The 243,793-nt window shown below is 38.5% G+C and overlaps 4 protein-coding genes and 4 pseudogenes across 17 annotated transcripts; 4 read left to right on the top strand and 4 right to left on the bottom strand.

The window, feature by feature from the left end:
* Positions 1-537: 537 nt before the first annotated feature.
* PDCL2 (phosducin like 2) lies at positions 538-27,742 on the top strand. Its single transcript, XM_066386276.1, has 5 exons — positions 538-568; positions 1,898-1,988; positions 14,602-14,745; positions 26,139-26,347; positions 27,585-27,742. Exons 1-5 carry the CDS (start codon positions 538-540, stop codon positions 27,740-27,742), a joined length of 633 nt encoding a protein of 210 aa, XP_066242373.1.
* LOC136405538 (F-actin-capping protein subunit alpha-1-like) lies at positions 21,752-23,440 on the bottom strand (annotated as a pseudogene).
* An 8,150-nt stretch (positions 27,743-35,892) lies between the features above and the next one.
* CLOCK (clock circadian regulator) lies at positions 35,893-143,971 on the top strand. Of its 13 annotated transcripts, none has more exons than XM_066385626.1 (25): positions 35,905-36,040; positions 37,256-37,343; positions 54,142-54,220; positions 65,658-65,744; positions 81,438-81,529; positions 82,221-82,310; positions 84,669-84,728; positions 87,819-87,967; positions 92,343-92,434; positions 97,961-98,050; positions 99,680-99,800; positions 103,851-103,964; positions 104,125-104,243; positions 106,672-106,754; positions 107,067-107,173; positions 114,502-114,649; positions 115,614-115,689; positions 117,922-118,063; positions 120,700-120,800; positions 121,343-121,432; positions 124,363-124,515; positions 128,692-128,901; positions 130,339-130,544; positions 134,856-135,114; positions 138,198-143,971. In XM_066385626.1, the coding sequence occupies exons 6-25, from the start codon at positions 82,264-82,266 to the stop codon at positions 138,375-138,377; spliced, it is 2,547 nt and encodes an 848-aa protein (XP_066241723.1). In that variant the 5' UTR covers positions 35,905-36,040; positions 37,256-37,343; positions 54,142-54,220; positions 65,658-65,744; positions 81,438-81,529; positions 82,221-82,263; the 3' UTR covers positions 138,378-143,971. The 13 variants fall into 13 exon arrangements, with proteins under 13 accessions (XP_066241728.1, XP_066241723.1, XP_066241722.1 ...); XM_066385624.1 differs by lacking the exon at positions 35,905-36,040 and adding an exon at positions 36,114-36,312; XM_066385625.1 differs by lacking the exon at positions 54,142-54,220.
* Positions 100,138-100,284, top strand: LOC136407416 (small nucleolar RNA SNORA48; annotated as a pseudogene).
* TMEM165 (transmembrane protein 165) lies at positions 135,087-171,008 on the bottom strand. 2 transcript variants are annotated; one of them, XM_066385635.1, is made up of 6 exons: positions 170,665-171,008; positions 156,812-157,037; positions 153,221-153,396; positions 152,516-152,695; positions 148,467-148,572; positions 135,087-135,200 (listed from the first exon to the last, which is right to left on the bottom strand). In XM_066385635.1, exons 1-6 carry the CDS (start codon positions 170,866-170,868, stop codon positions 135,178-135,180), a joined length of 915 nt encoding a protein of 304 aa, XP_066241732.1. In that variant the 5' UTR covers positions 170,869-171,008; the 3' UTR covers positions 135,087-135,177. The 2 variants fall into 2 exon arrangements, with proteins under 2 accessions (XP_066241732.1, XP_066241731.1); XM_066385634.1 differs by lacking the exon at positions 135,087-135,200 and adding an exon at positions 146,603-147,764.
* Positions 171,009-198,789: 27,781 nt separating this feature from the next.
* On the bottom strand, positions 198,790-218,064 carry SRD5A3 (steroid 5 alpha-reductase 3). The gene is made up of 5 exons (XM_066385363.1): positions 217,774-218,064; positions 207,141-207,283; positions 204,497-204,694; positions 201,112-201,246; positions 198,790-199,504 (listed from the first exon to the last, which is right to left on the bottom strand). The coding sequence occupies exons 1-5, from the start codon at positions 217,992-217,994 to the stop codon at positions 199,245-199,247; spliced, it is 957 nt and encodes a 318-aa protein (XP_066241460.1). The 5' UTR covers positions 217,995-218,064; the 3' UTR covers positions 198,790-199,244.
* On the top strand, positions 199,581-200,315 carry LOC136405537 (10 kDa heat shock protein, mitochondrial-like; annotated as a pseudogene).
* Positions 212,146-212,309, bottom strand: LOC136407210 (U2 spliceosomal RNA; annotated as a pseudogene).
* Positions 218,065-243,793: the final 25,729 nt, after the last annotated feature.

Genomic DNA, 243,793 nt, shown 5'->3' with positions numbered 1-243,793 from the left:
TTCACCTGGAGGTCTTGAATGTATATAATTAGAAATAGAAACAACATAGTATTTGTTTGTTATGTAAATTGGTTTTGCCTACTATATTCATCAGAGAATAAGCCATGATTCTGAGTTTACTTCACAAATACTTTATATCTGTTCTAAATCGTTCTGTGTTAAAGACTCTGAGTTTATTTCATTAATATTTTATATCTGTTCTAAATTGTTCTGTGTTAAACATCTCAGTGTAATTTTGAGGGCAGAGAATGCACCCTGTGTATCAGATATAGTCCCATTAGTTCTGAGAAATGGGAAAAAAGTAGGCCACTTTGTGTTATTCTTTAAAACTAATTGTATAGTTATCTGTAGAGTTCACGAACAATTGCATAGTTAAAAATGCTACATGTAAATTTTACACATAATGAAATACACAACTATGTTAGTAGATTTTCTATTTCTATATAGGATCCAAATGAAGATACAGAATGGAATGAAATTTTAAGAGATTTTGGCATTCTTCCTCCAAAAGAAGAACCAAAAGATGAAATTGAAGAAATGGTTTTACGTTTACAGAAAGAAGCACTGGGTATAGTTGTGCATTTGGTGGGCTGAATGAAGGGGATAATATGGTTATGGTAGTAACAGTGTATTCCATGAACTTCAGTGGAGAGAAGATATTAGAAATCATTTAATAGTATTCCGTTGTATACATGACCTTTATTCAATTCTCTATTGAGGGCATTTTGGTTGTTTCCATGTCTTGACCACCATGAACAATGCTGCGATGAACATGGGGCTGCATGTGTCTTTATGTGCCCATGTTTTCAAGTTTGGGGGGTATATACCCAGTAGAGGGATTCCTGGGTTATATGGTAGTTCTATTCTTAATATTTTGAAGAACCACCATACTTTCTTCCATAATGGTTGTGCTAATTTACATTCCCACCAACAGTGAATGAGGGTTCCTTTTTCTCCGCAGCCTCTCCAGCACTTGTTATTACTTGTCTTGTTGATAAGAGCTAATCTAACAGATATGAGGTGGTATCTTGTAAGAAATGATGACATAGTATCAGTTACGACAACATAGATGGACCTTGATAACATTATACTGAATGAAATAAGTAGATCAGAAAAAGCTAAGAGCTGTATGATTCCATACATAGGTGGGACACAAAATTGAGACTCATTGGGCATAGATAAAAGTGCAGTGGTTACCAGGGGGAGGGGAAGGGAGGAGAAGGAAAAGGGGAGGGGAGAGGGAAGGGCATAAAAAGAAACAAAATATAGGGTGACAGAGGATGATTTGACTTTGGGTGATGGGTATACAACATAATCAACTGTCCAAATGATATGGAGATATTTTCTTTAAATCTATGTACTCTGGTTGACCAATGTCACCCTGTTAAATTTAATTGTCTAAATAAAAAGAAAAGAAATCATTTAATATGTCCCATCCATATTTTTGCTAATACCAAAAATTCCTAATTCGTGTTTTGAAATTCACGTGCTAGTTAATAACAGAGCTGAAATGTCCAGGTATCTAACCTAGTGAGTATTTTTTTCTCTCTATCATAATATTTCTATAGCTTGTGATTACCTTTCATTTTGATCATTTTGTGTAGTATGTAGTTTTTGTCAAGAATTTCTGGTACTTGGGAAAATCTAAATTTATGAGGTCAAATTGATTTTTACATCTATTTTTAAATGTAGCCTGGTAGTTCTTGAACTCTGAAGAAGTAATAACACTTTGAACAAACCTGAAGCAGTCAGCCACAAAATAGCTTTATGCATTGCAGACACAACAACATTAAAGATAGCCTTGATTTCCATTTATCTAATATATTATTTTTTCTAGACATGTGACTCTGAAATAAAATTGGTTCTAGACAGTTGTCTATAATTTATTTTGTTTTAGTTAAACCATATGAAAAAATGACTCTTACGCAGTTGAAGGAAGCTGAAGATGAATTTGATGAAGAAGATATTAAAGCTATTGAAACATATAGGTACTGTAATTAATTGGGGTAATTTATGAGTTTTGGAATGAAGTATTATAAGAATGTATTAAAATAAAGCCCTATTTTGTCTGCAGAATAGATTAAAATATAACAAAACTAATTTTTAAATAAGATTTTAAAACTAACTCATATAAGTTGGAATTTTCCCAGAAATGTTTATGCCTTTGCTTAAATTAAAAACTACCCAATAATGTACCATAGAACTTTATCAAGTGACACATGAGTAAAGTGGAAATATCAATAAATGGCTGATAAAAAAAGGGCCATGACTTTCTAGCATGATGTCTGTCAGTGGTTTCTATCATTTAATAATTAATTACCAGTTACAAATTCTCTCAAAATTCAACTTATTTTGATACTAAAACCAGACAAAGAAAATGTGAAAATACCTGACCTATGGTGGTGCAGTGGATAAAGCATCAACCTGGAATGCTGAGGTCGCTGGTTCAAAACCCTGGGTTTGCCTGGTCAAGGTATATATGGGAGTTGATGCTTCCTGCTCTTCCCCCCTTTTTCTTCTCTTTTCCTTCTCCTTCTCCTTCATCTTCTTCATCTTCTTCTTCATCGTCTTCTTTGTCTCATTCGTCTTCTGTCTTCCTTTTTCTTCCTCCCTCCTCCTCCTCCTCCTTCTTCTTCTTCCTCTTCTTTCCCTTCTTCTCCTCCTCCTCCTCCTTCTTCTTCTTCTTCTTTCTCTTCTTCCCTTCCTCCTCCTCCTCCTCCTCCTCTTCCTCCTCCTCTTCCTCCTCCTCCTCCTCCTCCTCCTCCTCCTCCTCCTCTTCTTCTTCTTCTTCTTCTTCTTCTTCTTCTCTCTCTCCTCCCTCTTTAAAAATGAATAAATAAAATCTAAAAAAAATTGTAAAAAATGGTATACTATAAAAAAGTATTTCTATGTAGGCACAACATTTTAAACAAAATATTAACAAATTAAGTCTATCAGTTTAAAAAAAGAATAATACGCCCTGAACAAGTAAAACTGATCCCTGGAATGCAAGATTGTTTTAACATTAAAAAAAAAAAAAAAAAAACATGAAGGGAAAGGGGGAGGGTGCAATAGGGAGGGGGGCAAGAGAGATGTTGAGGAGCATCCCGGGGAAGGGGAATGCATTCAGGGCAACACTAGAATCTATGTAAACACAATAAATTAAAATCAATAAAAATTAAAAAATCAAAAAAACAAAACAAAAACAAAAATCAGTGAATTGGGTTAGAAGCAGAAATACTCAAGCAGCAATGAGCACACCTAGCATTTGTAAAAATAGACCAGTGTACCCTGGAAAACTGCTTTACTCTACAATGTGAATTGAGAAAGCACAGTATGAGTCTTAAGCATCTTATGGTGCCAGCAAGTAAAGAAGTGCTAAATTTTTTTTTAAGGCATAGGAGCTAAACTAAAACATCTCTCAACGACCAGGATGGAACAACAAAATAAATATAATATTGGACTGTAAAATAAATATCCATGAGATGTAAATAATTAACTGAATACATGAAGAAAAATTCAAAAGAAATTTCATTTCTTTCTCATTAAAGAATTCCAATTAATGAGTAAGCATAGAATGAAGAAAATAGAAAAATCACCATCTGAACATCACAGCAATAATTCCCCATAGGCAAGATCCGCTGATAGATGCTAAAATGGGTAGGTGAAATTTTAAGTAGAAGCATGGTATTTACATAATCTCAAAGTATCTCCTCCTCCAAATATTTAGTAATTATGAAGGAGGAAATAGTTAGTTACCAGTGTAGAGTTTTGGTGCATATGATCTTAGGAAAATGACCAAGGTTAAAATGATGAATGATACATACTGACATTACGTAACTCCAGATATGATGTGCTAAGGAAGACATATCCCATCTGTGGCATACTTTTTATTTTTATTTTGTATTTTTGTATTTTTCCAAAGTGAGAAGCAGGGGGGAGTCAGACAGACAGACTCCTGCATGCACCTAACCGGGATCTACCTGGCATGCCCACCAGGGAGTGATGCTCGGCTCCTTTGGGGCATTGCTCCACTGCAATCGGAGCCATTCTAGCACCTGAGGTGGAGGCCATGGACCCATCCTCAGAACTGCAGCCAACTTTGCTCCAGTGGAGCTTTGGTTTCAGGAGGGGAAGAGAGAGATAGAGGGAAAAGAGAGGGGGAGGGTGGAGAAGCGGATGGGTGCTTCTCCTATGTGCCCTGGCTGGGAATTGAACCCGGGATTTCTACACACTGGGCCGACACTCTACCACTGAACCAACTGGCCAGGGCCTGTGGCATACTTTTTAATATTTCATAACCTCAATATAATCATAAGAATACATCAGAGAAACCAAAATTTGAGGGTTTTTAAAAAGACAGACCAGGTTGACATCAGGAAAGATGGCAAAATAGAAAACTTCAGGTATTCATCTCTTTACCTAGACAACAATTATATTGGCTAAAACTGTCTGAAGTGACAGCTATGGAACTCTGAAGTCTATTTAACACTTTCAGCTTCCAGGATAAAACTTGGCTGCTAAATTGCAGTTAGTATTGGTTGATTTCAGTTCTCAGTTGCTAACAGCTATCCATCTCTCACCCTCTAGCTTCATTGCTGGCAGCTGTTTGGACAGAAACCTGTATTTCTGATAAAGGCTACTGTAGTAGGGTGGGCAATAAGGACTTTGTCCTTAAATATCAAAGTTCTGTGTTCTGATTGTGGATTGCTGCTTGTGACACAGAGGTACAGACACAGAGCCTGGTCATCATTGTGTCAATCCCCACTGGCTAAGGAGGCTTCCAGGGCATTTAAAGGAGCCACATCTATTGTTTTATGGACACTAAAGATATATGTAACCATGTATATGGAAAAATTTAAAAGTCTTGGGAAAGATGAAGGCTCAGAGAAAACCTAATAGTTTCACCTTAAGCTGATCCCTGGCATAGAGGCTCCAATAATAATAATTAAAAATAATAACAATGAATTATAATAAAACAAACCATAGGGAAGGAAGAGAATCTGATTTCCAGAGTTATCACATTACCTATATTAATGTTCAATTTTCAAGAAGAAAAATCACAAAGAAAGAATAAAGTGCAGCCCATTCATAGGAACACAATAAATCAATTCAAAATATATCTATGAAAGCCCAGATGTCAGACTTACTGGGCAAAGATTACTTAGTTAAAGATGCTCAAAGAGCTAAAAGTAGACACGGACAAAGATAGGAAGACATTGTATGAATAAAATGAAAATACTAATAAAGAGATAGAAATTATAAAAAGGAACCAGAAGGATATTCTGAAACAAAAAAGTAAGATATTTGAAGTAAAATATTCACTAGGGCTTCAAAAGCACATTTCAACAACAAGAAGAAAGAATCAGCAAATTTGAAGACAGGACAATAGAAATTAAGTCTGAGGAATAGAAAGAAAAAAAGGCAAGTGAACAAAGCCTAATTGGCCTTGTGGCATACCATTAAGTAAACCAATATATGTAACTTAGGAACCCCAGCAGATGAAAAGAGAAAGTGGCAGAAAAAGTATTTGATGAAATAATGGCTGAAAACTTCCCAAACTTGACGAAATAGATAAGTCTACAAATCCAAGATATTCAATGAACTTCAAGTAGGATAAACTCAAAGAGAACCACACAAAGACACATCATAATAAACTGTAGAATGACAAAGATAGAAGCTTGAAATAAGCAAGAGAAAAGGTACTTGTCACATATAAGGGACTCTTAATAAAACTATCAGCCAGTTTCTCATCAGAAATCTTGAAGGCCAGAAGACTGTGTTGATATTGTTGAAGTGCCACAAGAAAAAAATTATCAAGCAAGAATCTTTGACAAAGCTTTGCTATAAGAATGAAGAAATTAAAACATTCCTAGGTAAAAAGCTAAGGTAAAGGGATTAAGAAAAAAACACCTCATAGACAGACAACAGTATGGTGATTATCAGAAGGAAAGGGGAGTGGGGGAGGTCAAAGAGGATAAAGGGGGATACATGGTGATGGATGAAAACTGGACTTGGGACATTGAACATACAATATAATATGCAAATGAGGTATTATAGAATTGTACCCCTGAAACCTATATAATTTTATTAACCAATGTCACCCAATAAATTCAATTTAAAAATAAATAAATAGAGTTGTCCTAAAAATTAGCTACAGGAGTCATTCAGACTGAAATTAAAAGGTACTATAGAAAGTAACTCAAAGCCATATGAAGAAATAAATAACATAGGTAAAGGTAACTACATAGGCAATTATAAAAACCAATATTACTGTACTTTTTATTTTTAGCTCATTTTTTTCTATATGATTTAAAAGACAAATTAGTCAAACAACAATTGTAAATCTATGTTAATGGACACACAATATATAACAATGTAGTCTGTAACAAAAATATAAAGGAGGAGATGGGATGGAGAGATATAGGAAACAGGGTGTGTGTATGCTGTTGAAACTAAGATATTTTTCACAGTAGGTTATTGTAAGATAGTAATTTTAACCCTTAAAGTAACTACTTAAAGAATACCAAAAAAGAAAAAAGAAGGAAATAAAAACGGTATTTAAAAAAATTAGCTAAATACAAAAAGAAGCAATAATGGAAGAATTGAGGAACGAAAAGTATATAACAAATACAGAAAGTAACTAAATTGCAGAAGTCCTTCCTTATCAGTAATTACTTTGTTGTGTTGGGTCCCAGACTATTGTCATTGATGCTATCAATTTAAAAATCATAGCCTTGCTGGGTAAAGTAATCTTGGTTGTAGGTCTTTTCTTTTCATCACTTTGAATGCCAATCTCTTCTAGCCTTAAATGTTTCTGTTGAGAAATCAGCTGACAGTCTTTCTCTTGATGCTTTTAAGATTTTTCTCTTTGTCTTTAACCTTTGCCATTTTAATTGTGATATGCCTTGCTGTGGGCCTCCTTGAATTCATCTTGTTTAGAACTTTCTGTGCTTCCTGGATTTCTGTGTCTTTTTTCTTCGCCAGGTTTGAGACATTTTTGGTTATTATTTCTTCAAATAAGTTCTTGATCCCTTGCTCTCTCTCTGCTCCTTCTGGTATCCCTTTGATACAGATGTTGTTATGCTTCATGTTATCCCAAAGGTCCCAAAATTATCCTTATTCTTTAAAAAAAAATTTTTTTTCTACTCTGATTGGGTGTTTTTATTTTCTACCTTTTCTTCCAAATTGCTAATTCAATCTTCTGCCTCATCCAACCTACTGTTTTTTTCCTTCCAGCATATTCTTCATTTCAGATATTGTATTCTTCATTTCTAATTGGCCCTTATTTATTTTTCATGCTGCCCTCTCTCTTTGTCTGTCTGCATCTCTCTTTGTTTCTATATATTAGATAGGTCTGCTATAACTCCCAGTCTTTGTGGAGTGGCCTTAAGTAGTGGATGTCCTGTAGGTCAAGTGGTGCATCACTTGATCACCTGAGCTGGGTGCTCCATGAATGTCCCTTATGTGTGTTATGTGGGCCCTCATATTGTAATTGAGCTTTGATTGCTATCATCCCATTTGTGCTTGGGATCAACTCTTAGGCTGGCTGACTGTGAGGCCCAGCCCCAACCATAGTATGTGAGGTGCTGTGCAGGTGTTAACCACATGAATTCACCTTAGAATGGTCTGATGTCTGCTGAGATCACCCATTGGAGATACCACTTGTGAAGCTTATTGAATCCTGCTCTGATGTTGTCTGAAGCTTGCCACTAGGTGTGTTGATTCTGGGTCTCATGGAAGGGACTCTGGTGCAGGCCAATGACAGATGTTGCCTGTGACTGCTCCTGGGTAACCAATTTGGAGTTACAAGTAATCCACAGTTTGTAGCTGTTTCTGCTGAGCGTGAGTACGTGCATTAAGGACCATCTGTACACTAAAGCTTGCTTTTACCAGCCCTAGGCCTGGAGGCAGGTTACAAAAAGTCCCAAGGTACCTTGACATCCACTTCTGCCTGCCCCCACCTACCAGCTGCCTATTAGTCTCAGTAGCTAAAAGAGCCTCAGGCAGTACTCAAATTGCAGGAGGTAGGTTCACAACGAGTTACTAGATAGGGGTGAGTGGTTGTCCTGTGAAGGGAAGGTACTGGTCAGGTTTTGGGGAAGGTGGAAGGTGTGGCCTCTGCCTCAGAGCCACAATTAAGTCTGTCCTGGGTTTTGCCCTGATGTTAGCAGGTCACAGCCAGTAAGAATGGGGCAGGTGGGTCAGCCAGAAGGATGGAGGGTGGTTCTAGTGGATTTCCCATGAGGTTAAAGCATCAGTGAGGTCTAGGGTAATGTGAGGGGGGGGATAGCACCAGTCCCAAATCCACTCAACTCAGTCAGTGACACCCCTTGAGTTTGACCAGACCTCTATACCTTGGCCAAGGCAGCTGATAGCAGGACATAAACTCTGCAGGGTGGAGTGCAGGGGAATCCAGAGTGTCAGGCTATTGTTTTCCCCCAGACTGTTACTACATGGAGGAGAGTAGTCCACACAAAAAAGATGGCATCTGCAATATTGGAGAATGAATCAGCACAAGGATTCTGGTGGCTGTCTCTTCAACTTTCTCCCAAGAATTAAAAACCCCAGACTCTCCTCATGTGACTCTAGTCCAGTCTGCCCTCTCTCTACAGGAGCCCAGGATGAGTGGCTGTGAACAAAATTTTGTGCATTGACTCTTTAAGAGGGTACCTGTGTCTCTAGCAGACTCCCAATTCCCCTGAAGGACAGAAATCTAATTGATTTTTATGGCTGGATGTTATGTGGGCCCTTATTCCTAGCTAAGATGTTCTGGGCTAGGGAGCCCAGCTTGTGGTTAAGATCTATGCTTCTAAGGGGGAACCCCTTGCAGCTGAGATAACCCTTTGGAATGTAAGCCACCATCCATGGGAGTGTGGCCAGCCTTTTTGTCTCTGCTCTTCCTAACAGTCTGGATGTGTCATATTCTTCTTCTTCTTTTGAGGGAGAGAGGGAAAGAGAAAGAGAAGTAGGGAATAGAGAGAGAGAGAAGCATCAACTTGTCACTCTGCTTTATTTGTGCAGCTACTGATTGTTTCTCATATGTCCCTTAACTGGGCATTGAACCAGTGACTTCAGGATCAAGCCAGTGATCCTAGGATCAAGCTGGAAACCTCGGGCTTTGAACACCATGGTGACTTTGGCACTCCAGGCCAACAGTTTATCACTGTACCACCACTGGCCATGCGGGATGTGGTTTCTTTAAATCCTTGGTCATAAGACTTCTCTTCAGCTAGTATCCAGTTAGTTATTCAGGATGATTATTCTATAACTTAGTTGTAATTCCAGTTTGTTCCTGGGAGAAGGTGAGCGTAGCTTCCACCTACTCTGCTGTCATCTTGGATCTCCAACCCCACGGTTCTTAAATTTGTTGGTCAAAATAATCGCTTAGCATTGTTATTAAAAATTTAGATTTCTGTGTAAATTGACTTCAAGATATGCAATCAGCAAAATTGAGACTATGGAAAACTTTGAACAAGCAATTTTCTTTCAACAAAGAAATTGCTAGAAAAAAATTTTTCTAGAGCTAAAAATACATGGAAAAGAATCTGTGAATTAAATGAGATTTAGGAAATATAACAACCACTTGTATTAATCCAATAGGGTCCTCATTTAAATAAACAAATTTAAAAAAATGGACACAGGGCCCTGGCCGGTTGGCTCAGTGGTAGAGCGTCGGCCTGGCGTGCGGAAGTCCCGAGTTCGATTCCCGGCCAGGGCACACAGGAGAGGCGCCCATCTGCTTCTCCACCCCTCCCCCTCTCCTTCCTCTCTGTCTCTCTCTTCCCCTCCCACAGCCGAGGCTCCATTCGAGCAAAAGATGGCCCAGGCGCTGGGGATGGCTCCTTGGCCTCTGCCCCAGGCACTGGAGTGGCTCTGGTCCCGATGCCCCAGATGGGCAGAGCATCGCCCCTTGGTGGGCGTGCCGGGTGGATCCCGGTCAGGCGCATGCGGGAGTCTGTCTGACTGCCTCCCCGTTTCCAGCTTCAGAAAAATACCAAAAAAAAAAAAAAAAAAAAAAAAATGGACACAGTACTTAATGCCACTGAATTATACACTTAAAAATGGTCAACATGGTAAATTTTATGTTTTGTTTTTTTACCACAATAATTTTTTTTAATGGAGAGAATAGGATTATTTGTTTGATACCTGAACTGTGAAATATCTTCATCTTTTAGAGATATAAAATGAAATATTTATATATCTGTCCCTCTCTATGTCTCTCTGTTTCTGTCTCTGTCACAAAAAAAAGTGATACTATACAAGAAGTCATTTCACCTGCATCTTTCACATCAAACGTTCAACTCTGCCACCAAATTATGGCATTTTCATATAGCTGCTGTAAATTTTGATCTAAGGAAAAAGAAAATTTTCAAAATTTTACTTGTTCTTTTCTTTTTTATGTGTGACAGAGATAGAGAGAGAGAGAGACATAGAGAGGGACAGACAGGAAGGTAGAGAGACAAGAAGCATCAACCCTTTGTTTTGGCATCTTAGTTGTTCATTGCTTTCTCATATGTGCTTTGACTGGAGGGCGAAAGCAGACCAAGTGACCCCTTGCTCAAGCCCGTGACCTTGGGTTCAAGCTGGTAAGCTGTGCTCAAACCAGATGAGCCTGCACTCAAGCTGGTGACCTTGGGGTTTTGAACCTGGGTCCTCTGCGTCCCAGTCTGATACTCTATCCACTGTGCCACCACCTGGTCAGGTCAAAATTTTACTTGTTCTTAAGATAAACTTCTGTAGTTATTTTGATCAAGTACTGAATATTAAAGCGAATTTCTCATTTAAAGCCAAAACAAAATAGCAACAAAAAATTTTCAAGACTTTGTTAGAAATGAAGTTTTAGGTTCATTGAGTTGAAGGTATAGATATTTCTAATATGCTTCTTGCCCTTACATATGCATAGGCTCTTCCATTATCAGCATCCCCTGCAAGAATGATATATTTGTTGTAATTGATTAACCTACATCAATACATCATCATCAGCCAAAGTTCATCATGTACACTGCACTTCATTCTTGGTCTTGTACTTTCTGTGGGTTTGGGAAAATGCATAATGACATATATCCATCATTATGGGGTCATTCAGAGTATTTTCACTGCCCTAAAACTCCTCTGTATTTTGCTTATTTATCCTTCTTTTCTGCCAACTCCTGATCTTTTTAGTGTCATCATAGTTTTGGGGTTTTTTTCCAGATTGTTTTATAGTTGGAATCATACAGTAGCCTTCTCAGATGGTCTTCTTTCACTTACTCTTTCACAATATGCATTTAAGTTTCCTCCATGTCTTTTAATAGGTCATTTCTTTTTAGTATTGAATAATATTCCATGATCTAGATGTACCACAATTTATTTATCTATTCCCTACTGAAAGATATCTTGATTACTTCCAGTTTTGGCAGTGATAAATAACGCTGCTACAAACACCTGTGCAGAGGTATTTATGTGGACATATATTTTCAATTCCTTTGTGTAAATGCCAAGAAGTGCAATAGCTGGATCATATGGTAAGTATGTTTAGTTTATAAGAAATATTCAAACTGTCTTCCAAAAGCTGTACCATTTTGCATTGCCACCACCAATAAATGGAAGTTCCTGTTATTTCACATCCTCTCTGGCATTTGGTGGCATCACTGTTCCAGATTTTGGCCATTATCTTAGGTGTGTAGCAGTCTCTTGTTTTAATATGCATTTTCCTGAAGACATAGATGTGGAGCATCCTTTCATATAATGCATTATTTGTCATCTGTATATCTTCTTTGGTGAGGTTTCTGTTAGGTTGTTGGCCCATTCTTTAATCAGACTGTTTGTTCTTACTGTTGAGTTTTAGAGCTTTTATATATTAAGGATAACAGTTCTTGATCAGATACGTCTTTTGCAATTATTTTCTCCCCATCTTTACTAAGGAAATAGATTCCTAGAGAGAACAATTGTTACATCAGTTTCCTGATCTTCAGAGGAGTTTTATACTAGGGCACAATTGGAACAGTGGTTCCATATTCCCCAAGTTTCTGAATTGCAGCAGAAAAACCTGTTCCCTTGGCAGACCAGTTTTGTAACGTGCTTCGAGCCATTCTTGGTAGCTCAACTTAGAGCCTCCTCCATCTTTCCACTGAGTTTTTAAAGCACTTAATTCTGTAGATTAAATTTGTTGCTGCTTAAAATAGTTAGAGGGTGTTCTGTCCATTCAACTTAATCCTAACTGATATGATTGTTGGGTATAAAATGCAGCCACTGAGCTCTTAGTCACTTGCTGATGGCAAAACTAACCCAAGTCTTTACATCTTTCCCTGACTAATTCCATTGAAGTAACAAAGAAAAATGAGGAAGGGAAGGTATTAGAAGGGAGGAGGAAGAGATATAGTTAATAGTTATACCGTAGGGCATGGTGACATCATTGGAACAAAAACTTCTTCAAAATTTTGAAAACTATTAAAGCCTGTGAGATAAAATTGAGGAAAGTTAGTGATAATGGTGCTAAATACTCATTGCAAATAAAGTCTGGCTCCTAGAAGACCTTTGGAATAACTGTAAATTCTGAATATCTGGGTCAGGAGAGGGAAAATTGAAGGAGTTCAGTTTGAACATTGTGAGAGGGCAAGTCCTAGACATGAATTGTTATTCTTGGCATTTTCCTCTAGGCTTCAGTTTTGCTTGGATTACTTGTTTTATAGAGTGATTTCACCTGACATGTTTCTAATATGTGAAATAAGGACAAAGTGTTTTAAATTATACCCAGGATTTTGTATTAGGTATAGTGAAGCCAACAGATCAGGATATAATTTCCATTGAAAAGATAGTTTTTTACTCACTGCACCACAACGCAGGGCCACGCAGAAAAGCACTCCCACTGGACGAGAGGCAGAAGTGAGGGGATAGCGTGGGCACCAGCCTTCACGTGTTCTTCATGGGAAAGGGAAGCAAAGCAGGCAAGCAGGTTTAGGATTGGCTAGTTTGAATAATTTGGGCAGGGTGTGAGCTACAGGTCCTGTCTCCAGTTGTCTGGTACCTGACCCATGGACAATTAGGGCAGAGGGATAATGGTTCAGTTTAATAAGGAGTTGATCGAGGGACTGGACTCTGGACTGGTTGGTTTGCATTTGAAGAATCTGCTCTCCAGCAAGAGGTTGCTATCTTTCAGAACTAGCTAGACCTGGGAGGGGCAGTCTGTCCAGGATCAGCAACGCCCCCAAAGCCAGAGCATCAAGAATATAGAAAATAAGAAAATATAGTTAATATACAGAAAGAAGGGAAGTAGTTCCAATATAACTTAGGGATATAGAACTAGTAACTTTGAAGAACCTAGCACATGAATAAGAAACCATTTGGATTTGCTTCAGGAATCCAAGCATTCAACAATTGAATCAGAGTAGGTAAATTTGGAGAGTTAAGAAAGTGTTAAGGCTCCCTATAGATGAAGAGGTAACATGAAATGCTTACTGTGTGCTAGGCACCATCCTCAGAAATTTACATGTATTATCTCATTTGATTCCCAAAAGTCTTATGCAAGAAGGTATTGGTATTATTCCCATAGCAGCTGGGGAAACTGAAGCTTAGAGAGATCAAATAACTTGCCCAAGTTCATGCTGCTAGTAAGTGGGAACTGGTGTTTAAACCCAGTTTAGTCTGACCTTAGGGTTCAAACTTCTCATTCCTCTCTATCACCTTTTTACCTGCAATAAATTTTATAACAAGTAATTATACATATTCAGAAAGGCCTTGGACTGAAGGTCAGCTTAGCATGATAGTTAAGAGCATGTAAATGGGGATAATAATAGTGTTAACTTTATAAAACTTTTGCAAGGACTAGTTAATGTAATGCACTTATAACAGTGCCTGGCAACATAATAAGCACTCAGTAAATGTTAGCCATTATTATTATTATATTTTCTCCCTTAAGTATATAAGAATTCTGTATATGAGAATTTGTTGATTCAATGTCTAAATAAACCCTCTATAGCTATGATGAAGACCTAGTATTAAATAAAAATAAATTTAAGTCAGTAGCTGACTTCTATTACTTGCAATACCCATGATAACACAAATTCCCATATAAACATAGAACGTGGCATTATCTTATCATTAATAGTAATTCAATCATTCTTTTTTTTTTTTTTTTTTTTTTGTATTTTTCTTAAGTTGGAAACGGGGAGGCAGTCAGATCGACTCCCGCATGCGCCTCACCGGGATCCACCCGGCATGCCCACCAGGGGGCGATGCTCTGCCCATCTGGGGCGTCGCTCTGCCGCAATCAGAGCCATTCTAGCGCCTGAGGCAGAGGCCACAGAGCCATCCTCAGTGCCCGGCACACTTTGCTCCAATGGAGCTTCGGCTGCGGGAGGGGGAGAGAGACAGAGAGGAAGGAGAGGGGGAGGGGTGGAGAAGCAGATGGGCACTTCTCCTGTGTGCCCTGGCCAGGAATTGAACCCGGGACTCCTGCACGCCAGGCTGACACTCTACCACTGAGCCAACCGGCCAGGACCTTAATTCAATCATTCTTTAAAGTGCTTGGTATGTACTAGCATTACACTCGCTGCCCTAAATTATTACTGTGTATGGGAATGAACTTAAGAATATAATAATTTTCTTATGTAATTTTATTTCTTTTTTTTTTTTACTTAGAGAGAAGCGGTTACAGGAATGGAAAGCTCTTAAGAAAAAACAAAATTTTGGAGAGTTAAGAGAAATTTCTGGAAATCAGTATGTGAATGAAGTCACAAATGCAGACGAAGATGTATGGGTTGTAATTCATCTATACAGATCAAGGCAATTACTGTTGTGTTTTGGTTTTTTGTGTTTTTTTTGCAAAATATTAATATGCTAATGTTTTAAGATACATATTCTAGTTTGATAAAGCATATAGCAAAGAGTACTCACAAAAAGGAAATATATGTATATATATGCACATACAAGTATAGAGTCATTGGCTCCAGGGGTTAAATTAGGTATTTTAATATATTTTCTAACTTAAAGAACTTGTCACACTTTTTAGAAAAAAGTAAGCATGCTCTGGCAGTTAATTTAAATAAAACTTACAGAAAATCTTAAAAATAGAAATAAGGATAAAATGAGCCCCCTAAATATTGGCTAGGTAGATTCAACAGTTATCATTTTGCTATATTTATATCATTTGTGTGTGTGTGTGTTTGCAGAACCATTTCAAAGTAAATTACACACAGCATGGCACTTTTATCCTAAGTACTTTAGTATATATTTTCAAAACATAAGTGCATTTTTCTATAACCATAATAGCATTTTCTCACATAACAATAGCATTTTCTCACCTAACAAAATTAACAGTAATTCTCAATAGCATCCAATACCCTGTTCTTACTTAAATTTTCCCAACTAACTTCAAAATGTCTTTTATAAGTACTGATATTTTTGTTGGGGTAGTGAACACACAATGCAAGATACAGATGATGTGTTATAGAATTGTACACCTGAAATCTGTATAACATTTTTAACCAATGTCACCCCAATAAATTTAATAAAATTTTTAAAAAATTAAATAAATACATATATTTTTTAACAAGATCCAATCAAGAATTATGCAGTGCATTTGGATATATCATATCTCTTATCTCTTTTTACAGAACAATTCTCTTGCATTCCCCTGGTAGTTAACTATTCCCAATAGTTAATTTTAGAGTGCTTAGCTGTACTAAGTATAATCCATATGTCCCCTTGCCTCCTCAGCCTGATATGATGATAACTGAGAAGAAGGGACTTTATCCCCAACTCTGTGCCACAGAGAAGCTGCAAGTTCCCATAGTTTCACAAATCTCTCATAGAGACAGCACCTCTAGTGTTAGGTCCCAGACCCTCTGCCTGAGCTCCAAGCCAATCCAGGAATAGAGGCCATGACAAAAGCCCTCATTGTCTTTATTTCATTATTTGAATAAAAAATGCGTTCTCTCTTCGGGTCCTCAGAGAAATTCTGTACAGAGCAATTTATGCAAATGATAGTCTTGCTGTTTACCACCAGCTCATTGGTTCCTCAGACAAATTTTGATAGGAGTCATACCCCATAAAAGAAGACATTATTTTTACTATAACTAAAATGCTTAGTAAATAATTTTTTAGTAGTTTAAAGTCTTAAAAATAATCATTTCCTGTTTTTCCTATCAACTTGGAGATTTACTGCTTTTGGTTCTTCATAGTAAGTATGTGAAATAGTAACATTTATAATACTAGGATTTGTATGTCATAAATGTTATATACCGAAGTGTTATATACACTGGATGTCTTTCCTGAGACCCATTAGGATATGCAGAATAGATACTGGTTCTGAATTACCATACCCTGGTATACAATTATTTTAATGGTTATTACTAGATAAATTACTACATTTGACCAATAATTTTCAAAAGCTCATAGAAGAGGTTGAATGCATTTCAGTCTCATGGTTTTAAAAACTGTCACATGCTTTGATGAACTTAAAAGAGTAAGGATTTGTTTTTATAATATTTTAAATATTTGTGAACTCAAAAGGTGTTTTTCTGCATTCTAAGAAAGTTATATAAAATATTAGTTTTCTTGACATTAAGAAAATGTTTTCATCTGGCCCTGGCCAGCTGGGCTCAGTGATAGAGTGTTGGCCTGGCATATGGATGTCCTGGGTTCAATTCCCTGTCAGGGCACACAGGAGAAGCAACCATCTGCTTCTCCACCCCTCCTCTTTCCCTCTCTCTCTCTCTCTTCCTTTCCGGCAGTCATAGTTTAATTGGTTCAAGCGCATCGGCCCTGGTCACTGAGGATGGCTCTGTTGTGAGCATGGCCCTGATGGGCAGAGTATCGGCTCTAGACAGGGTTTGCTAGGTGGATCCTGGTCGGGGCGCATGCGGGAATCTGTCTACCTTCCCTCCTCTCTCTTGGAAAAGAAGGAAAAAAGTGCATTCATGTGTCAGTGTTAAATATACATTTTAAGAAAATTAATGTGCCTGGCCTGTAGTGATGCAGTAGATAAGGCATCGACCTAGAATGCTGAGGTCACTGGTTCGGAACCCTGGGCTTACCTGGTCAAGGCACATACAGGAGTTGATGCTTCCTGCTCCTCCCCACTTCTCTCTCCTCTCTAAAATGAATAAATAAAAAACCTAAAAAAAAAAATAAAAATAAAAATAAACTAAAAAAAAAAGAAAATTATAATCAAATTTGAAAAACAGAAAAAAATGTGTTACAATTGTATTTTATAAAAGTTTAGGTTTTAATAATGGATTTACTTAAAATTTTCATATTGGAAAGTGAAGTATAAGTATTAAGTTTGTATTTCTAGCTGCCTTTTATAATTATGAGAGGGTAAGAATTTGCTTTTATACTAGGTTCCTAAGTTTTATAATTTTAATATTTCTTTGCCACTAAATTTACAGAACTGGGCCCATTCTTCATCCAAGTGAAGGCTCAGCCTATTTAGGGCACCTTAGAGGGATCTAACTAACCCTGGCTGAGCTTAGGGCCAGCTTGTTTCTGTTTTTATTCAATCTTATACATGTTCCCAAATTCTGATTTTGAAGGAATGGTGCTTTTACATTATTTTATACCCAACTGATTTTTTTTTTTTGATAGAGACAGAGAGAGTAAGAGAGAGGGATGGATAGGGACAGGCAGACAGGAAGGAAGAGAGATGAGAAGCATCAGTTCTTCATTGTGGCACCTTAGTTGCTCATTGATTGCTTTCTCATATGTGCCTTGACTAGGGGGGCTACAGCAGACTGAGTGACCCCTTGCTCAAGCCAGTGACTTTGGGCTCAAGCCAGCGACCATGAGGTCATGTCTATGATCTCACACAAAACCAGCGACCCTGTGTTCAAGCTGGTGAGCCTGTGCTCAAGCTGGATGAGCCTGTGCACAAGCCAGCGACCTTAGGGCTTTAAACATGCCTCCTCTGCGTCCCAATCTGACGCGCTATCCACTATGCCACCACCTGGTCAGGTTAGGCTGTTTTCTGAAATCAGAGCTGTCCTTTATATTTTATAACTTTTATTTGGGTCCCTGAACCCCAAATCCAAATTGGTTCCCTTACCACTTACTGTCATAACTGTCTTCAAGCAACTACTTTCTCCTTGCACCACAATCTATTATATCATATCCTCTTAATTTCATACTTTTCCCTGCCACCACCAATGTCCACTGCCTTCTGCCATTCATACCACTCACCTCTTAAGTATCTGTTGTACTACTGACTCAGCTCTCATTCTGACCATAATACTAATATGAATCTACATTAGATATTAGTGGATTCAGTTCACCTATTTGAGAAAAATTGAAACTTTTTTTTCTTCTTTTTCCAAGTGAGAGGAGGAGAGACAGACTTCGCATGCACCCTGAACAGGATCCACCCGGCCACTTGAGTCTGGGACTGATGCTCTGCCCATCTGGGGCCATGCTTATAACTGAGCTATTTTTAGCACCTGAGGCAGAGGCTTCATGGAGACCCATCCTCAGCGCTGGGGCTGATGTGCTCTAACCAATTGAGCCATGGCTGTAGAAGGGAAAGAGAGAGAGAAAGTGTGAGAGAGAGAAGGGGGAGGGGAAGGGTGGAGAAGCAGATGGTCACTTCTCCTGTGTCCTCTGACTCGGAATTCAACCTGAGACATTCACACGCCAGGCTGACAGTCTACCACCGAGGCAACTGTCCAGGGCCAGAAAATTGAAACTTATAATTGATATTTAAGTTAGGCAGTATATACTTTTCTAATAATACTTTTAGTAGGCCATCCACTAAACCAATGTGATCAATATTCCATTACTGATTAGCTGTTGTAGAAGAAAGGGAGATTTTTGGCCTGAGGGCAGGACTAAGAAAATACAGAAGACAATGAATTATGGTATACTTTAGATGAGATAAACTATGGAGAACTCCAACAAGCAGCGCATGGGCCAATATCAAGATTAGTAAATGAATGTTTATGTATGTCAGCTGAAGATAAAAAAAGATTTTGTTTTGGTGTAATTCCTTGCTTTGACTTTTTTTTTCACCTTTTGATCTCCTTCACCTGTCTCCCTCCCCCATCCCCCACCTCTGGCAACTGCCAGTCTGTTTTTTGTATCAATGAGCTTATTTTCTGTTTAGTTTTTGTTTTTTTTTAGATTCCACATTTAAGGAGATCATTAGGTACTTGTCTTTCTTTCACATAGCATAAAGTCCTCAAGGTTTATCCATGTTGTTGCAAATGGATAAATTTCATTCTTTTTTATGGCTGAATACTATTACATTATATATACACACATTTCTTTATCCATTCATCCATTGATAGGCACTTAGGTTGTTTTAGTATTTTAGCTATTGTAAATAATGTTGCAGTGAACATGGAGGTACATTTTTTTTTAAGTTAATGTTATCATTTTCTCTCTATAAATACCTAGAAGTAGAATTGCAGGGTCATATGATAGTTCTGTTTCTAGTTTATGAGAAACTTTGATCTGTTTTCCATAGTGACTGCTCTTACCAACATGGTTCCCTTTTCTCCACATCTTCTCCAAGATTTGTTATTCCTTTATTATTTTATTTTATTGATTGATTGATTTTAAAGAGGGAGAAAGGAAGAGAGAGAAAAACATCAATTTATTGCTTCACCCATTTATGCATTCATTATTTGTTGTCATTTTTAGCTTTATTACTTTTTAATTGAATTTTACTGAGATGACACTGGTTAACATAATTATACAGGTTTCAGGTGCCCAATTCTACAACACATCTCTATAAACCATATTGTGTGTTCACTACCCCACAAGTCAAGTCTTCAGTAATCACCATTTATCCCCTGCAATCCTCAAATGTCAGAGCAGTGTCTAACCAACTGAGTGAGATACCTGCCCAGTGCAACACTTGTTACTTCTTGTCCTTTTTATAACAGCCATTCTAGGTGGTATGAAATGATTACTCATTATGGTTTTGATTTGCATTGCCATGATGTTTAATGATGTGGAACATCTTTTCATGTACTTGTTGGCCATCAGCATGTCTTCTTTGGAAAAATATCTATTTAGATCTTCTGCCTGATTTTTGGTTTGATTGTTTTTGGGTGTTTTTTTTTTACTATTGAGTTGTATGGGTTTTATTTTTAATACATTTTGGATATTAACCCCTTATCAGATATATGTTTGTCAAATATTTTCTTCCAGTCAATTGCCTTTTCATTTTGTGGATGATTTGTTTGCTTTTTAGTATGATGTAGTCCCATTTATTTATTTGTGTTTTTGTTGCTTTTGCTTTTGGTTTCAGATTCAAAAAAATCATTGCCAAGCCTATGTCAAGAAGCTTACCACCTATGTTTTCTTCTAGGATATCTGTGGTTTTAGGTCTCAGGTTCAAATTTTTTATCCATTTTGAGTTAATTTTTTGTCTATGGTTAAGACAGTGATCAAGTGTCATTGTTTTGCATGTGGCTGTCCAACTTTTCCAATACCATTTATTGAACAGATTGTTCTTTCCCTGTTGTATATTCTTGGTGGGCTCTTTTGTCATAAAATAATAGACCATATATGTCTGGGTTCATTTCTGGGCTCTCTATTCTGTTCCTCAGATCTATGTGTCTGTTTCTATGCCAATACCATACTGTTTTAATTACCAGTACTGTATCTTTGTAGTATAGTTTTAAATAAGGGAGTGTGATGCCTCTTGCTTTGTTCTTTCTCAAGGTTACTTTGGCTTTTCAGGGTTTTTCTTTCTTTTCTGTATGTAGTTCTATACACATTTTAGGATTATTTATTCTTTTTTTAAATTTTCTTTACTTTTAAAACACATATATTTCTATTGGACTACCTGATACAAGGATAGTGTGATATGGATGGATAGTATGAATGACAAATAATACAAATATATTTTATTTAAAATAAACAAAAAAGGTTACAAAGCTCAATAGGTCACTTGGCAACAAACTCTTGCTTGACTGTATTACTGAACAAAAAACAAAGCTGAAGCACACACATCCTTCTTTTTTGACTATATGGAGATAAGTAGGAAGACACTACTTAGTTTTTTAAAAACTGACCTTCCTTTAAGACCTGGTCATAGAAGTGTAATGTAAATGAATCCACCTTTTCAGTTGTCATATCATATCTGTGTCACCTGTGTATTCTGAGATCACACATATGCCTGCCAATATACCTGGGAAGGGTTGCTATATCATAGTTACATAAGTTCTTGGCAGGTAGGACTGAGGAAAAGTAATTTGGAACAAGTTTTACATCCTATTTAGAACAAATCATTAGTACTGCCTCAAACAACAGGTTACAATAGAAAGATACTGCCTGGAAGTTATCCTTTTCACTTTGGTTTGTTTTTAGGTTTTGTCTGTGATTTACAGAGTTGTTTGATTCATTTGCTTATAGTACAATCCTGCCACAATGTATTAAAACACAAGATTCCTATTGTTTCTTCATCTGCATGTTTCAAGTCTGAAACTCAGCTACATCGTTCATATGTCAGCAGTTCTTGAATATTAAAAAAAAAATAACAAATGGGTAAAACTCTGCTAAAAATGCAGATGTCTACAACTATAATGGTCCTAGATGGGAAGGAGACAGACGGTGAGGGAGGGAAGAAAGCAAACATGTTCACGTGCAGGGAATGTGGTTCAAGTCTTTGAATGTAAAGACAACTTCCCCAGAGAAGCTGGCTATAGTGGTATTTCCAGAAAAACTTCCTTTGCCCAACAAAAGAACCTGAAAAGCTCCAATCTAAACTTTTGAAAACTACAGTTACAGAATGCTGTGATTGATGATCAAAGCAGTAGAGGGGAGAAGGATGAATGTGCCTCCAGTCTGGCTATCGCTGGTAGCAAAAGCCCTGCAGCTGCCGGCGGATCAGATAAACCACGGAAGTACCAGGAGTGCTCTAAGGACGGGGGTAGAGAAGCACTGGACACATTACCTGTCCATATCAGTGACAGGGCTTTGTGGCTAGGAAAATGTCCTAAATAGTAAAATGACTCCAGGATAGACCTCTCTCTCCATCATTAAATGTGGCAGAATTAAAAAAAAAAATTTACAAGTAGATAAAGTGAAAGCAAAATTACAAGGCAGAGAGCACAAAAAGTATCAAGACAATGCTATAGGTTCAACAGTATTCCATGAGACTAGGAAACCTGTTAACTTTGAAAACCCTAGCAAAATATCACTCTTGTTTATAAATCACATATTTCTCATATGACCATACGCTGAGACCATGTACTGAAGAATCCTACGTTCAGCCTTGAAGCAGTCTGCATTTCTCTGCCAATCTTGTGGCTGAGTATCCTGTTCCAGTCGGTTTTGGTGCGGGTGACTGGAAGCTGCCGGCGCCAGGCCTTGAATGTGGTGTCTGACAATGTCTGATAGTTTTCACTAATTGCTGACTGATACTCATTTTCTGCATGCTCTATGATTTTAATAAACCCCTTGGCAGTTTGTACTTCATTCGAAACAGTTACTGAATCCTGTACATCTTTATGACTAACCAAACCAACTGAACACTGCCATCTTCATAATAGTGTACCTGAATCTTTCTTTTGGTTTTGTTTTTTTGTTTTTTTGTTTTTTCCGAAGCTGGAAACGGGGATAGACAGTCAGACAGACTCCCGCATGCGCCCGACAGGGATCCACCCGGCATGCCCACCAGGGGGCGACGCTCTGCCCCTCCAGGGCGTCACTCTGTCGCAACCAGAGCCACTCTAGCGCCTGGGGCAGAGGCCAAGGAGCCATCCCCAGCGCCCGGGCCATCTTTGCTCCAATGGAGCCTCGGCTGCGGGAGGGGAAGAGAGAGACAGAGAGGAAGGAGAGGGGGAGGGGTGGAGAAGCAGATGGGCGCTTCTCCTGTGTGCCCTGGCCGGGAATCGAACCCGGTACTTCTGCACGCCAGGCCGACGCTCTGTCACTGAGCCAACCGGCCAGGGCCGTGTACCTGAATCTTAAGTACTCCAACCACCTGGGCTGTAGGTGGAGTGATGGTGAACTTCCATTCTGATCTCCAATCCAGAAATTTTTAGGCTGAAACTGGTGGCTTTCACTACACGCAATAACGGTCTGTTGGCCATCTATAATTTTAGCATAAACAGTACAGAAGCCATTGGAATAATGGTCTTTCACGTAGACCCGTAAAGCGCTGTCGCATGATTCTCTCCAAGACTTCAGACCTCCATCTGCTTCCTCTGGCTGGGGTTACTTGCTTCTTTCCATAAGAGATCAAACTTAAAGGAAATTTTGTTTCTTGGATCTAAAAATCTGCCATTACCCAGGTCACCATGTTCTGTAATTAAAACCTGATCTTCACATCCTTCTATCTTCACAGGCATGAACTGATCCATGTTATACTGGGGAAATGCATGTGCTGCCCCTCCCCAAAGAGATTGTCATTATTAGGTAGTAGCCAGACATCATTGAATACTTCATTAAGTTCCCCTGGGGGTGCATGAGTAATGAATTTAGCAGCTATGGGTACCTTCTCCTCATCGGACACCCGATCCTCCAAGTCAGCCATCTTGGTCTGCCCTCAGATTATTTATTCTTATTTCTTTGAAAAAAAGCCATTGGGATTTTTTTTTTTTTACACTTGAAACCTATATAATTTTATTAACCAATGTCACCGAATAAGTTCAATAAGAAATTAAAAAATACTAAACCATAAAGTATAAGAATTAAAGTGTAAAAAAAAAACATCCTAAACCAAAAAAACCCAACTATTTTTTTTGTGTTACTGTGTACCAAGAGGTGTTTTGTTTTTTTTAAAATAAATTTTTATTTTAATGGAGTGACATCAATAAATCAGGGTACATACATTCAAAGAAAACATTTCCAGGTTATCTTGTCATTTAGTTCTGTTGCATACCCATCACCCGAAGAGAGATCATCCTCCGCCACCCTCCATCCAGTTCTCTCTGTACCTCTCCCCCTCCCCCTCTCCCTCTTTCCCTCCCCCCACCCCCCGTAACCACCACACTCCCGTCCATGCCTCTTAGTCTCGCTTCTATGTCCCACCAATGTATGGAATCCTGCAGTTCCTGTTTTTTTCTGATTCGCCCATTTCACCCCACACAGCCATTGGGATTTTGCTAGGGATTGCACTGAATCTGTAGATTGCTTTGGGTAGTACAGCCATTTTAACAATTTTGATTCTTCCAATCCATGAGCATGGAATAGCTCTCTAATTATTTGCTTTTTTCTTTAACTTCTTTCATTATTGTCTTATAGTTTTCAATACATAGATAGGTCTTTCACCTCCTTGGTTAAAATGATAAATAAATAAATATTTGGAAAGACATACAAAGCAGTACAACAGAAAATAACAATTTTGTGCGTTCAAGGAAGCTTTCCCTGATTAACACAGTTCACACTAATCTTTTGTCATAACACTATTTCAAATATGCACCATATGAATGATGAGGAAATGAGTATAAAGACAAAGAAAAACTACTATCAAATTTAGGTTTATTAAAGAAAAGAAAACACAAAAGAAAGATTAGATTTATATATATATATATAGGTTTGAGAGAGGAGGAGAGTTGAAGTTCATTAGCTGTTTATATCGGAACGGATAAAATTTCCCAGTGAATGTGTCTGGACTTTGGGACTAAGAAGAGGGTCCACGACACTATCACCAGGAACATATACACTGGAGGCAACGAGAGGAAAAGGCAGTCAAAGCAGTAAAAAAGAAGTTAGTGGAAAGCTATTAAAGAAGCCAAAACAAGAGGGCTTTGAAAATGGAAAGTGAACAGATCATACAGATTTTCATTTTCTTTTTCATTTGGGCTATGAACAGAAGGAGAGAGAGTAGTTATTAGAAGAGGACAGAGCATAGTAAGGGACTTTTTAAAACTTAAATAGCTTGAATGGATTTATTTAAAGTGGAGAAGGAATGATTGAGAAAATAGGAAAAGAAGGAAGCAGAAAAACAGAGAAAATTCCCATAGGAAATGGAAAAAGTATGGGATAAAGTAGAGGACTAGCTTTGAAACATTTTAATAAAGCTGTGAATGAATGATAGGCTGGGAGAAAAAAAATTGAAGAATGGAAGTAATTGGATTTAAGTTATAAAGCAAGAAGAAGAATTTCAGGGTTTGGTCACGCTTTTAATCAATTTTAAATTTCTAATGAGGAGTAGTTGTGGATTATGGGGAACAGGATGTGGCACGGAGTGGTGTAAGGCCAGTAGCCGCGGCCGTCACAGCCACCAGGCTTGTGCAGGTTCACATTAGGTTCAGACAGACGGTGGAGAAACAGCGGAGTTGAGAACTGGAGGGCCATGCCTTTATTCTAGCCTTGCACCGGTGGATGAGTAAATACACACAGTAGGAATACACTTCCCTTTTCATTCAGGGCTCCCAAAGCCACTGACTTTCTCCCAGTTTTCCTAGAATCAAAGGCCCTACTAGCTCAATCCTCTCTGGTTCCCATCTCCTTCTCTCTGCACAAACTGGCTTCTCCTTCAGCACCGCACCCTACCATCTTGGCTGCTTCTCTGCAAAAACATGGTCTCCTTCCACTTCCTTCTTCTTCTTCAAACTTTTGGTGCGAAAACCCCTCCTCCAGCAAACATTAGCATAATCAAGCCTCTTCCCAAGCAGGAAGGTAATTAGCAGAGTCACCTGGCAGCGCCATCATGTGGGCAGCGGCCATTTTTAATAATAAAAGTGAACAAAATCAATTACAGTAACACAAATTTTACAAACTTATTTGCCCAACAAGTGGATGCCAAAGAAAAATGTGGGTGATATCTGTTAGAAAGAAATTCAAGGAAGTTTGAGATGAATTTTGGATTTGATAATCTTTTGTGAAAATAACCCTGGGATGGTGATAAGAGTTGGGATCCCCTTGTTTCAACTCTGAACAGCCACAAATTCCCTAAAAGTGTCATTTTTTTTCCTCATGTGTCCCATAAACTAGAAATTGGCTTGGTTAAATTAATGCTAAGTCAGATGTGATTAGCCTTAGTTAGTCATCAAATTGCCATGGTAGCAAAACTTTATTCCCAGTCTATAATGGTGTTTGTAATGAAAATCAGAGGATTCTACAGTTTATTACTAAAAATAATAGAGGGTGATAATTGATATGTTCTTAGATATTATTAAAAGAATATCTAAAGATATATTTTTATGAGATGTTTCACTTATTTTGTTAGTCTGAGATGAGTAGTTTGTTTTTTATAAAGATATTGTATGTACTGTTTCTCTTTTTAGCATACCAATGTGTTTGTTGGTCAACCAGCATCTTAATCTTCTAGCAAGAAAGTTTCCAGAAACTAAATTTGTTAAAGCCATCGTGAATAGCTGTATTCAACACTACCATGACAATTGTTTACCAACAATTTTTGTTTATAAAAATGGTCAGATAGAAGGCAAATTCATTGGAATTATAGAATGTGGAGGGTTAAATCTCAGGCTAGAAGGTAATGATGTTATTTTAAAAACTTGTTTATAAAAACACAGGTGAAAAAGTCACTAAATTAACAAATATCATGGATGTTTTTATTGCTATATTTTCCTCTTTCTTCCTTTCTCTTTTTGAATGGTTCTTGATTAATTTCCTACAATAATATGCTTACCATAACACCTGCTTGTTTAAATACTTACTGGTTCCTTGTCTCAAATAAGTCAAAATTTCAGAATCTTTTGTGTGAGAATTTCAACCCACTTATCTATCTACTGTTCACAACAATTAGGGGATCAAGGAACGTGCAGATACTCCAGTACTTTCAGCCTTTAGTGCATTTTCACCAATGAAATAAAAGTTGGTTTTGCATCTCATTTGCATAATTCAGGGGTTGGGAACCTTTTTTGGCTGAGAGAGCCATGAGCGCCACATATTTTAAAATGTAATCCCATGAGAGTCATACAACAACCCGTGTACGTTACACATTATCCAATAAAAATTTGATGTTGTCCCGGAGGACAGCTGTGATTGGCTCCAGCCACCCGCAACCATGAACATGATCAGTAGGAAATGAATGGATTGTAATACATGAGAATGTTTTATATTTTTAACGTTATTTTTTTTATTAAAGATTTGTCTGCAAGCCAGATGCAGCCATCAAAAGAGCCACATCTGGCTCGTGAGCCATAGGTTCCCGACCCCTGGCTTTCTTTGACTTATCTTTTGCTTTTTTGATGTTCTTGTTTAATAAAAAAAAATCAAAGGCTACTTTTTTTTTTTGCTTCATATTCATTTTGAAATATCCCCTAATTTCTGTGGGAAGTACCTATTTCTCAGTGTTTTCTAGTTTCTGCTGCAGCCAGGCAGATCTTCAACCACTACCCACAGACACACTCATTTGTTCTTTTATACTTTGTTTCATACTCTTTCCCCATGCCCAAATACCCTACTCTTCTTTATTCTTGCTTCTACATCTTATTCCTTTGTGGGTCTCCTAGTTTCCATTTATCCCATTCTATGATTTTGGACCAATTCATAATCTAACTTCCTATTCACTACTGAATCTCTATACAACGCACTTGTTACTTATCCAGTGTGTATTTTGATATTGTAGTAATTTTCATTGTCATCTAGTTTTAAATATACCTTTTCTACATTAATATTATTAGAGTCAACTTCTGTTTCATATAGATGAGAAATTCTTCTTTGAATTTTTCTAAGATTTTAATCTAATGATGGGTTATTTATTGCAGAACTTGAATGGAAGCTGGCAGAAGTTGGAGCAGTACAGACTGATTTGGAAGAAAACCCCAAAAAAGGCATTGTCGATGTGATGGAATCTTCAATTAGAAACACTTCTATTTATGATGACACTAATAGTTCAAACAGTGATAATGATGATACCAAATAGAGGGAAACAGTTAATAAATAGCTTTAAAGTGTTTATTTGTCACTGCCTTTATAATCAGAGATCAAAAAATTTATAGATTTTTTTTCAGTTTTATGTTAGAATTATAGCTTAGATATCATTTCAAGAATTTTCAGATATTTCAGAAATCGCCTCCAACAAAACCAGAATTTATAATAAACCCTGAATATATTTCTGTGCCTTATCTTTTTCTGACCCATGTTAGACAAAAACACTGATATTACAAGTCCTCTGTGTTCTTTATTCCTTTCCTAAGAAAGACCTATGAATGCATATGATGAAAAGAAACCATGAAATTTCATTTAATTTATGTTAATTAATTTAAAGTCTATTATTTAGGGACCCTGAGTGAAAATTCTTAAATTTATGACAATATGCCTTTTCTTTGACATTTCTTACCAATTAGAAAAATTAACCACTCAATATAACAATGCAATATAAAGATTCTAAAAAGTACATAAAAAACATATCCACTTATTATTGTTTTAATAGTTATAACTATTAATTTAGAAAATTAATAAGTGCTATTGTTATTAGGCAATAGGATCATAAAACTGTATGACATGTTAAGTTTCTAAATCAGGAAAAGTGAGAAAAATATATTATGAAACTTACCTATGTTTTAATAGTAATCACAGAATAATTCATCATGAGAAAACATGCAATATTAGGATACTGCAGAAGACCTGCAGGATGCTTTATCTTGACTTAATAATGAACATCATTTTTAGAGAAAAGGGTGGTAAATCCAGCATCTAATATTGTTCAATGTTTAAATGATTAGATTACTAAAATGAATTGGTGAGAATTGAGGCAGTTTAACATGGGGTCAAGACAAGGCTCTTTGTTGCTCATGACAGTAGGTGAGGATCATTGAGGCTGCAAAAAGGGATGAAGTGGAAGAACAGTTAAATACAGATTTGAGCAAGGTAATAATAATGTATTTCACCAGGTAGGCTAAAATCAAATGATCAAACTTTGAAAACAATTAGGAGGATCCCTTTCTTCTGAGATAGCAAAGAAGAGCTTTTGAAAATATACATCTTGGGATAAAGAGAAAGAAAGTTGTGACGGGAAGTTGGGGGTTGCACATGATGGTCTTTATTTTAGCATTCTGCATGCATATAAGAGAAATACTTACCTATACTGGCCCAACTCCTGAAGTTTTCTTTAACAAACAAATGGATAAATTTCTATTCAAGATGAAACAGTTGTGGAAATGAAAGGAAAAAGCCATATAATCATAAACTTAAATGTAACTTTAATACCATCTAATGCATATAAGTATGAACATTATTTTCCCTTCCAACTGTAACCAAATGCAAAAAGTCCCCCTAAATGTAATTCCTTTTTAGTAAATATATATTCATCTATTTTTAAAATTAAAATGAACACAAGAAGTACTAATATATAGTATTTAAGATATCTGAATTGAAAGATGCATATTTTTCTTTTAACTCTTAACTCAAATCCACCAGGTGGCAGTAAGTTTTTATCCACAAGCACAGTTCATGAAGACTTAAACATTTATAAGAATCCTAAAATATAGCATGTTAGAGGTGGCTGGTTGTGATTCTAGCCCAGCCTATTTCAAATGCACACACACACACACACACACACACACACACACACACACAATTTGTCTAGCAAGTACTTGTGCCCGCTGACACAGGTCACTGCTTCCTTATGTTACTTCATTTATACATTCTCATTTAAGCAGGGTATAAATATTTGTTAGAATGTAGAGGCATTATTTAATTTTTTTATAAATAAATTTTTATTAATTTTAATGGGGTGACATCAATAAATCAGGGTACATATATTCAAAGAAAACATGTCCAGGTTATCTTGTCATTCAATTATGTTGCATACCCATCACCTAAAGTCAGATTGTCCTCTGTCACCTTCTATCTAGTTTTCTTTGTGCCCCTCTCCCCCTCCCCCTCTCCTTCCTTCCGTCCTCCCTCCCCCCCCGCAACCACCACACTCCTGTCCATGTCTCTTAGTCTTGTTTTTATGTCCCACCAATGTATGGAATCATGCAGTTCTTGGCCCCCTCTGACCCACCTATTTCACTCCGTATAATGTTATCAAGATCCCACCATTTCGTTGTAAATGATCCGATGTCATCATTTCCTATTGCTGAGCAGTACACCATAGTGTATATGTGCCACATCTTCCTTATCCAGTCTTCTATTTTTTTTTACAGTGACATTATTTAATTTTAATATTGTGTTTCCCATTTTATGAATTTTTTTTATTTGATAGAATACAAACAAAAGGTTTTCTTTTTTTAGTTGCCAATTTTCAACTGTTTTTGACTTACAAAATGGATATTTCAGGCCCTGGCCAGGAGGTTCAGTGTATAAAACATTGTCCTGGTGCTCTGAGGTCGTGGGTTTGATCCCTGGTCAGGGCACGTATGAGAGGCAATCAATGAGAATAGAGCAGCAAGTTGATGCTTCTCTCTCTTTTTCTCTCCCCTTTCCTTTCTCTCTTTTTCAAATCAATGGGGGGAAAATGTAATGGATATTTTATATGTTCCAACCTAATATTTTTCTCTATTTCTTGCTACCGACAGCACTGTGCTGAAACTCCCTTCCCTACTTGTTTGTTCCTTGTTTGTCAAAGTGTGGTCCTGGAATCATCAGCATTCCCAGGGAGCTTATTAGAAATGCAGAATCTCTGGTCCCATCCCAGACTAACTGAATTGGAAATTTTGTTTTAATGAGATCCTTAGGTGACTAACCAGCACTTGGTAGCAAACCCTTTAAAGACATCTTGAACAAACTTAAACTCTTCCTCCATATTCTTGGTTATTAAAATTGTGTCTAGTTTGCCTGACCATGTGGTGTCACAGTGGATAGAGTGCCATCTTGGGACACTGAGGACCCAGGTTTGAAATCCTAAGGTTGCCGGCTTGAGTGTGGGTTAATCTGGCTTGAGCCCAAAGGTCGCTGGCTTGAGCCCAAAGTCACTGGCTTGAGCAAGGGGTTATTGGCTCAGCTGTAGCCCCCAGTCAAGGCACATAGGAGAAAGCAATCAGTGAATAACTAAAGTGCTGCAACTATGAGTTGATGCTTCTCATCTTTCTCCCCTCTTATCTGTTCTCTCCCTGCCCTACCCTCCCCCACACACACACACACTTAGAAAAAAAATGTGTCTGGTTTTAAATTCCAATCTCAGTTGTTCCAAGGCAAGTGTTCTCTGGCTGAACTTGTGACTCAGGAACTATGAAGACAAAAGGCGGGGTTTGTTTTTTACTAATTATTTCCCTCTTTTTAAGGTCCATTCCTTCTGGTGTGGGGTGAGGACTGGGAGGGAAATTAGGGAAGAAAGGGCTTTTCTCTATGATTAAGTACAATCCATATCTAAATGTTCACTCATTAATGGGCACACTGAGTTCTAGAAACTCTGAGGCAGCCTCTCTACTGCACAGTTCCCTGACACGGGACATCAGCCTGCACCTCTCCCCTTTTTTTAATGTCTCAGTTTCCACTTTCAGAAGTCTACCCTGCCTCTTGCTGCTAGAATTTCTTTCCCCCTTAAGAGTCAAGATGGTTCACACCTGGATGGCACTTTCCACAGAGCATCAATGGACCCAGGAGAAACGTACACGTGCTTGCTTGTAGGAGTACATACTGCTTTCCTCAGCCTACTCCCTGGCCAGCTGTTTCTCTCCAAGTCTTTATTCTCCTGTTTATTTAGGTGTAGGGTATAGAGACAAATCTGCTAGTGGATGAGATGTCAATTTCTTCTTACAGTCACCTCCAGTTTCTCTAGCTGTTTCTATTGGAGCCTTGTTTATTTAACTTGGAGTGGGATGGGGGGAAAGTCAAAAGGCAAAGCCACAGTACTGTCCAGGAACCTGACTGGCTCCAGTGATTCATCTTACTCTTCCCAGATGTTCTGCTTATGTGACGTGAGGGTGAGTGTTGGAGGTTTTGACTATGGTAGATCATTTTGTTCAGCTTTTGTCTTGGCTAATGGATTAGGTGTATAGCCCCAAATATTGGCAGGTATTTAGAAGGTAAGGTGAGTAATTCATGCTCTTTTTTTCCCTATTGTGGACTTCACTCAACATCCTTTGTATATGTCATAGCTGTGTCCATTATAGTGTTACATACTCTTGTGGGCCCTCAAATACTCTACTACTAACACAGTACCTGTACATCATATTTTACTGATGTCAATTTGTCTCTCTTTTGTATTTTAATACACCTTAGTAAGGCTACCTCTTGACAAGACTATAATCTGCCTACAATCATAATTTGGGATATAAAAATGATCCTAAAATTTTTCTATTATGTTTTACCTTTTATCTCATTTAATCATTCATTTGCCTCAAGAATTGAAATGGAAAATACATATACAATGGTGAACAAAACACATGGTTCTTGCCTCCTGGAGTTTGCCATGTGGTGGTGGGAAAGATACTTAATAGATAAGAGACAAATATCCAATAAATATATGTGTAATTTAAATTTATATTATAGAGGAAACAGCACAGCAATAGAGAATAACTCTGGGTAGTACGTGGGGAGGGGATAGGTTGAGAGGTGAGAGGGAGACCTAGCTAAATAGAGTAGTTAGAGCTTTGAGAAATAAAGACTGAGGAGCCAGCCATGAGAACAGTAAGAGGGTGGTCCAGGCAAGGGCACAGCATGTGCCAGAGCCTGAGAACAGAGAGAGATTTACAAGGAACTGAAGGAAGTTTCTGGGTTGGGAGTGTTATGAAAAAACAAGAAATATTAAGACATGGGGTTGGAGAGAGAGCAGGGGCTAGATCAAATAGGCTGTTATGACCATTATTAAGACTTTGGATGAAATGGGAAGCAAAGGTTTTAAAAGGGAATATATGATTTCATTTATATTTTCAAAAGAATATTCTTGCTGCTCTGTGAAGAATAGATTGAAGGGAGCATCCAAGATATCTGAGACACTTGAAAGGAGACATCAGATAGGCAACTGAACATATGTGAATGGAGTCCAAAGGAGAAGTGTAGGCTGGAATTACAAATCTGTATGTTGTTTAAACCATTCCTAGGGTTCCAACAAATATTGTTAAAGTCCAAAACCACCATCCTTATCACCTAACCTTTATGTAGCAGTTTGTAATTTACACTTGAGCATTATAACTCTGAGACACTTATTTTTCAAACTTTATAAACACCCTGAAGCTCAGAGACATTATTTAACTTTCTTAACTTAGTATTAGGATTTAAGCCTAGACTTTTTACTACAAAATCCATAATACTACCTCATATTATTGTACTCCTATTTTTAAAGGGTATAGAAAGAATGTGAGTAGTTGACTAAACCATAAAGGTCTCTCTAAAAAGAAAGCTTACTTTGTATTTCCTATTATGCGTATCTTAAACTTCCTATGTTCCATTCACCTTATACTAGGGTAGCAAAACTAGGAATATCAATGAAAGGATGGATAAGAGAGGTATTATGAAAGAAAGATAGGATTTTGTGATAGATGGGACATGGGGAACTAGAATATTAGCAAAAGACATGTAAGAATTACACAAAAAATAACATCATTAATAGTAGCCAATATTAATATGGGATTTCTTATGTACCATGTACAATTACACACACACCTCATCTGTTATCTACTATAGTTCCTCTCAATTATCCTATGAGATGGGACTGTTCTTATCTTCATTTTACAGATGAGGGAACTGAAGAACAGAGAAATAACTTGCTCAAAGTCATGCAGATATTAAGTGGTAGAGTTGGGATTTAAATCCTGGCAATTTAGTTCCCGATTCTGTACGCTTAACCACTGTGCTATATTGCCTCTACCAAGATATCAACTAATGGAATCAGTTGGGGAGTTTGAAATGCTCAGTTTAAGTAAGGCATACAAGAAGGAATGTTTGAATTACATAAATTGTATTTAATGAGAGGATTTAGGCGGGAGGACAAACAGGGTCTGTGAAACTACGAGGCAGGATTTTCGTTTTAGGGAAAAGTGGAATCTGGAAATTGGAAAAGTTATTACAAATATCATCCAATTTTATCCTTGGAGAGAATAAGGGGAGTAAGAAAATGTGATCTTAATCATGGGTATGTTGTGATCTTACTTATTTAACAGTATTACTTCTATTCAATGATAGAATAGTCCAGTACTAAATTAGGAGTTGTTGGGTATGCATGTAATTAAGATGTATGAGTTGTTGAGCTTGAACGCTTCCTTAAATCAGTATCAGAGGGCTGGCAGAAAATGATTATCAACAGTTCTTGGTAAATGATTAAATATAGAAAGTGAGAAAGAGTCAACATGATTTGATCCTGGTGACTAAGAGGACAATGGAACCATTAAAAGGGGCAAAGGTATTTTTGAAGATATGTGCTCTAGATGATGCAGAAGAGGAGGGATCACTTTCTCTAGAATAAAATCGACATGCACATCCTAGGAAATGCATTTAAACCCTCTTGCCTGGATGCAATCTACCTTATCAGTATAATGAACCTTGCTTCCTCCCTTGCTTCCAGTATCAGGGTTCATGATTGCCAGTGACAGAAAACCTCTCACTGGTGTAAGCAATAAAACAAACACATTAATTAATTGACTAAGTAAATTTCCAGTTATCTAGTCCACACTGGATTCAGGGCATCAAACATGTCTTCAGGCTAGATCTCCATTTTTGAATCTGCTTTCCCCCCTGTTCCTTCTTTCTCAGAATTGGAATGGAAAGATGGCTTCAGGTCTTCATTTTTCCAGATTTAAGTACATTGGAAAAGAGAGCCCTTCTTTGTAACTCCAGCCTAAGGCAGAGGATTAATTCAAACATGCTTCCCCTCTGGAGTCCTAACCCAGCCATATGGACTGAAGAGTGAAGAAAGGATAGTTTTCCAAAGGAAATGATCAGAATAGAGAATGAATGCTGAGCAGGCAAAAATGTGTATTAAAATCCCTTCTATTATGCTGCTATATTTTGGAGTAAGTTAACAAATCATGTTTCCCCACTCTCTACTGAAAAATCCTCAGGCGAAGGATCAGGGATCTGAATAAATTAAAATTTTATGTCCCCTCCAAACACCTGCTCCCAGCATACAGCAAAATAGTATGGATAATTTATAGTAGTATTTATAATAGTACGGGTGGATAATTTCTCCCTAAAATAAACAGTGAGTATTCACCCAGTTTTCTAAAAAAGGGAAACCATGGAAATTTAGGATCCTGGTTTACTGCCACTACTGTGTCCCTCATCTTCCCCTATACTATCACCTGGTCTTAAAGGTTTCGCAGTGCTATATTGGTTCGAAACAGCACCAGATTGGATCTCCTGGGTACTTAAGCTTTAACTAAGCGAGAATTCAGAAGCAAGATTCAAATATACATATATAAGCAGAAGTTTATTTAGAAGAAGTAAGCCAGCTGGGCTGCGTGAGCTTAAGAAACAAGTTACAGAGGCAAAAGAAAAGTTAGGGTTAAAGGCCGGGTGAAAAGCCAAGTGAACACATCCTGACCATCTTCTGCCTCCGTCCGGCCAAGGGGGTCTGTTCTGTCTCCCCAGGTCTACCCATCAATAAAAAGCCACCCAAGACGTGCTTCCCGGGGGGAGGGTATAAAGGCTCTGTCCTTAAGTCTAGTCACCTCCTCAACTCCCCTTTCCCAGCCCCAGGAGAAGAAACCCCAGAGAGGCTGCTTGGGGTAGAGGGCATCTTTCGTCCGGAACATCCGAAAAAAATCTTCCCTGGCGTGCGCCAAGTGACTTTCTTGTAAAGGGAGAGAGGGTCCCCTTTTTGGCCTCCGGATCCTTCAACGAGCGGGGAGCTCCTTCTCGTACCCCGCATCCAGGGTGAAAACCGAAGCCGCTCGGACCTAACGCTCACGATCCCCCAACTGGACGCATCCTCCACCCCATCAGGCCCCGCCTCTCCCTGGCTTTCTCGTAACCGGAGCGGGGAAAAAGGGCGCCGGGAAGATCCCGGTTTTCCTCCGCCTTCGGCGGCGGCCGCGGACCGCGAAAACACGCGGCCCAAGGGAGCGGGAGCCTCCTCGGCAGCCCGGGATACCCTCCGCAGCAACACGCAGCCTAACGGGGCAAGTCGCATGCGCACGAAGACGCGCCGGAGAAAGGGAGAGTGAGGGGAGGGGCGAATGCAGAGCGCCGGACGTCGGAGCCCGCGGGGTCATTGACGACGCATGCGCCGGGAGGGAGCGCAATCACAGACACAGCTTGCGGCTACCGGCTTAAAAAAGGAAACCCCCGAAAGCGAGAGCGCGGAGGAAATCTGGCCACCGACGCGTGCGCGCTCCCGGTGAGTGGCGTCCGCCGGTAGGCTTGCCTCGGTGGCGCATGCGTGCTCCCGGTGCCGGTGGAGGAGGGGAAGGAGAGGGAGGGGGAGGAGGAGCTGGTTGCAGTAGCAGTGAATTTATTGGGGGTGGGTTGGGGGCGCCACTCACAGCCCCAGGTGCAGCTTGTGCTGGGAGCCGCGGTGTCTCCTGGATGCGGCTGTTTTAGTGGTTCCGAGTCACCGCTCCTGACTCCCGGGTGGGGGAGGGAAGAAGCCGGAGCCGCGGCAGCCACACGGTGAGGGCGCGGGGTAGGGGAGGTAGCGGGGGGCGGCGTGTGTGGGGTTCGGGGGCGGCGGCCAAGGAGGGGAAGGCGGCAGCTGAAGCCCAAGTTTTGACTGTCGCTGTAGTGTGTCTTTTCCTGGGAGTTGGGGCGGAGGCCCGCCCTGTCTGCGGGGCCCTCCGGGGAAGCTGGGGTTACCTGCGGGGCAGGGGCGGGATTGAGGTGCACGGCGGGGCCGGTGGCTGGTGCGCGCCGCGGGGCTGGCGCCGATTCCCGCGGCGGAGCAGCCGGGAAAGCCGGAGACCCGGTGCCGACAGGGCTGTTGCTTGGGACCCGCTAGGCCTTGTGACCCACTTTATTCCTGTCACAACTTGGGCACGTTTGGAGCGGCGCCCAATGGGCCGCCAGGGCGGCCAGCTCCTCCGGGGAACCCCCGCCCTCCCGGCGCCCGACCCGCGCGCCTCGGTCCGAGCGGCGGCTGCCGCCGCCCTTGGGTTGGTTCCGTTAGTGGTCGTGGTTCCGGGCTCGGTCCCTGGGGAGCGCGGCTCCGAGCCTCCGGCTCGAGCTGTTGCGCGGGGTCCAGGGCTCCCGGCGCGGCGCCGGGTCTTCCTTCCGTGAACCCGCGCCTCTCCACTCCCGGCCGCCGCCGCGCCGGGCGTTCTCGCTCTCCTTCCTCCTGCGAAGCCGCAGTTTCAGGAGCGGGTCCCGGCGCTCTGGCCCCTGGTGTGAAATTTTCCAACACGTAGCGTCGCGGAGCTTGTACGCTTGAGTGTGTTTTTGTTGGTGTAGAAGTCGTCCTGTTGATATCGTGACCAGAATCCCCAAAGATAAAAGCCTAGGCCTGTGACCCAGCAGATGAAAGATCGAATCAGGTGGTGGTTTCTTGTCATTATTAGTATGCCACTCTGTGCGACTTTTTGTTTTAAGGCTTTTAAAAAAAAAATGTTTTCTTTTACAGCGAAAGAAAAGCACAAGAAATAAGGAAACTTTTACAGTCATTGTTGATTTGCCTATTACGCTGATTCCCCCAAGTTAAAATAAAAAAGGTAATTTCACTTGAAGATTGCATTCTACCTGTAATTTGTAGTTTAAAGTGGTAAGAGGAGAACATTGTGGAAATGTTTTCCCTCAGAGCGACTGAAAAACAGACATTCTAAAATGGATATAATTTAGATAAGTGTTTTTTTGTTTTTTTTTTAACAACTCAAGTCTAGTTTGTTCGAAAATCTTGTTAGGGGAAGGAAACTAACTCAGGTATTAATTAGTTGACTGAATAGAACACCATTAAAATTAGCCCGAAGTAAGTAGATGAAAGTTGTGGTAGAACTAGTCTTGATCAGCTATGAAAGAAAGAATGAGGAAGCTTTCTGTGTACTGACATGGAAAGAACTCCAAAGTATGTTATAAAGTGAAAAAAACGAGGTGTAGGACAGTGTGAATGATAAGTACTTTATGTGTTAAGGGAGGGGTGGAATATGAATATGAACTTGTGTTTGCTTTTCTAAGTATAAAGGAACTCTGGTAAGATACTGTAAAACTAATAACGAAGTCGTGGCCTGATGAGGGAAGGGTGGGAAATGAGAAATACACTGTGTTTTTAAAATATTTGTTACTATATTATGGGTTCATAAACTAGATGAAACAGAAATCCTGCTCAGTGGTTTTTGCCTGTGTGTCTCTCTTCCCTAATTTTTGGTGATTTTTGGCCATTTTCAGTATGACAGCTGTTAATATTTTTTAGGAAAATGAACCGAAATTGAAAGAAAGTTTAGCATAAAGTTGGCTATTTATACATTAGTTTTTAAGATGCTGAAGTTACAAATTTAACTTTTAAAGATGTTTAGTCATATTTTGCTTTGCTAAGGTATATAATGACATTACCATTTTGAATTAGGCTGTTTTCAGATTATAGTTTGTGTCCCCCCTCCCCTTTTTTCAGAAGTGAGAATTATATATAATTTTACTTTTATTTTTCTTACTTTTATTGATTGACTTTAGAGGACAGAAGAAGGGAGGAGAGAGAGAGGGAGGGAGAGAAAGAGAGAGGGAGAGAGAGAGAGAGAAGTATTGATTTGTTATTCTACTTAGTTGTGTATTCATTATCACTTATGTTATGTGCCCTGACTGAGGTGGTGTTTTGGGAAGATGCTCTAATTGACTGAGGTAACTGGCCAGGATTTATACTTTTTTTTAATCCCATAGTTATAATGGCAAAACAATTGGAGAACAAGGATACTTCATTAAAATGATAATAAAATGATAATATAATTGATTGTCCAAGTAGTTTGTTTTTTAGATTGGGAAACTTTTTTTTCTTAAAGAAATAAGACATGAACCCCAGTAAGATGTAAATTTGTGTGTGTGTATGTATAATTTGTATGAAAAATTAAAATAAAACTGACAATATTCTGGTGTTGCAAAAACCAAAAATTTTTATGTATTGAGATTTTTTTTTTTTTTTTAGCTCTGCCAGTCTAACCATGTAAATTAGGTTAAAATTGAAAAGGGTTTTGGCTGTTAGAGTGGATATAATTTTGAGGGGAGGATACTACTGCCAGTATTTTATAATCAAAGTAGTGAATGTTGAGTAATGGGTGACAGTTGCTGTGAACATTTTTGTTCTTTGACCAGTATTCCTTTTTATTTTATAGGATGGAATAATTGTGTTACTTTTGTTTGATCTGTAGGTCTCTAGTAGCCGTACTTCCGCAAAATGGCATTTATTTTTTTCTTTGAATTCTATGTCAGTCTATGTAATCTTTTTGAAATAGAATCAACATTTCAAAACATTTTTTTTTATTGAACTCATTGGGGTGACATTGCTAATAAAATTATATAGGTTTTAGGGGTCCAGTTTTATTTATTTTTTTATATTTTATTTTTTATTTATTCATTTTTAGAGAGGAGAGGGAGAGAGAGAGGAGAGACAGAGAGAGAGAAGGGGGGGAGGAGCTGGAAGCATCAGTTCCCATATGTGCCTTGACCAGGCAAGCCCAGGGTTTCAAACCAGCGACCTCAGCATTTCCAGGTCAATGCTTTATCCACCGCACCACCACAGGTCAGGCCAGGGGGTCCAGTTTTATAATACATCATCTGTATATTGTATTATGTGTTTACCACGCCAAGTCTCAAAATTTTGTTTTTATTTTTATTTTTTTAATTTTGTTTTTAAAATTACAGAAATAAATTGATGCTCTTAAAAAATTAATACAGTGTACATACAGAAGTGGGCAAAAGTAAGTTCATAGTTGAGAGTTTGTGAAATAGTTTATTCTTGTATTATTTATCAATTATTGTATTTTCCATATGAACAACTGTAAACTTACTTTTGCCAACTCCTGTATAATAAGTAAAACCTCCTTTGCATACTTCTACATCTCACAGCCCTTCCCAGGGATAACTGCTGTAACTCTGTTGTATAACCTTCTATATATTTTTTACTGTGCATTTTCAAAGATTTTTTAATCTTGAAAATTGAAAATTGAATTGTTTTGATCATCTGCTCTGCCTATTTATCTCCAGTGTGGGCTGTGTTGCTACGCATAAGACAGGGAAATGACTTGGATTACGTTAGGAAGATTCATAGATGATTTATACCTTAGGACATATACTGTATAATTTTTCACTTGTGAGGAGTCAGTCAGGTTGGGATGCATTTGCAGAGTTTGCGGTGAGGTTACTCTGATACGAACTTTGGTGTAGATTGAATTCAGGAGAATGACTTGGATTCCATGCTTTTATAGGATTCTAGAGTCCACCTTCTAGGGTTTTCACCTGGCTACTAGCTCACAGGTTAAACATTGATTTTATTTTCCTGTACTTGCAGACCACTGGAAAGTCTCCTAGATTACATCAGCCTTTCCAGGTCCTCTGAAGTGAGCTGGGGTAGACCATGTCCTTAACTAAGAGACATTGATTGACTTGAGTGGAAGAAATCAGCCTTTGAAGGAGAAATGGGAGAAGAGATCTTTTGGTCTGGTTTATGCTTAACTGACAGCAAACAAGTAGTATGCATACTCCCACCGCCCCCTATTTTTCTTATAGAGGGAACACTACTTTTCTAATAGTTTCAGAGGTTTTTTGTTTTTCAGACCAAACTAGAGGGAATTACCAAGCCTTAATTCTTTTTAGGTGATAGAGTTTGCAGGATGTTCAGAGTATTAAGACTGTTGACTAAGCTATGTGAAAGATAAAGGAAGATGGATACAATTGACTGCCTTTGGTGGGTTTGAAATCTAGTATTGGTTGAAGGAGCATGTGCATAATGATTACAACACAAGACAGGATATGACAGGCTCTAGAAGAAAAAAACATACATAAGGTTTGTATGAATGAGACTATTTCCAGCTTTTTATTTTTACAGATATGGATTTGGAAGGAGAGTGTATCTCTCAACCTTTTAGATACTTATGGGAGGGTGAGACAAATTTTGAAAGCTCAAATCTTAGCTCTTAAAGAGTAAGGAAGAATTCCATCCTTATAGCAGGCATTTATGAGACTAATTGATAGGATCTTTTTGTTCTTTGTTTTCACTTTACCCCACTGGAAAGAGCCATTTGATGTTTTATTTGATAATTATAGCATTTCAAATTTCAAGATTGTCAGAAATATTAAGTTAGGAAATTAATTTTGTCAGCTATTGTCCATCTAATATGTCAGGCAGTGTTAGTATTAAAGGTAAATCGTTTCTTCCTATCACATTTCCATTCTTCAAAGCACATATTTAATGTACTTTCTCCCTCACATTTTAACTTCTGGTACTTTGTCAAATACTGTTTATTTTATTTTAAATATTTTAAACTATGAACACAACAGTGAAAAGCCAATCAGTCCACATTACTACAAAACTATCTTTTGTTTTTATCTATTTTTTCAGTTCTTTGCAGATTTTATAAAGTAAAAAAAACTTTAAGTGTTTTTTTATAGACATTGTACCAATGAACTTTGCATTTTCTCCTATTCTGAGTCAAATTCTAGATGGAGTTGCATGATTTATTTATAGAATACTTTTAAGTGTCAGAACAATGAAATCTTATTAATTAAGTATAATTATTATAATGGCATTAGTATTTATAGATTGCTTTATATCCATTTGTTAGGCATTTTTATAGCTCTGTTAGGTGTAACTTCTATAAATCAGGTGGATAAGACGTTCTGTTTTTCTCCATGTTTTCGATTATGCAAATGTTAAATTAACCTAAGTGCATCCTCATAAGTATAGTTTCAACTCTTATTACTTGTTTTAGGTGTGTATTTCATGAAGATGTAGTTCTACTTATCATTTTAAGTCTTAGAAATCTAAAGAAAGAAATCACTTGTAAAAAATAAATTTTTATGACTTGCATTAGACTTTTATTGGATACTATTTAGAATGTCATTTACCTTTTTAAGAAAGATTTTTTTTTATTTTTACATTAATAAGAATCCAGTAGTATGACCAAAATTTCCACCTCTTTCAAAGAGGTACTTCATCAGGTACTTAAATATAATCAGATACTTAAATTTTTAATTCTTAAAATAGTGGAAGATGAAAATATAGGTTGATTCATAATTAAAGGTTTTGTGTTTTTTAAAAACTGAAATGGTGGTTGCACTGTTGAGGGTTAAACCATATATATGCCTAGGCTAAGAACACTGGGGAACAAGTTCTGTTGCATCCACAAAAACACTTGTTCTTACCTGATTTGAGTGTGCTGATCTCAAATCTGACATTAGTTTTTTTCTGTAAGCTACAGTTTTTTTTTTGCAATTCAAGATTTTAGGTTTTCATCTTATTGTAAAGTTTCAACATTTAGTTTAACATAATGAAGTAGAATGTCTTCTTGGGCATCATCTTTATGGAAATATAATAATTTATATAATGCAGTAAATACACTAATACACTAAAAGATATGATTGCATCAGAATTTGTCTACAATTTTGAAATAGAACATATTAAAACACTTATTTTAATCATAAAATTTGTGCAAAACTTATTTAAATTCTATTCAGGCAAAAATTTGTAGCTCTTGCGTTTGTGTACTTATTGAGGACAATCTCGTTTGATGCTCCAGCAGTAGTCTGCTCATCACTTAACAGCTCCAAGATTTTTGGGAAACTTATCAAGGTGACTGTTCAGGAAGTGAATCTTAACGCTGATGTTACTTCTGATGTCACGGAAAGCCAACAGCATCCTTTGAACCAGAAGTTCATAGTTTTCTGCTTTTTTGTTGCCAAGGAAGTTCTTTGTAACTGCCACAAAAGACTGCCATGATGCTTTCTCGTCCTTATTCATCTTCCTGGCGAATTCTTCGTCACGCATGAGGGTTCGAATTTGAGATCCATCAAATACACCTGCTTTTATCTTCTCGAAAGACAAGGCAGGAAAAGCAGAAAAAAATATATTGAAAGCATTCACTTTCTCTATTCAAAGCCTGAACAAACTGCTTCATTAACCCAAGTTTGATGTGAAGTGGAGGGAAAATGAGCCTGTCTCGATTAACTACAGGTTCATTCACAATATTTTGCATCCCTACTTCCAGAGCTTCACATTTCGGCTACTCCTTCTGTGTCCAATATTTCTCCCGAGCTCAGCTGTCCCACCAACACAGAAAGCAAGGATTCTTCGTGAAACCTCTCTGTTGTCCTAGCAGGAAATTTACCATTTTAAGATCCACACAAATGATCCAGTTATGCGCCTCATACTTCAGAAAGTGGAGGACAATTTTTATGTCAATATAATCTTCTCGCAGATGAGTTGAATAACCAATTGGAACCGCTGCATAAACATTACCATTGTTTAGGAGAACACATTTCAGACTCTATTTAGAACTGTCAAGAAATAGCCGCCATTCTGTTGGACTGTAAGTGGTAACACCTAGCTGGCTGAGAGGACTACTGATACCATGACAGTAAACAAAGTGTTTGTCTTCAGAAGGAAAGTCCACAAAAATTTGTTCACGCTTCCTGAAATGGTATACTTTAGCTGACTGGTAAAGTACATTCTTCTCTTGAAGCCTGGAGGGTAATAACTCATCTGCTCTCTTTGATAGGCCCAAATCTCTTACTAAGTCATTCAGTGCGGGTTGGCTAAACTGCTGAGGGGTTAATGACTGCTTGGTATCAGAAGAAGACCCTTCAGATTCTACAACCATTTCCTCATGCATCTTATCAAAATACACTTGATCACCATGTTCATTTTCTTTATCCTTAGAAGAAATAAAACCATTGAAAACTGGAACCGGGAGTGTCTCAGGGTATGGGATAGGTCGTATTGCTGAAGGAATATTAGGATATGCGATCATATGCCATTTTTTCTTGCCGATGCCCTTTATGGATCAGACAGCAATATCAGTCACTGCTGTGGTCCTTAGGTTCACGCCAAACCATGGGAATACCAAAAGGCATTCCTTTGCGTGTTCCTTTTGTCCAGCCATGAAGCATTTCCTCACAATTATGACACACAATATGAGGAGCCCTATTCTTGTCTTGATTGCCAAGGGAACTTGGAAAAAGGCAATATATGCACATGTCACAAATGATGAAAAATTGCGCCTTTGACGTTGAAGTGTGTAACAGCCACATATATAACAGAAGGTGTCAGGACTGTCTTACATTTACACCTACACGAAGAAGCCATGATTCAATCTTATAACAAAATACAAGGGTGTTTTTATCAGATAATAATTTTGTACAATTAAAAACAACTACAATTATGCAAAAGTGATATTTGTAAAACATTAATTGCCTGTGGTTATGTTCAATCCAAGAGTGGTTGCCCTTTAACTCCAATTTAAAAACCAATGCATGCCATTAACTGTAACAAAAAGAAATTAAAATTGCATAAAAACTAGCACATGCACCAAAAAACAGATTTCAGAATTGGAAGTTATGTTCAGTCCAAGAGTCGTTGCCCTTTAACTCCAATTTAAAAACCAATGCATGCCATTTACTGTAACAAAAAGAAATTAAAATTGCATAAAAACTAGAGCATGCACCAAAAAACGGATTTCAGATTTGGAATCAGCGATGCAGAAATATATAGAAACAGTTTTAAAACCTCATGCAACAGAAAATGAAAGAAAATTTGTTTTTCCCCAGTGGAATTTATCATTTGTATTAAAATATGGCTTTGATGTAAATACTGGCATTTCTTTCTTAATCTCTTTTCTAAATCTGGCATTTCTTTCTTAATCTCTTATAAAGATAGTGCATCTCATAGAAAATTTGGGAAATAAAAAAGCATGAATTAAAAATTTATGATATTGAAAATCCCACCATAAAGAGATGCTATTGTTAAACTTCTAGAATATTTTCTTCCTGCATTTGAACTGTTACATAAGTGTATATACTCTTATAGATGCATAAGGTTATAAAAAGGGCTCATAAGGCATCCATTGTAGTGCAGATTAGACTATTCACTTAACAGTGAATCTTGAATTTTTTTATGTCAGTACTTTTCTGTATTATTATTTTTAACAGCTATGTAGTTAGTAGTCTTTGTGCAGTATACTGATCTTTTTCTTTTGAACACATTTCAATTTTTAAAGTAACGATATCAGTTTTTTTTAACTTATTGATTTCAGCAAATAGGAAGGGAGAGAGAGAGAGAAAGCTTGGTGTTTCTGTATGTGCCCTGACTGGGGACTGAAATAGCAACCTCTGTGCTTCAGGACAATGTTCCAACCAGCTGAGGCAGGGCAATGATAACCCTTTTAGAAGTGACAACAGTAATCATACAGAGTTGGTACCTGAAGAAAATTTCAAGAGGATAATATTCAGAAGAATTAGAATTCAAGTAGAATGGTAATGAATTTGTATTAATATCAGATTAATCAAATTTAGTGCTTTCTATGAAAAAATGCCATAAATATATAATAAATTATTAATGAGCCATAGTAATTAAGATTTTTATAATGGCATATTTTCTTTTTAAAGTATGTTTTACTTTGAAGTATATTAAATTAACTTTGCATTTCACGAGCATAAATCATTTGGATAGCAAGGGTCTTGAACAAGCCTTTTAACTATGATAGGAGTCTGAAGCAGTCTACATGCAAAATTAAAATTTGAGCTATAACATTTTTTATAATAGTTTAAGTTCAATACAGAGGTTTTTGATTGTTCCAAAACACTTCATTAAAAGGAAAATCTAAATACCAAGAAACAGTTCTGTGTCACCCAAAGAATTGACATCAGTTTTATACAGAATTCTTGTGATATTTTATTCAGTTTCTAGGTATCTATATCCTCCAGTTTAAACTGGGGAGAAAAACTACGACAAACTATTTTCAAGATAAATAGATATGATCTTAAAGTTTAATGTAATAGTTTAATGTGTTTTGTCTATTTTTATTTTTATCAAAACAATTTTTTTTCCTTCTTTTCCAAGTAAGAAGGAGGGTAGACAGACTTCTGCATGTGCCCCAACCAGGATCCACCCAACAACCCCCTTTTGGGGACATGCCTGCACGGGAGCTATTTCTAGTGCCTGAGGTGGAAGCTCCATGGAGCCATCTTCAGCACCCAGGGCCAATGCAGTCAAACCAATTGAGTCATGGCTGCAGTAGGGGAAGAGAAAGAGAGAGAGAAGGGAGAGGAGGAGGGGTGGAAAAGCTGATGGTTGCTTCTCCTGTGTGCCCTGACTGGGAATCAGAAGGGCCTGAGTGTGGGCTTACCTGCTCGAGTGCAGGGTTGCCGACTTGAGCGTGAGATCATAGACATGACCCCATGGTTGTTGGCTTGAACCCAGAGGTCACTGGCTTAGTTGGAGGCCCCCCACCCCCCATCAATGCATGTATGAAAAAGCAATCAATGAACAACTAAAGTGTAGCAACTACCAGTTGATGCTTCTCTCTCCCTTTCTCTCCGGCTCTTTTTCACTAAAGAAGAAAAAAAAAGGGAAAAGAAAAAGCTATTTCCAACTCTTCCCTTACATTTTTTTTGTCTCCATCAGAAATAGTGATGATATAAAGTAGTTGTAATTATAAAGGTGTATTAGTTATACCTCTAGTTTATTGCATGAAATAAGTTTCCATTGTTTGTCTTCTTTTTAGTCTTGATCATATTCTTCTTTTTTTGTATATCTGTTACTTTCTGGGAGCTGATTGTTATTAAAATTTGCACTCTGATTTTTTTTCTTTTGAAAAATAGTTTTGTGGTTTTTTATAAAAATGAGTCTTACTCCTTGGAAGAGAGTTAACATACCAAAAACCACAAAGAAAAATCTATAAAAACTTAACTAAAATTTTAGGGCTAAGTTCTGTTAAAATATTTTTTAACATACTCTAAGGCAGGTGTCCCCAAACTACAGCCCACTGGCCGCATGCAGCCCCCTGAGGCCATTTATCCAGCCCCCTGCCGCACTTCCTGAAGGGATACCTCTTTCATTGGTGGTCAGTGAGAGGAGCACTGTATGTGGCACAGTCTGAGGGACAGTGAACTGTGTAAAAAGTTCCCCCTGTGTAAAAAGTTTGGGGACCCCTGCAAGGCATTTATATGTGTATGTATATGTACATATTACAGTTTTATAGCAAGTAGAATGTGTAGTTTTGTAAACTAGTTTTCTCTCATTCTCTGGATGTCGTTGCTTGTGAATAAATATAGATTTTCATTATTTTAATCTAGTTTTAGTTTTTTTACTTTGAGTATTTATGTAGTTTATTTACATTTTTGCTGATAATAGTTAAGTTTGTAACTACCATCCATTTTGACATCTCTTTGAGTCATCTGTTTTGCATTTCTTTGTATCCTTTCTGTTTTTCTTTCTTTTGTGTTAATCAGATTATTTCCATTTTATTTTTCCCACTGTTATCTTGTTAGTAGTATATTATCTCACTATATCTTCAGTGGCTATTACAGAAGTTATAACAAGCATACTTGACTTAATAGTGTAATACCAATTACTACTTGTATCATTCCCTAGTCATGCTTATTCCTTACACTTGAACTCCTACTCCAGTCTTTTTTACAGTATTATTTTGCATTCTATTTATATGTATTTTAAACTCTAGAAAACATTATTAGTGTATCTTTGAATTGTCAATATTTGTTAATATTTACCCTTTCTGGGCTCTAGCTTCCTATATCTGTGTATCTGTCTGGGATTATTTTCCTGCTTTCTGAGTAGCTTCCTTTAGTATGTATTTTAATACTGGCCTACCTACTGACAGTTAATTTTCCCATTCTTTGTCTGAAAATATCTTAATTTAGCCTTTTTTGAATATTATTTTCACTGGGTGTGAATTCTATGTTGGTAGTTATTATTTTTCATTTTGAAAATGTTTCATTGTCATTGGTTTTCTGTTGAAGTCAGCAACTAGTCTTATTGAAGGTAATGTATCTGCTGATATCTTTCTGAGAATAATGTCTTATTTTTCTTTGGTGACTTTTAAGACTTTCCCTTTTTCTTTCTTTTTTTGTACTTTGACTATGATGTGCTGAGGTATGGTTTTCTTTGTAAGTGTTTTGCTTTATGTTCATGGAGCTTTTTGCATCTATAGCTTGATGCCTTTAGTTTTGAAAAGTTCCATCGTTATCTCTTTAGTTATTGCTTCAACTTTCTCTTCTTTATGGATTCTAATATAAATAATTGTTGTACCTAATGATCATGTGTCACTTAAAAATTTTTGTTCTCCTTATACTTTTGTTTGGGTGTCTTCTTTTTTTAAATTTTATTTTATTTTTGTGACAGAGACAGAAAGAAAGACCGAGAGAGGGACAGACAGACAGAAAGGCAGAGAGATGAAAAGCATCAATTCTTCGTTGTGGCTCCTTAGTCTCCTTAGTTGTTCATTGATTGCTTTTCAAATGTTCCTTGACTGGTGGACTGCAGCGGAGCGAGTGACCCCTTGCTCAAGCCAGCAACCTTGGTCTCAAGCCAGTGACCCCTTGTTCAAGCCAGTGACCTTTGGGCTCAAGCCAGCGACCATGAGGTCATGTCTATGATCCCATGCTCAAGCCAGTGAGCCTGTGCTCAAGCCAGATGAGCCTGCGCACAATCTGGGTGACCTCAGGGTTTTGAACCTGGGTTCTCCACGTCCCAGTCTGACGCTCTATCTACTGCGCCACCGCCTAGTCAGGCAGTTTGGGTGTCTTCTAATGACCCATTTTACAGCATACCACAACTGTCTTGTCTTTTATTAAAGCTTATATATTGTATTCCTAATTTTACATTGCAACTTTGAGTTCTAGAATGTCCTATTTTGTAGATTTTTAGTAGACTCCAATTCTCTTGAATATATTGATTATAGTTATTTAAATGTTTATCTATTAATAGTTTCAATATCTGCATCGTTCATTGGTGTACTTACATTGTTTTTTGTTGGTTATTGGTCATGTAGTGTTATGGTTTTGTTTCTTCACGTTTGCTAAGTTTTTTAAGGAACTTGTCCACTTCATCTAAGTTACTAAATATATCGATAAAATTGTTTATATTCTTTTATTGTCCTTTAAATGGCTTTAAACTTTGTAGTGAGTCTAATATCTGTATAATCTAAAAAGATTCAGTATCATCCCCAGTATTGGTAATTTTGTCTTCTTTATCCCTAATTAGTCTAACTAAAGATTTATCAACTTTATTAAGGTTCTCAGAGAATTGGCTTTTGATTTAACAGCCATGTTTTGAAAAACAGATTTAATCTGTCTTTCCTGTTTGTTTGTTTTTTTCTTATTTCTGCTCTGCTCTTTTTATATTTTTTCAACTTTCTTTGGGGTTTCATTTGTTTTCTTTTTCTGTTAAGGTAATTATTTGTGATTCTCCTCCGCCCCAATATAGTTGTGCTATGAAGTTTCTTCTAAGTATAACTTGCAAACTTTAATATATATTTTAATTTTTATCCAGTTCAGGATACTTTCTTATTTCCCCTTTGATGTCTTCTTGGGCGTATAGATTATTTAGAAGTGTATTATTTAGTTTCAAAATATTTGAGGATTTCCCCGAGATCTTTTTGTTATTTTTAAGTTCATTCTGTTGTGATGAAAGAAAACATACTTTATAATGACTTGAAACCTTTTAAATTTATTGAAATTTGTTTTATGACCCAGAATATGGTTGATCTTGGTAAGTAATCTATTTGTACTTGAAAAAGAGGGTGTATTTGTTTAGTTTATAATTTCAGTCAGGACAAGTTTTATTTATGCTTTATAGTTTTTTTGTGTGTTTGTTTTTTTTTTTACAGAGACAGAGAGAGTCAGAGAGAGGGATAGACAGGGACAGACAGACAGGAACGGAGAGATGGGAAGCATCAATCATTAGTTTTTTGTTGCGCATTGAGACACCTTAGTTGTTCATTGATTGCTTTCTCATATGTGCCTTGACTGCGGGCCTTCAGGGGACCGAATAACCCCTTGCTCAAGCCAGTGACCTTAGGTCAAAGCTGGTGAGCTTTTGCTCAGACCAGATGAGCCCGCGCTCAAGCTGGCGACCTCGGGGTCTCGAATCTGGGTCCTTCCGCATCCCGGTCCGACACTATCCACTGCACCACCGCCTGGTCAGGCTGCTTTATAGTTTTTGACTGAATGTTTGACACTGTGAATTAAGAAACAAAATAAAGCAAGCATTGCCAAGTATGTTCTGCTGGAGGCATTTACCTCTTCTTCTAGGGAGATAGAATAGGGCACTAATCACCTTAATTTATGTGGAGGCTGGGTTGCTCTTTTGGTTTTTGGTGCTTCTCCTCTAATTTGCCATATTTGTAGAGTGGGGTTTTCCAGTACTTTCATTTGGAAGCTTGATGGTCTTTGTACCATTATCAGTGCCTTAAGGTGGGAAAATTTACTTGGCTTTAAAAAGGTTTTGAATAAATTATTTAGTTTCTTATTCTGTACAGTTTTAAAATTAAGCAGATGTCCTATGGGAGATGCTAGCCTTGAGCTTGAAGTCCCTGCAGTCTGCTAGTTTTGTTTCTTCTGCCCTGAATGAACAACAAAAGCTGTCCTGGCTTCTCCGTTCCTAGCAGCAATGTTCCTGTATGGGTCAAGTTTTAGTTTTTAGTCTCTAACCTGTGGTCGTAGTTTGGAAATAATCCCAGGGAAAAGACAACCGCAGATCGTCTAAACACCTTTAAAAGATTTCCCCTTTGGAGTTTTAGACCTTCTTATTCCCCATGCTTCCACATCTCTGCTGCCTTTAAAAATATGACTTTTGTCATTATTTAGCTTTTCTAGTTCACAGCAAGATTATTAGCATGCTGCTATGTATTCCACCCTATTTGAATGTGGACAATTCCTTGTTATTTAAAAGCTACCAGAATACTCAATTTTCATGAACTATTTTGTTTAACTATTTTTCTGTTAGGTTTTAGGTAGTTGGATTTTAGTTTTGGTCCTAGTATACTATTTAAATATCATATTTATCAAGGTATAATTTATATATGTTAAGTATACAGATTGAGTTTTAACAAACATATATTCTTGTAAACACTACCCCAATTAAGATCCAGAAAATTCCTATCACCCTGCAAAGTTCTTTCTCCCCTGGCAATCACTAATCTGTTTTCTGTTAAATTGTGAAGAATCTGCTCAAATCCTTTGTCCATTAAAGAAATTAGATTTTTTCTTATTATTGAGATGTGTTTTTTCTTTTAATGTATTCTGATATGAGGCCTTTGTCAGCTGTTTCAATTGTGAAAATTACCTCCCAAACTATGACTTCCCTTTTTTATTTTTTTATTAGAGAGAGACAGAGACAAGACAAGAATGGAGAGAGATGAGAAGCATCAACTTGTAGTTGTGGCACTTTCATTGATTGCTTCTCATACGTGCCTTGTTCCTGGCAGGGGCTCAAGCTGAGCCAGTGAACCCTTGCTCAAGCCAGTGACACTGTGCTCAAACTGGATGAGCCTGCACTCAAGTTGGTGACCTTGGGGTTTTGAATATGACTCCCCTGCGTCCCAGGTTGACTTTCCATTGTACCACCAGTGGTCGGGCTCCCTTTTTAATTTTTAATAGTGTCTTTGAGGAGAAAAGTTTTAATTTTCATGTAATCCAGTTTTATTTCTTTTATGCTTCTTTTTGTGTGTGTGTTTTAGGGAATTTTTGCCTACCTCAAAGATTTTCTCATGTACTATTTTATTGTAGAAGTTTTATAGTTTTCTTTGTTTAAGTCTGTGGTTCAGTTTGAATTAATTTTTGTGTATGGTTTTAAGAAAAGGTTGTGATTCTTTAAAACATATTTTTTCCACATAGATATATAGTTGTTTCAGTATCACTTGCTGAGAAAAGACTATGCTTTCTCCACTGAATTATCTTATCAACTTTGTCAAAAATCAGTTAACCGTATATGTATGCATCTTCTTTTGAACTCTCTATTTTATGTAATGAACTGGATGTCTATCCTTTACATCATTACCTTATGTCTTGATCACTGTAGCTTTAAATCTGGTAGTGGAAGTTTTCTAACTTTGTGATTCTTTTTCAAAATTGTTTTTGGATTTTAGATTTCCTTTGTTTAATAGGAATTTTAAAATTAACTTTTCACTTTATACAAAAATGGTTGCTGGGATTATGATTGTATCAAACCTATAGATCGTCTGAGAAAGAATTGACATTTTCACAATCTTGAGTCTTTTAATCTATAAACAATATACCTTTGCATTGATTTAGGCCTTTAGTTTCTCTCAGCAATGCTTTTATAGTTTTTGAATAGACTTTTAGTAGTGGACTTGATCCTGTTCATGCATTGAGGATTTCTTGAGCATCTACTGTGTCCTGTGGTGCCAGGCATTGTTATTGTTGCTAGTGTTTTATAACAGTAAACAAGGTAGGAAAAAAGCCCTGTCCTTGGGGAGTTTATATTCCAACTGGGTAAACCAGATGAGCAACTAATCAGATATCTTAGTACTAGTCATTAGTGTTATTACGGTATAGGGGGTTGGAGGAGTATATGAGGGGGTGTTACAATTTTAAATGGAATGGACACAGAAGTCTTCATTGAGAGTTTGATATATGAGCAGACCTTAGTCTGCGATATACCCTAATAATAAAACAGCTAACAATTTCAGAAGGAAAAGGGGAAAGAAGGTGAGAGCTTGAGTAAGTGGGCTATTTATGCTAGTTGCCTCCCATATAATTAGTTGGAGTCAATAGCATTTAAAACCAACAAGTATTGTAATAGGAGTATACCTAACAGCAGAGGGTAAACATTAAGAAAGATCATGTCTTTGGTTGAAATCTAGTGATAAGAAAGGGGGAAGGCAAAATAAACATATCTTCAGATAGCTTATAGTAGAGAGCTATTACAGGTAATATGTAAAGAAATGAAGACTAAGTTTATATGATTATAAAGATAACCACTAGTAAAAAAATAAAAGCCTTTTTAAAATAACAATTATATGTAAAATGTAAAGAGAACATGGAATTAAATGAGCCAGTACAAAAGTTGTAATTTATAGTGAAGAAATACCAACTATCTGTATAAAATAACAGAGCATTAATATTCAAAAGGCAAAAAAGATACTGGAGACCTATTCAGAAGAAGACTCACTGTTAGAAGAGTTTAATGGCTCTCAGACTGTAGTGTAGCAAATGAACAAGATATATATTAAGTCTATAGAACAGCTAAATATATATCCCAATTAATAAGCATTTGATGGGTAGACTGAATCCTACCTTAAAAATAGAGACAATACTTTCTTTCTAAAAATATATACAAAATTGATTATAATACTATCTCATAAAGAAATCTTTACATTCTTAAAGGTAGGAATAATTTAGAGCTTCCTATTTAGTATGGTACCACTAGAGATATCTAACAATTTAAGTTAAAGTGGAATAAAATTTAAAATTAAGTTTCTTAGTTTTACTAGCCATATATCAAGTGCTCAATAGGACTGATTGCCACTGGAAGGAAGAGAGGAGAGCACAGATTGAAGACAGTCTAAGTGAACTAAAACTTCTTTCCTACCTAGGAGTCAGTAGACATAATTAGAAATTAATGAAAAGGGAGAGAGACAGAGACATGTTATCTATAATTATGGAGATAAACATAAAAAACTACAAATAGTTATGTGATTACATCTAGGCAGCAGGACTGCAGGTAAGGACAGTTGGGCAGCTGCCTTTCCATTATAAGCTTTTTACACTTCTTTAAAAAATATTGTGCATTTGTGCATTTATCACATCAGTAATATGTAAGTTTTAAGAAACTGATAGGGTATATAAACGAAATAAATAAGTGTAATTTTATTCCATTGCATAAAGTAAAAAAAAAAATTAACTAGTTCACTTTAGATTTGATTACAATTAGTTTATACTGAAAAAATATTAAAAACATTTTAGGCAGTTAGCCAAGTCTTCTCTTCCACTTGTAAATGAGGATAGCAAGCAGTTAGTTCTCTGTGATGTTGAGTAGCTACTATTTATTTCTATTGACAAAAATATTGATTTCAGTAATCAATAAAAGGTTCATATAAAATATTGGGATCACCTTAAAATTTTGATCTAAGTAAACATCTTTTAAACAACAAAAGGGCCCTTAAGTCAGAAAATAAAAATCAAAACATATACTCATAGCCCTCTTATAATTTCTAGAGAATATTTTAAATATAAGTAAAGAGTGGTTTTTAACAAGGACATACAATGTATGAAATTTTACTGCTTATATAATGAAGGTACTGGTTATTTAGGATGTCACTTTATATTTATGTTTATTTATATATTATTCACAACATATTGCAATAGTTATTATCTATTTTAAGAAATATTACTACATATTATTGCAGAGTCACTATAAGAAGAATTGTAGATAAAATTTAGGGCAAAAGTGAAAGAGATTTTGCCCTGTCACCTTAGAATATTACTTGAAAGCATATGGTTAGACTAATACATAGTGTCATTTGTTGAATAAGTACAATACTTATTTTTCAGTTCCCAAATAGACTGGCTTAGCCAGTTTTGACAGCTTGACACTCTGAAACTGTCAATACGTTGTAGGCTGATGAATCAGGTAAGCTTTACATGTGACTAAAACAATTAAGCATATAGGGATTAAATTCAAGCACCTAGTTTAGAACAGTAGCATTACACAGCAATCATCAAAAACCAAAAATGAATCACCAGTTAAGTGGAAGATGTAGGGAATATAGTGTTAATAATAATTTGTTTTTATAATAATCTAAAATTCTTGGACTCCAAATACTATTTTAAATATTTAAAAGTTAAATATTTTAGAAATATATTAGTACATTTTTCTGCCTTGGAATGTAATTTAAATCATTTTAATAACGAAAGGTCTTTATGATTATTCTTAAATCAATTACTGAATGTTTGCTGAAGGTGTAGAAGATTGAATACTTGCTTTTGATCTTAAGATGTATTCTAACAGTTTGCTTTTCCATGAATTCTTGATTTTTTTCGGTCCTAAAACAATGTACATTTTAAAAAAACAGTGGTAATGAAATGTTCTTGAAATTTATTTGCCAGTTAACCTATGATTACCGCACTAAAGTAATTACTTTAATAAATATGGTTTACAATAGGCAGCAAAAGTCTGATGACGCATCATTATAATAATACCCAACCAGAAACAAGTGCTTATTCTATTCTGTCAACTATAATCAAGCCATACACCTATATTTGATTAGACGAAGGCATCTCTTTGTCCTTAGGACTCCCTCTGTCCTCTACCTTTTGTTGAAAGCCTTGAGATTTTGGAATTCCCTAAAGATGCTACTTGTGAGTACTTTCTGTGGATATCGTAAGAATAAAAATGAAAATACTATGTTCATAGTATAAGTGATAAGTTTCAAATGGTAGGGACTTCGTTCAGTGATATAACCCTAGTACCCCCAGATAATGCCTGGACATAGTATAGAGTCAATAATTAGTTTTTGAACATAACTAAATGCAGAGACTATTGATGCATGTATGTTATGCATATATTTTATGCTCTATTCATATATTTATTAAATATTTTAACAGTATTGCAAATAATAGACTGCGAATTTATCTTCCTATCTAAAAGAGCATTTAGCTGTACATAATCTAATTAGAAGCTAAGCTTCTTAAGGAGTTTGAGATTAATTTACAACTGGAATGTTAAATCATAAGTGGGAGCAATATGCTAACATTATAATTTAGTTGCCCAAATGTACTCTAATTTATGCCAGTTGAGAATTCTCACTTATACTAGCCTACTAATCAACCACTTAAGAAAATTAGCCTGACCTGTGGTGGCGCAGTGGATAAAGTGTCGACCTGGAAATGCTGAGGCCGCCAGTTCGAAACCCTGGGCTTGCCTGGTCAAGGCACATAATGGGAGTTGATGCTTCCTGCTCCTCCCCCCTTCTCTCTCTCTGTTTCTCTCTCTTCCTCTCTCTCTCCTCTCTAAAAATGAATAAATAAAATTTAAAAAAAAGAAAATTAAACTCTGACAACCTTAGTTGGTCATTTTATTTAAGCAATAAAAGTTAAACCATATGTTCAAAACTTAATTTTTAAACCTCTAAAATTCTTAATTATTAAAGATGAGCAGTTGACACAGTATTATCATCAGAGTATATAAGATTTCATCATTGAAGCAAAATGGGAGTGTAGGAATTTTTAACTCTCATCTTCTGCCAACATGTCAAGTTAGCTCCTGTGAAGCCAGGTCCCGTCTCACCCCCGAGTCCACCAGCTCCAGTGGCTCCAGGCAACTCCTGGGACTCCAGGCAGCTTCCTGAGCTCCAGGCTCCTACCCATCTTAGCACTAGCTTGTTCCTATGGCCCTAGGCTCTTGACAGGTTCTGTGAACCCAGGCTTCTGGCACACCCTGGTGTCAGCCAGCTACTGTGGGAGCAGGCTCCCAGAAGGATCCTGAAAACCTAGGTTCCTAGCTTACCTTACCACTTACTGGCTCTTATGGCTCTGGGTGGCTCCTGTAGCATCAGGCTAATGGGTTTCTGTTAACTCAGGCTCTGGCATATCGCAGCGCCAACTGGCTCTTATGAGCCTAGATGGCTTCTATTGCCCCTATCTCCCAATCTGTCTGTGAGCCCAGGTTCCTGGCTGAGCCCAGTGCCAAGGTGATTGTTGTTGTCCTGGGTTCTTGATAAACCGCCATCGTTAGGCTGGTCTCTTGAGGACTTAGACTTTAGAACAGCTCCTATGGACCCTGACTCCTGGCCCAACCTCAGCCCAAGCCAGCCCCTGAGGTGCCAGCCTCAAGCCAGCTCCCATGGACCCAGTCTCCTGGCCTACCTCAGTGCTAGACCTGTCCCTAAGGCCCCAGATTAGCTGACTCCCACAGCCAGAGGTGCCAGGTTTAAGCAAGCACTAGGCTGGTCCCTGTGGCCCTAGTTCCAGGCCAGCTCCCATGAAACTCGTCTCCTGGCCCACCTGAGTACTGTACCAGTCCCCCAGGACCCAGATGCTGGTCCTGCCCCTTTGGTACTCGGTGCCTTGTTTGTCCCTCTGGACCTAGGATCCAGGTCCACCCATGCAAAACCAGGTTGTAGGCTCATCACCACAGACAGATTCAAGCCATAGACCTGAACCAGTGAACACGGCTCTAGGACCTGCCCTTGGATCCAAGCACCAGTAATGGTCCTCGATTATGCAAGCACCTGCCCACCTGCCCCCCCAGGCGCAACACCTGCATACCCAGTGGCTCTAGCAGCAAACTTGCCCTCAGAAACCACTCATAATCTCTGGATGGGCTGACTGGTTAAGGACTTTGTCTGCTGAAGCATGTTGTAAAGATGGGAAGAGGTGCCTATTTCCTCAAATGTATAGACACTAATATTAGACCATAGGATCATGAAGAATCAAGAAATAGAAACTATTAAAAGAAAAATAGAAATCATAGAATTGAAGAATACAATGACAGAACTGAAGAAAGATTTTAATAAAACTTCAACTGAAGACTTAACCAAGCAGGAGAAAGAATTTGTCAATGGCAAGACACTTCATTTGAAATCATTCAATCAGAGGTATGAAAAGAAAAGAGAATGAGTAAGTGAAAAGAAAATCTACATGACTATAGGGGTAGCATTAAAAGACATGGCTTACTCATTAGTGGAGTTCCAGGAGGGGAAGAAGAGAAGAAGGGAACACAATGTAACTTAAAGATATAATGGTTGAGAACTTCCCAAGTATGGGAAGAGAATTGAACATATAAGTTCATGAATCTAATAGGTCATCTCAAAATTTCAGATAAAAATATTTTCCAGTTCAAAATTATGTTCTTCAAGACACATTATAATAAAACTGCCTAAAATCAAACACAATATTTAAAAAGCAGCAAGAGAAAAAAAAATTTCTTACATATAAAGGAACCCCTATAAGGTTGCAGATTTCTCAACAGAAACTATACTGGACAGGAGAAAGGATGATATATTCAAAATGCTGAAAGAAAAAAACCCTGCCAACTAAGTACTTTACACATAAAGTTATTTTGAATGTAGACATAAAGACTTTCCCAAACAAACAAAAGCTAAGGGAGTTTATCACCACTAGATCTACCTTACAAAAAATGCTGAAAGGAGTTCAAGTTGAAATGAAAGGATGCTAGTTAGTAACACAAAGACGTGAAAATATAAACATATTGTTAAAGGTAAGTGTATAATCAAATTCAAAGTATTCTAATACTATAATAATTGTGGTATCTAAATTCTTTTAGTATAAGGGTTTAAAGGACAAAATATTAAAAATAGAGCTGTAATAACTTGTTAATGGGTATACAATATTAAAAGAGGTGTGACATCAAAAAGAAAATACAGGAAGGGAAGAGGTAAAAGAGTAGAATTCTAATGATATAAGTTGTTAGCTCAAAATAGACCATTATATTTATTTTATGTAAACCTCATGGTAACCACAAAGCAAAACCTGCAGTAGATACATAAAAATAAAGACGGGGATCAAAGCGTAACACTGCAGAAAATCAGTGTACAAAGAAAGATAGCAACAAAGGAAGAAAGGAGTATGGGGATTACAAAACAATAAAACATCATTGGTAAGTTCTTACCAATTAGTAATTACTTTAATTGTAAGTGGATTAAGTTTTTGAATAAAAAGGCATAGCAGGGGTCCCCAAACTTTTTACACAGGTGGCCAGTTCACTGTCCCTCAGACCGTTGGAGGGCCGGACTATAAAAAAGCTATGCACAAATCCCTATGCACACTGCACATATCTTATTTTAAAGTAAAAAAAACAAAACGGGAACAAATACAATATTTAAAATAAAGAACAAGTAAATTTAAATCAACAAACTGACCAGTATTTCAATGGGAACTATGCTTCTCTCACTGACCACCAGTGAAAGAGGTGCCCCTTCCGGAAGTGCGGTGGGGGCCGGATAAATGGCCTCAAGGGGCCCCATGCGGCCCGTGGGCTGTAGTTTGGGGACCCCTAGCATAGAGCAACTGAATAGATTTTTTAAAAAGACCCAACTATATGCAGCCTATAAGAGACTCACTTCACTTTTAGGACCCATGTAGGCTGAAAGTGAAGGGATGGAAAAAGGTAATCCATGCAAATGCAAATTAAAGAGATCAAGGTTAGCTGTAAAACACAAGTCAAAAACTGTAAGAGACTAAAGTCATTATATGAAAAGGAGTCAGTTCATCAAGAGGATATACAATTGTGAATATATTATATATTTACCCAACATTGGAGCACTGAAATATATTTATCAGAAAGTAACAGATCTTAAGGGAGAAATAGACAACTATACAATAATAGGAAACTAAAATACCCCAATTTCAACAATGGATAGATCTAGACAGAAAATCAATTAGGAAACACTGGACATGAAATATACTTTGGACCAAATTGATCTACCAGATAACGTACAAAACATTCTACCCAACAACAGCAGAATACACATTCTTTTCAAGCTCACTCAGACTATTCTCCAGGATAGGTCATACTTAGGTCACAAGCCTTAGCAGATTTAAGAAGAATGATAACATATCAAGTATCTTTTTAAGCCACAGTATGATAATAAGGAAAACTGGAAAATTCAAAAATATGTAGGAATTACATGATATACCCCTAAACTATCAGTTAAAGAAGAAATCAAAAGGAAAATTAAAAAAAAAATCTTGAAATAAAAATGGAAACAGCATTCCAAAACATATGACATGTAGCAAAAGCAGATAAATGCTTAGATTAAGAAAAAAAGATCATGAATAAACAACTTGATACCAAAGCCAGATTAATATACTACAAGAAAACTATAGGTTAATATACCTGATGAATATGGATGCAAGAATGAACAAAATAGTAGGAAGCTGAATTCAGCAGCTCACTAAGAGTATCATACATACACCCTGTGTGATCAAGTAAGATTTATCTGTGGGATGTGTGAATCAATGTGTGATGCACCACAATAGTAAAATGAAAGGTAAAAATTACATATTTGTTATTGAATAGATGCAAACAAAGCACGTGACAAAATTAGACATCCTTTCATGACTTCAACTCTCAGTAAATTGTGTATAGAAGGCTTGTACCTCAACTGTGGGAGAGGAAGTATTTTAAATCATGTTTCCTTATTTTGGCAGCACTAGGAAACTAATGTAAGTTCCCATTAAAAAATGATGTGAAATTAGCAATTAAAAACCAAAACTTTACACAGGCTCTTAAGTAAAACTGCCAAAGCAAATGAACAGAAATGTAACATACAAACAAGTGCCTCAGAATAAAACCTATTTTAGGAAATGGAAAGAAACTTCAGGCAAAATATGTTTTGTATTCAATAAACACAAACAGTACAGCAGCAAAGAAATACCAAGTGGTATGAAAAACAGAAAACAAGTAGATAACAAATTTACAAGGAAGGCAGGCTTTTTATTTTTTACTTTTTGTTAATTTTCTGGTTTTATTACACTAGGATTTCTCTGTACCATTATTGTCTAGTAGAACTTTCTGTGATGATGTATCACACTTACTGATTCATGCATCCTATGGATAAATCCCATTTGATCACACACGGTGTATGATCCTCTTAGTGAGCTGCTGAATCCAGTTTGCTGTTATTTTGTCCCTAACCCACTGGAGCTTCCTGGTCAGGGCCTGATTATTTTTTTCTTTTCTTTTTTTTTTGCTACAGGTATTTTCCTTTAATCTCAATCTCAAGGATTGGAAGCCTGCTGTATAGTTATTCTGTAATATTCCTTTAATGCATTTCTGTTTCTCATCCTACATTTTTTTCTTGTAGTGTATTCTTCCTCTTTTTATTGGAATGTATTCTAAATTAACTTTAGTATGTATGCAAGGTACTTGAGATATAAATGTTTTAAATTCTTCCATGTCAGGAAATGTCTTTGGCCTGGCTCATAATTGCTTGATATGTGGCTGGGTATAGAAATTCAGGTTCAAATTAAATTTCTCTTAAAACATGGGTTTTGCTATATTCTGTTTGATCAAGATGGAGTGAAGTCTGATGCCACTCTTGAGTTTTGGTACTTTTTAAATAATCCCTTTACTCTTTCTTTGGAATATTTAGTCTCTTCTCTTTTTTCTTATAATGCTAGAATTTCTTAGTTATGTATCTAGGTATGTTTCTTGTCATTCTGTCAATACTCTGGAGTTGAAAGGCTTTTTTGGTTGAAATGTGTTCTCCTTCAGGTATGGGAAATTAAAAAAAAATATTTGGTAATTTTTATTTATTCTATTTTCTGTGTTCTCCCATTTTGGAATGCTTACCAGCAGAATGTTGGCTTTCTGGCTTGATCCTTATGTCTTTTATCTCCTGTTTTTGTCTTTTTATTCTGTATTCTGACTTCAACTGTATGTTCCTGCCTTTCTGTGAATGTCTGTAAGCCAGCAATTTTCAACTAGTGTGCTGCAAGAAATTTTAAAGCATGCAATCCCTGACTATTAGTTAGGGGCACTAACTTCTTTTCCCTCCTCTTCTCCCCTGCCTTCACCCCCAAATAGGCCATGTTTTCTCATGGCTCCGTCTACTTTGGTAACATACTACCTTGCGTTTGCTTTGTCTGTTTATATGTCTTCCCTTTTATTTCTTCATATCTTGGAATTGAACCCTTCCTTTCCAAAGTATCAGTTATTCCTTTGCCTCAGGCTGTCTTTAGGAGCTGAAACAATGGTTTCCAAACTTAGTTGACCACAACCTATAGTATAAAAATATATTTTATGCTGTGACCCATTACGTATATACAGTATACACACTCATCTACACATACCTGAAACAACAGCTTCGGGGAATGCCCCTAACGATTACTAGGTGTCCTGTAGTCTTGAGTTTTTTTCCTATCCTGTTTCGTTTTTAGAATTCTGGTTATAACCCACTGTATTGCTGGACCAAAGGGTAAGAGCATATATAATTTTGTTAGGATGTTGATATATTGTTCTTTATAAAACTGTACGAGTTTCTACTCCCAACTGAAATGTCTGAGTATTGTCAAAGCTGATATAAGTGCTGTGAAAATTCTACCTCTCGAGTATGTTATTCATCAGTGTGCTCACACTTGAGCAACACTTGGCCTGCCTGTGGATAGAGTCGCTTGTGCTTTAATTTCTTTATCAGTAGTAGGAGGAGGAGAGGGAAAAAGAAGCCTGTGGGTTAAACATTCTTTAGGATTCCATCTTGATGTATCTATAATGTTTTGATTTCTATCTCTGTATCTGTTTTGTGTTTGATGTAAGCATTATATTATGTGTATATAACTTAAGGTCTACTGGTCAAGTCAACTTTACCCCCCCCCATGTCTAATGTAATTGCTTTTTTATATTTTCTCTACATACACTGAGAACCATATCACACAGTGTTGTGACTTTTGCTTTAACCATCAAAGATAATATAGAAAACTTAAGAGGAGAAAGGAGGTCTATTGTATTTACACATATTCTTATTTCTTTCTGATTTTCCAGTACTGTATTCTGTCTTTTATCATTTCCTTTATGTTTGAAGGACTTCCATTAGTCATTCTTTGAGGGTAGGTGGCAAGTTTTCTTAGTTTTCCTTTATCTGTGGATATTTTCATTTCCCTCTGTCCTGAAGGATATTTTGTCTGGGTATAGGATTCTGGATTGGCAGTTCTTTTCTTTCAGCACTTGCAAAATGCTTCTGGACATCAAAAATATGAATATAAATTGAAATGTAAAGTGTTTATTAACTGTGACCATAATGGTTTAAGTGTTAAAGAACTTTTCTTCTAAATTATCATTACTATGAGTACAACATACATTTATAATTCATTTGGTTTATTATAAACAATTACTAAACATAAATGCATCTTTTCAGAGCACACTGCATCTTTCATGGAATGTGTGTATCCATAGACGAATATTACTTAAGTCAGAATGAGACTGGTTCCACTGGAAATGAACTTACTAGTATGTGGAACTTCACACATTAGTGAATGTGAAGTTTACAAAAGGTTTATTGGTACGTACTAAGGATATCAATTACGTAAAAGGTATAGTATATTCCTGCCAAACTAATCTATAATAAGTCCATGTAGGAATGAAAAACTGAACAGAGTAATACTTGTCCATGGAAAAAAATCACATGTATTTACTATATCCAGCATTCTTTTGCCCAAAAGTTAATAAAAATGTTTCTCAGTAAATGGTCAAGAAAATATAAAACACTGACTTTGGTGTATGTTACTTTTGCTGGAAGATATGACATGGATTTGACAGAAGTAAGGCTGCCTCTTTTCAGTTCCTTGAAATCATACTAAATTTCTAAGTCACAGACACAAGACAAAGGTGATTGATAGAATGTTTTAACCTTTCTCATTTTTCCGATAGTGATTAAAGTTCTTGAGTTCTAATTCAAGATGCTTCCCATATCTTGAATTCTAAATAATTCTAGATAATTATGTCAGGTGTCTGGCCATAAGCTTTTTACCTGAGTGAACTAAGTTGTAGCTGTCGTCTATATTTATTATCACTGTTTTCATTGGATTATTCTCTCAGGTGAGCCTCTTATTCTAAAATTTGTATTATTCTCATTTTCTAAAGTTTTAATAGCCCACTGGGGCCAAATTATCTCCTTTTTAATGTCAGGGATTGTCCTTAGCAGAAGTACATGGGACAGGGAAAGACAGGACCACCTTGGATATATGTATGGTGATTCCATTAAAGATTACCTTTTCCCCCCCAAAGCAATATTTTAAATGATTTATTTGGTGTTCTGGATGTTTCTACATCTCAGGGAAGTTCACTGTAGTGAGATTTTAGATATGTGAGAGGTAGATCTTTCTCTGGTGAACAGGGAGCAGTATTATAAAATAAAGTGTAGAAAATGAGAAACCAACATGATGCTCTGACCTTGATATTAAATTCTAGTAACTGGTTGTTAACTATGGAAATTAAGGATCTGGAAATTGATTTCCTTAAAACCATCTGGACCCCAGTGTAAAGACTGCTGGATAAAGGTTTAATCTTTCATCACTAGGTTATAGTCTTGATTCTTCTGTATTATATTCATCTTTTTATTTTTATAACTTTAAGGACCTTCATTATAGTGCATTGATTACTGCGATTTCTCTGCTCTTTGGGTGAGGATTCTTTTCCTTTCTTCCTATGTTCCTCAGTGGAGCAGTTTTTTTATTCTCTTTGTCCACCTTTAATGTGATTTTTTAAATTCTCAGTTCACTACCCTCAAGTTTTGATTTTCTCTATTGCATCAAATTTTATCTGTTGGTTGGTTCTTTATTCATTCAAACAGGATATGTTGCAAAAATATAATTGCCACAGGGTATCCATTTTCATTGTATTTCAATGAAGGAGGAATTTGGTCTATTTTCCTCAAGTGTAGAAGCTGTCATATGAATGAATGAATAAACGAACAAACAAGGAACAGACTTTCTCTATTCTTTCCTTAAAAAGGAAAATAGCGCTAATTAAAAAAGAAATAACCAAATGAATAAGTTGGTTATTTATCTTTTATTTTTCTTAATCGATAGTTAAAATAGTACTTTTTTGATAGAAAGGTAATTAAAATGCTTTTAATATTGTGGTAAGAAGTTAACATTTCTGATAATTTTTATTGTAATTATTAATAAAAGTTAATGTTAATGTTTGGACTGTTTCATAAAATTATACTGGAAATACAAGGTAATAAAAATAGTTAATATGCCTGACCTGTGGTGGCGAGTGGATAAAGCGTCGACCTGGAAATGCTGAGGTTGCTGGTTCGAAACCCTGGGCTTGCCTGGTCAAGGCACATATGGGAGTTGATGCTTCCAGCTCCTCCCCCCCTTCTCTCTCTCTGTCTCTCCTCTCTCTCTCTCTCTTTCTCTCTGTCTCTCCCTCTCCTCTCTAAAATGAATGAATGAATGAATAAATAAATAAATAAAATGGTTAATAAAAATCCCTACCTCATAGTGATGAATTAATTATTACAAGTAAAGGGTTCCCTCAGGCCCTTGCAAGTCCCCTGAAAGGATCCTCCACAAAGATTTTCCCTCAGCTTCCTTCTCAGATCCTTGAGGGAAGGGAGATGGGAAGAGCTTCAGAATGGCTAGTAAGTATATAACCACTTGACAGTGGTTAGGGTTTAAAGTGGGCTCTGCGTTTCAGCCCTGTGCAACTGTGTGACTCAGGGCAAATTGCCTCTTTCCTCCTTGCCCATTTCATTTCAGAGATGCCTTCTCTCATCCTTTTTCTTACTCTGAGCAGCCACATTAGATTTCTTTTACTTCTACACCAATGCCATATTCCTCTGGCCCTTTGAACATGCTGTTCCCTTGACTAATAGGTTCTTTCTCTTCCCTCCCCTGTGTTTTATTTGGCCAGGTCCTACTCATGCTTGCATTAAACACCCCTCTTTTAGGAGGCCTTCTCTACGTTTGCATATGTGCCATATTTTCTCTTCACATCATCATGATTCTTAATATATATGTATATATTTTTTAGAGTAAGAGATGAGAAGCATCAACTTGTAGCTGCGTCGCTTTAGTTTAGTGATTGCTTCTCATATGTGCCTTGATAAGGGTGGGGCTCCAGCCGAGCCAGTGACCCCTTGCTCAAGCCAGTGACCTTGGGCTCAAGCCAGTGACCTCTGGGCTCAAGCCAGTGACTATGGGGTTATGTTAATGATCCCATGCTCAGACTGGCAACCCTGCACTCAAGCTGATGACCCTGTGCTCAAACCGGTGACCTTGGGATTTCGAACCTGGGACCTCAGCATCCCAGGTCAACACTGTATCCACTGTGCCACCACCAGTCAGGCACCATCATGATTCTTAAAGCCTGTCATCCCATTTGGAGTTTCTCTACAGACTGATCTCCCTGATTGTGATGGTAGCTGACATGTTCATTACTATATTCCTAATTTCTGGCACAAAGGAGACCCCTGTTAATGTTGTATAACATGGATGGGGAAAAAGTACTGTAGATATTGTTACTTAGAATTTGGTTAATATTATTTCCACAGCTGCCTTTGTTTTACAGAATTTTTATTTTATTTTTTTTTCCTGTAAAGCTGCTGAAACTTAGAAGCTGGTTCTGTCACAGTGTAAGATGCCTTTGGAAAATTCTGCATTCCTCTTAGGTGAATCTTTAGAACTTGGTGAGTTTCACTAGATACCTTCAATCTCCATTTTGAGCTCAGAGGTATGCCATGTTTTTCTTTCTTTCTTTCCCTTTGTCCCCCTATAATTACTGAGTATAGTGAGGTTTGAAATCTCCTGGCAAGGAACATAGGACAAAGTCTTATAAAAATATTTAGGGCATAATCTGTTACCTTCCTTGATAGCTTTTAATTATCTTTAGAATTTTTATTCTTATAAGGGGTGAAAAGTTATTCATTGGTAAGATCATTGATATCCAGATGTAAAGTATTTTCAGCAATTCCTGGAATATTTCAAATTTACTGCTCAAAAGGAATCTTTATAACTTTTTACCTTTTTTTGAGATAAAGAAAGGTAATTTACAAATGACTAAAAAGTAGAATAAGAATTATTTCCTGTCAGATTTTAGGTTTAGAGATAAGGAATCAGTTGGTTAGGGTTAAAGAGGGCCAGTCACCTACTGCATCTCCATCTTAGAAGCAAGTCTGTCCATTAGGGGTCTGTACACACTACCAGCCCAGCCTGCTGCTTGTTTTTTTTATTTTTATTTTTATTTTATTTTTTTTCTGAAGCTAGAAACGGGGAGAGACAGACAGACTCCCACATGCGCCCAACCGGGATCCACCTGGCACACTCACCAGGGGGCGATGCTCTGCCCCTCCGGGGCGTCGCTCTGCTGCGACCAGAGCCACTCCAGCACCTGGGACAGAGGCCAAGGAGCCATCCCCAGCGCCCGGGCCATCTTTGCTCTAATGGAGCCTCTGCTGCAGGAGGGGAAGAGAGAGACAGAGAGGAAGGAGAGGGGGAGGGGTGGAGAAGCAGATGGGCACTTCTCCTGTGTGCCCTGGCCGGGAATCGAACCCGGGACTTCTGCATGCCAGGCCGACGCTCTACCACTGAGCCGACCAGCCAGGGTGTTTTTTTTTTAAAGTTTTTTTTAAAGATATTATTCATTTTAGAGAGGGAAGAGAGAGAGAAGTGGAGAAGGGCAGGAAGCACCAACTCTCTTATGTGCCTCGACCAGGCAAGCCTGGAGTTTTAAACTAGCGACCTGAGTGTTCCAGGTTGACACTTTATCCACTGAGCCACCACAGATCAGGTCTATGACCCATGAACTAAGAATAATTTTTACATTTTTAAGTGGTTAGGGAAAAAATCTAAAAGGAGAATACTACTTTGTGACCTGTGAAAATGATATGAAATTCAGATTTCAGCATCCAGAATAAAGCTTTTACTGGAACATAGCCACTAGTATTTTTTACATATTGTGTATTGCTGTTTTCAGGCTATGGTGCATAGTTAAGAAGTTGCACCAGAGATCTTCGGGCCTAGAAAGACAAAAATATTGACTAGGTGATCCTTTCCAGAATGAGTTATCTGACTTATGCTCTATGGTAGGAGAAGTATTTTTAGATTGGGTGCTAAGGTTAAAGACATGAGTGGGAAGAAATTAGAGGGAGGTGAGAGTCAAGACCAACTCTCAATGACTTACTTACACTTTTTTCTATCCTAGAAAGTGTAACAACCCATGTTGTGATTACACTGGCCTGTTACTATTTTAAAATAGAAAATAAATCAAGAGGAATTGATTCTTCTGTTACCCTTCTTCTAAAAGAAATGTGTATATATAAAGAGAATTAGTATAGTACTCTCAGTTGTTACAAGGACTTCATGTTACCACAACATCTTAAGCTCTAAAAAGGTTTTTTATACCTTTTGTATAGTTTCTTTGTTTCTAATTATGGAAAGTACCTGTTATTTTTAAGTGGAAGTACTAATACATTATTTGGAAACTTGGTGACTCACTCAGTATTGGGGATGAAGGTACGCGGTCCCTTTTGGAGTCGATGGATAAGCTTTTAGAGGATAATTTTAAGGCACTCTTTTGCAGTCTAACACAGACAAGTTAAGTCCTATATTAGGAGATAAAAGGCCACGATTTTAGTATCCTTTCTTGTCCCTCTAGAAAACTTTCTTTGTGACTTTGGAAACATTTACCACTCTGAATCCTACTTGCTTCATTTTCAAAGGGGAAAATAATACCTGTCAAGATTTACTAAATTGTAAGTTTGTTAAGGGTAGGTAATATGCCTTTTTTTTAGACACTAGATCCCCCATAGCTGTCATAGGCCTGTCACATAGTTGGCACAAAGGCAATGTTTATTGCAGGGGTCTCAAACTCGTGGGCGGGCCACATGCGGCCCGTGGGCCGTGAGTTTGAGACCCCTGGTTTATTGAGTGAAAGAACAAAATCTTCTGTAGTCTGATAACTAAACACCATCACAGTAATTCCATTTTTGTTTAAAGGGTTTCCATATTGGGATTAGATATTTTTGTTAACTGTAGGAGAGAATTCTGTTGAAAACAGTGATTTTTCTTTGGATTCGTTATGAAATCATTGGTCAGATTTATTTGTCTAAGTTGATTAAATATTGTTATATTTTTGAAATCTTAAGAGACTAGATGAACCACTAATCCAAAAATTACCAATCTTAAAGAAACGTGGAAACCTCATTGTAAAGCTTTAATATATATACATACTAAAAACCACTCTTGAATAGGAAGACATATACTCTCATCTAAGCCTTTTGAAACCTTTTTTTTGTGACAAAGAGCGAGGGACACATAGGGACAGACAGACAGGAAGGAGGAGAGATAAGAAGTATCGGTTCTTCGTTGTGGCACCTTAGTTGTTCATCAATTGCTTTCTCATAAGTGCCTTGACTGGGGGCTATAGCAGAGTGAGTGATCCCTTGCTCAAGCCAGCAACCTTTGGGCTTAAGCCAGCGACCATGGGCTCATATCTATGATCCTACGCTCAAGCCAGCAACCCTGCACTCAAGCTGGCGAACTTGGGGTTTTGAATCTGGGTCCTCTGTGTCCCAGTCCAATGCTCTATCCACTACACCAATTCCATGGTCAGGCTGCAACTTTTCTTAACTCTTCCACCAACCCTCTTTTTTTAATGAAATTTCCCTATATAATTTGCTGAAGAACCCAGCTTTTAAAATTTTATTTTGCAGAATATCTTATAAAGGTCGGATAGTTTAAAACGTATTTAGCTGAAGAAAACTGTTCTAAATTAAAGGAGTGTAGGGAGATATGACAACTAAATGACAGTACATGACTCTGGATTGGATCCTCTGAAAACCGTAAAGGATTTTATTTGCTCAGTTAAAACAGTTGGAAAAAAGACATTAAACAAAAATATTTTACAATTTTTAGGTTTCCTGAAGTTAGCAACTATACTAAGGTTATCTAAGAGAATGTCTTTGTCCTTAGGAGGTGCACATTGAAGTAATTAGGGGTTAAAAGAGCAGGATATATACAACTTAACTCCCAAATGGATCAGAAGATGTTTATATATGATCAAATGATGCCAATGTAACAGTTGGTGAATCTGGATAAAGTATATACTTTGAGCTATTCTTAAACATTTCTGGAAGTTTAAAATTATTTCCAAGTTAAAAGTTTAAAGAAATGTCTAGCAGTTACCCTCCCTCTCAAAAAACCCCCTAGAAATTATATCCGAATACTGTTGCTTTTAAATTATTTCCTTCCATTAAAAATACACTTACATTCCTTGTATTTACTATAGTATATTTTTCAAAGCACTTTTACACATGCTCTATTTACATAGTGGTACTGTTATTGAACAGTGGTTTTTGTTGGGTGGCTTATGATTAACTATGTTGTCATCAGTGCAGGTGCTCTGTTCTATGACACTTTCTTGGATTTAATCAGTTTTCTACATAAATATTTTATGAAACAGATTTAGTTATTTTAGAGTAATATGGAGATAAAATGAAATAGAGCTTTGCAAATGTAAAAGCTACTGTACAAAGATAAGATCTTTATAGTAATGGTATTCTTGCTGATATCATTAGTTATTTTAATCATGAGATCATAGTTGAATACGAATTAGTGTAATTTAGAATTTTGAAAGATTTGAGGGATAGTCTATTCAACTTTTCTTCTATCCTGTACTTTTCTTCACATCAGCTTGTTTCATTAAGTATCTATTAAGTATTCCCTAAGTTCCATAAATATACTTTGTTCTTAAAAGTGGATCTGTTTTTTTTATTAAATTTATTATATTTTGAAGGAAATTCAACAGTAAGGATATATCTTTCTCAAAATGGTAATAATTGCAGACATTTTTGAGCATTTATTTTGTGCTAGGCCTTATGTACTGAGCACCTTATAATTAATCATTTGTTTTATTTCCACCACTTTTTGATAAAACCTTGCCTTGATTTGCTGTTTCAGTTCCAGCTAAAACTGAGCCCAGGTGAAACCTCAGAAGACTCAGGTTCTCTTTCTTCTTTTTGCTAGATGCGAACTGTGGGAACTGGTGACTTAGAACTTAATGTAGAAAAATTGATCAATTGTACTTTACATTAAGAAAAAATACTATCTTAGAATTTTCTAGTTTTGCAATGGGATAAATCTAACTTCAAGCTAGACTTTCCATTGCTTTCATAATGTAGAAAGAATCCACATATCAAGATAATTCTTTAGTAATTATACTGGAAAAGGAAATAAATATGACTTTCAGTAACCCAAAAGTCAGACTGATGTAGAAACCCATATCCACTAGCAACTTCAATTAAAATAACCAAACAATAAAAATTTTAAAAATCAAGGGACTGATATAATGCTAGCTTTTAAAAACTTTTTATATTGAATTAAGACATGAATATTATGAAGTGTATCAATCCTGAGTATCATTTTGATGAAATTTTATGAAGTCATCATTCTTTAACCAATACTGGGATTAAGATATAGAACATTTTCATCAATCCAGGAGCCTCCTTCATGCCCCCTGACAGTCATCACACACTCCCACAAGTAACTGTTACTCTGAGTTCATTTACTACTCATTAGTAGTCTGTTTTTGCACTTTATGTCTGTCTGTATTTAATCATCGTTTATTCAGTGGAGGGTGGAGAAGCAGATGGTCGCTTCTCCTGTGTGTTCTGACCAGGAATCAAACCAGGACTTCCACACTGCTGGGCGGACTCTCTACTGCTGAGCCAACTGGCCAGGGCCTCATTTTATTTTCTATATGGAAATCTATTTGGTCAAGCATTACTTATAGAAAAGAATATCCTTTCCCTACTATATAATACAGTAGTTCTTTATTGTAATTCAGGTGACTTTTTATTTGTGGGTCAATTTTTGAACTCTACTTTTTCCATGGTCTGTTCATTCTTGTGTCAGCGCAATACTCTTTTTAATTAGTGTAGGTTTAAATCTCTCTTTTTGTTCTTCAAAATTGCCTTGTTTCTTTTGGTACTTTTAAATTGCAGTAAAAAATTTTTATTCAGTCTACCAGTATCACAGTAAATAAACAACCAAACTCTCTGCTTAATATCAAGCAAGTTTAATCTTTTTTTATTATTCATATTATTAACTAACTTATTGAATCTATAGATTAATTTAGGTATATTGGATTTCTGTTAATATTGAGACTTTCAATACATTAAATCATGGTGTATAATACACCTTCATATATTTAGGCCTTTAATATTTTCTCTCAGAAATGTTTAGTTATTTTGTGTGTAGAGTTCTTACATATCTTCTATTAACTTTTAAAGGTATGATAATGATTTTTTAGTTATGTTTTTTTAAAAGTCTTTGCAATTTATAAAGCATACTGGAGTATATACAGATGAAAGGATATAGTTTTTGGGATTTGCTTTTAATAATTCAAAGGGGGATGGAATGGGGAAGAGGCAAAATAAATTATTTAAGATTGACCATGATTTGGTAATTGTTGACAATGTATGATGGGTATATGGGTTAATACTTTTATTATTTTTATTTTACTTTTCTGTAGGTTTGAATTTTTTCATTAAAAATTGGTTTAAAAAAATGTAATGACTGCATAGGTTGAAATACATGTTCTTATAAGAATCTAAAAGTTCATGATACTTTTTTTACAAAATACCCTCATAGGTACCAGTTCATTACTCAGAAATTCATTGGTAAATGAAGGAATCAACCATTTATTTATTTTTTGCACAAATTATATTTCAAGATAACTAAATACTTAGGAGGGAGAGTTTACCATTACTGAAGAATCACAGCCAATAAATGCTAGGAGAATGATAGGATCAGAAACTTACCACAGTACATCCTCTAATAAAATTATGAATCCAGATAATGATCAGTCAATGACTACTAAAGCCATTAGATAAATAAATGTCTATTGGGAAATGGACATAATACAATGGATAGGCCAAAGTGGAGTAAGCCTCTCTCTATGACTGATTGAAACTAAAAACTATCAGTTGTTACCAGAGAGGAAGGGGAGTTAGGGGGAGGTAGTAAGGGATCAAATATATGGTAACAAAAGGAGATTTGACTTTGGGTGGTAAATACACAACGCTGTATACAGATGATATATTATAGAATTTTACACTGAAATCTATATCATTTTATTAACCAGTGTTGCCCCAATAAATTTATTTTAAAAACTGCCAATAGAATAAAAAAAAACTAAAGATTCTGAAAGTTAATAATAGTGGACAAATTGAGAAGGGAAGTCATAATTTGAAGAATAGTCTGTATAATGGTGACTGTACCTTCCCCCCACCATGTTCCAGTTTTGACTGACTGGGCTAAATTGTGGAACTGTGTGGGTGGGTTTAGCAGTTAGAAAAATCCAGGAGAAACCCCTATTTCTAGCCAGAAGACAAAGAAAAGGGATCTTTTCTTTTTCTCTCTCAAGTCTGCCCTGAGACCATCTCTACCTGTAGAGGACGTTGCATTGCCATGGTGGCACAATGACTTAAAACTCTAAGAGAAAACCATTTCTCTGGCCTGAGTTCCCTGAAAACAGGAGCATGGTGGGGAAACCTCAGAGAGAAGAGAACTTCTGTGTGAGGATATTCCTTAATTATGAGTGTGAACCCACAGAAGTCTCATCTCACACGTGAGCTACACATGCACATACAGACCTAAAGAAACACTGCAAAGACTTAGAGAACCAAACAATAATATAAGCCACTCTTCAAATCTCAGATTTGCCCTAGGGTGATGCATACAGAAGACAAGTCAAAATATCATAGTAAAGACTTTGAAATTGACATTGGACTACCACTTAGAGAAAGCAATGTAATACTTCCAGTCTAAGGTTAACCGAAAAAACAAACAAAAAGTCAGAATCTTCAGATATTAATAGAATGTAGAATTTTATAACCTAATATTTTAGGATTTAATCTAAAATTACTTGCTTAAAAAAAGATAGGAAAATCTGACCCCCTTTTTTTTTATGGGACAAGACAGTTATCAGATGCCAACCCTGAGATGATCCTGATGATGGAATTATCAGAAAAAGATTTTAAAGCAACTATTATATCCATGTTCACTGAGATAAAAATGAACACTCTTAAATGGAAAGATAGTTCTTCTCTGGAAAGGAGAAATCATATAAAAGAGTCAAATGGAAATTTTAGACCTGAAAAATATAATAGTATATGAAATGAAATTTACTGCATGGGCTCAGTAGCAGGCTTGAAGGTAAATCAGTAGAAATCTCAAATCCTATGTCTTCTGTATCAAAGGTATATCTCTGTTCTGTAATACTTGTTAAGTCTAGGTTATGCCCTGTGAAACCTACCTGTCAGCCTTCTGGCTGTGAATTTTTGTGCCATTTATGCATCCTCTTTTATTTGTAATTACTGCTGTGCACTTATATGCTACAAAGATGTGTCTGCGCCATTTGAGTCCCATCTCCCTTGATGTTCCGTAGATCCACATAGGGTCTTGGCCTACTGTTTTTCTAGACTTTGTCATTTCAGGGTGGATTAAAAAATAATATTAACTAAGGGATAAACGTATCCACAAATATTTGTTTATTTGAAAGCTTTGAAAATAAATAGGTATATAGAGAGATAAGTAGAAATGGATAGCATATACACTTATATCTCATTGCAAAATCTTACAATTTAAAGGAAGTAAATTTTATCTTACATATAAATGTAGATAAATTGATTATATGTAAGAAGAAGAAATGCTTTATGGTTGTTTTCTGAAAAATCTGTAGTTCATAATGCATCTAAACTTAATTGAACTAGTTTTCAGTTGGTTGTGAACTTGTTTGACCTGTTTGAGTACACGAAAGTGACCTGGTAGTTTACCCAAGTTTAATAGGTTAGAACAGCTGTCATTTTATGAAGCAATTATGCTGCAAAAAGTTAGAGGAATACTTGAAGCCTCAAAAATTAATACATTTTTAGTGGTATTTTTGTGGACCCAGTGACCTCATTAATGAAGTTGTATACAGGGGTGGACAAAAGTAGGTTTACACTTGTTCGTATGGAAGATAACACATTAATTAATAATACAAGATTAAAATACAAGATTAAACTCTTTTGCATACTCAGAACTGTAAACCTAGTTTTGTCCACCCCCTTTAATATGCCAAAATGCCATTATATTTATACATATTAATTTGTTGTGTTGACATGGTTCCAAGTGTCCCACTCAGTATACTACCCTCTGCACCCTCATCGTGCCCCCATGTCCCATGCAGTCTCTTTCCACTCCCATTTCTCCTCCTTTGCTCCCCCTCCTCTACCTCTGTCCCCCCTTCTCTCTGGCTGTTGCTACCCTGTTGTCTCTCTGTGTGTATATTAGTTTTAAATTATTGAACATGAGCTGTCCTAAGTTTAGTATTTTCCTAATACTACTTTTAATAATCAAATTTCTTAACAAGTTTCTAGAGATTTATGGTACTAATGAAATTCTCTACTTCTTTTAGGTTAATATAGTTCATTCTAATTCCTCCTTTTTTTTCTCTGGAGATACATCTCAAAAATTTATATAAACTTATCTTTTTAAAATAGGCTATTCCACAAAGGCTGGAATTTAATTAATCTTGTTTGGCTATATAGAGTCTATAATCATTGGGTCTGTAATTTTCATACAACATTAGGGTATCTCTTTTGCAGACTGGCACAAAATTTCTGGTGGACCGGCACGATTGAAAACCATTGATCTATATTATAAGCATACAGAGGAGTCATTGGCAAAAAGGAAGAGTAACATTTAGAAAAACATGAAAAAGAATTAACCATCTCTGATAAAAGATAATGACCTGTGGTGGCGCAGTGGGATAAGGCGTCGACCTGGAACACTGAGGTTGCCGGTTCGAAACCTTGGGCTTGCCTGGTCAAGGCACATATGGGAGTTGATGCTTCCTGCTCCTCCCCCTTCTCTCTCTCTCTCTCTCTCTCTCTCTCTCTCTCTCTCTCTCACACACACACACACACACACACACTCCTCTCTAAAAATCAATAAATTAAAAAAAAAAAAAAGATAATGAACAGCTTCTGTCACTATCTCTGATATTCCCTGACCATCTCAGATGCACTCATCCTGCTCCCTTGTGCCTTGTATGGGATGGGGAACTGTGAGGGCCCAGCAAAGATTAGGGAGGCTTAGACAGGTTTAAGAAAAAAATCCCCACAAACTAGGAGGAAAAAGACCCATAAATTAGAGCTATATTGCCAGTTTACAAAAATGCTTGTTTTTATATTTGAGGTTTTGACTCCAACTGACTGCATGCTCTATTAGTGTGTGTGAGGTATAGGGGGTAAGGTGCTTGAAATGGAGACTGTGGAGAGGTGTGTGATTATTGGGAAAGGTGAGATAGAGTGTAACTCCAGGGAAATGGGTAGGAGATAGGAAGGAGCACAGGATTGTTGGAGGATAGGAGACCAAGGAACTGACTGGCCAAGATATTGGGAGAATCAGTTATGTAGATATTAACATTCAAAAACAATGACAGAAGAGGTACTGGAGAGAATAATGGCCTTGAGGGAATGAGAGGGTTTGTTCTTGGGGTTTATGAGTGGTTACAAGGAAAGGGTGATAGCTAATACAGTCTAGACGCATAATATTTGAAGCTGGAAATTTCAGGGAAGGGATAATGAAATAATTCAGGAATGACAATGAGGAACAAGGAAGTCGACCTCACCACCAGAGCCTAGCCTATGAGACGGAGCAGAGAAAAACAGCCATTATTTGAAAGGACTGGAGGTAGAGGAGAGAGAGATTTCCATTTGTGTAAGAAAGGTGAAGAGGGTATGCAGCAACACTGGAAGAAGTAGGATATTTTTCTGATGATGTACCATGAGCTCCAGGGGGCATGGTTAAAGGATTTGGAGATTGGGAAAGGAAGGAAAAGGGGTCAGTGAAGGGATATACAGAGTATGTAGGAGCAAGAGTCTAGGTGGTGGGGAACGACCTGAGAGCCTTGGGCCTCTCCTGGTGACTGATAAAAAGGGAAAGGAGGGCATAATGGGATTAGGGCTGATGGTCTTCTAGGCAGATTGTAAATGTTGAGGGAGGGAGAGAGGGTTTGGGAAAGTCAGAGTTATCAAGTGTTGCCAAGACCTGTATTAAGTTTCTGTTGCTGCCATGCCTACCATCAGAAACTTAATTGCTTAAAACAGTACAAATTGATTAGCTCAGAAGTTCCTTATGTGGCTCACTGGTGTTGGCAGGACTGTACTCCTTTCTGGAGGCTTCAGAGATGAGTCTGTATCCTTGTATTTTCAAGCTTTGAGAAGCTGAGTATTTCCTTTGGTCACCATCTTCCACTCTAGAAAGCCACAACACTGCATCTTTGTGACACTCCTGTCTCATCTCTCTCTCTCTCTCTCTCTCTCTCTCTCTCTCTGACCAGAGCCAGGAAAAGTCCTCTCATTTTAAAGATTCATATTTCATTGGCTCACCCAAACATTCCCAGGATATTCTTTCCATTTCAAGATCTTAATCACATCTGCAAAGTTCCCTTTTGCCATATAAGGTAACATTTTCAGGTTTCAGGGAATTAGGGCATGGTTCTTTTAGTGGGGCCATTATTTTGCCTACCACAGGTTCATTTCTTTCTTCCTGCTGATCGTTAGTGTCGAGGCCTCGTTCAGGATGTAGTTTTGGGGTAGTGAGGTTCAGGGTATGGTACCGGTTCATTGTGTAGTTCCTTTGAGACTCAGGCTTGGGCTTGCCCTTAACCTTCAGATCTTCTGTACGGCGCATTTGAGGTTGGGGGCCGGGTCAGGCCTCAATGTCATCTCTAAAAAAGGAATGAGGTACTTAAGTGTTTGGTGGACCAGATCAGTCCATTACATGAATAGGGAGCTCAGACATTGTTTGAAGAAATACATTAATCAAGTCATTGTAATAGTCTTGTGTGCCACTAAGCTGTATTAATTTTTCAGTTTTCGTTTCTTTAATGAGGCTTCAAAAATATCTCGCATCTAGAAATTTGACAGGCTGCTGTTCTGGTAACACTTGATGTTGTCTTGAGTTAGTCTTTTCTGGTTCTAAGAGGTCTGTTCCAGGAGACTTTGGTATGGGCGTGTTTCCTCTGTCACATTTTAATTTAAATTGGTCTTAACAACTGCTATGGCAAGAATGATTTTCATCTTACTAATAATATTTTACATCCATTATGTAGAGGTAGGCTAATGTTCCCATTCAGTATTGGATTGAGAACTACTGTTTAATTTTATCTTTACTCATACATTAAACAATTAATTTTAAAAAGATTTGCATCTTCCTAGGTTAAAATTATTCTCAGAAATATCTTTTTAGCTATAGTATACTTGGTAAATTACTGAAGCAAATTAGAATTTTTTATAAATGGTGATAAACATAGTTAAGGATTGTTGCTGAGGTTTGTTTTTATACCAGTCTGTTAAATTTCAGCACGGCTTTTAATTAATGCTGATAGATCTATCAGTCTTAGAGATATCTGTAATATCAGATTTAACCTAAATTCGAAAGTAGGGCAGTGGGTTAGCAGGTTACTAGGTTAGAAACAGATTAATTGTAGTTTCTATTTTTTAAAATCCAAGTTCCTGGGTTAAACATTTTAATAATAATTTAAAAGTTACTAATAAATGAAATGAAAAGTTTTCTTCTTTATGTAAATACTACATAAAAAATAAAATCTATTATTCATGTTTTATAACAGTAACATACTACTTTGTTACTCATGTTTTGATCTCTGGAATGGATAAGCATGTATCATGTGTTCCTTAGGTATAACCAGGGCTCTTTTATTAAACAATTAAAGAAAAAGGAAAGAAACAAGCAGCACTTAAGTTTTTCTGATTCTAAAAATGATGTGTGTTCATGGGAGTACTTTCTTCATTATAAAGAATGTGTGCTTGAGCTCTGGCTGGTTAGCTCATTCGGTTAAAAGTGTTGTCCCAAAATGACATGGTATGGGTTCGATCCCCGGTCAGGGCACACATGGGAAGCAACCAAAAAATGCACTATCGAGTGGCACAACATATGCATAATTCCCTTTTCCCTCCCCCTCTCTTCCTCTCTTTGTCTCTCTAAAAATGAATAAAAATTAAGCCTTGGCCAGATAGCTCGGTTGGTTGGAGCGTCATCCTGGAGTGTGGAGGTTGCTCAGTCGATTTCTTAGTCAGGGCACATACAAGAGTTCCTGTCTCTCTCTCTCCCTGCCTCTCAAAAAAAAAAAAAAAAGTATATTTGTAACTATTATAGGAAACCTGTTAAATATAAATAGTAGATACTATGGCAATCCTTGTGCAGTTATGTTTGGATCATTAGTCTCTATTATGGTCTGTTATAGGAAAGGCCCAAGAAGTTATACTGCTCACAAAAATTAGGGAATATTTCAAAATGAATATGAAGCTATAAAATATCCCCTAATTTTTGTGAGCAGTATATTTTCTGTTAACTAATTCCTTCAAATTATTAAGTGCCTAGAAATCAACAACTCCTCTTAAATCCACAAGAGAGGGGAAGACACAGGGCAAACCATTGCCGGCAAGAGCGGAGAGTCAGATAGAAGGAAGTCACAGCTTCCCAGTGCAGACTTATCAGCTGAAACCACCTCAGAAACTGCGCTGGATTAACAACATGCTGGAGACTTACTGTGGACTACATTAGCGGTTACAAACTTCAGGGAGACCTTGTCAGAAAGGGGCCTGTACAATATTGAGAGATTTACTTCGCAGAACTCGACCAGATTCCTACAGTAAATATTAGAGAAAAATCTGCTCTTGCTTCCAGCAGAGGGAGAGAAAAAGGATACTTTTGAAATAGACCAGAGCATTCTCTTCTTCTTAACAAGGCCTGCACTCAGCCAGAACTAGTTAACCACAGCCTAAACTGAGTAGGTATTATTAGAACCTAAATGACCTGGGGGAAGGGAAATACCCTCTTTAGCATTCATGTGGGAAGAGAGAAATACCCAATCTAGCCCACTCGCACCATTCTATCCCACCTATGGAGAGAGAAAAAAAACTTGAGACACACTTATGAAGTTCAAAGACTGAACCTAATAATGTGACTATATAGTGTATGCCCTCCCATCAACTTCTCATGACTATATTACTAAAAGCCTATTTACAGCAGTTCCTTTTACCTACTACATCATGTCCAAACCATACCAAAAGGCAAAAACAAACAAACAAAAAAACCTCACAATTTGTAGAGAGAGAGCAAGTATCAGAACCAGACATGGCGAGGATATTGGAATTATCAGCGATTTAAAACTAGAATTAACATGCTAAGCGCTATATAGATAAAGTACAATAAATAGCATGCAAGAACAGATGGACAATATAGGCAGAGAGATCGAAATCCTAAGAAAGAACCAAAATGACATCTTAGAGATCAAAACTGTAACAGAAATGAAGAATGACATTGATGGGCTTGCTAGTGGATTGGACACAACTGAGGAAAGGGTCTCTGAGCTACAGGATATCTCAGTGGAATCCTTGAAAACTGAAAAGCAAAAAGAACAAAGGACTGTAAAGAAAGGGATGTTCAAGGATGATGGGACAGCTACAAAAGGTGTGACGTATGTGTAATGAGAATACCAGAAGAAGTGAGAGAAAGGAACAGAGGAAATAATTTGAAACAATAATGATTTACAGTTTCTCTAAATTAATGCAGACACTAAACCACAGATCCAGAAAGCTCAGAGTTCACCAAACGGTGTAAATGCCTTCTGCCCCAGCCCAAATGCCACTTAGGCATATCAGTTTCAAGCTTTAGAAAATCAAAGATAAAGAAAAAAGTCTTGAAAGAAGCCTGAGGAAAAAAGTACACCTTACCTATATTGGAAAGCTCTGTATCTGTTGAATAGCCACTCTATTTTCCCCTCTCAGAAGGTCTGGGCAACCATCATCCTACTTTCTGATTCTATAAATTTGGCTACTTTATATAACCTTATATAAGTGGAATCATGTGGTTTTTGTCCTCTGTAACTGGTTTATGTCACTTATGGTATCCTCAAGATTCATCCATACAATAGGATCTGCTTTTATAAGGCTGCATATATTCTATTATATGTATGTACCACATTTTCTTTAACGATTCTAACCATGGATGGACTTTTAAGTTGTTTCCACTTCTTGGCTATTGTGAAGGTGCTGCAGTGAACATGGAAGTTCATTGATCTCTTTAGGTTCCTATTCTCAGTTCTCTTGTATAAATACTCTGAAGTGGGATTGCTAGATCATATGGTATTTCTGTTTTTAATTTTTGGAGAAACCTTTTTATTATTTTTTCATAGTGGCTGAATCATTTTATAGTTTTACCAGCAGTGGACAAGGTTCTCCTTTCTTCATGTCATTGCAAGTATCTGTTAATCTTTGATTTGTTTTTTGTTTTTGTTTTTATAATGGCCATCCTAACAGATATCATCCTAATGATATCTCATTATAGTTTGATTTACATTTCTCTGATGACTAATGATGTTGAGGATCTTTTCTTTTGTACTGTCAGCATTTGTATGTCTTCTTAGGAGAGAGATATCTATTTAAATCCTTTGCCCGTTTTTAAAATAAAGTTTTGGTTTTCTTTCCTGCTGAGTTGTAGGCGTTCCTAATAATTTTTGGATGTTAGCGCCTTATTAAATAAATGACTTGAAAATATTTTCTGCCATTCAGTAGGTTGCCTTTTCATTTTGTTGATGATTTCTTTTGCTGTGTAAAAGTTTTTAGTTTTATGTAGTTTTGTCCATTTCTGCCTTTATTTCCTTTGCTTTTTATGTAATAGTCAAGAAATTGTTGCCAAATCCAACGTCCTGAAACTTTTCTACTTTGTTTTTTTCAAATAGGGAAGAACTTACTTTTATTCTTTTGTTCATTCTTTTTTTCTGTCAAAAATAGCTTTTTTGTCTGTCAAAAATAGTTTTTGTCATTTTTTTCTTTTTTTCTGCCTTTAATTTTTAATGATATATACATATATATATTTTTTTATAGTGACATACTTTGTTTCCTTTCTTTGTGTATCCTCCATAGGTATTTTCTTTGTGTTTAGCCTGGGTCTTAAAATTTTAACAGTCTCTTTTAAGCCATAACCTAACTTTAAAAACTGTACTCTTTCTGCCCAACACTTCATCTTAAACATCTACAAATTACATCTTGTATGTTATATATCCATAAAATATTTTTGTAGTTATATTTTTATTTTTTGACTTCTGTACTAAAATTAAATGATTATTTTTTAGTTTGTTTTATTTTTAAATTATTTCATTATAGAAATAATTTGTATAGTTTAGCATTTGTTGTGTATATTCTGTGACTTCTAAATTTTGTTGTATTTCAAATATTTAAAACTCTTTTCATGATAAAATATGTAAGTTGAATAAATCTAACAAATTAATTTTTTTCTTGGTTAAACAGAGTTTTGAGACTTGTCGTCAGCCATATAGAAGATTGTATTGAACCTGTAGTTTTCTGAAGAATCAGTTCAGAAGATCTAAAAACTACAAAAGGTAATGATAGGGTTATATCTTGGACTGTACTTTGGAATGACATTTTTCCAGATAAGTGTATTAAAAATCCATAAACTATCTTAATACAATAATTTGAAGAAAATTTTGTGTAAAAATTTTTTTTGTTTTATTAATTGATCCTGTACCATTTATTGTGCCTGCTATGTTCAGATCAAGACAGCCTATTTATAGTTACTAGTCTAATATACTGAGTATTGAATGAAGCTTTTAAAATTTCATCATCTTACAGTAGAACAGTGGTTCTCAACCTTTCTAATGCCGTGACCCCGCAATACAGTTCCTCATGTTGCGGTGACCCCAAACCAAAAAATAATTTTGGTGGCTACTTCATAACTGTAATTTTGCTACAGTTATGATTCGGAATATAAATACCTGATATGCATTATGTATTTTCCGATGGCTTTAGGCGACCCACACGTTGAGAACTGCTGCAGTAGAAAGAAAATGTATTGTGAACCTCAATTTTCTTCTGTAGTCCTTTTATAGAAGCAAAAAAAAGAGACCTCAAATGTGCCCCAAGTAAAGCTATTTGCTTAAAAATATTCTAGCCTTTTAGTATAAACAAGAATATTTTGAAGTTTCTATAACAACATATAGTGTTTCTCAAGATTACTGTTTGTAGAATAAATTTTTTAGAAACCTAATGACTTTATTTTTCTTTCCACCCAAGGAGAAGTACAAATGTCTACCACAAGACGAAAACGTAATATGTTATGTTGTTTACCGTAAGCTGTAGTAAAATGAGCTCAATTGTTGACAGGTATGTATTTAGAGACTCTTATTTTGAATTATATAAAGCTATTTTAAAATTCACTGTTAGAGTGATGGTCTATATCAAACTGATAAAAGGAGTTTTATGCGTAAATACAATTACTATTATTTAATTTCTATATTGAGCAAACAGTGTATTAAATAAGGTATATTCATATTGTCTAGAGCTAAAGTCAACAGTGTATGGCTTGTGTTTTAAATGGATCCATGAGTTATAATTTTGAGTGATTTTGTCAGAGTTGCTCTGAAAGGAATTATGACAACTGCAAATGCTTCCTTGGTGCCGTCTGGAATCATCTTATCTCCTTATCTCTTGTCCTTTTTCTCTTTATTTATTGGTGCTAACTAATCCATTAAGCATTTTAGTATTTGTGACTGATGAAGTAACTATAATTAGGATTTTATTAGTTGAAATCATCTTTAAATCTCACTCTTGGGAAAAGGATAAACCTCCTTGTTTCTTTGATTTTAATACTTTCTTTTGTTACTTCTTTGTTACTGGGATACATCTTAAAATTGGCTTATTTAATTGGTAGCATGTTTTCTTTCTTAGTGTCACACAAAAATACTGATAAGTAGTGAATGGTGCTTAAATCCCACAAAATATACAGTAACACTTTTAAAGCAACTACTTTTGCTAGCTAATGTGCAGAATATTTTTATATGTTTTTTAAACTCCCACTTACTCTGAGAGATTTTGCAGGTGAGGAAACTATAGGCTAGAGAGGTTAAATAATGTGTTTAAGGTCACATAGTAAGTGATGAGCAGGAATTATGACCTGCGTTGGTCTGTCTGACACTCAAGTTTCTGTGCTTTTACTGTAGTGTATATACTGTGTGATTCTCCCATATGGGATTCTTTAACAGTTTTGTAGCTAGAATTGTATACAGAGGTGAGTTTGACATCTGGTGGCAGCACTTCTTCCTTTTCTATGAGATAAACAGTGAAGATCTGCATTCTACCAGAATGTATGACCTAAGAAGCAGGGAGTTTCCTTAGAGAGGCCTGCTGGCATCACTGCCATAGATTTGGGCTGTAGCATACCTTCAGTTGGGATCTCTGAGTAGTCTTCTCCTCCGAAAAGATGTTTCTTCATTGCTGCTGAAAGATGAAATAGGATTTGGGCATTATACTTCTGAATGATTGCCAGTTCTCATTCCAGACAATATCACATCTACCAAGGATGACATCTGTGTATTCATCTCTCTGATTATGATGAAAGTTATAGACTCTTCTCAATAAAATCATACACATACAGAATTTTTCATAAATTTCAGTGCATACATGGAACTTCATACATGGACCCCTGTGAGGCAATATTTGCAGATGATCTCAGTGTGGGTCTAACAGACACTTTGCAGGTCTTTGTAGGCCACAGAAAGCTGTGGTTAAAGGAGTAAATAGTGAATTGATGTAAAAGCTCATAAATCACCTGGAACTATTTAATATTGCTCTTAGCTTAAGGGATTAGGCACCAATACTCTAGATTACATGTTAGAGTGTTCTTCTCCTAGGTCTACCCATAACTAACTTTTTCTTGTGATTTATAACTCAGCTGACATGTTCCCCACCTCAACAAGTTTTTCCTTAACTTCTCAGACTAAAGTAAACCACCCAGTAATTAAAACATCTTATTTAAAAATAAAACTTAATTGCCATACAGTTTTGTGTTATTTTTTTTTTTTTTTTCCTGCTAGAAAATAAGATGTAGGAGAGCAGTGACCTATATATCTGGTCAACTGCTCTGTAATCACATCCAGAACAGGGCCTGGCATATGAGTGCTAGTAAGTATTTGTCAAATGAATCAGAAAGGAATGAAAATGTATTAAGCTAGATATTGTGCTATTGCGCTAGATATCTTAAAGCAGCGGTTTAAGTTATTATGTTAAATATTGTGATGTGAATGATTTATGATTTTATAAAGTAAATATCTCAGAAAATATTTTTTGTAACTATGCTATTATAATTAAAAATAGTTTCAAATGAATCACTACATAATGGCAAATACACTGACTTTCTAAAGGTTTTCACTGGTTACTAAAAGTTTGAAGCAAGATATTTAACTTGTGATTAAATTCTGATTTAGTATGTTATATGTAGAACAACAAAGTAAGTAGTTTTAAAGTGCACATTTTAATGAAGTTTTTAAAATGTAGTAAAAATGACTACAGTTTAATTTTCAAATATTTATTAGAAAACAGCTTAGTTGCAGAGTTTGAATTTGTGCAGTTTACTAAATTTATAGAACTTGATGATATAACGGATAGATTTACATGTCATTGTAGTGTTGCTGTTGCTTAATGAGTCTGCTCTTATTTTTTCTATCCACTTTTTTTTTCTTTTAGAGATGATGGTAGTATTTTTGATGGGTTGGTGGAAGAAGATGACAAGGACAAAGCAAAAAGGTAGTTCAATTTAAGATATAAAATAATAAGTAAATGAATAATAAGTGAATGTCATACTATAAATTAGAGTTTTCAGAAGCTATCTGCCTTAAGAACTTAGTATTTATATGGAAGAGATTAGATTATTCAATATCCAGTTATTATGTTAAATAAAATTATTCTGTAACTGTGCTGTTCTCATCAAATCATATTATGGGTACATAGTATCTCTGTGTCATCACTAGGGATGTTAACCTTCATTACCTGGCTAAAATAGGGTTTGCCTAGATTCACCATTGAAGTTATTATTTTTCTTTTAACCTAATTTATTCTTTGGAAGCAAGTTAAGTACATTCAACCTTCAGAGTAGAGATTAGGGAATTAAGCTTTACCTCCACATATATTTGGAATTCTATAAAATATTTTTTCTTTCCTGTTTATTTATATCTGTATGGACACATATATGTTTATTTTATGCTTTAGGCTCTACTTTAGGGCTATTTTACTCATTTTGTTGTTCAAATTATACCAGCCTTGGCCATTGGGAGGTCTTTCAAGATTGACTCTTGTGTCCTTTAACATGCCTCCACTTGCCAGTAGAAGGGAAAGTGTATGACAGAGAGAGAAGGAGGGAAGAATTGTTGGAGAGATATCATCGAGTACGTGAGGGAATGGGATCTAGAGCCATGGTGGTAACAGTAGGGGCTTTGACCTTAAGTAAGGGTCGTGACAGTTGATTATAGTATCAAGAGGGAGGGTCCAGATAGCAGTACAGCCAAGTTTGTAGTCACTGAGAGTGAGCAGTAGACACTTTGTGTTTTTACCAGCCATGCTGACCATGTGGATACATAGATAGGGTCGAGGTTTTGTAGCATTACACACACATACACCGATATACCATAAAAGATAAACATGTAATACATAATAGTTACTAAATATCTGCATAGAGCAAAACAAAAGGTACTGGGATGAGAAAGATATTCATAATAACCACATAAATTGCTAAATACTTTTTATTTTTTTTAAGTGAGAGGAGGGGAGTAGTGAAACAGACTCCAGCATGTGATGCTTGAATCAACTGAGCTATTTTTAGCACCTGAGGCTGACATGCTTGGACCAACCAAACTGTCCTCAGTGCCCAGGGTCAGTGCTCAAACCTTGAATCAAGCAACTGGCTGTGAAAGGGGGAGAGGGAGAGAAGTCAGAGCGGGAGGGGAGAAAAGCAGATGGTGCTTCTTTTGTGAAATCTGACTGGGAATCGAACCCTGGATATCTGCACGCCAGGTGGATGCTCTATCCACTGAGCCAACCAGCCAGGGCAGTTGCAAATACCTTAATGAATGATTAAAATATTTTGAGGAAAACGGTAACTTTATTCAAGGAAATAAAAAAACCTGTGTTTGAAGTTAAAAGGATATAGGACAACTCCTGTCCCTTAACCTCAATCTAGTGGAGGAAAGTTCTTATAAAATCACGCTAGAGATAGTCTTTGAGATGGAAATAATCATTCTTGCCTGAATGAAGAGGCAGAACTCTAAGGAATTGACCTAGACAGTCTTAAAGGCCAAGTTTATAGATGGATATGGTGAGCTACTGTTTGCAAAGACTTGGAAGATCTGATCATGTTTTCAGTAAACCAGAAATACTGTTAATATAGGAAACCATGGAGAAAGAGAAGGAATCTTGTAATAATGCTGTCAGAATTAAGTGGACCCACACTGAACTCTGACTGAGAACAATGACTTTTAAAGACCTTAGTGTTGAACCCAGAACTAAGGGAGTTTTATATTTTTCCCCAAACAGAACATCTGTGACCTGTTATCAGTGAGGTTATAATAAGAACTAATTACTTCTGACCTGAATGTACGATGCAAGTCAAGTTTGCTTTTATGGGTGTGATCCAGTGGTAGAGTTGGCAAGGGTATTTGCTTTCTATATATTTTCTTCCCTTGGAATCAAAATGCCTGATTTGAATTCCTGCTTCATGGTAGCTCTAGGACCCTGGACATGGTTTTCTTTATGCCTGAGTTGTCACATCTGTGAAATGAAAAAATAATAAAGTCTACTTCATAGGAATTCAGTGAGATTTCATAAATGTTTACTAGTGCCTGGCACATAAATGTAAAATAGATATTGGCTACTATTTTTACCCCCACCTGTGTGTTTAGATATTTCATATATACTAAATCTCAGATGCTTATTTCTTATTTACTCTTATCTAGAGAAATATAACTAGATCTGTATATGTAACTATCTCTTGTCTTATGTCTTTTTTTTTTTTTTTTTTTTTTTTTTACCAGTACTAATACAGAATAAACACTTGCTCTTTAAAGAAAAACAAAAATATAGATAAAATTATTCTCTGACATTTTGGGAAAGTAGTATATTTAAACTAAAACTGAATTCTAAAATCTGACTTCACAAAGCAGATAAGTAGAGGTATTATAGAATGTTTATTTGCTCTATAAATAATTGTACTGTATTTACTTGTGTCAAGAGATCTCTTTGCAACTAAGTATTTGTTTACTGGTTACTGCTCCACATAGAATAATAGTAATTTTTATTTAGCACATATATTTTGAGTGCTTTCTTTTGTTAGATGCTCTGCTTAAGTGCTTAGATGAAAAAAAATTGGGCTCTATTATAAAAGAGCCTACAACCTAATGGAGAAATGCAGACAAATGATTATAGCTTTGTGTTAGAGGCTGGGGTATCAGAATAAAGAGAAAGAATGTGTGGGTAATCCTTGGGGTAGGGAAATTTTTATTTTAGATTATTTTGTAGTTTAAAACTAACAGGAGATGGATAGCATTTTTCCTATTCAATAATTTGAGTAAATAAAACCTGAGATTTGAATGCCATTTGTGTTATGGTATTACCATAAAAAAACATGTAGGCCATATGTTTAATATGTAAAGTTTCTGTAGTGGTAAAGAAGAAAAATTATTGCCCATGTTAACTATATATTGTTGGTAAACTGGTAGATAAATATTTATTACTATCTAGATTATCAGAACATGATATATGATTGTGTCCAAATTGGTATTGTATTAAACTACTTGTGTAATTAAATGGATTGTTTAAAAACTAATTTTTTAAAAATTTCATCAGAGTATCTAGAAACAAATCTGAAAAGAAACGTCGAGATCAATTTAATGTTCTCATTAAAGAATTGGGATCCATGCTTCCTGGTAATGCTAGAAAGATGGACAAATCTACCGTTCTACAGAAGAGCATTGATTTTTTACGAAAACATAAAGGTAAAATTTTAACTTTTAAAATTGACTTTTAAAAAAATAATGCTCTCTCCCTTAAAGCATAATGTGATAGATTCTTGGCAATGATGCTTAAGAGGGGATGCTTCTGTACTTTTTTTAAGAGAAAGAAGTCAGTGGCTTTTTAAAAGATTTCCTGGTATGTTTTTTCTTTCATTCAACAAACATTTATTTAGCACCTAGTACATCCTAAATTCTCATGGTACAAGTAACAATTTTGGCCCTCAGGTAACTCAAGCTAAGGGAGACAAACATCTAAACAGCTAATTACAGTGCAAATAATTATAATGGGTAGAGTGCTTATAAACCTTCAACTTGTTAGGGAAACACAGGGGGAAGAACGTGTCTGGGAAGGCTTAAAAATAATTGATTTTTTAAACTGAGTTTTCTTTTTAGATTGAGTAGGGCAAACAGCATTTCACACAGGAAATAGCATGTGCGAAAACGCAGAGAAGCAGGGGAGCGTTCGATATAACTAGAGCATAGAGTTGGAAAGTTATCGGCATATTTGAAAGAAAGCCAAGAGTCAGGTGGTAAGGGCATTGTATATTATTTTAAAATACTGTGTCTATGTATATCTAGGAAATATACAGTGTGTGTAAATTAAAGTGATTTTTTTCTTAAAGAAAATTACTTTGACTACATAAATCATGAAAAGGAAATTTAAAGAATATTAAATATTTTCAGTAACATAATATGTGAAAAAGTTGTAAAAGGACATTTCCTTTTTCAGATGTAAATGAAACTGCAAAACTTCTCAGGAGAATTTTCAGTTAGTGACTATTTACTTCTCTCAAGCTCACTCAACAATGCATTACTAGCCTAATTCATTCTCCACCAGTCTTTGAAATTATTTTGTTAACTTGACTAATGTATTATACCCCACCTCCTCTGCTGCCAGTAAAGCAACAGCTTTTCCTTATACCACATTCTCCTCTTCATGTATGAAGCACTGGAAATTTTAATCCATTCTCCACTGGCTTTCTTTTCCTTTGGCCTTTGTTATACTGCACTTCTTCATTGACCTCCCCTGTCCTAACTAAAACTAACTTCTTTATTCCTTTCTTCTTCTGCCCTCTCAATGTGACATTTCTCAAGGTCTTTTGTGTTCTTACTCTCTAGACTTGTTCCCTTGGTTATCTCATTTCATAGCTTTGTCTATTGTCTATTAAACTACTTAATCTATATTTTTTATTTTTATTTTTTATGACAGAGACAGAGAGAGAGACAGATAGGGACAGACAGACAGGAAGGGAGAGAAATGAGAAGCATCAGTTCTTCATTGCAGTACCTTAGTTGTTCATTGATTGCTTTCTCATATGTGCCTTGATGGGGGGGGAGGGGGATCTCCAGCAGAGCGAGTGACCCCTTGCTCAAGCCAGTGACCTTGGGCTTCAAGCCAGCGACCTTTGGGCTCAAGCCAGCGACCATGGGGTCATGTCTGTGATCCCGCACTCAAGCCAGCAACCTTGTTCAGGCTAGTGAGCCTGCACTCAAGCCGGATGAGCTGCGATCAAGCAGGCGACCTCGGGGTTTTGAACCTGGGTCCTCCATGTCCTAGTCTGATGCTCTATCCATTGCACCACTGCCTGATTAGGCTATTATTATTATTTTTAAATATTTTATTTATTAATGTTAGAGTGAGAAAGGTGGGAAGTGGGGGAAGGAGCAGGAAATAATCAGTGTGTGTTGTTGCTTATCACATTTGTCTTGACTGGGAAGCTGGGGATTTCAAACTGGTGACCTCAGCATTCCAGGTTGAGTCTCTATCCACTGTGCCACCACGAGCCAGGCACTAAATATGTATTTAGATCCAAACTTTTCAGGTTTTATTTCCAGATAACTTCTGGAACTTTCTTTTGCATGTCCTTAAACTGAACGCATCTGAAACTGGATTTATTTTCATTTTGTTCAGTCATCTTTCTCTCATGTATTTTTTTTTTTTTTTTTTTTGAGAGAGATAGACAGGAAGGGAGAGAGATGAGAAGCATCAACTCATAGTTGCATCACTTTAGTTGTTCATTAATTGCTTCTCATATGTGCCGAGTGGGGGGCTCCAGCTGAACCAGTGACCCCTTGCATAACGCCAGCAACCTTTGAACTCAAACCAGCAACTATGGGGTCATGTCGATGATCTTACACTCAAGCTAGATGAGGGACCTTGGACTTTAAAACCTGGGACCTGAGCATCCCAGGTTGATGCTTTATTCACTGTGCCAACACTGGTTAAGCATCGTCTTTTCTTTTTCTATTTTTATACTACCATCCTTCACTCCTCCAGGACTCAAACTTGAAAAGACTTGCATTTTTTTTCAGCTTTTTTAGTACTATATCACAGTGGCCAAATTCTCTTTGACTCTTCTGTAAGTGTGTCAAAATTGTCTTCCTTTTATTGTCACCATTCTCATTACATTTGACCTCTACAAATAGCGTTCTCCCTACTTCAGTGTCCCTTACTAAATAAATAGCACACTCAGCCCCTCAGACATTGTAGTTTAATAAATGATTGTTGAATGAAATGAAATTATATACATCCACTTCCCCTCTTGACAGTACAGGATTAATTTTGGCATTAAGTAGATCAGGGTTTTCTTTTTTTCCAAAATTGGGCATAAAATTCTCACAAAAATAAAATTCACCTGAAATTGGAAAGGAATTCTTATATAATTATTACTCTAAAATTGGCCTGTGCTTAATAAAACATGATGGAATTTACTTGTGGATTTAACTCTTTTTTCTAAATGTTTATAGTTCATGTGAGTTTGAAAATGTGATCATATTTCACAGAATTATTAGCTAGACTTTTTAGATACTCTCTTTGTATTTTAGTACAGTCATTTTTAATATGGCAGATTTGGGGTGAAAGTTTAATAGACTATATTTATATACCTGGTCATAGAAAAATATAAACAAAATTTGTTCTTTTCACTGCAAAGTAGAGTATATTTTGTAGAGTAAAATTGATGACATAGATTTTTATTTTGCCTGTTTTTTAATATGTTCTTGTTTCATCATTTATGGATAGCTTTCTCATAACTAAATCCATTAGTAAGTAGTTGCAAAATAAACTAAAAATTTTGTTAAAATTTTGTCCCAATCCAGGGTTCCCCAAATTTTTTATCAGTTTCCTATGTCTAAGAAAATATATAAGGTCTACTGGAAAGTTCTGTCCATTTCTATCACGACAAGTTTCGACACGTAAGCACATGTTTATTTGGTGTATATGTGCCTCTCTATTTTTTTTTGCCTCTCTATTTTTATCAGTTAATGTATACATACAGACGTAGCAAATTAACTAAAACAAAGTTGATTCACATTAGTCTTATGTGTGAAGCCATAGTGTACCCATGGCTACTGATAAAGTTCATTTACACCACTGTTAATATTTACGAATTTCAACAAGGAAGAAATGCTACAGAAGCATGTCTGTCGCATCCACCATCTTCCCCGGACTTAGCACCCTCCAACTATCACTTGTTTTTGCCCTTACTAAATTTTTTGAAGGGCAAAAAATTCAAAAATGAAGAAGATATCAAACAAGCACTGGTTCCATTTTTTGCATCAAAAGATAAAACATTTTTCAAAAATGGGATATACAAATTGCCCTCACGCTGGCAAGAAATCATTAATAATAATGGCAATTATATTATTTAATAAAGTTTATTGACGGTAAGAAAAATTTGTATTTTGTTTATTCCAAAAACGGACAGAACTTTCTGGTAGACCTTATATAAGGGGACACTAAGCAGAATCACTCTGGAATTATTGCTATAAAGTTTTGTCCCAAATCTTAATTTATTCTTGATTAATTAAGAATAGAGCACCTCTGATTGGGAGATATCTTTCTGCTTGGCAATAGGCAGGTTGAAAGTAGTCTTCTTTGTTAAAAGCAGACTTACTGACCTACTTGGCTCTTTTCCTACAGGCCCATGTTCTTATATACGCTCTAGGTTCTACCATTTGAATGGCAAGGAAAGGAGGAAAAAGAATATCTGAATATCTTACTAACGTCTGATCTGTTTGCTTATTCTGAATCTTGTTCAGTCATTGTGCCAAGCAGAAAACAGTCTCAGGCCTTTCACCAACAGGCTATCACAGCACCCCAGAGAAAAATCAAAGAGATTGGTATTTCCAAGAAGCCAAATCCAATGATATAACTTGACATAGTAGCTCAAATATTTCACATTACCAAAAATTTGACCTCCTGATACCTACCTAGACCAATAAAGGTTATAGCCTATGGTTCTGATCTTGAATTAGAGTGGGTAGAGAGAAGCAACTTGTAGGAATCTTGCACTGCCCCAGTTGCACACCCTGTAGTTGGAGTATACCACTAATATGTCAAATAATCTGTTTACAGAAATAACTGCACAGTCAGATGCTAGTGAAATTCGACAGGACTGGAAACCTACATTCCTTAGTAATGAAGAGTTTACACAATTAATGTTAGAGGTATGTCCAGATTTAATTTTTGAAAGTTTTATTTTCCTCAAAAAATATATCACAGGGTTGACTAACTTTAGTATAGTTTTAACAATATTTAGTATAGTTTTAACAATATTTAATGTTGAAAAGTTTTAGCTCCATGTAAATCATCAACTATATCTTCATTTAAAATTGATGCAAATATTGTAAGCAAATAGTACTATCTGGTAAAGGAATGCCAAATTTTCATATTTTTAGTATTATCTGAATTTTTGAGAGGTTTAATAAAAGTAAAAAAAACTTATAGCTACCAAATTCTCTATCTGAGACCACACTAGCGACAGCCTAATGAAAAATAATATGTATGTCACATATTAAATATTATGAAATGGCAACAGTATTTTTTAACAAGTTAAAGTCTATCTTAAAACAACATAAAATGAAATAAATGAAGTATTTTGAAAATGTAGGACAAATATACGTTGAAAGGCAACTCTTCTTAATTCAAGTAGAAACTTTTAAAGGAAATAAGTAAATGTTCTTCTGTGACAAATTTGTTTTTGAAAACAATTCAGAGCATATTTGCTTGTAATTGCCAACTTCATACTTTATGCAATAATTACAAAATCTACAAAAATTTTGAGTCACTCATACCTATCAATCTTACTTTCCTACCTTTTAATTGTCTCCTGTGTATAGAATAATATAGGTGTCACCTGTGTACACAGAATCCAGTATCAAATTTCCATGAAAACAAAATAAATAGGACACAGGTGGTACACTTTGCAGTAAGTATTAGGGACAAGAAAAATAGATACATAACATAAAGTAAGGTAGAAAGAATAGAGGAAAGCAGTTGAGATGGGGTGTAGACATTGTTAAGTAATTTATATCTTTTATCCTGCTGGTTTGGATCTATTCTTTTATACTTGAAACATTTTTCTATGTCATGTATGTACAGGGTAGGGCAAAAGTAGGTTTACAGTTGTGAGTACACAAAACATGGAATTTATATTTGTCTTATTACTTATTAATGTATTATTTTCCATATGAACAACTGTAAATATGCTTTTGCCCCACCCTGTATATGTAATGACCATGTCTCATGTGTCTTTGTATCGTGACTAAAGTGTGAAGTGACAGAGTATTTTGCAAATTAATAAGTTATTTTTTCTGTTTATACTTTGGATGGAAAAGTTAATTGCTAGATTAATTAAGTCTATATATTCAGCAGAAATGTTACATGAAAATTTGTTAGACTATAAATATATCGTGTATATTTAAAAACGCAGTTAAAATCTAAGTATAATGATCACTTTTCAAATATTAACTCAGTGAATCCTCACAATAATCTTATGACGTAGACACTATTCGTATCCTTTTCTTACTTCCAGATGAGGAAATTGAGGAACAAAGAGATTATGAAATTTGCCCAGAGTTAGCAGTTAGTAGCTCAGCTGGGTTTTTTGCAGGTATACTAGCCTTTGATTCCATGGCTTTAGCCTCTGTGAAGCGTATAAAACTTCTTTTCAGTGAAAGGTAGCCATGGCCTGGAACTTGTAGCTTAGTAACTAGCAATTAGCTCTTTAAATTAATGGTTACTTGTTGTAAACCAAAAAATAGTTTCTGATTTTCCTAAATATTTTTTCTAAAAAATAGTTTGGCATTGTCTAAAATTGTCTCTTTAGGTAATAAGTAATATGTTTATGAAAGGGTGCATACAGCTATTGTCTACAACAGAGAAAGGAAATAACTCATTTGATTACTTTTAATTTAAATTTTTTTAAATTTATCTTTTAATTTATTAGGTTGACATGGTTTGCCAAACCTTATAGGTTTCAAATGTGCAACTCAATATAATACCATACACACTGCATCATGATGCTACACCTGTGCCCCCAAAGCAAAGTCTCTTGTGTTCTCAGTAGAATTGTTTAATAAGATCTGGTAATCATGGACTACATACCCTGCTTCATTAGTATGAGAAATTTTTAATAATTCATAAAGTGTCATATTTATACTCATTAATAACCTTAATTAAGATAAATTACCTGTTCACTAATAAGCTAAACAAAAGCATTGTTTTCAAATTTTTCTTCACAATGGACAGATCTTTATTAATGCCAAGTCACATGTAGTACATTCTTTGTATTTAAAAAAGTAAATCAAAGATTTTAGATATTATAACATTATTTATAAAATACAAAAGAAAATTAAGCCCTGGCCAGATAGTTCGGTTGGTTAGATCATCGTTCGGATATGCAAAGATTGCCAGTTCAATTCCTGGTCTGGTCACATACAGAAACAGGTTGATGTTTTTGTCTCTCTCTTTCTCTCTCTCCATCTCTCTCTCTCTAAAAATCAATCAATTAAAAAATACAATATTTAAATATATATAAGACAATTGTCTCATAAGTATCCTCATAGCATTTAGGATTACATTCCTGAAAATGTTACATTTATTTATTTTTAATTACATTTATTTATTTTTAATATGTCAAGCACATTTTTTATACCTAGTGAGTATTTGTAACTATCAAGTAAATACGTATTCTAACATCATTATGCCAAGATTGAAGGGTATACATCAATACGGTATATATTACAGTCTGGGTCCAACTAACCTAGATGTGTTACTATTGGCTAGTTGTGTTGATCAGATTATAGGTAGGCAGTCCAGATACCATTTTCAGCAGAGTTTCAGATGTAGGCTACATCTTGGAATGTTAGAGCTACTATTCAATCATCCACCTCAACCTCTTCATTTTATGGATGAGGCCCAGAGAAATTGCAGTTTGTCCAAGGTCAGATAGCTAATTAATGGAAGAACTGGAATTGAGATCTTAAAATTCATTTATGTGTTGGTTGTCTCTCTCTCCATTCCTCCATTGCCATCTGTCCCTCTCTTTCTTTTACTTGGTTGCAAGGATTATTACTTGCAACCCTTGGGGGGGAGGGTAGAGAATAGTAAAGGAATCAGGGCAATTTAGCTTGACCTCAATGCAAAGTCATCTTTATGTGAAGTCGTTTCTCAGTGTGTAGTTCTTTCCCTGGAAAGCCAGCAGCTCTCCCTGGTAATCTATACGAGAAGTGCTGGTGCCCTGTGGAGCTAGGTATAGCTCCACAAAGAGGTTCTGTCCCCTCCCCTAGAACTCCATTCCAGTCTTCCCCAGATTAAACACTCACTAACAAGGTTTACGTAGTCCTTTTATTGTGGGTCAAGTAGATATCAAACAGGAAGATAAGGAGTTTTAACTAATAAGCCTTCCCCTTATACAGTCTGGAAGAGGGATAAACTGCACAGTTCTCAGTCTTGGGATGAGGATGTCCTTCTCCATCTTGCTCCTTCCATATCTTCCTTATCTTCCTTGTCAAGTCCCTCAAGTCCCCTTTAGTTTTTGGTGTGCCCACCTACCTTCTTGGGAAGGTACGTCCTTCTACTTAAAAGTAGTCTGGGCCTTACTTGTCTTAAGAATTTGGCGAGATGCTGTTGGAGGCTTTTCTCTGGTTAATCTTTGCCTGCTGGGAAAGAGTCAAGGGCAGGCTGTGATCCTGGGAATGGGATTAAGCCATCAAGAATAATGATTTTAGTTCATTCTCTGCACACAAGAGTGTTGTACCCTGATTCTTAGCAAATATCCTAAATGCAAATTCAGATCATCATAGTAGATATTAATTTACTTTCAAAGATGATATAATCTAACTTCACATGAGAAAAGCTAGTTCTTAATAACATCATGTGACCCTTATGAAATAATAACACTGGCATTATTAAAATAAGGAGTTTAAAAAAATAATTTCATGAATTTGCATAAATTCCAAGGTTTTCATCCCCTTCTTCTACATTAGCCAGGAATGGGGTTGTCTGAGCCATTTTAGAAGGTAGTCATCTACTCAAAATAAATTCTTTTTAATATCCAGATCTCTCCCCTGATAGAAGGGGAGGGGGGATGCCTTTTTCTCTACATTCAACATATATTTCAATACTTACTTAGAATAGAGGGAAGTAGATCTAACTTCCAGCTCCATAAATTACATGCAAGTGTTTTTGTTTTTGTTTTTTTATCTGCTGTGCGCTACACATGTGCTAGGTGCTGCAAATACAGAGTTAAAGATACATGCGATTCTTACCCAAGATTGCTGTCCTTTGAGAGAGCCCTATAATTACACAGAAATCTAAATTTAGTTTGATAACTTTTGATAGAAGAGGAACTCCTCTTGGTGTCTTTTCTGCTGTATGTCTTCAATGTATAATTAGGGGATATTTCAAAATGAATATGAAGCAATAAAATATCCCCTAGTTTTTGTGAGTAGTTCATTTTTCACTGATTTTTCTTTCCCTCAGCCTGCAAATATACTTCAGTTACTCTTTTTATTTATTGCTTCCTGATACTTTATTCCCTTAAAACTTTCATTTCTCCCTTCCTCTGTTCTAAATTCTTGGTAAAGTGATTTGTAAATGCCTTCTGATCATCCACTCATCTCCAGACTCACTGTACTTGGACTCAGCCTCCTGTTGACATCTCTTTTGAAAGTCACCAGATTTATTTCTCATTTATTTTTGTTTGATATCCTTTTACATTGAATCATCCCTCTTCCTCCTCACTGACTGTCATATTCTCTTCTGTTGACTTCCTTGTCAACTGTGTATTCTGTCTTCTCTGTTAGTTTCTCTGGCACTTGTCCCTCTCATCCCCACATGTAGATAATTTCCCCAAGGAATTGTCTAGCATGCAGATCTGATTTCTTGAGCTGTCACTTCTCTGCCTAGGATTCTCAAATGAAAATCCTTTATAATATAGTATATAAAGTATAGGATCGCTTTATCATTAAGTATTAGTATTGTATTTCCTGCACTGGCTTCTGTCCTGAATTTCTCAATGCTTCACGTTTTTCAATGCTTGCCTGACTTCTTTCCTGTTTATTCTTCATTTCATTCAGATTCTCATTAACTTCCCTGACTATTCCAAAAGCCATTGAGATTTCCTGAATTCTTTTTTACCTCTAAATCCATTTTTTACACGGCTTCCAGACTACTCTTGAACAAAGTCCTTATGTTTTAACCTAGTATTTTAAGGCCTTTCATAGTCTGACCTCAGCCAACTTTGTCACCTTTATTTCCTGTTCACTTTATTCCTCACTTATCTTCCTACAGTTCAGTCATATACCTCTCTGTTGATGTATGCAAAAGGTGATAATGTATTCTTTTATGTGCCAAAGACATATTGATGGGGTGTGTGCTTCAGAGATATTAGCATCTTCAAATAAGTCCATCTTCATATAATATGTGAATGATAAAGGTAGAATATTAAATCTGTCTTAGAAACCAGCTATCCAATATATGGTCATGCAGTGATTTTTTTTCTCCAGAAGCATTTTAAAATGCACAACGTTATATACTATATATTGCAGTAAAGGGGAAAAGCTAGCATTTTGATGATGCTCTGGAAATATCCACATTACTTCCTTGGCCATTTAGTAAGTTAGATTTTTGTTTCTGTCCTATAAACGCTTTTCTCTTTTTATTTAACTGACCATTATGCTTAATTTCAGGCTCTTGATGGTTTTTTTTTAGCAATCATGACAGATGGAAGCATAATATACGTGTCTGAAAGTGTAACTTCATTACTTGAACATTTACCAGTAAGTATAAAAATCCTGTGATCTCTTTCTTGTTTAATGCCTATTGTTAACGTTCTAATGCACTAGGAAATGTACCTCTGGAGCAGTGTTGAACAGTGAGTAGAGTAGGGAGGAGAGCTCAAAATATATCTTTGTTTTAACATGGCTCTTTTCTCAGTCATGACTCTGTTATCTGTAGTAACTACACAGATACCACTTTAATCACTGTTCTTCCTGCCCTTTTTTTTTTCTAATGCTGTTTTCAGCATTTTCTTTTTAATCAGCCTGGTGAAGGTGTTGCTAAACCACTGAGAATAACTTGAGAATAACTAAATTCCTACTAGACACTTGTTGCAGCTAGAGAAACTCAAATAATTTTATCAAAGGAATGACTAATAAGAACACAGTAAAAAAAAATAGATGTAGAGCTTTGGTGCTCTGTGGCTTGAATTGATAATTTTATAGTGGCCATATTAGTTTATCAATAGAATGTTAAATGTACAGATTTAGAAAATAATTATACTGTGTAATTTTTGAACCTGGGTCCTCAGCGTCTCAGGCCGATGCTGTATCCACTGTACCACCACCTGGTCAGGCCCACTGTGTAATTTTGATAAAGATGGTGAATACTTGAATTACGTGTTTGTTGTTCTATTCAACATACATTTTTTGGCCTGACCTGTGATGGCGCAGTGGATAAAGCATTGACCTGGAAATGCTGAGGTCGCCGGTTTGAAACCCTGGTCAAGGCACATATGGGAGTGGATGCTTCCTGCTCCTTCCCCCTTCTCCCTCTCTCTGTCTCTCTCTCCCTCTCTCTCTACTTTCTAAAATGAATAAATAAAATAAAATAAAAGATTAAAAAAAAAAACATACATTTTTTAAATATCAATTCTGCCAGACACTTAGGTGCTCTACTACGATTGATGGTTTTAACGAATTTGAAGTTTTTATTTAATATGTAATGTTCTTATCTAGGATAGGGCTTGTGATATAAATATTCTGTTACTTATAAATTACTTTTACAGTGTTCATCTCTTGATTAATGAATCATAATTAAAGCTATATTTGAGCAAGGATTATAACATTTGATATATTACTTGCCTTTTTGGAGAAGGGGTACTAACAGCAGAGCTTTTTGATAATGAGTATTAGGACAGATGGCTGGAAAAGATGAAATAAAAAAAAAGGAAAGGTCTCATTGGACAATTGAAACACACCAAAGTCAAATCTTTTGGCTTAGCATGTGGCTAACTCTTTGGTCTTTTGTTGTAGGTTTAGATATATGGTAGGGCTATGTCTTGTAGCCAGAGAATTTTCTAATAGAGTTTCTTACTCCTATTATATTTTAAATGTTTGGATTTGGTAGAACTCACCTTTGCAAATCATTTATCAGACTTTCAAGGTCTTACTGCTCATGGATCTGATAATCTGATACAGATACTAGTGTCAGAGGCAGGGGCATCATGTTAACTCTCTTACACCTTCTCCTTTTATGAGTTGTACTCTAACTTGATCTTAATCAGCTGTTACAAATGATCAAAAGTTAATTATGTGTTCACCTGATATTTTAAGAGTGATTACATACTTTTAAAATTCATGTCACTTGAGTCACTAAAGTTATTTTATTTTCTTGAATTTCTTTTTCAGTCTGATCTTGTGGATCAAAGTATATTTAATTTTATTCCAGAGGGGGAACATTCAGAGGTTTATAAAATACTCTCTACCCATCTGCTGGAAAGTGACTCATTAACCCCTGAATATTTAAAGTGTAAGTAATAGCTGTTAAGCAAATAGCTAAATATATTTGTTCATGTTATACTTTGCTTTTGCAACAAACACAGTGCTAACTACATTAGCATATAACATCATTCCATATACCTTACTAGATAGTTTTCAAATTTTAAAAATATGTGTAATATGGAATTATAACCGCCATATTTCCCCATGTATAAGACGCACCCTATTCCAAAAATTGGGAGTCTAAAAACTGGGTGCATCTTATGCAGTGGTTGTAGATATTTTTTTTACTTGCATTTCCCGCTTTTTGCGCGGATAAGGAGTCGTATGAATTTATGAAAAATAAAACGAGTTCAGTAACTTTATGTAGCCTCTGGCAGTGGACAAGGAGGCACCTGATTGGTGGTGTTACTCTTATATCAGTCAGTCAGGGCAAAGCACATGTTCAGCCCTAGTTCATCCTAGCTTGATGCCTATGTTGGTGGCCAGAGCTATTTCATGCCTGGGGCACAAAAAACCCCCACAACATTATGTAATACATTTTTTTTTTCAAATTTCTGACTCCAAAATTGAGATGCGTCTTATACATGGGAGCATCTTATACATGGGAAATTTGGTATTTTTAAAGCCTGAACTCTATTCTTGAGTATATTGAAATCTCATCTTTCCTATTACAATAATTATTCCATAAAACTGTATTTTACACAAAAATGGAACTTTGTAATTTTTATTAATTTTTAAATAAAATCTTATGTGATGAGAGAAAGCTAAACATTCTCTTTTTCACTATAATCAGCCAGTTGGATACTGAAACTGGGAAAAAGTAGCTTCTATATTGTTCAGAATTATTAATAAAGAATATTGTTTGCTTTACTAATTAAAAAAATATTTATTAGGTATATCTTATGTGCCCAGCATTTGTACAATATCATAGAAGTGCCAAGAATATTAAAAAAATAGTTCCTTCCTTTGAGAAGTATGAAATACTATATAGTCAGACATTTTTCCTAGATTCATTGGACAAATTAATTTGACTAGAATAGTTTATTTTCTTTACTAATTTATCCTCTACCAACTCTAATTGGCTATTGGTTACTAGTTACTTTAATCACTTTTTTATGATTTAAAAATTTTGAATTTTCTGGTAATACTAACTGTTCAAGAATTGAGATACCCATATGCACACCCACATATATGTGTAACCATGTATATATGTATGTGTGTATATCTTTGATGTGAATGGGTGACCTGTCAGAAAGTGAGGAGAACTAGAGGCCATGAGAGTCCATTTGAAGTCGATATAAAATAATTTAAAAATCAAGTTCTTATGACATTTCCAATAGACCACTCTAGTTTTTCGCTTAGGAGAAAGATTTGGGCTGAATATAATGATGTAGAGGTCAATTATATGCCTGTAAATAGTATTTGAAGTATGGGTTGAATTAAATTGCTTGAGGTAATTATGTAGAGGAAGGAGAGAAGAATTAGAAAGGTGGAGCCCTGGGACATAGAAGTTGACAGAGGAGGAGTTTACTTCAGAGATCTTCATGGGGCAGAACTGGCAGGAGAACGGAATGAAAACCTCTGGCAGAAAGGCAGACATTGGGCTTCTGTTTCTAAAGTCCAAGGGTGGATGGCAGCCATTGTTCTGATAGAGCGAGGCCTTAATTAGATGACTTGCAGATCCCCTAGTTAAACCACTGATATACGAGAAGTTATTTCTCCAGGAAAATGTGCTTTATGGTAGAAGATTAAACATGATTTATAATAGAGGGGAAATTGCTAAAACATTTACGATTCTGCAAGTAGGTAATTTGAGTATATTGAAGGTAAGTGGTATAGGTGGTGTGATTTGTGTCTAAAAAAGGAAATAGGGCCTATTCTTCCATCCTAACAAGTTTTTCTGTTTTTTACATAGTAAGGAGCCAGTGAACGTGTGGTTTCTTGGTTAAAAAAAAAAAAAAAAATCTCACGTGGAAAAATTTTAAATGAATTAGACTGGAGATAAAAATAAAAACTATAATTCTAGCAATAGAAGTAAGGATGGAGAGGAAAACCTGTATATGAGGGTTGATGAGATAAACTTAATAGGACTTGGTATTAGGCACAAATGGACTACATGGCTAGGGTCATTGGAGAACATTTTAGAAAGAAGGTGGTTAGATTTTGAACATGTTGATTTAGATGATAAGGTCACTCATGATAACGACAGAAGAATATGAGTTTGATGCAGTGAACAAAGGAGAGACGTTACTGATCCTTGAGTGCTGAAATAATAAGGTGAAAGTAACATTGGTCTGACAGTAAGGAAGGTTAAATTTTAGTGTCAAGAGTATGAAGGCATAGAAGATACATTTTTACAGTTACTTAAGATGGCAAGGTGATTTGCATTGCATCTATACTGAATTGGTACTGGATGCTCATTTGGAAAAAAATGACTTATGAGAGCTTTTTGGTGACATAATTGGTAGGTCGGGATGACAAATTATTTTGGGGCTTGTGTAAAAGAAAAGACCAAATTAATATGGTTTCTTGGGAAATAGGCTCACATAGGACAAAGGAGAAGGATAGCTGGCTTAGGAAGGAAGAGGGATAAATTCACTTTGAAATATTTTTAGTTTGAGTTACTGATGGGACAATCAAGTAGAAATGTCCTGAAAGTATGCGGTGGCCCGAGACTGTTTTATATAGAATGTTAGAGTTGGGGAGAGAGATTTAGGAGTAAATAAACTTAGTAAATGCAGATAAAAATTTAAAGGATAATAGATCAAGATCAAAACAGTATTTGTGAAGGCTCACAGTTTGAAGACTGATTCGCAAAGGTACAGAAATATACAGTAAGATAGGAGGGTAAGTTCCAAGCTATAGAAATGAAGAAATGTGAGTTTTAAGAAGAGGTAGTAACAAGGAGGAATGTCCATTGAAATTAACAGTACAGTAGTAGCCCTTACTTGCAGTTCCACTCTTCATATTTTCAGTTACTTGCAGTCAACCTGGGTCTGAAAATATTGAATGGAAAATTCAGAAATAATTCATAAGTTTTAAATTGCATGGCATTCCAAATACTGTGATGAAATCTCATGCCTTCCTGCTCCAACCCACGAAGATGTGAATCATCTCTCTGCCCAGCATATCTCTTTTGTACCTACAGTACAATAGGAGATTTTGAGAGAGATACCACACTTTAATAGCTTTTATTACAGGCATACCTTGGAAATACTACAAGTTTGGTTCCAGACCTTCACCATAAAGCAAGTTGTAATCTATTTGCTGGTGGTGGGTCTTGCCTTTAATTTGTAAAAAGCTCAATATCTGCTGTGCAGTAAAACAAAGTAAAATAAAATGAGGTATGCCTGCAACTGTTTTTAACAATTAGTTATTGTTAATCTCTTACTGTGTCTAATTTGTAAATTAAACTTTATCATATATATAGGGTTAGGTGCTATTCGTAGCTTCAGACATCCACTGAGGGTTTTGGAACATATCGCCAAATAAGAGGGGACTACTGTACAAATATTGGTGATCTTTAGAAGAGCAATTTCTATATCAGTATGAGGACAAAAGCTACCATAAATGAAATTAAGGGAAATCAATATGTGTAGAGCATGTAATGAAAAGGAAGGCGATCTGTGGTACTAAGAAGAGTAGCATGAAAAATCCTTGTTGGTTTGAGATGGGAAGACCTTTTAAGTAGAAAAAAACAAAGGTGTGGATGCTAAAGGAATGAATAACAGTGGTGTGGTCTTGGTCCTAGAGAAAATAGGAAAGAATGTTCACAGTATACATCAGAGCATTACGTTTAATAGAATGGGAAGCAAAACCATTTGAAATTATAATCAAGAATGAGAAAGAAAGACAGATAAAAATGGGGAAATGTGGAGTTGCTTATATTAGAAGATTGGTTTTCTCTATTAAGTATATGCGATCATCTCCTAGAGTTACCTTACTTCTATGGACTAAATAAAATGTCATTGAGGACTGTTGTTGGAGAAAATATTGTAAACTTATACAATTTATGTAATCTTTCTATGTGATACGTCACTCATGATTAATCACAAATATATTTTTTCACCCACTTCAGCAAAAAATCAGTTAGAATTCTGTTGTCATATGCTTCGAGGAACAATAGACCCAAAGGAGCCATCTACCTATGAATATGTGAAATTTATAGGAAATTTCAAATCTTTAAACAGTGGTAAGTTAAAATGCTTCTCTTATGGTGTAATTTAATCTGTTTTTTTTTTTTTTAAATCTGGTATTCCTTTAAGCTCTCAAAGACATAGATATGTTTGAACATCAATAATAGCTAGATTTTACTGGACTAAATGATGATACATATTTCCTTATTGTTTTAGTATCCACTTCAGCACACAATGGTTTTGAAGGAACTATACAGCGCGCACACAGGCCTTCTTATGAAGATAGAGTTTGTTTTGTAGCTACTGTCAGATTAGCTACACCTCAGTTCATCAAGGTAATGTTTCTAATTTTATTTCCTGAAGGACATATAATTTCATATTTTGAGAATGATCTGTTTACAGAATATATAAGGTCTACCGGAAAGTTCTGTCCGTTTCTATCACAAGTTTTGACACGTAAGCACATGTTTATTTGGCGCATGTGTGCCTCTCTATTTTTATCATTAATGTATACATACTGATGTAGCAAATTAACTAAAACAAAGTTGATTCACGTTAGTCGTATGTGTGAAGCCATAGTGTACCCATGGCTACTGATAAAGTTCATTTACGCCACTGTAATTTTTACGAATTTCAACAAGGAAGAAATGCTCAGAAGCATGTCTGTCGCATCCACCATATTCCCTAGACTTAGCACCCTCCGACTATCACTTGTTTTTGACCTTACAAAATTTTTTGAAGGGCAAAAAATTCAAAAATGAAGAAGATATCAAACAAGCACTGGTTCCATTTTTTGCATCAAAAGATAAAACATTTTTCAAAAATGGGATATACAAATTGCCCTCATGCTGGCAAGAAATCATTAATAATAATGGCAATTATATTATTTAATAAAGTTTATTGACGGTAAGAAAAATTTGTATTTTGTTTATTCCAAAAACAGACAAAACTTTCCAATAGACCTTATATAAAACTTCCTGCAAACATTAAAGGTAGTGATATCCATGAGTCTTTGAATATACATGATCATAATATTTTTGAAACAAATAATGAGTTATCAAGGCTTTCATTAAATTATACAATTCATTTTGAGATGTATATCTTTTGTAGGTAACCTTGGTTACATATCACTGCTATATTGCTTCTGTGCAAAGTATTAGGATGCTTTTTTTGTGTAGTTCACAACTTACATTAAAAGGGAAAGGCCAAAAATGTAGGTAATTTTAAAGGTTGTTTTTGAAACTTTCTTTAGAAATATATTATACAATGGTTTTTTACTGCATGTAACTTTTCAATTTTAAAATTTAAATAATTTATTTTTATTTCCTGGGCTTTACAAGCCGATGATTAGTAGGGAAGTGGGAAAGTGAAATAATTCAAACAATAGAAGAAAGTTGGTTAGAGGTAAGTCAGGCTAAGATTTTATATTTAGGGAGATCATGGACAAAGTATTCAATTAGCAGTTAGAAGATATTAAGCCAGTCTTGATCTTTTTGTTTTGATCTAAGGAAATAATAGCAGTGGCTAATATTAAGTGCTTATTACATGCTGTATTCTTTATGTGCATTATCTCATTTAATTCTTATTTTAACCCTACATGATAGATGTTAGTGTGATCCCCATTTTATATGTAAGGAAACTGAGGCTTAGGTAAATTAAATTACTTGCCCAAAGTTGAACCTGTTAAGTAGTAAAACTGGGATTGATTCTAATTCTTTTTCTCTTTAAGCCCAAACTCTTTTTTTTAAAATTAATTTTAATGGGGCGACATTGATAAATCAGGGTACATATGTTCAGAGAAAACATCTCCAGGTTATTTTGACATTCGATTATGTTGCGTACCCATCACCCAAAGTCAAATTGTCCTCCGTCACTTTCTATCTGGTTTTCTTTGTGTCCCGCCCCCCCCCCCCCATAACCACTACCCTCTTGTTCATTAATCACTGCATTGTGCTATGGAAGATCATTCAGAGGCAGGTAGGGGGAGTGCAGTGTTGAATATGACTAGAGTCTAAGCGAGGCCAGAACTGAAATGTGTTTACTTCTTTGTTGTTTTTCCATGCTAAAGAAACAAGCTTTATCCTAACAGAATGAGGAATCACTAAGGATAAGTTATATAGTCATATTTGAGTATTAGTTAAGATAATTATGGCCAGAGTAGAAGATGGGTTGAGGGACAGGGAGACGTGTCTGGGGAGATGCTGTGGCAATAATGTGAACCAGTGGTAGCTGGGGCCCAGAGTCTAAACTAAGGTACAGAAGATGAATAGGCTCAAGTAGATTTTTTTAAACTTAGAAGGTGAATTTGAAAGGATTTAGTAGTAGGCATTTAGATGGTGGAAGGTGAAGACAAAAGTGTATTGTGACTATCAAGTTTTTGGATGAAGATATGACACAGGTATGCCTTATAATGAGGTGGAAAATTGTTTTAACTGCATATGAGGAATAGGGCAATTTGCTCATTTTAGGAAATACTGAGTTTGTGATTTGTGGGGACATCAAGACAGTTGAAATAGAATGGTAGTTCAGGAGAGAGATCTGAATTCAGTATTTGGGTTTATAGGCTTGTGAGAGAATGGAGAAATTTGTATAAAGAAATACTCCCCTGGAAGTCTGTACTTATTTATTGCCACATTAAATTAAATTAAAATGTGTTTAAAAATTGCGTAGGGAAATGTAATAATGACTTATGGCTAGCAATATTTAGGATTTTTCTAAGGACAGAAAAGTATTTCTGAATTTTAATTCTTAATTTATTTGTAGGAAATGTGCACTGTTGAAGAACCCAATGAAGAATTTACATCTAGACATAGTTTAGAATGGAAATTTCTATTTCTAGATCACAGGTAACTCCATTTTAAAATTTCATAAGAAGGTAATAGTTATATAAATTTTAAATTGATGGATTTTATTTTTAATAAAAATTATTTATACTTTTTTAATTAATTTTAATGGTGTGACATTAATCAGTCAGGGTACATAGGTACAGAGAAAACATCTCTAGGTTATTTTGACATTTAAATTGATGGATTTCAAGACAAACTTTTTCTAATCTGGGTGATCAAGTTTAAAAAAAAAGGTTTCCCCTAAAGTTGATTTCTAGTTGGACTATTTCTCATTATGAAAAAAGTTACAATACTGTTTTATATGTAATTTAGGGCACCACCCATAATAGGATATTTGCCATTTGAAGTTCTGGGAACGTCTGGCTATGATTACTATCATGTGGATGACCTAGAAAATTTGGCAAAATGTCATGAGCACTGTAAGTAGACTTTAATCTTTCTGGTGATACTTGTTTTTAATCATAAACAACTGTTGTATTAATAGAAGGTGGTAAAATGCAGACATAACCATTTTTGCATTTTTTTGAAATATACTAGATTTTACTTTATATGTATAACTAATGCAGTAGAAATCGTAGGTCAAGTTTAAATTAAACTTATTTCAGTTTAACATATTTCAGGCTGTAACACTAAGAACAGTTTTATAATATGGCATCTAAATCTTGGTCTAATGTGTGTAAGTGTTGCAATAAGAGAAGTAGATTCTTTTGAAAATTGAAATAATGTCAAAATATTTTATAAATTTTGACTTAAAGACATATAAGTTTACCTGTGAGATAGGTACACATTTAAAGAAGCTCTTAGAAAGCTCATAGTGAGTGCTTAATGTTACCTGTTCTTACTGTTATTAACAGCAAAACCACTATCTTATTGTTCTCTGCACTATTCTAAACAATTTATTCATCACCACAGTCCTAGATAGTAGAAACTATTATCTCCACAAATAAACTGAGGCGCACCTAAGCCAAGTTAATTTGCCCACAATTTGGTAACTCATTAGTGATAGCAAGGGTATTATAGTCTAGACCCCTGTTGGCAAACTGCGGTTCGTGAGCCACATGCGGCTCTTTGGTCCCTTGAGTGTGGCTCTTCCACAAAATGCCACATGCGGGCGCTACCTCAATAAGGAATGTATCTACCTATATAGTTTAAGTTTAAAAAATTTGGCTCAAAAGAAATTTCGATTGTTGTACTGTTGATATTTGGCTTTGTTGACTAATGAGTTTGCTGACCACTTACTAAACCTATCCCTTGATTATATGCTGGCCATACTTTGTTTCAGAGGATTGTTTCAATGATAGGTTCTGTTTTCCTTATCCTCCTCTCAAGATTTATTTTCTTGGATATACTCTAAAACTTAATTAGATATTTAAGGTAGTTTCATGATGTCTTAGGCTGGTCTAATAAAACTCTTCATATGAAAGTTAAGCATGTTTTATGGTAATATCCACTACATGGAAGATTTTTAAAGTCATTTCAACACATTCACTTCGGGCAATTTGGGCACTATGCTTATGATGATGCACAGAGAGAGATAGGTATTGGCTTTGACAAGCCTTTCCTAAGGTTTGGTCCTTTGAATACCAGTCCGTTCAAAATGGAATTTATGGCCAAGGAAGACTAGGAAACACTTCGTAATTATTTTACCCCTCCCTCCAGTCTTGACATTACATAATTATGAAAGGAGCAGTCAAACAAGAGGGTATAACCCTTTTCAACATATATGCACTTAATATAGGAGCACCTAAATATATAAAGCAAATCTTGATAGACATAAAGAGAGAGATCAACAGTAATAAAGTCATAGTAGGGGATTTTAAAACTCCACTGACATCAATAGATAGATCTTCCAGACAGAAAAACAAGAAAACAGTGGCTTTAAATGATATGCTAGGTCAGATGGATTTAATTGATATCTTTAGAGCATTTCATCCCAGAGCAGCAGAGTATACATTCTTTTCAAGTGCACATGGAACATTTTCTAGGATAGACCACATTTGGACACAAAATAAAGCTCAATAAATTTAAGATAACTGAAATCCTATTAAGCATCTTTTCTTATGATTTTATGAAACTAGAAATCACAAGAATAAAACTAAAAAACACGTGAAGACATGGAGGCTAAATAACATGTTACTAAACAGTGAATGGGTTAACAAGGAGATCAAGGAAGAAATCAAAAGATACCTTGAAACAAATGCAAATTAAAACACAAGAAACCAAAATCTGTGGAACACAGTGAAGGCAGTTGTATGAGGGAAATTCATAGCATTACAGGCTAACCTCAAGAAACAAGAAAAATCTCAATCTAACTTTACACTTTAAGGAACTTGAAAAGGAACAACAAACTAAGCCCAAAGTGAGTAGGACAAAGGAAATAATAAAGATCAGAGCAGAAATAAACAAAATAGAGTCTAAAAAAAACAGTACAAAAAAAATCAGTGAAACCAAGAGCTGGTGGTTCTTTGAGAAGATAAACAAAATTGACAAACTTTTAACCAGACTCACCAAGAACAAGAGAGAGAGGACCTAAACCAGCGGTTCTCAAAGAGTGCGCCAGGGCGCACTGGTACGTCCTAGAAGATTTCTAGGCACTCCCTATGGTATTCCAGAGAAATATGTGTGTGTTGGGAACCAAAAAACCAACAGGGTTTTTGGAGTTTAGATTTTTGGGGGACAGAGGTGTGGGGAATTGGTTGTAAGCTGACAGTCTGCCCAATCCCCCACCTCACTTGCCGGATTAGGTTGCAAAAGGCTGTTAAGCTGTGGTGCTGGATTTACACTACCCCCATGTTCTCCAGAAAGACTGGAGGCAAGTTTCTTCTATCCTTTGGTGTAAAGTTAAGATGACATGTATGGTGGAGGTTTTGGATTGATGATTAAATATAAGGAATTGTCTCTTGAAGCCTTTTGGGTTTCTATAAAAGAAGAATATGTGGCAATATCTAAAAAAGCTTTGAACATTTTACTACAATTTTTAACATCCTATTTATGTGAATTAGGATTTTCTACTCTCAACACAATTAAGAGTAAAAAGAGGCCTGACCAGGCAGTGACACAGTGGATAGAGCATTGGACTGGGATGCCGAGGACCCAGGTTCGAGACCCCGAGGTCGCCAGCTAGAGCACGGGGCTCATCTGGTTTGAGCAAAGCAAACCAGATGACCCAAGGTCGCTGGTCTGCTGAAGGCCCGCAGTCAAGGCACATACGAGAAAGCAATCAATGAACAACTAAGGTGTCGCAATACACAATGAAAAACTAATGATTGATGCTTCTCATCTCTCCATTCCTGTCTGTCTGTCCCTGTCTATCCCTCTCTCTGACTCTCTCTCTGTCTCTGTAAAAAAAAAAAAAAAAGAGTAAAAAGAGAAGAATTCTTCAGTGTACTGATGAGGAAATGAGAGTCTGTCTTTCAAATATATGCCCAAACGTTGAAGAAATCACTAGGACACATCAGGCTCATGTTTCTCATAAACACAAGAGTAAAAAAACTTAACACATTTGTGCCGGGACCTGCCGAATTTACTAAATATTACTAAGAATGTCTCTCTCTATATAAAAAGATAACTTTTTTATTGTTTTTTTATTTTTTAACCCCTCTTTTTTACAAATTCTAAAAAGCGTAACTCAAAAAATATAACATAAAAATGTTTTTTAATGTCAGAATAAATTTAATTTTGTCGTATTTATTTCATTTAATTACCATAAAGCACACTTGGACTTTATATTTCTTTCTTTAATATTTGACTTAATTATTATAACCTATTTCTCAGAAATTTGTATATAGTGTGCCTACAATTATTTGTAGGATTTTAAATGCGCCTTGACTTCAAAAAGTTTGAGAACCACTGACCTAAACAAATAAAATCAGAAATGAAAGGGGAGAAGTAACAACTGACACCAAAGAAATACAAAACATTTTGAGAATATATTACAAATAACTGTATGCCAACAAATTGGACAATCTGGACGAAATGAATAAATTCCTAGAAACATATAATCTTCCAAAACTGAATCAGGAGGAATCAGAGAATCTGGGCAGACAGATTACAACTAGTGAAATTGAAGCAATAATCAAAAAACTCCCAAGAAACAAAAGTCCTGGACCAAATGGCTTCATTGCTAAATTTTACCAATCATTCAAAGAAGAACTAACACCTATCCTTCTCAGGCTATTCCAGAAAATACAAAAGGATGTAAGAATCCCAAACTCATTTCATGAAGCCAGCAGTATCCTAATTCCAAAAGCAGATAAAGACACTACATAGAAATAAAATTATAGACCAACAACATCCCCGATGAGTACAGATGCTAAATCCTCAAGAAAATACTCGCAAACTGGATCCAGCAATATAGTACATTAAAAAATCATACACCATGATCAAGTGGAATTTATTCCACGGATGCAAGGTTAGTACAGTATCTGCATATCACTTAACATGGTACACTACATAAACAAAATGAGGGACAAAACCCACATGATCATATCAATAGATGCAGAAAAAGCATTTGATAAAATCCAGCCCTCATTTATGATAAAAACTTTGAGCAAAGTGGAAATAGAGGGAATGTACCTCAGTGTAATACAGGCCATATATGACAGACCCACAGTCACCGTCACATGCAGTGGCAAAAACTACAAGTGTTTCCCTTAAGACCAGGAACAAGACAGGGATGCCCACTTTCACCACTCTTACTCGACACAGTACTGAAATCCTAGCCACAGCAGTCAGAGAAAAGAAGAAATAAAAGGCATCCAAATTGGAAAGGAAAAATAAAACTCATTATTTGCAGATGACATGACACTGTATATGGAGAACCCTAAGTATTCCACCCAAAATTACTGGAACTGATAAATGAATTCACTAAAGTAGCAGGATACAAAAATAAATATCCAGAAATCAGTTACATTTTTATACACCTATAATGAACTATCAGAAAGGATAATTTAAGAAAATAATCCCATCCTTAATTACTTGAAAAAGAATAATAGACTTAGTACTAATTTTTTTTTTTTTTTTTTTTTGTGACAGAGAAAGAGAGAGACAGAGAGGGACATATAGGAACAGACAAACAGGAAGGGAGAGAGATGAGCAGCATCAGTTCTTTGTTATGGCACCTTAACTATTTAGTGATTACTTTCTCATATGTGCCTTGACTGGGGGGCTACAGCAGACCGAGTGACCCCTTGCTTAAGCCAGCGACCTTGGACTCAAGCTGGTGAGCCTTGCTCAAACCAGATAAACCTGTGCTTAAGCCAGCAACCTTGGGATTTCGAACCTGGGTCCTCCGCGTTCCAATCCGATGCTCTATCCATTGGGCTGCCGCCTGGTCAGGGAGACCTAGGACTAAATTTAACCAAGGAAGTAAAAGACCGGTACACAGATAATTATTAGACACTGAAGAAAGAATTTGAAGAAGATACAAACAAGTGGAAGCATATACCATTTTCATGGACAGGAAGAATTAACATCATTAAAATGTCCATATTACCCAAAATGATCCATAGATTCAACACAATTCCTATCAAGATACCAATGGCATATTTCACAGAACTAAAGAAATATTCCAAAAATTTATATGGAATCACAGAAGGCCATGAATAGCCACAGCAAACTTGAGAAAGAAGAACAAAGTTGGAAGAATCCCACTACCTGATAGCAAACTATGCTACAAGGCCATAATAATCAAAACAGCATGATCCTGGCATTTTTGACATGTAGATAAATGGAGCAGAATAGAGGGCCCGGAAATAAATCCACACATTTATGGTCAATTAGTATTTGCCAGAGGAGACAATAGCATACACTGGGGTAAAGATAGCCTATTTAAGCTCTCGCTGGGTAGCCCAGTTGATTAGAGCATCGTACTGATACACTAAGGTTGGGGGTCTGATTCCTAGTCAAGGGCACATGCAAAATCAACCAACGAATGCATAAATAAGTGGAATAAAAATTAATGTTTGCCCTGGCTGGATGGCAGAGTTCGTTGGAGCAGCGTCCCGAGGCTCAGAGGTTGCCAGTTCGATCACCGGTCAGGGCACATAACAGGAACAGGTTGATGTTCCTGTCTCTCTCTCCCTTCCTCCCTCATCAAGATCAATCAATAAAAATTAATATACAGCCTGACCAGGCGGTGGTGCAGTGGATAGAGCGTCGGACTGGGATGCGGTGGACCCAGGTTTGAGACCCCGAGGTCGCCAGCTTGAGCGTAGGCTCATCTGGTTTGAGCAAAGCTCACCAGCTTGGACCCAAGGTCGCTGGCTCGAGCAAGGGGTTACTGGGTCTGCTGAAGGCCCACGGTTAAGGCACATATGAGAAAGCAATCAAGGAACAACTAAGGTGTCGCAACAAAAAACTGATGATTGATGTTTCTCATCTCTCTCCGTTCCTGTCTGTCTGTCCCTATCTATCCCTCTCTCTGACTCTGTTTTGTAAAACAAAAAAAGACCTGCTTGAGATGAGATGAAAAAAAAATTTACATATATATTTTTAAAAAAATTAATGTTTCTCTCTCTCCCATTTCCTCACCCTCACTCCCTCTCTCTCACTCTAAAAATCATTAAATAAAAAAATTATTATTTTGTTTTGCAATAGCCAAGATTTGGAAGTAGCCCCAAGTGCCCATCAGTAGATGAGTGGATAAAAAAGCTGTAGTACTGGAATACTACTTGGCCAAAAAAGATATAAAAAGGGAAATCTTACCTTTTTGCGATGGACCTGGAGAGTATTATGCTAAGTGAAATAAACTAGAGAAAGACAAGTACAATGTGATTTCATTTCTGTGTTGAATCTATTGAACAGAATAAACTAACAAACAGTATAGAAACAGACTCTAGATATAAGGAACAAACTGATAGCTGTCCGAGGGGAGAGGGCTCGGGTGGCTGGGTGAAAAAGCTGAAGGGATTATGCAAAAAAAAAAAATAGAAATAAATAACAACTCATAGACAACAGCATGGTGATGAATAGAGGGGAAAGGTGGTGAGGGTGGATAGAAGAGGGTAAGGGGGATAGATGGTTACAGAGGAGACTTGACTTGGGGTGGTGAACACACACTACCATACACAGATGATGGATTATACAGTTGTACATCTGAAACTTCTATAATTTTATTCACCAATGTAAATCCAATAAATTCAATAAAAATAAAAAAATAAGTAAAAAAAAGATTAAATAAACCTATTTAACAGTTTCCTAAATTAATTTAACCACAATCACTTTTTTTGCCTTAATATGAAAAGGCTGCAGAATTTATAATCTGCGTTTAGTGAGTTGGGAAATACTGCACTTGTCAGTTACTTCAAACAAATTAATCTGATTTTGTTTATTAGATTAAGTTAAGGTATCAAGTTAAATGCCTTAAAGATGCTGCACCTGCCAGGATACAAGTAGGGGAAAAACTCAAGTGTGATTACTTATGCTGTTACCCTTAGTATCATATATCTGGATAGAAGGAAGTCAATATATGAATACTTTATTCTTGAGTATTTGGAAATTTATTGTGTATGAAAATTACATAAGATCAGCAATAATTTGCGGTAAGTTGGACACTGTTGAAGATTAAGGTCTCACTGCTTGAGACCTTAAGCTATCTCTATAGAATAGTACTTTTTAATAATTGATATATGTTATTGAAAAAAGCCAGAAGTATTTTCTGTATGTAGATATAAAAGTAAGTAATAGCTTTAGCTTAAAAAGCAGATTTGTAACATAATATGAATCAAAAATATTTTTCTGTTTTTAGTGATGCAGTATGGGAAAGGCAAATCATGTTATTATAGGTTCCTGACCAAAGGACAACAGTGGATTTGGCTTCAGACTCATTATTATATCACTTATCATCAGTGGAATTCAAGGCCAGAGTTTATTGTTTGTACTCACACTGTAGTAAGGTAAATTCTTTTATAGAGTTTTGGAACTGTAGAAGTTTATAGGACAATTACTTTTTAAATATTTTATTTTCTCACTTGTGACAGGGTTGTAAACTTTAATATTTTAAAAACCTCTGATTTTTGAAATGATTTGAAGGTTCTGCTCTTTAGTGATAATTAGATGAGTGACATGTATGCTCTCAGATTTAAACTACCATTAACTGACTATAATATGCTAGGCTCTGACTGTGTTCTTGATATGAATTACAAAATAACCATGGTGATATTGACAATGAAATTTGTGTGCTTGACTTGTTAATGAACTACAAAGCGATTTTTCCCTGTATTCATGGTTTTAATATATTATAAACTTACAGACATTATGTAGAAATAGAATGCAGGTATATATACATAAATAATTCTTGGCATATATTTTATGGTTTAGAGACGTTGTAACTGTGTTTTATGTACCAAACTCAATCATATAAAAGGAAAACCTGGAGTAGATAAGCATACTCTTTCTAATTTAAATTCTATTTTTTTTAAAAAAAATTATTGATTTTAGAAAAAGAGAAAGGGAGAGAGAAAGTGGGAAACATTGATTTGTTCCACTTATTTATGCATTTATTGGTTGATTCTTGTACATGTGCTGACTGGAGAGGAAACCTACAAACCTTCGTATATCAGGACGATGCTCTAACCTGCTGAGTCACCTGGCCAGGACTTATTCAAATTCTTTTAATTTAATAACTGTGCAATTACAGATCACTTACATTAGATACCTGGAAAAATGCAGTTTGAATTAAGGTACTGTACACTGTATCTTAATTGCAGATACGTTATAGGTTTATGCAGTGCATGGAAAATAGTCTGAAATTGGGAAGCAAGTAAGACACATAAACACTGAATGGGTGCGCCTCCGCACCTCTGAGCATTTTAAATGAACAACGGAGCATTGAAATTCTGTTTCTTTTTTCATTTGTAGCTATGCAGAAGTTAGGGCTGAAAGACGACGAGAACTTGGCATTGAAGAGTCTCTTCCTGAGACAGCTGCTGATAAAGTATGTATCTTACAGTTTTAAGAAGATATTGCATTTCTTTGCAATGAAAAACAGGCTCAGTAATTTATAGGAAAATTATTTTTTAAATATTTTACTTTTGATAGAATTATAAACGTTAATATTAATATTTTAAAATCTACTCTACTTCTGAAAATGGTAAGAAGGGTATGCTGTTTAGTGATAATTGGATAAGAGATGTGTACTCTCAGATTTTAACTACCATTTATTAATTGCCTATAACAGGGGTTGGGAACCTATGGCTCGTGAGCCAGATGTGGCTCTTTTGATGGCTGCATCTGGCTCGCAGACAAATCTTTAATAAAAAAATAATAACTTTAAAAATATAAAACATTCTCATGTATTACAATCCATTCATTTCCTACCGCTCATGTTCATGGTTGCAGGTGGCTGGAGCCAATCACAGCTGTCCTCCAGGACAACAACAAATTTTTATTGGATAATGTGTAATGTACATAGGTCGTTGTATGGCTCTCCCGGAATTACATTTTAAAATATGTGGCGTTCATAGCTCTCATGGAATTACATTTTAAAATATGTGGCGTTCATGGCTCTCTCAGCCAAAAAGGTTCTGACCCCTGGCCTATAATTTGCTAGGCTCTGGTTATATTCTTTATGTGAATTACAAAATATATTTTACTCCTCAGGCATCCTTATCTAGTGGGCTGTATCCCCACTTTGAAAATATTGAAACTGACTTTGGGGGTGGGGAGAAGCCTCCCCTAAAGACACATGACTGGGAAGTTATAGTCAAGAATTTTAACTCTGGTTTCTCTTCATTTATCATGTAGAAGTGTAGTGTGTTAGTTGCCTATGGCTGTGTAACAAAATTTAATGATATAAAATAGCAGTTATTAACTCATAGTTTCTGTGGTTAAAAATTCCGGCACAGTTTAGTTGGGACCGATTGTTTAGAATTGGTCATGAAGCTGCATTTAAAGTGTCAGCCTAGGGTCTCTTACAAGATTGTAATCAAGGTGTCATTGGGAGCCACAGTAATCTCAAGTTTCAATGGGGGCACAGTCTGTTTCCAGACTCACTTTGGTTGTTGGAAGGATCTGATTCCTTATGGGCATTTGGACTGAGGGCCTTGATTCCTGGCTGGCTGATGATGAGAGGTTACCCTCAGTTGCTTTCTAGGAGGCCCTTTCCATCAGGCAGTGGGACAGTGGATAGAGCATCAGCCTGGGATGCTGAGGACCCAGGTTCGAAGCCCTGAGGTTGCCAGCTTGAGCAAGGGCTCACCAGTTTAAACACGGGGTTGCTGGCTTAAGCATAGAATCATAGACATGACTCCATGGTCGCTGGCTTGACCTCAAAGGTCTCACTAGCGTGAGCAAGGGTCATTGACTCAGCTAGAGCCCTCTGGTCAAGGCACATATGAGAAAGCAATCAATGAACAACTAAGATGCTGTAACTATGAGTTGATGCCTCTCATCTCTCTCCCTTCTTGTCTGTCTGTTCCTCTCTGTCTCTCAAAAAAGTAAAAAAAAAAAAAAAAGAATTTATATAAAAGTATGTTAGGCAGGCAGCAAGCCAGAGGACAATATGGGAGATATTAGTCATTCAGTAACCTTGTTGAGTACTTCTGACAGAAGTACTCAACAAGGTTACTGAATGACTAAATAGTGCCAGGAAGGTACCAGACATGGTTCTAGAGGCTGAAAATACAGCAGTGAGTAACATAAACAGGCTCTCTGTTCTAGGATTCTGTGTGAAAGAATGTTTCAAAGAAGCTTTGTATACATAGAGGAAGAAGATCCAATATGTTTGAATAAAAGAAATTTTCTTAGAAAAGTGTTTAACTCTAGAGTTCCTTGAAATGAGTACCATTGTACAACTGAAGTAACACAGATTGTTCCCCTTGCTTCTTTATTTTCCCTCCTGCCAGTGTTCATGTCTAGTAAATTCAACTAGCCCTATTTCCAAAACATACTCCAACTGTCTGCTTTCTCACTGAGTTTGCTGTTACCACCCTGATCCACCAGGGAGTTTAGGGAAGAAGTCTACTTGAGATGTATTTCTGATAAACTTCAATGTGTGGTTTTAAAGTCATGAGTCTAAACGGGATCACCAAGGGAATGAATGTAGAGAAAGATGACAACCAGCATTGGGGTGTTGATTTTGGGAAAGAGGGGTTTGTAAGCAATATTGATAATTTGGGATCACTGAACTGAACCATAAGAAAACATTTATTTTATTCTTTCTTCTTAGAGCCAGGATTCTGGGTCTGATAATCGTATAAACACAGTCAGTCTCAAGGAAGCATTGGAAAGGTTTGATCACAGCCCCACCCCTTCTGCTTCCTCCCGGAGTTCAAGAAAATCATCTCACACCGCAGTCTCCGACCCTTCCTGTGAGTACTCCAGCTTGAAAGCAGACTTCATTCAGAAGACAGTGTTTGTAAACTGTTAACTGGTATCACCATTTTTAATCAGTGCTACTTTAAAATAAGTTTTTTCACTTCTGCAGTATATATTAAACTTTCCAGTGAGTAAGAAGCACATTGCTCATATTAGCGAAGAATTAAGTTTATGAGGTAGCCTATAAAATATATAGGTAACAGTGTTGCTGGTGTTGTTTTTAAGCATCCCTCAAAAAGAAAAAATTACTCCCTTTTTTAAAACTGGTAGAGCCAGTAAGTATTCTTTATGTTTGCTCTTTGAAAGTATTTTCTAAGAGTCTCGTCTTTATGAAGACTTGCATAATTGTCATGAAAGTAGTAACCTTTCTTTATAAAGAGTAATTTTGTTTCTCAGGGTATTAAAACTATATATACTAGTAAGGAGAAAAGAGTTGTGATGAACTACTCAACATTGTGGGTAAAATATAAGAAGTTAAACATATAATTTCTGAAATCTTAGGGAAAAAATTTTATACTACTGTAGCTGTTTTCTTCTTTAAAATATTTTAATTTTTTGTGGTAAGACCACTTAAAATGAGACCTACCTTTTAAATATTTTAAGTGTAGATCTTTTAAAAAACAAATGCCTGATGCAGTGGCCAGGGTGTTGACCCGGAATGTTGAGGTCGCTGGTTTGAAGACTTGGGCTTGCCCGGTGAAGGCACAGATGAAAAGTAACTACTAGGAGTTGATGCTTCCATCCCCGCCTCCCCCTTTTCTCTCTCTCTCTCACTCTTTCTCTCTCTCTCTCTCTCTCTCCCTCCCCCTCCTCTCTCTAAAGTCAAATAAATTTAAAAAAAAATTGTAAGTGTACAGTACATTGTTGTTGACTGTTGGTATCGTGTTTACAGCTGATCTCTAGAGCTTATTCATCATGCTCAGCTGCAGCTTAGCCTGTTGCTTAGTAGCCCTACTTTCCCTCTGCCCAGCCCGTGGCAATGACCATTCTACTCTGATTTAACAAATTTGACTATTTTAGATACCTCAGATAATGGCATCATTCACCCCTTGTCTTTCTGTCATTGGCTTTATTTTGCTTAGCCTGATGTCCTTAAGATTTCATACTGGTGTTGCATATTGTAGAATTTGCTTCTCCTTTTTTTTTTTTTTTTTTTTTTTTTTTTTACAGAGAGAGGGATAGACAGGGACAGACAGACAGGAAAAAAGAGATGAGAAGCATCAATCTTTAGTTTTTCGTTGTGCATTGCGACACCTTAGTTGTTCATTGATTGCTTTCTCATATGTGCCTTGACTGTGGGCCTTCAGCAGACTGAGTAACCCTTTGCTCGAGTCAGCGTCCTTGGGTCCAAGTTGGTGAGCTTTGCTCAAACCACGTGAGCCTGTACTCAAGCTGGTGACCTCGGGGTCTCAAACCTCGGTCCTCCGCATCCCAGTCCAACGCTCTATCCACTGTGCCACTGCCTGGTCAGGCGATTTGCTCCTCCTTTAAGGTTGGGTTGTATCCCATTAATTATATATACATGGGTAGGAAGAAGTAGGTTTACAGTTGTGAGTGCATGAAACAATTTATTCTTGTAATATTGTTTATTTGTTAATGTATTTTCCATACAAACAACTGTAAACCTACATTTGCCTACCCTTATGTATACCACATTTTGTTTATCCATTCATCTGTCAGTGGACATTTGGTGTGTTTCAACATCTTCACAGTTGTGAATAGTGCTTCAGTGAACATGGGAGTGGTAGTATGTCTTTGATATCCTGATTTCAGCCTGTTTGGATAAATACTCACAGGTGGGATTGCTGGATCATATTGTAGTTCTGTTTTTAATTTTTTATGAAACCTCCAGACTGTTTTCCACAGTGGCTGTTTCATTTTGTATCCCTACTGATGATGTGCAGGAGTTCCAGTTCATTCTCATTCTTGCAAACACTTGTCTTTTGGTTTTGTTTCTTTAAACACTTTTTTTTTTCATTGATTTGAGGGGGTGTGGGGAGATAGGGGGTGGGAAGACAGAGAGAGAGAGAGAGAGAGAGAGATGCAGTAACTTGTTTCACTTAGTTCCATTTAGTTGTGTACTTGTTGATTGCATTTCTTACATGCTCTCAATGGGGTTGAAACTATGACCTCTGGTGCTCTGGGTCAGTGCTTTATACACTGAGTTACCTAGCCAGGGTCATTTGTTTTGTTCGCAGGGAGGGGAGGGGGTTGACAATAGTCATTGTTACAGGTGTGAGGTGATATCTTATTGTCATTTTTATTTGCATTTCCCTGGTAATTAGTGATGTTGAGCATTTTTTCATATGCCAATTGGTCATTTGTATATCTTCTTAAATGTCTATTTAATAATCTCTTAGGCCATTTTTTAGTTGAATTATGTTTTTTAATTATTGAGTTACAAGAGTTGTAATCATTATTATATTTAAGATTTTTTTCTATTAACATTTCACTGTCCTTAAAGAAGAAGTAATTAAAATGAATTGTATTGTGTAGACCACTTTTGTTAAATATTTTAGAAAAAAACCCAAATACCTTATTTTTATTCACTGAAATGCATTTTAAGATTCATTTTTGAAAACTGTATTTTATAAAATACTAATATTCTGTTTTTGTTGACTACTCCTAGCAACACCAACAAAGATTCCAACAGATACTAGCACTCCTCCCAGACAGCATTTACCAGCTCATGAAAAGATGGCACAAAGAAGGTCATCATTTAGTAGTCAGGTAAATAACTTAGCATTCTTCTGAATAAAGGTTTATGAAAGGGGAATAAAAATTATCTAAATCTTTAGAAATTCATTGATTTATTATCCCTGTCTGTAGAGATTTAAATAGTTGTTGGTAGATGACACTTATTCAAGAACTTTATTTTTTTATGAAGTGGTTATCAACATATCAGTCCTATACTTACTTTTCAAGTAAAATGTTATATAACGGTATGTATTTTAACAGTTATGAAATGGTGATAATTTAGAGTCATTCTATATCTGAGTTTAAATACGAATGACTTTCTGTTAAGTCCAGTCAACTCTTAGTGAAAGCCCATGCAGGGTAATGTGGCAGAGGCCTTGGATGATTAAAACATAAGTAGGGGACAGGCATTTTCATTGTAGAAGGGGAGACATGTCTGTACTCGGTTAAAAAAAGTGTGAAGCAAATTGTCATTTAGTTATAAAGTTTATAAAGGTATCATAGTGATATTTCTGGTGGAAGTACTCATGTGTGGGAATGATCATCACTCAGTGTTGTTTTTATTTTGCTTTTAGTCGATAAATTCCCAGTCTCTTGGTCAGTCATTAACACAGCCAATGATGTCTCAAGCTGCAAATTTATCAGTTCCACAAGGCATATCACAGGTACTTTTGTTTGTTTCAGTTGAGTATTTTGAAATGATAAATTGTTTTTAAGCTAATATAGATTTAAAAAATATATTTTCTTACAGATGCAGTTAAATCTCAACTATGGGCATTGAGAATACCTGGGGATATTTTTTATTGTCATTGTCATGAGGGTTCCACTAGCCCTTAGTTTAATAGACAAGGGCCATGGATGCTAACTGTCTTTTTAGATGCATGACAGTATTGCATAACAAAGAATTACCCTGCTTAATATGCTGTATCACCTCTTTTGAGAAACACTACAGATGTACAGATAATTAAAAATGAAATATAGCTGTTTATTTTGTTTTTTCTATGAATATTGGAAGCATCAAGTAATTTTATTCATGTATTCATTTATTTGTTCATATATAGAACATTTATTGAGTCCTTGTATGTATCAGATATTGCAGGTGCTGGCAGTACAAAAATATGTAATTCTACACTAACAGACTTGATTACAGTGACAGAGAACTACAATATAATACATAGTCTGTGCTCAAGGTGTACAGGCCGATAGGTGGACACTTAATGTATCCTGAGGAAGTGAAGGAAAACTTTCTGGAAGTTTTTGCTTAAGCTGAGTCCTGAAGGAGGCCTAAATATAAACATTAATGAGACAAAGGAGAAGTATTTTAAAAATAAGAAGAAATTACTTTTGATTACAAATTCCCAACTTGTAATTCATGACTCTGTACCCATTCAGTACCTCAAACACATTAAAAATACTACGGAGTAGTTGTCAAAATAATTTAAATTTTTTTACTGTTTTGTTTGGCATTAAATATACCTTGACTTAACAGTATCTTAATTTCAAATAATGATAGTTAACAATAGGTAAAAACAATATTTTTCCAAAAATGCCTTTGTCTTTTATGGTTAATTTTTTAATTATCCATATAACACTAATACAAATATATTGACAATGCTATAAATTTTCTGAATGTCATAACTTTGACTTTTTTAGCAGCATCTGATCATGTAAGGTGTTTATACTAGCACTGTATTACTCAATATTATATGCAGTTGTAATGGTTTTTATCAGCATTGAGTTTTAAAATGCTTACTTTGAAAGTTAACAGAATCTGTTTTTAAAAATGTAGACATTTTTAATATTATTTCATTAATCTCAAGATACTAAAACATTTAACTTTTAAAGGAATATTTTTATGAAATAAAGAATACCTATTTTATCAAAAATGTTAAGTATTCAAATCTCATTTTTTGTTTAGTGACAAAGAATAAACACTTTGCCTCTTAGTTCTATGGTTTTATTTATTCTGCCTTATGTTTGTTTCTATTTTCTTATTTGTACTTGATAGAAATTCTGTAAGTGGTGTCATTGTAATTATTCAAAGGTATAAATAACTTCGCTTGGGATACAATATATTTGTATCATGCACACAACATTTTGGAGAATATTAAAAAATTAAGGAATGAGGGAATTGAGGTACTAAATTTGTAATATTTTGTCACACCTAACCTAATCTTATATATGATGGGGTCTGGTTATTATCAACTTCAGAAGTGAGGGTGGTATACTTTGCAAAGTAATATTCCATATCCTCAATACAGACTTTTGTAGTAGAGTAAAAGCTCTTGGGGAGGCATTTCTCACTTTTAGATGCAGTTTATTTGAGAAAACTATTTAAGACTAAAACATTTCCAATAAAGTAAAATTTTTTCTGCTCTTATACTGTATCCTGTGCTGAATATTAATGGAAAAAAATTAAATAAATGTAATTAAAATAATTAAGTGTAGATTTAAGTGGTGAATCCCTAAATGTTGCCAAATTTCAAGCAGTAGTAAATAGAAGGTGAGTATGACTCAGTGAAACATAGACAAATAAGTAAAATTGAAACCCCCGTTAATAGAATAACTTTTTTTCATTTGTTTATTATTCATTCATTCCTAATTGCTTAGTCTTTAAAAGCTTGTGTTTGGTATTTACCTGAGAACAGTTTCATTTGAAAATATGAGAGAAATACTGTGGTTGATTATCTGTCAGTTTTGTAAGTTTCTAATGTTGTGCACAAAGAGGCCATGAATAACTTAGCTGCAGGCTTTGTTAAAGGGTAGCAATAAAGTTAAGTAACTTGTTCTATCAAGTGATGTAGCCTCAATAACTGCTCAGGTCTTTTAACACCATCGTATACTTTTAATCAGTCAAGGTGCAATCAGAAGTCAGAAGCTATACCAGAAAATTGAACAGGGGTAATATGAAAAATTGTTAACTGTTAACAGGGATTAAATACTAAATTTTAAAGCCTGTAGGGAAAACAGTTATAGAAACAGCTCTAACTGCAGTGAAAGAGAGAGTACCCAAGGAAGAAACAACTTGGAAGATTTTCCCAACACCTCTAAACGTCTCCTCTTCCAGGCCAGGCTGAGAATCAGATTCCACTGGGGGAGGTGTGGCTGTACCACTGGATGTTAGAGAGATTCACTGAGGTGCCACAGACTAGGAGTGGAGAGCAGGAGGCCACCTGCTGGAGTACCAGTCAATTTTGCTGGGGAGCTGAGTACCTGGATCCTAGTGAGACCTGCTAGAGAAACACCTGCTGGGGTGCTGATGAGACTCAGGAAGCTACCCACTGGCAGAAGAGCTAGAAGGAAAATCACTAGAACCAGAAAGATAAGCATCTACCTTTGTGGTATCCCTTCAGCATCATCAACTGGTGTGGCCAAGTTTGTGCCTGCTGGTAAAGGAGAAATGTTTGTAGAGTCCAGTTCCAGTACAGCAAAGCCAAGCTAAGATGGGTGAATTAGCTGAGAGGCAGGCAATCATGTTGGTGACTGGCATAATAGTCTTAGCTCTTGCTCTAGTGCTTATCTTTTGCATTGCATAGTTATGAGGAATAAGTAATTCTAAAGTATGTAATACTTTTTTCTATACATGGTACTTCAGTTTCAGTTTTCAGCACAATTAGGAGCCATGCAGCATCTGAAAGACCAATTGGAGCAACGGACACGAATGATAGAGGCAAATATTCATCGGCAACAAGAAGAACTAAGAAAAATTCAAGAACAACTTCAGATGGTGCATGGTCAAGGACTGCAGGTAATATATTACTATATTTGATTCAAACAAAGCATGCCATTCACATTTTAATTTCTTAGGGAAATTGACAATTTCTAATTAAAAGTGACAAGCAAGAAAGGCTTCTGGTCAAGATGATGGAGTAGGTAAACACTATATTCATCTTCTCCCATGACCACATCAGAATTACAGCTAAGCTACAGAGCAGCCATCATTGAAAACCACCTGAGTTCTAGCTGAACACAAGTCCTGTAAGTAAGGATTTACAGAGGAAGCCACATTCAGACTGGGAGTGGCAGGGAGCACAGCGATAGAAAAGGGGCCGATCCCATACCGACTTGTTGCAGTTGAGAATGTGCAGGAATATCTCAGTTGCAGAGGTCCTCCTGAGAAGCAAGGGGTTCCAGCCTCATACTAACGTAGGGTCACTGTTGGGAAGAGAAGTCCTTATAACTTCTGGCTGTGAAAACCAGCGGATATTGTGGCTAAGTGAAATAGAGGGCTGCTGGAGTGCCAGGTCTTCCTCTAAAAGGGCCCATGCACAGACTTACTGGTACTCTCTCTGAGCTTCAGTGCCAGGGCAGCAGCTCAAAAAGGTGCCAGAGACATTCAGGGAGGAACTGAAGTGTTTGGCTTCAGGATGAGAGTTAGAGGGGCAGCTTTCTCCCAGACGCAAGGGCTGGCAGAGGCCAGTGCCCTTTTGCTGAGCACTTCCACTGCAGGCACAGGCGGGTGCCATATCCTGAGCCCACCAACCTGCCGATCACTGTTCCCCCTGCCCTGGTGACTCCCTAAGACCTTGCCCCACCAAAGCTGTTTCCAGTGGCTTTTTCCTACAAATGGCCTGTCTTAACTCATGTGGAGGACTTTCGTAAAATCTCTCAGAGGTTCACAAACCCCAGACAAGCAGCATGTATAATCACAGCATGCCATATACTTCTTGCTCTGCAGCCCTAAGCCCAGCACTAACGGTAGCAGCTTCAGTTAGCAGCTTAGCCCTTCCCAGCACAAGGAAGGGCTAAGTACACCAAGTGGCCCTGGGCAGGGCAGGGCAGCGGCTAACCTTGGCCTGCACCTCCCAAGAGGCTTCAGAACTAACACAGCTGGTGGTCAGCTTCATACCATGCAAGAGCACCACCCAACTACCTCCACAAATGACACACTCAGAAGGACCAGAGCCCTGCCAAAGTGGATCTTGCACTGTAGGGTTAGCCTCTGCATGACAGCTCCTCCATTGTAGTCATGGCCAGTCCTCACAGTCAATCAGTCTGAGGCTCAGTCCCTCCCATTCACATGCCAAGAGAAATCAAGACTCAGCTACATCAGAAGGGCACACATAGCCCACACATGGGACGTACTTGGAGCACCTGACTTAGATGACTAGAGGAGACTGTGCCACTGGGCCCCACAGGACACCTACTGCCCGAGGCTTAGTCTGCTAACACTGGGATACTTAGCGTCTCTCTGATACATAGAAACAAAGACTGGGAAGCAGCCAAAATATGGAAACAAACATGTTCCAAATGAAAGAACAGCAAAACTCCAGAGAAAGAACTAAACAAAATGGAGACAAATAGTCTACCAGATGTAGAGTTCAAAACACTAGTAATAAGATTGCTTGGTGATCTCAGAACTTCAACAGAGACAGAAAATATAAAAATGGAGATAGAATACATAAGAACCAGTCAGAAATGAAGAAGGCAGTAGCTGAAATGAAGACTACATTAGAGGGAATCAACAGTAGATTAGATGAAGTAGAGGGTCAAATCAGTACGCTGGAAGATAAGGTAGCAAAAAAAACACCCAATCAGAACAGCAAAAAGAAAAAAATGAGGGTAGTTTAAGGGCCCCTCTGGGACAACATCAAGTATACTAACATTCACATTATAGGCACAGCAGAAAGAGAAGAGACAGAACAAGGAATTGATAACCAAGTTAAAGGAATAATGATGTAAAACTTCCTCAACCTGGCAAACAAAACAGACATACAAGCCCAGGAAGTGCAGAGAATCTGAAACAAATGGACTTAGAGGCCCACACCAAGACACATCATAATTAAAATACCAGAGGTTAAAAACGGGGATTGTAAAAGCGGTGAGAGAAAGCTGTGACCTATTAGGGAGCTCCCATAAAACTATCAGATGATTTCTCACCAGAATGTTTGTAGGCCAGAAAGGACTGGCACAAAGTATGCAAAGTGATGAAAAGCAAGGACCTACAGCCAAGATTATTCTACCCAGCAAAGCTATCATTTAGAGTTGAAGGGCAGAAAAAAAGAATAATAATAATAATAAAATGGCAATAACTACATCTCTATCATCAATTACTTTAAATGTAAATGGATTTAAATGCTCCAATCAGAAGACAGGGTGACTGAATGGATAAGAAAACACAACCCGTACGTATTCTGTCTGCAAGAGATTTCAGCTAAAAAGATATAGACTGAAAGCAAAGGGATGGAAAAAGATACTTCATGAAAATGAAAAAAAAAAACCACAAAACAAAAACAACTAGGCTAGCAGTGCTTTTACCAGACAAAATAGACTTTAAAATAAAGGATATAACAGTGGTCCCCAACCCCTGGGCTGCGGACCGGTACCGGTCCATGGGCCATTTGGTACCAGTCCACAGAGAAAGAATAAATAACTTACATTATTTCTGTTTTACTTATATTTAAGTCTGAACGATGTTTTAATTTTTAAAAATGACCAGATTCCCTCTGTTACATCCGTCTAAGATTCACTCTTGCCGCTTGTGTCATAAGTTTGACAATTATATTTAAAAATACCACGGTTTTTATGCCAGTCACATAATTTTATTTTGTGCATTTATCTGTCCCATCCTAAAGGCCGGTCCGTGAAAATATTTTCTGAAATTAAACCGTTCCGTGGCCCAAAAAAGGTTGGGGACCACTGGGATATAACAAAAGACAAAGAGGACCCACTAATTCCACTTCTGTGTATCCGAGAAAACCCAAAACACTAGTTTGAAAAGACATGTGTCTGTATGTTCACTGCAGCTTTAATTACAATAGCCAAGATGTGGAAGCAGCCTAAGTGTTCCTCATAGGTGAGTGGATAAAGAAGTGTGGATATATACCATGGAATATGATTCAGCCATAAATGAAACCTTGTCATCTGCAAAAACATAAATGGTCTTAGGATTGTGTTCAGTGAAATAAGTTAGACAGAGAAAGATAAATGCTACATGATTTCACTTATATGTGGAATCTAAAAGACAAAATAAATACACAAACAAAACAAATAAACTCATAGGTACAGAGAACATTTTGATGGTTGCCAGCTGGGAGGAGGGTTAAGAGGATGGGTGAAAAAGGTGGGGGGGGGGATTAAGAAGTACAAATTGGTAGTTACAAAATAGAGGATTGTAAAGTACAGCATAAGGAATACAGTCAATATTCTAATAACTATGATGTCAGGTGGGTACTAGATTTATTGGGGTGATAACTTTGTAAGTTATAAAAATGTCTAATCACTATGTTGTATATATGAAACTAATATGATATTGTACGTCAACTGTAATTGAAAAAAAAGTTTTCGGTAACATGCAAGAGATACAGTTCATCAGTGTAGTTCAGTAAATGCTCATTGGATACCCACTCAGTATGATTGCATTTATAATCTCCAGTGACAGTTCATTTCTAGTAGTGCAGTATAACCATCAACATCCTTGTTTCTCCAGATTAGAGTCATCTTTTAGCAGATCACTTTTTAGTAAGTTTTAATCTATAATGTAAGAATTATGTTTTACATAGACTTTTAGTAGGTACACATTGGTACCGAATTTTTAATAAATTATCAATCATTGTTTTAGTAAAATGCCCATAGGTATTACAAGTCTATGTATAGTTTTATTTGGTCAGTCACTCTAAAGTTTTGTCTGTCGGAAACTAGGCCTTTGGTACAGGTAAAGTTTAAATGAAAACTACCTTTATCAAATTATAAATAAGTGATGCAGAACTGTCAGTTCTACAATTGGAAACATGATATGGATAGGACTAGAGGAATGATTATCTTTTATTCAGTAATTATTTATTACTAATGGTTTATTCAAATGTCTTAATCATGTTACTTACTTTTTACACTTTAGTTTGTAGCTTGTTTTTACTTTAATGCTCTCATTTGTCTTTGCTTTGAATCTACAAAGGTTATTTTAATGTAAACTTTATTTTTAAAGATGTTTTTACAACAGTCAACCCCTGGGTTGAATTTTGGTTCTGTTCAACTTTCTTCTGGAAATTCATCTAACATCCAGCAACTTGCACCTATAAATATGCAAGGCCAGGTTGTTCAGACTAACCAGATTCAAAGTGGCATGAATACTGGACACATTGGCACAACTCAGCATATGATACAACAGCAGACTTTACAAAGTACATCAAGTCAGGTAATGTTATCAACTAAAATGGTGTATGGAGCGTTCAGTAAATGAAATGTGTATTTTCAGCCCTGGTCGGTTGGCTCAGTGGTAGAGTGTCAGCCTAGCGTGTGGATGTCCGGGTTCAATTCCCAGTTAGGGCACACAGGAGAAGCGCCCATCTGCTTTTCCACCCCTTCCCCTCTCACTTCTCTCTCTCTCTCTCTCTCTCTCTCTCTCCCCCCCCCTCCCCTTCTGCAGCCATGGCTTGACTAGAGCAAGTTGGCCCCGGGTGCTGAGGATGACTCCATGGCCTCTGCCCCAGGTGCCAACAAATGGCTCTGGTTGCAACGGAGCAAGGGCCCCAGATGGGCAGAGCATCGCCCCCTAGTGGGCTTACTGGTGGATCCCAGTTGGAGTCTGTGTCTCTGCCTCCCCTCCTCTCACAAAAAAAAAAGGAAATTTTATTATTGCTGAAACAAAAATTAAGCTCTATTTTGAACACCATATTTAAGAATAGTAATAATTAGATAGTATTGAGAGTGATCATTGTTAAAATATTTTGTGCAAAAGTGTTGTGAAACTTGAATGTTAAATATTTTCAATATTATGACATTTAAAAAATTTTGCAATTTTTGCCTGACTAGTCGTGGTGCAGTGAATTGAGCTTCAGCCCCAGGTGCTTAGGGCCCTGGTTCGAAACCTCAAAGTCACTGGCTAGAGCACAGACTTGCCAGTTTGAGCGTGGGGTCATTGACTTGAGCAGGATCATCTACCTGATCCCAAGGTCGCTGGCTTGAGGAAGAGGTCACTGGCTCAACTTGAGCCCCCCAGTCAAGGCACATATGAGAATCAATTAATGAACAACTAAAGTGCCTCAAGTACGAATTGATACTTTTTATTTCTCTTTTTTTTCTTCTCTCCCTTCTTGTCTGTCTCTCTAAAAAAAAATTTTTTTAATGCAATTTTTAAAAAGTGAATATATAGACTACTTCTGTAGGTTAAAAAAGGTTTGTTTGTAAAGGAGGTTGACCAGGAAACATGTCACTATATGTAAAGGATAAATTGTTGGCGCAGTGATGATTTAATCAGTATTTCAAGAAATTGCGGCAATTGGTGTACATCTGAGAGTATAAATCCCATGGCCTCAAGTGAAGTATATAAAATTGACTAAATGTTGGGTCCTTGTTTTGAGCATTTAATGGAAATTCTTTATGTTTATTTTATATTGTCTCTTTTAAATCATGCTCCTTTTCTAAAAATCGTAACTTACCTTCCAGCAAGATGTTAAACACTAGTTCATTCTCAATTACTGCCAGTCATTCCTTTGTGATCAGGATTCTCCCAGGGTAGTAGGTCCTGCCACTTCTTTTTCTGTCAGGTCAACTGTGTTAGAATAATGTAGAAGCGTACTTCTTGGTGTAAATTTTTCCAGTGAATCTGTCATTAAACTCTCCTCTTTTTCAGCAGAGTCAACACAATGTCCTGAGCGGGCACAGTCAACAAACATCTCTTCCTAGCCAGACGCAGGGCACTCTCACGGGCCCGCTGTACAACACTATGGTGATTTCTCAGCCGGCGGCCGGGAGCATGGTGCAGATTCCGTCTAGTATGCCACAGAACAGTACCCCGAGTGCCGCAGTCACTACCTTCACTCAGGACAGACAGCTAAGGTAGTTAGCGTATTTTATTAGTCATTCCAAAGTTGCAAATTAATTGATTAAAAAAACCAATAATTTAATTTTAGAAACATTTTAGTTTGCTACTCACTCCAGCCAGTATTCTTGAATTTGAAATAAAAACGCAGAATGTATTCAATTGTTTAAGGGGGTTATAATAAAAAGTTAGCTACAAATTTTGTTTCTTGTTCAAAACTGTGCTCCTCTGTGTTGGCGCAGTGGATGAGGTGTCGACCTGGACTGCTGAGGTCGCCAGTTCAAGACCCCTGGCTTGCCCAGTTAGGGCACATGTAAGAAGAGACTGTCAGCTGATGTTTCCTGCTCCTCCCTTCCTTCTGCCTTTCTCTCTCTCTAATATCAGTAAATAAAATCTTTAAAGTAATGTGCTACTAAATACTGTAGAATCCAGATTTTACAGTATACTTTATACAAGTGTTATGACAGGCTTTGTATCACTATGAAACTTGCATCATTTTAGTACAGATACTGGGGAGCTTTCATGTAGTAACAGTGGGTAGGGTGTACATTTCCATACTTTTATATTCTTTATGGAATAAAAGTAGCTTGCCTTTCTGGAGTATGTTTAGTACTATACTAAGTGCTCAAAACATGTTATTTAATTCTTATTTTTTTTAATTCTTATTTTTTTAAAAAAGATCTTTTATTTTCCAGATAAGAAGAAAGGGAATTTTTAGTAATTTAATCGAGGACCTATAGCAGGTTAAGGGGGTGGAAAAGGGTCTTGAATTCAAGTCTTGGTGTCTGATCTCAAAGCTCAAGTGCTTAAACATGTATGACATTAAACTTTTATGGCCATTCAAAAAAGACATCTATGATTTATTTTAGTGGCAATAGCTGACTTAGAAACAAAGTTTTTGAAGAAATGGCATTTTCTTATATTTGGGAAAATTTTAAATTAAGAATCTTTATTGTTTTAAAAATTCTATTTTAAATACATTTTATTTTTTACTTATTTTACTGGAATGCAAGTAGGCTGCTACTTTTATAATACAGGTTTGCTCTTGTATTAGACCATGTAATTAAAATTATATTAAAATCCTATTAATTATTTCCAGAGAGTAAAGAAACTGCGGGAAGAACTTGCTTCTTTTTGCAACTTAGTTCTTGCAAGTTAAAAAGTCTCTTTTAGCTGGAACGTTCTGAAAGGAAGTATTATGAACATGCTCCATAGAAATGCAGAGGCTACTTTTAAAGCCTGAGGAGAAGAAATCCATTCATCCAGAATTAACTGAGCGAGGTTAATCCATTCATCTAGAAGGCTGCAATGCATGTTGGAGGACAGTTTATCAAATATTTGTAAACATCTGCTTTTTGAGGGGGAAAAACTTAATTCAGCAAATATTTGAAGTACCTACTGAAGTGAGTATGGCACATACTTGTCCCAAGAAAAATATCAAACTAGTAGTAGCCATAGAAAGGTACACAGATCAGTATTATTTGGTGTCATAAATACTTTGTAGATCTTCAGAAAGGAGGAAGTGAACAGTGTATGAGTTGAGGCAAGCAGGTGAAAGAGAGGGAGGAGTATGGCGATGGGGAGACACTCAGCCTGAGTCGTAAAGAGCTCAGCTTTGGGGGGGTGTGGCGGGGAGTCTGCGAGGTAGTCTAGGCAGCGGGTCAGAGATAGCCATGGAAGTGCAAGTTAAGCAGAGAGAGATGGAAGAATGTCTCTTGGTTCCAGAGATGGATGAAGTATTCCCCATCACATTTCTTCAGTGAGCAGCTGGGCAATTCAGATCCTAATTTCTTCTACAATTACAGAAAAATTAACACTTAGCATTTCTGTGACTAAGCTACTTTATAAGTGGTACTTTTTTCTTTGGGCTTTTTAAATATATAAATTACATTTTTATTTTATATATATTTTTGCATTAAACAATATATTTGGGCCTGGAGCATATAAAATCCTGTATTTTATTTTCAAGTTTGGCATGGTATTAAAATGGATTTATTTTGTCTTGTGGAACACATGAATAATAAAGTATGTATCTCCACTAAGTTTAGTTCTCTGTTCTTTAGTCAGCAGCTGCAGTTGTCGTGTGACATTTGCAGTAGAGTCCTGTGCATCTCAGTGTGTTTCACTGTAGTGGCTAGTGTTAGAAACTGACTTCATCTCACAGCAAAGCCAAAGAGAAATAATATTCTTTCTTGAAGAGGCATTATTTTTGTTGTTGTTGTTCTTTCATTAAAGAAAATAGAGGGAAGGTGGGGAGGGAGGGAATATTAGTGAGTTCTAACTCAGTGTGTACTAGGCTGCATTGATACATTTATAAACTGAGAGTACTTTTATGCACTGTTACCATGTCATTTGCTTTTGAATTATGTTTGTAAGATATGACTTGAATGTAAATCTCCTATAAACCTGGAGTTTTTTTTACTCTTGCGATAACTTTTATTCATGATTAGCAAATGAACCATGTGCCACATATTTGACTCTAAGACCCTAGTAATTTTATAAAAAGTTTTAACGGCTTAAAATTTTTTTATTTTGGTAAAATATACATAACAAAATATACCATATTAATAATTTTTAAATGTATACGTTGCTGGCATTGCACAGATTCAGATCATTGTGACCATCACTACCATTGATATCCAGAACATTTTTCATCTTTCCAAACTGTAACTGGACTCATTGAACAGTAACTCTCCATTGCTCCTCCTCTCTGACTCCTGGAAGCCACCATTCTACCCTTGAAGCACATAAGTCTGAGTTTGACTACTTTCGATATCTCATATAAGTAAAATCATACAATATATATCTTTTGTGATTGGGTTATTTTACTTGGCATCATGTCCTCGAAGTTCATGTGTCAGAATTTGATTCATTTTTAAAGTTAAATAATATTCCATTGTATTTATATTTCACATTTTGTTTGTCCATTGATCTGCTGATGGACACTTTGGCTATATGTATTGTTTAGTTACTGTAAATAATGCTGCTGTGAATACGGGCATACAAACATAGGTCTAGTCCCTGCTTTCGGTTCTGTTGAGTGTATTCCCAGAAATGGAATTGCTGGGTCATTTGGTGATTCTGTTGAATTTTTTGAGTAACTGTTTTAACAGTTTTCCACAGTAAGAGCACTAGTTTACATTTTTACATTCCCACCAGCAGTATACACGGGTTCCAGTTTCTCCAAATCCTCACCACCGCTGATTATTTACTTTTTGTATGATAGCCACTCAGGTAGTAGTTTCTCATTGTAGTTTTGATTTGTATTTCCATAATGGTTAGTGATGTTGAGTATCTTTTCATATACTTAATGACCATTTGTGTATCTTCTTTGAAGAAATATCTATTTAAGACCCATTTTTTAATCTGATTATTTGTTGTTGAGTTGTAGGATTGCTTTATTATTCTAGTTATTAACCTTTTATCAGATAATTTATCATGATTTGCAAGTATTTTCTTCCATTCTGTGGGTTCTCTTTTCACTGTGATGATAGTGTCCTTTGATGCAGAAAAGCTTTTCATTATGATATATAATTTATCTATTTTTTCTTTTGTTGCCTGTGCTTTTAGAGTCATATCCAAGAAATATTACTCAATCCAGTGTCATGAAACCTTTCCCCGATGTTTTATTCTAAGAGTGCTATATTTAGCTCTTATGCTTAGGTGTTTAGTCTGTTTTGGGTTAATTTTTGTATTTGGTGTAATGCAGAGGTAGTCAACCTTTTTATACCTACCACCCAAGTTTGTATCTCTGTTAGTAGTAAAATTTTCTTACTGCTCACCAGTTCCACAGTAATGGTGATTTATAAAGTAGAGAAATAACTTTACTTTATAAAATTTATAAAGCAGAGTTACAGCAAGTTAAAGCATATAATAATAATTAATTACTTACCAAGTACTTTATGTTGGATTTTTGCTAAGTTTGGCAGAATAAATCTTTATAAAATAACTTACTATAGTTAAATCTATCTTTTTATTTATACTTTGGTTGCTCCACTACCGCCCACCATGAAAGCTGGAATGCCCACTAGTGGATGGTAGGAACCAGGTTGACTACCACTGGTGTAATGTAAGAGTCCAACTTCACTCTTTTGCATGTGGATATGCAAGAGAAGTTTGTATTTTTATTTGTGATCATTTCATTTTGCTATTATACATTTTTGTTTTACTGACATCTCAAAGGAAATATTAAAAACATTAAACAAAATTGGAACATAACAGCTTTTAAAAAATCAAATTGGCCATGTCTTAGAGAAGGATTCAGCCACTGCCTTTTATAATGTATATTTTGTATTTCTGACTCCCCTTCTCTTTCCTTCCTCTTACAGATTTTCTCAAGGTCAGCAACTTGTGACCAAATTAGTTACTGCCCCCGTAGCGTGTGGGGCAGTCATGGTACCCAGCACTATGCTTATGGGTCAGGTGGTGACTGCCTACCCGACGTTCGCTACGCAGCAGCAGCAGTCCCAGACGTTGTCGGTCCAGCAGCAGCAGCAGCAGCAGCAGAGTTCCCAGGAGCAGCAGCTCACATCAGTTCAGCACTCGTCTCAGGCTCAGCTGACCCAGGCACCGCAGCAATTTTTACAGGTCTGTCTCCTCATAGGCAGTCTGCGCCAAACCCATTTACTTTTATGTCATGATGTCAGGTGTTTAATGCACACTTTTGTGAAGATCTGGAAAATCCGTAAGAGCTTATTGTACAAGTTACATTTCTATGAAGACTAAGTTTGTCCCGGTTAGCTCTGTGTTCTTCCCTGTTCAGGCCTTTGAAGATGTTTAGCCCTGCTGTGGACAAGCCCAGTTATCCAACGGCTGGATGGAAGAAGGGCCTACTTCCTGCCCTGGCAAGGCCTTCTACATAGAGGCCTCTGCTAGAGTTTCTGCAATTCAAGCAAAGGCACTGTTCTTTCTTCTTTTCTTTTCTCTAGCAGCCCATCAAACTCTGCCCTTTAAACGGCAGACAAACAGGATTTTTTAAAAATTAGGATAGGCATTATTTTTAAGATTAAGTTTTTTTTAACGTTTTTTATTGATTTTAGAGAGGGAAGAAGGGGGAGAGAGAAAGAGAGAGGATCGAACTGGCAACTTCTGCTCTTCCAGACGATGTTCTAACCAACTGAGCTATCTGGCCAGGGTGGAGATTAAGTTTTATAATAAATTTTTGGTTATAAATTAATATTAAAGGAGAAATAATGTGGAAAACAGTATATGTTGTAGTTGAGAACTTGGATTCTAAAAGTCAGGCTGCCCTGAGATTTAGTCACTACTGTACCACGTCCTGGTGTGACCTTGCTAAACTTTAATTTCCTTATCTATAATGTGGCTGTGCTAATAGTTCATGTTCTGCTGGTAAAAGATGCATGTAAATCACTGAACAAAGTATAAGGCATGTTAACTACCTGTTGTTTATGACTACAAATCATAAACACTCACATTAACCAAAATGAAGACACAGATATCATGTGGGATATTAGACAGGATCTACCTATCTAAAAGATACAGAAGAAGGCCATCTAGATCAGTACACTCAGCAAGGAAATCAAGACAGATTTCTAGTGCACTCACTGAGGTGCACAGTACCAGATACAGTATCTGGAAATCTAGCCTTTTATCTTCTGGCCTAGGGGGAGCAATTTTGAATGTAGGCTAGTCTAGATTTGTGCTAGAGACAAATCCATGTAGGCCAGGCATATGCCAGTTTTACAGTTATACAACATAGGGTATAATTAGAAGATTTAGTATCGCACTGTAAACTCAGGCATAAATACAGAGTTAATTTATCACCCTTGGAGTTCTGGTCCAAGTAAAATTCCTAACTTTGTGATGTGGAAAACTAGAACAGGATAGTTGCCTAAATTTCTCTGTCATGTCAGACATAGTCCCTTAGACCTTAAGCATGTACTGCAGCCATTAATGAATGGCTTACATATTGTTATAAATGAATTAATAATCAGAATTTATATTATAAACTAGTATTTTGGGGAAATATATGTAATGAGAATTAAGTAAAAGCTTAGAAAAGGGAGGGCTCGCCTTAAGAGCTTAGTCTTCTGTCAGAAAATGGGCCCTTAAAAGAATGAACCTTCTCTTACCTTCTACTTCTACAGCATTCCAAAGACATGGGATCCTTAAAGAACTAGGATAGGTAATATCCTTCAGAAATACAGTCATGTAGATGGTGAATATACAATTTGTCTTTTTCTCATATAATACCTAGTTCCAAATGAACTTCTGTTGTAACCCTGAAAGGCTCATGACTATCCTGAGTTCTTTATCTTACAAAGGCTTTTCCTAATGACAGAGAGAAAGCAAATTGTGCAGATCCTTGGCAAACCTTAATGGTTCTTAACGTTCAAGGATCTATCCATATGTGTAAAGTGTATAGGTGTCCTTCATACCTATTTGCAAAAATCATCCATCACAATTTTCATTTTTAAATTAGGAGCCCTGCGTCAAGTTGTATTATCAATAATAAGGAAGGGCCCTGGCTGGTTGGCTCAGTGGTAGAGCATCAGCCCAGCATGTGGAACTTCTGGGTTCGATTTCCGGTCAGGGCACACAGGAGAAGTGCCCATCTGCTTCTCCACCCTTCTCCTCTCCTTTCTATCTCTCTCTTCCCCTCCCACAGCCAAGGCTCCACTGGAGCAAAGTTAGCTGGGGCACTGAGGATGGCTCCATGGCCTCTGCCTCAGGTGCTGGAATGGCTTTGGCTGCAACAGAGCGACGCCCCAGATGGGCAGAGCATCGCCCCCTGGTGGGCATGTCAGGTGGATCCCCGGTTGGGCGCATGCGGGAGTCTAACTGCCTCCCTGCTTCTAACTTCGGAAATATACAAATAATAATAATAAATAAGGACTTTCATTTTTAAAATTCACTTTCTTTTGGCTAGTTTCCTTTGGACCTCCAGAAATAGAAATTAGATGAAACAAATGATCAGAGTTGAGATTTGCCCACATTCACATAGCTGGTCTGTGGTGGAGCAAGCTCGAACCCAGACTCGAACTTGAGCTCCTGTGCGCTTCCCTTGGTTTTGTGTTATACCACACTGTTACATAGAGTGGTCAAGTCTCTGTCCTTAATATTGAATCTTAGATACCCATCCTGGGAGGCCCTATGATTACACTGATTTTGTAGGGGAAGAAACTGAAGCCCAGGGAGGTAAGTAGCTTGATCAGATCGCACATTGAGTGAATGGGGCAGCCAGTTTGACCCGACAGTGTACCACAGGGCCTGTGCGTAGCCACTGAACTGCTGCTCTAACCAACTGAACGAACCTTTGCAAAGGCAGTATCTATTTGGCCTCAGTACTTGTGTTTCATGTGTTCCTAGCTATGCTTAACATTTATTTTCTGTTTAAAATTGTGGTCTTTGGGACATATAAAGAGAAAGGAGTGTGTGGTTTGTCTCAAGATATAGATTGCTTTCTGTTATCATAGCATCTCCAGCTCAGAGTTTTTTTAAAAAAATACAATTTTGTCATATTTTTAAAAAGAGGGAAAGACTCCTAAGCATTTTCTAAAAATGTTATTTTTAAATGAGAAAGCAAAAATTATGTAGGTTGTGTGGTATTTAAAGATTTTGTCCCAGTGGAGTGTGGAAAACTTAAGCAAATCTTAATGTGCACAGCATAATGGGAGTAAAGCAGTGTTGCATAACCCATTTGTGTTTAGACTCCTAGGTTGCTCCACGGGAACCCTTCGACTCAGCTGATCTTCTCTGCTGCGTTTCCACTACAACAGAGCACTTTCCCTCAGTCACATCACCAGCAACACCAGGCTCAGCAGCAGCAGCAACTGAGTCGGCACAGGACTGACACTTTGACCGATCCTTCCAAGGTTCAACCGCAATAGCACATGTCTCCTCTCTGACCTCAAGGGAGGAAGGGGTTGGACCATAAAGAGTTGCTCAGATGATCTGAGATTAGGAGGAAGAGTTCTAGCAGTTCCATGAGTTGCAATATCGAGTGTTCTAATTCCTCGAATTAGTTAGCAGGGGAAATGCTGCCTAGTGCTACCGATGTACATTAAATACCAGCCAGCAGGAAATGATCATAGGGCCATAGCCAATTCTGACAGTGTTTTAATTGCCCAGATATTTTTGATGGAAAAAGAGTATATTGCCAAATGTTAAGAAGCTCAGCTATGAAATATGACCTCCAGTGAATCCGAAAGGCACTAACAATGTTAGTAACTTTTAGTGGTTCTGTGCCTGTTTTCAAGTGTTACAGAGGACGCACCACTGCCATGTCAGGGCTTTGCTTACAATGATGCCATGAAGACAGTCCAGTAGACCCCATAGCCCTCTTCCCCAACCCCTTCCCCTTTCCACATAATGATGGATTCGTAATTTCAGAATGTTGTGTGGGTTCAAATTCTCTATGTACAGATGCTGTAAAAATATTATATATATGTCTGGGTAAAAGGAAAGAAAGCAAAACATTTTGTATGCTGCATGAAAGCATTATCTCCTCCTTAAAGGTATGAATACATTTCCTTAGATTCTGATGCCATGTGCAAACTAATACATCCTCATTTTCCCTTTTGTTTACAACACAATAGTGTTCTATTCACTTTTCCGGGGCACAAGTCTTTTGTTCATACTTGCTGTGATGTCACAGTTTGTTCAGTGAGGTATGATGTGCTGCTGGGAATGGATTTTTTTTTTCAGGTTAAATGACTGAAATAACAAGATTTTCAAGTTATTCAGAAGTATCTCTCATTTCGTTATCTTTCAATAATGTTTGGAAATAGGATTTGCACTGCTTTATTTTAGAAGGTTGCGAGTTTTGATCACATATTTTGATATAGTTGATAGTTGGAAATAGTTGTGTAAGTGGTTTTCAACAAGCCTGAAAGTAATTTAATGAATGTTTCAGTTACGGGAGTAAAATTTGCACACAAACATTTTAGGCACTTTTTAACATTCTCACTGGTGGGAATTTTAACTTTTAGGATTTGTTGGAATCTTTTTATTATCCTTCACAATTTCAATGCTTCTTTTAGTCAGAAAAGATTCAGGGTTATTTGAGGGGAAAAAAACCCATAGTGCCTTGATTTTGATTCAGGTGATAACTCACCATCTTGAACTCATTATCTGGTTTCAGTAGCAGTTTTGAAACCTTAGTACATTTTTAATAGCATGTGGGTGTCAGTGCCATTATTCTCCTAAATCCCTATGGAGACAGCTTTGAGTCTCTTGGACTGGAGTTACAAATAATTTAGAAATAAAAGATGATATTCTAACACTATCACAGTCATGAATTTGACCATAAATTGTTTTCCTAAATCAGCATCTTCCTTTAAAGCTAAGTCATCATTGAAGAATTACCAGTAAATATTTGCTCAGTATGATTTCTACAATGAAAAAAAGAAGTGTAAGAATTTACTTTAACTTCACTACACTAGAATATTGTAGCTCACATGCTTTCTAAACATGAACTAAGATTTCATTTGGCAATATCATATTCCAAAGGTAATAAATTCCAACAGAAATTATATTCATGAAAAAGTATTTTATACATTCTGTGGTACTGATTATTAAATTTACAACTATAGAGCAAAGGAAAATTAATGGAAAATATCTTACTAGAATATCAAACTTTATTACTGAGGAAAGAGAAGACAGTAAGCTATAATAAATCAAAATTGACCTTAAAGAAATGTATGACAGAATTGAGGTTAAACAGAAAAGGCTTTGAGCAATGAAAATAACGTAATCCAGAATTGCAAGATAAAGGAATCAGAAGAACTCTTAAGTCAGTTCTTAAGACTTTTCTGTCCTCAGCTTTGCTATTATCCTAAGGGATATCCTGTCTTTCTGTAGAAAACTATACCTGGCCACATTTAAATTAGAAAATGTTGAAAATGAAAACAACCAAAGAAAGTTGGTATCTACCCTTCTATAAAAGAAGTGTCACTAGATACCAATCAATAATTAACATATCAAAGAGCTCCTCTTCTAGCTAAATGGTCATCCAGAAGGGATTTTTAACTTTCTCGTGAATGTCAAGGATAGTTATCAGAATGTGTGTGTACTTGAGCATACATAAACATAGAAAAAACTGATTTTGTAAAATATGGCAACAGTATTGACTTTCTCCCCTTTCAAATTGCCTGTTAACCTTATCATACCATTCCATATATATCTGAGTTGTGCCTCATTCATTGATTGGTGATATCTAGTGATACGAATTTAGCTAATTAAATATATGAAGAACTGTTATATTAAGGTTTATCCTCCAAGTACCATACGTAAAGATGGTGGACCATGAGTACTGTGTACTTAGATTAAAGAAAGCAAAGCCTAGGGAAAGAAAATTAGGCAAAATTTTGTGTATATAATTCCTGTTGTTTGTCACGGCTCACTTTTTTCTACTTAGAATTGATTGCTAAATTTAAAGGAGCAGCCAGCTGCTTTTCCTTTGCTGTTAGTAGGCGTTGTGTTGGAAGAGCAAGCAAGCACCAACTGCCTCTTAGCTCCTTCTGTTTTCTTCTACTGTTCTTGAGCTTGGATTATAAAGCTGTCCTTGCCCCTCTCCCATGAGTGGAGACTTGAGCATTCTGATGATGATTCAGCAGTTGCCTGTTCTTCATTCATTTCTGTAGCCAAAGTTGTTAATTAAAACTCTAAATCTAAGTCATGAAAAAACACCAAATAGGAACCGTTTAGCTACTTAAAAGTCATCTTTTCTCTACTTTACTCTTATAGTCAATCATTTTTCTTTAAAAAAACAAACAACTATTTTATTCTGGATGGCACTTTTTAAGTAAGAAACTTTTGGAAATCAGGCAAAATTGTAGCTGTCCTGCAGTTATCTAGGACCGCTGTGGCACTGTGGGAGCCAGTATTGTCACAAGTGAAGACTGCAAGGACTCATAGAATTGCTGCTGGGAGTGCTGTCAAATCCGAGCCTGGACACTTAAAAGTACTCTATTTTTTGAGTGGAAAATATTGGCAGAAAAAGGGGATGGGGGTAGTAAATACTCCAGTTCGCTCTCCAAACTCTGTCTCAAAGTTGAGGGGGTGATTTGAGTCCTGTGCTCTTTGTCACTTAAATCTGGTTTAGGAATGTACTATAGTAGTAATAAAAGGATGCCAGTGACTTTGAATGGTTACAGAAGACTGCGTGCAGAATAATAGTACGAGTGATCATTTGGATTCTTCAGAATGCCGCAGTTGTTAGTCATGGCCTTAACGGAGTGTGCTTGCATTTGTTCAGGCACTGAAGTGCTGCAGCTCTAGAAAGGGCATGTGTGTTGGAGATGAACCCTTGGTCAGAAGCCTTAGATAGGGGTCCTACAGACAGGTGCAAGTTATTTTTAACTGGATATTACTCAAGGCATTTAAAAATGTTTCCACTACATTGAGGTAAACCTTCTTTTTCTCTTAAGTGGGATGCAAATAGCATTTTATTCTAGTATTGTATATTTCTTTTTCTATGTTTCTTTGGTGATTGAAAGTTTGTTGATAAACATTTGTGTAAAACTCATTCAAGACTGTATAACCTTTCCAATGTCTGTGACCCTGTTCATAGGCCCTCAGGAGTCAATGTTGGAAGGTGTAAACACTGGATATTACTATTGCTGAGTGAGTCTAGCCAGGAGTAAGCAAACTGGGATATTTAGATGGTGGAAAAGAAACAGCACAAAGGCACTTGCCATTTTAGTAGTGGTTGGAGAGAGAGAACCTTTAAGTTTGTTTGGGTTGGGTGAGCATTCTTTTAAAAGGAGCTTCTGAAGTAATTGCAAAGGAGAAGAGTCGACTATTTTTATAGCATATTTAATATATTTGTATATAACTCTGAATATAGTAGGAATCCTCCACACACCTCCCACTTTTCTAATTTCCTCCCCCTTTGCCATAGCACTAGTATAGCCTCGTCCGCATGGGTAACGTGCCTATTGTCAGCCTACCAAAAGATAGTGCTGCTGCTTTCTGAGACAGGTGAGAAGACCCAACTCTCATGCCTGGGGATCCTCTATATAGGAATAGCACACACTTACAACAACATACCACAGTCTAAAAGCATCATTTTGAAATGTAACAAGCACTTTATTGCAATTATCCATTTTGATAAAGTTTATCTTAGGCATTACCATTTCTATAGGATCCCCGAATCATCACTTAGGTGAAATTTTAAAATGACACATTTCTGAGAAATGTTTAGATCCAGTGAACCGTAGTAGGTTTATGGGAGTGATTTCAAGGTAGCCAAATGAACTTTGACTTTTGTGTTGAATGTGGTGGAATTGAGATTGTTGATGCTAGCTCCGTTTAGACACTATTGTAAACCTATCTTGCCTATTGTGTGGACACCAAAAGAGCCTGTTTATTTTCAGAGGTCTAGGAAAATTGCGTCAGTGTGAATAGATGTATAGAACTAACCTGAAAGTGATTGTTAGTAAATATTCTAGAATACAATCATTTCAAGAATTACTCCGGGTGTTATAAATGTGTTCTGAAATGTTGGCATGTCATTTCAGCGTTCCCATTTGAATTGCTCGTCATATTTTTGCACAAAAAAGACTAAGACTACTTTGGTTGAAGAAAAAAGGATAATTTGGTCTTATGACGCGTGTGGAAACACTGGGGATGAATTTTGTTATAATTCAGGATATTTAAAACAGTATTGAACAGCTCACAAGAAATTAAACCATGGATATTTAAAAATTAAGACTTTCTTTCCATGTGACTGTTTTGCATATTTTACCCCATGTCATAATTTAACACTACATTCCTTGTTTTTCTTAAATAAATTACTTTGCAGGTTGTTTGAGTATTTAATAACGTATTTTGTAAGCTGCCTGGTTTTCTTAAGGAAACGTCCTATAATTAAGTAGGACATAGTTTATAAAGATTATTAAGTGAAATTCCATCACCACCACCAGCAAACACTGAGGTGCTGCATTAAGTGACAATCAAAATAGTGAGTATTTATGGAAGAATTTAGAAAGTGGTTTTAAAGAAGAAATTGCTTTGTAAGCAGTTCTCTGGGTTTCTTGAATAAAAATGGCTAAATGTATTTATTTATATTTTTAAGTATCTTTGTGTTGTTTTCTTATCAGAGTGATCTCATAGTGTTGTGTATTTGTAGTTGTTTTGCCTGGAAATCTCTTAGAGAGCTGGCTCTCACATGGGCGCAGTCTCTCGCTCTACACGACTCGGCATGGCAGTCCCCGTCTCTGTCCCATGTCCCCGTGCCTCTGCACTTCCCTCTGTTCTCAGCTCATTGAACACAAAGTTAAAGGTAACTCCTTTCAAATTTTCTTCGTATAGCTCCAGCCCTTTTCTAGTTTTACTTGCTGCCTTTTCCATTTTGGGGGCAATTCTTCTGATCACAGCCAAAGGCCAGTATAACAGAACAAATGGCACACATCGCCTGATTTGCCCATTTGGGGAAATGTTGGTAAAAATGATCAGCATCTTCTAATGACCCTCATTATCATATCCATATCAAAAATCCATTTAAAGTCTTTTAAATGTAGGTGAACAATGTATACACACTGTAGACTCGTCTACAGAAAATGTTTGCTGTTTCTAGTGTAATGTTGCTTGGTCCTTTAAAAACAAAACCGAACTTCCATACACAGCACTGTAAATAAAGCAGTGTTTGAACATTAGAAGCTTGGAACTTTGAGGATACTTCTTGCTGGTGTGCATTGGAACAGAACTCTACGTTAGGGTCCCAGAATAGCTATTGAGTCCCACAGGTCAGGTACAGGGCACACCATCTAGCTTTTGGGATCCCTTAGAGAATGGTAATTAAAACAAGCTGGATTTAGTGATGTAAAGTATGTTTAACTCTGAGGGATAAATTGAAGATGTGATGTTTTCAAATGTATGCTTTTAAATTTCTGAGGAAACAAACTGTGACATCGCTTTAATTCAAATGTTTATCATTGAATTGGTCTGTACTGGTACAAATTCACTACTGGCAATGGTTGTGCCAGCACTAGTGTTAAGATGTACAAACAGCTATAGTGTATATTGTCTTCAGATTGATGTTATATAGACAATCATCATCAAGCAAAAAAAGAAAGAAAAAGTGACTAGGAAATGTCCTTTCACTTTTTCAATGGCCGTGAACAGCTGTAACTTAGACCACTTAGAATTATTTTGAAAAACTACTTCACTGTGGTGTAAGTTGGGGACGGACCTGTGGCACTTGCACATTCACTCTGTGTAGATTGAAGCCCAAAGATAAGTTAAATTCAGTGCTGTTTGAAACCAGTTAGTGCAAAAAGAAAAAGTTTTATCTTTGTAAATTTTTAATTGTTAACACCAGTTGGTTGTTGTAAAATCATACACCGAATTCTTTCCAATGTTCTGTGTGCTACATTGCTGTCCTTACTGCTTGGTTCTTGGTTTTAAATAAAATTGAGATGTAGCCTAACATTCTTACTTCTGAAAGGGTGGAGCTATATAAATGGCTAACTGATTTTGACATAGAATACCTCTTTTTTCTAAAGCCAACATTTAAATGAAATCCAAACTGATGTACAAAAAAATGAGACTGACATTATCCAGGTATTTTCTTCAGCCCAAATCCTAAATTGCACAGAAGCCGGAAGGGATAATGAATGGTTTCAATGGTGCTATATTTGGTTCTTTTGATTTTCATGAGCTGTGTGTGGAAATACAATATTGTATAAAATGTGGGTCATTTTGTTACCGATTTAATATTGCCATTTTAATTTGGTGTTAAAATTGGTTCCACTTTTCTTTCAAAGCTATCTTTTAAGAGGTAAAAATGTTATCAGTCTACCTTTACTCAGGCCTCTGCTATTATAGGATCATTTTTCCAGGTTATGTGCATAGTTTTTAAAAACTACATGTACTATTACAATGCTCCTTCCCATACTCTTGTGATGTATTCAGAACCTAAAATTACAGCAAGAGCCAAGCAGTAGCCTTGTTGTTTTTTTTATAATGTAAAAAATTAGGTCCAGACCTTGTTTCCTTATTCCAACTTAAAAATAAAAAATACCTCAGTGCTGTTTCGGTATCACCTACATTTATCAAAACATAACACCTGCTTTATGTGGCACTTAACTTGTAAGAATTACATTATTTTGGATTTTAAAAAGAAGAGTTATTAAATATTTTAAAATCACTACCAATGATATTTTCCTTTCTTTTCTTCAGCAATGGAGTCCAGCTGCATTAGCGATACCTACCTCGTAGCTTAGCCCTGAACTACCAAATTCAGTAGTTATGTCCCGTTACAAGACTGTGGTGCCTCAGAAAGCTATGCTGTTATTCACATATATTAAGCCAGTCCTAGAACTAGGCTGCCTTCATTGCCAAGTTTGGGCTACAACAGTAAAAGCTACTTTCTAACAAGGAATTATCCTTTATTGGAAAAGAATGTAATTCCTTCTTTGTTCTGTTTACAATAATCTAAGGAAGACTGTTAATTAATGTCAGTGTTACTGCATACGGTAACTGAACACATCAGGCTGTGAAAGAGCAGTCACACTGCCCGGACGGAATAGAGTTCATAGTCTAACATAGTGATCCCCAACCTTTTTTGGGCCACGGACCGGTTTAATGTCAGAAAATATTTTCACGGACCGGCCTTTAAGGTGGGACGGATAAATGTATCACATGACCGAGACAAGCGTCAAGAGTGAGTCTTAGACGGATGTAACAGAGGGAATCTGGTCATTTTTTAAAAATTAAACATCGTTCAGACTTAAATATAAATAAACGGAAATAATGTAAGTTATTTATTCTTTCTCTGCGGACCGGTACCGGTCCGTGGCCCAGGGGTTGGGGACCACTGGTCTACACTGATTATTGTAGCTCCTGGGATGAAATGAGGGCGCCTTACCATAATCAATGACTGCGGGCCTCAGAATTCAACTGATTTGACTCCCTGCTCTATCGTGTAACCTTGGGCGAAACCTTTTATTAGTACTTACTACCTCATAGAACTACGTAAGGGTTAAGTAAGAGTGCATCAGAACAATGCTTGGCCCTGTTTTTTGTCAACTTTAGAAACTGGTCTATAAATATTAATATGACTTTGATAACAGCAAGTTATGAGTTTGTATAACACAAAAGGGAAAACAAGCACTGGTCATACCATGTTTATTTACATTGTACCTGTTACATTGTTTATTCAATATAGAAAAAAATATGAATACACTCATAGTATTCTCCTTTGATTTGGTAATTCCACATTGTCAAATATTGACTGTTTTATATTGGGTTTCCTACCCAATTTTTAAAAAGGAAGACTGACAAATAGTTCTTGTCATATTATTGATAAAACAGTACAGTTGTCCCTTGATGTCTGAGAGGGGTTGGTTCCAGGACCCTCCCCCTCCAACCCAAGGACACTCAAGTCTTATGGCAGATTATTTTCATATAACCTACTCGCATCTACTTGTTAGATCATTTCTAGATTATACTACCTCATACAGGATAAATGCTATGTAAATTGTTGTTATACTATATTTAGGGAATAATGACAGGAAAAGTCTGTACCTACTCAGCACAGACACAACCATCTACTGAAGGCCTAACTTATAGAGTATACATCAGCAACAATGTAACATTTTTTCCAAATATTTTCAATCTGGCTGGTTGAATCCCTGGATGTGGAACCCGTGGAAGAGCTAATACCTTTCTCTTGCTTTTTCTTTCTTCTTTTTTTATAAAGCTAATTTTGAGAAGACATAGGATTAAACTATTGCTTGCTTACTGGTTGGAAAAATCTTTAAAAGACAGAAATTAATTCATTCTTCCCTCAGGGAAAAATTCAATAGAAACATCTTAAAGCACCTCAGTGATCCAGGGAAAAGAATGTATTCCTTATAAAAGGGGTCAGTGCTGAAAGGAAAACAAATGGTAGTCCCACTGCACAATGGTTCTGTATACACGCATCCAAAGCCAAAAAGAAAGTCCTCAGAACAGAGACCCTATTAACATAATTATGCTGGAGAAAAGAAAAATCCACACTTAGACATCTGGTTTCTTTTAAAAATCCATGTTGCAAATAGAATCAATAGAATCAATGATTATTTCTTTTGGACATAATAAGTCATTGCTACAAAATACAGTATTTTCCATCACTTTTAGTTTCAATGTACACTATGTACATAAACACAAGAGTTACTGATCTTAAACTAAGTACAAATGAATAAAGTTAGCTTTTTAAAAACCAGAGTCAGGACTTATAAATAGTGCAGAAAATGCAAACGCCAAAAATACGATGCCTCCTATGATTGTCACTGTAAAAGAGAAAAAAAGTTAAGTAAGTCAAAATTCCTCTATGAGGAAGCTGTTGCCCATTATTCTTCTAATCTAGGAAATTAACCTTAAAAACAAACACTTAAACTCCATTTTCATAGCAAAGAACACTTAATTTAACAAGCCTGATTTTAAATAGTAAGAATAAATATCTTCTCCAGCACTATTGTGAGAAATTACCATTATATTCAGAAAGTGCTGACCAACAACAGTAGAACTAGAACTCATCTTAAAACCCAATTATAAAAGAGCATGTCCAACATTTTCTGGCAACCAAAGAGACATCCTTAGGGTTTACCAAGTACATAGTAAATTCTCAGCAGAATCAGTAAATACAGTCTCTACCTGATTTCCAATCTTGTAAGACATGCTTTTAGGCCAGAAAGTTCTCATATTTCCATGATGATTGTTTTACTGACAAATTAATCTTAAAAAGCTACCATGAATCCAGAATACTTGTATATGAATTTATATTTTACAACATCTACACACGTGGAAAGCAGTCCATGCTGGCGGTGGTAATACAAGGGGGAACACGAGGGACTTCTAAGAGATTATTACAAAGACCAAGTCTGTTTCAAAAGTAGAAACTTAATTAAAACAAACTGCCCTTTTAAAGCAGTGATTCCAAGAGTTAAAACATGGTATTTTCTTTATTATAATTAAAAAAAGAGAAAGCTCACCAGTTCTGACGGAGATTTTTTGTGCTATCATTCTCCCTCCGATCACAGCCAGGCCAGTGCAGAGACAGTGTCCCACCGTCCCTCCCACTGCCACGCCACAGGGGTCCTGGGGACAAGTAACAGGAATTCAGAACAAGAGTTGAAACTGCTACTTGATACACATAACTACTTTTAAGCACTGAAAATGGAGGTCAACAACATGGAACAGTTCTAAAATTAAGATGTATATTTATGAATGTATAATAGCTGCTTGAAGGAATATGTTTCAATTACATAATACATAGGACTAGAGATAAAAGTAGGAAATAACGTGTAAGGTCAACTTCAATAATGTGTAAGGTTGTATACTTCAACCTTTCAACTGTTAAACTTAATTTACAGGCAACAGCTCAGTGCTAAAGAGACCTAACCCAGACATCCCTTCCCTGAAGCAGTATTTGATACCAGGTGGAAACTAAGTCAGCCTTTCCAGTCTAGTCTGATGGCTTTCTAAGAACAGAGACCCTGCATCCCTTTCCACAGTGCCCTCAGGCATCACACCCGGGTTTCTTGGTTACAATTCTCTGGATAAATTATGGTAATGCCAGCGTTGACTTAAGAGGTAGTGGAAGCAATGGAGGAAGAGTTTAGGGATGACGACAGAAGTTAAAGTGGAGAATGTCAGGGCTCAGTTGAGTTCAGTGGTGAATAAACTATGGGATTGAATCCAATGACCCTGGGGGAGAAGGCAGAGCAGAGGAGGACGTTGACAACACAGTTGTGAGGAAAGCAAGACTGAAGGGATGACAGAGGAAGAGGTGCTTAAAGGAAACTGAAAAGGTGGCCAGGCAAACAGCCTCCCGAGATGGCCACAGTAGGTAGGACCCGTTGTTGGCTGCAGTAAACTCAAAGAAAGCACCATATCATCACTGGTGAGGCCAGAAACTGGAGTTGATTGCGTTTAGTAAGCAAGGAAGTAGAGCCATGCCTGTTGCATCAGTCAAGCCCTCTGAGACTGAGGGGAAGGGAGGAAGAGGATGGAATTTGGACGAGACATACAACTGAAGGAGGACAACTTTCTTAGGTGAGAAAAACTTGCGCAGTGCTAAGATACAAAGTTGGGTGGGGAGAAAGCTGCAAGTGGGAGCAGGGAGGGTTGGGCTCCAAAACACCGGAGGGAAGGACTGCCACCGGGTGGGTGGGCATGCAGCAGAGTGGTTTCTGCCCTTGCAAGGGGCGGCTGAGGCTGTTCGCTGAGCAGGCAGTGTGTGTGCAGACCTAGGGAACAGACACGGCCTGGAACACGCACTGTGCTGCCCAAACTGGATGTAACTTCTCCAACCAGAGGCCAGAAGTAGCTTCAGTGATATTTGAAAAATCACTGCATTAAATAAAATTAAATAGTTCCTTTAGTAAAGGATTTTCAGTCTTTGTTATTTTGTATACTCAATCTTCAAAACAAAAAGCCAGGATTTAAAGCAAAAAAAACCCCAGTATATGTTATTTGCCGAATTTAGTTGACCCTCGAACTATCTCCTCAACCTTTTCTTTCTTTGCTTAATAGCCATTTCACATATCAAATGACACTAGGAGTCTGTGAAGTCCAGTGTGGGAGTACTGAAATATGCTGGAAGCAGAAAGGAAGTTCACACTAATAGACCACCAGACTTCATGGTTTATACAAAAAAAAAAAAAAAAGGGAACAAAAACAAGTAACCATATTTCTGCCCTTGAAGAGCTCGTTCTGAACCCCCAGGGTGCTGGTGGTGGGAGAGGTGGCTAACGCCCAGTGCTCACTGCGTTGGGGACCCTACGTGCATCATCCTGTTTCACGGAACAATCCATGAGCGAGGTCGCGGGAAGGTGCTGCAGTAATGTGGTCCCAGGGCAAGAGACTGACGCCAGTTGGCACGTGCCTAACTGCTGGGCCAGGGAAACTGCCTCCCAGACGGGATCCTGAGCCCCTCGCAGGTCAGCGTGCCATTCAGATGGCAGCGTGAGGAAAAATGCAGTGACTCTGACATCAGGATATCACTACGGCAGGACCACCGCCACCACCACAACGAAATGGCCACTTTCATGTCCCAATTCTGGGAATCTGAAAGCCGATAAGAAAGACTAGAAATCAAGAAAATGATAGGGCAAAGACATTAAAGTGACACTGTAAAAGAAACTTGATTTTAAAATACGGGAATCAAATAAAAACTTGCTTTGCTGACAAAACAACCCTGCCCAGCTATCGTAGGCCTGGCTTTCCCCTCAGATTTTAAACTGCAGCCTGTTCTTTATGAGATTTTCTAGGAGTTAAAAATTTCAAATCAAGGTTGTTATATAAATCCAGACATCATAAAAACAATGTAATTTAACAGATATAAAGACAGATAAACAATATTAAGATCAAGAAAAGCCTGAAAAGTAGCAGCAGCATTCCAAAAATGCCACAGCCATCTCCTCTGCTAATCTCAGGACACCTCTGCGAGCATTAACAGACTCGTGTAAAAGTGTTGCCCTCAAAAGAAATAGATTCAAAAAGTTTAAAACTGCTTTTTAAGTAGGCAGTAGCATTTGAAAACTATGAACAAGATACAGTAGAAAAGGTCTCAACAGGCAACTTTGGCTCCCACTAGCACAGGGGTCGGGAACCTTTTTGGCTGAGAGCCATGAACACCACACACAGTGTGTCCGTAAAGTCATGGTGCACTTTTGACCGGTCACAGGAAAGCAACAAAAGATGACAGAAATGTGAAATCTGCACCAAATAAAAGGAAAACTCTTCCAGTTTCATACCTATTCAATGCAGTTCGATGTGGGCTCATGCACAGATTTTTTAGGGCTCCTTAGGTAGCTATCCCGTATAGCCTCTACAGACTCGACACTGACTGATGGCCTACCAGAACGGAAGGTTTCTCCACCAAACTGCCGGTTTCCTTCAACTGCTTATCCCACCGAGTAATGTTATTCCTGTGTGGTGGCGCTTTGTTATAAACGCGCCGATATTCACGTTGCACTTTGGTCATGGATTCGAATTAGCGAGCCACAGAACACACTGAACTTTCCTCTGTACTGTCCACATCTCGACTGGCATGGCCGTGGGCTACTACGCTGTATACACGGTGTTACGTCATCATCTGCACATGTGCACATGCTGCCACATCATCCTACAGAAACTGGGAGGGTTTTCCTTTTATTTGGTGCAGATTTCACATTTCTATCGTCTTTTGTGGCTTTCCTATGACCAGTCAAAAGTGCACCATGACTTTACGAACACACTGTATTTTAAAATGTAATTCTGTGAGAGCCATACAACGATCTGTGTATGCTACGCAATATCCAATAAAAATTTGGTGTTGTCCCACCCGCAACCATGAACATGAGCAGTAGGAAATGAATGGATTGTAATATTGAGAATGTTTTATATTTTTAACATTATTTTTTTTTATTAAAGATTTGTCTGCAAGCCAGATGCAACCATCAAAAGAGCCACATCTGGCTCGTGAGCCATAGGTTCCCAACCCCTGCACTAGCACATGTCCTCAGACAGATGACCCCGTCTCTGTAGGCCTCAGATTCTGCATGCAAATGACTGAGATCTGGTCTGACTTACCGTCTTAGGCCTTCTTATTCTGAGGCTTAAGACAAAGTTTCTAAGCCATGTTTGCAACACTCTTGTTTCTTTATAACACAAGGAATGGAGGAACTCATACTCACCTTATGGTTTTAGATAATGCCAAATTGGCCTTCAATAACTTATCAATTTATATTCTCAAGTACACAAAGGAAAGTTCTGAGAGAAGAAAGGTAAGCCAAGACAACTGCCACGGCATCACTGTGGCAAACTGAAGAGGAATCGGCAGGAAAGTTGAGAGTGCAGTAAGTTTGCACACCAGAATACCGTAACTGACAGACTAGAAAATGGGAGAAGATTCATTTTAGAGTAGTAGGATTACTAGATAAACAAATAGTCTAGCAAAATAATCCCTTGGCCCATCTGTCCAGTGTGCTCTGGAGCAAAGTAACACAGTTATGCTCAGTTTTAACAGAGAAGCAGTCTCCTCTCCACTACCACTCACCTCTCTAGCTGCCAAAACAATCGTTGTAAGTTGTGAGCGATCACCCCACTCTGCTAAGAATGTTAATGTAAGAGCTTGGACGAAGATGGGCGAAATAAAATGCAGCCACTTTTTCTGAGGTATCGTGTTTGTACCCGTTTCAACATCTCCTGGTCCATTTAAGAGTTTGGTTCGCTGAAACTAAGATAAAAAAAGACTTTAATCCCAGGAAGGAATCGAAATTGCACATAATTACTTAATCTTTATTCTAAAATGTGTTTAAATTCTATGGGCTCCACTCTGAGAAACTGAAGGTATGTGACTTGAAACTTATCTTTTGAACCACTGTCTCACAGAGCAACAAAATGCTATATTCTCAATTCTTCCATTGCTCCCCAACAAAACAAACAGTATTTACGGATCATTTGCTAGCCTAGATACAGTGGGAGGTAAACTATAAAAGTATAAACTACAGTTCCTACTTTTCAGAAATTTATAATCAATTTTACTAAGGAACCTGATGATCACACGTTTAGTATCTGTCCTCTACTGCATTCATACTAACCTAGACAGAGTCATGTCATAGCCAGCTGTAAGAATGAAAACTAAAGCTGTTTTTGTGTGTCCCACACATCACATGGGTGTGGATGACCACTGAAAAACCTCTGGGTAGTGTTTATTCTTAGTTGCCTTTTTGGTCCAGATATTTAATACTGTATGACTTACTTCTTCATCTTTTTTCTTTAATTCTGCTTGAACTTCTTCAAGTTCCTCTTGACCTTCATCTGGACTCATCTTTAAGCCTTCTCGAAGCATTCGAATGCCAAAAATGGCAAATAATGCAGTTGAAACATAGTAGGTATACACCCTGGGGATGACTGTGGTGGCATAGCCAAACAAAACTGGAAGAAAACACAAGTGTATCCAGTTAATTAATTAGCAAGAGTCACAACCAAACAAAGGAACAGTTATCTTCAGAAATAATACTCTGTCCACTTTATGAAGATACTTTTACCCAACTTCCTAAGGTGCATTTCCCTACAGTCGAAATATTTTAGGGCACCAAACAGGGAGTTTGAAATATTGGTGTCCTTAAAGCATCATAAACCAGATATGGCTTTGGGTCTTCCCTGTCTTATGTAAGTTTCTGACAAGATCATGGTATTAGAAATAATGGCATGATGGTCATTGGAAATAATGGTTATGGCATCAGAAGTAGGGTATTTGAGCCTCAGTAGGAATAATTTTCACTTAAAAACCATGCCTTATCCATCCCTAGTTGGTCAAATGCATTTTCCCTATGGCAGAGTCTTGTCACAGCCAAGAACATCAGAAAGACATACTGAAGCTCCAGATGCCACACTCAGAGGTGGGCTCCATGCCAATCTACCTACCCACCCATTTTAGAATTAGAATTCTAAAGTAGATGGTTATCATGGGGTGTATATCATGTTTATTTAAATTCAAAAGCCAAGTCAAATGCTTACTGTCAGAATATAAGCCTACTGAAGATGATTTACTGTGGACTTACTAGAACGGCTCTGGCAGTTAGGTAATGTGGTAGGCATTCTCCAAAAAGTGAATGAGCTACATTTATAGTTCCAAGGTTCCATGAAAACATACTTAATACATGTAATGTGATTCAATTTTTAAAATGAAATAATTGGTAAAAGTACATTGAACTTAACTTTAAATTTTTGCAATCATTTCTAAATATATCTACTTATACAAAGTACTTCTAAGTATAAGACTAATATGTATAAGAATAGTCATTTGATATATTTCAGAAAAACTTTTTCAGCATACTTGATAGTTTCTAATTCTCTGCTTTCAACAAAATCAACAGAAGTTACTATCAGCTAGTAAATCATTAAATAGAATTTTTGATGAAAGACCAGTATATGATTTTTAGCATACAACCCCGAAGTCCAAAGAACTGAGTGACAAGGGACTTTAACAAAATTCCTTAATTATCTATGTAAATTAAATTTCTCAGCTCTTATAGCTACTTAAAAAAATAAACAGAATCAGAACTGATTCTAAACCTGGTTCCATACTAGCAATAAGTATTATACAAGCACATATAAACTAATTTTAAAATTAGTTCTAGTATTTCATTGAGATACATTTCAAACTTTTAAAAAATTTTATATTTGTGATATATTTTGCTTTGATCAACCATGTACTAATAACTATAATTTCAGTTATAAAAGTCTCTAACGTTTAAAGACTTAAAGGAAATTTTCAGCACCATTTAAAATTCATCTTACATGCATATTTTTGCTCCAAATAAATATGACAGTGTGATCCATAAAAGATTTAAGTAAAAACTTTGAATTGTTAGAAGAAAATTCTACGAGGAGCCTGACCTGTGGTGGCACAGGGGATAAAGCGTCGACCTGAGAGGCTGGTGTCACGGGGTCAAAACCCCAGGCTTGCCCGGTCAAGACACATGTGAGAATAGGAGTTGATGCTTCCCCCTCCCCCCACCTCTCTCCTGTCTCTAAAAATAAATAAATAAATGAAAAGTAAAATCTTAAAAAATATATTCTATGAGGAAAGTGACTGAAACGTAAGAATTAAAGAAGAAAAAAGAACAATGTAAGTTTTCAAATGTTAAGAGTTTATTCATGCTTTTTCAGAGGGAATGATGGTGACCATGGGTATCAAATGGCTAATGGCATTTAGATTCCACTGAGTAATATTTTAAAGGAATACCATATGACTATTTTTTATACAATATACCAGAAATTAGATCTTTGCAATGTTTTAAACTTACGATGACAAGTTTTAGATAATGTCGTGTGACAGGTACATACTTCTACAAAATTATTTTAAGAGGTAAATGGAGAAAAGATTTGAAGACCATAGACAACCTCTTCTTTCAAACAGTACAGGTGAGAAGAGCTGCCAGTACCAGCAGCTAGAGCAGTGGTTCTCAACCTGTGGGTCGCGACCCCAGCGGGGGTTGATCGACCAAAACACAGGGGTCACCTAAAGCCATCGGAAAATACATATAACGGGCAGACAGGGCAGCTCTCTAGTTATCCATGTAGCTCCAAGTTTCAAAAATAAAATTCATATCACTGAAACCCATTCTAAACAAATAACTTTACATATACAATTCTCCCTGTTTTTCCTATAATCAAAACTTACTTTTGAAGAGATAACTTTTACTGTGAAATATGAATAATGCAAATACTAATTTCTAAAGTGTGAAAAGTAGTCAAATTATTTTAATCATTGAAATACACATATTTTTTAAAAGACTTCAACTTTTAGCAACCATCCAAGCAGCTAGAAATTGAACTTGCTGAGGGAAGAAGGAACTTGAAGTGAACGAATGAGCACTTCAAATGAAAAGCTCGCTTTAAGGGCCATGGCCTGGTCGCTCAGTTGATTTGAGTGCTGTCCTGATAGGCAAAGGTTGCAGGTTTGATCTCATTCAGGGCACACACAAGAATCAACCACTGAATGCATAAATAGGTGGCACAACAACTGATGTTTCTCTCTCTTTCTCCCCCCTTCCTCTCTCTAAAAACCAATCAATCATCAATCAATAGTAAAATAAAAAAACCACAACACAGCCCTGTAAGGTAGGTAAATATTATTGCCATTTACAGATGGGTACCTGAAACTCAAAGAAGGTAAGTGACTTATCATTATGCTAATACATGGCATAGTTAAGATGCTGACCCAAGTCTGACTCTAAGGGGAAAGCTTACTATTTTCTACCCAACCAAGTGGCTCAGGGTTGCTTCTGAATCAGACTAAATAATGTTTCACTATTTTTTTAATGTTTCATTATATAATGGTATGTTTATTTTCTCATGGTCCAATTCTTCGAAAAATTGAAGCTTATATAATAGCAACACAAACTAGGAATCTAAAAACATTTCACTTCTTTATATAATGGGCAAGACTAGCTTAACAGAACACGATAAACCGGAAGTGACTCTTCAGTGTTGATTCTCAAACATCCTTCAACAGAATATGCAATTCTCTGTGGCTGCTTACATCCTACTTCTAAGATATCAGACATAAATAAGCTTATCTGGACTGAAAAGAAAAAAAAGAGTACACAGGAAAAGCAAGGATTCCAAACCAGTGAATAAATGATTGAATGGCTGAACATTTCATTTTAAAAATGCAATACAGTTTTTAGGAATATATGTACTGAAATCATTTTCTGTTTACAAAACTGTGGAACATGAACCAAATTCCAACATAATTCGTTGAATGATGCAGTGACTCAATGCCAAACACCATGCTTTTGCCTAAATCCAATAAATGTATTAGGAGGAAAAGCACACTTACCTGATAAGCATGTCATTAAGCCCAAGGCAAGCATAGCACCGGCCAACACTGTCAAACGGTTGTAGCGCATCGCCATAATGGCTGCTATAAAAAAGGTCTTATCACCCAGTTCAGATACAATGATAACTGATATGGCAGCAACAAATGCGTGGATAAATCCCAGATTAGTTTGCGTAGCTGGATCTTCTTTATTGGTATGAACCGCGGCAGCTGGCGTGGGTCCTTTCTGAAATAAAAATATATACATCAGCTACTTTCTGAAAGATGTCATTATTTAAAATTCTTTTATTTTGTGTGTGAATTGTTTTTCTGTAGTGGTCATTAAACTTATTTACATTCTAATCATTCTAATCACTTTGGAAACTATTAGTAATGACAGAAACCCTTGACTGATTGTTGCCACGGCACAGATACCAGCACAATTCTACAAAACTATTAAAAAAACAACAGCGTAGACCAGGGGTCTGGAATGTTTTTGGCTGAGAGAGCCATGAACGCCACATATTTTAAAATGTAATTCCATGAGAGCCATACAACAACCCGTGTACCTTACGCATTATCCAATAAAAATCTGTTGTTGTCCCGGAGGACAGCTGTGATGGGCTCCAGCCACCCACAACCATGAACATGAGCGGTAGGAAATGAATGGGTTGTAATACATGAGAATGTTTTATATTTTTAACATTATTTTTTTTATTAAAGATTTGTCTGCGACCCAGATGCAGCCATCAAAAGAGCCACATCTGGCTCGCAAGCCATAGGTTCCCAACCCCTGGAGTAGACCAACTATATCAGGAATCCCCAATCTACGGCCCGTGGGCCACATGCAGCCCCGAGGCCATTTATCCGGCCCCGCTGCACTTCCAGAAGGGGCACCTCTTCCATTGGTGGTCAGTGAAAGCAAAGCGCGGCGTCGCTCACATACAGTACTACTTCCAGTGACCTGGGATGCACACGCCACAACTCTGGAAGCGCGTCATATCACTTGTTATGGCTAGCAGTGACAAATATGGAACCGGACATTGACCATCTCATTAGCCAAAAGCAGGCCCATAGTTCCCATTAAAATACTGGTCAGTTTGTTGACTTGAATTTACTTGTTCTTTATTTTAAATATTGTATTTGTTCCTGTTTGTTTTTTTACTTTAAAATAAGATATGTACAGCCTGACCAGGCGGTGGTGCAGTGGATAGAGCGTCGGACTGGGATGTGGAAGGACCCAGGTTCAAGACCCCGAGGTTGCCAGCTTGAGTGCAGGCTCATATGGCTTGAGCAAGGCTCACCAGCTCAGACCCAAGGTCGCTGGCTCGGGCAGGGAGTTACTTGGTCTGTTGAAGGCCTGCGATCAAGGCACATATGAGAAAGCAATCAATGAACAACTAAGGCGTCGCAATGCGCAACGAAAAACATGATTGATGCATCTCATCTCTCTGTTCCTGTCTTTCTGTCCCTGTCTGACTCTCTGTCTCTCTCTAAAAAAATTAAAAAAAAAAAAAAAGATATGTACAGTGTGTATAGGGATTTGTTCAGTTTTTTTTTTATAGTCCGGCCCTCCAACGGTCTGAGGGACAGTGAACTGGCCTGTGTAAAAAGTTTGGGGACCCCTGAACTATATCCACACATTAAAATGACTATTTTCGCCTCACCTGTGCTGGCGCAGTGGATAAAATATTGACCTGGAATGCTGAGGTTGCCGGTTTGAAACCCTGGGCTTGCCTGGGCAAGGCACATATGGGAGTTGATGCTTCCTGCTCCCCACCTCCATTTTCTCGCTCGCTCTCCCCTCTCTAAAATGAATAAAATCTTTAAAAAAAAAAATTCCTTTCTAGGAATTTGTGAGTTGAGATTAAGTTCTTAGCTTTCTATTTGTAACTTGTATGAAAGACCAATATATGTTTAGCAAACATTCAAATAACAGGAAGCTGAGATAAATTTCATTAACTTTAGAGGACAAAGTAAGATTCAGAAAGCTCTCAACAGGCTGGAGCAAGAGTTGGCTCCAGCTGAGTCTACGGATGGGCCTACACTAAAACCTAAAAACATCCCAGGAGATAATGTGGCCTGATACAAAAAGACAAACCAGAGGTCTGGTTGGTATTAAGGTCATTTTAACTGGAAAATGTGACAAAGCTCCAGAAGGGCCACAAGCAGCTCAGCACTTTAAAGGGTTAGTGCCCGGCCCATCCTTTTCACCACGAGTTCTGTACGGGGTCCCAGGACCACACTGAAGGAGCTGCCCTCCGAAGGCCAGCCAAGACCACAGACTCCAGGACCAGGGTTTGGCAAGCCACTGCTGGGGCCTGGTCCAGCTACAAATGCTTTCTACATTTTTAAGGGGTGCAAAAGAATAAAAAAGGGAAAGGAAGGGCTCTGTTGCATAGTTTTTCCTTCCTTCTCCCTTCCCCCCATTATTTGCAACCCCTTAAAAATGTAAAAAGTATTTTTAGCTGGACTTAAACCCCAAATTCCATAGTAAAGATGAGGAAAATTTAAGAATTACTTAGCCTAGATCTTTTGAGCAAAAAATGAATTTAACATTTTAGAAAATATTTGGTTTTAGAGAAATCAAAAGGGCAGCCTTGGAAGCCAGCTCTTGATCAGAATACCATTTTAAGGGATTCTAGCTTTTTCTCCACTACCATTTTTGTTCCATCCACGCTGACAATTCCTTTAAACTGAACTTTCTCTTTCAATATCCTGAGCATTAAGGATCATTAAAAAAAATAGCCTTAAAAATGTTCCCATTTTTTCTGAGAAGAAAGCTAGAGAGAGAAGCATCAACTCGGCGTTTCTCTTGTTGTTCCATGTAGTTGTGCCCTCACTGACTGCTGTAGATGCCCCGACTGGGGGTCGAACCTGTGACCTCTGGCATGCCAGGTGATGCTTTATCCACTGATCCACCAGCCAGCACCAAAAATAAGTATTTTCTTCTTCAAATTTATTTTTAATTGTAAGCATTCTCTTTCATTAATTCAGCTTTCACCAATTCAGCATGCTCCTCTTGGATATACCTTTTGTATGAAGAAATTTCACTGTAAAATATTTAGGATCTGAAACCCAGAAGAATTCTTAGAAATGTATACCATTATGACCAATTAGCTCCAAGCTCAAACAGAAAAATGTTTACTTTTAAAAACAAGGATAGTGAAGCCTTGGCCAGTTGGCTCACTGGTAGAGCCTGGTGTATGGATGTCCCGGGTTGAATTCCTGGTCAGGGCACACAGGAAAAGCACCCATCTGCTTCTTCACCCCTTCCCCTCTCACCCCCCCACCAGCAGCCATGGCTCAATTGGAGTGAGTTGGCCCAGGGTGCTAAGGATGGCTCCATGGTCTCTGCCTCAGGCTCTAAGAAGAGCTGGGTTGCTCAGCAACCCAGTAATTCCCGAGATGGGAGAGCATCGCCCCCTTGTGGGCTTGCCAGGTGGATTCTGGTTCAGGGTGCATGCAGGAGTCTGTCTCTCTGCCTCTCCTCTCACTGGATTAAAAAAATAAAAAATAAAAACAAAGACAGTGATCAAAACTACGTACTCTTACAGTTTTATAATTCCCAACCATAAACACAGGCCTCCTGACTTCACCTCTCTGTTCTTCTGTGAAATGAAAGATTAAATAAAAAACTTGCCTTACAAGTATAACAAAATAAAACAAACAACACGGTGTTTTTTAAAAAAGATTTTATTTATTCATTTTAGAGAAAGAGAGAGAGGTGGGCGAGGAGCAAGAAGCATCAACTCCCATATTGCCCTGAATGGGCAAACCCAAGATTTTGAACCAGCAACCTCAGTGTTCCAGGTTGACACTTGATCCACTGTGCCACCACAGTTCAGGCCACTATGTGTTCTTAAAACCTTTTTATATTCAGAAAACAGGAAAACTCAACTTATAGCCTGTTATATATTGAGCTGGTCTTGGATAGCCAAAATCAGTGTTAACCACCAACCATGGTGATAAATTTTTTTTAAGAGAGAGAAACCTGGAAGGAAAAGAGAAGCATCAACTTATAGTTGTGTCACTTTAGTTGTTCACTGATTGCTTCTCATATGTGCCTTGATGGGGGGGGGGGGGGGTTCAGTTGATTCAGTGACCCCTTGTTCAAGCCAGTGACCTTTGGCTTCAAGCCAGCGACCTCTGGCCTCAAGCTAGCAACCATGGAATCAAGTTGATCCTATCAGCTCAAGCCAATGACCCTATGCTCCAGCCTGTGACTTCAGTGTTTCAAACCTGGGACCTCAGTGTGCCAGCTCAAAGCTCTATCCACTATGCCACCACCAGTCAAGGACACTGTGATAAAAATTTAAAAGTATCAGGACATAATGTAGAAGATTTTTTTAAAACTTAAAATGTTAACAGGGTAAAAAAATGATCAGTTACCATTCAGTCATTTGTCATCAATCAAATGCCTAAATGCTCATTACTATCTGCAAGGACCAGCTCCTTTCCTAATTCACCTTCCGCGTGACACAATGTAATTGTTTAATGTGTGGGCCAAGCATCAGCCTGCTTGGGTTCATAGCCAAGGCATTATAAGTTACTGTGTAAGTTTCATCTGTAAGATGAGGGATATCTGCACTTTACAGGGTTGTTGTGAGAATTAAATGAGTTAATACGCATAAAGATCTCAGGATGGTGCTTAGTACACACTATGAACTCAGTTATTATAGTACAACATAACCTGTCCAGTTTAATCTTCCTAAAACTAATTTTATTAGGTTACTTCACTATTTAAGAAACTATAATGGTCTTCATATGCCTAGTACATAAAATGCAAATACTTAATCCTGGTAACTATCCAGTATCTCCCATCTAATCAAATAACAACAGCTCTCAAAATGAACCTTTGCTCTATAATGAAGGATAAGCCAGAACAACACTGTCCAACAGAAAATAATGCAAGCTACGTAATGTAATTTTAAATTTTCTGGTAGCCACATTAAAAAAGGCTTAAAACCCTAGCCCTGGCCAGTTGGCTCAGTGGTAGAGCGTCGGCCCAGTGTGTGAAAGTCCCAGGTTCGATTCCCAGCCAGGGCACACAAAAGAAGTGCCCATCTGCTTCTCCACCCTTCCCCCTCTCCTTTCTCTCTCTCTCTCTCTTTTTTTTTTTCTCTCTCTCTCTCTTCCCTTCCCACAGCCAAGGCTCCATTGGAGCAAAGTTGGCCTGGGTGCTGAGGATGGCTCCATGGCCTCCGCCTCAGGTGCTAGAATGGCTCCAGTTGCAAAGGAGCAATGCCCCAGGAGCATCACCCTCTGGTGGGCATGCCAGGTGGATCCCTGTCGGGCACATGTGGGAGTCTGTCTCTCTGCCTTCCTGCTTCTCACTTCAGAAAAATACAAAAAAAAAACAAAAAACACCAAAAACCAACAAAACAAAAAAAACCAAAATACTTTATCAGAAAACTATTAGAATAAATTCAGTAAAGTTGCAGGATACAGAATCAACATACAGAAATCTGTCCCATTTCTATAAACCAGTAACAATCAGAAAGAGAAATTACAAAAATAATGCCATTTGCAACTGCATCAGAAAGCCGGGAGTAAATTTAACCAAAGAAGTGAAAGACCTGTATTCTGAAAACTGTAAGACTCCGAAGAGGACACAAATGAACATTATACCTTGCTCATGGATTGGAAAGATCAATATTGTTAAAATGTACTTACTACCTAATACAATACAAGATTCAATGCAATCCCTATTAAAATTCCAATGGCATTCTTTGCAGAATTCAAACTAATCCTTAAATATAAGGTCTACCGAAAAGTTCTGTTCGTTTTTGTAACAAAATACAAATTCTTCCGACTTAATTCATGTGGCACCCATCTTGAATATTTCCACACCAATCCTATCTTCCGAATATGGTCCAAAATGGTTTGCTGAGCTGAATTAAGCCTTTTTGCAATCTCCAATGTTGTCAGAAAAGGATCTTGCTCCAACATGGTCTTAACAACATCGTCATTGATCAAAGATGGTCGCCTAGAACGTGGCTTATCAGAAAGGTCGAAATCACCTGTTTCGAATTTTTCGAACCATCTTCTGCATGTCCTATCAGAAACTGTACCTTCACCAAACACTTTCAATAAATTTCTAAATGCTTCTGTAGCATTTCTTCCTTGTTGAAATTCGTAAAAATCCAGTGGCGTAAATGAACCTTATCAGTAGCCATGGGTACACTATTGCTTCACACATAAAACTAACGTGAATCAACTTTGTTTTAGTTAATTTGCTATGTCAGTATGTATACATTAAGTGATAAAAATAGGCACACATGTGCCAAATAAACATGTGCTTACGTGTCGAAACTTGTTGTGATAGAAACGAACAGAACTTTCCAGTAGACCTTATATATACAGAACTATAAAGATCCTGAATAGCCAAAAACTTCTTAATAACAAAATGGGGATCATGCTACCTGATAATCAAGCTATGCTAAAAAGCTACAATAATCAAAACAGTATGGTACTGACCTAAAAATACACCCCCCCCAATAGCATTGACCAGGGAGCCCAGAAATAAATTCTTGCTTATACAGCCAATTAATCTATAACAAAGGAGGCAATAATATACAATTAGGTAAAGGCAGTCGCTTCAATAATTGGTGCTAGAAAAACTGGACAGATATAGGCAAAAAAAAAAATTGGACCACATACAAAAAAAACTCAAAATGGATTAAAGACTTAAAAAAACAAGCAGTGAACTCTGACACCTGTCTTAGCAGTATCTCTTCGGATATGTCTCCTCGGGCAAACTCAAGAAAAACACAGAGGGGATCACAGCAAAGGAAAGCATCAACAAAACAAAAAGACTAAAGGGGGAAAATATTCACAAATGATAAAGATTTGATACCTAAAATGTCAAAAGAACTTATACAACTTAACATCAAAGAAACAATGTAATTAAATGGGCACACCTGAACAGACATTCCTCTGAAGAAGATACACAAATGGCCAACAGACACATGAAAAAATGCTCAACATCATTAATTATCGGGGAACTGCAAATCAAAACCACAATGAGATGTCACCTCACATCTGTCCGAATGGCTATTGTCAATAAATCAACAAACAACAAGTGTTGGTCAGGGTATGGAGAAAAGGAAACCCTTGTGCATTGTTGCAAGGATTGTAAATTAGTGCAGCCATAATGGAAAACAGGATAGATATTCCTCAAAAAATTAAAAGTAGATCTGTCATATAATCCAGCAATTCCTCTTTTGTGTGCTTATCCAAAGAAAACAAAAACGCTACTTCAAAAAGATACATGCACCCCTGTGTTTACTGCAATATAATTAGTAATAGCCAAGATATGGAAAGAACCTAGATGTCTATCAATAGATGAATGGATAAAGAAAGATAAGGTTTGTGCACATGCCCACAAACAGACACAGGAATATTACTGAGCAATAAAAAAGAATGAAATCCTGTCATTTCTGACAACATGGATAGACCTTGAATGAAATAAGGCAAAGACAAATACAGTATGATTTCACTTACTTTTAGAATCTAAAAACCCCCAAAACAAATGAATAAACAAAACAGACTGCATATTGAGAACAAGCTGATGGTTGCTACAGGGATGGGGAAATAAAATTTTACATATATATACACACACATACATCCAGAGAGAAACCAATTCCCTGTAGGCTGTGAATGTCTTCAAGTTGGTCCAAACAGAAAGTAAGTGCTCTGCACTTACTCATTCACTACCCAGAAGTATCGAGGAGTTAACTACTGTGGTGCAATCAGGGAAGTTGGTTCTCAGGTTCATTTCATAAGGCTCCTTCAAAGTCTCAGCTGAATTCAGTACTAGACACTCATGCAATGGCTAACTTGACAATGCTTTGGAGTTCATGCATTTACTTCCTTTCATGGACTGACAATTTAAAAGGATACTGGCATGTTCTGAAAACAGGAAGTAAACCATCAGATGAGTGGTTGGGGTGATGTAAGATAAATAGGGCCCAGACTGATAATCCTGTATGGTTACATATGGCCCAGCCTAAAGGACAGTGAGGAGCCTTTAAAGTATTTTAGCCCTGCCCAGATAGCTCAGTTGGTTAGATCAGTGGTCCCCAACATCCGGGCCGCGGACCGGTACTGGTCCATGGGCCATTTGGTACTGGTCCGCAGAGAAAGAATAACTTACATTATTTCCGGTTTATTTATATTTAAGTCTGAACGATGTTTTATTTTTAAAAAATGACCAGATTCCCTCCGTTACATCCGTCTAAGACTCACTCTTGATGCTTGTCTCGGTCACGTGATACATTTATCCATCCCACCCTAAAGGCCAGTCCATGAAAATATTTTCTGACATTAAACTGGTCCGTGGCCCAAAAAGGTTGGGGATCACTGGGTTAGATCATCTTCTGAAGTACAGAGGTTGTTAGTTTGATTCCCAATCAGGGCATATACAGGAACAGATGATGTTCCTGTTGTGTGCTCCCTTGCTCTCTCTAAAAAATCAATAAAAAAATTAAAAAAAAATTTTAGTAGAAGATGCAAACATGATTAAGGCACTGAGACTAATAAATCAGAGTTAAAAGGAGAAACTAATAGACACTAGACTGATTAATTAGGAGGTCAGCTGCACAAGACCAATGTTGAAAATAGAGAACGAAACGAATTCTGTACATGATGGAAAGGACGGACAATCAACAGAATTTGAAAGAGGAGAGAACCAAAGATGATGGTTAAGGTTTTCTACCTGGTTGACTTCCTCTTAGTCAAGAGGAATGCTAGTATTCCTACAAGGTATGTGGGAAAGAGGGATAAAAATAAGGGGTTTGGTTTCAGACATGTTCTATTTGAGATGATAAAAAGCATTTCCAAGAGGTCACAAAAATGGGACCCCTGAGTTTAGGCCAATATAGCTTCAAGGTATCTATCTGGTTGTGGCAGCCGAAATTTATCAGATAGAGCTCTGAAAATAGATAACATTTCCAAGGGAAAAGGTAGAGACTGAGTTGAAAACTATGAGCTTTAGGGGACGTCTATAAAAGGTGAGGGTGAGGAGAAAGAAAATAAAAGTTGTCTTAGATCTTTAAGAAAGCCAGGCAACCCTGGCCAGGTGACTCAGGGGATAGAGCATTGTGCCAGCATGCCAGATCATGAGTTTGATCCCTAGTCAGGGCACATACGAGAGGCAACTAACGGGTGCACAGCTAAATGGAACTAAGCGCAACGAGTTGATGCTTCTCTCTCAAATCAATTGAAAAATTAAAAAAAAAAAAAAAAGCCAAGCAAGAGAACACCACAGATAGTCAAGATAAGGGCAAACACCACTCACTGAGCTACTAACTAAATGCTACTATTTTTATATACATTGTTTCATTTGATATTCAAAAACCTTAAGAGCCATTATCCCAACTTAACACAAGAGGAGAAACTAGGACCAAATGAGTTAAATAATTTTCCCAAGTTCATGCAGCAGAGATGGGGTCCAGCTCTTCAGAAAGTTCTCAGTGTCAATAAGAACTGAAAGAGAGCCCTAGATCAGCAATTAGGGAAGTTATAGGCATCCTTCGAAAATGAAGATGGGGGTGCGCTCAAGTCAGGCAATGAAGACTAAAGCAAAGCAAAAAAGTAGCTAATTTCCTAGACAGAAATTTGGTTTATAAAACTGAAGAACAGAAACTACCGGCATACCTCAGAGATACTGTGGGTTCAGTTCCAGACTAGAGCAATAAAGCAAACCTCACATAAAATAAGCTGTAACCTTTCTGCTGGTGGAGAATCTTGTTTTGAATTTGTCAAGAATGCAACACCTTTAACCCTGGCTGGCTGGCTCAGTGGTAGAGAGTTGGCCAGGCGTGTGGAAGTTCCAGTTTCAATTCCCAGCCAGGGCACACAGAAGCACCCATCTGCTTCTCCACCCCTTCCCCCTCTCCTTTCTCTCTCTTCCCAGGCGCTGAGGATGGCTTGGTGGCCTCTGCCTCAGGCACCAGAATGGCTCCAGTTGCAAGGGAGCAACGCCCCAGATGGGCAGAGCATCGCCCCCTAGAGGGCATGCCGGTGGATCCCGGTCAGGTCAGGTGCATGCAGAAGTCTATCTCTCCGCCTCCCTGCTTCTCATTTCAGAAAAATACAAAAGAATGCAACAGCTGTGAGGCACAATAAAGTGGAGCACAATGAAAGGAGGTGTGCTTATAATGCAGTCAAGAGCTCAATTAATGGTCATTTTTCTATCCCCAAATAGAAAAGAACCTGTGGAGAAGTGTAAGCAGATAAAAAGGAACCAATGAAAAGGAAAGAATAAAGATACTGAGGAAGGAAACTACTGGAGGTCAGAGAATAGGCACATGGACAGAGAAAAGATATGGAAAGAATGATAGTTTTGTCTAGTACCTGAAAAAAGAGAAGAAAATACTTAGATGTATACAAGAGGGTCAGATGTGGTGACTATAATTCCAATTTTGGTATTCCACTATTCAATTAGTGCAATGAAATACAGTGTTTTCCTGGGTACAAATAGCACTGTTTCATTATTTTACTTGGGGTCTGACACACAAATTATTTACATCTTGAAAGCAGGGTCAATAACTTATAATTTCAAAAGATGCTTGCTGGGGAAAAAAATAAAAAACTTTGCTGAATAACTCTTCTTTACTCAAGTTAAAATAAGTTCCAAAATGAAAAACTAAAAAAAAAAAAGGTACATTCATTTAGAAAGTATTCTTTTATACTTTCATGATGGTCAAGAAGAAAATGACAGTCAACAATGAAAAAAAAATTCCTACTCTAGTTCTAGAGTTCAAATGAACACATAGTTAACTACTGAAATAGCAGTTAACTGACTATTGATATCAGAACTGATATCAGAATCTCCATCTATGCATGATGAAACTAGGAAAGATGAGGATGCTTTCTTTGAAAAAAATTTATAGCCTGCTAGCAAAAAGTACCATTCCTCTGCAGAAAACAAACAAAAAACACAAAAAGTCACACAACAAATTTATCACACAAGAGGGGAGATTACTTGAAGAGTAAGACAGAAATGCTTAGAATTGGCTTAAAACTGTCTCCTTGCCATTAATTTACTATAGAGAGAAAAACCTTTTTTAATAAGTTGAAAATGTGCACAAAAAGATATGTTCAACTTATATAATAAAAATCATGGATAAACCTGGTTTAAAAAAAATGCATTACAGTAAAGATAAAATTATATTTTATTATAAATTTTCACTATCATTTCTTTTTATGAATGGTTTAGCTTGTTTTTTAAATGCTTTATTTTTTATTAGTGTTACTTGTTACTTCATATTAGAATAATATATATCTAACAGATTTTCTTTATTGATTTTTAGAGAGAGGAACAGGAAGGGCAGGGGGAGGGGCAGGAAGCATCAGTTTGTAGTAGTTGCTTCTCCTATGTGTCTTGCCCAGGTTTTTTTTCTTTTTTTTTTTTTCCCAGGTTTTTGAACCGGTGACCTCAGCAGTCCAGGTCCTTGGCTTTATCCACTGAGCCACCATAGGTCAGGAAACAAAGATTTGTATTTTATATTTAACAACTTTATTTTTATGAATGCTGTTTATAATGAGTTTATAAATTCTGATATTTGAAAGGTATTAAATGTTTCACTAACTTTATTTTAATGAATTGCTTTGGTGACAGAATACCAAAAAATGAATTCAGTAACATAATGTTCACATCATTCTGGCAGAACAATCCTGAGCAAGAGTCCTCACACCTGATGGCCTCCATCCTAGCTACCCAGAGGATAGAACTGGACGGAGCAGGACTGCAACTGAATGAAAATGAAGAAAAGCTTACATACCCAATGTTGAAACCTATTAGAAATTCTGTTATCTGGCTTCAAAGCACCCTATAACATACAGCTACATTTTAATGATACATCTGACACTTGACTGCCTACTGATAAAGGAGATTCTTCTCCATTTTCAAAACTGCACTCTCACAGCAGCATGAAAAGGGTAATTTTAAATATCCTACCATTAAAAAAAAGTCTTCCAACATGCTGTAGTCTTTTAAGTAGAGAAAAAATAACTGAACCATATCAAACAATTACAGGAAAATATAATTAAAACGATTGGATTCTGTTACAATTTAGAGATTAAGTTCCCATCGAAAAAGAACCATCAAGAATATATTAAGGAAAAAATCATATTATATTGTACCTGCCCCTTCCCTCCATATCCCCAATTTTAAAGACCAGGATCCTTAAGACCACTTAAATATGGTCACTAGATACTGTTGTCTTTATTTCAAATAGCTTGACTTTTCCCCCTAGTTGTTGAAAGAGTATTACTGTACATATAATATTAATAGCCATATCTATCACTACTTATATCTCAAAAACAAGATACTGTTGTCTTTATTTTAAATAGCTTGATCCCCCCCCCCCCCAGTTGTCGAAAGGGTATTACTGTACATAGCCATACCTATCACTATTTATATCTCAAAAACCACTGCATGACTAAAACTTTACTGAAAGGCCTAAAAAGTTACATTCAAAATAGCTCTCTCACACTCACAAAATTACTTCACCCAAACTAAGTTTGACAAAAACAACTTCCAATGAATTATAATAAACTCTAAGAATAAATGTCATGAATCAGCATTTCAGTTCAATTTCATTACTGGAAATGGCAAGCAGGGTCAGTCAGCTAAGCCCAGGAGCGACAAGAGAGAAATCACTTTTAACCAGGTAGGGAAGTCTTCACAGAGAAGAGGTATCTGCTGGTTCTTGGAAGGTGAAAAGGTTCTGACCAGTGGAGTTCAAGCTCACCGAAGCCTTTCTAGGCAGACCTTTTGTTGGAGAGACTAGCCTTCGCGCGCATGGCAAGGTCTCCGGTTTGAGGACAGTACAGGAGCAAAGAGGCGGTGACTAAAAAAGCCTGAAGGTTTACTGGAGCCAGATGAGGAAGAAACCTGAACACCCTGCCGAAGAGGCTGGACTGATATCACTAGGCAGGGGCAACCCAGTGAAGATTTCTGAGAAGTAAAATAGAATTCAAAGTTTAGGAAGACTCGCTGGGTGGCGACAGGCTGAATACAGCCCGGTGAAGAGTGGAGGGGGAGGTTGAGCGCCAAACGTCCCCAACTCGGGTAGAGGACAGAGGGCCCGAATTCAGGAGTCCCAATTGGAAACTAGGAGAAATCCCAGGGCTGGTAGACGGTAAAAAATTCAAAAACGGTATTCAAATGCCGAGATTTTGAATACAAGTGACGAAGTGGTTCCATTAACATAAATTAAGACAATACCTATTTAGGGAAGGCCCAGGGACAATTCTGGAATACTAATAAATTTAGTTTTGGCATCCCACACCGCTGCAGCACTCTGTACTGCTGCCAAAGAACGATTATGCATCTGCGCTCTTGAGGGCTACTCCCTACAAGCTAGAGCACGTTTTAAAAAGTGAGAGTCACGCTTAATAATCCGTGTATCCTGGGGAAGGAGCGAGGAAGAGAAAGTCGTGCAAAGCTAAATTTGGGTGAACAGTTCGGGATAAGCTGTTTTAACAATGCAACGCCCGCTGTTATTATCCTCGGAGAAGACGAAAAGCATCCCAACTGCCCTCTCCGTTATTAAACTTCCTACTTGGGCTGAGGATTTTCAGCTCTACAGAAGACATCAGACCAACAGACTCCCGGTCCTCGGCAGCACCTCCGTCCTCCGGAACTAGAGGATTCCTGTGGGCTGGGCTCCCTGCGGGGGCTCCTCTTCCCTCTCCCAGGAGCCGAGCGAGGCCAGGCCTGGCCCCGGAAAAGGCGCCCTCCGCCGGCTCCCGCCCCTGGGAGCCGGGCCGGGCTCCCCTCCCCCGCCGGCCCCCGGGGGCCGAGGGCGGCGCCCTGGCAGCCGCGAGCCTGGTACCCGGCCCGCCCCGGCCTGCCGGCTCACCTCGGCCCGGACCGGCTCGGGGCCCTGCGCGGCCACGGGCTGCGGCTGCAGCTGCTGAGCAGGCGCCGGCGGTTCCTTGTTCCGGTGGCTCAGGTCTTCGTCGGGGACGGCCCGGACCCCGGCCGGGGCCCACAGCAGCGGAAGCAGCAGGAGCAGAAGCAGCCGGGGCGCAGATGCGCGGCCGCTCCCCCGGGCCGCCGCCATCGCGCCCACCGAGACGGCCGGCGCGGGAGGAAGTGTGGGCGGCGGGAAGCCTCCGTCCCAAGGCGCCGCCCCTCAGGCCTCGCCGCCGCTCAGGGAGGACTCGGCACCATGCGGGAGGTGCAAGTGGCGGGCGTGAGGCTTCGGACAGGCCGGCATCCGCGGCGGGGCGGCCGCCTGGGCTCTCCCAGCTCCCGCGATGGCCACGCCACTCCGCCAACCGCCTCCCTGCGCCCCAGCCCCGATTCCCCCGGACCCCGCCTCTGCCCCTGACGGCCTCCCATTGGCCCGGCGTCCGCCTCGGCGTCGTGACGTCCTCGGGCAGGTTGAGGTGCGGCTCGCGCTCTCTTCCCATTGGACCGGGCGCTCCCGGCAGGTACCGTGGCCACTTTACCTTCTTGTCCTTGCATCCTTCTCGCGCCCCACGTCGGATAGTCTTTCTCAGTCTCTGCCCTTCTTCCCAGCACACTGCACGGCTCCTCTCTTTGGCTCCTTCCTGAATTTTCTGCTCTAACATCCAGGCCGACCTTTCCTTTCTCTTAACCCTTCCCAGATGTCAAATTAGTTCCAGCGCCCTGGTTACGTGGCAGTTGCTGCCGGAACCACCACACCTAGCCCAGTGCCACACTCCGTCAGCAATTCTGTGTCCGAGGATCTACTGAGAACAAGGGTCTTAGAGGGACGAGATGCGATTATGTAAAACAAACCTCTGAGATAGGGCCTCGGAAGTAACAGACGAAAAATTTAAAGCCTTGTTTTAGACCAGGGGTCCCCAAACTATGGCGCGTGGGCCGCATGTGGCTTCCTGAGGCCATTTATCCGGCCCCCGCCGCACTTCCAGAAGGGGGCACCTCTTTCATTGGTGGTCAGTGAGAGGAGCATAGTTCCCATTGAAATACTGGTCAGGGCCCTGGCCGGTTGGCTCAGCGGTAGAGCGTCGGCCTAGCGTGTGGAGGACCCGGGTTCGATTCCCGGCCAGGGCACACAGGAGAAGCGCCCATTTGCTTCTCCACCCCTCCGCCGCGCTTTCCTCTCTGTCTCTCTCTTCCCCTCCCGCAGCCAAGGCTCCATTGGAGCAAAGATGGCCCGGGCGCTGGGGATGGCTCTGTGGCCTCCTCCTCAGGCGCTAGAGTGGCTCTGGTCGCAACATGGCGACGCCCAGGATGGGCAGAGCATCGCCCCCTGGTGGGCAGAGCGTCGCCCCTGGTGGGCGTGCCGGGTGGATCCCGGTCGGGCGCATGCGGGAGTCTGTCTGACTGTCTCTCCCTGTTTCCAGCTTCAGAAAAATGAAAAAAAAAAAAAAAAAAAATGAAAAAAAAAAAAAAAAAAAAAAGAAATACTGGTCAGTTTGTTGATTTAAATTTACTTGTTCTTTATTTTAAATGTTGTATTTGTTCCCGTTTTGTTTTTTTACTTTAAAATAAGATCTGTGCAGTGTGCATAGGGATTTGTTCATAGTTTTTTTTATAGTCCGGCCCTCCCAACGGTCTGAGGGACAGTGAACTGGCCCCCTGTGTAAAAAGTTTGGGGACCCCTATTTTAGACACTGTTTGCCAACAATCACTCCCCCTGCCCCACACGGCCAGAAACATCGAACATTGGCCTTGTCCTGGAACGCCTTTCCGTTTTGGATGTTTTGTGTTGCACCTATTTTAAACTGGCCTCTTAAAATGTTTGGCTTTTGAAATTGAGTGTTTAGAATTTTTGAAGAATGGAGATTAAGGTGGACAAGAGTAGAAAACAGGAAACATGGTTGGTTGGGATGGAGAGTGTTTTTACATTTTATATTTTAAATAGTTGAGCTATGTAGTTATCAAAACTTTGACTAGCCCCCTCGCTCCTCTAAGGGAGGGTTCAGTCTCTTCCAGCCCTGCTCCAGCCACCTATGACCTAACCGTGCCCAGAAAGCTGGGGTTTGCCACTGAAGGCTGAAGGGGCCCAGGGCCGTCGGCCCCATCTACCACACTGTGGACGAGCCTAGGGTATTTCTTCCAAGAAGCAGGTAAACTGATCTCATTTGCTCAAGGGCCACTTAACTATGTCTTGCCTGAATAGTCAGGTTTTTTATTCTTCCCTCGAAGATCTCTGTTGTGAGTGGTGATAGTCCTATTTTCTGCTGCTTTGCTTAATATATAGTGTTTCCTTTATCCCTCCTACCTCAATGCCCCACTCATATTTCAGGCTGGGACCTACTCCTAATTTAGAGCTCTCTTTCCCCCTTTTGCCAACTTCTATTATGAATCTACCTTTGCCACCCAGCTTAGTGTATCCCAAGGTTCTCTTTACCAAGCCACAGTTGCAGAGCTCCAGGGAAAAGCAACCTGGTCTCATCTCTCCAGGCAGAGAAGAACAGAAGCCCCATCTCCACACATGCTGCAGATGGCTTTTCCAGTCTACCTGAATCATTACCAGCTAGAAGCAGCGGTCATTGGGACTTGGACATGAGCTGCAAAGTATAGAATTGTGACAACAATTCCAGTGCCATGTGGACTTTTCCTGGATGTGGACTTTTCCTGGACTCCTGCTCCTTGGGACAGCTCCTAACAGACTGAACTAGGGTTGGGTTCCATTTATCAGGGATTTGGCATGGTGTTGGGGCCAACTTGGACTTGGTGAACTTGTTAAGGACACTACTCTTTTATGGATTCTTGCTGTATTGGCCAAGAGTTTGCTTAAAGGCTTTAATCACTGTAAAAAAAAATAGAGGACTGGATAAAGAAGATGTGGCACATATACACCATGGTATACTTACTATTCAGCCATAAGAAATGATGACATCGGATCACTTACAACAAAATGGTGGGATCTTGATAACATTATACGGAGTGAAATAAGTAAATCAGAAAAAAAACAAGAACTGCAGGATTCCACACATTGGTGAAACATAAAAACGAGACTAAGAGACATGGACAAGAGTGTGGTGGTTACGGGGGGGCAGGAGGAGGGAAGAAGGGAGAGGGGGAGGGGGAGGAGGGGCACAAAGAAAACTAGATAGTAGGTGACGGAGGACAATCTGACTTTGGGTGATGGATATGCAATATAATTGAATGACAAGATAACATGGACATGTTTCCTTTGAATATATGTTCCCTGATTTATTGATGTCACCCCATTAAAATTAATAAAAATTTATTTATTAAAAAAAAACTTTGACTAGGATAGTGCTAACCATGTGCCAGGCATGCTTCTAAATACTTTATATACATTAAACTGGTACTTTCTGACGAGCTGAGGAAGGTTATCACTAAATACTGGAACAAGAAATAGATCCACCAAAACTGTGGCAAAGTAGACAGGGTACTTTGAGTTCACTGAAGACCCATGTTATGTCATGGGCTAGTAAAGCTTTGGCCAATGCTGTTCTTCCTGTCGGCAATTAACTTCCTCCATTCTATCACTATAAACTACTCAGACTTCCAGTACCTGTTTAGGCCTTACCTCTCAGAAGTCTTCCCCCAATACCTCTTACAGATTTCATCATTCCTTGCTTTCTGCTATGTAACTTACACACGCATGCTTGTGTAATTGTGGAAATACCAGGATACCTCTCCCACAGTTTAACGTACAACTGTTGTGCCTCCCAGTTCAACTCTAGAGGGGAAATTTTGGAGCCCTCACAGACCAGTAATAGAAAGCCTAAAGTCCAGACTGTCTTCCCTCCAACTCCCTCTCTGTAACTCTAAGTCCTTGCGGTCTCATCTGCTGAGGTGACTGAGAATTTAGCCAGGAGCACTTCCTGTTAGAGAGCTCTGGGGTGTGGGAGGCCCACTCTAGAAAATATGCCAAGCACCTTCCAGGAATCAGGGACACACGGCCAGTTTTGCTGCCTTTACCCTTCTGTGTCAGCCATGAGAGGGATCTACTAGACTCTCAGGTACCTCTTAAGCACAACAAATCTTGTATGCATAAAGGAGAAGGAGTTGGAGGAAGGATACTGGGAATTCTGGGTCTGCTCTTACTGGTTTGTGAGAGCGCCAACATTTGCACTCTAGAGATGAACTGGGAGGCACAACAGTTGTACCTCCACTTTCTGGTTCCACGAGGAGGGCTGCTTTCTGGCCTTTCTCAGAGCCTTACCCAGTTCTCCTCTGCTGATGTAAAGCAAAGCTGAGCACACTGAGTAACAGCATACTGGGCTTGGCTCTTCCTCTTTCTCCTCTTAGGGGGTGCAGCCCGGAGGGAAAAAGTCTCTGCTGCTCTCCCTGGAGGCTGCCTGCTCCCAGCCCAGTGCTGCCCGCAACTGAGTGGGACAGCCCTTAGTTCTGTCAGCCGTATTAGTTCAGCACCCCAAGCCACTAGACCTGAGGCTGCTCCTTCCAACCTAGCTGGCCTTCTTTAGATGGATGGCCAGGCAGGTCTCTTCAGGAGATGATATTTATTCTAAGTGATCAGAAGAAGACCTGGAAAAGGAGTGTTCTAAGAAGAGAAACAGCAAGTACAAAGGTCCTGACGTGAACACAAGCTTGGTTGGGCCTGTTCTTCCAACTTTTCTGAAGGAGAGAAGAGGCAAGCTATTTCCTGAGCTTTCTTTGAGACCTTTCCCTGCATCCCCCCAGTCATCGAAAAGTGGATTAAAGCTTTTAACTTCACACAGTCCACAGAAGGAAGGCTAGAGAAGCCACAGCAGGGAGTGATGAGAGAGGGGGAAGCAAAAACCAGAAACCTCATACTGACTCAACTGAAGATACTCATAATTAAAGAGAAGGCACTTGGCAAATTACAATGTAAGTTAATGACCAATAGCAGTTTGCGACTTGCATGACCTCCTCAACTCTAAAGCACTTCTGCTATGTGCAGCGAAGCATACCGCTACCCCTGGGCACATTAAAACCCTTCCAGAAGGGGAGCTGGCCCCTTGGATGGGACCTCTGCTGGTCCAGGGGAAAGGGCGAGCTGCTCTTTCAGGCTCGTTCTTGGACTTTTCTAAGTTTCTACAGTGGGCAGAAAATTTGAAAAGAAATGCTAAATGCAAGCTCCAAGCGTTCTCAGTTGTCCAACTACCTGTTTACTGTTCCCTCTGGATGTTCACAGGCTTTTCAAACAGAGCCTGGGCAAAACAGATCTGATTTCCCCCGAAGACCTGCTCCTTCCTCAGGCTTCCCATCTTAGTTAATGAAACCAGCATCTCCCTGTAGGATTCCTCTTATCTTCTCCTACCCACAAATTCTGTTGGCTCAGCTTTAGAAATAGACCCTGAATCTGCTCGCCTCTCTCTATCTCTACTGCTACCACCCTATCCAAGCTAGGTGTCATTTCTTACCCGGACTATTCACATAGGCTCCTAAGTGCTCTCCCTGCTTCCCCTCTTGTCAATCTATGATCTAACCAACAGCCAGGGGGAGCCTTCAAAATTAAAATAAATCACTCTGTTCTCCTGCTTAACATTATCTAATGGCTTCTAAATGCCCTTAGAATAAAGTCCAAAGTTCCTACCTCTGAACTAAAGTTCTGTGTAATCTAAGAAGATGTGTGACTTCATCTCTTGCTTTTCTCTGCCTCATGTGCCAGGCCCAGCCACACTTGTGTTCACGTAAAGACCTTTGCACTTGCTGTTTCTCTTCTTAGAACACTCCTTTTCCAGGTCTTCTTCTGATCATTTAGGGTAAATATCACCTCCTCAGGAGACCTGCCTGCTCATCCATCTAAAGAAGGCCCCTCCCCTCACCTTGTCACTCTCTCTCTCTCTCACCTTTTTTTAATGTTGTTTTTTAAAGCTTTTTTCATAACACTTCTCACTGTCTGAAATTATCTTGATTATGTAATTGTTTACCTGTTATATTTATCATCAGTATCCTTTAGCTGAAATGTAAGCTCTACCAGGGCAGAAATATTATCTGTTTTGCTTTACTGTATTCCCAAGTTCTAAAATAGTGTTTGGCCATGGAAAATACTCAGATACAAATGAATCACTCATTTAATGAAATTTTGAGAATGAAAAAATGACAAAGACAAATCTGGACATAGAGATGATCTGGTTCAAAAACAAGGGTTTCTGATCTTGTCTTACCTTCCCCTTTAAAGGTCAGCTTAATTCCACACGTGTACCTTCCTCCCAAAAGGCCTGAGCAGCTCAGGAGGGTTTCTATGACTTCTCTGTCATTAGCCTGATTCTGAGAGACAGAGTTCATCCTACTTCCTGTTCACATCCTAGTGGCCTTGAGTTCATTCATAGCCAAACACAAGAATCGTTCTTTAACTCACCAAGAATCCTTCAACTTAGAATATCTCTTCTCCCCAAATGATTGCTGACAGCAACCGAGACTCCAGCCTCCACTCTCTAAGCGCCTCTCCCAGATTTAGGGAACTCCTCTCAGGCCATTCTCTTCACTATCAAATCAGTGCAGGAAGTCTGAGGATGGGATTCAGGGCAGAGAGCTGGCTGGAGATTGGCAGAGGGTGATGCTCTTTCACTAAAGTAAGGCTTAAATTAAGACAGTATTGGAGCATATTTATTGGATATCCACTATTACACAGCTGTTTATCCACAATAAAGTCATTATTTAATTAAAATGTTACAGCAACCTCATGAGATTTTGTAAATGAATGAAGCTCAGACAGGTCCACAGTTGCATTGTCATTAATAATGCCAGAGCTAGGGTTCTAATCCATGTCTACAAAGTTCCATGTGCTCTTTTTTCCCTAACATTTTCCCATTAACATAAATAAGATAAATTGGAGAAATCACTTTGTTTTTGAAGTGAACAAGTATATTACATAGTCAGAACAATTATGGAAGCACAAATAAAGTGAGAACAAAAACCAAAATACAAATTTTCAAGAAAATCTAGCGAGAACTATCAAATGTTGAAAACTAATTTAAAAGGCTAGAACTCTACAAATCAACTGTAATGTCACCAAAATATTAATCTTGAAATTTTTCCATGGTGGAATAAGTGCTTTTTTCTCACAGGTGGTATGGAAATTCTTGGACAGAGGTTTCTTAAAAGGGAACAAAGTTTGTAACAACAATAAAGTACTTTGATTAAAAAAAATAAAGTAAATCCTGAGAATTAGTAAGAAATTGAGTCAAAATTGTATGGACTGGAGGAATATTAATTCATTAGAATAGATGAAGGTCCTTAAAATGAGTGAAGTTGCAACCATGCAATGGTTGAGCCTCTGATTTCCTCCTCCCATGTGTTGGGAGTAGAGCGTTCCCACCGTGAACAGTCTGGACACTGGGACCTTCCCTTCCTCCACAGGCAGGCCCCGTAGGACTGTGACTGGTGTGGTCTCTAAAAGGTAGAGGAACAGCCCTGCTTCCATCAGCAACATCTTTCTGTGTGGACTACACCAATTTGGCAATCCTCTTACTGAAAATGATGCAAAGAGATTTTTTTCATCCTGTCCCAGTCCCCCCAAAAGTAGCTAGAGAAATAGCCTAAGGGGACAAAATAACTCTGTGCAAGGACCTATCACCTTGTAGAAGTAAAACCCCAACTTTCAAGTCAGGGATGGGAAGCTCAAATGCCTCTAGGAATTTAAATGAAAAGAACCTGGTTGGGGTCTCCAGCCCTGTCTAAGGCAAGCAAGCATCCATTATCCTGCCCTAAGCAATGAACACAATGGGGAGCATGACCCCAAGTTTACCAGCTATCCCAATGTGTCAAGGAAGAAACAAGAGATCTAAATTTTTATGTGATATTTTCTAATTTTAAAATTAGGGTTACATTTTACTAAATGTAATCGTAATCCAAAACAACCACTAGCATAAAATTCAATAAGATGTTTTTCTTTCAAGAGAGGCATATCAGAACAAATCCAGCTGCTCCGCGGTGGTCAGGGATCCAGGTTCCTTCCAGCTTTCTGTTCTGTCATTCTTAGGGTGTGGCCTTTATCGTCAGGACCCAGTATGGCTGCTAGAGCTCAAATGGCCTGTTCCAGGCAGGACTGGCTGAAAAAAGATGGGGGACACAGGGTATGTGTGTTAAGGAAGCTGCCACAAAAAAACATCTGTTTATATCATATTGGCTAGAACCTAGCTGCATGGCCATAGCTAACTAGAAGGGAAGTTGGGAAATGTTGCATTTCCCAACTTCCTTTCCAGTTATATATATCTCATATATATATGATACACATATATCATATATATGTGTGTGTGGATATATACATATGTACATATATAAGTATGTATGTGTATATACACATACTAGAAAGCCCAGTGGTCATACGAAATGACCGCTGTTCTAGATATTATAAATTGTAATTAAAATGATTTGTGCAAAGGTGTCTGCTAATTCAAACTGAATTACCCAGGGCAGGCGGCGAGGACGCCCCTTTGCTTAGTGCCCCATGGGGTTTCCCCCTTCTACTTGCTTAATTGCTTAAAGTAGAGTGCAATGAAAGAAACCACTGGCGGTACATTTCTTAAGAGCCAACGCTAGCTCAATAAATAAAGGTGACTTAAATAATAAAATGTTAATTCACATGTCAAAGATCTCTTTGTACACAACATTTCTTGTGTAGATCTTTCCATCATTTTATATGCAGTAGCAAATGGGTTAATGTCTTGAAATAATTCCCCCATTTCATTAAGTAAGGTCTCAGAAACTCTTTTATTCCATTCTAAACATGCCGAACTGGCTTCTGAGGGATCAAGTATATATAATTGAGCAAACTTTCTTTTCCCATCAGAAGGATGCAGACTTCCAGTTTGATGGTAAACTTGACCATGAAGTCGAAAGCAATAAAGTCCTGGTCCAGGCAAGTCAATTGGTTTGTTTCCCATGGACGTAAAAGCAAACGAAATATTAATGGATCGAATGCTATCTATGTACTGTTTGCTATTTGGATGCTCATTAGTCAATAATTTATTCAAGAGTGGTGGATAATTCTCAATTAGTGGAACTACAATGTTTCCGTACTTGCAACATTGAGAAAATCCTTTCTTGCCACGGTCAAATCGATTAGTTTCTAACTTGAAGTTTAAGGACTGACAGTGTTCACATTTAATATTCATGTCACCAGAGGAATGCTCAAAAATTAAAGTTTCTCCTTTTGAAACTGTTTTAATCCTTTTTGCATTTCGGTCAGCATTACTCTGTCGTTTTTTTTGCATTTCTCTCCTGCCTTTGTTCAAGGGACTCATTTTGTCGAGACAGGCTTTTTTGTCTTGCATCTGAGGCAAGCCTTGTTTCTCTATGCTCATCAGTCTCATTTTGCCGAGAAAGATGCATTTGCTCTGCGACTGAAGCAAGCCTTGTCTTTCTCTGCTCAGTGGTTTCTTTTTGTCAAGAAAGCCGTTTTTGTGCAGCTTTAGCTCCTTTTCTCTCCTCTTCAGTGCTGTATTTTCTAGGAGGCATTCTTAAAAGAAATTACGTTAAGACATAGTTTTTATGTAAAACAGATGATTGCCAATGCAAACAAATATTCACCTTCCCCCTGACACGCTCAATTTGCGTTCAGCCTTAAATTGTTTCAAAAGCAGATGATTGCCAATGCAAACAAATGTTCACCTTCCCCCTGACCCGCTCAATTTGCGTTCAGCCATGGCAACTTCACCCCATTGGCTAGTACAGTTATGCAAGCAACCAATAAGCTATCGACGACAAACAGACACTTAAGCTGCATATAATAAAGATATAGAGGGAGTTATTTTAAGGAATTGGCTCATGTGATTGTTGGGGCTGGCAAGTCTATTTCAGGGCAGGTCAGCAGGCTAGAAACTCAGGTGATATTTTTATATTACAGTCCTGGGGTAGACTTCTCAAGGAAATCTCAGATTTTGCTCTCAAGTCCTTCAACATCTTAGATGAGGACCAACAAAATTATTGAGTGTAGTCTTTTTTAGTTAAAGTAAATTGATTGTACATGTTCATTGTACATACAAATATCTTCACAGCAGCATCTAGAATAGTATTTGAACAATAGTATTGAGCATCATAAGTTATTCAAGTTGACATACATAGTTAACCATCACAGTCAGCATTTCAAAATTTTATAAAACTTTACAAGCAAAAGACACCTACCTGAGTTAGGTTTGGCCTGCAGTCTGCCAGTTTGCAATCCTTTGTCTGCATGCTGGAGCAAGGAGCCTGGTCCTTTGCAGGCGCGCACGTGCTTGCTTGCGTGCGTGCGTGCGTGCGTGCGTGTGTGACATGCCATTGAGTCAGCTCTGACTCCTGGCTTCCCTCTGAAGGAGTGATGTCTGTCCACAGTGTCCTGTCCTCAACAGCCCTACCCAGCTCCTGGAAGATTACTTTTAGGGAGTCGATCCATCTCATAGTCAATGTTCCTCTTTTCCTGCTGTCTTCTATTTTTCCCAGCATTGTTGTCCTTTTCAAAGAACCCTGCCTTCTCTTCATGTGCCCAAAGTAGGACAGTTTCACTTTTGTCCCTTCTACCTCCAGCGATGTTTCAGCTTAAAATTAGTCATTCTGAAGGTCTGGATATCCATGGAGCTCTCTTCCAACACCATATTTCAAATAAATCAATTTGTTTCCTATCGGCCTTTTTCACTGTCTAACTTTCGCATCCATACATAGTAATTTACAGACCCACAATCTAAAAATACCCTCACCATACACCCTCCATACAACTGGAATCACACCTGCATGGTACCAAGAGGCCTGCAGCAAACTGCCAAAGTCCCACCCTTTCTGCGATATTTTACCTACATAAATAGCTTGTCTCATTTTTTTATTTTTTAAATGTAACCACTGTGTTGATGGGATGCTATCAAACAACAGACTTTCCTCTTTGACCCCGTTCTAAGTCATTACGTTATTTTTCACTTTACAACCCGAAGTTCTGCGGTGATAGACAATGATTTGACTTTGGGCAATAGGCACACCAACACAATGAACAGTTCAAATGCTATAGAGATATTTACCGGAATCCTGTGTTCCTGTGGACCAATGTCACCCCATTAAATTTAATTTCTAAATAACCATAATAAAGAGAACACCAAACTCTGGTGCTAGGTAGTGATACAGAGTCACAGGAGGGAAGGCTGAGTGGGAAGGAAGGTAGGGAGCTGGAGCTAACAGGTGCCCCTGGCTCTCAGCCTCTGATCACCAGTCTCCTCCGTTCCGCCCAAACAGAGCAATGCCTTTCCACTCTCTCCTCATTCAGTTCCTTTCACTTGCTTTTCTCTTTCAAAGTTAACTTAGGTACAGTCGGCCTAGAAAACAAAGGCATGCCACAAAATATGTCACTGATTTATAAGAGGGTTTTATATATTATGAATATCTTCTCATCTATTCTCATATGTATCGCAGATATTTTTCCTAAGTTTTCAAGCATTGTTTATGATGTCTCTCACAGTAATGCTGTACATGCTTGTGGCTTTTCTCCATCTACTTAACAGTATTAGAATTAGAAATCTGGCTAAAATGGGTCCATTTCAAGCCCTGACACAAAATTATATTACTTAGAAATCTATAGTTTCATTAAAAGACAAGAAGATAGAGCTAAAATTGTTTTTGCATAATATGCATCTTCTTTATGTTTAATTCCTGCAATATATTGGTTTTATATAACAATCATACAAAAATAAAAATATATGATTAAATTTTTTTTTAATTTAGGTTTTAGAGAGAAAGGAAGGGAGAAGGAGAAAGAAAGAGAGAAACATCGATTTGTTGTTCCACGTATTTATACATTCATTGGTTGATTCTTGTATGTGCCCTCACAAGGGATTGGACCCTCAACCTTTACATAAGAGGATGCACTCTAACCATCTGAGCGACCGTATTTCCCCATGTATAAGACGCACCTTTTTTGGAAAAATTTGGGATCTAAAAACTGGGTGTGTCTTATACAGTGGTTGTAGTTGTTTTCTACTTGCATTTCCTGCTTTTTCGCGCTTGTTTTTGCACTCATTGTTAAAGACAGTGATTTGTCATCAGACACAGATGAGGACAAGCTAATGGATAGGAGTTTTGACAGTGATGAGGACTTGTATGAATTTTATGATGAATAAAACTTGAGTTCAATAACTTTATGTAATACATTTTTTTTCAAAATTTGGGTCCCAAAATTAAGGTATGTCTTATACATGGGAGCGTCTTATACACGGGGAAATACAGTATCTGTCCAGGGCTAAAAATAAAAACAATTATAATTAAGTGAATTCTTTTTAGCTTTGTGGGAAGAAAATCTGGTTTAAGTGCTTTCCCTTAATGTTTCATTTTCAAATGTAAGTCATCTCTATTGTGATTTTAAAGTTTATTAGAGGCCCTGGCCATTTGGCTCAGTGGTAGAGCATTGGCCAAGTGTGTGGATGTCTCAGGTTTGATTCCCAGTCAGGGCACACAGGAGAAGCAACCATCTGCTTCTCTACCCCTCCTCCTCTCCCTTCTCTCTCTATATACCTCTGTTCCCCTTCTGCAGCCATGGCTCAGTTGGAGCAAGTTGGCCCTGGGCACTGAAGATGGCTCCATGGCCTAACTCAGGTGCTAAAATAGCTTGGTTGCCAAGCAACAGAGCAACAGCTCCAGATGGGCAGTCCATTGCCTGATAGGGGGCTTGCCAGGTGGATCCCAGTTGGGGCACGTGCAGGAGTCTATCTCTCTGCCTCTCTGCTTGTCACTTAAGAAAAAAAGTTTATCGAAAGTTGTTAGTTCTGAAGGAATTTAGAAGGGAGTCCACAGTGTAGTGCTGTTTCTTTGGAAAAATAGCTCTCCTTACTTGAAAATCACAGAATGCTGATAGAAGGACAATCTGACATGCTTACTGCTGATAACATACCTGAGTCTGATCCTCATTCGATTTGATGTTAAAGTCATGCTTTGGATGGCAAAAAACCATAGTTTTAATGAGGCATTGTCTCAAACTGCTTTTATTTTTGTATAACATCCATATTGAATCAAATATAAACAGATTTTTCCTTATGCCAAATTCTGCACTCTAGTCCATATTATTACATGGTTTTAACAAGATTAAATGCCAACTAACTGATAGAAGTGTATGGAACACATCAAGAACATGCATTTTCTTGCATCCTTGCTCTTTTCTACACTTAAGTATTCATAACCATGAACTGTCTTCCATAATAGCTAATGATAACAATTTGTCATACTCTTGCCTTGGCCAGGTTAGCAGTGATTTTCAATTGCCTATCTGCAATTGTATAATTCTCATACATCTCTTTCACGGACCTGCACAAAATTTCTGGTTGACCAGTGGTTGAAAACTACTGAGTTAGAGTGTCACCCCAATATGCCAAGGATGTGGGTTTGATCCCATCAGGGCACATACAAAAATCAACCAATGAATGCATAAATAAGTGGAACAACAAACCGATGTCTCTCTCTCTCAAAAATCAATACATAAAAATTTTATTTTATTTTTTGTCATACTCTTACCCATGGTCAGGGCTGGCTATATAATTTTCTGGGCCCGGTACAAAATGAAAATGTGGAATCCCTGTTCAAAAAGCAGGAAAATAAAGTACAGTTAAAGGTACTAATGTAATATGAGTAATAGTGATATGTTCTTAACTCAATTAACTTAAAAATTGCAAAAATAATAGTTTTGGTATCAATTCTATGTAATCCAATAAATGGTAATAGTTTATTAATGTGATATCTTGATTATGAAAATTTCCTGGCTTACTGGTCTGAAAGTTCATCAAGATTTGTAGCTGTCATTTCATTTTCATTTTCTCTTTCTTTCTTTCTTTCTTTCTTTCTTTCTTTCTTTCTTTCTTTCTTTCTTTCTTTCTTTCTTTTTTAGAGAGGAGAGATAGAGAGAGAGAAAGGGAGGGGAAAGGAGCAGGAAACATCAACTCGTAGTAGTTGCTTCTCATATATGCCTTGCAAGTCCAGGGTTTCGAACCAGCAACCTCAGCATTCCAGGTCAAGGCTTTATCCACCACAGGTCAGGCTATTTTCATTTTCAACAAATAAATTCATTTCATGCAGTTTATTTTTCAATAGATATGACTTAAAACTATATCAGTCACTCTTGGCAAATGTACAGTCACAGATAAATTTTGATCATTTCCATTTTGAAAATGATCTTTCTGCTGATGCAATTGTTAAGAATATTTATAGGTGGTGACACTATAAATTTCTAATAAATTATTTTGAACTATAAACTATAGTACTTACAGAGTATAATTCTTATGAAATATTTTTTCTAAACAGATTTACTTCTCCATATGAATTAGTTTTTGTAAATCTAAATTTAAGTATATACATTTATACAATGGCACATTAGAGTTTCCTCAGACATGAAGAAATGTTTTCTGAAACTTGTGGAGGTTGTAGAAACAACTGAAAGTTTCTGATTTGGGTGTAATTCAAAAGGCCTGTTTATGCCTTCTGTCATTGTATCTTCAATTACAAGGGAAAACAATTTTGTCTTCTGCATTAACGAAAAAATTGGCTCATTCAAACCTTCATATAAAAATAGTGTTATTTTCACTAGAATGTGATGATTTTTACATTTAATTTCTATTTTTCCAATTATGGTTATTGTTTTGCAAGGTTGCAGCAGTTTTCAAAACTAGATATTCTACACCTTTTAAGAATTCTAACAATTCCCTGAAATGGTTTGTTGCAATGCTCATAGATACATTTTTATTTTGTACTAATTTACTGATAAAGTTTGCTGCCTGAATGCCAGCAGTTACTGTCCCCGTGTCAGGTTCGGGGTTGATGTTTGTGTAGATGATGCAGGGACTGGCAAGTTGGCCTACCACTGTGGGGCTGGGTGCTGTCCCCGTGCAGAGCCCCCTCCCATCTCTGGGGACAGAGCTGCCACAACTGTTGCCTCTGCTTCTGCTGCCGCCGCCACCATCAACACTGCAGTACGGGCCCAGGCCACCACACAGCAGCACCCTGAACTGCTCTGATGTGTGTGCGTGCGTGCTTGCGTGCCTGTACTGCCTGAACCTTCTGCACACAGGCACGCGTGACCTCCCATTGTGTTTCCACTGCTCACATGCATGCTTCAATTACCGAATGCAAAGTCAAAAATGAAGCATGGAGCCCTTTGGAGACTGGAGCCCTGTGCAGTGGCAGAGGTTATGTGCTCGTGAAGCTGGCCCTGTAGCTGGTCCTACAGTCTATCAAGCATCAGGATTCAAGCTGTACCTAGAAGAGAACATGGGGTGGTGAGGGTGGCACTGACATTTTCCCTCCGTGACTTTAAATTAAGGCAATAGGTTTTGATAAATCTGAATCATCTTAATACTGAAATGTGTGCTTCTTGAGATCAAGAATCGTATCTTATATAACCCCGTGTTCACCACAGAGCCTACCTCTGCACTTGCATATAGTAGATGTTAAGTGAATTTGGATAAATAGATAAATTGTTATTTTTTTGTTTTCAAAGGAGTAACATGTAAAGAGAAAATAGGTGCTCTTTTTCTGTAAGGCACTAAACTGATCCAGTCAGTGCAAAAATGTGATCTGATTGTCTGATACAAGAGGAGGAATATCACAAGTGAGCATTGTATTTCCTGTACACCCTCCACAAGTGTGCGTTTATGTCAGATTCCTGAGTTCGGTAGGAGTCTTTCTGCCTTTACCTGTCCTTACAGAGAATCTCATAATTGGTTTCCATGTTTTCCCCTTTGTTCCCTAAAAGGACTTGATTCTTTCCCAGATCCAAGATTAAGATGGCATTATTCTTCATCAAGAGTTTCCAATGTAATTTTGTAAATACTATCTTAGACCAAACTATGAAAGAGTGGTGACGAGGGAAATCTAATCAGAATACACAGTATGCAAGTGGGAGGTGATAAAGGAAGGGGCAAGGTCTGTAACAGTGTCTATAATGTTATATTTAAAACTCTCCTTTGGTATGCAAATCAGTGTGCTATTATACCATTAAGTCCTTTCCTTGGAGGTCTTGTTTCTTACTATATAAAAGATTGAATTTAATGGTAAAGGACACAGACCTTGTTGAGTCATGAGAATGGAAAATAGGCCTGGATATTGTAAGGCAAGTTACAGCGAGTGTTCAGATTGTAGGTAGCCTTCCCCTTTGTGAACCTCTACGCGCCAGTCTTAGGGTCTCTCCATATCCAAAACATTTTTGATCTTGATGATAAGTCTACACCCTATGAATAAGTAAAATTTATTAAGAGGCATGCCCAAAATGGCATACTCAGATGTTACTTATTCTGACACACCCTCATAGTATCAGGCACTTCTGCAACTAAATTACCACACCCTGATAGAGACATTCCAGAGAATGCAACCCAGGAAATGCAAATAACATTCATCTGAGTTAAAAGAGCCTGTGTCCTTCTTATGTAAAACAACAATAAGAACAACACAATTTAACAATATGACAACCTGGAAAGTTGTTCTGAGAAGGAAATATTAAAGCATATAAAATCACCATTGTGGATAGGACTTACTCTATACATTCTGAAATGGAAAAACAAAATCATCGAACAATGAAATAGGGAGTTTTATAAAAGATAGAAATTATATATGTAAGAATGAGACGGCATTCAATCACCATATGTGCAGGCTTTATTAGAGGAGAAAGACCTGCCGGGGCACTCCTCCAGGAGAAGTGCACCGGGTTACAGACTAGGGGCGAGTTATATAGAGCCTGAGGGGATACTGAGGCAAAAGTCCTGGTATGTCCGGAATGCTCCTCCTTGGGGGGCTTCGAGCATGTGGTGTTGAATCAAAAGTCCTGGTATGTCCTGAGCCCCTCCTTGGGGTGGCTTGTCAGCTTTTTGGAATTCCTCTGTCTCAGGGGCAATAGTCCAGTGAGGGTGAGGTCTGACAGATAAGCGGAACATCAAGAGGGCAGTTTGGAATACACATATCTATCAATATAATAAACTCAGAGGATACAAGATCACCAAAGAAACTGATTATGAACAAGAGACTCTAAATGGATTTAGGTAAACTTTTAATAGATCAAAAACTTATTCAGTAAAATCAGGAATTTTGGTGTCTCCTCCATTCTAGTGTTTGAGCGTGATTTCATGGATCACACTCATCTAACATACTGCTCACAAAAATTAGGAGATATTTCAAAAGGAATATGAAGTGATAAAAAAAAAAGCATTTAACCTTTTTTTATTAAACAAGAACATCAGAAAAGCAAACGACAAGTCAAAGAAAGTCATTTGATTATGCAAATGAGATGCAAAATCAACTTTTACTTCATTGGTGAAAGTGCGCTATACAAAAGGCTGAAAGTACTAGAGTATCTGCATGTTCCTGATCCCCTAATTTTTGTGAGCAGTGTATTTTATTCTCAGAATTGTAGACTCTGGAATATGGAAGAAAAGGAAGGGAACCCATATTCCCATTTCCTTGCCGCATACCAACTGCTGTAATCCTGAATTGCATGATTATCCTGAGCTCTAAAGTTTCCTTTACTGGGCTGAACCTGCTGACTCCCTTATAACAAATAGAATATGGCCAAGTGATGAGATGTCACTTCTGAGATTAGGTTACAAAGAGCCTGTTTGTGTCTTGCACACCCTTGCTTGCTTGCTCAGATGGACCCTGAGGACCATATGAGCTGCTCCATGGAGAGACCCATGTGGCAGGGAACTGCTAACAACAGTATGAGGAAACTTGGAGGTACGGCCCCCTCAGCAGAGCTTGTAGAGGAGACCTCACCTCTGCTGCCACCTTGACTGCAGAGAATCCTTGGGGCAGAGCCACCCAGGTAAGTTATACCTGAAACCCTGATGTGCAGAAACTGTGAGACAATAGACAGTTGCTGTTTAAGCTGCTAAGACTGTGATGGCGAACCTTTTTTAAAAACTGCCCACTTTTGCAGTGCTGGTCAACCTGGTTCCTCCTGCCCACTAGTGGGCGTTCCAACTTTCATGGTGGGCCAATCGCAGAGCCGTTTGGTTGCTCTGGTACTGCCCACCATGGAGCTGGAACGCCCACTAGTGGGCAGGAGGGACCAGGTCGGCCAGCACTGCAAAAGTGGGCAGTTTTTTCTTTTGTTTTGTTTTGTTTTTTGTATTTTTCCGAAGTTGGAAACGGGGAGGCAGTCAGACAGACTCCCTCATGCACCCAACCGGGATCCACCCGGCATGCCCATCAGGGGGCGATGCTCTGCCCATCTTGGGGCATCTCTCTGCTGCAATCAGAGCCATTCTAGCGCCTGAGGCAGAGGCCACAGAGCCATCCTCAGCGCCTGAGCCAACTTTGCTCCAATGGAGCCTTGGCTGCGGGAGGGGAAGAGAGAGACAGAGAGGAAGGAGAGGGGGAGGAGTGGAGAAGCAGATGGGCACCTCTCCTGTGTGCCCTGGCCGGGAATCGAACCTGGGACTCCCACACGCCAGGCCGACACTCTACCACTGAGCCAACCGGCCAGGGCCAAAAGTGGGCAGTTTTTATAAAAAGGTTCACCATCAAAGTGCTAAGATTTGAAGTACTTTGTTACACAGCAACAGGTAACTAATCCAGTGGAGGAGGGTGAGGATGTTAGCTATGTGGCTAGCTCTGGGAGGAAAGATCAGTGTGTAGAGGAAGCGAATGAGGGTAATAGCAGGAGATGAGGTAAGAGAGGTGACTGGGGGCCAGATCATATGGGGCTAGTAGGTTAGTAGCTTATTGTTGGAACTTTGGCCTGAATCTGAGAGTATTTGGAAGCTATTACAAGGTTTTGAGAGAGTAGTAACATAATCTGATTTATTTATTTATTTTTATATTTTGAAAGATTATTCTGGCCTGTGTTGAAAATCAGCTATAGGGAATAGGGAAGAAAGCAGGGAGACCAATTAGGAATCTATTGCAGAAAATTAGGCAAGAAATGATGCTGGCTCAAATCAAGATGTTAGTAGAGTTATTATAACAGGGATGGATTCTGGCTACATTTTGAAGGCAGAACCACAAATTGGTTTGTGAAGTGTGAGACAAGAAAACTCCATTGTTTTTGGTTTGAGGAAGTAAAAACTGGGAAGACCATAGGTAGATCAAGTGTGTGGGATGAGGAAATCAGAAATTAACCATGTCAAACTTGAGACATTTGTCATACATCAAGTAGAGATAAAGTAGGCAATTGGATATATGAGTCTAGAGTTTAGGGGTGATGTTTAGGCTAAATATATAAACTTAGGAGTTGTCAGCATCTAAATAGGATTTAAAGTCATGAGGCTGTATGCGATTGCCAGTTACAGATAGAGAAAGAGACCAGGAACTAAGAACTGATGCACTTCCACATTCTAAAGTCAGGAAAAAGAGAAGAAGGAATCAGTACAGGAGCCTGGGAAGGAGCCTCCAGAGAGGCAGGAGGAAAACCCAAAGTGTGTAGTGTGTTGGAGTCAATTAAAGGAAGTGTACGATGGTGATGTGACCAGCTGCTGCTGTGATGTTGGTATGAATATACCAAGAGGCAACCACTTTACTTAGTATGGTTGTTGGAGTGTAAGGGGCAGAATCAATGTTCCTCTTAGAAAAGACATCTCCTCCTACCCCTCACCCTATCACAGCATACACAGTAGAGGTGGCTGGGAAGCCTTAAACAGTGGTGCCAACAGCTACTGCTGGCATGGGGGCGGAGCTGAGAAATCATGATGTTGCCTCCCCAGCCCCATCCATCTCATCAGAGCCCGGTACAGACAGTGGAGATGCCTCCAAAAACACAGCAGGACCAGCAGCCATTAGTAAGAAGGAGGTAACACTAGGAGCTTGCAAAACCAGTTTTCCACCACCTGCCACATTCCATCACCTCAGTGATGGTGCCCTGTAACAGAGGTGAGCTGGTCACACAAGAGACACCTGCCATCCCATTATGTATGTGGCATTTTCTTTAACTTAGACAACACTGCTCCATTGCGATTCCAAAGGCACTAACAGTGCAGGCAAGAAAAAACAAAAATTTGTGCTATAACACCATCTATAGTAAAACAAAAGAAAGTATTGTATCCTACCTATCAACCCACTGCATTGTTGAGAGTAAAACAGTATCTAACAAGAATCCATTACCTCAGATGTACTGTCAGAGAAACAATCCATCAAATACCAAGAACAACCAAGGTAATTTAGGAACACAGGAAGAAAATCAAAAGTCTCCAGAACCCAAACTCAAAATCATGGAAGACTGTGATATAATTGCCAGAGAATTCAAAATTGCAATTATGAAGACACTCAATAAAGTATAAGAGAACTCAGAAAGACAGCTCCATTAGCTCAGGAACTAAATTAATGAACAAAAACAGTACTTTACCAAGGTACTAAAAGTATAAAAAATTTAAACAAACTCTGGAGCTGTAGGAACTCAATACATGGGATGAGAAATGCATTATAGAGCACTAGAAACAGAGCAGACTAGATGTGAGAAAGAATTAGTGAGCTCTAAGGAAGAAACCTAGAAATTACCCAGGAGGAAGAAGGAAAAAAAAAAAGGAAAGAGTTCTACTGAAAGCTATCTGAATCCATTAGAACCAGCAACCTAAGTCTAAGAGATATACCAGGAGGGGAAGAAAGAACAGGGAGCCTATGAGAAACTTCGTTAGCCAATGGAGAGAACTGGACTTTAAACACAGAAGAAGCTAACAGAACTCCTAATAACAGCAACACAAAAATACATTCTCCAAGACACATTTTATTTAAACTGACAAAAATTAATGACAGAAAGAATCTCAAAGCAGCCAGGGTGTAAAAAACTGCCACCTACAAAGGAAGCCCCATTAGATTCTCATCAGATTTTTCAGTAGAAACATTACAGTCCAGGAGAGAATGGAAGAAAATATTCAAAATATTAAAAGAGAGGAACCATCAGCCAAAGATAATATATCCAGCAAAGTTATCCTTTAGATATGAAGGAGAAATAAAGGCTTTCACAGACAAACAAAAGCTGAGAGAACTTTCCACCATGAGATCTGCATTACAAGAAATGTTGAAAGGAGGTGTACTAGTGGAAACAAAAAGTATAAAAACCTTCAGTAAGTTGACTAACAGACAGAAGTTGGAAATTGCAATTCTAAACACTTAGTTATAACATGAGGGTTAAAGGGGGGAAGGACATTAAAAATAACTGTAATAACTGCAATTTGGTTGTGAATACACAATATAAAAAAATAATTTATGGAAACAAAATCATCAAAGGGAGGGGAGCCCTGGACCGACAGCTCGGTTGGTGAGCAGCACCCTGAAGCACAGGGGCTGCCAGTTTGATCCTTGGTCGGGAGACATACAAGAACAGATCAATTTCTCTCTCTCTCTCTCTCTCTTTCTCCCCTCCTCTCTTTCTAAAATCAATCAATAATTTTTTTTAACAAACTAAAAAATAATGGGGGTAGAGGATAAAGGACTGAACAGATGAAAGAAGAGGCAGTCAGAGGAAAAAGGACTGTTGTAGGTATGAGACATTTTACACATAACTGATGGTAACCACAAAACAAAGTCAAGAGCTGAGACACAAAACATAAAAAAAGAGGAAACAGACCAAAATAATCATTAAAAAACTGCCAAATGAGACATGAAACATAAAAAAGAGGAAACAGACCCCCTCAAAAAAATAAATAAAAACCCACCATACTAAAAGAGTGACAGAATCACAAGAGAAAAGAAACAATGGAGATACAAAGTAACAAGAAAACAAAAGGTAAAATGACTGTAGGTAGTCCTCATATATCCATAATCACCGGAAACGGAAACAGGCTGAACTCACAACCAAAAGGCACCGAGTAAAGTCATGGGTTATAAAACACCCAACTTGTATATCGGCTGCAGCAGCCTCATCTCAGCTCCAAACACAAACACAGGCTCGAAGTGAAGGGGTGGGAGACCGGACTCTAACAAATGGCATCCAGAGAAAAGTGTGTATGGCAGTACTTATATCAAACACAATAGACTTTAATATCAAAAAGGAAAGGAGACAAAAATGGACATTGTATAATGATAAAGGGGTCAATTCATCAAGAAGATATAACATATCAACATATATGCACCCAACCTGGCAACACCAAAATATATAAAGCAACTACTAACAGACCTAAAGGGAAATCAACAAAATACAGTTATTGTAGGGGAGCTGAATACCACATTCAACAGCAATAGATGACCATCCAGACAGAAAGTCAATAATGGCCTTAAATGACACATTCCAGCAAAGGACTTAATATTTATAGAACTTTCCATCCCAAGATGACAGAATACACATTCTTCTGAAGTGCACAAGGAACATTCTCAAAGATAGACCATATGTTGTGACACAAAACTATTCTCAAAAAATTTAAATTAAATCATACCAAGCATTTTTTTTTTACCACAATGGTATGAAACTGGATGTTAACTGCAAGAAAAAAGCTGGGAAAACCACAAATATTTGGAGATTAAAGGACGCACTACTGAACTATTGGGTCAAGGAAAAAATAAGGGATCAAAAGACACTTAGAAACAAATGAAAATGAAAACAATATATCAAGTTTGGGATGAAGCAAAAGTGGGACTAAGGAGGGAAGTTTATAGTTTTAAAAGCCTACCTCAAGTACAAAAAATATCTCAAATAAACAACCTAATTATACAGTAAAGAATAAACAAAGCCCAAAGTAGTAGAAGGAAGGAGAGAATAAAAATCAGAGTGGAAATAAAATTAAGAACAAAAAGACAATAGAAAAATTAATAAAGACCCTAGCCGGTTGGTTCAGTGGTAGACATCAGCCTGGCATTTGGAAGTCCTGGGTTCCATTCCAGGTCAGGGCACACAGGAGAAGCAACCATCTACTTCTCCCCCCACCCCCAGCCACCATCTCTCTCTCCCTGTCTTCCCCTCCTGCAGCCATGGCTTGAATGGCTCGAATGGCTCGAACGGCTTGAACAAAGTTAGACCTGGGTGCCAAGGATGGCTCCATGGCCTAGGCCTCAGGTGTGAAAAATGGCTTGGTTGCTAAGCAACAGAGCTGCAACCCAGCCTGGCAGAGCATTGCCTGGTAGGGGCTACTGGGTGGATCCCATTTGGGGTGCATGCAGGAGTCTGTCTCTGCCTCCCACCTCTTGCTTAATAAAAAAAGAAAAAGAAAAATTAATGAAAACAAAGAGCTGGTTCCTTGGAAAGATAAGCAAAATTGACAAAACTCTGGTTAGACTCACTAAGGAAAAAAGAGAAAATTCAAATAAAGTTAGAAATGAAAGAGAAGTTAAAATGGACACCACAAAAATACAAAGGATGATGCATGAATACTACATATGAAAGGTTAATATGCCACATATTTTGATAACTTGGATGAAATGGACAAATTCTTAGAAGTATATAACTTTCTTAGTCTGAATCATGAAGAAGTAGAAAACCTAATTAGACCAATCTCTAGTAAGAAAATGGAAATACTAATCAAAAACCTCCCCCAAAACAAAAGTCCAGGACCAAATGGCTTCACTGGAGAGTTCTACCACATATTCAAAGATGATTTAATTCCAAACCTTCTTAACCTCTTCCAAAAAACTGAAGAAGAGGGAATACTTCCTAACTCATTTTAGCCAGCATTACCCTGATACCAAAACAAGGCAAGGACAACACAGAAAAGAAAACTACAGGCTAATATCTCTTATGAATTTAGATGCTACCATACAACCTAGCAATCCCTCTTCTGGATCTCTACTCCAGAATTTGGAGAACATTTATTTGTAAAGCTCTAAGTACCCCTCAGTTCACTGCGGTATTATTTACAACAGGCAAGACATAGAAACAACCTGAGTGTTCTTCGACAGATGGTTAAAGAAAATGGGTACATATATACAATACAATACTACTCAGCCATAAAATGATGAGATATTGTCAGTTGTGACAACATGGATGGATCCTGAGAGTATTATGCTAAGTGAAAATAGTCAAATGCAAAAGGATAAGAACCAAATGATTTCACTCATATGTGGGATATAAAACAGAAAGCAACAGGCCCTGGCCGGTTGGCTCAGCGGTAGAGCGTCGGCCTGGCGTGTGGGGGACCCGGGTTCGATTCCCGGCCAGGGCACATAGGAGAAGCGCCCATTTGCTTCTCCGCCCCCCCCTCCTTCCTCTCTGCTTCTCTCTTCCCCTCCCGCAGCCAAGGCTCCATTGGAGCAAAGATGGCCCGGGCGCTGGGGATGGCTCCTTGGGCAGAGCGCTGGGGATGGCTCCTTGGCCTCTGCCCCAGGCGCTAGAGTGGCTCTGGTCCGGGCAGAGCGACGCCCCGGAGGGGCAAAGCATCGCCCCCTGGTGGGCAGAGTGTCGCCCCTGCTGGGCGTGCCGGGTGGATCCCGGTCAGGCGCATGCGGGAGTCTGTCTGACTGTCTCTCCCCGTTTCCAACTTCAGGAAAATACAAAAAGAAAAAAAAAAACCCCAGAAAGCAACAAATAAACAAATAAAACAAACAAACAAAAAAACTCATTGATACAGACAACAGAATTGTGGATAACAGAGGGATAAGTGGACGGGGAAGGATGAAGAGGGCAAAGGGGGTCAAGTACATGGTGACGGAAGGAGACGAGACCTTAGGTGGCGAGCACACAATAGAGTACACAGACCGTGATGTCTTCTGATGGAGTTGCACTCCTGAAATTTATATGTTATCAACCATTGTTACCCCAATAAATTTTAGAAAGTATCCTTTAATACTAATAGCAGAGAAGGTAGTATAAATGGCACAGGTGCTTAGGTGGGTGGAGGTGGTGGTGGTGGAAGTTCTCTCTAATGGCTTCATTTTCTTAAGGACAGGAGAAGATGTAACATTGCAGAGTGGGAGAGTGAACAGACCGGAGAATTTTAGTATGATTACAGCATTTAAACCACTTGCAGTTAGTGATCATAAATTTGAAATGGGCTGTCCGCGGACTGTATTTCTCCAGCCACAGTTCAGTTGCATAGGTGCACACAGAAAGGAGGGAGAGTTGAATTTATCAGGGTTGGGACTTTGCTAAATCAGTAGGAAAAAGCAACATAGGGAGGCAATAGAGTGGAGGATAACACAAAGGATGACTGTAGTGATTTACCTAAAATTTAAGCAGGGTAAGGAGATAAGACTTAGGACAGTAGGACAATAAAAATGCCTTGAGGTCAGGAGAATGAAGGTCCGGATTGGATGGAGATGGTTGGGGTTGCAGTACTAGAAGCTAGAAGATCTAAAGACAGGAGTTGGTACACAGAACGGAAGCAAAATATTGTCTCTGGGGCCAGTAGTCTAGCATCTGAACACTGTCTATTGTTTGTCACTTACATGCTAACCACCAAACTCCTCTCTGTGTGTGGGGCACAGATATTTTGCATGGAGTGCTTACTTCCCCCTTCTCCTAGTTTTCTTCTCTTGGGCCTTCTCAGTGAGACAATTCCATAAAAATCAAGTCTTGTGTTTTTCAAGCGTGAACAGAATCTGCAGACAGGCAGCATGATGAGCAAGGTGGTGATGAAGGCCGTGCCGCTTGTGCCCGGAAAGGACACCAGCTGACGGGGTGAGCAGGGCTGCGGTTCTGAGCTCCGCCCACTGCGCGGCAGCCCCATCACCAGCTGCCTTTCTGCCCACCGTCAGGCTTCTGCCCCGCTGTCGGGGCGATGTTCCTAGAGGGACGTCTTTCTAATTCACAGCAAGGTGCTCTGTAGGCCAGGGAGCCCTGGTAAGAACTGCAAGGTGCTATCAGGTTTTACCCAGAGGGCTGGACTCAGCAGGCTTATCTTGTCTTTTGTGAGAAACCCCTTGCGTCTTTTGTGCTTTAAGCTTTCAGATTGTTTGAAGAAAGAGACCCAGTATTATAGTTTCTCAATTCGGTGCTCCTTCTTTATAGTACAGTTTTTATTTTGACAATTAAATTTTGCTTTCCCCTTAACTAATACATGTCCCTCTAGAAAATCATTGGTTTTTGAGAAAAATGATGAGGTTTGTGTCACATGAATTATTTCTGGATCACTGCCACTGCCACTGTTTCTTGTCCATTTATCAGAAAAATCTTAGACAGTTAGACTAACATAAGACATTTATAAAAACCAGTTTAATGACTTTTTTGATAAGCAATGTGAAAGAGTAGGCAGAAATTGCTTACGGAGGTGTAAAAGTTTTCTACTTGCTCATTTACTAATTGAAGGTCTTCTTTAATATATCAGTTCATTTAGAAATACATTACTGAGCAATTGGTCCTTGAGTTTCCAGGTACTTCAGTTATGCAAATGTTTATATTCTGCTCACAAAAATTAGGGGATAGTTTATCGCTTCATATTCATTTTGAAATATCTCCTAATATTTGTGAGCAGTATCGTGTGCTTAATCTATTAAGCTTCGTATAAAATATCTACAAAAGCTCTTTTATCCTTGGTATGAATTTTAGCAATAACCACTCATTGAACTGAAAACATAATACAGCAGTTTGTGGAGACAAAATCATCCATGCTTGCTGAAAGCAAATGTTAGCTTAGGGGAGGAGCTACAACTTGGAGACTTAGCAAAGGTTATTTTCTCCACACGTTTCATAGCCAGTAGTTAACCTAGAGAATGCTGTGATGAGGTAGTTCAGTATCATTTTTCCTTAATAGAAACATATATGGAATGAAATGAGGTTATTCTTCAACTCTCAGGAAAATCAAGAGTCTCCACCCCAAGTGGAAAATCTGCACTTTCCATGGTGCCTTCCCTTGAGGCACATGGAAAATTTTCATCCCCACAAAGAGCAGTGCTGATTGTGATCTTGCAAGCGCAGCTCCATTCTCAATCATTCTCCATGGCTAAGCTTTCATCAAAGACCACAGTACTTTGTGCTGAACCCCTCTGAGGACATCATGACTTCCTCTTTTATCTTGACATAGAAATGCAATGTTTGGGCAAGAAAGGGAAAAGTGAAGTAAGGGACATGGAAGAGTGTGCAAGGGACAGCAAGGACAGCAGGGACCGGGAATGCTTTCTCAAGGGCCCTGATAGTGGTTCTTCACAGGGAGGCACACTCCTTTAGTTAAAAGTACAATGCAATTCCAGAACATCCGCCCAATTCCTAGTCTAACTTGGTATAAATTGGCATGCTAAAGCAAAATGCATTTTCCCCCCAAGTAATTTGCTATTAAAAATTATTCATGCCATTTGTGTGGAAATTAAGACCAAACTACAATATGCTTTACATTTCCAATGTAGAAAGTTTGACTCCTGAGTCCTGTTCCTGAAGGTGGCAAATCTAAATGATAAGTGAAATAAATCCGTCGTTTATTTGAATAGACTGAGCAACTGATTCAAATGGTATTTGATTGATGGGAGGGAAAATGCTACAGCAGAATTATTTTAAGAACTTTAATGTGCTTTGACATGCATATATTAACATCCAGAGTAAAAAAGAATCTCAGTTGGACAGTTTTGGTTTACTGCTCTAGGGATGACTGTGTGTTTGATCTGTGCCTGATTAATAATTAGGTTTTCTCCATAGCAAGGTACATATTAACGTAAAATTTTAGTACCTAGTAGACTATAATACAACATCTACATAACAGGAATAAAATTAATATACCTCAGTCAGGAAGCCAGTAAATCTTACGTTGCACGAATGAATGTGAAGTTTTTGCTGCATTGTTCAGGCTATAAGTATAACTTTCCAAGTTTATCTTTTTCTTTCACATAATGCATTTATTTCCCTTTGATTTCATCATGCATATTTTAACATAAGCTATTTTAAGTGTAAATTTTCTTCCTAAATAGCTTCAGATTCATTCTATTAGTTAAAATAAACTCAGGCAGACATTAATCCAATTTGAATAACTACATATGCATGAGGCTAGAGCACTGTCTAATCCAGAGTGTAAGTCAGATCCATTCAGGAAGGCTTTTGATGCATGAATATAAAATTAGTTTATTTTCAGATGCTTTCATTTTTAACGTACTCCCTTGAAAGGGATGTCAAAAATGTATTAAATAAAAGCGGCTTCAAACTTCCTGTGGGCTATGATTTGGGGGGATGGGTGGAAGTGACTAGCGATGGTTCCATGACTAGAGATCTTTGTGGAAATATGTGAAAGTACAAACTGACTTCAACAAACTCATTATTCCCTGAGTCCTTTGGTGTGAAATTATATATTGTTGGTTTTTTCAAAAGCTATTCTGCCCTTATTAAAATGCTACAACAGACAGTTACTGAGCACTTTCTATATTGCTTATTATGAAGCCCAGTTCATTTTCTCCCCAACAAAAAGTCACAGATGATCTTTTCTCTTCCTCTGTGTACGTATGTGTATGTTTGAAGCGATTTGCATTTTCTTGGTTAGTTTGCTTTGGAGCAGCTTGGAGAAGTCTTGTCCAGTTTTTAGCAGTTGGTTGGTTTTGTAAAGCATCTCAGAAAGCACACACAGCACTCCCTGGTCTGCCAGAAGTAGTTCTTTGAGCCTTTGTTTTCTTGAGGGGTATCGCTTTGCTCATTCAGTGAAGACTTTTGGATGTAAAAATAGCAGAGAGTGTCAAACAGTTCTGCAGAAATGGTACTTTGGTTTCCAGACTTCACTGTCCTTAGGAAGTGAGCCTGCCACCTGGTTTGCGTTCTTCAGGACTGGGGTTATCTTAGAACAGAAATGGCAGGAAAGCTTTTCTATGCTTGGGGTAGGAGACAAATGTGCTTTTGTAAAATCTGTGGCTGAGGAAAGCCGACAGGGCCTGGCAGAAGAAGACATAGGTCACCACTAGCCACCAGGTTGCGTTGTGGAACCCAAAGGTGACAGCCATGGAAATGTAGATCACCAGCTCTGCTAGGTAGTTAGGGGAGGAAACATATTCAAACCAGTCTCCAAAAGGGATTCGGTGGTTACAGTGAATGACCACTCCTGAAATGAGAAAAAGAAAACTTTCTGATCATTTGAAACTGCGAAAAGAAAGGTTTACCTTATCACTCCCCAAATCATGTATGAAAACTCGTATTTAGAAGAGAGGATGACAGACCTGGACGCAAACCTCCATCATGGCACGCCTCCATTATTAACCTACCATGAGTTAAAAAACACCACAAGCTTAGGTTATACCATCGACTGTAAATAAGGATACAAGGAAAGCCTGTTATGCCATCAATCATCCAAGCTAGAAATTAAAAGCTCACACTCCAAGAAGCCTAAAAGAGGTCCGCTTCTACCTCCTGGTCATCACATCAGGAGCCCTTGGGACTACGTTGGCCTCGCACCACCGTGGCCGCCCTGTCTCAGAAGGGGCGGTGCCGGGGGGAGCGCACTTGTGGGCTGAGCAGCCTTTTCCCGAGTTCATGTGCCCAGCGGGTTGACCTTGAACTGTGGGTCTCTCCTTGAGGGCACAGGAGCCAAGTACAACTGCTGCAGCTACACTCAAAGCAGGACAGGCGTTTAGAAAGTTTCTGCCCCTCTTTGACCGTGTATTAGTTGAACTGTGGACACTGTAGCCAAAGGAAGCATTATGCTCCCAGAAAAATCTCAAGGAAAAGTATTGCAAGCAACAGTAGTCGCTGCTGGATCCGGCTCCAAAGGAAAGGGTGGAGAGATACAACCAGTTAGCGTGCAGGTTGGAGATAAAGTTCTTCTTCCAGGATACGGAGGCACCAGAGTAGTTCTAGATGCCTAGGATTATTTGTTATTTAGAGATGGTGACATGCATGGAAAGTATGTAGACTGAAATAAATCACTCCTGAAATGGCATCACATGAAGCTGTCCCTTCCACTGCAGTTCTGAAATCTTTCATCATGTAAATAATTTCCACGCCTCTTCTATAATAAAATAATAATATACAAACTAATGACATCCAGTATCTCTTAAAATTTAGTTTCACTGTATTGATATAAATATTAAAAAAAAAAAAAAAGGATTTCATACTCCAGAATGAGACTGCACAAGTTCAAATTCTGGCTCTACCCTCACTTACTATGTAACTTCGGATAACTCAGTTTCTGCATCTGTAAAATGGGGATAAGACTGTACGCTCCTAAAGTATTGTGAAGCTGTATGTAAAGCACTCAGGATAGGGCTCGGCACAAAATAAGCACTTGATAAATGTTGAATACTATTCCATTCTTAATATTTCAAAAGACCTAACGAAAACTGTACCTGTGATAAGTCAACACAAGCTAACTAAAAAGTCCAGTTTTTTGCTTTGGCTGGATGATACTAATTCAGCAGGGTTATACAAGTGCTCACATACTGGTTAGACACATATTATATATAATACAGGCCCCAAGTTGTGGGCACAGAGTAGAATCAGAAATAAAAGGATTAGTGGGACCAGAGAGATCTTTCAGTATAATGCTCTCATTTTATAGATGGGAAGATCAAGACCCAGAGAGCTGTCTTATCCAAAATGAATATTTCATACATTGCCCAACTAATTAGGGCATGAAGGAAAAGAATGAAGGAACACGGACAACTAGCTTCTGAGGGTTAAAAGCCAATGCAATGACTCTAAACGATATCGTACCTGCTTTATTTTTCCTGAGACTGCTGAGAATGACGTGGCACTTATACTGATGGACAGATGACCAGATGAACAGCATCATCCCGAGGATATGGAACCACCGAGCTTGCATCAAGAGGTTTTTCCCTGTCACATAGACTACAGAAATAAGGATTATCTTATTAGCCAATGTTGCAAAATTTCAGAGGCTCAGGGAATTAAAAAAATCCTAAAGTCATTAGAACACAATTACCCACTAACTCTGTTCCTCATGACTATAAAATTATTCTGATAGAATTTCCCAAGTACAGGAGGAAGAACACCAATGGAGATTTGCTCCTCAGCTGGGGAAGCTTCAGTAGCCCCTAGCAGATAACTCTGCGATGATACATTCTCTTGTTCCTTCTTCAACTGTCTCCTGCTCTTGTGATGTACTCTTGTGTGGTAAGACAACGCTGTGCTTCTATTTCCAAGCCTGGTTTTATGCCTTCTTATATTCTATTGTCAGGAAAACACTTTCTGAAACCTCTCCCTGACCTACTATCCTAAGCTGTTGCTAGGGAGACCCTGAAGGCAAAACGCTGACTTGATGGGCTCCAGCCAACGGAGAAAACCACTGGATGTGAAGGCTAAGGGTGGGGTTTCTCAAAAAGAGGAGACAGGTAAACTCCCAGATGGAAATCAACAGTATCCCTTTCCGATTAGACAGACCCTCATCAGAGAGATTTAGTTTTAGGAAGAGAAATGCTCAATGTATTGTGTTCCTCTTTCTTCTCCAGCTATCTGGAAGAAGAGAAGATTGTAGGTCTTTTAAGAACTGGCATCAGAAAAGCAAATTGAGGACTTCCCTATGATCAGCAGGAAGCAGTCGGGCTATTCAGGGGCTTGGCTCAAGAAACAAAGCTGTCCATTGACAACAGGGGCCAGCCTGAGGCTCTGGAGCCAGAGAAAGCCCCTACAGAGGTGATTCAGGTAAGAGAAGCAAGGGTCACCTATTCCACACGGGACCTGGCACCCGGAAGTACCTGACGACAGCTGACTAGTCACCAAAGTTGACCTGTATTCATTGCTTTGAAAAACCAGCTCTATAGAAACAATCTACTTATAGTCTCTTAATATTTTCTAGTTGTAGCCATTTAACCAAAAGGTTATTTTTTATCAGTTAAAAATAAGCAAAATAGGAAAAATACAGTTTTAAATCAAAAGGGTTTTAAGAACAAGTCACTAAAGGGTTAAAAATTAAAGCAAGTGCCTATGAGTTCACATCACTGCTTACCCAGTCACCTACTCTAAGTGCAGAGAAACTATCTGTGAGAAAAAAATATCTGTAAGGGTAAGTTGGAATTACCATGCAGAAGAGGGGAAGCAGGTGTAAGACTCATGTTTACTGAGAGTCTAATATGTGTAGTAATTAACTATTCATTTATTCATTAGTCACTTGATGAGTGTCAAGTGAACCTGGCACTTGTAGACATGAGGCATAAAGCAATGAATACACCAGGCCATATCCCAGTCCTCATGAACTCACGTTCTAGTGGCAGCCACCAGGAGAATCGAGTAAACAAATCAATAGCCCAGATAATTCCGGTAGAGACGGTACTCTGAAGAAAAGAAAATAGAACCATGTGATGGAGAGCAAATGGGGAGAATCTCTAGACTTGACAAGGAGATTTAGTGAAGATCTGGTAGTTTACAGATATCCTTTCCTTTCCTGTTCACAAGAACAGTCTGGAATCAGTATATATTCCTGTTGAATATATACATTCGCTGATGACAGCGCTGAGGCTCAGAAAGATTAAATTAGCCAGGATCCAGACTAAGGCCCCTCTGACTCCCAAGCCCACTCCTGTCAGACCCTGCAGCTGACAAATGCCCCAGTGTGTTCCCTCTCAGTAAACTCCTGAACCCAGTCCTCTCTGTATTGTCCCACATGACCACAGATGACCTCTTGAAGGACAGACAGGTGAAACAAAAGAGCTTCAGAATGGAGTGTCTAGAAAGTTATTTGTGTGGACGCCACATGGCCTTTCCTTCATTAAACAGGAGGGGGGGGGCAGAAAGTGGGGTCCAGCCAGCAGAGAAAACTCCAGAAGAGAAACCTAATGCCTCCGCGAACTAACAGACCAAAAGCTGTCGAGTGACCGATGTGCTTCGGCAAGTCCCTTCGGGTGGAAAATACAGACCGTCCACCCGAAGTGCCAGCTCAAACCGTGACACGGGGCCGTGCGTGAAGACTCAGCAGAAACAAAGGGAGGAGAGGATGACTCGATTAGGTTCAGAGGACTTAGGTGGAGAGATGCTAGCTGAGCGGCTGGAGCCAATAACTAACTCATGAATTGAGAAATGTCATCAATAAGACGTAATCGAAAATCACTCCCCAAGCGTGGAGGCTTTGCGCTGCACGGCAAGAGAGAGGGTCCGGCGGAGGGGCCCGCTGACGCTGGAATCAGGCCTGGGAGGGAAGCTCTCTCACGGGCCATTGGAAAGATCTAGATCTTGGTCTCGGTCTATGAGGATGAAGATCTGAAGCCTTGGACTGACAGGCAACGGTCAGGAGAGCTCTGCCCTACAGTGTCTGGGCTGATGGAGACCTCGGCTGCACCGGGTTGACCTCAGCACCAAACATTCATTTCAATCACCCCAAATAACTTGATTCTTTATCGTAAGCATACATTGTTTTTACAAAAGCGATAGTCATATGTTAGCTATTGACTCCTCCCCCAAGGAAAAAAACCCCAATTTGTTTTTTTCTCATCCACAAAAGTCAGGATTATGATTCCCTCTTCTTCGTTAGTAGGCGCTCAGAAATGTGAAGACACAGTTCTGACTTGCCACCGTACTGTTCTGCCCTCTCTCCTCAGGCTCTCTCACTTAAGGAAAAGCTTGGTGTAATGGCAACAACCACAAGACCCAAACACCCGCAAAATGGCTCCCTACTCCCTCTTCAAGTGACAAGTCTCCACCATGAGTCCAGGCCCCCCGCTTCTCTGGTCTCCTAGGATTGAATGCTGCACCACAATTCGCCCTTCCCCAGCCTCACCCCTACGTTTCCGCACAAACATCCCAGGATGACTGCGGCTTTGGGGAAGCAACTTTCTTTGCCGACCCCTTCTCTCCTGTTCTTGGGTGTCTCCTGCTTCCTGTTCAACTCGTGACCATACTCCCGCTTTCTCTCAACGTGAGTTCGCTGACTTCACTCCCATGGAGGGAAACCTCTCATCCCATTTCTCCATCCTCAGACTGACCCTCCTGAATCCCTGGCACTTCACCATCTTTACTGAAGACGTTCTGGATTGGGCAGGTCTCCTACTCTCGAACTTCCATAATGCTGGGTGGAGCGCTTTGCCTGAAGAGTATGAGCCCCTCCTGCACCCAGGGACTCAGGTGACAGCCCCCAGGGACCACTCACCATTCCTCCCGTCCATGGGCACTTGGCTCAGCACAGTTAGGCCGACGAGCACATAGTAGACAAGTCCAAAACAGTACTGCACGAGGTGAATCACGGCGTTGGAAAAGACACTGACCCAGAGGCACTCGAAGAGTCTCCGCAGGCTGTGCAGCCACAGAAACACGAGTACTAGGAATGCAGACAGGGCCAGCTCACCTCCTACAGTTCAGAAAGCAACACAGTCAGCATTTTTCTTTCCACGATTAACCCAACGTTATGTTTTCCCCTACTGTTACACAAAGTATTAAACAAAATTACACTACCAAAGGGCCCTAGATACCATCCAGTTTTACACCTTCCTTTTCTTTTCTTTTTTTAGCAATGGTGAAGTGGGCCAAGTGAAGTAAAAAAATTGGCTCAAGGTTACACAGTCAGCTAGTGACAGAGCTGGGACGAACTCAGGTCTCCTGACTCTGCTCCATCATGTGAAAGCCCCCAGATTGTGTGGCCGTCACCGGGGAGGGGTCTGTGTGCTCAGAGACCAGGCTCTGCGGGTCTCTGGTCGGTCGCTGGCACTAATAACAATGAGGATGGCCAGGATGAGTTCCTGGGTGGCCTCTGAGCAGCCCCACGGTGGGGTGGGGGGCGCCTCTGAGCTCAGGAAAGAAGGGGGGCATACACAGGCACCAAAATACACAGAAAGGGGACAGAATGGAGACAGGGAGAATTATGCATTCCTTTCCATATTGAACAAAGAATTACACTTATAGGAGACTGGGATCCCCGAGATCTACCTTCGTACCTGCCTTTCCTCCCCCGACCCCAAATTAAGTCAGAGAAAATGCTGGTTTTTAAAATGACATAAAACCTAGATTTTTGCTCTGTCCTGACTTCTTTGAGCTTAGGTTAGCTTTGCCTGTTTTTATATGTTAAATACAGTAAAACCTAGTTTAAACACTTTAGGAATAGGTTAAAACAAATAACCAAATAAAACTCCTCACAACCAACCCTCCAAATACCAGAACCCCACCCAGCCCCACAAAAACAAATGAAGAGGTGAAAGATTCAGATACTCTGAGTCCACTTATACGTAGAATCTATAGAACAAAATAAACGAACAAACAAAATGAAAACTCAGACACAGGGAGCAGATTGGTGGGTGTCAGAGGGGAGGGGGGTTGGGGGATTGGGTGAAAAGGTGAAGGAATTAAGAAGTACAAACTGGTAGTTACAGAACAGTCACAGGGACGTAAAGCATAGGGGATACAGTCAATAATACTGTAATAACTGTAAGCTGTCAGATGGATGCTAGAAATATCGGGGGGTATACTTTGTGAAGTATATGATTGTTTAACCACTATGCTGTACACCTGAGGCTAATACAAAATAATACTGAATAGAAACTACAATTGAAAAATAAATTTTAGGGGGCTTTAAAAAAATTATCATCAACAAAACAAAACAAATGAAAAGATTAAGTTTGAATTCGTGAAGTGGGATTCACTGAGGTATCCTCCACTCCCAAATAGGATCTGCATACATTTCCCCTTGTGACAGTCATCTTTTGCAACAAACTCCTCTGGTTATACCAGGAAGGATTGTTTCTAGGGAGCCTGTGGCTTGGCTGCTAGAACAAAGGACAGAGACAGCCCCAGAACAATCTGTGTCTAATTCTGCCCCTCACCCACTGCCTGGCATTATGAGGCCAGTTCACTGTTCACACCTTCAAGTCCTTACTTTGCAGTGGGTCTTTTTTTTTTTTTAAATTTTTGTATTTTTTCTGAAGCTGGAAACGGGGAGAGACAGTCAGACAGACTCCCGCATGCGCCTGACAGGGATCCACCCAGCATGCCCACCAGGGGTGATGCTCTGCCCACCAGGGGGCGATGCTCTGCCCCTCCAGGGCGTCGCTCTGTTGTGACCAGAGCCACTCTAGCGCCTGGGGCAGAGGCCAAGGAGCCATCCCCAGCGCCCGGGCCATCTTTGCTCCAATGGAGCCTTGGCTGCGGGAGGGGAAGAGAGAGACAGAGAGGAAGGAAAGGGGAAGGGGTGGAGAAGCAGATGGGCCCTTCTCCTGTGTGCCTGGGCTGGGAATCGAACCCGGGACCTCTGCACGACAGGCCGACGCTCTACCACTGAGCCAACCGGCCAGGGCCTTGCAGTGGGTCTTTATCTGAGGCAAATTTAATGTCTGTTATGTGATCATTTGGTCAACACCTATTTGTAGTCAATTTTATTATGAAACCAAGGCCATATGGCATAACATTTTTACATGGAGATCAAAAAGTAATTTTCTATCAAATTTCTGGAGTAGTACTGAGACATGATTTTGGTTGGACTATATAAATGATGAATATTTCAACGCAAACACGAGGGAGTCCAAAAAGGTTTTCCCCTAAGTCTAAAGATGTCTATATATATTTATCGACATTACACAAAATATCAGCGGGAGAACAGCCAGTCCTGTACACAGCCCAGCAGTTGCTGGGAAGTCAGGGACTGGAGCAAACTCTTAGCTGTGCCAATCTCACTGAAGGATTGGGAACATCTCCTCCCGGAAGGCTCTGAACCCTACAGAACTCTTCTCCTGGGGAGCCTGTGAGTGGCTCTGAGATACCAGGAACCGCTCCCCGCAGCAGGAACAGGCTGTGATGGTTGGATTTACCTCGGAACTGCGCCGCCCCCACAGTTCGGAGTAAAGCGTGAAGCCAGTTTGGAAAAGGCGCTCCCAGGAACAGGGATTGAGTAAGACACCAAAGCAGGAAGCCGTTCCACAGCACCGAGATAATATAGAAGTGAGAAAAATACCTACAAAGGGAAAACAAGTTAGGCAATCATCAGGGTAGAGTCATTTCATTATGCAGAAAGGCTATTTTTAATGTCCTCTCCTCCCCCCCCCCCCCAGAAGTCTAGTTATGCCTTTCAGTACAACCTGAATCCTACACATGTTCAGATTTCAGAAATTTCATTTCACACAGACAACTGTACGGGATTACCAGAAGGAAAGGGGGTGGGGAAGTTAGAAGAAGATAAAGGGGAGATAGATGGTGATGGAAGGAGACATGACGTGGGGTGGTGACACACAATACAATACACAGATGATGTAGCATAGAACTGTACACTTGAAACCTATGTAATTTTATTCACCAGTGTCACCTCAATACATTGAAGAAAATTTTCTTTCAAATGATCAGACTGGTTAACTCATAGGAAAAAGAGGCCTCTTGAGGCTAACAAGGATATGACTGACATCGTTCAACCTAGATTGAGGTTCAATTAGCAATTTCTCTTATCTCTGGGTAACTGGATTGGGCTCAAGTTCCAAAACACGGGGCCCCAGGTCCTGGCAGAGAGAACTAGATTGTGCTAACACAGCCAAATCTGGGAAAGATTTCTAAACCCCGGGCTGAAGTGCCGCAATGGCCATGTATCTGTTCCACAAGCTTTGCACAATCCAGGCTCTTAGGGCTGTAAGGAACCTCAGAGGTCTTCTGACTCAGTGCTCTTCTAATTTACTTAGATGACAAATATTAACTCACAAAACTGTCAACTCCTGACAGTTGCAACTCTCAGACAAGCACAATCCTTATTTTGCAATCAACAGCTACAAGTGAAATGCAAGTACTACAAACCAATAAAAGTTGCAACTAGTAATGTTGATGTGATGTGAAAGATGATGTTGGTTTGCTGAAACAAAATCACCTAATATGGCACAAGGCCTAACAGGTTCTTTTGAGGTCCACTTACTATTTTTCCCTGTTCAAACCAATTCCGAATCATTCTGACTTTGCAAGGTGCCTGGAGATCCCTTGGCCTTCCCTGATCTTCAGTGCATATATTAAGCCCCCCTCCCTCTTGTCTCATTAGACTGTGACAAAGTAAACCCACCTGGAGTAAGGAGGATTAACTCTAAACTCAGGGACTCCTCTTCCAGGTGATCCAGAATATTCTCACACCAGAACTCACAGCACCCCCAGACCATACCCATAACTTTAACACCGATCGAATCCGATCATTCTATAGTAATCTGCTTAATCCTCCTAACCACTGTTAAAACTGGATCACTGGATCTGCCCTCTGAGCCATCCTGTTACCCCTAATTCGGGTCTTTTCAGGGCTTAGTCTCTTCAAAAGTTCATGCATTGGTGTTAATTCCACAGCCCCTTCCACCCCTAGGCCTCTGGCCTTTGGTTCTCTTCCAGTGTTTTCCTTAAGAAACACTTCCTAGGCCCTGGCCGGTTGGCTCAGCGGTAGAGCATTGGCCTGGCATGCGGGGGACCCGGGTTCGATTCCCGGCCAGGGCACATAGGAGAAGCGCCCATTTGCTTCTCCACCCCCACCCCCTCCTTCCTCTCTGTCTCTCTCTTCCCCTCCCGCAGCCAAGGCTCCATTGGAACAAAGATGGCCCAGGCGCTGGGGATAGCTCCCTGGCCTCTGCCCCAGGCGCTAGAGTGGCTCTGGTCGCAGCAGAGCAACGCCCCGGAGGGGCAGAGCATCTCCCCCTGGTGGGCAGAGCGTCGCCCCTGGTGGGTGTGCCGGGTGGATCCCGGTCGGGCGCATGCGGGAGTCTGTCTGACTGTCTCTCCCCGTTTCCACCTTCAGAAAAAAAAAAAAAAAAGAAACACTTCCTAAGCCCTGGGTGGCTCAGCTGGTTAGAGCATCATTCTGATACACCAAGGTTGTGGGTTCAATCCCTGGTCAAGGCACACACCTACAAGAATCAAACAATGAATGCATAAATAAGTGGAAGATCAAATCAATGTCTTCTTTTCTTCTCCCTCTCCCACCCCTAAAATAAATTAAAAGAAAAGAAAAGAAAAGAAAAGAAAAAAGACACGTTTCCTGGAACTGAGCCCAGGTCTGGTCTGAGCAGACTGTTGTAGCTCCTTGCTCTGTAGGCTTCCCCAGAAAAAGGGCCATTCCTGAAGAGCAACTTCTGGACCAGCCACTTTACCTACTTCATTTTTTCATACGTATTTATTGAGCACTTAAAACATGCCAGGTGACACTGCTGGCATTGGGGACTCAGCGGGAAGCGATCAGACCAGGTCCCTGCCTGGACGAAGTTGACCTTTCAGTGGTCTCTCCACAACTGAACCTGTGGACAGCTGGGTAATGCTGGGGTGAGCAGAAGGCGCGGAGGGGAGGCCTTCGAGACGGGTGGGGAAAGGATGGCCTCTCTCGAAGTGACATCTGTCTAGAATGAGGAACCCTTTGGAGTCTGAGAGGGGAGGAATTTTCTAGGCAGAGGAAATGACAAGCACGAAGGTGCTGAGGAGCACTGAAGGCCACTGTGTGGAGAGGGACGGCCCATGTGGTGAGGGGCAGGCGCGCCTGGCACAGGGTCTCGTAAGGACACTGACTTCTACTGAATGTGAAGGGGGGCCATTTGAGTAGAGTGACCCGAAGTGATCATGTGTTTTAAAACTCCCTCTGCTGATAGAAAAATTCTGGAAACCTACAGTGGTGATGTTTGCACAAAAATGTGAATGTACTTAGTCACTGAGCTGGACTCTCAAAAAGGATTAAAATGGTAAATGTTGTCATGTAAATGTTACCACAGTAAGAAAAAAAGAGCACTGTTCATTCATTTCACTCTTTAAATTAAAAAAAAAATCCCTCTGGTAACTAAATAGAGAACAGTCTAGTTTTGGGGGGATGAGTGAAGATTATTTCATTTCTCCCTGGCCGGATAGCTCAGTGGGTGGGAGCATTGTCCCGAAGTGCAGAGATTGCAGTTTCGATCCCCGGTGGGCGCATACGGGAACAGATCTATGTTCCTCTCTCTCTCTCTCTCTCTCTCTCTCTCTCTCTCTCTCATTCCCTCTCTCTCTCTAAAGTCAATAAATACACATTAAAAAGATAAAAAAATGATTATTTCATTTCATCTTCACAACAATCCTGTAAAGTTTATGTGGCAAAACTAAGGCTTAGCAAGGTTAAATTACTTATCCAAGGTCACACAGTAAGTGGCAGTGTTTGCTCCATACACAGCCCTGATGACTCTGAGGTTGAAACCACACTGCTGTGCTCCTATTCCTGCAGTTTAGACCTGCCTGAGCTGCTCTTCTGGCCCGACATTACACTGCCATTTATGCCACGCCTGCAATCACTTGAATCTGTTTGGTGTCAGCGGCTGAGCCACACCTCGCTGTGTCCTACTAATGCCATGGTGTTTCTGAGTCACAGGCAGACCGTTCTTCTTCTTTTTTCTTAAATTCTTTTATTTTTTACAATTTATTTATTTTTTACATTTTATTTATTCATTTTTTTTAGAGAGAGGAGACACAGAGAGAGAAAGAGACACAGAGAGGAAAGAGATAGAAAGAACAGAGGGAGGAGCAGGAAGCATCAACTCCCATATGTACCTTGACCAGGCAAGCCTGGGGTTTTGAACTGGCGACCTCAGAGTTCCAGGTCCACACTTTTACCCACTGCGCCACCACAGGTCAGGCCAGACCGTTCTTCTTATTCCTACATTTTGTACATTGTATTTCTTATTTTGCTTGCCTTATTTCCCTCTATAGGAAACATGTTCTACTCTTTATATAAGGTTTTATCTCTTGCTTTTTAAAAAGACAGCTCTAGCTTCAGAAAGTAGATCTAAAAACTCCACTTCCTTCTGTTTCAGGCACTCTCCCTCTCTATCCTCCCTTGGCTCTTTGCTTAATTGAAGCACTGTTTTCCCAACCCTTGGGAACACATAGAAGGTGATCGTTATGGTAACCTAGGGCTTAACGCTGAGCAAGCACTCACTTGATTCAGCACACATTTTAGTGCTTTTTGTAAGCACTGCTCCAGGCTCTGGGGATAAAACAATGAATTCCTGCCTTCATGGAGTTTATACTCACACACAAAGTAATTTTTACAGCATGTAAGTACGTGATAATTGTTACTGAGCAAACTAAAGCTGGGAAGAGAAGAAGAAATGCTGGGATGACAGAATTACATTTTAAACAGCGTGGATAGGGCACATCACCCTGAAAAGGTATTTCAGCAGAATTATAGGAAGTGAGGGCATAAACCATGTGGCTACTGGGGGGGAGGAGCTTTCCAGATAGGGCAAACAGGCAATGCAAAGGCCCTGAGGTAGGGGAAAGGACTAGCAGAGAGGTCTATCAAACTGGACTGACTGGGTGGAGCCACACGGCAGGTAAACTAGAGGAAACAGCCAGTGAGGTAGTGGGAACAAGACCGTATAGGGTCTTGGGCTCTGAGAGTTGGCTGGAAGCCACTGCATGGTTTTGAGCTATAACATAGGATCAAACTTAATACATATTTATAGGGTTAACTAAGAAAGGGAACTAATGTTTCTGGAGCTCTAGTGCCTGGCCCCTGCTGAGTGTTTCAATGTCATCAGGATCTATTTGATCAGCAGCTATTATGCCAACACTCAAGTCCACCTCTTGCCTGGACTCCATAACAGCCTCTTCTCCAGTCTTCTCCACACAATGGCTAGTCATCTTTTCAGAACATAAATCACTTCTGGGAATATATCCAAATAAACCCAAAACACTAATTCCAAAGAATATATGCACCCCCTATGTTCATTGCAGTGTTATTTACAATAGCCAAGATTTGGAAGCAGTCCAACTGCCCATCAGTCGATGAGAGGATAAAAAAGCTATGGTACACTTACACAATGAAATACTTGGCAATAAAAAAAGAAGAAAATCTTCCCCTTTGTGATGCAGGAAAGGACCTGGACAGCATTATGTAAAGTGAAATAAGCCAGTCAGAGAAAAACAAGGACCATAGGATTTCACCCATGAACCTAATGAACTGATCAGAACAGATACTACACTTGATTTTAGCCAAAAGGCTGGGAAGTGATATGTGGAATCTAATGAACAATGACAAAAAAACAATTAGCAAACAAAATAGAAACAGACTCATAGATATAGAGAACAGATTGACAGCGGTCAGAGGGGAGGCAGTTTGGGAGTTTGGGAGGCCGGGTGAAAAAGAGGAAGGGATTAAGAAAAAAAGCCCATAAAGCACATAATGTCATGCTCCCTTCCTCACCCTAAATCCATAAAAGGCTTTCCACACTCTCAGATTAAACCCTAATCTCCGTCAGGGCCTGTGAGGCTCCGGTGAGCAGTGACCTCATCTCCTGCCCCCTCCCCCACCCCGGCCTTTCCAGCTTTGTCACTGCCACCCACCAGTCTTGCTCTCCGTCAAGTAACCCTGCTGGATTTTCTCCGAAGCACTTCTCAACACCTGAAATTAGTTTGCTTGATTTACCAGATTTATTTACATATTTACTGTCAATCTTACAAGAACAAAAGCTCCAAGGACCTAGAATAGCTCCTGGCACACAGTAGTCCTCTATATAAACTTGAAAAAAGGTGAAGGGATTAAGCAAAGGAAACAAACAATACTTATAAACACAGACATTGTGGGGAGTGAAGGAGAGAAAAGAGAGGTGGGGGGTAATGGAGGAGGGTAGAGAGGGATAGATGGAGCTGAAGGGAGACTTGATGGGTGGTGTATATAAATATAATGCAATATACAGATGATATGTTATAGAATTGTATACCTGAAACCTGTATAATTTTATTAACCAGTGTCATCTCAATAAATTCAATAAAATTAAAAAAAATGTATGAAAGAGAGGCTATCACACCTAAGTAATTCTCAGAGTAAGCATTCAAGTTAACTAATAAACTGATTAAACCTAAAACCTTTTTTAAAAATTCTTTCAAAATATATTGATCAAGAACTTAATTATTTGTCAGGTATTGAGCCAGGAATATGATTACAAACAAGACAAATTTAATGTATGAAAAGTGTACAGTCTAAAAAAGAAAGAAAGAAAGAAAAGTATACAGTCTAAGCAGGAGTTCTTATTATTTTTCTTCCATGAACAAACTCCTTTGGCAGTATAGTATACTGTCCCCTTCTCAAAATATTACTACAAGCATAAAATGCATAGAGATTATAAAGGAAACCAACTATATGGAAATATAGGTAACACTACTAAATAACAAATTAGTGATACAGTAATACATGTGTTTCTTAATTAATGTACTGAATAACAAGATCTAGTGGGGCCTGACCAGTGGTGGTGCAGTGGATAGTGTTGACCTGGGATGCTGAGGTCCCAGGTTCAAAACCCCAAGGTCGCTGCTTGAGCACAGGCTCATCAAGCTTGAGCTCAGTGTCACCAGCTTGAGTGGGGATCATTGACATGATCCCGTGGTTGCTGGTTTGAGCCCAAGGTTTCTGGCTTGAACAAGGTATCACTGGCTCAGCTTGAGCCCCTGGATCAAGGCACATATGAGAAGCAATCAATGAACAACTAAAGTGACGCAACCATGAGTTGATGCTTCTCATTTCTCTCCCTTCTTGTCTCTCTCTCTCTAAAAACAAAACAAAACAAAAAACAAAAAAATGATCTAGTGTGGAATAACTATAGTATTCTTGTCATGATGAAAATAATGTTTGCTTGGCTCTGGCTGATGGCTTAGTGGATAGAGCATAGGCCTGGCAATGGACATACTAGGTTCGATTCCAGTCAGGGCACACAGGAGAAGCGACCATCTGCTTCTCCCCCCACCACTCCTTCTCTCCCTCTTCCCCTCTCGCAGCCAGTAGCTCAATTGGTTCAAGCATTGCCCCTGGTGCTGAGGATAACTCAGTTGGGCCTAGTGCATCAGCCTCAGGCACTAAAAATAGCTTGGCACTCAAGCATTGGCCTTAGATGGGGTTGCTGGGTGGATCCCAATCGGGGAGTCTGCCTCACTATCTCCTTTCCTCTCACCTAAATTAAAAAAAAAGGAAAAGAATGTTTTGAGGTCTCTAGTATATAGCTTTTAAATTTTATAAAGAGTTTATTTGAGCCAAACTGACGACATGTCAGAGAACAAGGTCTCAAATACTCCCCAAGGTGTCCAATATTTTAATGTAATTTAAAGAACTGTTACAAAATTGCAGGTACTGTTAATTCTGTTGTGGTTTGTTGATTACATTCATCATTAATGAAATGCTGAATTTCAGCCAGAGATTTGCGAAATAAAGATGTAATTTTTTTTCCAATCCAAGTTTGCCCTAAATGCTCTCCACACATCTCCTAGACCTCTAGTTAGAAACCCTGGTCCCCAGTGGGGAAAGTCTGGTCAGCTCTCTTTGCCTTTAGAGCTCAATCCATTTGCAATGTTTCCATAACATTTCGAAATTTTAGAAACAGGACTACTTCCATATACACTATGCATTGTGATTTATGTTTGAGGTCACATATTTATTCAAACTTTCTGGGATATCAAAATTCTAGGAACTAAAAATTAATCAAAGAAAAGCAGCCATCACTTCAATTTTTTTTAAAAAAATCTAGCAGACAGGGGTAATGGAATCAAACATATATACATTCCATGAACTGATTTAAGGTTTTATTCTTTCCTCCTTAGGAAAACAAAAAACCAAAATTACCTAAGCACTGTTTTTAGGTGAAGAAACCTGACTTCCACCTGCCTATTTCTTCTCATTTTATTTTATTTATTTATAGTTTGAGAGTATGTTTATTAAAGCTGGGGGCAGTGAAACAATGAAAAGCTTAGGGTAGAAGCAACAGGAGAGCCTCATCGGGGCTGCTGTCAGCTCACTGGAGCCAGAGAACAGGGGCCCTGGGACAGGTTCAGGGAATTAGCCCGGAGGAGCTGCCGCCCACTGCACCTCTGGTTGCAAGCCTCGTGGGATCCCTTAGGATTTAGTAGATGCACACATGTAGGGGAAGAAGAGGGAAAAGAAAGGCATGGGCATGCTCCCGGGAGGGAGAGGGCCCAGCTGCCTATTTCTAAGTGTAAAACTGTAGGTTTATTTTCACTTTTAAGAGTACCATTGAATTCTGTACAAGGAAAAATATTTAAATATAATATCCAGTCATTTTTGCCTTTCATGATTGGTCTGGATTTGCTGTACCTTCTAAAAAAAATGTTTCTTTCTTTCTTTCTTTTTTTTTTTTGTGACAGAGACAGAGAGAGGGACAGACAGAAAGGAAGGGAGAGAGATGAGAAGCATCAATTCTTTGTTTCGGCACCTTAGTTGTTCATCAATTGCTTTCTCATATGTGCTTTGACCCGGGGGGGGGGGGGGGCTACAGCAGACCAAGTAACCCCTTACTGAAGCCAGCGACCTTGGGCTCAAGCTGGTGAGCCTTGCTCAAACCAGATGAGCCCACACTCAAGCTGGTGACCTCGGGGTTTCAAACCTGGGTTCTCTGCGTCCCAGTCCGATGCTCTATCCACTGCGCCACCACCTGGTCAGGCCAAAACAAATGTTTATTTAAATTTAGAGACCTGGCTGGGTAGCTCACTTGGTTAGAGCGTCCTCTCCATAGACCAAGGTTGTGGGTTCTATCGCCTGTCAGGGCACATACAGCAATCAACCAGTGAATTAAAAAAAATTTTTTTTTTAAGTTAGAGGAGAAAACAGAACAAAATACCATGAGAGGTTCCTCTCTAGAACTCTGGAAGAAAAAGGCATACATTATTAAATAATATAGTAAAAATTACAAGAAGCCCAAAAAGTACCAAGGCCTAAATAAGGGGAGGTACAAGTCTGTTTCTTGGCTGTCATTTGAGGACAGACTTGAATAGTAACAGTGAGGGTATGGGAGCCAGAGAAATAGGTAAGTGTAGGGAATGACTTGAAATGTGTCCTTTAGCCCAGGGACACTAATACTTACTCTTTCAAAATTTAGAAAAGAAATTGTTAGAATTCACAACTCTAAGACACAATTTTTTCCCTTCACTTTATAACATTAAAAAGTGACAACCAGGAATGCCCTGCTATAAAGTAGTAAAGGACACACAGTACAATCAAACCCGATTGAAAAAAAAAAAAAGATGACATAACTTTTCACTTAAAAAGAGCTTTAAAGAACTAGCAGGTTTAACCAGCTTGTCTTGACTGCTCTTCCCCAGGGTCTCATTCCCTTTACCTCAGTGGAACACCTAATGAATCTTTCTCCAATACTCAAAAGTAGGGGATTTAGCCAGCTCTCAGAAGCCACGTTAGACTTAGCCCACTTATCTGCGGATCTCTGGCACTGCCTATGAGAGGATTAAGCGATAACCCAGGTGTTTTAATACATCAGAAACCGTATCACTCACATTCCTCCAGATTCCTTCCTGAACGCCAATTTAAGACGCATCTTAAAAACTGAAAAAACAAAAAAAGAAAAAGAAAAAAACAAAAGCAAACCCAACTGCTATATTCCAATCATCTAGAAATGTTTGCTTGACTCTTATCAGCTATGTTCTGAATTCAAAATAAATAAATAAATCCCCACAAAATGTTAGGAACCCTTACAATTCCTGAAATAATTCTACTTAAGCCCTCACGATGTCGTCTTTCGTCAATATTGGTTATGAAATCTGTTAAAAGTCAAATGGAGCTTCGGGGTCCGGTTTGCCTACCATGCGCCACTTGGGCATTTTCTCCAGCGGCCTCTGCCGCGTCGTGTTAAGAGGGTCAGTGCAGTGGAAGGAGGTGGCGCCAAGTGTGGGGACCAGCATCTCGCCCATGGTCCTGACTCTGAGAGTCGAGGACCGGTAGGACGAATAGGGGAAACAAAGGCGCAAAGGGCGGGTCTGCCTTCATTTCCAGTGAGTCCTGGCGACCTAGAGATAGATTATGAGCCCCTAGAGCCGTGATGGCGGACCTATGACACGCGTGTCAGCACTGACATGCGTACCATTTTTGATGACACGCGGCCGCATACCAGAGAAGTATGGGGCCGCATGCCGAGAAGGACGTTTCATCCTCGGCTCCTGCACGGCCAGGTGCAGTAGCCGAGGATAAAACATTTGCTGTAGTGTAGACACTCTGTGCCGAGGTCTGTAGGCCAAAACAACAGAACTCCGGCACAGAGCGTCTCGTTCTGGGACTTCCGGTTAGGCTGTTTTTCTCCAAGTGACACATCACCCAAGTTATGCTCAGTTTTTTGGTGAATTTTGACACACCAAGCTCAAAAGATTGCCCATCACTGCCCTAGAGTGCAGCGGCGGGGAAAGGGGAGAATTTGGAGACAAAGAAGACTTTACTTCCCCGCCAGGTGAAGAGGCTTAAATGCAGAAGCGCTGCCACTTCCCCGTGCGGCCACAAGTTCACGTTCCTGCTCAGCTCTCTGCTGACGCGGAGCCAGTACTCGGCGAGCCCGCGGAGGCCTCGCCACGTCGGGAACCTGCGGGGACTCGCGGCCCCGCGCCCGCCAGTGCTGCCCCCTGCGGGCTGCACAGGCCGGACGACCTGCGCTCTCGGCGCGCTGGCAACCAGCACTCCTGCTGGGGCATTACCTTTTGGGGACATCAAAACTCCGGCAGACAGCCGGGCGTGGTGGCGCTCCCCGCTTGGTTTTCCCATAGCGGATCAGGTCTTGGAAGAGCGCGCAGCTAGGGAGCAAGCCAGGCGGCACGAGCTGCAGCAGCAGCGTCAGCAGGAACGCGGCGGCCAGTGTGAGCCACACAGCGCTTAGTGGGCTCAGCATGGAGGGCGCGGCCCCAGCCCAGGGAGCCATGGCCCGCGCGCCCGCTTCCGCGCTCCCGGGCCGCACAGCCAGCCCGCGCAGGACCGGCCCCTCGCGCGCCGCGCGCCGGTCTCAAGCGGGCGGGACATCGGTGACGCAACGGTAGGCGGGTGTCGCTCCGCCCCTCCCGGGATTCGCCTGCCCTGGCAAAGGCGTCGCCGAGCTGCGCAGGATCGAGGGACTGGGTCACTTTCTGTTCCTAATGTGACTCAGGGACGCCTAAATGGGACCCCAGAATATGATTCAAAGAAGCAAAACTAGCAAGACCACGTGCCTTCAAGTCTTCATTTCTGCATTATTTTCAGTGGAAAAATGGAAACAACCCTGAATGTTCCACATTAGACTACTTAGCTAAATTAGCCACCGTGTACATTAACACGTTGTAATAACATGCAGCTACTAATATGATATATGTGTGTATATATGGATGACAAAAGCAGACCATATGCAAAATGAATAAATTTTTGGAATATGTATAATCTAAACATGTAAAATAGAAAATCATCAAAGCAATTTCAAATAACACAAAAAATGATAGCGGTAAAAATTGTATTTATAAAGCATAAGTCGCCTGACCGGGCGTTGGCGCAGTGGATAGAGCGTTGGACCGGGTTGCAGAAGACCCAGGTTCGAGATCCTGAGATCGCCAGCTTGAGCGCAGGCTCATCTGGTTTGAGCAAAGCTCACCAGCTTGGACCCAAGGTCGGTGGCTCAGGCAAGGGGCTACTTGGTCGGCTGAAGGCCCCGGTCAAGGCACATATGAGAAAGCAATCAATGAACAACTGAGGTGTCACAACAAAAAAGTAATGATTGATGCTTCTCATCTCTCTCCGTTCCTGTCTATCTGTCCCTCTCTCTGACTCTCACTCTGTCTCTGTAAAAAGAAAAAAGCATTAGTCCTCTCTGTACTAGAATTCCACTGCCCAACGTAAAGGGTTTAGCTCCCCCGCCTGTTTCTTCTGATATTTAGCTTCATGTAGTGACAGTGTTATATCTTGACACATCTATTTTGAACAACATTAATTTTCAATTACAATAAATGAAAATTTAACTCTTTTAGGTGATTTAAAAAAAGACTTTAAGATGTTAATTCCAAAAACTATTATTGTATGCCTATTATATGACAGTCACTGACTGAAGTTTACAGGATAGTGTCTCTTTGTTTTTGGACCTTACCTATTTGAGATTGGGTGGCAGGTGAGGGGTGGAAAAGGTGAGAGGTAGGGAACTGTCACCCTTACTGCAATGATTGGTAACCCTCTAGGTGTGTGTAATTATACCAAGGAATTGAATGGTTTTGATTGTTAAATATACCAGCTTTTTAGAGTCTTGCTTCTTTGTGCAAGGTCACCTAAACCTTTACCAACATCTGGAGAAACCCGTGATAAAGGATGATGAGACTTGAAGTCCAGCTAGGACAATGAGGACTTTCCTATGACCAAGTATCTCTTCTGCAGGGGTCGTCCTATTCATTTTTTCTTCACTGTCTTAGGTTACCTGCCCCAAAGTGCAGCTGGACTTTCTAGGACATCCTTTCAGACAAGCTATTTATAAGTGCATTGCAGGAACCAAGTTTCCTGGGTGGGACATTCTCTTATAGTTATCTGACCCAGGGAGAAATTGCAAAACAAGATGGGCAGGTGTGTGTGTGTGTGTGTGTGTGTGTGTGTGTGTGTGTGTGTGTGTGTGTGTTGGAAACAGGAAAGATTGGGGCTGAAGGGAAAAATTATCTCCAGTTTTTTAGTTGGATTTTAATCAGAGTGTACAGCTCTCAGACAAGCCCCCTATAGAGGGCAGTGGTTGAACAGGAAATCCCAATTCAAACCTGACAGAGTATACTGTGCAAATGTTTAAATCCTTCCTGGAGTGAGTTATTTCAAAACTGGAAAACCAGGCTGAAGTCTGTTAGAACATTCATTGAACAATAAGTATCAGTTTTGTTTTCTTCATTTAAAGGGTTATTATTATTATTATTATTATTGATTTTAGAGAAAAAAAGGGGTTAGGGGAAGGGTAGGAAGCACCAACTCATAGTTGCTTCTCGTGAGTGTCTTGACTGGGCAAAGCTGGGGTTTCAAACCGGAACTCTCAGCCTCCCAGGTTGACACTTTTATCCACTGCGCCACCACAGGTCAGGCTGCTTTCCTTCATTTAGTTACTTTCATGATAGATCAACAAACCTCCAGCCTTGTCTGCAGTGAATGACAATGCCATTCTTCCACTTGTTCAGGCTAAAAACCTTAAACTCGACATTGATTCCTGTCTCAGCCTAAATACTATTTGTCAGCAATTCTTCTTGGCTCTACCTTCAAAATATGAATCTAAAATTCAGTCACCTCTTGAGCCAATGCCTTACTAAAAGCCCTAGTCAGTTCAATAAATTAGAAAAAGAAATAAAAGGTCTAAGGACTGCAAAGTCAGAAGCAAACTGTCGTTATTTGAAGATAATATGAACCTCCAATAGTCTATGCAGTGTTTTTCAACCGCAGGTCCCTGGACCAGTACAGGTCCGCCAGAAATTATGTACCAGTGCACAAAAGAGTTGACCACCCTGATGTATGAAGATGAAAGCCGTAAGGTGTTTTTGCTTCTATTTTTTTCCTATTTTTAATGGCACATACAGTAAATAGTTTATAAAATTTCTCTGTCACCTTCTATGGTGAAATATATAAAGACGAATTTTAAAAACTCTACATCCTGGCAGAGGCAGACGAGAAAAGGTTTGTCTGAAGTATCTTGGGCTTTGAGTGGAAGAAAAATATCAACCTGTTTCCTAGGTGTTTGTCCCAGATCCAATTTCCTAGCCATTGGTTCTAGTGTTATTTTTAGTTGTCTTTCTCAGTTGATAAAATAACATGAAAATCTATCTAAGGTTTTGATACTTCTGCCCAACACAAGCAAGTGTCACATCACTTGGAAGATATTGTCAGAGAAAAAGAACTCGCGACAAAGATGAGTTCCTAAAAAAGTATAGAACTCATTTAGAATCAGCCTATTATGAATGACAAAAATCAGGAATATAGAACACTAAGAAACAGATAATTGAATCAAAGTCTGAAAGATATAAAATAACTATGTTCAAATTACCAAAGGCACAATAAAAGGAATCAAAACCTTAGAAAGAGTGCACTATTAGAAGAAGATCTTGTGCCTTGGCTGGATAGCTTGGTTGGTTATAGCATTGTCCTGAAGTGCAGAAGTTGCCAGTTTGATCCCTGGTGAGGGCACATACAGGAACAGATCAATGTACCTGTCTCTCTCTCCCTCTGTCCCTTCTTCTCTCTCTCTCTCCCTAAAAAAAAAAATCAATACAATAAACATTAAAAAAATTATGCAAGTTTTATAGAACCAAATAGAAGGAAAAAAGTAATTGAATAGCCAGTTAGAAACCTGGAAGCTAAATCTATGGTGGATAAGCAGCCAAAATTAGTAGAAATGGAAAATGAAAGAAGACACAAAGAGGAGTAAGGGGGTAAGGGAGTAAAGGAGAGAGCCAATATATAATCAGTAGGATGCTAGGAAGAAATAGAAGAGAAAAATGCAAAAAATAAAGTTTGAAAAGATTTTTTAGAATTGGGTTAAAATTGTGAAATCTTCATATTTAAGAAACATAATAAAATGAGTAGAATAAATAAAACTAGACATCAACATACAGAAGTAAAAATAACATCAGACATGAAACACACATGAAAACTCTTAAATGCAGCTTAAACTAAACAAATGGACAAAGAAAACCAACCAACTCATAGACATATAAAAACTGGTAGTTGCCAGAGGGTTGCGCAGTGGGGGTATGGGCACAAAGGTGAAGGGGATTACGAGGTACAAAATTACAGTTTAAAGTCACAAGAAAGTAAAGTACAGCATAGGGAATACCATCAATAATATCACAATAACTTTGTATGGTGTCAGATGGATAGTGGACTTTTTGTGGTTATCACTTTGTAAGGTATATAAATGTGAAATGTTATTATGTTGTACATCCAAAACTAATACAATATATATCAACTATACTTTCATATAAAAAGAGCTTTTTTTTTCCGGAATAAAAATTTGACATGAAGCCAAAAAAAATATATATATATATGCAGCCAGACAAGAAAGATAAATTACCTAGAAGAGTAATAATTAGACCAACTATAGCAATAATACAATCTAGAAATCAATAGAATTATATTTTAAAATATTAAAGCAAAATAACTGTCAATTAGATTTTATAAAAATCTATCATTCAAGAATAAGAGAATTTATTAAAAATTGAAGAAATAAAATTTATTACTCATAGGGTCTTACTGAAAAAGATACTTGAGCATGTTCTTCAGGAAGAAGATAATTGAACCCCGAAAGAGAGAGATACAGTGACCAATGTAATTGGTAGATGTGAGTGTTTACTTAATTACTAAGTAAGCACTGACTTTATAAAGCAATAAGGACAAGGTATAAAAATAAAGTTGGAATAAAATAGTAGGTAAAAATTAAGATGGGATGAAGTGGTAATTGCTTTTAAGATCTCTGTGTTTGGGGAAAGGATAAGAACTATCATGTTTGACTTGAAGAATCAAGTTAATGTTAAAAATATAAGGTCAAGCAGTACAATTGAAATAGGATTCAAGCCAGTCTGTGTGTATGGGAGGGCGGGGGTTAAAGAAAAATATACAAATGGCCAATAGGCACATCAGAAGATCTCCAACATTATTATCCATCAGAACAATGAAAATCTAAACCCCACTGAGATACAGCTTCACAACCAGTCGGATGACTATAATCAAATAATAACAAGTGTTGTGGAGAAATCAGAACCCTCATACACCTTTGGTTGGAAAGTAAAATGGAGCATCTACTTTGAAAATAGTGTGGAATTTCCTCAGGAAGTTAAACATAAAGGTACCACTTAACAATTTCACTCCTAGGTATATAATCATATATAATCACAAGAATTGAAAACATCTGTCCACACAAATACTTGACCATGAAGGTTCATAGCAGCACTATGCAGAACAGCCAAAGGTGCCAAATGTCTAGAAACGAAATGTGGTAGATCCCTACAGTGGAAAACATCTGGCCATGAGAAGGAGTGAAGGACTAATGTGTGCTACAATATGGATGAACCCTAAAAATAGTATAAGTAAAAGAAGCCAGTCACAAAAGAGATTTGGGGGAGATGACTTATACTCTCCATTCCTTCTCCTAGCCCACAAGTGGCAATCTCACTTAGAACTTCAGACCCATCCACTGGGAAAAGCAAGAGCCCAGAATCTGCTTAGCCTCCCAGCCTCAGTTTCCTTTCCCAAATTCATCAAGCAGGCAAGTCAATCATTCTCCCAGGGGGAGGAGTGAGTGATGGGGACTGAAGAGAATGCCAGATACAGTCTTTCTGTTCTTTCTTTCTCTTGGTAATCTCTCCAAACATTGCTCGGTACTAAGCAAACACTGACTGCACTCACTTACCAAATATTTACTGAGCATCCACCATGGGCAAAGTGTGCAGTGAGAAATACATAGATGGCTGTCACCAGGGAGCTAGCCTTTCTGTTGTAGGATGACAATGCTAAACATCTGAACAGTGAAACCAGGATCAGCCCCTTTCAGTGTTGGAAGTGCCAAGTTTCAATCCAAAAACATTTCTCGGCTCCATTTCTACGCACATCTTTGGTAATCTCATGTCTCAGGGACTGAAATTAGGATGCCAGCCTCAACCTTTCCCTTGAACTCTATCCTAGTCTATCTAATTTTTAAGAATAAATATTTAAAAAGCCATCTCAAATTCATCTCTAAAAGCAATCTCTGATCTTTCCTCCTCTGCCCCTCCCCTCAACCAAATCCACTCATGTCTCAGTTTCACCAGGAACGGGTATCCCCATGCTCAAAAAACTCGAAGTCTTCTCAAACACCACATCTAATCCACCAGAAAGTCCTACAAGTTGTACCTTCAAAATATGTCTAAACTTGATACCATTTCATTATCTCCACCGCTATCATCCTGATCCACGTCACCTTCATTTCCTGCCTGGATCATTATAATAATCTTCTAACTTCTGCTTCTGCCTTGGCCCCCAAAGTCCATTTCCACAGCAGCTAGAGTGACTCCTAAAGGCTAGGCCAGATCATGTCAGGTCTCTGCTAAACCCTTCAGTGGCTTTTCCTTGCACTTAGAGGTGCATCTGAAGTTGTACCTGGTCTTACCTGGTCTGGCCCCTGCTACCTCTCGACTTCATTTCCTCCTATTATGGCCCGCGTTCACTCCACACCACGCATACTGGCCTCTGTCGTGTTCTTCAACCCGCTAAGCACACCTCTGCCTTTGGGCCTGTGGCCTTCTGTTCCATTTAACCAGGCAGTGCTCCCCCAGATACCGGCATGGCCTCCTTGCTCCCTTGCTTTTCCTCGGTTCCCACTCCCTATATAAAACAGGATCCCCCTCCTTCACATTTTCTTCCTTAATGTTCTGTACAGCACTCATCAGAATCTGATGTACCAGATATTTTATCATTTATGTGTTTATTATTTGTTTCTTCCATGAGAAGAAATGCTCCAGGAGAGCAGAAATTGGTTTATTGGTTATTTTCTTTTTCTAGTGCCTTTGTCAGTGCTTGGCAAATAGGTGCTCAGCAAATATTGTTTAATGAATGAATGAACCATTTCATGGCTATTCATGATATCAGTAGAAGAAATGCTAAAAAGGCAGGACATAATGTCATTGCCAAATTAATGATATGTAAATTAATATTTTGGCCTATTATTTTTATTATTATTACCATTCTAATAATTATGTGCAAGTCATTGTTCATTATTATATGTAACAAGCAGGATTGATGTCCTATTATTTTATTTAGGTTAATAACAAAACCTGACATGAGTAATGGATAAAACATGAGGAAATAAGACAATTGAAAGGAAGAGAGTGGGAGTTAAACTTTCCTTCCTATATGACTTACATCATTTTTAAAAAATCGTTTCAATAATGTGCTTCCTATTCTACTCAGTATATTCAATTCACATAACACAGAAATTCATTTCCTAAGTTAAATCTACATTTTCCAGTTGGCACACAGAAAATGTGATCTTTTATGAGAAAATGTTTGGGCCATATGCACAGTCACAGTACACTGGAAATTGATTAGCTTTGATTAATCTGTTTTAGTAAAAACCTTTACAAAAATGAGTGAAAATATTTTAACAATTTCTCCTTGGAATTACTTGTCAATATTAATTAACTTGGAATCTCCTCTTTCTAAGCAATGGATTATATTTTTATGATCAACGTTAGTATCTATTTGATTTTTTTAATAATGTGCTTAATTACAAAGAAATTTTTTAAACATAAAAGCAGTACTAATTTTAGCTATAGTTCTTACTTAAGTGTTTTCCTGAATTTCTTTACATTGTTACCAGACAATGTAAAGGAGGGAACATTTCCTGAGGTTTAGAACCCAATCTACGGAAACTAATCTGCACATTCAACGTATTTATTGAAAGCCTTCTCTGTGCAAAACACATTGTAAGGAGCTGGACATTCAAAGAATGAATAAGACCCTCTTGCTAGGAGCTGAATTACAAAACTGAAATTCTTTCTCTCACTTACTTATTCTAAAATAATCAGTCTCTAAATTGATTTTACTGATTCAGCACATTATTGATTCCAAACTTTGGGCTTTTTTCACAGTCAAAAGAGGTTACTTGTAGAAACAGTTCAGAAAGCACAGGATTTTTACATTCCTATTGAGTAATTTAGTTGCACAGGTGCTAAAGAATACCCTAAAATTCTGTCATAAATATCCTTGAGGACACAATGTTTTCTTATCTATTTACAATGATATGTTTTGTTTTTTTGCTAGTGAAGCAACAGTGTTTTATTTTTCCTCTGAGAGATGGAAGGTCTGTAGGATGAGGCAGTGGAGGGTGGAGTATTTGCAAGTTTCAAGACCACTGGGGAATCAGACTTTAGTGCGACCAGCTGGCTGACCATGAACAAACCATGTTACCATTCTGGGTCTCAGTCTGTTCATTTGTTAAACAAGCTGGGTGGATTGCACCAGCAAGTTCAAACTTAATATACACAGGCAGTCACTTGGGGATTTTGTTAAAATGAAGACTCTTATTCAGTAGGTTGGAGATGAGACCTGAGATTCTGCATTTCTAACAAGCTCTCAGTCAATAAATGAATACCCATGCTGCTGGTCCATGGCCCACATTCTGAGTGACAAGGGCGAGATCAGCTGATTGTCCAACAGAAAGATAATGTGAGTTACAGATGTAATTTTAAATTTCTAGAAGCCACATTAAAAAGGTAAAAATAAAAGTTAAAATTAATTGTAATAACATTTTATGTAACCTCATAATAAAATATTAAATATGTCATCAATGTAAAAATTATGAATGAGATATTTTGCATTATTTTTTCCATATTAAGCCTTTGAAATCAGATCTGATTTACACTTAATTCACATTTCAATTTGGACTAGCTACATTTCAAGTGTTCCATAGCCACATGTGTGATACCCACCATTTAGGACCGTCCAGGGCTAGACCATCTCTGCAGCCCTGTTCAGTGCTAATAACATTCTCCTACAATTCATATCTACCTTACATTTCAAATAGAATCCTGCCTCCAGGTGGCGCAAATGTTCTTTGGTTTATCCTTGAAAATTTATTTTTTCCTTGGGTGAGAGCAATATAAAAGGCCACTTAACATTATTTTTTTAAATTCATTTAGTCACTTTTCTTAATCCCTTCCTTCCTTAATTTATGTTTACAAATATAATAATGTTAAGTATATTCTATTCTCTATAACTTTGTGTAATAATCAGAACTCAATAAAATTATCATTAATTAAATTATGGAGGGAACAAAGTCATCATTATCCACTCTTGGAGAGAGAAACCATATAATATTGATCTCTGATTATATAATATTTGTAGACACAGAATGGTAACTAGCTACTTAACAGAACAAAAGCGTAAAGAGGAAAATTGCTGACCAGTATATATTAGATTTCAATAATAACTATGTGACACAGTTGTTTAATGACTAGCACTTTGTATTGGCGGTTTATGTGTTGAATTTTCTGAAAGAGAAATGATGACTATAAAAATTAGTCTCAGTTTCAACTCTGTAATTTTGTCTGTATTTCAGACATACTATTCCTGAGGGATTATGGTTTCTGGAAGAATAATTTTAATACTTTGCTTAGCTTTCAGAAGGTATGTGCTCTAATTTTTTAAAAGCTTGATATTATTTCTTTGTTAAGAATGTGCCTCTAATGATAACTAAAATATGTCAGGTATCATGAACAGGTGGTTTAAAAATGTGTTCACTTATCCTCACCACAAACCAGTGAGGTAGATACTTTTATTATCCCCACATTTCAAGTGAGGAAATGGGTGCTTGAGTGATTAAATAACTTGTTCTGGGCGCATGACCATTAAGAGGTAGAGAGCGTGGAGGGGGAGATTCACTTTACATTCATTCCCTTAGCTACTACATTACATGGAGGAAGTGCCATTCTTCTGTTTTAAGCTGAATTTGCTAATCAGTCAACAAAATAGTTAACAAAAACTACAATCTATGGCAGGGGTCGGGAACCTTTCTGGCTGAGAGCCATGAACGCCACATATTTTAAAATGTAATTTCATGAGAGCCATACAACGACCCATGTACGTTACGCATTCTCCAATAAAAATTTGGTGTTGAACTGGAGGACAGCTGTGATTGGCTCCAGCCACCCGCAACCATGAACATGAGTGGTAGGAAATGAATGGATTGTAATACATGAGAATGTTTTATATTTTTAATGTTATTATTTTTTTTATTAAAGATTTGTCTGCGAGCCAGATGAAGCTATCAAACGAGCCGCATCTGGCTCGCGAGCCATAGGTTCCCGGCCCCTGTTCTATGGTATCTAAGTCTAGAATATCTATCATGAAGGAGAGGGTTGCCTTTTATAACGATAAGCCATACCATGTGTAAAATAAGGCCAGAGAGCCTAAAACTCACGAACTTCTGCTCTGAGTTCTCCTTTGACTCATGATACCCGGCCTAAGCCAAGCCACCCACACTCCATTTTATACAGAGTGAAATGGGAATTTCTTTCATGAGTGTAGGGTGAATATATGACATGACTGCATGACAACTCACATCACAAATTCTTCGCACATAACCATTGTAAAAGTATATTCATTACATTGTATCACATGTGGATTTCCTAGCAGTTTTTATGTGTTCCCTTTTTGATGTATACAATACAAAACACTGTGTGTGTGTAAGAGAGAGCTAGAATTGAGTTCAGGTCCTTTTTTTTTTTTTTTCCTGCCACTCACTGGCTTTATTATCTTGAGTAACTCTCCTGGAACATCAGTTTCCTCAAATAAAAATACGGGTTATTTTTTTCTGGGCACATGTCATGAGAATTAGATGAGATGGTATATGCTAAGTCTCGAGTGTATAGTTAATACTCAATGTTAATTTTGTAGAACAATAATATAAAAATACCAATAAGTTACATTCCTACCTGCTTACTTTACATTTTAAAGGAGATTTATATTCAGTGATAAACAGAGAAGAGTGAGGCAAAAAAAAAAAAATCTACTTCGCCTAACTCCTCAAATTCTCCATTTTTTGATGAAATTGGGCCAAGTTCATCTAGTTTCTGCAGCAAACTGCTTCAGTTCTCTACTTTGCTTTGGCAGTGAAAACCAGTCTCTTAAGTAATCTTGTTGAAGGGCTTATGAAGACATTATGGTATTTGGCTTCCTATCTTATCCAAGTCGCCTGGATGAAAAATTTGTCTTTCCTTCCCCTCTTTCAGACAAAGGATTTAAAACTACTTTAGCATATTAGTGAAGCAAAGAGACATTACGGAAACGTGACTCTGGGCTGACTTTTATAGGTCCTGACTTGGATGCGTTTCACAGGTGGAAACATATACATCTTTAAAAAAATGGCAACATTTTCTGATATAAAAGGGATCCCCCTTATTTTCCCCTTTCCTTTCTTTTTCTTTCCTCTCCTCTCCTCTTCTTTCTCTTTTTCTCTTTCTCTCTCCCCCTCACCTTTCTGTCCTCCTTCCTGTTTTCCATCTTTGATGGCATGTGACTGCGTTTGAGAACATACAAATCTTGAAACTTTTCACTGGGTTCTTGAAAGTCAGCCCAAATCAAATTCCCTCTTTTGTTGCTGGCCAGGAACAAAGCCACTGAAGCCAAGTGGTCACTGTTCACTTCACACATAAGGAAAAGGAAAATTTATTTTAATTCCCCAAAGATGAAGGGACAGCCTGCTTCTGACACTAAAAGGGGATCTTGGGGGAAAAAAGGATTCATGGATGGAACATGATCTCAGAATATCCTCCAAGGACTCAGAGGTGCCCAAACAAATATGGAGTATGACATCTTCCCGGTGTGATGTGTTTGGAGAAGTGGAGAGCCGCAGAAAGAGGGAAAACTTCATCAAGGAGAAAGACAGACAATGGCCTGGCTTGAATGGTGTCTCAAAGCAGATAAGGGAGATCCAAGCATGATGGCCATGATGGTTTTGGATTAGACACCAGGTTGAATTGACAGGGAATTTCCCCACGAAGGAAGCTGGTGTTTGCTGTCCTTTCTATTGAGCAGATCAGCACAGTGATGTGTGTAAACTGGTAGTGGGACACCATGCAGGAAGTACTGTTCTTAGCCCCCACCCCCGTGGCCCCAAACTCTCCCTTGCCCACTCTACTGGCATTCACATTGCTCATATTATGGAGTGCCCAGTGGTGAGGGAGAGAGGTGCAGTGAAAGTAGTACAGGCTTTGTAACCTCATGAAACTGAGTTTGAATCCCTGCTCTACTCCTAAGTAACCCTGGGAAGTCACTTACTTCTCTGAGTCTTAGTTTCCTCTTCGGTAAATGCAAATATTATCTTCCCTGATAACCTAACCACGTTGTTGTGAGAATCACATTAGGTAATGGAAAGGAAAGAGCTTTGTAAGTTATCGAGTGCTGCAAATGTCAAGTCCAGTGATAGCGATAACCTAAGGAATGGATGAATCTCATGTCTGGATTTCTGCAGATCTCAGGTTCGGGTTTGCTGATGGAATCTCCTTCCCTCTTTCTCTTTGTCAAATAACAGGGAGGACTTGGTCAGCCTCTATCAGATAGATTAATCATATCGCAACGTAGAAGAGCCCACACCTTGTTTACGTAGCCTCAACTCCCAATAGCCCTGTCAGAGGCACTACTTCCTTACTCCCCACTATACACCAGACACGAAGTTGGGCTTCCTTAGGCTTTCTTACCAACACTCTCATTAGCAGAAGAGAAAACTGAGGGTCTAGAAACAAAACACTTGCTCCAGTTCACTCAGTTGTTAAGTGGGAAGGCCAGGATTCTAAGTGAGGGGGCAGGATTCTAAGTGGGGGGACATAATTCTAAGTGGGGGGACAGGATTCTAAGTGAGGGGCCAGGATTCTAAGTGAGGGGACAGGATTCTATTCTAAGTGGGGGGACAGGATTCTAAGTGAGGGGACAGGGTTCTAAGTGAGGGGACAGGATTCTAAGTGAGGGGACAGGATTCTAAGTGGGGGGACAGGATTCTAAGTGGGAAGGCCAGGATTCTAAGTGAGAGGGGCAGGATTCTAAGTGGGGGACAGGATTCTACATGAGGGGACAGGATTCTAAGCAAGGGAGACAGAATTATAAGTGGAGGGACAAGATTCTAAGTGGGGGGGCAGGATTTTAAGTGGGGGGACAGGATTCTAAGTGAGGGGACAGGATTCTAAGTGAGGGGACAGGATTCTAAGTGAGGGGGACAGGATTCTAAGTGAGGGACAGGATTCTAAGTGGGGGTACAGGATTCTAAGTGAGGGGACAGGATTCTAAGTGGGGGGACAGGATTCTAAGTGAGGGGACAGGATTCTAAGTGGGGGTCAGGATTCTAAGTGAGGGGAACAGGATTCTAAGTGGGGGGACAGGATTCTAAGTGGGGGGGACCTGACATGCACAGCTTTGGGAAGGGGCTTAGAAACCAAGTCCCCAGAGAGAAAACCATGCAGTTGTGGGAGAATGTGCAAATTCCACACAGACAGTGGCCTTGGCAGGGGATTTTTTCCCCCTCCTAAAACCTTATAATGAAACCACATTGAATGATTTTTACTGTAAATTCTCAAAACTGAACAGTACAGTTTAAAGTCTCCTTTGACCCCTCTATCCTGTTCCCTACTTCACCTGCAGCTACTTCTGTCCTTTTAGTGGTTACAGTCATGCACGGCATACGGACATGTTGGTCAGTGACAGACTGCATAGGCATGGGTGGTCTGGCAAGTTATAATGGAGCTGAAAAATCCCTATCGCCTAGTGATGTCATAGTCATGCCATGAAGTCAGAATGTCATAAAGCAACACATTACTCACGTGTTTGTGGTGATGCTGGTGTAAACACACCTATTGCCATGCCAGTCGTATAAAAGTATAGCACATACAATTATGTATCATACATAATACTTGATAATGACCATAAATGACTGGCTTATGTATGTAATCCACTTTTTTTGTTATTTTAGACTGTCCTCTTTCTCCTGATCATAAAAGTTTGCTGTAAGAGACTATGCCATGTTACGCCAGCAGCAGCCTCATACATTTCCCGTTTATCATGTTTCTAGATTGCATCACTTTTTCTTGTGCTTGATTTAATCTCATGTTGTTTATTTTATTTATTATTTAAAATCTCATGTTGTTTAGTACAGTAACATGCTGTCTAGACTTGTAGCCTAGGGGCGACAAGCTGTGGTATAGAGCGAGGTGTGTAGTGGGCGGCATTGTCCAGGCTTATATAAGCACTCTCCCTGAGTTTGCACACTAAAACGTTTGCCTAGCAAGGCGTTTCTCAGAATGCATCCCCGTTGTTAAGTGGCACATAACACTTTTTCAATAACTTTAAAATAAATTTATACACACTTATTGAGATAAATATATATATTTAATTTTTACATGAGTGGTATCAGTTGTACTTATTATTCCTGTGCTTGTTTTTAAAATTTTATTTAATAACATATCTTGGAGATATTTCTATGTCTGGACGGACATATATACCGGCTTCATTCCTTTACTGCTTCATAGTATAAAGCCGTTGTAATTTAAGCTCTCGCCTACTGATGGATTTTTAGGTGGCTTCCATTGTGTTGCAAATAGTTCTCCAATGAGCAATTCTGTCCTTGGATATGAGTGTTTCTCTAGGGTAGATACTATAACATTATGAGTCCGAATATAACAAAATTGGTTATTGGCCTAACCCAACTACTGTTCTCAAAAGACAATTACTTACCGTAATCACTTGGAGTTCTCTCATTCCAGCAGGTTATCAGTTTTGAATAATATGATTTTCTTTTTTTCTTTTCAATTAAGTGAGAGTATGCACCCCAACCAGGATCCACCCAGCAAGCCCCCTATGGGGCAATGCTCTGCCCATCTGGTGTATTTCTTCATTGCTGGATAACTGAGTTATTTTTAGCACCTGAGGCTGAGGCCACTAGGAGCCGGGGCCAACTCACTGGAGCCAATCGAGCCATGGCTCTGGGAGGGTGAGAGAGAAAAAAAAAGGGGGGTAAGGAAGTAGTGGAGAAACAGATGGTTGCTTCTCCTGTGTGCCCTGACTGGGAATCAAACCTGGGACATCCACACACCAGGCCAATGCTCTACCACTGAGCCAATCAGCCAGGGCCTATAATTTTTGTGATCTTTATTTTTGTGCTTTTGTGATATCATAGTCTGAGTAAAAAATATTGTTTACACTACTCTTACAATAATCAACTCTGCATTTGACATGTTTGAGTTGTTTGTGTATGGTGTATAGTTAATAGATTAATAATATAGTAATCCAAATTACCCTCTCAAATGGCTAAACCAACTTACACTCCTGCCAGCACTGTATAAGAAAAGCTATTTCCTTAAACCTTCACCAACACTCATTATTTTCTATTTATTATTATTTTCAAACATTAAACATTGTGCCAACCTGATGAGATGAGGGAAAATGACATTTCATTGTTGTTTTAATTTGTATTTTTACTCTAATTTTTGTCTTATGGCAGAAATGGCCTCCTTCAGGAGTTCTTATGTCTTCATTAAGCAATAGGGAGTCCTTCCCCAGATCTATTCCATTCCACACCCCTAGATGCAGGCTAGAGCAAAGGCCTGAAACAGTGGTAAGGTCCCGAGTTCCACATACAACCTCACTCTCCCAGGGCTCTGGGTCTTCCATTGGAAATTCTGATAGTACGTCAATCTCTGGTCCACCTCTGGAGTATTGGGCTGTGTTTAAAAGTTCTTCAGAGATGCTGTTAATGGTTACATGCTCACTTTCCCCTTGTTTATTTCTGTATTGAAGATGTTGTATTTTTCCCCTAATATGTCAATTCTTTTTAAATATGAGGAGCTACACTGTGGAATTTCAATAGTACATATGTATTTTTGATTATGAAAATACTACATGAGCATTATTTAAGACTTGAAAAAGCTTTAAAGAAGTAGAAAACTATCTTCCAGTCAGAGGCAACCATTATCAGTAAGGTAAAAATATATGTCTTTAAGAAAATGCATTTTCAGATATAAGCATTCTTATCTTCTATTCATGTTTTCCAAATGTCTGCTGTACTAATTTTTTTAGACACTCACAAAGATCATTTTATTTTTATTTCTTCTATTATTTTGTTTATGACTATGTTTCAGTGTTGGTCATTCAGAATATACTATATCTTTATAGTTGTGTTATTAATTAAACCTAGCCTGAAATGGCTACTCCTTCAACATGTCTATTAAAGACCCATTAACTTATGCTACTGTCTTGGCTAAGTGGGACTTCAGACCATGAGGTGTTGTGTGTCCTGGGAGTAGACAGGCCTCTTAAGCTAATCTCATGTTGTTTAGTACAGTCACATGCTGTACAGGCTTGTAGCCTTGGAGCAACAGGCTATATTCTACACAGCCTAGGTGTGTAGTGGGCTATATATACCATACAGGTTAAACCAAGTGAGAGTGGAGAACACAACTTATAATTAGGAGAGATGTACCATGTCAAGCTTTTCCTATTTGTATTATTTTATTTTTACTGATTTATTTATTTATTTTTAAGAGAGACATGGAAACATCAATTGCTTGTTCTACTTCTTTATACATTCGTTGGTTGATTCCTGTATGTGCCCTAACCGAGGATCGAACCCGCAATGTTGGTGTATTGGAACAACATTCTAACCAACTAAGCTACCTGGCCAGGGCTCATATTTATATTGAAGTACTTAATATAATTGTTATGTCTGAAATTATTTATTTATTTATTTATTTATTTTTTTACAGAGACAGAGTGAGTCAGAGAGAGGGATAGACAGGGACAGACAGGAACAGAGAGATGAGAAGCATTAATCGTTAGTTTTTCGTTGCACATTACGACACCTTAGTTGTTCATTGATTGCCCTCTCATATGTGCCTTGACCGTGGGCCTTCAGCAGACCGAGTAACCCCTTGCTCGAGCCAGCAACCTTAGGTCCAAGCTGGTGAGCTTTTTGCCCAAACCAGATGAGCTCGCGCTCAAGCTGGTGACCTTGGGGTCTCGAACCTGGGTCCTCCGCATCCCAGTCCAACGCTCTATCCACTGCATTACCACCTGGTCAGGCTGAAATTATTTAAATTTAATATTAAAAACAAACAAACAGGTCCTGGCCAGTTGACACAATGGTAGAGCATTAATTGGCCCAGTATGTGGATGTCCTGGGTTTGATTCCAGGTCAGGGCACACAGGAGAAGCAACCATCTGCTTCTCCACCCCTCTCCTTCTCCCGTTTCTCTCTCTCTCTCTTTTTCTCTCTTCTCCTCCCACAACCATCGCTCTATTGGTTTGAGTGCATTGGTTGTGGGCACTGAAGATGGATCCTGAGCTTCCACCTCAGGTGCTAAAAATAGCTCAGTTGTGAGCATGGCCCCAGATAGGCAGAACATCACCCTGTAAGGGGTTTACTGGGTGGAACCCGGTAGGGCACATGCGGGAGTCTGTCTCCCTGTCTCCTCTCTTCTCAGTTGGGAAAAGAAGGGAAAAAATAAAACAAACAAACAAAACTCAAAGAACAAAAAAATGTTACACTGGAGATCACGATAGGGTGATTTCATAATTGTCTTACAGCATGATCAAGAACACCCTCTAATTTATACAATGCCCAAGAACCCCAACTGGCAAGAAAACAAACCCTCTTCACAACTGGTGTCAGAAAACATAGATCTAAGGAGAGCCCCAAGCAACCTGGGAAGAAAGCTACCTTAGTAGGCCAGATTGAATGTGGAAGAACAGCAGCTCCAGGTTCAATATGTGCTCGCCCAATGTTCTAGCTCTTTATTGGCCTCCTAGATTGTGCCAGCTGGGAGACAAAAATACCTTCTTGCTTCTGACTACCCAGTGCAGCCAAAGGAAGAGTCAGTTGGCTATCTGGCACACCAACTTCCTCCATCAGCACAAAAGATTATTCTTTACTATGGCTAAGATAAATGCACGAGGCTGCATCATTTTTCACAGTTGATTAGGAGAAAAGTTGAATTAAATGCCCTGATTCATTTCAGTTCTATTGTGAAAATTACTTGTTGGCTGCTACTTTTTTTCTTTCTTGATTCATAGTTTATTTAATTGACTCTGAACATTAAGTGATGACTGAAATGGTTTGCTTCAGAACAGATGGTCTCGTGCTATTATATAGGAAGTGCTTTCTCAAATCCCCCGCTTGTGATTTCTGGCAGAAATTATTTTAACAATAAAGGCTCATTTCTCAATATTGGTTGTTGTTTACAAGTGTCATTATATCTCTGGGTTGACTGACTGAAAGCAGTGGTTCCCAGCTGAGCTGGATCCAAGCATTGCATCAAGGATGGAGGTTGGTTTCATAGGCCAGGGGCTAGCTTTTGGAAGTTGGTGAAGATTCTTATTTTGCTTGTAATTTTGGCCGTGTTTTAATGGGAGGACTCAATGTTTGAGACTAAGATGCTTGTGCTGGATTATAGCCCTCAGAAGGGAGCTCTAAACTCTAGGGGTGAGTATGGTAGGTTACGGGTCAGCCAGCCAAATAGGTATCATGTGTGACTGTGGATTTGGAAGGGCCACTTTAAAGCAGATGGGGATGCAGGATGAGACACAATGAGAGAGGAGAAAGAGGGAAATAATCAGAAATGGAGGAGGAAGAGAAAGGAAAGGGGTAAAGTAGCGAAGTTCAGTGTCAATATCTGCCTAGCATTAGCAAAGGCCTCTGGTTTGGGACAAGTGGGCTCTGATGTCACCCAGTTTCACTCACCAACTCACTAAGGCACAGGGGCACCTCAAGCCCCCATGAGCTTTTCGAATTCTTAGTAAGGTGTCATTTAGACTAGTGCAACTCTGGAGGGGTGAGCAGTGAGGGCCCCTGAGACCAGACCATTCATGGCTTCATTGCTGAGCTCCCTTGTGGAACCAGAGAGTGACCAGAAGCTCAAGGAGGATAGTACTCTCTTCTCGTACAGGCAGTTATGCAGGGATGTGTAACACTCAGGTTGAAGGCTGTTATACGTGAGGTGATATCAAGGGAACCGTTTAAAAGGAAGTATTTGGCTGGCTGACCCATATCCTACCATGCTCACCCCTAGAATTTAGAGCTCCCTTCTGAGGGCTATAATCCAGCACAAGTATTTTAGTCTCAAACATTGAGTCCTCCCATTAAAACACGGCCAAAATTACAAGCAAAATAAGAATCTTCACCAACTCTTCCAAAAGCTAGCCCCTAGCCTATGAAACCAACTATATATATACTGCACAAAAATTAGGGGATATTTCAATGTGTGTGTGTGTGTGTGTGTGTGTGTGTGTGTATGCACACACAGGGGCATACACCTCATGACCAAAATGGTGGGAGCATATCAGTTCTTATGGGGAAAATAAAAGAATTTTCTAGTACTTATATAATAAATTCTTCACAAGAGATTTACATAGGGAATACCCAAATGGGTAGTACCTAAAGATCCTGACAATACATTTGTGGTAAAAGGAATAAGAGATATTTCTTCATAAAAGTCAGGGTCATGATCTTAAAACACAATACAGTGAAGGTAATTGTGAAAAGACCTAAGGTTATATGTTTCAAATAAGAGATATTTTGTGGGTCTGGCTTTATTCCAAGCTTGGAATTTAGAGGCTGTAGAGAATGGATGGATTAGAATTTCTCCTGTACTTCACTTTACTTATTTATTTATTTTTGAGACAGAGAGAGAGAGAGAGAGAGAGAGAGAATGAGAAAGGGAAAAAGGAAAGAGATGAGAAGCATCAAGTCATTGTTGCAGCACTTTAATTGTTGATTGATCACTTCTCGTATATGCCTTGACTGGGGGGACTCCAGCTGAGCCAGTGACCCCTTGCTCAAGCCAGCAACCTTGGGTTTCAAGCCAGTGACCTCTGGGTTCAAGCCAGCGAACATGGGATCATTTCAATGATCCCACTCTCAAGCTGGTGACCCCACACTCAAGCTGGTGAACCTGCATTCAAGCCAGTGAGCTTGGGATTGTGAAGCTGGTACCTCAGTGTTCCAGGCAGAAGCTCTATCCACTGTGCCACAACCAGTCAGGCTGTATGCACTTTTTGGCTGATATTTTGATAGGAGTCAGAGAGCTCAGAGATTAGGGTAATTACAGTGGTGATAATGTTGCTGTCTGTATCATATGAACCCATATGTTTAGTTAGTAGTATGATCACTTTGTATGAAGAAAATGCACCCTGAAGAACATGGCATATGGAGTTGGACTAACTAGGTTTGAGTCAAGTTCCAAAATCTTTGAGCTTTTTTTTCTTAAGTGAGAAGTAGGGAGGCAGAGAGACAGACTCCTGCATGCACCCTGATGGGAATTCACCCAGCAAGACCCCTATGGGGTGATGCTTGGACCATCTGGGCTGTTGTTCGGCAACCAAGCTATTTTAGCACCTGAGATGAGGCCATGGAGCCATCTTCAGTGCCTGGGGCCAACTTGTTTGAATGAACCATGTCTGTGGGAACAGGATGGGGGGTGGGGGTGGAAAGAAGAGAGAGAAAGGTAGAGAAGTAGATGGTTACTTCTCTCCTGTACCCTGGCTGGGAATTGAACCTGGGACTTCCACATGCCAGGCTGATGCTCTACCACTGAGCCAACTGGCCAAGGCCCAAAGTCTTTGATTTTATACCTTTTTTTTTTCCTAAGTGAGAGGAGAGGAGATAGACAGATTCCCACATGCATCCCAACTGGTTCTACCTAGCAACCCCTGCCTGGAGCTGATGGCTTAAATCAACTGAGCTATCCTTAGCTCCTGGGACCGATGTTCAGACCAATTGAGCCACTGGCAGAGAAGAAAGAAGGGGAGAGGGAGGGAGAGAGAAACAGATGATCACTTCTCATGTTTCCCCTGATGAGGATCAAACCCAGGATGTCTGCACGCTGAGCCGATGCTCTATCCATTGAGCCAAGCGATGAGGGCCTGGATTTTATACTTGTGAATCTTGTGTTGCATGTATTCACACTATCACCTCAAGAAAATAATACCATCTTTTTTGAAAAGTTTTCTCATTTGTATGAAATGAGATGGAGAAAAATTTTTGTCATCTTAACCATTTTTAAGGGTAGACCAGCTGTGTCATTTAAAAGTGTTTCTGCTGCAAGTGACAAAAAAGTTCAACTTAAAATAGCCTAAGGAAAAAAAAAAAGTTTATCGGCTCTGTACATGAAAAGTCAGGGATAGGGTTTGGGTAGTAGTTTCTTAATTAGTACAACCTTGGTGAACTCCTTGTCTCACATTTCTGGAGGCCTGATCTGAAGTCAGGGTGCTGGCAGGGCCACACTCACTCCAGAGGCTTTGGGGGCTCTTGCCTCTTCTAGCCCTGGAGGCTACCTGGCATTCTGTGGTGTTCCGTGAAACCATAATTAGAACCACAATTCGAGTGCTTTTGGCCATGTCACTCCAATCTCGGTCTTCATCTTCCTATCAGCTTCTTCTCGGTGTGTCTGTGTTTTCTCTTCTGTCTGCATCTAATCTTCCTCTCTCTAAGAGGGACGCATGTGGTTGCATTTAGGGCTGGATAATCCAGGATGAGCGTCTCTTGCAAGATTCTTAACTTAATCACATTTTTCCCATGTAAGATAATATTCACTTTTTGCCAAATAAGGTAACATTTACACGGTCCAGGGGATAGGGGGTGTATCCATCTTTGTGGCCACCATTCATACAGTTGGCTTCAGAATTGCTGATATCTGGCCCAAATGATATCATCAGGACTTGTTTCCATACCATCTTTCAGCTATCTTTAATTTGGAGCTTTGGTCTCAGGTTTCATTGATTTCAAGATGGTGGCAACAGCTCTAGATGTTATATCCTTCATCTCTGAATCAAATCCTCTCTCTTAGCAGCCTCAGCTGAAAGTCTAATGGGCTTCCTTGCATCTGAGGAGTCAGTCATCTGAGTGACAGACATCCTTGGAGTCACAAGGATGAGAAGTCACTTCTCCTTGCATCTGAGGAGTCATTCACAAACCAATCACTGTGACCAAGGCAATCTGAGGCTCTGATTGGCTTGGCCTGAGTCACATAATCATGGTATCAATACTTCTGGGACCACATGAACTAGAAATTTGGGAAGAATGGCTTCCCAAAGAAAAATGCTATTACCACAGGGAAGGATGGTAGATGCTGAATGGCAAGATAAACAAACAAAAAATTAAAAAGTCCTCACAAATGTCTGATACAACAGTTTGGTTGATAAGATTCTTTAATAAGCCCCTTATTCGTATAAAAGAAGGAATCTAGGCCTGACCTGTGGTGGCGCAGTGGATAAAGCGTCGACCTGGAAATGCTGAGGTCACCGGTTCGAAACCCTGGGCTTGCCTGGTCAAGGCACATATGGGAGTTGATGCTTCCAGCTCCTCCCCCCCTTCTCTCTCTCTGTCTCTCCTCTCTCTCTGTCTCTCTGTCTCTCTCTCTCTCTCCTCTCTAAAATGAATAAATAAATTAAAAAAAAAAAGAAAAAAAAAAAGAAGGAATCTATAGATTCTGTGTTATACAGAAGAGCAAGGAGGATTATGGGGGTGTGGGCCCAACCTGGGGAGTGAAGTAGGAGGAGAGATTCAAGTAGGTCTAACTGGGAATTTGTAGGGCTGTGTATTATGTGAGATGATTCTCCCAGAGACTCCATAAATCTTTAGTAAGTCTAAAAAAATATGACCTGCTTAATTAAATCAACTAAATTTCTCACTGGAATGGTGAAAGGGTTGAGCTTGTAAAAAGCTTGAGGGTTTTTTTATTTTTATTTTTTATTTTTCTGAAGCTGGAAACGGGGAGAGACAGTCAGACAGACTCCCGCATGCGCCAGACCGGGATCCACCCGGCACGCCCACCAGGGGGCAACGCTCTGCCCACCAGGGGGTGATGCTCCGCCCCTCCAGGGCGTCGCTCTGATGCGACCAGAGCCACTCTAGCGCCTGGGGCAGAGGCCAAGGAGCCATCCCCAGCGCCCGGGCCATCTCCGCTCCAATGGAGCCTCGGCTGAGGGAGGGGAAGAGAGAGACAGAGAGGAAGGAGAGGGGGAGGGGTGGAGAAGCAGATGGGCACCTCTCCTGTGTGCCCTGGCTGGGAATCGAATCCGGGACTTCTGCACGCCAGGCCGACGCTCTACCACTGAGCCAACCGGCCAGGACCAAAAGCTTGAGGTTTGACCAAAATATAGTCAGCTCTTAGAGATGAAGTTGAGAACAGAAACCTGGGTTATATGTAAAGTAGGATAATGACCCTCTCTTTTTAGAGCTGGGGTGGGGGGCAACTGAGATCAAGGGTATGAAATGTTTTCTAACTGTAAAGTAATACACTCCTGGGAGTCCCCTCGTGTTGTTTTCATGACTTTCCTCAATAGTTCATATCCATGTAGGCCTGTTAGTTTTCCTCTGAGTCATCCTCAGGCTCTTATCAAGGAATCAGACAAGAATGTTGATAAAATCCACTGAAATGCTTCTTCCCACCAATAAAGACCTCAGAGCGCATTCCTACTGACCGTAAAGCATCTTGGCCAAAGCTGCCATCTGTAGTTTATCGTATAGGCTATAACGCCAGAGATGGAGCTGAGCTTCAACAAATCAGACCAAAGTTGACTTCTTCTGTTGTTACTTTATATCAAGGGCCCTTTACCGGGGGGCACATCCAGGGGTGTGGTTGTATCTGTCAGTCTCCTGAAATTGTGTGCAAAATGTGTGCATGTGTGATGCATGCATGTGCTGTTTGCATTGTCTTTAAGAAGAGAGCCCGTCCGTGGCTTTCAACAGAGTCTCAGAGGAGTCATGACCCCCCCAAAGGTTAAGTACTCGAGACTCTCAAAGTTTCTGGCGATGGGACTTCGTTGAAAGGTGAATGAAGAAATTTGAGAATTATAACCCTACTCAGTTGTCAGCTCTCTTCCACTGGCTCTTCTTTGAGGCTCTGCCGTGTCGCTCTAACGCTCCATCTTAAGAAAAAGCAAAACATTTTGTTTGTGTCTGGATACTTGTTTCTTCTGCAAAAAAATATTTTGTGTGTATGTTTTTAATTGGAAAGGTAATATATACTACTTTTAGAAAATTTAGAAACTAAAGAAAAGCAGGAAAGTATTTTTAAAATCATTCACATACTTGGTGAATAAGTTTGCTGGTGGCATAGCACAACTGGCGTGGCTGTCGGTTTCAGATGTACCTACTTGAGTTGGTGTTCTGGGAAATTCTGGGAAAGTTGATTAAATTCCTCAAGTCTCTTCTCATTAATAAATTTGAAATAACAATTATACTTACATCATAGGGTTCTTGGGGATTCAATAAGGAAATACATGCCAGTGCCTGGCACGCAGAAAGTGCTTAATACATGATAGCATTTTGTCATGACTGTTGTTTTTTTTCCCCAATCTTTTTTATATACTTGAGATCATACTGTGTTTACAATTTGGTCTTGTGCCTTATTTTTCTTTTCATTGTAGTAATTCTCCACATTATTACATATCCTTATAAACATTCGTTTTCATGGTTTAATGTGTTTGATGACATTATGTTAAAAACAGGGATATATTCAAATTTACTTTAACTACTATAAATGTATATTTTCATGAATACTTGGGATTTTTTTGGTTTTCTACTCTCCAAAGGAGATGACCCCATCAACATATTTAGGCAAACATGCATTTGAAATCAATCTTTTCATACAGAACAGATGGTATATATACTTTGTTGGAAGTCACTACAGAGTATTGTGGGTCTCCAAGAAGAGAAGGACCTTTCCTAACTAGAGTGAGGATGAAAACTGGTCTAGAAGGGTTTATAGAGGTGTTGCTAGAACTGACTCTTGAGGACCAAGAGAAAGTGTTTAGCAGACGAAGAGTATGTGGTGAGGAAGAGAACCAGAACGAAACACACAAAAAACATTGAATCTTGGTTGTAAGAAAATGCCAGTTCAAAGGAGCTTCAGCATACAGAGCAAATTTGTTGGCTGGCACAGTTGTAAAGTCTATGGGGGATGCCTGGCAGCTGTGGAGTCAACTGGACCCAGGTGTGCAAAGCATGCCATTCGGCCTGGCCTTCTTGCCTTTTCCGGGCAATGCTTTCTTCTCTGTCGGCTTCATTTAGGCAGGATCTTTACAGAGGGTGGCAGAGACAGTCGTGAACACTCAGGTTTCAACCTAGTTTCTGAGCTTGCTCCATGGAAAGGTAACTTTAAATTTGCTCTTTGGACTGACTTGAATCACACGCCCAACCCAGAATACCAATGTGGCGGGGCAGCCCCAACCAAACCAGATAGACTGAGCAGAGCCTGCATTAGGACAGTTTGCTGATGGAAAATGGCTGGTGTTAGCAGAAGGAAAAGTGGCTATTGGACAGGTGAAAACAGCAGATAAATCTGACAGTTTATTTAGGGAACTCCTAGTAATCCAGGATGGGTAAAGCAAGAGACCAAACAATGGAAGATTTTGGATGTTGTTACACAAAGTATGAGCTTTATTTGGTGTGCAGTGGAGTGCCACTGAAAGGGTCCATCAGGAGTAATATGGTCCCTTGATACAGTATTAGTAACTGTAGTCCATAGTTTTTATTCTTTGTGTTGTACATTTTGTGGATGCTGACAAATGTATATTCTATGGGTTTTGACATGTATCCACCATTACACTATCATACAGAGTAATTTACCACCCTAAAAACCATCTGTGCTCCACCAATTCATTCTCCCTTACCTCCACACCCCTGGCAACCACTGGTCTTTTTCACTGTTTCCCTACTTTCGCCATTTTCAGAATGCTAGCTAGTTGGAATCACATAGTATATACCATTTTCAGATTGGCTTCTTGCATGTAGTCATATGCTTTTAAGGCTCCTCCTTGTCTTTAGATGGCTTGATAACGTATTCCTTTATATTAGGGATCGGCAACCTTTTTGGCTGAGAGAGCCATGAACGCCACATATCTTAAAATGTAATTCCATGAGAGCTATACAACGACCCGTGTACATTATGCATTATCCAATAAAAATTTGGTGTTGTCCCGGAGGACAGCTGTGATTGGCTCCAGCCACCTACAACCATGAACATGAGCGGTAGGAAATGAATGGATTGTAATACATGAGAATGTTTTATATTTTTAACGTTATTTTTTTTTTATTAAAGATTTGTCTGCGAGCCAGATGCAGCTGTCAAAAAAGCCACATCTGGCTCGTGAGCCATAGGTTCCTGACCCCTGCTTTATATTGTTGAATAATATTTCACTGTATGGGTGTACCACATTTTGCTTTTCTGTTCACCT

This window comes from Saccopteryx leptura, chromosome 5, assembly GCF_036850995.1.
Source record: "Saccopteryx leptura isolate mSacLep1 chromosome 5, mSacLep1_pri_phased_curated, whole genome shotgun sequence".
Taxonomy (NCBI): domain Eukaryota; kingdom Metazoa; phylum Chordata; class Mammalia; order Chiroptera; family Emballonuridae; genus Saccopteryx; species Saccopteryx leptura.
The sequence above is the reverse complement of the archived record's forward strand: the minus strand, read 5'-3'. Positions and strand labels throughout refer to the sequence as shown.

Bases quoted from the DNA above. Each gene is read 5' to 3' on its own strand.
- CLOCK (XM_066385631.1), top strand. From the start codon at position 82,264: ATGTTGTTTACCGTAAGCTGTAGTAAAATGAGCTCAATTGTTGACAG. The intron at 120,801-121,342 runs GTAAATAACTTA...TTTTGCTTTTAG, and splicing joins GGTCATCATTTAGTAGTCAG to TCGATAAATTCCCAGTCTCT. The intron at 130,545-134,855 runs GTAGTTAGCGTA...TTCCTCTTACAG, and splicing joins ACTCAGGACAGACAGCTAAG to ATTTTCTCAAGGTCAGCAAC.
- PDCL2 (XM_066386276.1), top strand. From the start codon at position 538: ATGGTTTTACGTTTACAGAAAGAAGCACTGG. The intron at 1,989-14,601 runs GTACTGTAATTA...TTTTTTACTTAG, and splicing joins AAAGCTATTGAAACATATAG to AGAGAAGCGGTTACAGGAAT. The intron at 14,746-26,138 runs GCAATTACTGTT...TTCTCTTTTTAG, and splicing joins ATTCATCTATACAGATCAAG to CATACCAATGTGTTTGTTGG.
- TMEM165 (XM_066385634.1), bottom strand. From the start codon at position 170,868: ATGGCGGCGGCCCGGGGGAGCGGCCGCGCATCTGCGCCCCGGCTGCTT. The intron at 157,038-170,664 runs GTGAGCCGGCAG...TTTTTATTTCAG, and splicing joins CCGAGCCGGTCCGGGCCGAG to AAAGGACCCACGCCAGCTGC. The intron at 153,397-156,811 runs GTAAGTGTGCTT...GTTTTCTTCCAG, and splicing joins CTTAATGACATGCTTATCAG to TTTTGTTTGGCTATGCCACC.
- SRD5A3 (XM_066385363.1), bottom strand. From the start codon at position 217,994: ATGGCTCCCTGGGCTGGGGCCGCGCCCTCCATGCTGAGCCCACTAAGC. The intron at 207,284-217,773 runs GTAATGCCCCAG...TTCCCTTTGTAG, and splicing joins AGTTTTGATGTCCCCAAAAG to GTATTTTTCTCACTTCTATA. The intron at 199,505-201,111 runs GTACGATATCGT...TTCTCATTTCAG, and splicing joins TCTCAGGAAAAATAAAGCAG to GAGTGGTCATTCACTGTAAC.